This window comes from Sinohyriopsis cumingii, chromosome 4, assembly GCF_028554795.1.
Source record: "Sinohyriopsis cumingii isolate HCF-2022 chromosome 4, ASM2855479v2, whole genome shotgun sequence".
Classification (NCBI taxonomy): Eukaryota; Metazoa; Mollusca; class Bivalvia; order Unionida; family Unionidae; genus Sinohyriopsis; species Sinohyriopsis cumingii.
In genome coordinates, this window is record NC_142964.1 from 88505675 (window position 1) to 88794032 (window position 288358).

Sequence of the window (288358 nt, forward strand, 5' to 3'; positions counted from 1 at the left end):
GACTATACTTTGATCTTTGACTTAATGGAATTATTATTTGTTTTATTGTTACACTAAGTTAAAAGCAGACCTGCTTTGAATTGTCATGTTGTTTGTATCCAGTCAAATAAAGGGGGTGAAATAAAAGAAAAATTAAAAGTCATGCAAATCCTACCTGCATAAGAACTAGTGTGGCGGGTCAGCTAATTTCATTTGATAAATTAATCACTTCTAAATATTTTATGCAAGTAATATAATTAAACTACCTTAAATTAGCCTACTCATTCACAAATTTGATCAAAGATAGCAAGGTAACCTTGGAAAATGAAAACAAGGTGAATAAAAAACTTTGTCAGCTATAGTTGATTATAGAGCAGCGAGTTAATCAACAACAAAAAGCAGTGATGTAATACACAGTGTTTTCATATTTACATAATGGTTGTTGAAACCACTTGGAAAATGTTAATTTTCCAGTGGTTGTATGTGTTGAAAATAAAGGTAATTTATATAAAGAAAGCAAACAAGTTCATTAAAAAAGAGTCTTTATTGACAATTATTTTCAACATGATAATAAAGCAAGTATCCAGCCATTAAACAGCATCATTACACCCCTACCCCCATCCAACTGGGATCCTTTAAGATCTTTAGGACCCGTCATAACTTGAGCCATGCTTGTAGTGCAGTTTGTTTTTAATTCCTGTTGTGTACCAGTTATTGAGGGAGTGATATATATATATATATATATATATATATATATATATATATATATATATATATATATATATATATATATATGAAATGAAAGTTAATAAAATAATAAGACATTTAACAATAATTACCAATATCAAGTACCATGATTATCAACAGTCACAATTAATGGTCTGTATACCACATCAAGTGTACTTTCACATCCCATTTAGAAAATAATTTTTGTACTTTTGGAATTTCCAAATTGGATTTGTTAGTTTCCAATTTAAAATGAAATTGTGTTGAAACTTTGAAGATATCAATGAACATGAGTGTAAGATGTGCATGCTATTCCATGCACAGAATGTTTGTGTTGGTTTTATTGCCATGCACAGAATGTTTGTGTTGGTTTTATTGCCATGCACAGAATGTTTGTGTTGGTTTTATTGCCACGCACAGAATGTTTGTGTTGGTTTTATTGCCATGCACAGAATGTTTGTGTTGGTTTTATTGCCATGCACAGAATGTTTGTGTTGGTTTTATTGCCATGCACAGAATGTTTGTGTTGGTTTTATTGCCATGCATAGAATGTTTGTGTTGGTTTTAAACTAATTAGTTTTATGAATCTTATGTCAATGATGATCACTTTTCTTGACAATTCAAAGATACTATCAAAAAACAACAGGTGAAAATTCATGTTCAGTTGTGCCCCAATTTTTTTTCTTTTTAAAATATATGTCCATTTTTTGTTTATGTATTACAGTTGTTGTCGGTAACAAGTATCGTGATGACTTGCTGTATTCTAAAACCATGCAGACATTATAATCATCAGATGAAGCTGTGTATATGCTCATGAAAATTAGTATGCAACATCTTTGCTAGCCAATGTTTTTGATATGTTAACCCTATCTACACCTTGGCGGATTGATAAGTTCAGTGAATTTCATTGGATGTGGTGGCAGGCCACTGCACCCAATCAAAATCAAGTTGATCAAATTTGAACACTGTTCCTACATGATCGAAACAAGGGGAGCACACAACTGGAATGGACTAGTAAATAAGCAATTTTCCACTGATGGTCCTTTGTACAAAATACATTTTTTACCCGAAATACACTTGTAAGTGCTTCTGTCTGGTATTTTGTCATATTTTTGATGTTAAACAGGATCATTTTGAAGTCAATTACTTCCAAAATTTTGGCTCATGTAAAATACAGAACTGTTATACACTCTAGGTAAGTTGGTGTTACATACTAAGGTCTTATTAAGTTACAGAAATGAGTGAAAACCAACAAATTTAGTAAAATTCATTAACTTGTTTCCCTAAAATACAAAGTCAAAATTTAAAAATAAGTTGTGAATTTAATTATTGTGAATTAGGGTAAACATGTTTGATTGGTTTTGAGCTCTAGATACAGCCTTGATCCTGACCCTATAAGATTCCAGGAACAAATTTTGCTTACAGGTTGATGGAAATTTCCATTAAGATGACCTTTGTCCTGGTCTTCTCATTGTGACCTTGGTTTTTATATTAGAGTTGTTTATATCAGAATTACTCTTTCCAACTTTAACATCAAACTATTGGAATCATTTTTATGGTGTTTTTTTCAGTTTTTTGTATAGATTTATTAAAGTTATCCACTGATTTACAAAGTGCTCTTTGCCTTTAGGACTAAATCACTACTTGAAGGATTATTATCATCAACACTTCCAGGCTATTGGTACATCAGCACATTCAAGACTGGAACTCATTTGGAACACCACTGAATTTCATTCAGAATACTCTATACTTTTGGACTTGTGATGGAACGTTTAGGACTGTTTGGGATTTAATTCACAATATTGAAAGTTACTTTTAAATTTTTGCTTTATTGTCTTGGGAAATGAGTTGTTTGTAAAATCTTACAAAACTTGTTGGTTTCCACTCTTTTCTGTTACTTAGTTTCAAGGAATTGCATTTATATAAGATAGAATTAGATTTAAGAAAGTTTCAGCTTCAGAATGAAATTGTGCAAATGCAGAGAGAGAAGAATAAAATACTAAGGAAGAGGGAACAAGAAGAAAGAGAACTACACATAGAAGGAGATGCATAAAAAAGCAGAAAGAGAGATAAGAAAGGCAAATGCAATGAGAGAAGGAAAAAAGTGCCATTTAGATCTAAAGAATTAGAATTGACAGACAGAAAGCACTCTTTCCCTTTATATACATGTCTAGGTTTTGATTTTATCAGAAACATAAAGTTTCCCCTTTTCAGGAAAAAAAAGTTGATGAATATTTCCTTCACTTTGAGAAAATTGCTGAAAATCTAAAATGGCAGAGAGAGCACTATTACAAAGCGTACTTATTGCCAGAGTTGCTGATATTTACATTTCACTGTCATCACAACAGAATGCTGATAGTGTTGTAGTTAAGTAATATATCCTGAAGGGTACAAGTTGGTACCTGAGGCACATCGACAGAGGTTTAGGAATTGTAGAAAAGAAAGTGACTAAACCTATGTAGAATTTGCATCGGAAAAAGAACGACTATTTGATACATGGTGCTCAGCCAAAAAGTTAAAAAACATTATGATAATCTCAGACAGCTCATATTAATTGAAGAGTTCAAGAATTCCATCCATTGTAATATCAAGACCTATCTTGAGGAGAAAAAGGTGAAAACTTTGGAAGATGCTTGTATATTAATGATTATTCTTTGACTCGCAGACAATTATTCTTTGACTCGCAGACAATTATTCCATAACTCATAAACTATTTTTGACAGCTCTAGTGACGTAAATTGTTAGTGTCCACCTCGTATGCAGGAAGTTGCAAACCCCAACCTCGAGTCATCCCAAGGACTTATAAAAAATGGTACTTGCAGCTGCCTCGCCTGGTGCTCAACATTAAGAGTGAGTGTTAGGACTGATCAGGCTGGTGTCAGGATAATGTGACTGGGTGGGACATCATGTTATGTGTCTGTGACAAGATGCCCTAGTGTCAGGATAATGTGACTAGGTGGGACATCATGCTACGTGTCTGTGGCAAGATGCCCTAGTGTTGGGATAATGTGACTGGGTTGGACATCATGCTACGTGTCTGTGGCAAGATGCCCTAGTGTCAGGATAATGTGACTGGGTTGGACATCATGCTACATGTCTGTGGCAAGATGCCCTAGTGTCAGGATAATGTGACTGGGTGGGACATCATGCTACGTGTCTGTGGCTAGATGCCCTAGTGTCAGGATAATGTGACTGGGTGGGACATCATGCTACGTGTCTGTGACAAGATGCCCTAGTGTCAGGATAATGTGAATGGGTGGGACATGTTGCTACATGTCTGTGGCATGATGCCCCAGTGCTAGACACCACTCTAATTTTCCACACTACAGACATTGTAGTGATATGACTAAAATTGTTAAAGCTATGTTACAAATTCCAAAACCATAAAACAAACAGATTTGTCAATCAGTCTTTCTCTCTGCAGTATTTTTTGGTGTAAAAAAACATCTCGGTCTCATACGAGTACTTCTAATTTCAATCTTGTACAAAGTTTAGGAAACAAACTTCTGTTAAGACTGATCAGAAATCATCATTTCTTCCTATGTACACATATTGTAACAAGAAAGAGCATGTAATTTCTGATTGATACAGATTGAAAGCTAACTACAGACTAAAGACATCTATTCCAAATGCTTTTATTTCTAAGAGGTAATGATCAGATTTATGTATTGAAAGCAATACATTTACTGGTTCAAACAAATCCCAGTCAGATTATATTATGGAGAATTATGAACCATTCATGGCAAAAGGTTCTATGTCACTTACTGGTGATTCTGCCAAACCTATCCCTAATAAAGTTTTAAGGGACACGGGAGCTCAGCTTCTCTGAATTTTTAATTATCAGGTACTTTGCCTTTATCTGAGAAGTATTCTTCCAATGTTAAAGTGCTCTTATTTAGGGAGTAGAGTGCAGCTTTGTTAATGTTCCTATCCACTATGTCAATTTGACATCAGCCACTTGACACATGACAGTCAGAACTGGGTGTTCATTATCCATTGTAGGTATTCATTTATAACTAGGCAATTACCTAGTTGGAGGTTGTAAATGACAAACCCTGCTTATCATTAACACTCCTAGGAGGCAAAAACAGAACAACTTTGCCATCTAAATATGCTAAAGGAGTATGTTGGTAGAGATAGTCTAGTTGATCATTCAGTAAGTTTAGCTGTACCTGTCCCACACATTGAGGATTTAAGCAATAAAATGGACTGGACAGATTTCAGAAGGCCAAGTGAAGAAACGTTATGAAAGCTTTTACTATAGTTTTAGTTTTAATATTCCTCAAATGAATTGCCTCTGGAAATTTTATGGATGCACGTGTTATGGTCAACATGTATTGGTTGCCCGACTTGGAAAGGGTTTGATGTAATTAAATGATGTTTACACAAAGTATGGATTCCAGTCCGGGCCCGTTATTTGGGTCAGTTCAAGGTTACTTTCAATGGTCACCGACACATAGTTTGATCAGCTATCATCCAATCAGAGACAAGCCTCTGCTGTGCTGAGGTAGCTGACAGTGATCATTCACTTTACAAGTGATCATCATTGAGGTGAACAATTTTTTTGTTTGTTTTCCTATCCTCTACCACCCCAACTGTCGCCTGCAGTTCTGTTAAATCTGGCTTACCCTTCGCCTTCAGATCTTCTGCTTAACCTCCTGTTATGTATATTTAATTTATATTTGTTTTAATTTGTTTGTTTGTTAGTTTTAAATTTTTTAAATATTCCATTTCATGCTATTGTAATATAATTTTATTTACTGGGTTTGCAATTTTCCAGAGGGGCCCCGAGCGGCCAAGTGGTCTAAAGCGCTCTCCGTTCAGATAACTGCCATCTCACCTCTGTCTGCGTTGGTTCGAGTCTTGGATTCAGCCATTGTGGGTATGTGAGAAAGCTTGCCAGTAGCTTCTCATGGGTCAGTGGTTCTTTCCAGGGTTTTTCCTCCACCATTAATACTGGCCGCCATGTATAGCCTATCATGTGCTGAAAAATGCTGTTAAACCCAACAACAACAACAACAATTTTCCAGAAATTCAGTTCAGTTTGACCTGACTTTTCGCAAACACTAATAATAGAAACTTTGTATCTAATGCTGACCTAGTTCCTGACCTTGATTCAGAAATTTAGTAAAAGTTAAAGTAAACAAATTTTTTAATTTTTTTTAATATTCTATGAGTAGATTCATAAAGTGACACAGAGGCCATACTTGGAGTACGTGACAAATAACAAATAGCAATTGTTTCAAGCTCTGTTTTTTTCGGAGGATTGACCTAAATCCAGGCTACTGTTTTGTACTGTAGCTAGACTTAATATCGATGTACTGAGAAATATTAGTCTTTCTTGCCATAACACGTGAGAAGTCAAAGTGTTTTATGTTGTGACCAGTTTCAGTTGAATTTTAAAATTTTCTTCAACTTATTTGGATTTCAAGAGATTTTTCCCTGGAAATACTTGTGCTCTCAGTTAATTTTTGGACAAGGACAGTTATTGAAATTTACAAGGAATTCAAACACTGGAATATTATTTTCTGCGATTCATCAAAGAACTGTGGACACATCACTATGACACTGACCACAGCATACGTCATTGCCTTTCATTTTGGATTTCATTGGGATTTGAACTTAGTTTCATTAGGACTTTTTATTAATAGGACTTTTTATTTTTTTAATTCTTGGATTATCTGTGGATTTGATTCGTAAAACCTTAAGTTCTTTTTCTCATTTTTACCTTGTTTTCCTTGGGAAATAAATTATGTTAAATTTTACAAAGCTTGTTGTCTTCACTCTTTTCTTGTTGTGTTTTGTAAGAGCCTAAACGTAACACCTCCCAGCATACCAATACCACTATTTCTGAAGGTGGCAACCAGACCCTGCATACCAACCGGCTACTCTTACCATATCTTCTCCAAGCGGTATTTGCCGCTATTGCATCATTGGGCATTCTGTCCCCAATCCACTCGACTTACAGACATAAGTTGTGGCAACTGCCTCAATACAGTGGCAATTCTGCCTTAACAGTTATGTTAGTCAGTCATACTGGCGAGTCTGCCTCAAATATCAGCAGTTCTGCCTTGACATCTGTCATACTGGCCATTTCACATTGTAGATAGGGCATGTTGGCCATTCAGCCCTGACATCAGTTGTACTGGCAATTCCACCTCATAGATAGGTTATGTTGGCTATTCGGCCTTGGCATGAGTCATACTGGCAATTCCGTCTCATAGATAGAGCATGTTGGCGATTCGGCCCTGACATCAGTCATACTGGTGATTCCGCCTCATAGACAGGGCATGTTGGCGATTCGGCCCTGACATCAGTCATAATAGCAATTCCACCTCAAAGATACTGCATGCTTCTCTAACATCTTACCACAACAAACCTCATGTAGCAGAGGGTGAGACCCAAGGAATGCCAAAGATGTGTATTTACGTACTGTTTTTTAAGGCTAAATAGTTGTTAATTAAGGAGTTTTAGATTACCCAAGTTCTTCTTATGCTATAATGCATCATATATGCAGTTCACCAGTCAGTCAGTCCAGCTAGCATTATTTGAGGGTTGGGTTAATTAGCGATTTCAGTTATGGTCCACCTGTCCATCATTCCATCGATTTTATATTATGTAAATTGTAGGTAAGGGACCAACACAATCTACCATTATTCTGCTAAATGGTTCCTCAAATGCAGGAATAAATTGCAGATGAGCCTTAGGTATCTTCTGCTTGGCTTTTCCTACCATTTGACAAGTGTAACAAAATCTAGAGTACTTACAAGCATCACTTTTAATTTTTGGCCAATAAAAAGGATTCAAGATCTTGTTTTAAGTCTTCTTGATTCTTAAATGAACCACAATTGATAGCTCACTGAGCACTCATCACCAGCAGGTACCTCATGCAGTCTCCATTTTCTTAAAAGGACCCCATTTTTCACAAATAACAAACAGGTACTTGTGTGCCTTCAGTTTCACTAATAACCCTCTGAAGCAAGCAGGAGATTGCAGGATCTTGTTCCTGTTAGACGATAAGTGATTGTCGTTTGTCAGCCTGGTTAAAATAAAGAGAATGAGTAGTAAAAGAGGATCATTGTGATCAATACCTCTTGACTGATCAATACCAGGAGTTAAGGTGACTTCATCTAAAAACTGACCAATAAATATATAAGGTAAAAGGAATAATTTCCTGATCAACATCATTTGCAAGTGACCGAGTGGTCTAAAGCGCTGTCTGTTACGGATCACTGCCATCTCACCTCTGTCTGCATAGGTTCGAGTCTCGGATTCAGCCAATGTGGGTATGTGAGAAAGCTTGCCAGTAGCTTCTGGTGGGTCGGTGATTCTTTCCGTGGTTTTCCCAGGTTCTTCCTCCACCATTAATACTGGCTGCCATGTATAGCCTAACGTGTGATGAAAAATGGTGTTAAACCCTAAAACAACAACAACAACAACATAATTTGCAAGAGCTCTTTTTGCCGTATTGCTAGTAACTGCACAAGCAGATTATAACTTGGGGATTTCAATTTCAACAGGATAAACTTTTTGATCCAGACATAACTAGTCAGTTACAAGTGGATTAACCCCAACCTTTGATAGGTAAAGACGTTGCTGTTTTTTCTGTCATGGGTCCTGAGACTAAGTCTAATGACATTTTCACACAATGGAGCGGAAAATTAACAAAGCTACATTCTACTTCCTGAATAAGAACACTCTCACTAGAAGATGACTTTTCAGATAAAGGCAAAGTAACCAATAATAGATTGTGAGAAGCCACTGTGTTCCTTAACATTTTAATACAATAGGCTGGGCAGAATCACCAAGAGATACAGAACCTTTAGACATTAATGGTTCATAACAAAATCAGACTGGTTTTTGTTTGCCCCAACAAATGTATAGCTTTTTCAATACATGACCATGACCTCTCTGAAATAAGAGCATAGCTCTGTCTTTAGTCTATTGCTTATTTTTCTTCTTGCAATTAGTGCACATAGGAAGAGAAAAAGATTTCTGATAATTCTTATTAGAAATTTGATTCTTAAAAGTTGTGCCAGACTGAGATTTGGAAGTACTCATATGAGATTGAGTTGCTTTTTTTTTTTACCAATAGAAATTCTGACTTATTGATAAATGAATTTTGGTGAATCAAGGAATTCGGCTGTAAGAGCAGCATCTTCTAAAGTTTTGACATTTTGCTCATCACGATAGGTCTTGACATAACTATGAATGGAATTCTTGATAGGTCTTGACATAACTATGAATGGAATTCTGGATAGGTCTTGACATAACTATGAATGAAATTCTGGATAGGTCTTGACATAACTATGAATGGAATTCTGGATAGGTCTTGACATAACTATGAATGAAATTCTGGATAGGTCTTGACATAACTATGAATGGAATCCTTGATAGGTCTTGACATAACTATGAATGGAACTCTTGATAGGTCTTGACATAACTATGAATGAAATTCTTGAACTCTTCAACTATTATGAGATGTAGGTTATTTTAATCTTGAACAACTTGACTGAACACCAATTATCAAATACTTGTTCTTTTTCCCTTCCAAATTTGACATGTGTCTCTCCATTTTCTTTTCTACTGTTCCTAAATCTGTAGAGATGACTCGGGTATCAGCCTATAACCCTTAAAGATGCATTCTTTAAGCACACCATAATTAGCACATTGTTGTACTGGCAATGAAGTGTAGACTAAATGAGCTTTGTCAATAAGTACTTTTTGTAATAATGCTCTGTTGGTCATTTCACATTTTGAATTATCTAAAAGGGAGGAAAATAAATGATCTACTTTTTTAAACTTTAAAAGTGGGTACTAGCCTAATATTTCTGGTAAAGAGTTTGTTTTGATTCTTTGGTGGACCAGTACATTTCTGGTTCTGAAATTTATAAGGAACTTTTCATTCTTTTAGATTTGAACACTTTCAGGATTATTTTGGATTTGCTTCATAATACTGAAAGTATCTTTCACATTTTCATTCGTAACTATAACTTTGATAAATATTTGTGAAGGTTTACAAAACTTGTTTGTGCCAATTCTTCTGTTGCAAAGTTTTTGACCAAAGTGTAGTAACAACACATACAATAATGTGCTTAATTTATACCATAATTTTTTATTAGTATCATTTACCAAATCTCCTAACTAGTTGGAAAATAGACTATTGTTAAAATAAACATCTGTTTCTTTCCTCAACTTTATTCATAAATTCATTGATGAAGTGCATAATGGTTACATTATCAATGGATAATGTGAAAATAAAAAATGGGTTTATGAAATATAATAATAAGATAAAATTTTATCTCTCTTATTATCAGTTATCCAGCCAACTAATTGTCTGTGCAAAATCAAAGTGCTTTCATAAGTGTAAATAGTACACGTTTTTCTGGATTCTCTAAATTCACAAACTACCTGCACAAAGACAGGTATTAACATACAATTTAGAAGCAGAATTATTGAAATATCTGCAACAGTTTCAAAATTTTTAACCATGAAAAAGTATTAGAGACAATTATTGTCTTAATCAAATGTAATGAAACAAAAAAAAAAAAAAGATATACATGGAATGAAATACAATATAGGAAAAACATCAGCATAAACAATATATTGCACACTGTATTAAGTAAGACTCAAAATTCCCTAGAATTTTACTATTTGTTTAAAATCAAACTCTTTCATTAGTTTAGTGTTTTACAGCATATCAACACAACTTTTTAGTGTCGAGGCAACTGAAGAAAAGTGGTGCGCCCAAGGACACACCATAATAGTCAAACTGGGTCAATCCGTTGGCAGGATTTTAATCTGCACCCCATCTGTTGCGAGTTCTGGTGTGCTAACAATTTAGTCACCATGGGTACTTCCTTTATTAGTCACTTCTTACAATATGTGTGAAAGCGCACATGACCTATTCTACATTCCCAAACCCAATGGAGATCACAACCATATGAAGTAATACAATTACTTGCAATATAATTATTATAATTAACAGACATTCTCTGAGATTCTGAATAAATTTTAAGAATGTATTTGCAACTAAATGTGAATTTTGTTCAACCCAAATCAGCTGGCACAATACGCATTATGCAACACCAGGTATTGGTTATAATGCTTGCAGTTGCGTACCAGAATCTTCCCTGATAGGAAATCTACATCATAACTTTATTAAGAAACCAAAAAACTGGAAAATTTAACAGACCTTTTCTTGGTAAACTGATCTAAATAAATGTATTCTACAGTCATTTATAAATCTAAGTTAAATTTTATGAATACATCAGCTGCAGTGGTCTCTCACTTTATCAAATTTTGAAATTTCTTGTCTACTGCTGTCATGAAAAGTGGGGAGCAAATTATGAGGGGAACAGTCACTGGAGACTTTTAAATGACCGCTGTCCCACTCTCTGGTTTGGGCCAATTTTTCCTTTTTTAATTGCATCAGTTCACTCAAATGATAAAAATTGGCAATCTATAATTGGTGAAGAAAATAGTAAGGATCTTGTTCTGCAGGAAATATGGCATCTTGACAATGCCTTTATTGACATGTAGTTTTTGTCAAATCTGGTCAATTTAGTCCTTTCAATGTCAAACCAGGAAGTGATTGTTATTTATTGTTATTTACTACAGGTACATAACAAGGACCGATCCCTGCATATTTCATCCCAGTAGAAATGAACCCTCAACCCCAAAACACGAGTATTAATAAAAGTTTTGATATTATCATATATCTAAATCTAAGTTATACTTTGCTAAATAATGTGGTGTAATGTTTCAATTAAGCCACACTTTTATACATAAATTACATTGAGTGCAAAGTGGCATATTAATAAAAGGTGGTATATAGCCCATAATATGATTCAAGGCTGTTAACATTTAAATATACATGGTAAACAAGGAGGTCAGCTCATAAACAATTATCTGCCAGGGCACATGTATTGCCACTTCTAATGAAAATCATAATTATAAACCACATCCATTGGACAGTACTAAAATTTCAAAGTTCCTTCCCAGGGGTCTGCATATTGAACTGATGCAGGCCTCAATAATTTAAACACCAACATGACCAATACAATATTCTGCATTTTATTACTTAGGGATTAGTGTTGTTTTTTCTGTTTGTTATTTTATCGTCGAGCATATTTATAAAATTTTTTTATGTACACAATGTCTGATCAAGAGATGAGGGCTAATCCTTTTTTCTAATAATGGTAGGAATGAAACTGTATGAAACTATTACTGAGTATGATTGGCATATAATTGTACGAGTTTTACTCGTGTTAAAAATTGTTGGCAAGATGATCTGGCCAGACAGTACTATACTATAGACTGACTGATGATGCGACTAAAATCAAATGCAAGCTAAAGCTAACATGCATAAAAATTGTGTAAAGTCTAACATTAGCAAAATAATGACCAGGATATGACAATTACTATAACAATTGCACTAATAATGTATATAATAAAGTTCAAAGCAATGTACAGTAAACTTCACAAAATTATTAGAATCATGTATAACAAGCATAGTTGTATTCTCCAGCAAACTGAAAGTTCATTTTCACTTGCATTTAACAAGATCTGTCTATAATGATCATTTCTGTGTCGTCTTCATTATATAGGAAGGTTTGAGGGCACAAAGACACAAAATGCTGGATCCAAAAAGGATCCAAAAAGCAATGTTAAGAATATATTAGCAACCTGGGTAAGGAGACAAAAGACAGACTAGCAGTGCTTAAGACACATACAAATAAACAAAAAAATATGAAGTAAATACAGACTAGGTAGAAACCAAGATATTTTTCATGAAACTAATATTGTACAATATTTTGGCAGCAAGGTTCATAGTAAAATTTTAACAATAAAACAGAAAGAGAAGAAAGACTGAGGAGGTACCTCAGACCATCATCTGTAAAAAGAATTTCCTAACACCAACTGCAGGTCAAGTCATAAACAAGGATGAGGAAAAAAAAAAATGAAAATCTTAACTTGTAAAGACTACATCAAAAAGCTTCTTTCTCAACTATAGAACGATCTATAAACTTTTACAGTAATCATATATAATGTAAAAGTCATGTTAAATGGATAAAGCCAGAGTATTGTGTTCATTTGTACATGCTAAAACTTAAACTTTAATTAAATGATGATGCATTTAAATCATCTATCCATGTCCTCTGTAAAGAATATTTAAATCTTGCAAAGAAAGCAACAAAATGTATGGTGGTTATTAAAGAGTAAAAATTGAAAATTTGACATTAAATATTTAGAATAATCTGAGTTAAATTTAAATAATCGTCCATATTAGATAAAAAAATTCTTTCATCTGTTACAGTTGAAAATGAATTGCTACATATTTTCTTCAGCTGTTAAGGTATTACAATGTAGGAGTAAGAACCATCTCCAGGACCAGCAGAATTACAGGAGTTAATTCCCCTAAAATTACACAAAAAATTGTCATTATTATATTCTTTCTATATCAGACCTGCCAACCCTTTCATCTTACTGAAATGACCCTTAAAATATAGAGTTGAGAAATAATAGCAAAATTTATGAAAATACAAATGCTGCTGTCAAATCTGGAAACTGGCTTGTCCAGGTTTGATCCAGATTTGGCTTTCATCTTAGGTTCACTGGTGTTTATCATGGAACCAGTTTAACTTTTACAACAGTATCTTAGATGCTTTAAACAGCCCATATTTTTATGCAAAATGCCTGCATGAACAAGCTAATAGTATTTTCTAGAAATGGAATCCAATGAACAACACACTGAACAAGAAAAACTTAACTGCACAAAAGTATAAAAAGGAATTCTGAGATTCTTTGAGAATAAAAGAAGGCAGGCAACAATTATGTTTATTAGACATCATGTTGTGTTGATCTGAGTATATCTCACAGCAGGAGAGATGACTGCTACTTGAAACTGAAGAAAGAAAATAAGCAAAACAAAACAAACCCAAAAGAGAACATATAGTTGAGAGATCTAGCAAGAAGCCTTTGAGCTCCATGGTGTTTGGAACTGAACTGGAAGTAGTTATGGTCAAAATTTACTTTACAAACTTTCGTAGTTTAACATTTTTTACTTCATTGCATTGGTCTTGGATCATTCTTCTGAACTTTCTAAATGCTCGTTTTCACATAGACAACAGCAGTACATGAAAGTTCATTACACCTCACTGAAAATTGGTCCTAACTTGGAGAAAACACTGCATGCCTAGAGAAGATCTTGTTAGGGTTGGCAGACCTGTATTATAATAAGTTTCTTTTAAATGAAAAATGATTATGATTTGAATGAAATTTGCCTGTTGGTAAATAATGCTATTAGCAAATAATTTATATTAAGTAATGAAATACAGCAACATTCAGCCAAGTAATTTGAATATATGCTACAGAATGTGTGACAACAACACCCTGACTTTATCTCTGGATATTTCTGAAACACTGCAATTAATAAATAATATTTTCTGACATGACATCAATATATATATATATATATATATATATATATATATATATATATATATATATATATACTAAGCATAAAAGGGTTTTGCTCAGTAGGGTGTATCACCTGTGACCCATGAAATGTATACCCCTGTATATTACTTGCAAAAACTTGAAAACTTTTACACAGAATCTATCTTTGATGCTGCCATCACAGTAACTGTCCTAGCCAGAAAAGTGATGTGACTCTCCACACACTCAAAGGTGAGATGGCAAGAACATGTAAAATTTATGTTGACCTTTTAATCAGTAAAGAGTTTTAGGATAACACATTTTTTTAATTATTAAAACTTGACAAAAATTACATTTTGTTATGATCTGTAAATAAAAAAGGTGCAAGCCATCCACTAAAATTGATAACTGTGTATGGTAAAAAAGAACTCGGGTTTTTCTGCAGACACAAAACTGCTGACAGACAAGTGGATCAACATAATCAGACATAAAAATAATTAAAAGTTACCAGAAGTGCACATTTGAGTGTTCTAGTTTTCTGTTGCACTATGAAATTCAAGCAGGGCTGGAAAATTCCTATCTCTTGCAAGGCTGTTTCAGTAAAACATCTGGAACCCACAGAAGGCACTTTTAATGTTGGGCACCCACCCATAGATACAATTTTGAATTTTCTTATTTTTTCCCCCTCTAAAATACAAACTATTTGACATCAAAGTACCCTGGTATATAATTTAAAAGAACTGCCTTCCCTGGGTACCATGTATGTTTAAATGGAACAACCCTAACTAGGAACAAGTTAAAAACTTTGCTGTACAAGTAAATAATCCTTATTTTCATGCATTTCTAAGAGTCTCTAAATTTTGGAAATATAAACTGATCAGCCCCATCTATGCAGTTTACAACCACAATCTGAGGAGCAATAAAAACTATGTTATCCATTATGTAAAAGTAGCAAAATTAAAAATAATATAAAACAAGAGACTCTTAATAATATCAAACAACAAACTTTTATCCCTTAGCTTAATCAAGCTTGTGGATGGGCAGACAGATGCCAATACAGACATACGACATTATCCATTAGAGGTGGGTTCAACAAAAAAATTAACCACTACCTTTTAAATCTATGATAGCTAAACTACAAATAAGGTTGGAAATGCAGACAATTTAAAATAAAATTTATACTCAGTTTGAGTGTAGTAGCACCAGCTATTAAAAGACTATTCTAACATTCATTGATGCCTGCACTGAAGGAAATATTTGTTCCCTACATACTGATCTTCATTACATGGACGATTTTTTTGGTAAATTTATTTCCTTTCAAACTTAATTATCCTCACAATAACAAGGTGATTTTTGATAAGATCTTTAACAATTTGCTAAAAACTTGAAGTTCTTCAAGTGCTGGCACTTGTGCGATCATCTTTCAGAAGAGGTGTCCGTTCATTGATTGCATCATAGCCACCTGTATCTCTCTCACTAACATGGTGTGGCACAGTCCCATTAGAGATGTCTCCATTGGCAACTTCCTGCAATAACCTTGCTGAAATGGTGAAAGGAAATGTGATAATTCTCTATAATGTCTAGTTGAAGTCTGTCAAGAGACTAAGATAGTGGCAACTTTTAACTCATGACCAGTCAAAATCCGCATCTTCCAGCAATAATGGTGAAAAGATCTAAAGCTCTTGCTTCAGTAACTTAATTCTGACAGAAGATTACAACATGGGATATTCTGTACATAGTGAAGAATAAATTTCAATATAGCTCAGGTGCATGTATCATTTGTTTAAGCATATTGCAAACAAATGCACAACAGTAGTCTGGTGCCTGTCCACTAAATACAATTGATATTCCAACTAAATATTGCCAGGTAAGGAATGGAACCAAGGGACCATCAGCATCCGTTACATATAATATTAACTTACTATAGGGGTTGCATATGATTAGAACAGAGTGAATACTTTGTATACCAACAATGCAGTAGGAACTTAAATAAAATATAATTTTGGTAATTTGTACAGATTTATACAGAATTGGGACACACAAAACTAGAATAAATTTTCTGATGCACATTGCCATCTTGCTGTGAATCACTCCTGATATTTTGTGCTTCATGACCTTGACATCCAGCTCAAGATAAACTTTAAGTTATAAGGAAGTAGAGAAATCTAAAACCACTGCATTTGTGACCACAAGATGACCATGACAAATTGGCACCATTTTCTTTCATAACCAACTAGACATCATAAGAACTCCTTTAGTGAAAACATCATGCTCATATGACCTTCCATTCAGGAGGATTTGTGATAAGGTATACCCTGCTTAATGTCGGAGATGTGTGCATCAAAAGTAGGATGCATAGTAAAGCAATTATTCTCATAATAATTAATGTATTAGTAGGTGGACGTGTGCACATAGGCATACAAAAAAATCAACTTTTTTAAAACAAAAACAATGCTAAGTTTTTTAAGTTTAATTGCAATTTAAAACATACAGTACATGAACAAAAAAACAGTTTATAATATTAAAGCAACTGAATGGTATGAAAATTTTTTAAGACATTATATAGACTTAGCACATACAGTACTGTATTTAATAACATAATTCAATCATGGAGATGTGATATGAATGCTGAAAATGCAGAAAAAAAGACTAGGATGATGCCATTCAGTAGCAACTAGCAGCATCAAAGACACTCAGTAGATCAGTGTGGCTGGGCATGGACACAAAAATGAATCACAGTTGACTGATGTCAAGAAAGGGTCCAAATTATCTGATGATGTAAAAACCAAACAATAATAAGCGAATCAACGTACAGTGGGGTGTACCTGTAAAAAGAATTCATAATGCCTGCTGTGGTGGCCATATTAGACATCAGATCAGCACTATTTTCATTTGTGACCAACCAGATGTAAAAAGTCTGCTGGTGAAAACCCACGTCAATATGTTTCCATTAAGAAGTCTCATCCAATCAGGAAGAGTAGTGATAACAAGATTTTCAAGACAACTTCTTTGAAGGCCATATTAGAGATCAGATCAGCATTAATTTCATTTAGAACCAACTAGACATCATTAAAAGTCTTCTTGTGAAAACCCCATGTCAATATCACTTTCTGTTCAAGAGGAGAAGAAATAAAATTTTCAAGCTGGCTTCCGTGGTGATCATAATGATATCCAAGTGGTAGAATTTTCTTTTAGGACCAACTAGACCATGGGATGAATGTGTGTAAAGTTTCATGGCAATCCTCCATGTAGTTTAAGAGTAGTGATAACAAATTTGTGCTAATGAACAGAAGACAATGGAAAACAGAACATCCCATAAGCTCTTCTGGCTGAAAAAACTGCTGTTACAAACAGTACATAGACGTATGCATAAAAATGTCTTATTTGGGACAAGAAGACTATTTTCTTGATTTAGTCACTAAGAACATTAAACACAATGAGCATAATACTGTACACACCCTTTCAAAAATGGAGAAGATTTCATTCAAAAAGCTTACCGTTTTTTCGCCTTATCCCAATCTTTTGTGGAATAAGAGTTAAAAGTACAACAAAAGCAATAACTGCTGACACACCAGGTACAATGGACAAAATATGGCGAAAGTATTCTACACAACTTGGACAGCAGGCACTGCAATATAAAATAATATATTATTTGTGCAAAATAATAATATATGTAATAATAATAATAATAATTTTCAAATAGATATTTGAATGAATTTTTGGGGGCATGTTAGGAAAAGTATGCCACCTCTTGGGTGTATCGTCTCTTATTTCCTACTTGTTTACTTATTACAAACGAGCAGTCAATAACAGCTATTAAATTTTTTCAAAACATTTTTTTTATCCTGAGCTAAAAATAAATTTGTCACTCAAACTGCCCCAACTACTTAAAATGTTGAGTGATGAAAGAAGATTCTGTCTTGCACCTAAATCTTTGTTTTAAATTTTTTAAATCTACACAGTTTTAAAAGAAATAGGGGACATGTGCGAGAGGTCAAGAGATCTATAAGTTGGAAAAATACCTGGGAAGTTAGTTGGATAAATGGAATGCACTCATTCAAAACTAAGTCAAATTTCTTAGTCAAAGGGTGAAAAGCTCAGCTAGTCCAGTGGGTACTTAAATAAACACATCCTTTTTGTTTGTATTAGGACAGTTTAGGCTAAATCACAATTATGGTGCAGAGTGACTTCACACACAGAAACAACATTATATTACAATCTTATTTTTACACATTTAAACATGATGCACTTATCCCATTTCTATACATCTGCAGTTGCCATCAATGGGTATTATTTACATATCATCACAAAAGGGAAGCCAAAATGGTTTAATTATGGTTTCCAGTACATAGTGGATGATGAAAAATATAATTTTTGGAGTAAAAAATTTGTAAACCAAAATTAGCATAACAAAACTCTCAGGAGAAGGACATCAATTCATCAGCAATATCATCATAATTTTCATCTAAAAGAACTTTCACATTTTGAACCCAAAAGATTTTTTCTTTGTCCTAATTGCAAGCTACTTATAAAGTCTGGCAATGACTGTTGGTGGAGAAACTATTGTCTGGAGACAAACTGAAGAACAGATGGATGAAAAGTATGGACAGTCAGGCAAGGTCATAACATATTTTCTGCTTGTGGGTGTATAAAAAGAATGAAGTAAATAAATCAGAATCATTTTCAAGGTGACAAAGTTCACTACAGGAATATGCATATTGTTTATTTTCTTGCAATAATTTTCACATGATTACAAAATGTAATAATATAGAATATATTCCTTCTGCACTTAAGTTTGTTACATATGTAAATATTTTCACTGCAGGTGAATATAAGGAAAGAAAACCTTGAAATGCTTCAGATTGATTTTATAAAAATAAAGCTTCATATTTTATTTTGTGATAGATACCTTGTGAAAGGATTACACTGAATGCATGTCTTCCTTACCCTTGATGATCATTGAAGATAACTATGATCAAATTCATGCAGAAATTGCTACCTATTATCACTGTCATGTAGAAATGACTACCTATTATCAATTTCATGGAGAAATGACTACCTATTATCAATTTCATGGAGAAATGATTACCTATTATCAATTTCATGCAGAAATGATTACCCATTATCAATTACATGCAGAAATGACTACATATTATAAATTTCATGTAGAAATGACTACCTATCATCGATTTCATGTAGATATGACTACTTATTATCAATTTCATTGCAGAAATGACTACCCATTATCAATTTCATGTAGAAATGACTACCCATTATCAATGTCATGTAGAAATTATTATCAATTTCATGCAGAAATAACTACCTAGACTACCTATTATCAACATCATGTAGAAATGACTACATATTATTAATTTCATGCAGAAATGACTGCCTATTATCAATTTCATGTAGAAATGACTGTTTTCAATTTCAGTAGAAATGACTACCTATTATCAATTTAATGTAGAAATGACTACCTATTATAATTTCATGCAGAAATGACTACCTATTATCAATTTAATGTAGAAATGACTATTATAATTTCATGAAGAAATCACTACCTATTATCAATTTCATGCAGAAATAACTATTTATTATCAATTTTGTGCAGAAATGACTACCTAGTATAAATTTAATGCTGTAATGACTATCATCAATTTCATGTAGAAATGACTACCTATCATCAATTTCATGTAGAAGTGACTACCAATTATCAATTTCAAGCAGAAATGACTACCTATTATTAATTTCATGTAGAAATGACTATCTATTATAATTTCATGCAAAAATGACTACCTATTATCAATTTCATGTAGAAATGACTGTTTTCAATTTCAGTAGAAATGACTATCTATTATCAATTTAATGTAGAAATGACTACCTATTATAACTTCATGCAGAAATGACTACCTATTATCGATTTAATGTAGAAATGACTATTATAATTTCATGCAGAAATCACTACCTATTATCAATTTCATGCAGAAATAACTATTTATTATCAATTTCATGCAGAAATGACTACCTAGTATAAATTTCATGCTGAAATGACTATCATCAATTTCATGTAGAAATGACTACCTATCATCAATTTCATGTAGAAGTGACTACCAATTATCAATTTCATGCAGAAATGACTACCTATTATTAATTTCATGTAGAAATGACTACCTATTATAATTTCATGCAAAAATGACTACCTATTATCAATTTCATGTAGAAATGACTGTTTTCAGTTTCAGTAGAAATGACTATCTATTATCGTTTATCACTGTCATGTAGAAATGACTACCTATTATCAATTTCATGGAGAAATGATTACCTATTATCAATTTCATGTAGAAATGACTATTATAATTTCAATGACTACCTATTATCAATTTCATGTAGAAATGACTATTATAATTTCATGCAGAAATGTCTACCTATTATCAATTTCATGTAAAAATGACTACCTATTATCAATTTCATGCAGAAATGACTACCTATTATCAATTTCATGTGACCGATCCAGTGGCCTAGTGGTTAGAGCATCCATCTTGGATGCGGGAGGTCATGGGTTCAATCCCTGGCTGAGTCATACCATAGACTTATAAAAATGGTACTAACAGCTGCCTCCCTTGGCACTCAGCATTAAGAGGTTAATGTTAGGACTGGTCGGCCTGGTGTCAGGATAATGTGACTGGGTGCTACATATCTGTGGCAAGATGCCCCAGTGTTAGCCAACACTATAAATTGCCACACTGTGGACATCATAGCGATATGACTGAATTTTTTTAAAGCTATGTTAAAGAATCCAAATCACACACACACACACACACACACACACACTCAATTTCATGTAGGAAATACTAGCTACAAAATAAACGTTATGAATAAAATGACGACTGACAAGTATGCACTTCAAACTGACAACAGATGTAACGTTGTTTATATGGTGAGATATTTGGAACTCTCAGTTTGAAATTTAACATCAGCCACTGGGTTGAGTATATTTGATGAAGTAGTAAATGATTTTAAATCAGATAATATACCTATGAAAATATACCAGCCAGGGGTACTGATAGTGTAAATATCATGATCAGGTCTAGTACACATCTATTTGGTAGGATAATAATTTTTTAAAATTTATAAGATAACAACGATACATGTAATACATATTAATACAATAGTTCTAAAACAATGATTTTTCATCACTGTAAGATAAAAGTGGCAGAATAATAATAATAATAATAATAATGACTTTATTTAAAGAGGGTGACAGTTAAATGCATGAACTAATCTTCCTTGTGGCCTTCTGTTATACACATATATACATTCAGAGTTCATGTACATAGTTACACACACACACACACACACACACACACACACACACACAAGCAATGATAATAAGCTGCAGTTATATATGAACATAAACAGAAAATTTGAATGAACATGCTCCAACTAGGTACAATGTGTATATACAGTACAAAAATAATGCGATGACAAAACGGAAGATTAGTGAATTTATACTTTAAGTTGTAACGTATTTGTCAAATTGAACAAATTCCACTTTTCATCCATTTAATTAGATCATAATTAAATACATTAATAGTTGTACTTTCTCTAATTTTCTTTGGGATTATGTTCCAAATTAGTGATCTTGAATATTGAAAACTTTTCTTAAAGAGTTCTTTATTTGGTTTTGGAATGGAAAGGTGGTTAGCTGAAACTGAAGTTCAGTTGGTAGTGTTGCCTAGCATAAAACAGTTCCTTGAGATATAATGGGGCCATATTGTTTGAAACTCTGTGCACAAGTCTTCACTTACTGTTAACATTTTAATAGCATTCACTGCATAGGGGATGTTTTCAGTGTTATCTAAGATGAGTCTGCAAGCTTTTTACGCATATTGCTTTGTCTGTTTGGTTCATATGTCAGTGTATTCATACTGTTGCCAGAACATGTATTTTCGAAATACCCAGTGACATAAATTAGCTTCCAGTTCTTTTGTTTTATTACTTCAGGAAGTTGTCAAAGTTTAATGTTAAACAGAAGAAAAAATGCAGGACTTTTGTGGAGTAATGAGCCACAAGTTACTGAAACCTTCCGACATGTGATGTCTGGTCTTGCAAGAAATCTCAGAAAGATTGACTTAACAGATAGGAACCATTGATGCTTGATGCAAGCTTGATGTTGAGAAGAAGAAAAAAAATCAATAATCTGAAGGAAAAGAATCATACAGAGTAACAATAATACCTTAGATTACCCCCATGACCCACCCATTCTGACATAGGACCCTCTCTATCATAAAGTATGAAAGAAAGGGTCCTATGTCAAAACAAGTCATGGGGGTAATCTAAGGTAGTTTTGTCACTCCATGCTTTTTTTTCCCGTTAGATTATTAATTTTTTTTCCTCAACATCAAGCTCGCGTCAAGCACCTGTGATAGGAACCATTAAAATCAAACTTCAATGTTCTTCCTTTTAAGACCACTCCAGTGGCCTAGTGGTTAGATCAGGATGCAGGAAGTTGAGGGTTCAATCCCAGCCCAGTCATACCAAAGACTTATAAAAATAATGCTAACAGCTGCCTCACTAGGCACTCAGCATTAAGAGGTTAGTGTTGACCTGGTGTCAGAATAATGTGACTGGGTGGGACATCATGCTACATGACCGTGACATGATGCCCCAGTGCTGTACATCACTATACACTGCCACACTGAAAACATCTCAGCAACATGACTGAAAAATTGTTAAAGCTACATTAAAAATCCAAGTCACACATACACCCTTCCTTTGATTACGAAGTAGGCAGAGAAGGTAATATGTTAAGAAAAGTAGAAAATAATGATAAAGGACAAAATCATTAAAATAAAAATCTTACTGAAAAGTGATTGGAATAGAATGTGCTACTTGTTTTTAAATGATTATTTAACAAAGTTCCCAACATTTAATATTTCTTCTAGACAAGTGATCCAGTTGCGTGCTGAATGATTGAGAAATTCATATCTCTATACAAAGACTTCTTAAACTGCCTTATTAAACCATCTGTTGTAAACAGATTTAAGAATAATTTACTTCACATTAACACTGAAGGATAGCATAAACCAGCAACCAAGTGAAGATATGTGGCTTGGAGATGCCAGTGTTTTTAATTTATGTAGCCGACTTGAAGATCATGGCTGTGGTGAAGTTGTTACAGAATTTTATGAATTAGTCAGCACAGTTTATCAGAAAACTGTAAAATAATTAAAAATGCGGTTTTAATGACCAACTACTGAAAAACTTAGGATCTTTCAAGCCATCATTACAAGGAAGACAGTGTTGAGGGTAGTTTAATGGTTCTAGCAAAACAATTTCCAGATATAATAGTCAAAAATGTGTTGGGACATTTAGATTAAGAACTGAGAAACTCCAATACAGTTGGTATGGATGAGTTTAAATAACCTGAAGACCTCAAATCAAATAAATAACTTCAGTACAGTTGGTATGGATGAGTTTAAATAACTTGAAGACCTCAAATCAAATAAATAACAACAATACAGTTGGTATGGATGAGTTTAAATAACTTGAAGACCTCAAATCAAATAAATAACTACAATACAGTTGGTATGGAAGAGTTTAAATAACTTGAAGACCTCAAATCAAATAAATAACTACAATACAGTTGATATGGATGAGTTTAAATAACTTGAAGACCTCAAATCAAATAAATAACTTCAATACAGTTGGTATGGATGAGTTTAAATAACTTGAAGACCTCAAATCAAATAAATAACTTCAATACAGTTGATATGGTTGAGTTTAAATAACTTGAAGACCTCAAATCAAATAAATAACTACAATACAGTTGGTACGGTTGAGTTTAAATAACTTGAAGACCTCAAATCAAATAAATAACTACAATACAGTTGATATGGTTGAGTTTAAATAACTTGAAGACCTCAAATCAAATAAATAACTACAATACAGTTGGTATGGATGAGTTTAAATAACTTGAAGACCTCAAATCAAATGAATAACTTCAACACAGTTGGTATGGATGAGTTTAAATAACTTGAAGACCTCAAATCAAATAAATAACTACAATACAGTTGGTATGGATGAGTTTAAATAACTTGAAGACCTCAAATCAAATAAATAACTACAATACAGTTGATATGGATGAGTTTAAATAACTTGAAGACCTCAAATCAAATAAATAACTACAATACAGTTGATATGGATGAGTTTAAATAACTTGAAGACCTCATATCAAATAAATAACTTCAGTACAGTTGGTATGGATGAGTTTATATAACTTGAAGACACTGAATCAAATAAATAACTACAAAACGGTTGGTATAGATGAGATTAAATAACTTGAAGACCTTGTATCAAAATAAATAACTATAAAACAGTTGGTATGGATGAGTTTAAATAACTTGAAGAGCTAAATTCAAAAAAATAAACTACAATACAGTTGGTATGGATGAGTTTAAATAACTTGAATAGATTGAAGACCTTGAATCAAATAAATAAAAAAAATGGATTTCCTATGTTTCCAACACTGTTCAAACTTACAAAATCACTACTTGTTATTCCTAATGAAAATGCAGAATCCGAACAACTGTTTTCCAGATTAAACATTAATCAAAATCAAATTTAGGATCAATCTGACCTCAGATACTTTTAATTCTATTTTCTAAGCTGTAAATTTCAACACGGTATGTTACTGTTTTGATTTAAAACCTACTCTAAGCATGTTTGCAGTAGGAAAGATGGCATATGCAAACAACAATTTAAAACTGATTAAATGTGAATAGGATTCTGACTTTGATAAATTTGCTTTAACTGAAATTGAAAAACTAAAATAGGTGAAGGAGCAGAAAACATCTGATGATTTTATTTGTGGATCAACAAGCATGGAATTGTGAACAGTTGCCTTGAAAGTGACATAAACTGAGCTGAAGTTAAAAATGTCATTGCATCATAAAATATATAGTCAAAAGATCTTGTGATTTACTTTAAAATTAAAATAATAATTAAATACAAAACTAACTGTTGACTTAATAGAGAGAGAATCTGATTCTCTTTATCTCTCTACATTAGGTGCCATTTTGAAAGCAACTGTTCAAAACATTCTGTCGCATCAATGAATGTGTGTGTCTAGTTTCATGGTCCTAACTAGACTTTTTGATGAATGTGTGTGTCTAGTTTCATAGTCCTAACTAGACCTTGGGATGAAAGTGTGTGTCTAGTTTCATGTAGTCCTAACTAGACCTTGTGATGAATATTTGTGTAAAGTTTCATGGCAATGTTCCAAGTAGTTTAGGAGCAGCAGCAAACACAAATTTGCAATAACAGACAGATTGATGATGGATGTCTTATAAACTCTTCTGGTCTATGACCAGTATAGCTAAAAAGAAAGGAACTACAGATGATGAGAGATAATAGCTGTGAGCCCAAAATAAATCTGTATGAACCTTTCTTTCATTTTTCATCAAAGTCATATATATATATATATATATATATATATATATATATATATATATATATATATATATATATGAAAACTACAAATCATATGGCAAATAACAATCCTTTCAAGTTTTCAAGTGCACTGGATCCAGCATGGGATCACATGTGTCAGGGATTGATTAAGATAAATACAATAAACTGACAACAAACAGTGCGAAACTATTATCTAGCTAGCCTGAGTGCTTTCAACTCTTTAATGAGTCTTTCTCAAACGCAAGTACAAAACACAGACAAGACAAACAAATAAAGCAGAAAAACGGTTATGTTTGTGAAACTTTACATGGCTGTTTCTATAGGAATTCAACCTTTTATCTCTGTTATGTGTCAACTAGTTTATCTCAGCTTGTTGCTGATACTGGAAAATATTTGTATTGACCTAGTAATTGATAAGCCATAACGACATATTATTTTATGTAAATTTATGTACGTGCAGATTATATATCGGATATTTCATTGTTATAGTAGTCATAGGCTTTTAACCAAATTGAGAATTATTTAGAAGAAAATGTGTCGGCTGCAAAAGATTATTTTGTTTGTGCATGGTTGTCTTTTTTTAGTCTTCTTGGTCTAAACTGCATGGTTTCAATGTTCTAAGGTGGCGTATCCAGTAAGATTCCTTTTCTTTCCTGGTTTGGGGACTCCATTTGGGCTTGTGAGCAATTGCAATAAGTGTTATATCACTGAAAGTGTGGCCAGGGGAGGAGAAGTGTTCTGCGACCAGGCTTCTGTATAGCTTCTTTGTCATCCAATCAGATCTATGAAGGTTGATCCTTTGGTGTAGCTTTTTAGTTTCTCCGACATACTGAAGGCTACAGATCTTACATGTGATGAGATAAATAACATTCTCTGTTTTGCACATTTTGTCGGGAAACATTGGCCCATCGTGGAATTGTCGGACGCACTAAAGTTAATCCTCCCTAACAAACCTGTAGTAGCCTACCGGAGACATGTAGCACCCAGTCACATTATCCTGACACCAGACCAACCAGTCCTGACACTAACCTCTTAATGCTAAGCGCCAAGCGAGCAGCTGTTAGTACAATTTTTATAAGTCTTTGGTATGACTTGGCCAGGGATCGAACCCACACGACCTCCTGCATCCAAGGCAGATGCTCTATGCACTAGGGCACAGGAGCGAAAATGTGATGTAGACTAAAATATTTTGATCGACATTTGTTTAAAACAAGTGTTTTCAATTCTGCACAAAAAATCAGGTGTTAATTTCAGTAATGAGTTTTACAAAGTCAAGAATGCAAAAGGACTGAAATTCCATCAATAAAAACATTATCTCTATTCTTTTCACTTACCAATAGGATAAGCTCTCAAAATGTTCATTTTACTAAAAATTGTACTTTTCATTATCAACCAATCATGGTTTGCCAAACCCATATATACCCTACTTTATCTTCACCCATTTAAAGACTGGTTCCTATTATTCCATATAATTATTACCATGAGTCCAAAGGATGGCAGCCAACTGTTTAGAGGAGAGACAATTCTGACTTGATAAAACCAACCTGTAATAATTCTATTGTGCTTTTTCCAATTACTATGATCTGACTGTAACATCGTTTGTCTAATAAAACAAAAATATTCAATAAATTCCAAGCACAAAAGTTGACACATGCCTGAAAACCTAGAACTGATGCATCACTCTTACATTAATAGTTAGTTGGTCACCATCACCTCTTGAATCCAGGGTAGGATAAGAACAATACAATAAGCATTATAATAACATGCAAGCAAACAGAAATAAACCAGGGAGCCAAATGAGTTCTTAGCCTCAATGAGAAGACAAAACTGGGTATATAGCATGCAGATGACCCAGAAATACACTGTAATAAATAATGGAAAACAACACTTGCCCACTGCAGAGTATGGATCTAAATCAGTTGTCCATTCAATATCCAGTAGATTTAGGCATAGAAGAAAAAAAAAGGATCAAGATAAACAGAGTTTAATAAAAGCTGTGCACACATTTTAGTAAGAAAAATGAATCATCTTGGTTTATGTCAAAAAAAGCTAAATGTATATGAGATTAACATGAAGTTGTATATGTGTGGATGACAAAGCGACAAGATTGGAAAGGCAGGTGACCATATGAAAACGCACATAAAATTCCAGTTTTCTAATCGACATTGTGTGAATAATTCAAAGGTCTAAAAAATGAGCAATAGAGACATCATACAAGAACTCCATCGCTGCATTAAATGAGTGGGATAGCACAATGGGTAAAGATGAACCTTGATACACGTGTTAAAAGATGAGAAAAACTGCATATGTTGCAAGCCTTTAAGAATTCTGACTTAAAATATAAACGTTTGCTCAGGAAATATACCCAAACAGTGGCATGATTAGCAACAATAGCAAATTCTTGGTGCCAAAGGGCAACAACTCAAAGAGCATAATTAGCTCATTCTCACACAAAAGTATATATTGTTGTTGTTGTTCTAGGGTTTAACACCATTTTTCAGCGCAAGATAGGCTATATATGGCAGCCAGTATAACAGTATATTGTTGTATTTGTTCATCTCCTTGTGTGTGTGTTTGTGATTGTGTGTGTGCTAGGAAACCATTTCATTTTGAATGTACAAAAATTCATAAACAAGGCAGGACTAGAACAAGCTAAAGAATGTACTAGACTGTCTCATTTGTATTATCCAAGTTTTACTGCAGAGAGAGAATCCATTTCATTACAAATGAATGTACTAGACTGTCTCATTTGTATTATCCAAGTTTTACTGCAGAGAGAGAATCCATTTCATTACAAATGAATGTACTAGACTGTCTCATTTGTATTATCCAAGTTTTACTGCAGAGAGAGAATCCATTTCATTACAAATGAATGAATGGATCAAGGTCAAGCTAGAGTGAAAGCACAACAACTCTGGTATCTATCACAAAGGTGGCATGAAAACCCTTTAACTAAATGTAAAAATACTCACGTGCAGGGGTGGAACTGTTGTATGAGAACTACTGCTACTCCATTGGATAATTTGTCTGTAAAACTCATGGCACCATACACGAAGGCACCACTCTCCTGAATAATGAGATAAACAGAAGTAAAAAGAAAGACAGAATTAAGGAATTTTCAGTGAATAAAATGTTGAATAGCAGGATTGCAGTAAAGTTAACACCAACAGAAAAAGGGTACAAAAAAATCAAAAGGTCAGTTTTAAATTCTTCTTAAATGTAGCAACAAATGCAAAGTTAATAGCGGATTTACAACTGGATGAATAGGGAAAAGTATTCTCAATTTATTCCAAGCACAGCAAGACAATACATACGGATCTTAATTATCTGCCTATTAACTTATTACCAAAATTAAATGCTGAAAATTATTTAAGCATTACTAAATTAAGCCCGATATAGGATCAGAACTATATCTGACATGACCATGAAAAAGAAATATGATACTGAAAGTAATTTCTGGCTACCAACAGAATGCATTTATGATTCTTATCAAAGTGACGTACTGTTTATTGTTTTAAATTTACAGCATGTCACATACGACTATCAGTTGATTTTCTTTCTTTGAATTTATTTTGTGCATCTGGTACCAATAACATTCTTATATCATTATACATTTATAGACATTTGCTGAGGTGAATAAGTTTTATGGACCAGTAAATATGATATTTGTACAGGTTCATACAGCTTTTTATTCACTGAATTAAACATACACAACCCCACCCCACCCATCAATAAATGGAACATTCTAGAGATCTAGAACAGAGAGAACCTGGATTCAGCCGGACTACTATGTTAACCCTTGACCTCACTGAGTGTATGGCTATGTTAACAGCTCATGCAGGCAACCATTCCTTTTAGACTAGGACCCAGACTAAGCCTGGGCAATGAAAATGGGGTGGAGAGAGGGAACCTTACGATTTTGACAAGTATTACATTATTAAAGTTACTTTACCTACCCACCACCTTCCCAGAATTACATTTTAATAACAGTAATACATTACCTGTCCCTATTACTTTGCTGAATTTGACACTTTGGAGGGATGATGATGGCGTAACATAGATTGAAGGTGAAAGGAGAAATTAAAATGCAACCATTAAAACATGACACTCGTAACAACCTCCAATGAAGAATGATTAAACCAGGCCTATGAAGTAGCAATTGACTTCATGGGTTATAATTGTCATGAACTAAAGGTCCGTCTCAGTGTGGGGCTGATAAGCTTTATTGATGGTGAGAACAATCTACCTGGACATGGTGGATACACAGATATTCAGCAGAGCCTATCCAATAGGGAGGAACAGACAGTTGCTACCCTTTCTTCTCCCTTCCAATGCAGCCAAATTGAACAGTAATGACCTAACTGGGCATATAAGTCCATCTCGATCATTCTCAGCATAGATATAACTGAGACTTGGGATCTATTTAGGGAGCTGGTTTTTCACCAAACACATGTGGCTGACAAAGAAAAGAGACCAATAATTGGTGTTGAACTGTAAACTAACTTTTTCTATTTTTTCAATCGAGTAGGCATTAAGCTTGCTCCTTCATTTCACATATTCTAAGGAAAGCAGGAAAACAGTTTTAAGAGTAATGTTCTTGAGGAAAGTTTCATACCACAGTTCACAAGGGGGTTTAGACAAAGCCCTTAACAGAGATTCCATTTAGGCACGAGAGAGCAAGATACCAGTCTCTGAGAGCAAGATACCAGTCTCTGAGGTTCATATACTTGATAAGATTGTAAAGAAGAATGGCTGGACCCTTAGAGAATGTGAGTTTGTTGGACAGTGCTATCCGGTAGCCCTTAACAGTAGAAACCAAACATGCTCTGTTGTCCAAGAGTAAGAGAAGGAAGGCTGCTACTGTACTCGGAGAGGGATAAGTGCATTTCCTATTACACCAATTGCAAAAGATTCTCCACACTGCACCATAAACCTTGGTCACAGACAGTGTCCTGGCCTGTTTTATGCTGCTGGCAACTTTGCTCAAAAACATGTCTTAGTGATGAGCATAGCTCCCAACCCCAGAGTACAAAAATACTGACTGCTTATGACAAAAATACTGATTTTCAGGAACAAATTCTGAATTTTAAAACTTTAATCAATATGTAACCATTTACAACATATACAACCATCAGTAAAGTAGGACAGGAACTTAATTATTTAATGTCACAGATGTATATGTTGCACTCCTGCACATTCTAAATGGGTACACCTCTATTTGGCTGCCCATTCTGAAGGTGCAAGAGTGCAACACACTCACACTCAGAAACAGGCTGTTTATAGGAGCCTTTTCCACACCTTCTTTTTTCAATCATTATCGATTCTAATGTGTCCTCTTTCATTGATGATCTGAATTCTGTGCAATTTTACTTTACTGGACTGTTTTCATTTTAGCACACAAGCAATCCTTTGGATTTATTGTCTGGGAAAAGTATGCAGAATAAAATCACAGCAACACAAGCAACTGAAAGAGGAGGTTTGTTTCTAAAAGAAATTTAGTAAATCGAACTTCCGATCTAATTTACATCAAGGTTCTCACTGGTATTTATAAACGCTGTAATTTCAGGCTGTATTGTTCATGATGAAGCAGCAAGATGATGTTTATTAACATTTTCATGCTGTTTTATGTCATGGGCACCTTTACGTCCAATAGCAAAATCACAATTACACAATTTGCAAAATGCAAAGGTTTTTCCTTTACTAGACATTTTCACAAATCTAATCATGACCGCACAAATGTCCTTCCAGTTCTGTTTTCTTTTCTTTGCTGGAGAATATTTTGAATATTCTGCTTTCCTTTCTGACATGACTAAAAGTTGAATATTATGAAGATTAGATACAGTGATAGTAGAAACTGCTTTGCACAATCAATAGTGTGGTTAAAGACGGGCATGGTAGCCTCGATTTCGAATGAACCAATCATACTTTAGAACTATATTCCTATATACATGTGATACATTTCTGTCAGAAATGAACTGGGTGCCCGTTCTTAACAGAAAATTGCAAGGAAATTTTTTATTTAATTTTTTTATTTAAAAAATGGATTTTTAATGCAAAAAAAGGCATGATTGTATTTGGGTCCAAAATAAGTGAGAAACAGGATACTTGGCAGCTATGGTTGAGCCAAGCATGAAGGTGGAGAATCTGTGGCATGTTGTGGAAAAGAGACCCCCTATGCTGTAACAGTAGGTCCCACCTCTGAAGTAAGTTCCTGGGCTGATGTACCAATAGGTTGAGTAGATTGCTGAACCACAATCAATGGAGTTACTGAGGGCCTATCAGAATGAACTGAGCAGAGGAAAGACTGACTTTGTGCAGCACCTGCAGAATCATTCCGAAAGATGGGAATGCATGAGCGAATAGACAATCTGACTTTAGATTGAATGTGTTAACTGCCCGAAACCTCTGATCTGTGACTGAAAAGACATAGAAGGAGAATAGTTGTTCAGTCTTGTAGCAAAGAGTTCACTAAGGGTCTCCCCAACAGCTAAAGATTGATGAAGAGACCATTCAGTATGGACTACTTTTGCCTCTCCTTGACAGATTGCCTGCCAGAATACTTGTCTTGTACAAAATATGTCAAACAATGAGGGCAAAAACTGTCATCATTTGAGACCATCACACAATGACTCCTTTATGGTTTACACACCAAAAATGGGCTAAAAATACCATATTTATATCCAAATTAAGTAAAGGGTAGCTTCTTCCCAGGACCATGATCCTTGAAGAACTCTCCTTTCTGGCTCCAAGTGATTTTCCAAATCAAAGTGTGTGTTTTTGGATTTTGAATGTAGTTTTAACAATTTGAGTCATATCACTACAATATCTGCAGTGTGGCAGTTTATAGTGATGTCTAGTAATGCTGAGGCAGCTGCTAGGACCATTTTTAAAAGTATTTGATATGATTCGGCCAGAGTTTCAACGTGGGCCCTCCTGTATCTGAGGTGGATGCTCTAACCACTTAGGCCACCTGAGAGGTCCAATCTGAATCTTATATGTTATTTTACTGAGGGGAGTGAGGTACAGTGGCATGCATTGGGATTTTGACTAAGAACTGGTTACAAATGGCCCACCAACTTGAGTGGTGATGAAATTCTGACCCCAGAGGAATCCACGATGACAGTCAATCATGGTGCAATTTCCAGTTCATCACAAGAAACTGGAGAAAGCACAAGTATAAATTTCCCAGGGGAACCAGACTGGTCACAGAGTTCAAGGTCCACAAAAGGGAAAGATACAGGCAAACCAATGGGTTCTTGGCCTCAGGTGCTAGACAACAGGAAAGGATTATGTCTATCCTGTCCAATGGAACAATACTTGTCCAAAGTTGATGAGGAAATTCATCTCTATGTAACAAATTCCTGAGAAGGAATTAGGCTAGCTCTGATTTCTCTGTCTGGAATGAGCCCTAACAGCAGGTCAGATTTTGCAAGAGGGACTCTTTGAGGTTATTGTGCATCTCTATTAGTCATCAAAATACTGGAGAATGGGGACCCTTTGAGCCCTTAGGCAGCAACAATTCCCATCATCCTGGTAAAAGCTTTGGGTGCAGAGGCTGGACCAAATGGCAGAGCATGAAACTGGAAATGAAGCCAGTATCCTTCCTTTTTGTATAGAAAGGACTTGTGTATCTTCTGTCATGCCTGACCAAACCTCTGTAAATATAGTTAGTCAATCACCCAGAGGGATCCAGGGAAGACGGACACATGGCAGGAGAGAGTTTAAGTCACTATAGCTTCCTTCCAGTTCCCTTGAAAAAGGTGGGAGTCATCAGGTGTCCTCCCTTGATTCTTCATACTGCCACACCTAGCTAAAGATGGGCAAGCAATATCCCTGTGAAGATGGAGCCAATTGCACTCAAAGTACCATAGTTATTACCATATAGAATCTAGTTTCCATAACCTCCAGTATCTTAACTGGAAGGCAAGCCCAGGTACCCATAGACATTCTGCTTGTGACACACTGGCATCTGGGGTGAGCAGGGGGCTTAAGAATGAGAATGAACCCTGTAGCTGGTTTCAAAACCAGTGGTCACAGCATACAGGTGGGAACAGACCACCCTTTATGTTGCCTAGCAAATTTATAGCCTCTGGAAAACATTTGCCTAAGCTCCCATACCATGGCTGAATGAGGTTGTACAAGATGATCTGGTTATGATGCAACTCCTGCGATTCTCTCTTTATATCTTTCTCCTCCTCTGCCTAAACCAGCATATGGAAGGAAAGGGATTCAATGGGAGGAGGGATTATCTCAGCCAGTTCCTCCACCAAAATGTAAAGGATGTCATCATCTTGTTCGTGCTCCTGGGAGGGCAAAAGACATTCCAACATAGTGTCTCTCTGAAGAGAAAGACTAGGAAGTTTCATCATGTTGCAATTCCTTGTAGGGAATGGGGGAGTACCTCAATTCTTTTTAGAAGGACAGAAAATGCCTCTCATCCCTGATATAGGAGTATCCATGTTCCACAAATGCTCATGGGAAGTAGCAGAACTGCTCCTATTCACAGAATTTTTGTGGGGATAGGAATGCTTCCCACTGCTCTTTGATCATCTGGTGGAGAGAGTGGTTCCCTTCCTTTTTGTTTGGCTCCGCATGAGCAGAAGACATAAGCTGGTGAACTGCCACATCTGAACTGCTCTGAGGCCATGGCATGGGCATCTATGATGCTAATAATGGGCAGAAAGATTCACTTTCCTGGGATGGATGTCCCACATCCTGTACTGATTGAAAGGGAACATAGGAACAGGGGCAATGCTGATCCTAGTTGTATGAGAACTTGCAAAGTCCCTATCTCCAACAGGACTGATCATAACAATGGAGATGACATTGTACTGATCGCTGCCCCCACTGATGAGATTCCATTGTCCAGTCACCACCACTCAATGAACTGGTGACAGGTGCCTGGTGCTCTGACAAGACTGGTCAGCTGATGATGATTTGATGGACAAGCCTCCATCAGACGATTCAAAGTGATATCACTGCTTTCAGTTCTAAGGGAAGTGTGACTGGCTGTATGCCACCATAGCTGGGCCTCTGCCCCTCCCCTCCAATAGAGTACTGCAACTCTTGAGCTTTGACTAGGGGACTTGGCATCCTGGAAGGTAAGCAAGGGAATAGTGACAATTATTGTATTACTGATATTAAATCATACAAATGCAATTTCAACTACACAGTGCTAAAAATATACCATTATGACATCACCTAGAGCATGACAGCAATCATGTAGGATGTGATACATGAGTATCATTCATAACATGATTGTTTTGCCATAAAAAAGTAATCTCTTGAAGTCTACTTCCATCTAAACTTTTCCATCACATTACTTTTTAAGCATAAAAACAAACTATTTGTAATTTTACATCTGAAGTGCTCATAAATGGGACATTAGCATCCACTGTAAAAAAAAATTGTAAGAGAACAAAATAACACATTACATACCGTGTTCATGCTAATCAGATCTGATGTCATAGCAAGGGAGGTAACTAGCAAGGTGGAGCCACCAGCTCCAAGCAACACTGCAGCTCCATACACTTGTTTACTACCTTGTGGGATGAAATAAAACCAAACACTTGCACCAATACCAATTAATATTCCCATAAAGTAGGTTAACTGAAAAAGTAAAATATATAATGGTTATCACTTATTTCTTAGTGCATCAAAGCATGTTTAAAATGAACCCTCTACATATGCACTGAGGTACCCATAAACTAATTTATTGAGTCTAATGTTACAAAAAACAATTCCACTGTAAACAAGAAAACAGCAAAAATTTTCAGTAAATTGTGTTTCTCCGAGAATATTTACCCAATCACATCAACATTAGGTATATTTTAGCCTGCTACCTCAAGAATTCAGTCCAACCAAAAGACAAAAATTGTCTTTTTCTGTCTATCTCACCAGGTGTCTATAGCTTTCAGCTGAGCGATATATTAATGAGGATGCTTGCATGGCAGGGTGGTCGGGAGGGTTTTTAAGTAATGTGACTGGGTAAGTAAGAGAAACAGAATTTATTGAAAAATTTGCTTTCTCCTCCAAATATGTTCCCCAATCACATTAACATTAGGGTTATAGGTAATAGGAGAGGGGAATGCTGAGCATCTGACTTTTAACTCAGACATCCTTTTAGGGAATGATGGCTGGATTCCCCATGTGAACAATAACCTGTTCTCCTAATTACATAAGCAACACAGCCTTGGGTCACTTGATCTGTGACCCATACGTATGGTTAAGAAGATAATTATTGACATTTTCTTACCAATACAATTTCATTGACAAATTCATCGAAGCAGATAGGCTGTATTGATTGTTTTAATTGGGTCTGGTAGTCATCTGGGCTGCCACCATTGGACCTACCAGAGCCAAGTTTTGCCTCTGTGAAGCTAAATCTCTGAGATAAAAGTTTGAGAAGGTTGACTCTGCATGCCAGCCAATAGCTTTTACTGTATCTTGGATCAAAACATTAAGTTCAAATGAAAGGCTTGCAGAGATCACTCTAATCTCATTAGTGGTAATCTTATGAGACAATTCTGATCTTGTGAGCCCTCTGAGCATGCCAAGCTTATAACCCATTTGAGCTATGAAGCAAGGGCTTGTGGGGTAATATCCTGTTTCCTGGCTTTCGCTGGAAGAAATAGGCACTTGTAAATGCCATGACTTGTCTATGTGTCTTTCAATTAGTGCTTGAGTGCGTGAACAGGATCTTGGATGGTCACTGCTCTCAACCTGTCTATGGAAGCAAGCAAGCGAATGATGACTCTTTAATCGCCAACAGACAGTAACTTTTTTTTGGCTACAAAGCCTGGTTGTGTCAAGAGGACCAGTGAACCATCCAATCTGAACTGATGGTAGTTTAGGTCGATGAAAAGGGCATGTAGCTCACTCTCCCTGCATGCTGAAGATAAAGCTATCAGAAAACATGTTTGTATGATAGTAACTTTAGCAAAGTGTAAGCTAAATGCTTGAATTTCTTTGAATTGAGCCTTGCTAAGACCAAGGACAGATTCCATTTTGGAAACAGAGTGAGGGATTTTGGTTAAATGAGATTAAAATTGGCTGAAAGATTCAACAGATCTTTATTATGCCCAATATCATGTCTACCATGATGCCATGGAGTAGTAGCCTTTGATAGTGATTGGGGACAACTGTTTCTTCTTAAAATGACAGAGAATAAAACTGGCCAGTTGAGGATTGAGGCACACAGTGGGATGATTTGCTGTTGTTGTAGGGTTTAATGCCACTTTTCAGCACAAGATAGGCTATACATGGCAGCCAGTATCAAAGGTGGAGGAAGAACCCGGGAAAATCCCAGAAAGAACCACCAACCCATGAGAAGCTACTAGCAAACTTTTTCACTTGACCACTTGGGGCCCCCCACAGAGGGATGATGTTACTGATATGTCACAAGTCCCTAAAAACATGCTACTTTCCCTTGTAAGCCTTCAGAGTGGAAGACCTTCCTGCAGTCAAGATTCTCTCCACCACTGAAGAATTAAATTGTCTGCCTCGCAAGGCTGTCCAGAGAAGAGCCAAGTGTGAAGAAGATAGTCAGGGAATTGAACACATGTGACCGTGGCTGCTTGAAAGATCTGGGTTGACCAGATTCTTTTTGGGCAGATCTAATGCTAGATCAAGCAGATTAGAAACCCAGATCTAGTCTCATCTGAGTCTCAAATGCCCATATATCCTCTAACTGATTGACAGGGCATCCAAAACCTAAACTTCTGGCATACATGCCAACCCTTGGCAAGGAAAAAGTGTAATCCAAAAGCAGAAAAAGAGTAATCCACATATAACATAATAAAATTCAATGAGCATATGTACAAAATTATTTCTTTACCCTTCTGGTCTTTTAAAATCAATTACTGCTTCAAAACTTTCAAATATTGCACTTTGAGCTTTAAAAAGCAATAGACTCTCATATTTTATTTCAAAACACTTTGTAACAGCTGAGACTATGAATGTTTTGCACACCAGTTGAGAACCAAGTGCTGGGTTACAGAGCCTGGAACTGAATTCAGTTTTATTTTTGTTAACAATACTAAACAATCTCTCACAGCCAGCATTAGAATGGTAAAGAACCAATATTCTTTTCATAACCTGACAAAGAAGAGGAAATATATATCTTCCAGTTATTGGATCTTTTAGCTGGGAAATAAGGTGCCATTGCACATCAACTCTTTCCGCATGAAGTACATTGACAGGTAGAATGCCATCTTGAAACTTCAGGGGTTCTCCTAATTTATCATCAGCCTTTCCTGCAGCAAGGTGCATAATATGACAGGGACAACCTCATATGTACACTGATCAGACATTTTTCAAAATATAGAATGCAACTCCTTTATGAATTCCAATCATCACTGATGTATTATCAGCTGAAAACCCCATACAGTTCTGCCAACTTATGTTTATTCAAAGCATTATTAAACAAATAAAAAATGTTTTCTCCAGAGGTATCTACTGCTAATGAAACAAGAGCACTCTGACTTTGGCCTTTTCGTTCTTAAAGTCTCTTATACATACTGGGTACAACTTTTTCAGGAACACCCACTGGAACAAAGGACCAATGTAGTCTTCTACTGCTAGGGGTAGTCCATGTTCTATTACGAATTCAGTAAATAAACATGTATTAGTTCTGCTTTAAAAAAAGAAGTTACAAGTTACCTTAGTATTGGAGTTAGTAAAACCAGCTAATTCCAGGTTTCTTTGTGTTACCATCATGACCAATATTAAAATCCTTTCCACAAAGCCTGCAGCGGGCATGAAGCTGCCCTAGAATGGAATGCTGTATTGTGTAATTCATGTATTCATCTTTGAATCAGTTTTTCGTCTTTTTCTAATCCATCTGTGAAATTATATGAAAATTATTTTTGCTCTAACACACATCAACTAGAATAAATCTGACCCGGACTTTAGTGCCAAATACCCACAGACTGGTTCTGTACCCGATATGAATTAGAACAAAGAATCGGCAAAGCAAAGATTAAAAATTAGAAAACCAGTCTGTTCTCTCCTAACTAAGCCATACAGCTGCAATAAATAGAAACTGAGGTCAGAAGTTTGAAAGTAGACAACAGCATGTTTCTTGGAAATAGGGCAGCTGCTATAAATAGAACATAATACTGTTAGGAAAGTGCATGCAAGGCTATGGAAAGCGAACTCTTATGTCATAGTTATGAAGAAGCCATCTTTTCTAGAATACGGTCTGAAAGATTAATGGGATGTTAATAAAAATGAGAAAACAGATTATTAATATTTTTGGGAGACGGACATACCGAAATGCATAATACAAATAGGTTTATGCATAAGGCGTAATTTAGTGAAAAAAAGCGTAATGATTACGCCAAAAGCATAATGGTTGGCATGTATGTTCTGGATCTGGAACTGGAGAGACAAAGTTGGGCAAGTGGTCACAAAAAGATTGACCATTGGATGCCCCCAAAGTACATGGATCCAAATAAAGACCAATTTCTGAAGAGACTATTCCATGTGAAGGACGTGACCTTTCCTAGATAGAGTGTCAGCCAAGACGTCGAATCTGTTCGGAATGTGTCCAATTTGTACACTGATTTGGAGATTGCCACACCAACATATAAACTACCAAATCAGAACACACAGGTTGGGTGATTTGGTGTCCCCTTGTTTGACAGCCTTCATTTATAAAAGCTTGATGTCAAGAGGCCACTCCCCTGTCTCCCATGTGCTGCTGATGTAGTTATGTCTGGCAACAGGTGGGGAACTGAACCATACATACTGGTATCAGTACATACAAAGATTTCCATTTGGGGCTCCTCCAGCAGCATCCCCATGGTCAGCCAACCTGGGTTACACCACTGATGCAGGAATGATCATATCTCAGGTATGATCATGACTGTTAGGCTGATGTCTCCTGGCATTGGGCAGGGATATATATTGCTCATTTGACTGAGAAGTGCACTTTTCCTTAGTCCATTTATGGTCCCTGAACATTGGAGGGGGTTGTTTGTTTCAAAACACCTGTGAGAGTTGATCAGTGAGTTAGAGGGGCAGTTCCTGAGCTGCCTGCGTCTGAAGTTCTTCAATTCTTTGTTCTTCTACCCAATAGCTGGTCAATGATCTCCTTAATTAAGCCAACTGGGAAGGAAGCTGAATCTTTTCCTCTTCACTGAAATCCATATTTGCTTTAAGTTAATAGTTTTGAGTAGCAGTATGGGTGTGTCAAGTCCTGATCTGGTTCTGCTTGCAGCTCTGGATAAGTCACACCAGGTGGTACTGATGATTCAATTCCATCCTCTTTGAAAATGTAAGTAACTCTCTCATGTGGATAAGCAGTGAACAGATTGGTTGACTAATTTGCATGGTGTATGGTTGGCCTGGGTGCTGGCAGTATAGAAGACAGTCCACTTATCATCGGGACTCCAAGGATCTGCATGGTCTGTCCAATTTTGCACTGAAATCACCATCATAGGTATGTTGGTGATGGTATGGCTAAATGGATGGATCTGTCACTAAGATCCCTGTAAATCCTAGTTGGCTGGACTATTTTATCAAAAAGGTCCCCATGCTGGGATGGCTGAACAGTGAGGCTGTACTATGAACTGGATCCAATGAATCCGGTACAAACCCCATGCATCAGGACTTAGAGGCCCAAAAACCATGCACGGACATGCGAGGGTAGTAATGCTCACTAGGCAGCCTAAAATTGGGGTGACACTCCAACAAGTCGGAAAAAAATGTGGAAGTGAACAAGGGAAATGAAAGTAATATAGGGCCTAATGTCAATACTTGTGTCATTGTTTCCTGAATCAGACCACGCATATGTCTGAAAGTAGATGGTTGTACCATTTCAACATTATCCTCTTCCCCTGCTGCTGATGTTCCTATGGCTGACAGTTACAAGACTCACAATGGAAGATGACTCTTGATGTATAATGAGGATATTAACGTTATCTTTCCTTCCCTTCTGCTGTCTTCTGGATTACTGTAGTCCAGACTTCCTCTGTCCATGTGTTACACACACTGGATGGCATAGATGATGAACACTAACAAGTGTCAAGTTTGTCTTCCTTTGCATTCAGTTGACATTTTGACTTAACTGACACAAGAAAAGAAAAACAAAGCATAAAATAGTAATTAAGTATGTTAGTAACTCGTTAATAACACCTCCATTACTAAAGCAGTACGTGAAAATAGTAACCTGTAAATGACAATATGTGTTCAACGATAACATGTTGATATATGGTCTTATATAGACAAAGTCCAAACAGTTGACAAAGTCATTCAAATTTGGAAGAAATAGTAAAAATAATGTATACAACCTACAGAGGAAGGATTGTCCAACATACAAAATCAAAAATATTGGATCATACTAAGATGGCTCAGATTGTCAGAGGTAAAATGTACGATGCTATCATTACAGCAGTGATGCTAAAAAACTAGTGACACCTGATTGTGGCAAGAGGCAGGTAATTAGCAAGAGTTATTACCCTTTATCTATCGGAGAGAAAAAAAATTGTCTTGTAGTGGAACTGGATTTGCAAGGTAGCAGGCTAATATCAATAACGTTAATGTGACTGGGGTACATATTTGAAGGAGAAAAGGGAATCTGACTGTAATCTCAAATAAAATGCCCATTCTGTATGTGAATTATGTTGTTTACTTTCACTGATTTTACAAATTTGTTCTTTTTACATTCAAAAAATTGTGACAATTTCCTTGATTTTCAGTCAGATTTTCACTATTTTCTTGTTTTCATGGCACTGACACATGTAATATCATACTAAAGATATATTATCTGATGAATAAATTAACTAACAACTCAGCAGTTTCAAAAGATTTAGTTTAACTGTTTGCCTTCACATGTGGAATAATAGATTCCAAACTCACCTCCTTGGCAACATAAAGTAGATGTCAATCAACAACTGCATTACGGGTATAACAATAGAGTGCTATTCACTCCAAGCATCAGTTAGAAACAAAATGTTATTTTATTGCATCCAATCATACTGTTTTAAACTGTTGTCAGAAAAGATTCAAGGAGTGGACCTGTGTAGTGTACAAATATATTACATTAATTATACAATATCACATCATTAGAAACTCAACATTTTTCATCTGATTTACATGACATATTCAAAATATACAATGGTTTTACATCAATTAATACATTTATCATGATAAAGAATCAGAAATAAAAAGTAACGGGTGTGAGATCTGTAAAGCACTCATTAGCTCAGTGACTCAATGATTTAGCAAAACTAGTCTCCTACTGATCTCATCCTTTTTAATATAATTATTTATTTATATTATGGCAATTTTTCAGCAGTTAATTACCCAAATGTTCCAAGATTAAATACTGTATAACATTCAATAACCTTCCCAACCTTTATTCAAACATAGACACTTATTTATCTATCCATTAAATCCACACTGTCAGAAATGTGCAGTATTTCTCCGCACTGAATGACAAAATGCATACATGTTATCAAGTTTGCAGAGCAATGCACATGTGAATACTTGGTTGTATTTTTGTTTGTGGCTTAATTATGTACAGTGTGTATTATACCAGAATTAACAGAAACAAAATTAGTTTGCTTCACATGGCATTTCCTTTTCATTATTCAATAAATAATGAATTAAAAAAGTCATCTATTAGAATAATATTGATAAATATTCATTTTTGATGTTGACATTTTTAATAATCCCCTGGTATACTAGTGATGGTATTACATCATAAAGAGTGTTACTGTTGGTGACAGATAAATCTCTTTTTCTCCAAGCATTTTATAGAGAGATGAAGCTGGTTACTGTCTGAATCAGCCTAGATTTAAAGAAAATGAGTATATGATAAAATATATGTACATATTATATGCTCATTTTTTCTCATTTAACTTTTAATTGTCAGAATCGTTCAGTATTTTATGACATTGCACTTGTGTGCACAATTCATACTGCACTCATAAAGGAACTACAGTGCGACCTGCTATAACGTGCCCCGCAATAAAGTGAATTTGGATATAATGCTGTTATGGCGTGGCTTCCGAAATTTCATATATTCATTTGCACCTGAAAATTATTTTTACTTCAAAGTATGTGAAATAGTGTATAAAAAATGTATTATCATTTTGGGGAAGATATCGTGTATGAATTCGCATTTAATACAATTGTGGCATGGTTCCTGAAGTTTTAAATACATGTACGTGTATTTTTCTTGTACCCCGAAAAATATATTTTTTTAAAGTACAAGAAACAATGTGTAAAATGTTTATTATCATTTGGGGGAAGAGTTTGCTTATGAATTCAAATATAATATGATCGTGGCATGACTTCTGAAATTTAACAATTTCATCAGGTTCTTGAAGTGTTATTCCAAAATAAACATTATCGGAAATGTTACTTATTACAAATCTGTGAGTAAAGCCAGTAAGTCGTCTTTGTGATTGTCTTCAATTAATTCTGTATACAATTGTTGCTCAAACAATAGCTGACATGTGTTTCTTCTTTAAATGCATACACAACCAAGCAGCAGACAATGCGATGGTTGATAAAAGATTCTCACAATTTAAAAAAAATCAAAAAATGAAAGCTGCCGACAGGTTTGCTGGGCTTGGTGGTGTTATTAGACACAATCAGTTGACCAATAAATAACGTCCACTTTATAGGCTGGAAATTTAAAGGGTATGAAATTGTACATGCGTTCAGCTTAAAAATCTTTATAAAAGTATTTTTCACATGTTTCTTTCGATATTCACAAAATCTGAAGTAAAAGTTACGCTTCATGCATGTGCTGTTTGTTATTATTCTTGCTGTAGTCATTCAAATGAATAGGTGTACAATCATTAATTATAGGGGAATTTACAATGGGTAAAGGTACACGGAAACACATATGAGAAAATTCATAGACCCTGTCACGCAATGAACCGTACATGTGCTTCGTCTTTCTTAACCTAATTTTGCTGTTAATTTTTTCCATTGAATTCAGACACATATTGATCTGTGACAAAATTAATGAACAGTTTAAATATGTATGCAATTTTGGCAATGGAATTACAGATTAACTGCATGTGATGATGGTACGATATCAGACGGTAAATAAACGGTGTAATACTCTCCATGCTATATATTAGACGTTGCATTCAGACACAATGATCTGTGACAAAATTATTGAATATTTTAAATCTGTGTGCAATTTCAATGGAATTACATGCATTATGGATGAACTGCATGCCATGACGGCTAGATATTAAATGGTGTTGATACCCTACATGTTCCAATGCATTGTTCTCTGAAAAAAGTAAAATACTGTAAAACCCTGCATTAACGCGACCCCGCTATTAATGCAATCTAATTTTTTGGACCCCAATTATCTCGTTATAGCGGGGTTCCACTGTACTTTCTATTGTAAACAAACAATGGACGTAGGCACCAGCATTTTTTATTTATTTTATTTTTCTGTGAATGAAGTAAACCAACTGTCTGAGCCATTTAAAAGTACAGATGCCAAAGTTGACAATGTGGATGAATTCATAGACTCACAGAAGAAACTTTCAATGAAACAGGTGACTGCACATGATATCAGAAATGTGCAGCAATGGCTTTATGATAACTACTTTGGAAACAAATCATGTACACTCACGTAGTAGGAGCTTTACGTTTTGGTTGCTTAAATTTGTTTCTGAATGAACTAAAGCACGTTTCATGGACTACCACATACCAGTTTGTTACATTCTGTGTTAATGTTTTTGAAATTATTTGGATTTAGGCAGGCAGCAGATGCCAGATTTCATAAAATTGCTGGGTCCCTATAACATGCAAGTGACAAGGCATAAACTGTCTTCTTTAGCTGGTACAGTAAAAACTGCTATGAGCAACCTCAGCTATGAGCGACCACCTGTCATTTCTGACCACAATCATAATGCACGGATGGATTTTATTACATAAGCACTCTGTTATGAGTGACCACCTGTCGAATGCGACCAGCAACCAAAATGTCTTGGCAAAATACGCATTTCGACACTGCTATGAACAAACGCATCGCAAAAACAAGGATAAACTCCACCGACCTTTATTTAATCCCCGTAAAAACGACCGCTTATACCGTTCTAAATGAAAATATCTATATAAAAAAAAAGGCTGGCTATCAATGTTTGAATTCTTTTTAGCTATGCCTATAGTGTTTTATAGGATGGCTTCCCAACAGAAGTCATCAAGTGTGGCTGCAGCGTGCTGCTCACACACCTGCATGACCTCCTCTGTCAGTGCTGGGATGAGGGTGCAATGCCTCAGGACATGAGAGACACCAACACTGTAACTCTGTACAAGAACAAGGGTGACAGAAGTGACTGCAACAACTACAGGGGCATATCCCTTCTCAGCATCATGGGTAAAGTCTTCGCATGCATCATCCTGAACAGACTGCAGACGCTTGATGACAAAGTGTATCCAGAGTCACAGTACAGGTTCCGCACAGAGAGATCCACAATCAACATGATGACAGAGTGTATCCAGAGTCACAGTACAGGTTCCGCACAGAGAGATCCACAATCAACATGATCTTTCTCCATCAGGCAACTGCAAGAGAAATGCAGAGAACAACACAGACCCCTCTTCCTGGCCTTTATAGACCTCACCAATGCGTTCGATCTGGTCAGTAGAGACAGATTCTTCACAATCCTGGCGAAGATTGGATGCCCTCCAAAGCTGCTAAGCATGATCCAGTCCTTCCATGTTGACATGAAAGGCACAGTGCAGTATGATGGCTCAACATCTGACCCCTTTGACATCCACTGCGGAGTGAAACAGGGCTGCATCACTGCCCCCACGCTCTTCAGCATCTTCTACGCTGTACTGCTCAAGCATGCCTTTGGGATGTCCACAGAAGGGATCTACCTGCACAAGCAATCAGATGGCAGACTGTTCAACCTGGCACAACTGAAGGCAAAGAGCAAAGTGCATGAAGTAACCATCAGGGACATGCTCTTTGCAGACAAAGCTGCTCTAGCCACTCAAACAGAAGCTGAGCTACAGCGCCTGATGGACTGCTTTGCTAAAGCATGCAATGAGTTTGGGCTGACATCAGCCTAAAGAAAACAAACGTTATGGCTCAGGACGTGGAATACCCAAGCATCATCATCAACAACTACAAACTTGAGGTAGTCGAGTCAGTTCATGTACCTCGGCTCTACCATCACCAACAACCTCTTGCTCAATGCTGAGCTCAACAAGCGGATTGGAAAGGCATCAACAACTCTCTCCAGGTTGTCGCAGAGTGTGTGGAACAACAGCATGCTGACCCTGAACACTAAGATCTCCATGTACCATGCCTGCATGCTAAGCACTCTCCTGTACACCAGTGAATCCTGGACTCTGTATGCCTCACAAGAGAAAAGACTGAGCGGCTTTCACATGTGATGCCTCCGACGCATACTCAGGATCACCTGGAATGATCGAGTAAAAAAACAATGAGGCGCCTGAATGTGACAAGATTCCCAGCATGGTCACACTCTGCCAACGTCACATCAGATGGCTGGACCATGTACGTCGGATGGATGATGGACAAATCCCCAAAGACATTCTTTATTCTAAACTTGCCTCTGGCAAAATGTCAATTGGATGGCCACATCTCCGCTTCAAAGATGTCTGCAAGCACAATATGAAAGCCCTTGACATCGATGTCTACACCTGGAAAGAGCTTGCTCTAGACAGGTCCAGCTGGCGACATGCTCTGATCACTGGTCTGAAAGCCGGCAAGGACAAGCTATGCTTGCTAGCTGATGAAAGCGATCACAGAGGAAGAAGAGGCAGCTCCAACCCACACCAGACTGAACCTTCAAATGCAGCAAGGACTGCCACTCCCATGTTGGGCTGCATAGCCACAGCAGATGCTGCACAACCACCAACCGGGACATCTCTCATGGGTGCACTTCCATCATCTCTCGAGACTAATGGATGCCAACCTGAAATTGTTCTGAAACTGGACCTTGGAAACTCGTCTTTTTGTACAAATCTGATATGACAGACCACCTGTCTTGAGAGACTGCTTTTTTGTTGGCAGAAGGGGCAGTCTCTCATAACAGGTGTTACTGTAATAAGAATGGCAAAAAATATGCTTAGTTTTACATCCTAAATTTCCTCAAAATGTACTTTCTTAGTTCCGCAAATCCGAATGTCATCAGCTATGTCATGAGTTCTCAAGCTTGAATACATATTTCGAAATTGTACTGTAATTTCAACTATATAAGTGCAATTACATCCTCCTTACTGCACTCAAATGAAATGAACATTATAATCCATAGTCTTTCTGATAATTGCAATTGAAGACTTCATATTTTTCCCACATTATGATTTCATCAAACAGTCAATGACAGAACAGAAACGCAATTGCAAATGTCAACATGCTGCTCCATCGCTGCTGAAATCCGATGTACTTCATGTAGAATTGGCACAGATAAATCCAGCCCATAATCACAAAATTTCGTAGGAACGACAAAAATACCAAAATCTATACATTCCAGATCAAATGGAAAGTTTTTGCAATGTGCATTCATTCACAATGACTCCATTAAGTAGACCAAAACATCATTTTCTTTTGAGAGTTATGTCTAGCAAATGACTAAGTTCAAATTTATCTAGGCAGAGTTATGTGCACATTAATAATGTTGTTGTTGTGTAATGATGAATCTGCACTTGCGTATTTAGTTTGGAAAATGGATACATTCAGTTACTTTGTTTCGTGTAGTGTATTTTTGTTTGCATATTTAAGCCTTAGGTAGAATAAGAAAATGAGCATATAATAAAAAGGTTGCTGCATTTGTATGGGAAAATATGAACTTGTTTTGTCAGATGGATATAGTGCATTCCCAAGGTCATGCAGTATTTCCATCCGAAAAACTCATTCATATTTTGCTATACAAATGCAGTGACCTATAATAATTACACTTTATTTGAAAATATTAACTAATTTTTCTAAGTGATATTGCACTCCTATGTCAAGCACATATAGTTTAGAAAAATATGTTCATATATTCTCATACAAGTGATCTAATCTATAAAAACAACAAAATTCATGACATAATGGGCACTGTAAAAACACTAGTCTGATGGAAACAACTTAAAGCTGATGATACAATACCCTTCTCAGAGAAAATCATTTATAGACTAGTATTGTTTTGTCAATCTATCAATACAATAACATATAGACTGAAAGTACCTTTCTCCCTGCCACCTTGTTTATCAGACGCATAAAAAGTGAGGTTAGAAATCCACTGATATACACAATTAAAGGAATGATTGCAATGGACTCCTGAAAAAAAAAAAAAAGATTAAATATAATGAGTAATTCTAAGTTAGATACAGAAAGCAAATTTTTAATTAAGTTATGTTTCTCAGAGAATACTTACCCAATCACATTACATTAGCCTGTAACATCATGACTCCAGCCCCACTAAAGTAAAAAAATGTCTTATCCTGTGTATTTTAAGATAGACAAAGGGCAGTAACTCTTGCCCATTACCTCCCCTCGATACACCAGGTGTTGCCAGTCTTTAGCTGAGCTAGAGACTAACGTGGATGCTCACATAGTGGGCAGGTTGGGAGGGTTTTTAAGTAATGTAATTGGTTAAGTCTTCTCAGAGAAACATAATTTTCTTTAAAATTTGCTTTCTCCTTCAAATACATTCTCCAATCACATTACAGTAGGAGAATAAGTAATAAGAGGGGGGGATGCTGAGCATCCGACCTCTGCCTCGGGTATCCTTCAAGGGAATGAGTGGTCGGATTCCCCATATGAAGGATAACCCATTCTCCTAATAGCACAAGCAACACACCTGGGATCTCTTGATCTAGGACTCAAATATGGTTGAAAAGATAAAGTTGAAATGTCACCTAAAAAGAATTTCACTGGCAAATCCAGTGAAGCCAACAGGCTGTGTTGGGCCTGGTGGCCATCTGTTCTGCTGCCACCGACCTACAAGATCCAACTTTTGTCTCTGTGGCACTAAATCTCTGAGGGAAAAACTCAAGAAGGTAGAATCTGCATGCCAGCCAACAGCTTCTATAATATCTCGGATTGAAACTTTGTGTTTGAAAGCAAGGCTCACAGAATTGGCTCTAATTGCATGAGCTGTAATCCTCATGAGGCGACTCTGATCTTGAGAGAACTCAGAGTACGCCAATCATATAACCCACTTCAGCCATGAATCAAGGGCTTGAGGGGTGATGTCTTGTTTTCCGGCCCTGACTAGGAGAAAGAGACATTTGTGCATGCCATGACTTGTGTCTGTGTGTCTCAAGTAGTACTTGAGGGCGCAGACAGGATCTTGCACGGCTGCCACTCTCAACTTGTCTATGGAAGAGAGAGGACGACTCACGCATTGGTTACCTACAGACAGCAACCAAATCTTAGCAACTAAGCCAGGTTGTGTAAGGCTGAAAACCGAACCATCCAACCTGAACTAAAGATAGTTTGGGTTGACTCAAAGGGCATGTAGCTCACTGATCCTGCATGTGAAAGCTAAAGCTATCAGGAAGCATGTCTTGTATGACAGGAACTTTTGCGAAGCATGAGCAAGAGGTTCAAACTTCCTTGAGCTTATCCAAGTTAAAACCCAAGACAAATTCATTCTGGAAACAATGTTATGGATTTTGGTCGCTGGAAATCAAAATTGTCTAATAGACCTGAGAGATCTTCATCATGCCCAATCTCACATCTACCATGATTTTAGAATGTGTCTGAGATCATAGATCCTTGAGAGCATGAACAAGATCTTGCATGGCTGCTGACTATGGAAGAGAATGAGCAGGGATGCTTGTTTGACAACTGACAGATCATAACCCGTTCTGGGCTATGAAGCCCAATGGTATCATGAGATGAGAACTACCAAACCCTCTGATCTGAACTGAAGGGAATTCAGGTGAACATAAAGGGGGATGCAGCCCTCTTAACCTCCATACTGAAGCTAAAGCTATCAGTAAACACAGTCTGTATGATAGTGACATTAGCGACGTATAGACTAGAAGTTTGAAGGGGACTGAATCGAGCCATGCTAAAACCCTGGATTGGATCCCTTTGAAGTAAATAGAGGCTATCACAATCATCTTGCCATTCTGACCCCATAACTTCAGCAACCCTGGAGGGGCAGCAGAGTCCCTTAACCCCTTCCAAATGGCTGACAGTGCATCCCATGACCAAAGCTGTTTATCTAGAACTGGGGAGATGAAGATGAGTATATTCTGATGCCCTCTCATCACCAAGAGGTCAATCATCAGATACTCTTGAAGTGTATAAATCCGAGTGATGACCAAATGATGCAAGGGACATTCCATGTGAAGGACGTGACCACTTCTTGGCCAACCCACTAATGCTTAGCCAATCAGGATTGCCCCACTGACATGGGAATGATCAAATTTTGGGTGTAATCATGACTGCTTGAGAACATAAAACGGGGTGTTAATATGCTGGCAAGGCCCACATAATGAGATGGACAAGTGGGATCAAGTATGCTGCCTTATAATAAACCAAGGAGTTGCAAGAACTCCCCCAATGAAGTCCAAGTCCTGTTGGAAATGGACTTGACAAATTCAATGAATCTGGTAAAACGAATACAAGGGGATGTGGCAGATTCCAGTTGGTTAGGAAGCCAATACCCAGATGGACGAAATTCTGAGATAGATAGAAGTCTGACTTCCCAGTCCGTGAATAGGCCTAGATGATCAAGAACAGAAGGAAGATCATTTCTGCCTTGGAGTAAAATTTACCTTGTATTTCTCTAGGATACTGTCCAGGTATGCTGCCGGTAATGTAGATGACATCACTCAGAACAGGGAGACAATGCAATCCAGACTGAGTGAAAGCCAATGTTGTGGCTGAAGAGGAAAACTGTGAATTGATTAACAGTGTGGCAGTAAGTGGAATGGGGAAATTAGCAATAGACAGGGTGGGTAGGGACGTGAAAGTATGCATCTGTCAGATGGCATACTCATCCTGTCTAACGGAGAGGCAGAATGACTTCACCTTCCCCATCTTCAATAGGGTGAGAAGATTTCAGTAGATTATGGGCCTACACCTGCTGTTTGCACTCTGGAAAGCAAGTCCTGAAGACTGTTAATATCATTTATTTTTGTTGGGCTCAATTTTTGTGGTTCCGTAAAAAGGGGCATTTTCGTGGTTATTTAAATTCGTGGTTTTGCCTGTCAAAGTTTGCATATTAGTAGGTACTTAATTTCATGGTTTAACCTCTACAAATACCCAAAATAAAGAATACAAAAGAATAAAACTATGCCAACACAAACGGCTGTCACTTTAATGTTTAAAACAATGCTACCACCTGTATGAGCACAAATCAAAGTCCTGGCAAGTTCAATACTTACACAGTGTTTTAGACCAAGAGAATAACATCAGTCAAAGCCGACACAGCCAACAACACTAAAACAATGCTTCCATCTCTCTAAGCACAAATAAAACACCTGTCAAGATTAATCACTTTCTATATGTTTGCGTTTGAGTGCTCAACATCAAAGGAAGCCAACACAACCAACAACACTAGGCCAATCGGTTTTTAAAGTACATATGAATGATCTTTTACTTAAAACACTGTCCATCAAGTTGCACCATCAGTACTTTCTGACTATCATGGTGTTAACACAGTGGCTTAAGAGTGGTAACATTCAACTTAGACACCCACCTCCGTAACTGGACTTCCTAACCTGTCACAAGCTGCGAACATGGTGCAGGTGCTTGCTTACCAGGCAGCTAATGATTGTGCCTGCCTCTTGTACAGACAACTTCTACCACTAGACTTGACAGTAAATAAAGAGTACAAAGAAGAATTAAAGTCACATTTCCATGAGTCGTATGCTAAACTGGTCATGGACGTCATTACGGAAAAAGGCATTTACGTGGATGCTTAAATTCATAGTTTTGCCTGTCAAAATTTGCACATTAGTAGGTATTTAATTGCATGGTTTAACCATTACAAATACCCAAAATAAAGAATACAAAAGAATAAAACTATGCCAATGCAAACGGCAGTCACTTCAATATTTAAAACAATACTACCACCTGTATGAGCACAAATCAAAGACCTGGCAAGTTCAATACTTAACCATGTTTTTGACAAAGTGAATAACATCAGTCAAGGCCGATGCAGCCAACAACACTAAAACAATACTTCCATCTTTATGAGCACAAAAAAAACCACCTGTCAAGATTAATTGAAAGACAGTGGAATCACTTCTTTGATTGTGCCTGCTTCTTGTACAGACCGACTTGACAGTAAATAAAGAGTACAAAGAAGAATTAAAGCCACACTTCCACTAGTTGAAAGCTAAACAGGTCATGGATGCCATTACGGAAAAAGAAGATGTTACTGGTGACAATCAGTGCACAGTATTAGTAAACTTTGTAACCTCATTCATCAAGCCAATTCACGCTGAATGGATAATTGCAATTCACACAACAATAAGTAAAAGATCGGACCTAATTATCAGTGGTTTTGAGAAAGCTGGACTTGTTTAATTCAGCAATTTGGGGATTATTTACCTGAGAAGCATTTGTGAGTACCATGAGACTTGATTGACACGATGCTGATTCAGTGGCTTTGTCCAAAATCTGTGAAGTGTGAGCTTTAATACTCTGCTGTAATTAGTGAATATACATAGTGTTTCATTAATAATAGTGTTTTGAGAAATAGTTACAGTATTTTACAGGATTGTTGTTTTTTTGGATTAAGAATGCATGGATAAAATAAAATGTGCCTTCAGAAGGATTAAATGTTTCAAAAACAGTTGCACTCGAATGAAGGATTGATTTGAATAAGTATTAAATTTAATTTTCATATACTGTTATTTTGTATCATTTTTTCTTTCATTTTCACTATTACTATTGTTTGAATGCTTATGCTTTTTCTCTATTTTCTCTCTATCCTTACTTACCTCACATATCGATTTAAGGCAGTGAGTGTAAAATTACAGCTATCTGAGACCTTATCGAACGTGTGCATTGAAACAATATAAAATGATTTATCATTCTTGTTTCAAATGGTTAAAATAAAAAATAAGGCAAAGACATATAAAAGCTAATATTTAATTACCAGATTACAGTATTGACCTTGATTTATCAAATATTAGTAGCTGTGTTAATCTCTAGGAATGAAACACTGTAAGAAAACGTGCGTGTGTGTGTGTGTGTGTCATCATCCTACGTGGCTCATTTTTCATTGGGGTTATAAATTCGTGGTTCGGGGCAACAACGAAAACCATGAAAATTGGTCTCCCACAAAAATTGATGATACTACAGTACAATGCTGGGGAATGTGACCTTGGTACAAGCTCCTGCACCTTTTATGAGCGACCGTATCCTATGCTGTCGAAAGGCATCCATCTCCTGATCAGACAGTGTAATGATGTAGTGGGACGAGGGGATTGTTGATTACCCAATGCACCTGGACTTACAGGCCCAAAGGCTATGCTCAGACGTGCGGACAGGCTTACACCAACTGGGCTGCCTAAAATGGGGGAATATTCCCCAATGTGTGGGTATCGCCAACGATAAACCAGGTTGTCTCCCTTGACTTATTCTGTGTTTCCTATCCTTCAATGCCAAACAAGACAATCACTGTGCAAATGCATGTAGTAAACATTCCTCCTGCAATGACATAAGAAGAGAGAAAACAAAGCATAGATTAGCAAATTAGAATGTGACTAACTAGCCCAGACTGCCACTGACTACATATTATAGATGCTGTATATCACAATGTACACATAATAAAACAAAGCTGGAGTCATGGTAGTCTTTCATGCTTTGAAACTGCATATAGATCATTTAAATTAATATTCTGCAGAAATGACACAAAAGATACCAACTAAATCAGAAACTATAATGGGTTGAAATTACTAGGTCGCTAAAAGACTGCTGTAACCAACAGACCCGTGAATGTGTTGTATAATACACATATGGTCCTATATTAAGCTTATGCACAATGCATAGCTAATAAAGAAGGGAAAATATATACACACTAGACAGAACCAGGGTCATGGTAGACTTTCATGCTCTGACACAAGAGACACAACTAAGCAGAAACTAGTAATATGTTGAAGTTACTAAGTCGCTAAACAAAACAATCTTGTAACCACTTGTTATTGATGCTACATAACTGAGACAATGTAAATAAAATATAAATAAAACAGGAGTCATGGCAGACTTCCATGCTCTAAGTTGCATATAGAACATTTAACTGAAATTTTGCTGAAACAACACAAGAAACAAACTAAAGCAAAAAACGTGTTCAAATTACTAGGTTGCTAAAAACACTGTCATAACTAATAGATCAGTGAAGTGTCATATTAGAAACCTATGGCCTTGTTTTAAGCTTATGCTGCACACTAAGTTAATAATTAAACCATAATTATAATAATAACCATCAAAACTGTGAAATATGAATAAACTAAGCATAATTATCAAGCAGCACTACAGAATTTCGCTATTAAGAGCTCCGTAATGGACAAGTAAGCGAAAAAAGTAAAATGTAAACTAACCTGTAATGACCTTGTGTAAGGTCAATGATAGCGTGGTGGGACAGTGATCCTACAAGAAGGAGTCCCATCAAATGACAAATCTCTCAAAAAATTGGCAGATATTGTAAAATAAAGCATAGAACCTGCAGTAGATTGATAAAACTGCAAAATGCACTTTGGATTGGTCCATATGAACACAAAAATAGGCTATTGTACTGCGCGTGTCTCACCACATAGCAAAGCTAGAAACTGGTGACACCTGGTGGTATCATAGGAAGGTAATGAGCAAGAGTTACTGTCCTTTGTCCATCTAAAAATAGACAGGCTAAGATGTTGTTCTTCTTTAGCAGGGCTGGATTTGCGAGGTAGCAGGCTAATACTCCTAATGTAATGTGACTGGGGAACGTATTCAAAGGAGAAAAATAATAACTAATTAGTCCCTATCTGCTCAAGGAAATTTGTTTATATGTCTATCTCTTGGTGTGTGTGTGTGTGTCTGTCTGTCTGTATGTATGTAATGATTGACTGCACTTCAGTATAATGCATGCCCATCTGTGAACAGCAATTGTTGAATAATGTGCTAGCACAGTGCTGTCCAACCTGCGGCCCGCGGGCTGATTTTAAATGACCCGCCAGAGACAGAGCAATATTTTTTTGCATTTATGTAAAAAAAAAAAGCAAATGGCCTACTTTCATAGTATATCTTCTGAACCAGGTAAACAACTGTGAATACTTTTTATAGTCATTGCTTTTAAGTTTTGTCAGTGGCCCATGGAGTCAAAAAGGTTGGACAGCACTGTGCTAGCAGATCAGGGTTTACAATGCATGCTGTACAAATCATTTCAAGTGAATAACATAAACAAACAGAAGATCTGGATTTATACTATTCAAAGTTTGATGTGTGTTACATACAGGTAATTATAAAAGATGACAAAGCTAGCTCAGTACATTTGTGTTTGTAAAACCCACAAAATGTTAAAGTCTAAAATGTAAAGAAAAACAACATAAAAAAAACAGTAAAACTTGCAAAAATTTATATGGCACAAATTTAAACTACTTATGCAAATCATCTTACCTTAGTTAATTTGCATAGTACAAAAAGTTTCTGACTAACTGAGTTAAAAAGGTTTATGTCCCCAAAAAAGCAAATAAGAAGGAAAAATGCACAAATTGTTTAGATGGCTTGAAAATCTAATAATATATAAATACTTACCAAATTAATTGGCTTAATTCTAACTGCACAATCGGTTTCTGTATACAAACAAGATTTTTGTTGAAAAATGTCTAAAACATGCAAAAAAATCATTTAAAAAAACACAAATGTAAAATAGCTTGAAAAATATAATCGGGCCACTGACATATCAATATTGAAAGGCTTACCAAATTTCACTGGCCTTGATCAAGCCATGTCTGCATAAATCACACTAACACTTTCACTACAACATGTGTAAAAACTAATCAAAAACTACAATAACATAAAAAACCCACTAACATGACCTGAAAATCTAATTAGGTCATCTACATATGCATATAAGTGTCAACCCAATCTCATTTGTCTACATAAAACAACTTTCAAGTAATACTGTCTTTAAACTGACTTGGGATTAATGGGCATACATACAGTACAATAACAGGTGCTCTTTTGCTATTAGTCAGGCATAATTACCTTTTTTTTGTTTTTGTTGCTTTTAAAGGTACTTTAACATATTAATGGCTATATCATGCTGAGGAAATGGCAGCTAAGTGCTTTTCCCTAGGACGCACCAAGGCAGTTTACCCGGGCTGGCCTGGGATGGTATTGACCATTCATCTCTTGAATTATGAGTCAGATTGTCTAAAAACTGAGCTACGGTGACTTTATAAATTTGTACGATTTTACAAATATCAGATTTGCAAAGAATATAACGATATAGTTCAGAAGCAGAATACTGTATTTGACATAAAACCCATACTGTGTGCTCAAAATATTCTTATTTAGGTGAATTAATGAGGAGAAATATCACCATAAGAAGCTCCTATAAACTTCATAATGTTACCAATATGTTTATGAAAATAAGAGTTAGCTCCCTTTATGAATGCTAGACTCTCTTTGCTCTCTCTTCCAATATTGTCCTGCCCCATAAAATATGTGCTAGATCATTTATGAGACTTATTTTAGCTATAAAACTATTTAGTCATGAGGCAACAAGCATACATGATGGAAAGTGCCAAGAAAAGCATGATGTTCTATAATGATTTCAGCAGCCACGTCCTTGAGACATGTGGTTAGTAACATATTTTTTAAAGCCAGTTTTGACTGAAAGAGGTTGTGTGCTTGTTAAGGAATATGCCAGTATTATGTCATATACAATAATTCACTCCTGCTACTATTCTGTGATAATTTTATTTTCATGGTGTGAATTTTAAGGATTCCATTTTAAACATTAAAATGGTCCTAGAAAAGCAACACATTTTGGGGCATAAAGTTTGCACCAAATGTAGAGACCCTACTGATAACCTAAAATTTATATTTGGTATGGTCTGAAATTAATAAAACTATTAAATTTTGATAACTCAAAACTTTATTTAGAATGGATGTTTCTGAAGGCATACTACAAAGCAAGCTAAAGGCTTAGTTAATAAGGAACAATAACTAACACATGTCAAATATTATGGAGAAAATCTGATCTGATTCAAAGAAATTAACTTTACTTGCCACTTACCTTATCAATTTTTAATGTTTCTGTTAAATACATTGGAAGATAAACTTGTGAAAGGTTCACATAAAGACGAGTGCACATATATATGACAGCTATCTGAAAGTAAAAACAGGAGACAGTGAAATGCAGATGCTTAAAACTGTTGGAAATGATTGTACAAAATAATAATAATAATAATAACTTTGTTTAAAGAAAAAGCTCATTTGGTCAACAAGGCTATTCTACAATTATATATGTACATATGTATGAAGTTCAAATTTTCCAAGATGAGATGTCTTTAGAAAACAAGTTTTATTAAAATTATATAATTGATCTACTGCTACAAAAAAATAAGCATAAAGCTTTAAAAATGAGTACATATGGGACTGATAAAAAGATTAGTAGGAACCTGTGTAAAACATTACAGGTGTGTACACTGAAATAGCATTGTTTTAAATAGTAGTGCTGAATTATGCAAAATCAAACAAATGATTGTTTCTGTAGATGTTGACTAAAAATCTTTTTAAAGCTTAGCATGAATCAGCTGAATTTATATAGGAATGCATGGAATTACATAGTTTGGCTCCAGAAAAAGCAAAATTCTTATAAAACTCTGATTTTGGCTTAAGTAAATATGATTGAAATCGATCTTAGTTCACTGTTTTCATAAAAGAATCACTATTAGTTGGGCCATAAAATCTGTAGGATGAAGCAACTAGACCATAAACTGTAACTTCACCTAAAAAGGAAATTTATAATAGGAACACACCAGCATATCAACAAGAACGTCTTCAATCTCTTCTGTGGTGAGCTTTCACTTAACAGAATTTAATGAGAAGAATCCTTTAACCTTAGGTCTCCAGAACTTAGCATGAAATTATCTTGCATGGACTTCACAATGTTAAAATAATACTGGTGATTAAGTGATGCTATTGCATGTCAAATGTATAAAATGGCATTCAAATTACAGATGTGTTGTCCGTTTCGCCATATACCATGTCATTATTACCTGATAAAACTGATGTTCTTTAAGCCAGCATTTCCAGGTCATGATCTGGTGTTGGATGAATGATCTTTCTATGGTGTCAAGGGCATCACTGTCATTGATACGAGTCTTACTCAGCACTTTATCATCAACCTTTTCATGTTCTCTGACACCGGCATAGAATATAAGACTGAAGAAAATGCCAATTCCAACCACTATTAACACCAGTACCTGTCAATATAAAATCAGTTTCTTATGTAATATGATGGTAAGACATGCCAGATGAAATACTGTCTCAACTGCAATAAATGTCATCTCTGTGACCTTCACATTGAACTGTGGGCCATCCTTTGTCACTTGGCAAACCTAAAAGCCAAGTCAGCTGACTGACCCACCAATTGAAAAAACAAATTTCCAAAATACTTCAACCAAACTTCATTAATATTACATGAATTATGATGACAGTAGCTACTATAGCAACATCAGTTGCAGGCATGAAAACATGAACAAAAACAAATATTTTCACGAGTGTAGGTGAAATGGGATCCAATATATTGAGGATGTAACACATGGACAGCTGAAACTACAAGTCACTCAAACTTGAAGACCAAGTTACAGTGACCTAGGTTTGGTCTACAGCTGTAGGTGTGCTACTCACCCTAAGATCCATTTACACAGCAACTTTCATGAGCACAAGTAAAACGGAGTTCAAAATGTTAAAGGTGTAATAAATAGACTGTGAAAGTACAAGTCACCAAATCAGAAAACTGGGTCACAGTGACCCAGTTTTGAAACAGTCTTGTCACTTTTGATGAGGCAAATATACATACAAATCTTCATGAGTATAGGTGAAATAGGGGCTAAGATACAAAGGTGCAACAAATGGATGCAAAATTTACTGAGTGTGAAAAGGTCAAATCGATCTGGTTTTGAATTGCAGTGACATACAAATTTTCATGAATGCAGTTGAAATACTGTCCAAGATACTCAGGGTGTAGCTTAAAAATACAAAGTCACTCAAGTGCAAAATTTAGACAAAGTGACCAAATTTTGATATGGATGAGTTACTTTCCCCTAGATCTACCCAAATAATAATTTTCATGAGTGCAGGAAAAATATTCAAGTTATTGGGTGTACACGTAACAGTGAAAACATGAACAAACAACATCTGAATGAATGGACAAAACACTACATTGCCTCACAACTTTGTTGGCAAGGAGATAATAAAAAAGCTGCTGTTGTAAATCACACACCTCTGCAGGAAATGAGGTAATTAAAGAATGCATTGTTGATTTTATATCTATAGGAAAGAATCGGGGTTAGAAAAGTTTTAAAAATTCACGATTGTCCCTGATCAGCCAGCTTGGAAAATCTGATTCCCCAGTGGATTTTTCTGGTAGCTCAGTAAATTATTGCAGTTGCTCCCAAGATTGCTGTAATCAACATCTTTCACCAACTTTTGTCATGTATATTATTAGTCCTAACTCACTATCAGTCCTGCTAATGGAAAGTGCCATGCAAGTTTACACACATATTTAATCTATTTGAGATCAACTAAATAAAAGATAATGGAACAATTTCTTTTACTGGATGGTGTTAATGTCTGTCAACTTTCTAGTAGTTAATAATCTCTGAATATATCCATAATTTATATTTATCTGAGTTTACAGTTCACATTATCATTAATCTGACATCATTAATCTGACACTATTAAACCTATCTAAACTGTCAGAGAGCTGCTAACTTGCCATGTGGGATTTCTGTATAGCTATTATCCAACAAACCAATGTAGTGCACAACAAAAATTCTGATTGGTCTGATTACTTAAACTTGCCATAAACCTTATGCTAAATTTAGCCAACAGAAGCAACTGTCACACTTTCTACAGACAGTGCCCGTTTCTTATGAGAAAGTCTAATGCATGTATTAGATCATAAGCATTCAGTATGTCAAGCTGAAGATGAATAAAACTGCTACCAAAGGTCGGTGTGTTAACAAAAGACAAACATTTGCAACTTTTACTTCTTTATGGGTTCTCCCTGAGTGGCTGGTAGTGTGGACTGTGATTTTTTAATTAGATAATGAGTAGCAGACACATGTGTTGGATTAGTATGGCCTGATTTAATTTGATAATGAGTAGCAGACACATGCTGTGGATTAGTATGGCCTGATTTAATTTGATAATGAGTAGCAGACACATGCTGTGGATTAGTATGACCTCATTTAATTAGATAATGAGTGGCAGACACATGTGTTGGATTAGTATGGCCCGAATTAATTTGATAATGAGTAGCAGACACATGTGTTGGATTAGTATGGCCTCATTTAATTAGATAATGAGTAGCAGACGCATGTGTTGGATTAGTATGGCCTCATTTAATCAGATAATGAGTAGCAGACACATGTGTTGGATTAGTATGGCCTCATTTAATTAGATAATGAGTGGCAGACACATGTTGGATTAGTATGGCCTCATTTAATCAGATAATGAGTAGCAGACACATGTGTTGGATTAGTATGGCCTCATTTAATCAGATAATGAGTAGCAGACACATGTGTTGGATTAGTATGGCCTCATTTAATCAGATAATGAGTAGCAGACACATGTGTTGGATTAGTATGGCCTCATTTAATTAGATAATGAGTGGCAGACACATGTTGGATTGGTATGGCCTTATTTAATTAGATAATGAGTAGCAGACACATGTGTTGGATTAGTATGGCCTCATTTAATCAGATAATGAGTAGCAGACACATGTGTTGGATTAGTATGGCCTCATTTAATTAGATAATGAGTAGCAGACACATGTGTTGGATTAGTATGGCCTCATTTAATCAGATAATGAGTAGCAGACTCATGTGCTGGATTAGTATGGCCTCATTTAATCAGATAATGAGTAGCAGACACATGTGTTGGATTAGTATGGCCTCATTTAATTAGATAATGAGTAGCAGACACATGCGGTTGATTAGTATGGCCTCATTTAATTAGATAATGAGTGGCAGACACATGTGTTGGATTAGTATGGCCTCATTTAATTAGATAATGAGTGGCAGACACATGTGTTGGATTAGTATGGCCTCATTTAATCAGATAATGAGTAGCAGACACATGTGTTGGATTAGTATGGCCTTAATTAATTTGATAATGAGTAGCCGATACATGTTGTGGATTAGTATGGCCTCATTTAATTAGATAATGAGTAGCAGACACATGCTGTGGATTAGTATGGCCTCATTTAATTAGATAATGAGTGGCAGACACATGTGTTGGATTAGTATGGCCTCATTTAATTAGATAATGAGTAGCAGACACATGCTGTGGATTAGTATGGCCTTAATTAATTAGATTTTGAGTAGCAGACACATGCTGTGGATTACTATGGCCTCATTTAATTAGATAATGAGTAGCAGACACATGCTGTGGATTACTATGGCCTCATTTAATTAGATAGTGAGTGGCAGTCACATGCTGTGGATTAGTATGGCCTTATTTAATTAGATAATGAGTAGCAGACGCATGTGGTGGATTAGTATGGAGGGAATAACTCAACACTCAGCTATATAATTAATTCTGACACCATGAAGTATTTACTCTGAGGGCCAATTCCATCATCAAATGTTTGTTGTTGGAAAATATATGAAATTCCATTTTCATTTTTTAAATAATCATATGTTAATACAGTTAAACCTGTCCTAACATCACCTGAGTTCAGCAGTCACCTAGTCACAAAGACCATTCTTATTTCCCCCATGGCAAATTTCCTACATAAATGTCATGTAATCAGTGGTCACAAGTCTTCTGCAGTTAACAGCCACATGTTTCTTAACAAAGCTGTGGTTTCTCTGTTTTCAATGGTCAGCAGCCCTTGTTCCTAAAGCATGCAGTAGTTTCACCCTGCCTTCAGTGGTCACTTAAGCATATCAGTAGTGACCACTCCAAGTAGGCAAAGTAAATTTCTTTTGTTTGATGAGCAAGGCAAGTTACATATAAAGGTAAATTATGTGAATCAACAGCTGCAGGAAACTTTTCATTCCCTAATCTTCAAAATTCTCCCATAAAAGCCAATTATCTTTTGATCTTGGTGAGTCTGAGCAACTGTTTAATCCATCAACTGGCTGAAGTGTGAACACCTGTTTTAATGCCTAATTACACCAACTGGCCTAACAAAAAGTCAATCCTGTGTTCCCCAATCATAGGTAAAATTTTAATGCAAATTAAATGAACTGCTTAAAATTGATCAAAACTTCAGGATGTGTGACAATGCTAGGAGAATCAGTAATATACACAAGGGATCAGAGTGGGATAACTTTGACCTTTTTCCATAGATGGGCACTGTTGACAGGTTCTGACCATAATATTTTTCAGAAGCCCAAATGGGCTTTCACACTGAAAAATGGTTGTCTGGCATTAATTTTTAGTTGTCCCAGGTGATAAATATTTCTAGCCTAAGACTGTAAAAGAATAGTAAATTTCATTATGGTTGCTGATTGAAGAGTTACAGTACCTTCCAAAAGTGCATAAAATTAAAAAAATCATTAAGATAAGCAGTCATAAGACTTTGCCAATTCAGAGATAATTAGAGTCCCTCATAGGGACTGATGTCCTACTGGCTCATAAGAATGTCTCGAAATTCAAGAAGTCCACTTCTTCCTTTTAACTGCTGAGTGTTGAAACCATCTCTGATATTCTTCAGTGACAAGAAGATTTTAAAATTAGCTGCTGTGGTTTTATGTACTGGATGTCAGATTGGCACCATTTTCATTTAGGACCAAACAGGCATCATACCAAATCTTCTGGAGGAAACCCCATGCTGATAAGACTTTCCATTTTGGATGAGTAACAGTAACAAAATCTTCAAGATAGGTACCATGGTGGTCATTATCAATATCAGATTGGCAGCATTTCTATTTAGTAACAACTAAATATCATAAGAAGCCTATTGGTAAGAATACAAAATGGCCATTGTGGCAAGCATAATGAATATCTGAATGGCACCAGTTTCATTTAGGGCCAGCTAGACATTATAAAGAACTGTTCAGTAAAAATCAAATGTTGATATAAATGCCCATTCAGGAAGAGTAGTGATAACAATAGTTTTCAAGATGGCCAATTTGGTGGCCATAATGGCCAGCATAGTGGCACCATTTTCATTTTGGACCAACTTGACATCATAAGAAGTGTTTTGGTGAAAATCCATGTCAATATAATGTTTAGGAAGAGCAGCAATGACAAGATTTTCAAGATGGCCTCTGTGGTGGCCATACTGGATATCAGATCATCAACATTTTCATTTAGGACCAACAAGTTTTTTATGTAGTAAAACACCATGTTCATATGACCATCCAATCAAAGCAGTGGTAACAAGACTTTCAGAGTGTCAGAGTGGCACCGTGTTATTTAGGACCAACTTGACATTATGATGAATGCATGGCAATCCTCCAATAGCAAATAATAGAAAATATACAATTCCACAAGTTAAAATATGATGAATGCATGGCAATCCTCCAATAGCAAATAATGGAAAATATACAATTCCACAAGTTAAAATATGATGAATGCATGGCAATCCTCCAATAGCAAATAATGGAAAATATACAATTCCATAAGTTAAAATATGATGAATGCATGGCAATCCTCCAATAGCAAATAATGGAAAATATACAATTCCACAAGTTCCTCTGGTCTAAACATCAGAAATAAAAACAGATCCCACCATCAAAGGTACAGTTTAAAAAACCGGTTATATTCTCACATTTACTTTCAAAAAAAGATAAAATAATTGGCTGAAAAACTATAATGTTACAAAGAGGAGTCCCTCAAAGGAACTGCCACTCAAATGGCTAGAAAAACTGGTCAGAATACATGAGGCATGTTATCTTTCCTACTGCATTTTTTAAACTGCTGAATTCTGAAACTAAATGAGATATTTTTTTAGAAACTCCAACATACTAAATTAGTTTAAACAAAACTTCCTATCTGTCTGAGTGAACATGTTTATAAGTGCAATACCAAAGTCTTAGCAATGACCTTTAGCATTGAACCTATGTCATGGACAGAACATCATTGAACTTGTTTCCAATTCTGTCAAGATATTCCACACATATTAAATTTGGTTTAAATCCATAAATACTACATGTCTGAATAGTTGCATTCACCAACCATGACAATTCAAAGCCATAAAATACAACTACTAAATTGGCACTCATTCAAGGTAATCTTCACATGACAGCCATAATGTTGGTCTAATTAGAACCAACTACATATCTGGTTTTATTGAAAACCTCATGTCAATATGACCATCTGTTTAGAAGAAGTAACAATAACAAGCTTTTCAAGATGGCCACCATGGCAGTCATACTGGAGGTCAAGTCAGCATCTTCTTTTTCATTTTGGAATAATTACATATCAAAAGAAGTGCTTTAGTGAATACTCCATGGCAATATGACAATCTGATTAAGAGTAGAGATAACATTTTCAAGATGGCAACCATGGCATGCATGTAGGAGTTATGATCAGCAAAACTTTTCATTTGGCCTAACTACAAAAGGAGTGTTTAACTGGAAACACGATGTCAGTGAACCAACCATTATTGTGGAGAAGAAATAACAGGGTTTTCAAGATGGCCACTGTGGTACTGGACATCAACAAAACCTCAGAATGATATTACTCCTGATTGTCTTCCAAGCAGTTTGGACAAAAAGACAATAATAAAACCATACATGCAGATGATGGACACAATGCAGGACAACTGCCAAGCTGAAAAGACAGTAGGGCACACACAAAAATCAAGTGAAATTGACAATGAAGATACAGTAGGGCACACACAAAAATCAAGTGAAATTGCCAATGAAGATACAATAGGGCACACACAAAAATCAAGTGAAATTGACAATAAAGATACAGTAGGGCACACACAAAAATCAAGTGAAATTGACAATAAAGATACAGTAGGGCACACAAAACTCAAGTGAAATTGACAAGTTTTACATCAGGCTTTTAACTCTAGTAGAAATGGCAGCAACAGACACATCATACTGAATACTAGAGAAATCTACAAGAAGGCAGTTCTCAAGGCTCACAAATATGTTGAACAGCTGATGAGGTCTACTGCTTGCAAGTAATGCCCATATACAGGTCCCAAATTTATTTTAAAAAGATAATCTTTTCACAAAGAATGGAGGCAAATGGGCATAAGCCACAAAATGTATATCTACAGCTATCAGTCAAACAACATTACAATATGTAAACTGCTAAGATGAACTATTCTGATTAGTTTAAATTCATAGGAATAAACTGGAAGTGAACACTGAACCCGTGAAAAATGCTGCATGTTTTTCACAATCAACAAAAAGGTTCTTCATGTTGAGTCCTCAATCTAATTAAAAGGGTCAAGAAAAATGTCAAGGAATTAATTGTCTTAGCTTCAAAATGATTTCTTGCAAGCATCAACAAATAGTTTTGGAAATGTAAATGAAAAAACTTTAACTGAAACATTAACATAAATTTTCTATGACAGATGGGTCAATGGGGCAAGACAGTGTTTCAATTAATGATTTGTCTCAGCTTCTGCATGACTTATCTAAATTATGAAGACAATCCATAAAGGACTTTAAGAAATATAAGCAAATGAAAAATCCTAAAATCAAAACCATGATGCACATTTTCTATGATTGCCACCATGACCCCCAAGGTAAAAAGGGCAAGCACAGATGCCACTGAATAAAATGCCTCAGCCGTATAATGGTTTTTCCCAAGTATGAAGAAAATTAATCAAGGGGTTTAGGTAATACAAGCAAATAAACAAACTTTGACCAAAACCTTAATGCAAATTTTCATTCACCATGACCTTGACCAAGGAAAATGAGACAAGCAAGCATGTCACAAAATGAATATTCTTAGCTTTATCATCATTTATGCCAAAATGGATTTAGGAAATAGGTGCCAATAAAAAACTTCAATGAAAGCCTAAACAAACTACTGATGCCCCAATTGGCAGCAGAAATCGACTAATATGTCTCCCTTCCCACTTATATAGACTCAACAACATTACCAGACCCTCCATAAGAAACAATAACAATCTTTTTTATCAGGATCAAAATCAGAGAAAATAAAGACACTCTAAGTATCACTAAAGTTGTGATCCAAACTTACTCTGAATTTGTTGGTGTCAGCTGCAGACAGCATGTTATCAGGCCCAGAAGTATTTGATGTATTCTGAGCAAGAAGAACCCAAGCAATTCCATACACTGCCATGTTGGACAAAACGGTAAAGGCATACCTGTAAAGAGTGGAAGTTCAAAGGATTATTAATCATCTTCTGCTAATAACAAAAATTAAAAACATACATTTTTTTTTAAATAACATATTTCAGACAGTAATTCACATTTAAAGCACCAAAAATGACTAAAGATTAAAAGTAAAAAGACAGTGATATGGTGGATTATCTGTTTTGATATAACCACTGAAGAAATGTACAGTATGACCCCACTATAACAAGGTGGATGGGGTCTATAGAACCCGACCGTATCATAGACCGAATTGTGTTATAACCAACTATGTCACTTAGCTGAAGAAAATTATATATTTACCTAAAATGTGGCCAGAGGGGTGAATAATAGTGGGTGCAAAAATACATGCTTTGATTAAATGAAGACAAACTAGTCTGAAAAACACTTCTATATTGACAACTTACATTTGTGTCGTACAATCCATAATCTGTCAAGTACTGCCACATGTATATAATAAATCCATGAATTTAAGTATAGATCATGTTATAAAATTCATGTATGACCCACATCCCATTAGAAAACACAAATAATGCGTATATAAAAACTTGGTAGTCCTCATTTTGATCAATATCCAATTGTCACTAAACAATTCATTACATCTGTCGCAAATAACACATGGCTATAGTTGTTTACCTGCTACATGTACTTAGATTTTGATCAACTGGGGACCACTCAGGGGATGAGGTTATTCATAGGGAAATGAAAACATGTGAACAAATTAAAAAAGTTTAACAAACTTCTTTGCAAGATACATCAACTTCAATTAACTTGAGGAACAAATATCTAAAATTTCAAAAGATTAGAAATTTAATTTGGGTTTTATGTTGCCATTGGTAGCAACAGCATAATTTTTTCCCTGCAATAATGAAACTTTCACAGCACAATAAATGCGTTCCAGTCACTTTGGAAAATGCATCTGATTCCATCACTTTTTTAAAAATTTTGATGAAACGTTCTTTGTTGTTATTAAAGATTGCAGTCAGCTTTCGTTGATGAAGGGTTCTCCTGTCATTGAAGTTATCACTAGAGGACAGCTTTGGAGGACCAAACAGTTGTCCATTTCTTATTGTGGCAGCAACATCACATAATTTTAGAAAACTGATTGAGACCGATTGTTTTTTTTATTTGCTTATTATTTATACAGAACGATCAGTGCTTCAAAGGTAATGTTTTCTTTGAAGTTTCAGCAAAACTATTTTTCTGTGTACTTTTAAAAACAAAAGGAATTAGCCATTGTTTGGTTGATTGTAGCCGTTAATGATCCTGCCTTCAAAACTTGGTTGATTGTAGCTAATCCCAGTAACATGACTTTTAGAACAGTTTTTGTTTTGTTTCTTTTGTTTTGGGGTTTCTTTTTTACATTTCTAGTTGCAGAGTAATGTTGCCTTCCATGCATGCATCACATTTTTAAAAAAAGGCTGAAAATGTGAGTGTTCTGAAGGATTTAATTCCATGAGTAAAAAGAAGAGGAATTTTACTTACCATCTACATACAAAAGTCAGTCTAAATAAATATATTAATTTACTAGCATAGCTGAAAACCCCCAACTACAAAAATACTGACTACGTATTTGAAAAATAATGATTTTCAGGAAGAAATACTGATTTTTTAAATTTTAATGCATACATAACTATTTGCAACATCTACAACCATCAATAAAGTAGGACAGTAAGTTACTTAATTATTTAATGTCAAAGATGCTTGTTTATATGAGCCTTTTCCACACCTTGTCTTTTCAATCATTACTGATTCCAATGTACCATCTTTCATGGATGATCTGAATTGTGTGTGATTTATTTTTACTGAACTAAAAATCTTTTCACAATCAGCAGTAGAGTGTGGTAAAGAAAGAAGTCCGAACATAAAAAACTCAGACGATCATAAAGAAAGTCTCCACATGAATTCTTCATCTTTGACATCAAAATCCACCGTCCATCAACACTATCGCAGAAGAAGAAGAAACTTTTCCTCGTGTACAAGAAAAATAAATATATATAAAATTGCAGGAGCCACACCACGATCATCTTTTATTAGCATTCATACACCATCTCTTCCCCAAAATAACAATAAAATTTTTTCATAATTTTAAGAAAGAAATTATTTGTTCACGTATGAGAAAAATATATGTATATGAAATTTATGGAGCCACACAAAAACCAAAATCATGATATAACGGAGCATGATATAGCAGGGTCACCTTGTAGTAATACATTAATATATAAATGAATTAGTATGCAGGGTTCACTTTAGACAGCACCCTCATGCCAATGACCCTTTTTTGCATTTTTAGTGCACAAAACTTCCCTCCGTGGCATCCATGGGGTACATAAAAAGTACCCAAGAAAATAAAGTAAAAAATCATTATGGTTGACTTTTGACTGAACTGAGTACATTCTATGTTTACTAAATACAGTGTGCTCATTGCCAAGGAATCAAATAACAATTAATTTCATTGGCTGACAGAAATGTCTTACTTATTCTGATAGCTTGGGCTACAATTGAGAGTATATGGCGAATTATTGATAGAAAATATAAAAAAGAGAAGATGAAATCTTAAGCAAAATCAGTGCTGCACATATTTCCAAAGTAGCACAGAAAGAGAAAAAATATAAACTCAAATGTCCAAAATAAATTCTAGAGGGGAGAGATAACTCGAGCATGAGAAATTCAAATCCCAATATGGAGTGCTCATGCCAGGGAATCTAATAATGATCACAAGTACTCAGGTCACGGATTTACTTATTACTGCATTATATGCTTTGAATCAGTTTGACTATAGAAAGGGATTGCTACAGTTTCCTTGTGAACTAAAATAACCATGTCCTGAACACTGGACACTGTTATTTTAGTGGACAAAGAAATTTCAGAAAAATGTTCTTAAGTCCAGCTCCACAATGACTGATTCAAACTATATAATGCTGAATATATGTATTTATTGCAGAAGTTAAATCCATAATGCAAGTGCCTGTGTAAGGCTGCAATGTCTACCAAAATTCTAAATGTGTACGTTGTTTACAATAACTGAAATGATATCATTTCATGAAAACAATCAGAAATTCAACCTTTCACTATATCTACCTAATAGGCTTACTGAACAAATGACTGCTTTATAATGTTACCCTGCTAAACTTGTGATTGTTTCATTGGATGTCTTTTTATGACAGGATTCAGTATGCAAGATATATATTTGCTGAATATATCTGACATTTAAAGGTGTCATTAGGTACTCTGGTACTCACCCCATTCATAATCACCCGTATAATAAAATTAGCTATAGCATACCGATTTAGTTCATGACCCCCCCCAACCCCAAATAATTAATTTTCCAAGTTCAGATCAAAGATTATATCTGTCAACGACAGGAACAAGTGAGACACAGAGTAACGAATACAGTTTGAGGCTCGTGTTTGTGTGAATATTGGCTACTCTGCATTTATTCATCATAGACCTCCATCTACTGATCTTACATTTTCAATGTGGCTATGTTTATCAAACAGTTGTCTTAGTTTCTATTTACAGTAACTGTACATCACACATTTCCAAGAAAATAGATGGGTTCCTTGAATCTGAACTGTGTCACAGATTCATTATAGTTTGATGCACACTAAAGTACCAGACCAGTATATATTAAGAAAAAAAACAAACATGGTGCAAAATATTGAGTGAAATGGGCTTTATCGATGTGACTCATGGATGTTATATGACTAAAATGTTAGAGAGGGATTTTGTAAAACTGAAGAGCATGTTGCATCAGCTAAAGGACAAATCAAAAGCACTTTAGAAATTTTGAAAGAGGAATTTGACAGTGATATAATACAGCATTTAGAATTTGTGGACTTGACTTTAAAACCATTCAGCTACAGTTAAATATGTGATGTAGATGAATTAAAGTGAATATTGTGTATAAATAATTTATCTTTTTGTTTTGTATCTGTATTCTCATACTAATCCACATGGATTTAGCCGATTTGTAACAAGAATTTTAACAAACTTCAGATGAGGGTAAGTAGGAAAAATAATTGTATGTTTTTCAATTATGCAATTATGGAATGTAATATATAGATTATTCTTTTTATTCTCAGACTGCGCTTTATGCCACTCATATTAGTAATATTGCTAATAACTCTCTGGGGATTGGCATGTATAAATTTAAAACCAAGCATTTCAGTTCACATTTGATGTAATTTCCATTTAATCAGGAACCAGGTAACCAATCATTAAGATTGACAGGTACCCAGTTGACATTTCCTGAAATTTTGACATCTTTATTGACAATTTAGGTCAAATCATCCCTAGTATCATCATTATATTGTTTCCCACTGCCACATATATGTACATGAAAAATCAATATATAAATGCAATCAGATGTACTGTGTAGACATGTTGCTATGATGTCATGGTCTTGACATGGTCAAGGCCTTGGAATAATCCTATACCTTGGAACTATTGTCAAAAATAAAAGATGATGTGGATACAAATCTACTACCTAACTACAGTTATGTTTTCCAGGAGGTCTGGCTAATGATAAAGTTATTAAGCCTATACAACATAAAATAGATTGGTATATTTACACTAACCATACCTTGACCACCATGACCATTAACATACTCATAGTAATTAACTTTCCAAATTAAAGCTTGCTATACCATATTTGAATATTCTCAATGCATTACTCAATGCACTTCATATTTACTATGATGTGTTTACATTTCCAAAGGACACAATCTCCTTTTATGGCATGCTGAAAAACAAGGCCAAACATGGATGTAGTTATTAAATGTACCATTATATGCTGATGATCCAACAGAAAATTTTGTATGAAGTTACCAGGTAAATGCTATTTTACTTGTGTTTCTAGAGCAAAATTCAACAATACTGGTATTAAATAAGACAACTATTTGATTTGTTTAAATATATGCATGCAATATCTTCTAACTTTCTGACTATCTGCTGTGATAAACCCTTGTGAAAATCATTATTGATACATATAGGAATGCTTTAGTAACCAATCTAAAAAAGTATGAGTACAAACATTAGTACTAGCACATGACATTGGATGCTTGTGTACCGTCTACAATGTCTAAGAAACCATACTGAGGTTTACAAACCTGAACAATATTTCCTTCAAATAAAGAGCTACTAATCAAAGGGCCCAACATTTCCCACTGATTTTTCCATCAAATCCATAAAAATGTCAAGTAAATTTAAGCAAATAACCTAAAAAACAACAGGCAGACCAATTTTTTTCCAACCAAAAAAACCAGTGTCCTGATCACAAATCCAAGTAAACATTTTGCTTAGAAATAATCATCATGTTAAAATATAATCTACAATCATGGACAGAAGATAAACACACAATACAGATATGCATTGCTGCTAATAAATATATAATAAAGCTTTCTTTTACATCTTCGTCAAATATACATATGATTCTATAATAACAAAATTAGTTTTATGAATGACACAAATTATGCATAAAACATTATAATACCTCTATACTCATAAAAGTGGATCTGCAATCAGATTATCTGTTCCCTTGATGTGCCTATTATCAATGTTGTATTCCTGCAACACCAAATCTCTTGATTTTTATTTTTCATTTTGTCAATGAAGGTAAGATGGTTGTGACCACTGAATACAATCATCAGAGAAGGAGCTAAACATAATATCAGGGTTAGCAGAACATTTCTTTTCAAATTTTCAAGGTTCAAAATCATGTTTTTTAAGATGCATTATTACATTAATTTTAACGGATACATAAATGAAACTGTAAACATGAGTTGATACTTGTTATTACTTCATATGAGGAACATTTCTTGCAAATTTTTTATATATAAAAAAAACATGAAGTCAAGAGTATGATCATTGATTTAATTCCCATTAATACTAAACATCCTACATCTGGACATTAGAATAATGTACAGTCACTGAACAATGTTCATTTTACTCTGTCTACACTACACTCTCAACAGCCCAACATATCTTTGAGTGAATATTTCAGTTCACGTAGCTTGCAAATTTGTGTTTGAAGGGATGACGCTATGTTCATAATAACAGAAACTCATCCTGAGGCCCTGTCAACATTTTGGGAGTAGGTGTTAAACAGGGTGTAGTTTTTAAGTGTGATGTTATCCGTATCTTTCAAGAAAGTTTCCTCAAGGCATAGTACTGCTGGATTATGTTTGTTTAAAAGCAGAAGAATATCATGGTAGTTGGTTTTAAGTCCTCGAAAGTTCCATTGTATGATGGTGTTCATCATTATATGTTTAAATTGAAGATTGTGGAGCTGGGTTAGACCTTTCATGGAGGCAATCTGTGTGGTTATTTCTTTGGAGGAAGTACAGAGGTGTATTTTTGTTGGTAGGTCTGGAGCCACCTTGAGTACATGGAGCAGTTTCTTCTGCATCCATGCTCTCGATGTCTCCAAACCTGTTATAGAGTTTGATGGGGTCATCCGACCCCTTTTGCTGTCTATCTCCTTGTGATTTGTTTTTATTTCTTGGTGATTTCAGTGGTTGGGTATTAATGAAAATAATTTGAATAGATGCTGTGTTTTTCCGTGCTTGGTAATGGGAGGGTGTGTGTTAGAGCTTGGTGTTGAATCGGGTGGATCTGTCTATGTTTGAGCATTCTTTTGTTGTTTTCGGATTGTTCGTCACTACAGTGGAGAAGGATGGGCTGTTTTGGCCTGTACAAATTTTCTGGCCATTGGATAGGTTATGTTAGATGTGTACTTTACCCTCTGTATTTACTTCTCCTGTTTCCAGGTGTCACGATCCATAGAATTGGCATGGTGATCCTTTCCACAGTTGACACAATGAGGAGTTACTCTACACTTAGATTCCTGATGAGAATGGTCTATGCATAGGCCATATATTTGGCTTTTTGAGCAACAGTCTTCATGATGGCCATATTTCTGACACTTATAGGGCTGAAGGGGGTTTGGAATGTAGATCTCGACCATCACCTGCAAAAAGCCAACTTTGACCACTTTAGGTACTGTTGGTTTGTCGAAGGTGAGTACAATGGTGTTTGTGTCCGGCAGATTGTTTTTATGTTTAATACGTATTCTATGGACTGCAGTGACACCTTTGTTTTTCATCCCTTCAATGATATCTGTGTCGCCTACTCAAGCCAAGTCACGACACCAAATAACGCCTTTGGACGTATTGAGTGTGATGTGAGTGAATGAGGTCACTGGGATATTGAAGAAAGTTTTCATTTTCTCTGCAGAAGTAGAGTTTGTGTTCATCAGAAGTTTCAATCAAAATCAGATATTGGAAAAATGGAATCTGTAAATCAGATTATATTTCTCCAATTTAGTGCAGATCAACAGTACACTTTTTCCCCCCACAAAACTGAAGTCTGTCTGGAGAGGTACTAAATAACCTGAGCAAACTTCATTCAGTATATTATAGCACTCCATTTCATGCTGTAAGATGTTGCAACAAGTACAATACTTCAATGAACTCACTATACCCTGGATACTGTGCTGCATAATTATTTTCAAAGACTTTTAGGTTTATATTTCATGTTTTCCACAACAAAAACAAAATCAGGGAATTTTTTTCTTGTCATATTAATCTCAAAAAATGCATTTGACATGATGAAATAAAACAGGTTTTAATGTCTCCACCTTAGTGGAAACATGATGGCTCAGTGTTTGGAGTATTGGACTCATAACCAAAAGGGTGCAGGTTTGAATACAACCACTGCACCTGCATGGGACAGCTACCATGGTGTGTCCCTGGGCAATACACTTTTACTCCAACTGTCACAACACTAATTAACCTTCACATGCTGAAGTGCTATAAAACACCAAATCATCTCACTTTAATAAATAAACATACTGACAACATTTTCATTAAGGACCAACAAGAAGTAATAAGAAGTCTTTTGGTGTAAACCTAATGCTGATGTGATCCATTCAGGAGTAGTAATACAAACAATATTTTCTAGAAGGCCACCATTGTGGTGATATTGGATACAAGCACCATTTTCGTTTAGGACGATAATATGAAGTTTTTGGATTTAAAACATCAAGTAGATATGATACATTCAGAAGGAGTATCAGAAACAAAAATTGTAAGATTAGATGGCCACCACACTGCAGGTCATATTATCATTTTCAATTAGGACTAAGTAGACAACATAAGAAATCATTTAGTTAAGACCCCATATTGATAAGGCTATCAATTCAGGCATTTTGACAACAATATTTTTAAGACGACCACCATGGCAGCTATATTGGAGGTCAGATAAACCCCAACTCAGATCTCAGAAGACTTTTCTTTCAAGAGGAGTAGCAATAACAAGATTTTCAAGATGGCTACCATGATGGCTAATATTGATGTCATATTGACACAATTTTCACTTAGCACCAAGTAGACATCTTAGCAAGTCTTACAGTATAAGTCCCATTCTTATAAGATCATTTATTCAGAAACAATAACAAGAGTTTCAAGATGGACAATACAGTTGCCATATTGGCTGTAAGAATGTCACCATTGTCATTTCAGGCTGACTAGACATTATAAGAAGTCTTCTGGTGAAAACCCCCACGTTTACATGGTTTTCATTCAGATGGTGTAACACTAACAATATTTTCAAGATGTGTGCAAAAGAACAGATGGATTGAGGATGAATGATGGACAATATGCTCTATGGCCGGCTGGAAATCCAATATACAGGAAACAGAAGAACAAGCTTTCAAATCTAACAATTCAACAAAGGAAAGTGGAGGCCCTAAAAGTATTGATTTTTTACTACTGATAGCTCTAAATCAAATGAGCAGCATTTTAATAACTTCAATGTTTCTCACTGCCCTTCAAGGATTCTTGTGTCTTTTCTTATTTGCTAAAATTACATATTTTCATTGTATTTTAACTCATTTTACTATGATTTTAATACCCACGCCTTTACTTCCAATACACCTTTAAATACATATATTTATTTATTTATGAAATAATTTAACTGTGATTATTACCTCATTCCATTAAGTCCCACTCTCTGTCCTTCATCAGGTGTCAAGTCCGGAATAAGAGACAAATGAGATATTTGGACAGAAGCCCAGCCAAACTGGAAAATCACAACAAATGGCACAAAGTATATAAATTGTGCATAGTCTGGGGCTTTTGAGCATGTGATACAGTCTACAAACAGAAATGGGAAGCTGCAAACAACACAAATAGTACCTGCAAAGAGAAATGAAAACTAACATCAAATGATCAAAGAACACAAATGTTTGACAATATACATTCATTCATGCAGCATTTTGCATTTCTTAGTGATTAGTTACAAGAGAATATTTCAAGGATTGTATCTTAATTGATTCCATTTTGTGTCAAATATTGCTGCTGGAAAATAAACTCCCAGTTCTTATTATAAACAAATCTGTTATGACAGATGTGACTGCAGAACTGGACATTAAAAGCCCTGTATGGTATGAGCAGTGTGATGTGATGTGATTTGGATTTTTAACGTAGCTTTAAAAAATTTACAGTCATATCGCTATGATGTCTGCAAAGTGGCAGTTTATAGTGACTGGGGCATCAGGCCGCAAACAGTCACTTTATCCTGACACCAGGCTGACCAGTCCTAACACTAACATCTTAATGCTGAGCGCCAAGCGAGACAGCTGTTAGTACCATTTTTGTAAGTCTTTGTTACGACTGGGCTGGGTGATCAAACCCACAACCTCCCGCATCCGAGGCAGATGCTCTAACCACTAGGCCACCGGAGCAGTGTGGTATGGGCAGAGAATAACATTTCATGAGCAACCTTGCTGATTACAAAGTTCATGAAACAATGAATAATTCATTCAAATCCTTATTCAAAACATACGCGTATGTAGTAATACTTAGTTATTAAGAATGTATTGACATGGAACAGAATTAGTCTATTTTATTGATGTATAGCTGTATTTGGTAATTCATGTACAAAATAAAGAAATGCAAAGAAAACTGTTTTGATTTTTAACTGAATGTAGACATGATGGGTTTCACTACATGGACCAGTTATATCACTGAAGGAAATCAAAGTAATTGGATATCAGGGCGCACATTACTTTTCTTGCCAAAATAAAAGAATAAAATAGTTTTATACAATGCTGGAGCTTAACTTTTCTTTCAAGTTATAGGCTTGCATATACACTTAACAATCTGTTGACAACACTATCTACTAAACTGCGGGTGACAGCAGCATGTCTTGCATATTTCTGCCTCCAAAAAGGAGAGGAAATTATTTAAAATTTACCTATAAAATGCCAGGTTTTCCTTTTGCCCATTTTCCAGAGTCCTCTGACACGGTCTGATTCGTAACCAACAAATGGTGTAAAGATGGCATCACTTACTTGACCAATCATAACCAAGTCTCCTGAAAGGTTATTGTCAAAGTTCTTGACTTGGTGTAAATAGATGATGAGGTAGCTAAACCACATGGAAGCTGTGAGATCATTCAATACATGTCCGACACTGTAAGCAAGGCGCTGCTTTAAATTCAGTCCTTCTCTGTATATGGTAGCCATCTTGATATTTATTACCCGTCAAAGTCAGTTAGAAATTATGAACCTAATTTAGATCCCTTCCTGATTTATAGCTTATCTACAGGAGTCTCAGGTATCAAAATTTTTCAATGCCCAATGAAAAGAACCTGCAAATAAATTATAAGAGATTTAGACAGGTGTCCACAGGACATCAATCAGTGGTAAAAGAACATGCTAACTGGCGGTCTGAATGTTCTGGGCAAATAAAATTGTCTGAATGTTCTAGGCAAATAAAAGTGACTGTTACTTGCAAAGACTTGAAAGTCTGAATTCTTCCTAAACTTTAAGAAAATCTTATGATTCTGAGTAAGTAGAGAAATTCAGAGTTTCTCCCACCTGGAAGAATGCCTCTGCAAGAAATGATTGGTCAAAATTAAGGCAAGAATAACTCTGGAGAACTTTTGAATGTATTGCATAAACAGTGAAGAAATACTGCATAAACAGTGAAGAGATAGTGTAGATGCTTTATACATATAAACATCACACATCAGTACAGACTCAGATTTGACAGCAGGATTTATTCTAATGATAATTTCAAGTACAGTATAGACCCTGATCTACCATCATATTTTGTAAACGAAGCCATTAGTATGTGCTATTTATGGTTAAATACAGTATGCTTATCAACAACCAACCAAAACTTAGTTGTGTAAATGATTTTGCAACAAAGCAAGAGTTAATGAGATTGAGAGATAAGCATAGTGCTTTAACCTTCATGGCTCTACTCATGTCCAGGGCACAGCAGTTTTATACTTGTTCTTCTTTTCCTTAACCTTTAATATTAGTTTATGTCTCCTGGTTTTCTGGAAAAATATTATGGTACAATCCCTCCAACACTCCATATTTCAAGTGAGTAAGCCAACAAGTGATCCACTGCAGCTCCATTGTGGATAAGAGATATTTACTTAGATTTCTTGAAAGTACAAGGTTTTCAAATTCCTAATTGGTTGAAATAATGCTCAGACTGCTGTAATTTTTGCACAAATTGTAATAACAAAACAAATCCATCAGCTAATGTACATGAGGACAGCTCCACATGAAATTTTATATTGCAGTACATAATTTTAAAGTGTTACTGATACAAATTGTCCATCGTGGGTCATGATACTATCCCATAAGTAGTTAATGAATGCCTATTATGGCAGGAGGTTGCCTGTCGGAGCAGTTAGTTGTGGCTTTTTTATTCAGGATTTACTGATTTAAAAAAAGAAAATTACCTGGTAACCAAATTTAGTTATTTTCATGGTAGACATCTTTGCTGCAATTCAAAGGATTTTCAACAAAGTTGTCTATTTAATATGTGGATCAATGTTGACAAGTGTAAAACAAATACTGTGGTAATGATATCACTGAAAGATGTGTTCTCTTGAAATGGCAGTGTCAAAACATAAATGCATCAAAACAAGATGATGAGACGACATAACTGTCAAGTTTGACAGATGTGTCGAGAAAGTAATACAGATGCAGAATTTATATTGCAAAACAAGATTTTGGTTCTCAAACTTGGTAACTTGTACAAAACTTTCCCTTCTTGGAAGAGTACATGAAACAGATTTGTTGGGGGGGGGGATGTACAATTTTGACAAATTTACAGTGGGGGTTTTCCCCAAACAATTTGTACTTGTACAGTATTTGAGGCAGTAAGTAATCACTTTTCAGGGAATCTTGACAGAATCATAAATCTAACCACATTCCATGAATTTTTTTGGCACTGTTCCACAAACAAATGCTTCTACTTTAAAAAATGTATTAGTGTTGTGCATTAATTAAAATTTAAATACCAGCCATGGTTTGGGCATAAATTAGTCACTTTGGCAACATCAAATCATGACCTCTAAAATATGCACATACTAACGTGATTGTGTCCAATATTTTCACCACAAGCACATGATATTTGATGTGTTCTTGACAGATCTGAGTAAATAAATATGTAGTCCTATGAAAAATAACCATGATTTGCTACTTGGTAAGTGTTATGACTCTATGGTCTTAAGCAGAAACAGGAAAGAGTGAAAAACCAACAGGTTTTGTAAAATTCAACCAACAATTTACTTCCCTAGAATATTTAAGTGAAAAATATTAAAAAAACTTAAGGTATTGCAAATTAAATCTCAACAAATCAGAGATATTCTAACACAAGATCTAATGATCAAAGTTCTGAATAAAATTTAGTGGTATTTCAAAATAAATCCAACGATGGAAGTGTTGACATGCCTGTGATGGCATGTGTTGCAGTGATGTGTCAACAGTTTTCTGTTCAATCGCAATAATACAATACAAGAATACATAATTATTTGAAATTCATTATAAATACAAGTCTATTATTTCCAAGAATGATATATTTGAGCACTTTGTATTTCCAGAGAAGAATAACTTGAATTAAATAATTTGAACAAATAAATTCCAGCCCAAATGAAATACTTGTCTCAACAATAATACAATTATTTTGTGCAAATCTAACAGCATGAATTTACAATTTCTAGATAAATAAAATTATATAGTCATCTACTTGACCTCAGGTCACAATTAGCATTTTCTATAAATAAATTAAAACAAAGCATTATTACCTAATGGAAAATTTCATTCTAGAAGGTTCCTAATGTTTATAGGATAAAATCTTAAGTATAATTGAAGACCTCTGTTACTTAAATTATAATATAAATGTGGTAAACACAAGGTTGACCCAGCCTTTCATGGGTAATTTCCAATGTTCTGGTTTCATATTGAGATAAACATGTTTACAAAACAAAAATCAATGATATTGGTCTGGTAGAAAATGAGCTTGATTTTGGACAAGTCTCAAATACAATTATCCATACAATATATATATATATATATATATATATATATATATATATATATATAACTAGCAAACAATGCAAATTAAATATGCATAACATACAAGGAAGCTTTAACTTTAGGAAAAAAATAACCCATGCCGTAACATTGTTCTCTAGACATACTTGATCTAGAGGTCTGTCCAATATTGTATACCACAGATAGAGGTATATACTGCAGATTTCTCACATTTTTTCCTAACAGAAACAGATGTGGAAATGACAGAAGAAATACATAATCTATATACTTTCAGCTGCCTTTATCATTTGAATATTAATATAAATAAAATAAAAGAGCAAACTTCTTGTCACTGGAAAACTGAACACACAAACAAGATTTAGATGCATCTGAGTAACAAAACAAATGAAGAACAAAGCAGATTATGATCAATTCAGATCCCATTTATCTGAGAAAATTACAAAGACAATGATTTGCAACCAAGAGAAGCACTATAATGACATTACTTTCATTAAATAAGATTGCAGTGCATGTTATATAATTGAAGAATGTTATTTAGGTTAACTGAAAAACTGCAACAAATACCAATTTTCTTATTTAGATATTCATTGAATGTATTCTGATAAAATATAAATATTCGCTGACATTAAAAAAGATTTAATTATCAACCATTTTGTGTATACTTATTTAGATATTCATTGAATGTATTCTGATAACATATAAATATTCACTGACATTAAAAAAGATTTAATTATCAACCATTTTGTGTTTACTTTCACAGTTATCAACAAGACCCACCAACACAACCACCCCTGCCAATTTACACTAAAATCACAGTGAACTCAGTTGCAAATACGTCAAGTCTTGGGACACCCTAACTAATTTGTATATGACATAAAAATGTTGGGCCACAAAATTATTGCAAGTTTATCATGCACTATAAGCCTTGGAACAATTTCAATATTTTTTCTCTAGTAACTGATCAATGTATTATTTTGATCATAATGACCTTTTAAAAGAAAAGGGACCATGGTTGTTAAGTGACTATAATTATAAATTATTACATGGGAAAAGTCAATAAATATATTTAATTTTCCTGTTTCCTTCTTATTTCTACCCAGTTCAAATGTGTACAATTTGATCAAAGACAGGAGTTGAGCATTAGCAGGTTGCTGTAAGCATTTGCAGCAGCAACATATCCCTTTTTCGTCAGTCAGTGCTCAAAAAATATGACAGCCTGATGCCTATATTCTAAGTGAGGTGCCTATTGGGCTTGTCCAACATTTTTTTAAATTTGCCTGAAGAAACTTTGATCACAATGATGAAATGTGTAAATGTATTTTCAAGATGTTGACATATCTGAAATTACATGGTGCAATCTAAATCAGATCACCACTATCCTAGGTGAAATTAAGATATGATTTTAATCATATTTAAGCATGGCATGTCATGCTACAAATACGATTTTGTACTCCCAAAGTCCCAGAGATAGTCATGTTTCGAGAGAAAAAAACATTGTCAGTAATCTTAAAAATAAAAAAATTCAGTATATACATATTACATGTAGCATGTATAAATGGTAAACAATCAAGACCGGAGCTGATGTAAAACTATCCCTTGGCCAGTTAAAATAGCGGCAATTAAAGACAAAGATATCTGGTATAAACCAATTTTTCCACATATTACTTAACTGGCTGACAATAGCTAATGAGATGTGTTTGAAGGCTGCAGTGGGTCAGCCCATTGTGCTAATTTGCATAGGTGGAAGTGGAACTAACCATTATAGATAAATCAATGAGATGCTAGATGCATATACAAGGACAAAAGTTATTACATATTATTGCTTGAATGAGAATGTTTAAGCCATATGTATAATATGTTTTACAAGTTCGTGAAAGCAAAGCATGATCATTTCAGCTGTCAGAATTGTGTTCAAATGTAATTCATTTCTGAAGCCAATTTAGGAAGCAATTAGCTATCAGCAAAGCCCAACAAAAATAAATTGCAGAACTCTTGGTTGATGGACTTTTACTTTGTGAAGCATGCCACCATAGTGGTGAACACTAATGACACTTGAATTACCTTCAAACCCATTTGAATCTTACTGAACTTATATTCGAATTGTAGCAATTGCAATGCTGTGTGACAATATAAAAAAAGGGGAAATTTTGGGCATGTGGAAATTAGAGTCCAGGCTTATGGCTTTTCAGTCAGGGCTTCTTTGTTTATTCAAGTCACCAGCCCAGGGACTGTGACTAAAAAAAATGTCTTTGAGCACTGTCAGTTTATAATTGTTTGTTTGAGCATGATTGCATTACATGGCGGCCAGTATTAATGGTGGAGGAAGAACCCAGGGAAAAAACCGAGAAGCTACTGGCAAGCATTCTCACATACCAACATAGGCTGAACCCGAGACTCGAACCATTGCACAGAGGTGAGATGGCAGTGATCCGTAACAGTGAGCACTTTAGACCACTTGGCCACTCAGGGCCCTGCCTTAAAAATGTAAATACCTAACTCAATAAAAATATGCTCCCAGTATGACAAGAACATACAATGATAGCATGTGGTTTAACACTTCCATTTAGTTAGCATGTTTACCTCATGGAATCACTTTATGTACATTTAACATTTTGACTTGCACTGAACAAAGTACGGTATATCCACTGGATTCATATTATATGCATAATTGCACTAAACTTAAATAATACCTCTGATATACAATAAAGATGTTTCCAAAATAATGCTTTGAAAATAAAAGTAATACCTTAAACACTCATAGTTTGCTTTTATGTAAGTGGCCAAAAATAAGTATCTGTTTCCTTGGCTACGGTAATCATGCTACTTCAACCAAACAAGTGTTCCTACCTTAATTGACAATAACAGTCAATGGTTATTCAGTCCAATATAAATTTTTGGGAGGGGGCCAAATAATTTAGTACCACTAGTATGCAGGGCATTTCATTCTGCACAACCCATTTTAGATTTTACAACAGATGACTGGTATGGATTAATGTTGTAGAACAAACAGTTACCCGCATTACTGTCAAGCAAAAATCCCTATTTTCCCAACCCAGTTTCCAATTATAAAGAAAAGGAAAAGCTGAAACAACCAGCTGTCCAAAATCAAAGGTGGAATGAGTACTGTGTTATGAATTTGTGTTAAGGTAAGCTGAAACACAAAACTAAAATGTATAAATGATGATCAGTTATGTGAATATACAGTATGGTGGTTATGTGACTTGTACAATTAAAGAGGTTGTCATTTCATATGATTTACCTCAGTTTGCTGCATCCCTGATATCTCTGAAAAACGATAACTCAAAATAAATCAAATATCAGTGGATATCTTGTTTAAATGTGATTTGGAAAAAGTGAGATTTGGTAAAACCTACGAAAAAGCAAAATCTACATCTAGTATTTTGGAGAAGAAACAGGGATATAAAATTTGCACTGTGGTAAGTGCTGTTCTGTGCACTATATATAGTAACGAGCACCTGGTAAACTCTAAGCACCTCATGAATTATAGAAGTTTTTATTAACCTTCATTTTATTTCAAGTTGGAAAAATCAGAAAATGAGCACATGCAAAAAACAACATAAAGACAATAATAGTAGTTTATAAAAGTGTACTAACATAGTAAACGAACAATGGCTGGTCACTACTGTGTGCAGTATTGTGAACTTGCCAATTTTGTCTTGACATTTGTTTATGCCTGCAAGTGTTGGGATACTGAAAATGCTACAAATTTTAAATGCATATAAATCTTGGGACAAAATTATTTTTTTTTTGTTCCAGGACTTAATCATTACAGTAAAGGACATTTTGAGGGGTCTGAGTACCATTTTTCATTGAGACTAATCAAATCAACGTAGGTATGATTTTTCCAAAACTGTCTATTTAGTGTTAAAAACAGACTATACATGTAAAAGAGCAGTAGCTCTCAAGTACTTGCGAAATAAATGTGGACTATGTCCAAAAATTGTAAAGGCACTGATCTATTCACAATGAAATTCGCACAAATATATTTTAACTTGACTGGTGTGCACAAATGTCAAGACAATTGGTACACACAGTGGATGACGCGGTGGTTCAAGGTCCAGGACCTGCAGTTTTTCCAGCTGGACCCAAGAGATAAACTTGTCAGAAAACCATTGGACCTTCCTCTTTTCCAAACACAAGGAAATTAAAAGTATTCCACTGCTGTCTAAGAGTTTCTTAAACAAAGTTTAAAATGTCAAGAAGTTAACATGCAAAAATTACATACAAGCAATGTTACTCGAAACCTACTTACAGTTTTGCTGTGATAGTCAGACTGGAACAATATGTGTGTATATAAAACCATGTGAGCCAGTGCTATTTTATGATGAATATCATGTTTAGAGAACACTGGAAAGCAAAGGCCGTGGGTCAAATATGATCCCGAAAAAATGTGATGTTCAACCTGTTGAAAGCTCATTAATTTAGCTGATATGGTCCAGCACCCAATACCATGGTACAATGAACTTGAGGATGGATTCAATTACCATGGTACAATGAACTTGAGGATGGATTTAATTACCATGGTACAATGAACTTGAAGATTGATTTAATTACCATGGTACAATGTACTTGAAGATTGATTTAATTACCATGGTACAATGAACTTAAAGATTGATTTAATTACCATGGTACAATGTACTTGAAGATTGATTTAATTACCATGGTACAATGAACTTAAAGATTGATTTAATTTTGGTTTAAGCAAAAAGCAAAGAACACTTAGCCCATGTAAGACAACAAATAGCAAATCTAGAGATAAAGATCAAAAGTTTGCTGTACCATGTGCCCCAATTGTTAAAGCTATGATTAAACTGAATAAAGAGCAGACGGATTGTATGTGATATCCATTCAATACTGCCTATTGTGCTACAAAAGCATGAAAACCATTTTCTGATTGGTAGATTCTAGAAGGTGATTCTGAATGTCCAGACTTTAGGACTACAGTTTTTATCAAGCATTCTAATTTGACTTTAGAATTATGCACCTAGAGTCCTGTGACAGTGAAAAGGCCCATTCAAGACTAAGGAACATTTGATTCATATCAACAAAGAAAGGAAACTGCATTGTTTAAAAACAGCTACTTTAATCATTCTCATACACGTAGGAATGCTTATGTATTGAATCTGATGTTCCTCACAACAGCTAAGGATGATAGGTCCAGGTCCTGTCACCCATCAACACTATTGTCAAGCCTTGTCTATTATTTGTATATACAGTAATCATGTACAGAAAATTCTGGATGAAAATTGTGTGTGTGTGTATGTGTTGTGGATTTTTAATGTAGCTTTAACAATTTTTCAGTCATATCGCTACAATGTCTGCAGTGTGACAGTTTTATAGCGATGTCTAGCACTGGGGCATCATGCTACATGCATGTAGCATGATGTCCCACCCAGTCACATTATCCTGACACCAAGCCGACCAGTCCTAACACTAACCTCTTAATGCTGAGCATCAAGCAAGGCAGCTGTTAGTACCATTTTTGTAAGTCTTTGGTATGACTCGGCCAGGGATCAAACCCATGGCCTCCCGCATCCGAGGTAGATGCTCTAACCACTAGGCCACCAGAGCGGTCTATGAAAATTGTAATACTCTAATTAATACATAAAGGCTTTGATGGATTTAATATGAACCTTTTTCAATGCCGTGATTTTTTTCTTCATATTTTTTGCTATATTACATTCATTATCTGTTCAAGAGCACTGTTAATACAATGAATAGAAATTTTTTCTTTGTGAGGAATATATTTATTCACAATGTTGATATTATAAGTGTGTGTGCTTGAATCTCTGGCGATTTAGCATATTTGAAGTTGTTCCTTTGTAAACTAATCAGATGTTGCAAAGTATACATTTTGCCTCAATTCTTTTACAAAATGCTGCCAAACAGCACTGTGGCAATCCAAAGTTAGCATGGACTGTTGAGTTTTAGGCATCACTAATCAGTAGGTACACAAATTATTGCTAATTTTCTATTTGCATAATATGTGAAAAAATATTGATTCAAACGGTCTACTAACTTACACTGGAATGGAGGCCTGGAAATCTTACGACTTTTTCTTCATTTTTCCAGCCCTCTTATACAATTTAATTTTGAGGGACAGGGGTTCCTGGGATTTTCAGGAAGAAAAAATCTCCAGCCCTGAAATAGCTTGAAAATACCCCTGTGCTCTGACTTTCAGGGGAAAAAGAACTTATTTCCATTACATTACCTGAAGAAAAATATAAATATCATCAATTAAAAGAATGAAAATATGCATATTCAAGTTCAAAAGAAACTCAAAGGCTGCTCCCTCTCCGAGTGAAATTTAAATGGAGGACTTCATACCCATAGTTGGTTGATGCATGCTTATGGTTGTTGTTGTTGTTGTTGGGTTTAACGCCATTTTTCAGCACATGATAGGCTATATATGGCGGCCAGTATTAATGGTGGAGGAAGAACCCGGGAAAACACCGGAAAGAACCACCGACCCACGAGAAGCTACTGGCATGCTTTCTCACATACCCACATTGGCTGAATCCGAGACTCGAACTGGCACAGACAGAGGTGAGATGGCAGTGATCTGTAAAGGAGAACGCTTTAGACCACTCGAACACTCGGGACCCCGCTTATGGTTGAAAAAAGTAATAACTTGAAAGAAAAAAATCATACAGAGTAAAAAAATTACCTCGGACTACTTCTATGACCCATTCTGACATAGGAACCAACCATACTATAAAAGAAAAAAGTCAACGATGAACAGAAAAATTTATCAGGAATAAAACAAGCCACAGATTATGGCTGTGCCTTCATGATGGGAACAGCAGCCAGAGACTGGGGATAAGGTGCAGAAAGAAGTGTTTATGGTTTGTTCCACACAGAATCACAAATTATATCAGTCTTTTTCTCATTTAATTTTCATGTCAGTGTCTCAAAATTACAGAATTCATTTTGTGCATTAATGATTTAAACAATTCATTCTGAGATACAGTACAGCACCATTTATTTGATACATGCTCTAAAAGACTGGTTTGTGCACAAGTAATCCACCATGTTCATCCCACGTTCAGGAAGAGTCCATTTTTAATAGTGCAAAGAAATCAAAGGGAGGCAAAAACATTATGTCCCAATGTAGCTGAATAGGAAAGCTGATCACTTCTTAATAAACAAATCAACTCTTCCGTGGGTAATGGTGGCACTGAAAAATTCAATGTAAACAGACCACCTCATTTTAACATTTATTTAATGATATGTGTTAGACTCAATGTCCATTTGTACGGTGCTGAAATACTTTGTGCATGAAACTAATTAGTTACATTTAGTATAATTTAATGACGCTAAGTTAAACCTGAAAATTCACTGACCTACAGATGCATACATCATTCGTGATGATGTGTGAAACAAACTAAAACAAATTAGAAGTTACTTACTTTATCCCTTTTAATAAAAGTTTTATAGTAATGACAGACAGGGTCCAGTGTCAGAACATGTCATAAGTATAATCTGAGGTAATTTTTTCACTTGGTATGATTTTTTTCCTTCAAGTTATATTTTTTAAACATTAAGCTCTCGCCAGCCACTTGTGATCGAACGCAATAGACCTCTTTACAAATGAAAACAGAAGTCCAAACATATAACAATAAAAAAAACCAGTCTTACCAACGAAAGTAAAACTATCGGTCACTAGATACAGAACTGGGTGGTCCCAACCTGTAAGTTACAGGTTGGGACCACCCAGTCCTGTATCTAATAACCGATACTCTTAATTTCGTTGATAACTACTGAACCAACAGTATTTAGTAATGCAACACTTACCAAGCTGCAGTAGAGTACACGGCTATTGGACAATTTGGCCCAAGAAAATAAGACAAATCGGCCCAATTTTATAATACAACTGACAATAGTTTTAACAAGTATTTATTTTTAACATGTATTTTGACAATTCTTATATAATATGTTTTTAACGTATAGTTCAAAATCCTTGCATTAGGCAACTTAATTATTCATTCTCATTTTAATTAGTTTGTAAAAGAGAATAGGTTGAGAATAAAATCTGAAACATTTGGTGAACTAGATAAATGTTTTCCGAAGTTATAATGGTTAGGAGCTTTCTGATATCTTAAGGAAAACCGTCCCAAAGACAAATATTACTGTGGACGTCTGATAAAAAGAAGTATAGTAGAGATGGACGTGATGCTTTGGGAGTTACGTAGACAATAATGAGATGCATCATATCTCCTGTGGAAGAAGGTCGATTTTGTTAGGCACTTACCCACTTGGTCTCAAAACCTTAATTTTCAAGCAAAATACATACGTTACAAGAGATCTTCTCGTATTTGAACGTATTTGTTATGATTTACAAATAAAATGATATCGGGAAAATGGTTGCAAATTGCATAATTAGGTATTTTGCGATAATTTCACTGAAGCCTAAAATCAAATATATTAGTATAATATCTCATGTACAGTGTTCCTACTCTTAGAAAAATGTAAACGTATTCTGTAGAATATTATCTGCTAAGTATTATTATTTGATAAATAAATATAGATAATTTGACCTGACGACTTAAACTGAGAATGTCATTGTGCAGATACATATATTTTTTTAGCATAAAAAAATATATGTATTTAAGTATTTTAATTAGAAAGCGCAATATATGTTAGTTTGTGTTCTCTCTCTCTCTCACACACACACACACACACACATACATATATATATATATATATATATATATATATATATATATATATATATATATATATATATGTGTGTGTGTGTGTGTGTGTGTGTGTATCTCTTACATAGTATCTACTTGCTGTTTGAAGAAAAATATCTTTATACAACTATCGCAAAGTTGGGCCGAATTGTCTTTCGAGTTGGGCCGCATTGTCTTTTAAGTTGGGCCGAATTGTCTTATTTTCGGTCCAAGTTGGGCCGAATTGTCTTGGGCCGAATTGCCTTTGGGCCGAATTGTCTATAAGTCTAGTACATATACATACATACATACAATCATACATACATACATACATACATACATACATACTTGTGTCAACATACATGTCGGCAAAAAAAAACGTGTCAACATATATATGTCTGCAAAAGAAATGTTGTGATTTTAAAACCTTGATGTTTAAATTTAATGCGAAAAACGAACTGAAAAAATATTATTATACTCAACCTTGTTAATTTGCCTACTTACGTGCAAAAACAACATCAATATGTCGAATATCAGCAAACTGAATCCACGACGTTTTCTGTATCATGCGCTTCTCGGTACGCTCATGTGATATTGTTTAGACATGTGATTAATCTTGATCGGTTCCCAGGGGGCGCTCTCACGAACGTCTGAGAAAGTGGTGGGTGTAATGTTAAGTTGTTTACATTTGCAACATGCACTGTGGAGAGAATGTTGGTATACCTATATGTTACTTTCATGTATTGTGGCCGAAATTTCTTTGGATAGTGTACATGTGGAAATTGTACATGATCTAAGCTAGGGGTCTCAAACTCAAACCACCCTGAGGCACAGGGGCTCGTATCGTTCCTTAAAATTGACTTTCGACATCGTAGCTAACATGTACTGTAGTTATTATATAGTACATGTATGACAGGTCAGTTTTAAGCAACGATGTGAGTCCCTGTGGGTGAGGGTGAATGTTCTTGCAAAAATGTTGGGACTGATTAAATACTATTTAAAAGGCGATTCGGGGGTAATAATAAGTACGTAGAGGTTCTCGTTATGAAATACGAGCACTCTGAAATCTTCGTACGTAGAGTAACGAATCTATCGTCTCCATATTGAAATCCTGAGCGACAGATCCCGAACGAATAAAAACATCATTCCGGTGACCGAAATTTGTATAATTATATGCCATATTGTAAACACTGAATTTGATGACGTAAAACACAACCGGTCTCTCTACACAACCCAAGACTCTCCAAGAACACTCCAATATTACATACATTCGCACCAAAGTTCTCAAAAACGTACTAAGAAGGGGGAAAAAAAGCAAACACACATACGGACATTGTTACTATCAATCATTAACAGTATCGGTTCATGTCACTATTTCCAATAACCTACGGAAACTCTTATGCATCAAATCTCTTTAATTTTATACTATTTTTTTTAACATTTTCCTCATTAAATGGCAATGCACCATATTTCTCTCATTTATTTAGTTATAAACTGTTTATATACAAATTTTCATTTTAAATCATACATCAAATTTTTTGACAGACGTTTAGAATATATGACCAATCAGTGTTACAAGCTCCACGGGAGTGATTTCCCTTATTTTAAGTAGCCGTGAAAGAAAGTCGTTCTGTAATTCCTTTGATTTTACATCAATGTCATGCTTGATATATCAGATGTAATTTATCTAAACTGTCTTAATATATATGTCATTTAATGATTGGTACAGTCACATTGACAATTAATTATCAACAATAACTAACAAACCACCAAGTCGTTTAATTCAAATACACTTAAATCATCCCATATGTTCCATTGAAAGTTTATCTAATGATGTCACATCAGTTAAAGATAATCTAATATTCACGTGTTAAAGACAAAAAAAAATTGACCGTTTTGCTTTCACTTTAATTTGTATTATAATTTTGTAACAGATTTTATCTTGATGAGAACCCATAATGTTCTAGAGTGGAGAATTCCACCGAGTCGTATTATTTCCAGAAAATGCTGATTGTGACCTAGGTCAAGTAGAGGGCTCTATAATCTTGTTTACATGAGAAATTAGTCATTCATGCTTTCACACCTTTAGTCGGGTGGATGGGGTGATATGTAGCCAGATGACGGATTTGAAAAATAAAATTTATTCCTTATCCTAAGACGTATTTAATAAATAAATAGAATTAGTTGTGTTCTACATGTTACATTCTTTATGTCAATGTATGAATTACTCAGTCTCAATAGCGAATCGAGAGGACATGCCAAAAATCTGACCCAAATTAGAGACTGATTAAATGAAGAAATACAAACGATAGTAGTGAATAGGGATACCGTAGGGACTATAGGGCATACCATTAAAAACACCCTTGGGTCAATGTAGGGACAGTATAAATTTAACATGGGAAAAATGGCTGGGTCAATATAGGGACAATGTAAATTGAACATGGGAAAAATAGCTGGGTCAGTATGGGGACAATGTAAATTGAACATGGGAATAGAGTGTGGGTCTGTCTAGGGACAAGGGGAATTGAACATGGGAAAAAAATCTTGGGCAAGTTTAGCCTCAAGGGAAATGGAACAGGGTCGGGACCCTATTTTAATATGGTCCCGACCTGATTGGTCTCTATTTTTTTTGTTTTTTTTTAAAAATAAAAATAAAAAAAAAATGGAGTAGGCAATTGAAAGAGTATCTCTTTTCGAGAGATTGGAGTGGCCCTGGAAAGGGCCTTTGGGTTTCTTCTTCTTCTTCTTCTAACTCCTTAACTTCTTTATCCATCCCCTTATTTTTTCCATCATTCCTTTCTTCTTCTTCTTTTCTGTTTCTGGTATCCAGTCCGGGTGACCCATGGCTCAGAACTTCTGTTGGATTTTCATCCAGTTAGCGTTTAGTTTCTCTAGTTCTTCCCTTTTCTTTCTATTTTCTTCTTCTTTTCTATCTTTTGCCCACCTGTCCTTTATTTTCTCCACTTCTTCATCTATCACCTTTCTCATCTTTTCTTCCCCTTTTTTCAATTGTTCAACACTCCTTGTGACAAAGGGCCACTCTGACCTTTTTTCTATCTCTTCCAAGAACCTTCTTACTTCTTTTACCTTCTCCATTGCCTCTTTTAATGTCCCCACTCTGACATAAGGGGGGTTTATTAGCCCTCTCAATCTCTTCACTTCTTCTTCAATTAATCCCTCTATCATCTCCCTGGCTAATTTTAGTTCGTTCACGTAGTGCACACTTGTTCTTAACCTCCAATCTCTTTCAATCCTTTCAACTCCATATTCACCATCCACCATCCAAAAATAAACATGCCTTAAATCATTAAACAGTTGGGACACTTCCATCTTTTTTTTTTTATTCCTTAGAATGGTGCGAACGAACAACTTTGTGGGTTCATATAGTTAAAGTGCGGACGTGAAGGAAAACATCCCCCTACTTTTCTCATTTCATATAATATACTATCCACATAAGTGAAGCAGCAATAAACAAACCCCAAATCTACTATCCACACACGCAAAGCATTAAAATTAAACCCAAACCTACTATTCACACAAACGTACGTGAGCGCTTACAAATAAACAGACACACACACACACACACACACACACACACAAAAGAAAAAAAAGAGTCAGTGTTTATATTCACACTACTCTACATGCACACATTGGCAAATCGATTACTATTTCTTTTCTAGAGTATTGGGTAGCCCTGAAAAGGGCTGTTTGTTTTTTGAACTCCATGACATCTGGTTAATGATGGCTCCTTCCAGGCCTGGCACCACACACACATCTTCTTCCCCAGTCTCATTTCACTCTTTTTGGGGGGAGAGCAGAGGCGGGATAAGTGGCTTCAGAATCCCAATCTTCTGTCTCTGGGATTCTGAAATTTCCTCTCTCCTTTCTTCCTCTTCTTTGTTTCTTCTCTCCTCCTCTTCTTTGTTTCTTCTCTCCTCCTCTTTCATTCTTCCCTCTTCTACTATGGCCTCTGCAGCCAGCTCATTCACTATACGCCTGGCATATTCCAGGAGTACATGAAGTTCAAGCAGTTTTGCTAGTCTGGTGTTCATTCTCTTGATCAATCAACAACGGTAGCTAGACTGCCGAGCGATTTTCAATTTATAGTGAAAGCGCGGACGTGAAGGAAAACATCCCCCTAAGACCAAAGTTATATTACCTAGATCATGACCAAACAACGCGCGGACCTAAAAGAAACACTCACTCACTTTTTTACTACCCATTACTAATTTAAAAATTTTCATTAATCACTTCAATATACTATTCACATACGCATTGTAATCAAATCAAACCCCAAATCTACTCTCCACGCACGTCAAACAGCAAAAATAATTTGATCATTATCTACTATCCACACAAACACATACAATCACACCAGAAAAGAGTTAGTGTTTATATTCACACTACTCTACATACACACATTGGCAAATCGATTGTTATTTCTTTTCTAGAGTATTGGGTAGCCCTGAAAAGGGCTGTTTTTTTTTGCTTGTGTGAAGTTGAAGCTAGGGCGATCTTTTAGTTTCTAAGAATGCGACGTCCTCTGATGATAGACTTTCTGACAATAGGTCTGCTTCTTCGGAAAGAGAAGAAGAACTCTTTGGTGTCGATACGACAATCGACAAAGCCTCTGTCAGGTTCAGGTTCCTGCTGCTGCTGTTGTTGCTGTTGCTGCTCTCTCTGCTGTTTCTGAAGTCTGTACTTCTCTGTCCATTCTTCTTTCTCCCTGTTCACTTCTTCTCTGAAGAGCTGTTCTATAGGTCTTCAGTGACTTTTAACATTCTCACATTCTCTATCTCTTCTGGCTTCGGTATCAGACTGTGTCTGACCCTATGCAAATTCACATAGGCTTTGTTTAGCTTAGCTAGTTTGGAGCACATCTTCGTAGGAGGATGAGTCGACAATGGATGGTTAGACTGGAGGCTACCCCGGCTTTAAAGTCAAAGCGCGGACGTGAAGGAAAACATCCCTCCACGGTTTTCGAGCCGCAACGTTCAGTGAGTGTCATGAGAGGGATAGTAAGAAGTCAAAGAGCATGAATCAAAATTCTTATAGCCAAACAAGCCACAAAGGCATTTTTTCTTCAAAACAACATTTTTTTATTCAAAATCACTTAATACTAACAAACAACTCTAACATTTTTAACAATAATCCAACAATATAACATCAAACATTTTTTTCAACTAACACATTATTTTGGACAGGGCTGACAATGTTGTGAATGAAATTGTGATTTCCACTGTTGGAAGTCATTAGGCCGTTGATGGACACTACGTTTCCTAGCTTGAGACAAAAGATAAGCATAATGGTCACAAAACCATCGATCTACTTTCACATCGTTTCTAGAAGAAGAACGAGGATCAAAATGAATCACTAAATGTTCTAAGGAATAGCCCAGTCTGCGATGATGCAGAAAATACACACAATATTGTCCACACACCAAGGAATCTGTGCCTTGTAATTTCACATTATTGAATCGGGTGGTCTGAGCATTTCTTCTCATAATGTCAATGATATCTTCTTCCAAAGGGGGCAATCCGTACGAATCAAAATATTCCACACATCCTTCTTGAGGAAAGTAGACGGCTACCCAGTGGGTTCCTGGGAGATGACTGTCGTCCGTGTTGATCACATAAGCTAGATGGTCTTGAGGTTTGCGATGAGGGAGTTCATCTTTAGCACAGACAACAGGATTGCAAGAAGCCGTATACGAACTGTGGTTCAAAAGGTAATAAAGTTCCCAGGTATCCATTTTTTGTGTGGTTTTTTTCTTCTTCACAGGTAATAATAAGTCATCAATTTCGATCCTGACTTTTTGCATGAAAATGTCTGACAAATAACCGTTTCTTCGTTTCGTCTCCCCACTCTGATTCAGGAGAGCTTCAATATGATGGATCTCTTGCGTGGTTAATGGTGGACAAGAATGTTCACGCAAGTCTTTATACCACTGATGCAACATGACTTCGTCCGAGATGAGACTCCAAGCTTCGTCCAGATACTCGTCCAATTTTTCTTCTTGACCCAGCATCAGGCATTTATCGTGTTGAATTTGACTGGGATGATCGTTTTGACATCCATAGCAATCTTTTTTGATCAATTCCATCATTTTTTCGACCAAGTGTTTGGCAAAACAGGAGACTAAATGCACTTCTTGTTCTGGCCATCGGGATTTCATCATGACAACTTATTCTTCCACAGTCTCCTCACATTCCATGTCTAAAGTTTCTCCACTAGGTAAAGAGGGATAACAGTCTTCCATAGCTTCTAATAGTCTAGAATGACTTCTCTCAAACTGTTGATTTCTATGGTATTATCGAATTCTGCATACAGGATGACGTTCATTGTCTTGTCCAGTGGTTCTGCAAACTGAAGTTCCACACAAATCTGGCCAGATTTTATAGGGTGGAAATGTCCCTCGTCGCTGCCTTGGTCTGGAGTGAAATCAAAAGCCCACAAAGCATAGCCTCCTGCGTAATCTTCGTACGTAATGCCATGACTGGTGTTGATCTCTAGCTGGCTGGTGGCTTCGTACAGGGACAAGTACGATCTCAAGTAATTCATCTTCGTGTCACTAAAGTCAGGTTCAAAAGGTTTGGTACACAAGGTCTTGCCATAGCGGCTGACTTCGATTTTCTTCACCTTAAAGTGTTGAAAGTTGAAAGGATTTTCAGTGAAGGCTCCGTTGAAGGCTGAATTCAGGACCATACCAAGGATTAAACGCTTGGGTAACTGTCCTTGAAACAGATGATCTTCGATCATGGAATGATGGTTAGCGGGAATAGTGAACGTTTTCACTTCCACGCGTCATATCGGATACTTGGCGGTCGTTCTGCTCAACGTGTTACTGATGTCATTTCCCACTTTAGGTAACACTTCCGCGCGTCGTACGTAGAGTTTGACGTCCTCGATTTTGCTTTTGGCAGCACAATCAGCCAACAAATGGAAAGAGGCACTGCTGCGATTCAGTCTCAAGCGGACATTTACACCGTTCAGCAAATATTTCTCTTGCAACCACATGTCCAAATGCAAACGATCCATCAGTTCTAAACTCTTTCCATCTTTGATATTGTTTCGTCTTTCCACAAAGCTGTCATTGTCTTTACTTATTGTGTCAAACTCCTTCGCTTCGTCAGGTTCCCATAACACACAGGCATTGAGATGAGTATTCTTGGCATCTATTCCGTACGTCAAGAGATTTTCCAGGTAGGCACGGTAAGGGTAAGTATCCATGCTGCTGCTGACCAGTTTGTTATTCAAGTACAAATCCACTGAACTGAACAAGGAACGCATGAAATTGTTGACGGGAGCTATATTCTCAGTGTTTTCTACTCCACCGTCATCCTTATCTAGAACTTTGACTTTCAAGTACAAGTAACTGCTATTCAGATCGATGTGATCTTCGGGCTGTCCCTTGATTTCAAACTCGATGGGAGCGGAATCTGTCAAAGAGGAGACAGGGTGAAATTCCACCCATTGGGATTCTTGCATGGTCATCATAGTAGGTGGCATGTCAAACAGATCCAGTTCTGACTTGGAACAAGTGCATGACTCTCGGTGCATCATTTTTTCTGTTTCTCAATAATCAAAAACATCTAAGTCTCGAACGGTTCTTCTTTTCTTCGTCTTTCTAGCTTTAGAAGTGTGAAGTCTGGTGAAAGGGTGTTTTCTTCGTCGTCTCTTTCTGCCTTGTCCTTGCTGAATGCTTGACTCGGTAGCGTGCAGGGCATTTATAGGTGTTTCTCGTCGGCCTCAAATGTCTTTACCCGTTTGCAACAAGACATTTTTACCTGCCCTCAAGAAGGCTTCTTTCGGGTTTTGTTTGTCGATGATGACATTTTGGAGAAATTCTTTGCCTTGCGTCAGTGCGGCATCTTTCAAGGCATGCAATCCACGTGTCACCATCGGTTTCAAGACCGGAGCCACCGAACGAAAGGCTGATTTCAACATATCTCCTAAACCGTGTCCTCGCTGTCGAGCAACCCCTCGGTACACTGGGTACATGACTTACGCGTCGCTAGAGAACCGTTTTCGAAAATGGAGTTTCAATGTGACTTTTCCTTTGGTGAATGGAATATTTTGTCCCAAATCTCCTTTTATAGCAGTGTTGACCGTGTCCAAATACGACTTGCTGACAGGCAGATAGTGAGGATGTACAAATTCGCGGTAAACGTGGTAAGTGTTTCCACCTTCCTCGTCAGCGTTTGTGGAAGAATTCACTTTGAAAGGAATGACACACAGTAACAGTACGGAGGTGTGTCCCACCACGTTGTACTCCACCACATTGGAGTACACAAAGATCAAATTCAGTCCCTGGTTCAGTTCTACTGGGAAACGAAAATACCTCGCAAAATGCCTGTTGTTGTCAATGTCTGCTTTCTCAATCTTTCTGGTCTTTTTATCCGTGACCATATTGAGGTCTCCACCCAAAATGTCATACAATTCAGGGCAAAATTTAATACATATACTTTTTTCCTCACTTTCAAATTTAATGAGTAGAAGATGAGACAGTTTGTGGTACTCAATGGTGACACGTTTTTTTAGTCCGGTCAGAACATTGTCAAATGTTGCATAGAATTTGTCAGCAATTGCCTCCACCAGATGTTGACCACTAAAATAATGGCCTGAGTTAATTTTAAAGTGATAAACGTAAAAAGGAGAAGTGTCACTGCTGCTGCGGGGTAATGGGTCCTTCACAAGAAATGATTTATGTTGATTAGTGGTCATCATGGTTTGCTGCACTGTTTGGTCCAGAATTTCGACGTCAAAAGTGTTTTGAGTTTCAGTGATGTTTTTGATTTGTGTTGGGTACATCATTTCTACCAAAGCCACTTCCCAATGGGCTTCTTGATCTAATGGGATGGCCTGAGGTAATTTGGCCGTGTAACAGCACAACGTGTTGTGGGAAAACACCTCCATGGAACTGTCACTGGGTAAGGTTAAGTAAAATTGATTTTGGTGACTCATAATTCCAGAGTTCTGTGGCTGTCCGAGGGGTTACTGGACGTCAGAGGCGTGTCTCCGCCCAAAATGGGGGTTGTTATTTTTGTTGGAGTGGTGACTGGCACTGGACACGAGGTTCCGGTTGTTCCCGTTCGAGGTGAATTTCAGGGAGGGATTGGGAAGCAGGTAACCGATGCAGCTGCTCAATAAAATGGTCCACAATTGTTTGTCTCCTTGTTGCAAACTCAAATTGGCAATGGCTGCCCCGATGACACAATACAACACGAAGATTTAGCAGAAAAAGACGATTTGCATTTTAGGCACACGTTCTCCGCACCACACCAACAAGGGTTGTTTTTGTAAATCTTGCAGAGAAGAACTAGGTGAAGGAGTGGTCTACGTAGCTGCGTCTGTGTGAAAGGGCATGATGGTCACTTCTTTTTATAGTCGATGACTTGCGAAGCGTCGATCCAAGAATCAAAACTGGGTGGATATCCTTTCCAACGTACTTTGACTTCTTTGACACGTCGTTTGCCCACTTTACGGGTTCTGCGTTCGAGAATGCTTTCGATGTCGTACACGTCGTCTTCTTTTTTGGTGACACGTTGTAACTCGGGCAAATAAAACGTTCCTTTGAGCACTTCTCCGTTCATGTCTTCCAATTTATAGACGACAGGATGACGGCCATGCTCTCGTCCAGTGACACGAGATAATTCGGTCGTCCAGTTAGATAAGTAACCTTTGTCGAAAGTGCGTTTGGTTTTGCCAATGCGTACCCAATCTCCTACGACCAACACTCCACTTTTCTTGGGGACAGCCCTCGTCGGGGACGTACCAAACAGGCGCTCAAACACCAGCACTTCATTCTCGGGAGTCACCTCTTGCGGGGCACGTCCGATGCTTCGATGGTAAGATTGGTTGTACGCTTGCACCAGGTGCGGTAAGATGTCGATGTTCTTCAGAGTGTGGTGATGCGTAAAATGTTTCCACATGCGTTCTTTCAAAGTGCGTTGAAAACGTTCCACGATGCTGACTTTGGTTTCGGGATTCTCGGTGGTAAAAAAATGAATGTCACGTTTCTTTAATTCTTTTTGGAAAGCTTGGTTCAGAAATTCGGTACCTTTGTCCGTTTGCCATCGAAGAGGGTGACGACCACTTTGTTTCAACACCCGTTGCAGGGCTCGCACTAACTCGCTGATCGATTTGGAAGTCAAGGGCACGACCCAGGCAAATTTGGAAAAGACGTCGATGACACAAAACAAATATTTGTAGCCACGATTGTAGTTGGCCAAATGAGAGACATCGGCTAAATCGGCTTGCCATTGATGATCGATGCCTTCCACTCGGGTGCGACTTCTGGCAAACTTGCGTCGAATGGGTTTGTGTAAAGTGTAGGTAGCTTGTTCTTGTAACCATCGTTGCACTTGAGGTGAACGGAGACTTTTCAGTCGAGTTTTGGCAGCACGATACAATTTTTGAACTCCTGCGTAACCTGCAGGATGGGAGGGATCGTAGTAAATGCTGGCTAACACCTACTCCATTTTTTTTTGGTGTGTTAATAAGTCACCCACTCTTCGGTGATGCTACTTTGGGTGGGACGAAAGGGTGGTTTAGAAACGGATTTACGTGTCCGATGGGCTACGGGAGAAGAAGTCGAAGGTAGTGGTGGAGGTGGAGGTGGCAATGGAATGGCTTTGGTCTTCTTTTCTTTTTTCACTTCTGGTTTCCCTTCTTTCTTTTTCACTTCTGTCGAAGGAGAAGTGGACATCATCTTTTTAACCCAAGCTTTCATTTCTTCTCGTTGGGGTGTGGGGGACGGGGTCAACAAGGATGCTGCAATCTTACTTGAAATGGGAGCTGCTGACGGTGTTTGAAACACTTCTCGCATCTCTTCTTACTCAGGTCTTCGTGGGGTAGCATCTCTGGTGACCCCTGGGGATGGTAGTAGTGGTGGTGGTAGTGATGATGGTGCTGGACTTTTCATCAAGGTCTTAAAATCTTTCAGAGTGGGTAGAGCTGTTTCGTCTAAAGCTTTCTGGTGAAAGAGTTGCATTAGTTGACCGTACTTTTGCGATTTTTCTGTTTCGGACAAATCTTGGCGATCCATCAAGGACTGCAATTCGTGTTGTAACTGGGACATCTCGCTCAAATTGGGATTGGGAGGTAAATGCGGGGTACGTTGTTCTTGCCAACGATGGTATTCAATCCATCGTTTATAAGGCACTAAAGCTAGTTTTCGTCCTTCCATGGGGTTCTCAGGGGTCGATTCTGAGATCTTGGGACTTCAGAGGGCCTTTTTATCTTGCTCCCATCAATCCTCCCAACATGGTTCCCAAGACTCCTTTCAGCAATGGACCTAACAAGAGGGGTAAAATGCCTCCACGTTGGACCAGCATCTTCTTCTTTTGACGAATGGGAATTTTCTTTTGAACCATTTGGCGAAGAACGTGACGATGTTTGCCTAAGCATTGTTTCTGGTGTTTGGACAAAGGGATCGTGCCTTTCAAGACGTTCAAACAACATTCGCACACGGTATCGATGACCTCTTTGGAGGCTGATTGAATGAGTTTTTTTCGTAGGGTTGGAGAAGCTTTGGACAGGACGGATAACATGTCCCCATGTTTGACTAAACGAGGAGGCAGTCCTTTCCTTTTCTTTCCTTGGGGTTGTTTAGAAGAGGGATGTTTTCTGGAGGGTGACATCTTTGAGTCTTCAGCACCAAAAACACTGATACCCCTACTTAGTCACGGGCCTTTTTTATACTGGAACGCGTCGCCACTGGTTGTCTTTACGGCGTATCAACTTCAGGACAGGCATGACACGTCGTGCAGGGGTGCGTAACGGACTAAATCGAGCCAGTTCTTGCTTGGGCAAATCCAGTAAACTTTGTAACATGCCCAATCTCTCTTGAACTTTGATTTTGGGAGAAGGTACTTTGTGAGCAGCGGCCACTGCCGCTAAATTGGAGGGACCTGCCACAGGGAAAGTTCTTGGGGTCATCAACGGAGATGTTCTTGGTGTGATCAACGTCTCCAAGTACTCTAAAGTTCGTGGTGACATCAACGGGGAAGTGAATGAACCTGAGGCTACCGGAGACGCGGTCACCGCCTTTGCAGGTCGTAGTTTGCGAGTGTAAGGTTGCGTCCTGGCCGAAGTGCCTCTCTTGCGACTAGTTTTCTTCTGTGGGCTTTTCTCTTTCTGGGGACTTTTTCTCTGTTTCTTTTTCTGGGGGCTTCTTTTCTTTTTCAGGGGTGGTGTCTGGTAAGAGGAGGGTCTCGCCACTGGAGAAGTTCTGCAGACACGGGTCTCCTTGGGGACTTGGTCTTGACACCGTGGCTCTTTTTCTTCTTGGAGCTTCGTTTGACTTTTTTCTTGGGGAGAACTTTGGGGGCATTAGGATCCCATCTTAAGAGAGAGCGAATGATGACCCCTCCTAGAGTACCGCTCCCTCCAGGTTTCAAAATGATTTGTTTTTTGGTTTGAGTGTCGATGCGGGGATCGGCCAGTTGGGTCAAAGCGACTTTGTTTCGATCGAAAAAGCGTTTGTTTTGATGAGGAATCTGAATGATCCCTTGGAGTAATTGACGTGCTGTCACCGTGAACCATCGTAAGACTTCTTTGAGACTAGCTTCTAAGCCACGAGTTCGTGTTTGTGGATTTTTTTCTCGACTGATGCCATATAAGGCACGAATCAATTTGACGGGAAGATGCGACTGAAGGGACGTCATGTTCAAACTGTGTGAGACAGACGAAAAGTGTCTGAGGTTTTTATAGATTTTTTTGTTGAGTGAAGTTAAGTCGAGGACGGAGACGTGTACAGGACAGGCCCTCCGTCTTGGCCCCAGTGGTGAAACAAGTGGGTACGAAATCGCAAATCATCGGGGGTCGTAGGTTTCAAATCGACGAGTAAATAGGCGTGTGGAGTTTGAGTGGCATCGTCGTACGCCTGAGTCAGCCAAGGCGTTCCTAACTGTTTGGCTAAGACTGGCACTTGCGATTTATCTCGAGGGCTTTTAAACAAGACCACATAATGCGCATTGAGACTGATGGTGCGATGGGCTTTACTTTGTTGAAACAAATTTTGAGTGATGTAAACGACACTGGCATTACGATGATGCCCTTTGCGCGTGAACCACAGTTTAATTTCTTCTTCGTCTTCTCCTAACATGTCGAAAATGACCAAATGGGTTTGACGGGAGTCAGAGACGTCGTCTTCTTTGGGAATGCCTTCCACAACACGATGGAATCGCCTTGACTTTCTCGCAAGACGCTGTACGCCGATTGCCACTCTTTGTAACACCACACGATGCGTTGAGGTGGTCGATCGATCAAATGATGTTTATGTTCGATCAAACGTTTGACGAATTCGGTTTTGCCTGAACCGCTAGGTCCAGCAATGAGCATGTTAAAGGGATGGCGAAGATACAAAGGCTCCCAACTGACACGATCTAAGTGTTCGTCGATGACTTTGACAGTAGAGGAAGAGGGAGCAGAGACAGCCATAGTGTTAGGAATGTCACTTGTGACACGAAAACAAACAAGACGAGAGTTTATATACTTTTTTCAGGACACGTTTATTGAATGTTTCAAATATGAACAACACGAAAGACAAAAATACATAAAAGCCAAATAGTTATGTACAGGAATAAAAAACACATCAAAACGATCAAAGTGGAATATAAACAAGTCTCTGTACAACATGTTTTGGGTAACCAAGATGTCCTAGGGACAGTGTGTAATGTTCTTACAGTCTCTACATGAGGTATTGTCACACAAGTGTCCTCCCGGAATGACCTTTCAGGAATGTCCATGACAGTCCTGTCCTGAAGCGAGTGGTTGTTCTCGGTGACGGGTTCTTCTGGCACTGTCACAAACACAGGTTGAAAAGTAACTTTTTTCCTTGAACAACTCTTGGGTCCAAGCCTCAAAACCCCCCTTTTTCCAGTCACGAACATCTGTCCAGTGGGGGTGTAAGTCACAAGCTACACACACATCGTCATACACGTCTTCGGTAGCTAAAAGTTGACGAATCTTTTTTTCCCGTTGAGGTCGAGAAGTATCCAGATGAAAACGCAAGGCTTTGAGCAAAAGGAGTCTTTCGTGACCATTTAAGGCCATTGGGGTGGTAAGTACTGTTCGTAAAGAGTCCACAAGGAATCGGCTGGTAAACGAAATCCCAGAAAATAAGTCGCTAAGACACACACCACTTGTCGACCCAAATTGAATGGATACAGTTCTTGTAATAATTGATGGTAATGATCCACGGTTTGAATGTGGTCATTGAGTTCCTTCCAAGGAATCTGTTCAATAACTTGTGACATAAGCCGTGGCATGGATTCCTGATTTTATAGTCTCTTTATTTCGGAAGCAATAAAGGTACTTTCTAACTAGACATCTTCGTTCTCCAGTAGGGAATCTAAATCTTGCATACTGTAACCTACACTTCAGAGTTTGTTTAGATGTTTCGTCTTCCGCTAAGCAGATTCCACGTAAAATATGTTGGTAATCCTTTAACTCGTCTTCCTCAATACGTTGCACTAGGTGAATCTCGAAGTAACCAAAATTACGAACGTTTAGTTCATTCACTAACTGAAAGTGTTCAACAAGGTCTGACCACTGAAACAATATCTGACGAATCAGTCCTCTTATACCATTCAGGTACCAATGGTTAAAGATCTGGTGACGTAACGGATGCAGTTGTTCATTACGTTTGACTTGTATTTTGACCAGCTCTTGGTAAATGCGTTCTCTCAACTCCACAGGCAAAGCACGAATGTTCTCTTGTAAAGTATCCATGAATAGGTCATACTAAATCCTCTTTCTGACACAAGAAATGTACCGTTTGCACAGACATGGTTTTACTTCAGTGTCGAATTTAAATCGTTTAGTCACTAATTTACACATTACAATTCGTTCAGAAGTTTCCTCTTTCACTAAGTTGACATTGTGTAAAAGATGTTGGTAATTCGTTACCTCTTCCTCTGGAATTCGATGCAGTAAGTTTACAATGTAGTAAATAGAATCATCAATAGCAAACCAATCCTTTTTAAAACTAGGGGGTCGTTGATCAATGTCTGTCCAATGGAACACTTTCAACTGAATCAGTCCTTGTATAGCATTCAGGTACCAGTGGTTCAAACACCGGTGACGTAACGGATGCAATTGTTCTTTACGTTTGACTTGTATTTTGACCAGCTCTCGGTAAATGCGTTCTCTCAACTCCACAGGCAAAGCACGAATGTTCTCTTGTAAAGTATCCAAGAATAGGTCAGTCCATACAATTCACAATCTTCTCCTAGAGCAAAAGTAATCCACATAGTGAGTAATTTCTGGCCACTGCCATTCAGGGTAACGTCCAAGAATCTCAGTGAACTCTTTTGATGTAAACGGTCTAGAGTGATATAACAGGACGAATGCACACTTGACCCAGAGAAATCTAACACACTGATTGACTTTTTTCACTTTCCTCTTGTGAATTTCTCGGCACAAAAGTTCTACAGTGACCCATTGAGATTTCACTCTGGCAAACCCCTGCCAAACTTCCTTGTAAATCTTCTCTTGCAGTTCTTTAGGTAATGATTCAATATCGTTTTTGAAATGAAATTTAAATACTGGTCTCGGTGATGTCCAACATTTGATTCCTAATCAATCTGGTTTCTTCTTCTTCAACGACATGGTAAGTTACTTCAATGTTTCGGTCCCACTAAGGGTAAGTAATGACAATTCGGTGACCATCGAGCATGTTCTACGTAGGCCGAATCTTGCGGTTCCCAATGGTGAAGTGACACACCGCAACTGAAGCACTTGACTTTATCCCCTTCGCCCAAGTAGAAAAATCCGGCTCTGGCTAATTCTTCGGGGGTCGGTCCTCCCAGATACTTAGGCCATTTTCCTTTGAACGATTGAAGACGATTTTCAAAGTCGCAGTATTCCGACAAATGTACAGGGAACGAATATTCGTCTTTCACAGGTTGGTTTCGATGAGGGCAGGGTGACATGGACAGGAGTTTGCTCAGGGCTGGATGACATCCGTAGGGGGATAGAGGTGAAGGTGGACATTCACCTTTAAAACGAAACCCAGTAAAGTGTCCAAGAGGACGAGCGGCATCGCTTTCGCATCCCTCAGGTTTGACACGCACAGCATCACTTTCCATGATAGGGGTAGTGAGAACAAAGTTCCCATGATGCTTTACGGCATCGCTAAGGTCACAGCGTATAGCATCGTTCCCATCGCAAGGCTCACAATCGCATTCCACTTCAGAAGCCCCAAACTTGAATTGTGCCTGTCTGAACTTGTTTTGTGTTTCTCTGAAAGTATTCATCTTGTTCGCTTGGTCTTGGTAGTCACAATGAACTATCGATCTTGCCTAGGGTTCCTTTTTATATACAGACCAATACCGACGTGTCCATACGGTAAGGTGAAATGATTGGAAAGTCGCACTCGCTTCTTGTACACGATTTGATAGACTTTTTCCAAGGGTCGACTGACGATGTGGTGAGTGGGTAAACGTACAATCTTGTTGGGCTGATAGGTGAGCACTTTAAAGTGTTCATCTTCTCTAGACTGCAAGGCTTCTTTCAATACCCCAAAATTGACCACACGACTGGTACGATAATTCAATCCTTTCACTTTACTCGTCGTGTGCACTTCTCCTTTTTTGTCCCGGTATTTGTAACCGTAATTTTTGGGACCACCACTGACGAAACTTAGAATCTTGTCGTCGGGGTGCTCGTCTGTTCAGGCTCCTAAACGGTCTCCTTCGATGTCAGGGTGATGTTGATTCGGGTGATGTAAATGCAACTGTTCGTGTCAAAGTACAGGACGCGTTCCCCTAACAGTTCTAAAGCTTCGTACAATTTTAAGCGAGCATGAGCTGTCACGTAAGCCGCAATGATGACATTTCCAAAAGGGTCGTCTTGTACAAAGTCCAGATCTTCTTCGTAATTCACTAAGATCAAATTTTCGCGAACGACGTCCACGTGTTTGATGAATTTGGTTTTTTCTTGAATCATCTGGAAGTAGCGGGAAGGTTCGCTCAAATATTCCGTCTTGGGTAAACACGGGCGTTGTGCCATTTTGCCCCACAAGCAGTTTAACATCACTTTGGCAAACGATCGCCTGCCTTCGTTTTTCTCGATGTGATCTAAAGTGATGCCTTCTTGTGCCCAGTATTTCTCTTTGAATGTATTTTGGTCTTCGGGAGTGCGACACCAAGAAGGATAGCCGCTGGCTTCTTGCTTCAGTTTCAAAAAGGCATCCACGTAGTCTGCGAAAATGCCTTTCTGCGTGGGGTCACCCTTGTGGTATTGTTGTGTCTTGGGAAAGTGACAAATTTCGTACATTTCTAACAGTTGGTATCCCATGTCCAAAGCTTTGAACAATTCTACGCTGACCCACGTCCCCGTCAAGGCCCGTTCTTCCTGGGGGTGATGACAAGGTTGATCTTGGTTGCACGTTTCGGCACAAGTACGACACAAAGGAAACATCAGTTTGCCTTGGCAATGGTGAGGTAAGACGGGATGGTACAAGTCCGTGGGAGGCAAAACTTTGCACTTGATCAAGCCTTCGTATTGTCGAATGTTTTTCAGGTCGATGTGTTCGGTGAACAATTGTGGGTCCCCTGCAGGAAAGCGACAATATTTGCACACGTAGGGATACAGCGAATACACGTCCAAGTATTTGATTTCTTCTCCTTTCTCTTCGTCGGCTTGGTACAGCAAACAGGTGGCATTAGTCCCTCCTCCGTACAAACTATCCCTCGGGTTCAGGGGGTCCATGAACTGGTAACTTTCCACGAGGCGTTTAAACTCGAGATCGGTTTTCAAACGGTGATCGTATTCGTGTTCCCACATTTCCACCACTTGGTATCCTTCCTGTTCTAACTTTAGGCGTCGCTGACAAGTGGCCTGGTACAAGTCTTCCATGGTCCGTTGTAAAAACTGATTTTTAGTGCCACGGTCAGGGTAACAGGCAGGACATCCGTGAAATAAGCAACCGTTAAACTCGTACACGATCTTGGGGTTTTCTAAGTCCCAGCCATCAACCGAATGCGTTCCGATGGTCTTTTCTCCTCCTCCGTTTCGGGCATGCTGAATCCATTTGTCTTCCTTGTCGCACAAGTAATGTAACCAGCGTAGGGCTTTGACCGAGTATTGACGTTTGACATAGTTGGTCGTTTGAGGACTGATGACAGCCACGGTGTTTTCAGGCATGACTCGTTGGCGGTACACTAAGGAACACGCTTTGGCAATGGTGCAAGCTTCTTTCAAAGGATCGACTCCTCCGTGTTTCATGATCAGTTCTCGAAATTTTCCACAGCAACGTCGTAAAATGTCCACGTCTGAACGACAATACTTTAGCATTTCTTCCTGAAAGTCGAAAGGGTCTGAGGCGTGAGCCTGGTACCAAGCGTAGCAAGCTTCTCGTTGTTCGGTACGCATGTTGTCAGGGTCGTAATAGTGAGCCTCAGGCAAATGGGATAGAACGGCGTGTTGATTGGCTTGCGTATTGAAAAAGTGTGGAAAGTACCCTTTAGCCATTTCTGTCATTCCAAACGTTTTAGGCATTCGACTCAAAGGCATGGCCAAGTAACTCATCGAATCTTTAAACTGTACTTGTCCCACTTGCATGAAAATGATTTTGGCTCCGTTCAAAGTGACTTTAGGACGTTCGGTGCCATGTTCCGTATAGTATCTGAGAAGAAACTGTCCATTGTATCCGGAGAAATTGTGAGCCATCACCGTGGCATGGCAATGACAATCTCCGTAACGTTCGATGTCCTCTTGACTCCACGTCTTGTCGATGGGGTCTAAGACCCATCGAGCGAAATCGGCTGGCGTGTTCGGACCCGAAAGATTTGTTCACGCCCTCCAGGAATCTTACTGCAGTAAGGGCAATGACTCACGATAGGTTCTTGAATGCACTTTTCGCACTCTCGATGAGCCACGCAGAAATTAGGAATGTGAATACCAGTCTCTTGCATGCATTCGAAATCGAAAAAGATAAAATTGCCTTTCTTCTTGTGTCCATCCTCTTTCTCTGGTTGGTATTTTTGCACGTAGCAATGGTGTTCCAAGTCCACGATGTGATGACAAATGTGACATTTTTTCTTTCCTAAACATACGTGTGCCTTGGCACTATTGGTACATATGCCTTGTCCACACGTAGGGCACAATCTCGGCAGTTGACAAACGCATTTCTTCAGTGAACCTTGTGTTTTCAAATGCTGTTGGTAACAGGCAGGGCTGACAAACGTGCGCAGACAGGTGAAGCAATGCACTGGTTCTTGTCCTTCGCTCAGACAGGGTGGAGAGGCCAAACATCCTCAGCATTTCGATCCACAATGCTTGTGTTGCTCTCGATTGTTATAGCCATAGTCACATTTCTCACAATAATAACCGTATCCCAGGAATCCGGTGATACTGGTAATGGTATCAAAATGGTCATCGTGATGATAGACGTGAATGTATTTTCCATCCTTAAAGTCTTTCCCTCGAAACAACAGAGGCCCACGCATTTCTTGAGGGTGCACTTTCAAGGTGTAGCGTGGAGCTAGGACATCTTGTAATTTTTGCATTTCAGGAATGCCACAGGGTGTGTCTTTGGGCAAGTCGGCTTGTTGCAACAGGAGTTCTGCTGCACTTCGTTGTTTGGCTCGATCCGATTTTCGAATATTCTCCCAGGCTCTTTTCCATTCTACCGTGTCGTTTTTGTTGGCATAGGTTCGTCCCACCACAATAGCCCTGGCTAAACACATCTGGTCTTGAGGGTTGTGAATTTGGACGAGGCTTCGCTTAATGCTACGAAGGTCGTTCACCAGTAACATCTTTTTGCGTCCAGTCCCTTGAGGAGGAAACACGTGGGTCATAAACAGTGTGGCTTTTCCGTCGGTGATGTCAAACTGGTCATTGGATTGTTGTACGTGTTGAATTTTGTCCATGACTTTGGAAGGGGTCAATTCTGCAGGGCTACTAAACTCGATCCAAACAGGGGATTTCAAGCCGTCGTGTTGTATGGAAAGTCTCAAGCGATCGTCTTCTTTGGCTTGACATTGTCGCTTGAGTGTGGTGAGCAAAGAATCCCACATCTTGGTGATGAACCCTTCTGCTTTCTCTAACGGTACGTCGGACTTGAAATTTTTAAACTTCACCGTGTAGGTGTAAGCCGTGGTTCTAAATTTTCTAGAGGAGCGCTTTTCTGTCTCTCGAATGTGATAGTACTTTTCAGGGTTGACTAAGGGTGGTGAACTTTGTTTAGAGGAAGGCTCTCTGGGTTTGAATTCTGGTTCACTCATGTCCTCTTCAAAATCACTGGCATGAATTTGTGCCAAGACTTCAGCTCTGGTACGAGGCGATAGATCACGTTTCTGCCTCTTACTTTCTTCTTTCTTCTCGAATGAATTGAATCGTTTCATCTTGACTGCAAAAAGTCAAATGACTAAAATTTAAACACCATGGACTAATTTATAGTCATGGCAGACCAGCGTATATAAAAGGGTGTGTGTCTTGTCCTTTCACTATTCATTTCACTCTCAAACCGAGCACAACGATGGAAGAGACTACCCAAATCGAACGTTTCATCAGAGCTTTGCGAGGGGTCATTAGAAAATTCTCTTCAGACCAGCCGACAGACTACTCTCCTTCCTTGCGAGATAAAAGTCAAGATACTTGCTATATCTGTCAGAAGAAAGGGCATTGGTCTTCAGAGTGTCCAGACCGTCAAGAAAGAAAAAAAGGGGTTAGAAAAGACAAAAGTCAAGATACCTGTTATTATTGTCAAGAAAAAGGACATTGGTCTCCAGATTGCCCAAAAAAAGAAACAAGAGGAGTGAGAAGAAGAGAGGGATTCTTCAGAGGAAGAAGAGGAAGAAAGAAGACAATTTTATTTACAAGAGGCAAAGAAAAAGAAACAGGAGAAGAAAAGAAGAAGGGAAGAAAGTGAGGAGGAAGAGGAGGACAAGACTGTGACGGTGAAGAAATTCAAAAAACAGAGAGAGTGAACAATGAGACAGAAGAAGTGTATGAACTTTTTAAAGTGATTTGTTGTGAATTGTGAATTGGATTGTAAATATTTATAAAAGAATAAATTAGATATAAAGGTAAGTGTCTTTGGGTTTTGATTTTAAAATAAGAACGTACACTTACGCACTCATGCACATACACGTACTATAGGAGTAAAATGGTTTTTTTTTTTGAGTTATTGGCAATTGAAAGTCTATCTCTTTTCGAGAGACGTGGGTGGCCCTGAAAAGGGCCTTTTTCTTGGTGTAGGAGTGAGTTTAAGCAATCAACTTTAACTGCCTTAAGCCTTTGCCACGGCCAAGGCCTACTTCTGGACTGCGTACTGTTGATGATGATGATGATTTGTTTGAAATCACTAAGGGTGGCACGGTAGGCTTAGTCACAGGGTTGGAGTGTTTAGCTCGGGAAGGTCGTATTCTCTTCGGTCGTAATAAAGAAGTCTGATACATTTGTTTCAGACTTCTTAACTCCGCTAAAATGTCTAACAATACCGTGACCGTTTGATTTTCACCCTCTTGTTTCTTTGCTGCTGCTTCTTCTTCTTGTTGCTGTTTTTTTCTTACCTCTTCTTCTTGCTGTTGTTGCTGTAGGAGAAAAGCTTGTTCCGCTTCCTTTTGCTGTTGTATAAATTTCTCCAATTCTTCTTTCTGTCTCTGTCTAAAATTCTCCACGTGCGGTAACGAAGAAGGTGACGAAGGTTCCGGAACAAATTCTTGCGAGGTAAGAAAATCCACAAAATCCCAATTTACCTCTTCTGAAAGTAAGTCCGGGTTCCCTTGGGTGGTCTCCACTGCTGGTGCACCCCAATTTATCGTTTTCTGAGTTTCCGTCATGTTGAATAACTGTCGCATGAATTGACTGCGCACAGGCACTAGCAAATCTATATAGACCACGTGACGTCACAGACTGCTCTCTTCGGATTGGATGCGAGCTGACTGAATTTTGTAACGCGTGTTTGGATTGGTCAATGAACTCAATCCGTTTCAATCCTTCCTCTACCTATAAATAAGCGCAGTTCACTGCACTGATTCACCTGTTCTCGGCGCCTCTAGATGTGGACCGACGTACAGTCTTCCACGCTTGTGTCTTCAATGATGTTCCGGACGGACATACCCATGTATGTCCGATCCAACTGGGCAGTTATCCATAGGACAGACACGAGTCTATGGATACGTAGGATCTATGTAGAACGTCAAGGATGTCTCAAAAGAGTGTTAATGTATGGTCCTACAGTGAGACGTAGCCTAAGGACAAGAAGAAGACCAATGCGGTGCCCTTTATGTTATATCCGATCGAAATGTCACAATATAAACTGTATTTACTATCAATTAATTTTAAAAAATGTTACACACAAGTATGCCAAACACCTTTATAAATGCTTAGGATAAAAACTAGCATGTAATGAAAATTTTAGTCCCTTTTGTACAAATTTAAAGCGTGTGGTGCATTTAATTTTCAAACCTTTTTCTTTTCATTCAAATTAGCGTGCATTGATTAACTTTATAAAAGTGAATTTAATTATAATTAACTGTTTACATATTTTTTTTTTGAATTGCAGACATCAATGAATAACCATGTGATTAGTGGAAATGACCATTAGCAGTGTGCTAATTATTGTTTCTAAAAAAATCGGATTTTTTATGCAAATTTATAGTGCGCGGTAAATGTAATTTGTTTTTATTCAGATTAGTGTGCATTCATTAACTTAATAAAAGTGACTTTAATTATAATTAACTGTTGACATCTTTTTCGGCGACTTAGAGATGTGTTGGTATTTTATTTAATTGGAGACGTCAATAAATAATGGCGTGATTAGTGGAAATTAATATTAGTGCTAATTATTGTTTTAGATATGCGTGAATTGGCGGCGAATTGTCCCTTGACTTGAGTTGAAGTGTCTTGGGGTCGAAATGCCTTGGGAATTTTCTTGGGGTCGAAATATCTTGCTCCCATGTGGTATTGCTACTTATTTATACATGTCGATAAATATTCACGTTACAGCACCCGAACACTTCCCTTGGCAACTCTTTGATCTCTCTACTTTTCCAGTTACATAGACAATCGCTAAACATTCAAACTTTTTGTTTGTTTGTTTGTTTGTTGTTGTTGAAATTTTAAGTAGGTATTTTATAAAGTCTTGATGTGTTCTTGGAGAATCTCGGGGTGTTTAGTGCGACTCAAACACAACCACGCTACGAGACCGCGCAAAATGTCAACAAAACGGAGAGTACGATCTTCTGATCTCGTTCTTTTCTCCATCTTTCTAAGTTTAATTTTGAAAGGAAACATTGAAATATATGTATAACTACTTTATAGTTATATTTGAAAGTTTTTGTGGTACAAGAATGGAAGTTGAATTTTCTTATTTATTACTTCTACACTTTCTCCTTTTGTTTGACAGTGAAACATCCTCGTGTCAATTTATAAACATATTTAATTAGGTTAAGCGGTGGGAGGAAAAAAATGACAGGATCAAGACGGACAAATACGTGGCAATTATTTACAATATTCGAAAATATATAGTGTTGATACAAAATTTATATCAATAAATATAGCAGAATTATAAAATGTTTCCGTTGTCTATGGTCATTGTTTTTTATTATCTATTTAACTCAGTACAAGGATAGAACATTTTTAAACTTACAATACTGGAAATTATTTACTGTTAATACAACATTTACGGCATATGGTCGTGAAGTGCTACTGTATTCCATTAACACGTGTTATCGCCTGTTACAATCAAAAGTATGTGAGTAGGACAATCTCACTTTTAACTTAACACATTTTTATTATGCCATTTTATGACATTGTGTGCCTGTGTGAAAAATAACCATTTATGTTTATAGTTTATTGTATACAGACATTTTAAAATATTAAACATTGCAGTCAAGACTATGTCAGGCTCTGTATGCCTTTTTTGAGGTGCAGTTTATTTGGAATTTGTCTCCCAATTACTGGTCATTCATAATGGTGTGAGTATTAAATCCAACATTTTTCTTGGTAATTTATGTGGCAGAAACACCATACAACAATAGTACAATTTTACTGTCACTTTGTATGACTTGTCAGGCTGTGTATGCCTTTCTTATAAAACATCGAAAGGTTTGTTGAGTTTGTCAACTTATGTTTCGGCAAACAGTCAAATGTACAGTTTATAAAATAAACATTTCAGATATGTTTTTCCCCCAGACTTTATCAGTACTTTATCATTAATTATAATTATGTCGAAAACTAGTCCTTCTGTTTGGTTATTTTATTCGTCAATATAATTTACAATATACATTTTTCTAATATGACTTCGCACGACTCTGTCAGGCTTTGTGTGGCTTTGTCGAGCTTTGTATGTCAGGCATCGTATACTTAGGACATATTGAAATATTGCATTCTCTTTCGATAATCACTCAAATGAATAATTTTTTAAATTATAAACATTTTACTTACGATTTTCTTATTATTCAAATTTGAACTTTGCCGCCAAATTGTATTGTTTTTTTAATTCGGCATAATTATGTTGAAAAATAATCCTTCGGTTTGGTTAATTTATTCGTCAATATAATTTACATTATAAATACACTTGTCTAAAATGACTTTTATGACTGTCAGGCTTTGTGAGGATTTGTTAGGCTTTTATGACTTTGTCTGGCTTTGTGTGATTAGCATATATTGAAACAAATTGCACTTTCTTTCGATAAGTTCAGTGAACGATTTATAAAGTAATAAATGGTTTACATATGATTTTGTCATACTTTCTTATTACTTTTTCATTGTTCGATTTAGAATTTGTACTCTGTCGTCCAATTTTCGGTCATTTAATTTTGCATAAATATGTTGAAAACTAGTCTTTCAGCTTTGTTAATTTATTCATTAATATAATTAACAATATAAATACACATTTTTTATTTGACTTCGCATGGCTTTGTCAGGCTTAGCAGTATTTAGCAGGACCCCTCCCGCACGTCCCCACCACTCAATTTTATAAACGAAAAGCACGTAGGATATTAAAAAATGCTCAAAACTGAGCAATTTCAATAACCAATTTATAAATTCTAACCCGATTGTCACCATTGGGCCCCTAACACCCATCTTCCTGGCGTTTCAAACAAAGCGGAAAAGAATTTGTGTTCAAAACTCTGCAACCGGAGTATGGAATCCAGGTCCAGAACTCAAGTCCAGATCATAAAAAGTACACACACACACAAACGTACAGTCACTTGAAGTTTGACCACCGTTTTATTCTTGCGCATGTTTATTGGGTATAATACACACTGAGTAAATAGACACTTAGACTTCGCTTTGGTGCCCACTCGATGAAAGTCAGGGCCCTTTTTAAATTTTGGACCCCCAACCACCCAACACTTAACCTGATCCAACCCAGAAAACTTCCATCAAATCACAACCTCTTATGTATTAATTTCTGATTAACACTATATTCCTATTAGTTTGATAAGTAATCATGAATATATTAGTTGTCAAATAATGAAATACTTTTACATATTTAAATTCATTAGAGAGACTTAAATCAGCTCACTTTCAAGCTCAATTCCAGAGCGACCTTTAAGAGGAAGAGGGAGAGGAAGAACAAGGCATGGAGCAAGAACCAGAGAGGGAAGAGAAGGAAGACATTTCGTGCAGCCTGAAAACAGCTGACCAAGCTCTACACAATAGTTCAGACAAGGCAGACAAGAATGAGGGTAATTGTTTATTTATATCTTGCAAAACAAGTATTGATACATAATGCAAAATGTTTGGTACTAAGTAACTTGGCAAAGACTCTAATACATAAGTCAGTAGTGTTTTGCACAGCTTAGAAAATACATACTTGTATTGTAAGATTATTTATTTTACCAAACAATGAATGTTTAAACTGCTTTACTTTTTGTTGCTACGCACCACCCCACCCCAATATCATTTGATAAAGGAAGACCATGCACAGATACCATAGAAAATACAGAGGCCACCTCATTTATATGGCCACCTTATATAACACCAAAATGATAAAAGTAGTATGGGGACAATCTCACAGAGTTCCCCATTGCATGATGACATACATATAATTGATATGAAACTAAATACAAAAGGTTTTAACATGGGTCACTTAAATGTACAAGGTATAGTGGAAAAAAATAGAACAGATTAAGTTAATGTTGTCTTCCAAAGAAAATAATATACATGTTTTAGGACTCACTGAAACCAAATTAAATGCTAACCACAATGATAATCTATTTCACTGTCAAGGCTACAATAAACCATTACACAGGGATAAAGAGATAGCAGAGGGAGGTCTTGTATGCATTAGGGAAGATGTAAATGCAGAAAGGCAACCTGATTTGGAGTCACATGAAATTGAAAGTATTTGGATGGAAGTTTCTCAGAATAATGCAAGATCATTCCTAGTTGGTTCCATTTATAGGCCACCTTCCTCCAAGGCAATTTGGAATGATAACTTTTTGAAACAAATAGAAAATGTTCTTGCACAGGAGAAGGAAACATATATACTCAGCAGTGTAAATAAGGACCTACTCAGTACTCAAATAATGAGTAACTAGATGGAATTTATTGAATCATTAGGCCTAGTTCAGCTGGTAAATGAGCCCACAACAGTAACAGAAATATCAATGATCCTTATTGATCACATTTATACCAACCTACCAGACAATGTGGCTTATGTTAAGGTACCAAATGTTGGTCTTAGTGACCACAATCCTACTTTTTTGACAACAAAGGTTAAATACAAGAGAAATAGGAAAAATACACACAAACCATCACTTACAGATCTTTCCAAAATTGAAATAAAGAACAATTTCAAGATGACCTATATAAAGTTTTATGGAATATTATCCAAAATTTTGATGACATAGATGAAGCTCTGAGGGTGTGGATTGACTTATTTATGGATTTGGATTTTTTTAATGAAGCTTTAACACTTTTTCAGTCATATTGCTGTGATGTCTGCAGTGTAACAGTTTATAGTGATGTCTAGCACTGGGCTATGGGAAATCATGCACAATATAAAGTATGGGGAAATAACATAACAAGTATGATTAAAGGGCTTTAAAAAAAAAACTTTTTATCAATCAATGCTTGAAAACAAAAAGAGCAACACAAACTCCATTTGGAAAGTCTTCAGTGAACTCATTGGGGTAACACACAAAGATCAGACAAATAAAATTCACTCACTTCTGGTAAATGACACAAAAGTCACTGATGACACTGACATTGCAAATGTTTTTAATAATTTTTTCACTAACATTACCACTAAGTTAAAAGAACCAGTGATAGAAAACAACTTTAATGAACTGAAAAAATCCATAAGGAGATATGTTTCTCTATCTCAAAGGGATCAAAAATAGCCAATTTCAATACATGTATTACCAGTACTTGTCAAAATTGATTTAAAAACATGTTCATGACTTGTTCATGTCATGTTTAACAAAACACTTGCCGTTACACCCTAATCAATCAGGCTTTAGACAGAAATATTCACTTGAGACTGACTTGATTTCTCTAGCTGATAAATGGCTTCAAACACTTGATCGAAGTGGAATAATAGGATCCGTATTTGTAGATTTGAGGAAAATTTATGACATGGTGGATCAAGAAAACCTTTTGAAGAAACTAAGTTGAAAGAACCAGTGATAGAAAACAACTTTAATGAACTGAAAAAAAATCCCTTTGTTAAGAAACTGTCTCAGTAAACTTGATACCAAGAAAGCTACAGGACTTGATCAGATTGGTCCACCACTCATTAAAACTTCTGCCTCTGAGCTATTTAAAATAGCATAACATTTTCATAATCAATTTAAATATTGCAGCCTCATCTGTCCCGAAAATATGGAAAACTGCAAAAGTAATGCCTATGCACAAATATGGTTCTGAGAATGATGCTGATAACTACCAGCCAATTTAAATACTACCAGAACTTGGCAAAATTGATTGAAAAACATGTCCATGACTCGTTCATGTCATATTTAATGAAACACTTGTTACACCCTAATCAGTCAGGCGTTAGACAGAAACATTCATGTAAGACTCTGACCACTCCGGATGCAGGAAGTCATGGGTTTGATCCCCGGCCGAGTCATACCAAAGACTTGTAAAAATGGTACAAACAGCTGCCTCACATGGCACATGTTTTAAATATAATGCATTCCTTAAGGTGTATTTCTAAGGCCCCAATATATGTTAAGATAATACTATATATGCACTGTCATGATAAAAATAAGGACTTAATAATCCTAAATTGTTTTATTTGTCCAGAATTTAGACTGACATAAAGGCTTGCAAGAAACAGATTTTTTTTCATATCTGATCTAATATTTTGGGTCAGAATTTTAATTGCCCAGTCTGCTTGGCATTCAGCTTTTCCACCTCTGAACTGGTGATTACTGCAAATGTTTTCTGTAATAAAAATGTTACTTGATTCAATGGCAATTTTGAAACTTTTTTAATTGTTTCAGAAACTTTTATGTATTCCTTGAGCATGTGATTGCCAAAGCTTAAAATTTTTATGTACAAAATATATATCACAAAAGGTATGAATAACTTGACAGGTATGTGGGCTACATTACAGAAAACCTTTTTCTGTGTACAGGATATGTATAGCAACTGCCTATGAATGTGTAACTTGCACTTTGTACTGATAAAATCAAAATACTGCATCCATTTACACACAGAATTAAAACTTCGGTAGTTACTCTTACAATATAACATTTTGAGGTGACTTCCATTTCCAAGGTGGACTTGCAAAGATTGATAATTGATGTAAATACATGATTGTTGTAAATGGTGAAATTTACATAGTATCATGATTTTAGCTTTCAAGATTTTTGTAACACAAACATACAGGGATTCAGTATGCTTAATCTTTTAAACAAATTCTAGGAGATCATAAGTGTGGAGCCAGACTGGCTGAGTGAATTATTCATACAGATGCTGCAGTTCCACCCCAGCCTTGTCTTGAATGTATTGGAGCCAGGTTCAAGGCAGTGTGGCAGTTATCACCCAACCCCCATCACAGAATTACCAGAATGGTGTGTGGAAAATGTAGGAAATGTCCACAGACCTGGAATTGCAGTTGTGAGAGACAGCTCTGCATATCACTTTTGCCGGTAATAAATATATTAAGTTTTGTATAGAATGCATACTGTCTCTTAATGCATTATTCTTAACATGCTTAAGAGTTTATTTAATGTAAGTAAGTTTCAAGACTTTTGGTGAGATGCTTAGATTACTTTTTTGCAACTACTGTGAATGAATTTTAAATTTGTAAGCCATACAAAAACAGACCTGCATACATATGTAAATGATAAGGACTTTTTTATTTACAATTAATAAACATCAAGTAGCTTCTTTTCATTACCTGGTTTCAATGTAGATACCTCACTATGCTAAACAAATCTAAGCTGATGATGAAACAAGGTTAAAATTATTAGGTAAATATTATCTTCATCTGCAATCAGCTGTTCCTTTATGATCCCAATGCAGGAGTCTCTGACTTCATAAAATGCTCTCCAAAAACTGTGAGCTGTCCATCTTAACATAAACTACACTTAAGATCAGTTCTAGTTGCGATGGAACTCTCATTGCTTATGTCAAAATAAGAGCTGTGTGGAGTTTTGATCCATGTGTATTTTACAGTGGAATTTGCTGATCAAAGATGAATAACACTGGAATAAGCGCATGTTCCTAAAGAAAAAAAAATTTTAATTTTTGTTTTGCAATTTAGAAAGAGCATATTACAAATTGGAATAATTTTTCAGGATTTTCAAGTTCTAATCCTAAGGAGGCTGTACTTGCCTTGGCCAGGATGTACAGATGGAATGTTCTTGTCCTCAACAATGAAGTTGACTTGATGAGCGCCAACAGACATGCTGCCTATAGGCAGTTCATATTATGGCATCATGGAAGGCTCGGGTCTGGACAGAGACATGTAATTCTCTCTTGCTCTTTCTGGCAGAGACATGACAAATATAAGGAGGAACAAAACACTGGCTTCATCCCCTCCATGCTTGCATGAATTTAAACACTTTCTTGCATGTACGAATTTGTATTTAAATGAATACAGTTGACTTCATTCTTCGTTGTCTTGTAACTGCACATAACATTGCATCAAACAATAATGCTTTCATTCAGATTCTTTTAACACCAGTCTATTTCTGCCTAAAACAATGTGGGCACGAAGGTCATAAATAATCAATATAAAACGTTTTCAGCAATTCAGATACAGCATTATAAATTATTTTATTTTCAACTATTGATATTTACAGGATATTATATAAAGTGTAACCTGCCTTAGCAGACACCTCCATATATTAGACACTGTTTCATATTTTACATAAATAAAATCAATAGATCTTCTCCTTCACCAAAACTAGAGTTGATTATGGTTCTTGAGGTGCCAGGTTTCTACAAATTCTCCTGGATCATCTTCCTTTAGTTCTCCTCTCCTCCTCATACCCTGCTTGCCCTCAGTTCGACAGATGAGGGCTTTCTATATAAGCTCCCTGATGTGGGATATTTTTTCTTTTCCTTGCAAGGGTAGATGGACCATCTGCCACTGTTTTTTGTTGTAACATCGATGATACCTGTTTTAAAGAAAATTTTATTTTCTTAACTTGTGTGACAAGCATCCCCATGCTAACCCATATTAACTTTTCACCCAATAGTAGAGCGTTATGATCAGTTCCCAGAAAGAATTGTTGAGGGGTTGTTTTTGTTCTATCTACAAAGTACTGTGTGAGACGGGATGCATTTTTGCCCATTCCTTCAGAAGGCAACATGTTTGCATGAACAGGCATTAGCTAGTAATCATCATGATGACAGCATCTTCCTCAAATGTCCTGAGGAAATTCCGTGAAACCCATATATCCTTAATAAAGTCTGTTAGTCCCCTGGGAATGTGCTATACATATCATTAGATCTAATTATTAGACCTGCATTGCTCAGATCAAATTAAATATCCACAAGAATGATGACAATACTAATTACAACATCTGTAATCATGAAAATATTACGATTCCTTACAACAAATATAACAAATATGTGCCGATTGTTAAAATGACTTGTTTCAAATACAAAGTTTTCAGGACTTGTACATGTGAAGAATATTCCACTGGCTTGATGTCCAAGCAGGGATCATTAAGTACAATCAATATATAAAATTATTTATAACTTCCTGTCGTGAAACAAACTTACACTATCTCCCCTTCTTTGTTTCTCATTATGCCTCTGCCACTATGGATACTGAATTTGCCGTGTTCCAAAGCAGCTAGCTTTGGCATTCATAATCCTGTACACGGGAGGGATGTATGAAAATCTCATGGTACATCAGGATCTGATAACAAACTTAAAGCTCAGCAGTGCTTCTGCAATTATCAAAAACATGTATCTTGCAAAATGTGTCATTTGTAATCTGCTAACAGATTAATACAATTATTAAATAATCATTACTGTCGGTAAATTTTGCATACATAAAATCTTTACTGAAGTGTTTATTGATATATTGTCATGGAATTGTTTATACCTGATGTGCATGTATTATACCTGAACAGACCAAAGACTTGAGAAGGAGAGTCACTGTACATGTATCATGTGCACACATCTTAATGAATGCTAACTTATTCAGATCTTCAGATGGTAAATATATACAGTAATTTATTCTTAAGTTGAGAATAAAAACATTTAAAGCAGTCTTAAGATATTTCTTTTAAATACCATGCAGTTGTTACAGACCTGAAATGGTATACCTGAAATTTAAGTAATACTCCACTCTGTTTAGGAAGCTTTGGTCCAAGAGCAACTTAGTCCTACATGTAATACATATCACATGTTGATTTTGTTTAGGTGCTATCAGCGTCAGGTCTTACATGTAGGACTAAGAGCAACTGTGCCAAGGTTTTTAGCACATTTTTTTGGGCATTATTATTGGGATCAAGCCAAGGTTTTGCCTGCTCTTCATTTTCCAACAAAGGATAACTAGACGTTTATTAATGCCTTGGCCATGTGAGAGGATCTAATCATGTGTATTGGTGATGTGATGTTTTACACTCCTCCACATACTCTGAAAGAATGCCACAATCAGTACCTATAGCACCTAAAGCTGGTCTCTTTTGTCATGGTGACCCATATTCATAAGACAGCTTGATTTATATCATCAGGTGAAAGCTGCATTGTAGATTTGGCTAATAGTTAATGTAGCAGGATTGCAGTTTTGCTCAGATCAATGTTTTTTCAATATTCCACATTGCTAGGACATTTCAGATAAATTACTTTTAATAGACTACATGCTTAGAAGATTTGGTGATGTATATATATGGATAAAATATACATTAAACGAAATCAGAAGATAAGGATTATGCACCGTAATTTTGATTTCATACAAAAATATACAGTATCATATTGTTGTGTTATTGTGTTAAAACATAAGATGAGACACCGTGTTCTAACTATCAATAATTTTAATATATACAAGTGACTACTGTGAGGTCTTAATACAGACTGCTATCAAAGAGGCAGACGCCTGTAGATAGTACCAGTGGAGCCATGACTCGTGCACAGAGGGTTCTGATTGGTCAGTTACACATGTATAATGTTACATCTCTCTTCTTACAAAGAAAAGGTTTTAATAAACTTTTGATAAACTGTATAAATGAATCATGAGCCATTATAACTAATATATCAAAATCAAACGTGTCTTTGATATCAATGATTACAATGTTCAACGAATAAATCTCTTTGACAGACTGAGAATGCATTGTATATTTTTTTAAAAATATCATGTTGCATGTTTGATTGCTATTTAATGTACACAGCTGGTCCTTATCTTGAATCACCGTCTGTGTTTATCAACAAAACCATACACTGTGCTACACTAATGACTTCTATAAGCTGAGTCTCTCTTATCGGTGAGTACAGGATTTCACAACTGTTTCTTATCCAGGATATGTACAGGTTTTAGGAACTGATATTACTCTGACTCTATTATCTTTGGTTTTACTAGCCTACCAGAACGTGTGTAGTATCCGCTTTGCCAACAATCTTGTGGGTTTCTTGCGGCAGGCTCAGGCGTACTTTGGCTGAAACATTGAGATTCCACTGATTGTGAAATTGCTTTACTGGCATTTGCGGGAAGTGTTACAGCTGTACACAGTGTGTTTTCAGTCTGAGAGAAGGGTGCATTTATATTACATTGTAGGGGGTGTGTTAGTTTTCATGAGCTTGTCTATTGCAACAATAAATGGTATCATCTTTGGTGCGAACTGAGTATGACCTTTGGTCGAGTTTTCTTATTATAACGACAGGTTCCCAGTTTTGACCTTTGAATTGAACTCTGACTGATTCCCCTTCCTTAAGTGGTTTTAGTGATTTTGCACTTTTATCATAATAATTCTGTTTTCTTCTTGCGAAGTGTAATTTTCCTTTTGACCTCAGCGGTGATGGGTGTTTTTGGAATTAACTTTTCGCGGGTTGTTGGGAGAATTGATCTGAGTTGTCTCCCCATCAACAATTGTGCTGGTGAGAACCCGATATCAAGAGCAGTGGCTCGATATTCTAATATGCCTATAAGCGGTTCTCTGCCATCAGCTTTTGCTTTTGAGAGAATTCTCTTTACAGTTTGAACTGTTTTCTCCTGCTAGGCCGTTCGACTGAGGGTATGTGGGACTCGATGTAACATGTTTAAAGTCCCATTCTTTCGCGAAGCTTGCGAACTCTCGGGAAGAATAGCATGTATGATTGTCGCTGACAATGACTTCCGGTATTCCGAAGCGCGCAAATATGCTTTTCATGTGATTAATAACAGTGCAACTTTTTGAGCTTGCGAGTGCCTTAACTTCAAAGTAGCGACTGAAATAATCTACTACAACAATGTACTCTTTATTATCCCATGTAAATAGGTCTGTGGCGACTTTTTGCCATGGATATTCAGGGACGTCATGGGGGATGAGAGGTTCCTTTTGGTTAGAACTTCTGCGCTCCAAGCAGATAGAGCATTTTGACACTAAATCGGAAATGTCAACTGAGATTCTTGGCCAAAACAAGACATCTCTGGTTCATTTCAGACACTTCTCAATACCTAAATGTCCTGAATGTACAGTTTCTAGCATTTTCTGCCTGAGGACTTGTGGTATGACTATTTTTTGACCTTTCAAGATTAACCCATCTACAACTGAAAGTGTATCTCTATAATTCCAATAGTCAATTACGTCTGATTGACAGCTTGACCTCTTTTCAGGCCATCCTTCAATTATGACCTGTTTCAGTATGACCAGCTGGGGGTCTTGTTCAGTGAGAGATTGAATTTCTTCCTTCTTACAATCAGATACAGGTAATGCTGATAACACCATATGCACATGCATATCTATACCTTCAAATAAGGTGGGGTGTGTATCAGATAAGAACTTACGGGAGAGTGTGTCTGCTATGGGTATGTTCTTCCCTTGGTAATGTTTTACCTCTAGGTCATAACGCTGCAGCTGCAAAAGCATGTGTTGTAGTTGTGGTGGGGCTGCTATGAGGGGCTTTTTCATTATAGCGACAGGTGGAAGGTGGTCAGTTTGAACGTGTACCTTTCTCGCGTATACATAATGATGGAACCGTCTGCATCCGAACAGTATAGCGAACATTTCTTTCTCTATCTGAGCATAATTAATTTCAGTTGTAGTCAAGGATTTTGATGCATAAGCCACGGGCTTATCATCTTCTATTAGGGCGGCACCGAGCCCATATTTTGACACGTCAACTTGCAAAGTCAGTGGTTTCTTAGGGTCAAAATAAGACAGAACAGGTCCCGGGCTTGTAGTAATTATGTCTTTGACCTTTTGAAATGCGTCTATTTGCGGAGAGTCCCATGAAAACTCTACATCTTTCGCTAACAGTTGTCTTAACGGACTGGTGACCCCAGTCAAATTCGGGGCAAATTTGGACAAGTAGTTAACCATGCCAAGAATGGTTTCTAACTCTGCGCGGTTACGAGGGGGTTCCATTTCTCTGACCGCTGATACTTTGGCAGGGTCGGGTTTGAGACCTTCTGCTGACAGAATATGCCCGAAGTACTGTAGTTCTGTAACAACTACTTCTAGTTTTTCCTCATTTAGCCGGATTCCTTTTTCGAGGGAACGTTTGATAACATTTCTCAAATTTGTACCATGTTCGTCGCGTGTGCATCCAAAAACTAGTATATCGTCGCAAATCGAAACGATACCTCTTGAACCTTCAAAGTTCTCATCGATCTGCCTTTGGAATTCATCCTGAGATGATTTCAAACCAAATGGGAGATGCAAGAAATGGTAACGGCCGTAAGGGGTGTTGAAAGTTGTGAGGTATGATGAGTCACGTGACAGTTTTATTGCCCAGTATCCTGACCGTGCATCCAATTTGGTTAAGTATTTTGCACCTGATAATTGGGGTAGGATATCGTCAAGTGTGCGCATAGGGTAATGGGGATGCAAAATTGCTTTATTAACATCTTGTGGGTCGAGACATACCCTTAGTTTACCCGATTGCTTTTCTACGACAACCATAGAATTTCCCCATGCTGTAGGTGATGTAACCGGGGCAATGATATTTTCGATTTCCATGCGATCAAGTTCAGTTTTGAGTCAGTCTTGAAGTGCGACAGGTACTCGCCGTGGAGGGAGTACTACAGGTGTAACCTTGGGGTCGATGTGTATGGTACATTCCCCAGGGAAAAGACCTATGCCGTTGAAGACTTCGGCATATTCCTTGAGAACAACTGCCTTAGTGAGGGGCGTACTCTTGTTACATTGTAAATTTGACATCTGTGTCTGAACAGAGTATGTAAATTTAACTAAGCCTAACTCCATACAAGATTGTAAACCAAGAATAGGTGGTGCTTTGGTTTTAACAATGTAGAACTCGAGGTGATGTGTACGTTCAGTGCGTTTACACGTGAGATTGACTGTACCCACTGTACTCAATAATTTGCCGTCATATGCGGATAATGTGCTTAATGTAGGTTGAAGTGGATGTTTTATGCCAAGCATGTTGAATATATGCGATGGTATGATGTTAACTTGAGAGCCAGTATCCAATTTATAAACAATAGAAACTAAATTAGGTCCTACCTCTATCGCCGCATACGCCTGGCCATTGGCAATTATATCCCTTTTTACACTGTCAATCTATAAATCCTCGTTTTTATGTTCATTGTTAATCACACTGACCGTTTTTGATCTGCACACTTTCTCAAAGTGATTGAGTTTATGACACTTATTGCAAGTCTCCGCAGTGTCCACAGGTCGCGTTGACGCTCCGTCTGGAAGATGTGGTCCATTTCTTCTTTGGCTGTAGTTCTTTTGTCTTCGCCTGTCGTTGAATTGTCGCATATACTTCCGGTCTGGCTGATGCAGACATGGTCTGGGGCTGCTCCTGGGCATATTCATGGCTTTGACTATGTTAATAGCCTTTTCCAAGGTCAACTTTTCACCTTCGTTGGTAAGTTTTTCTCGTATCCTTGGTGATGATACCCCGAAGACAATTCTATCACGAATCATGTCGTCTTCGTCTTTGAAGAGACAGTCCTTGGCCAAAAGTTTCAGCGAAGTCACATATTGGTCTATTGTCCTGGAGCCTTGAATTTCATTGTTAAACTTGAATCTGGCAAAGACCGGTTTTAATTTTGGTTGCACGTGATGTTTGAATTTTGTAAAGAGCGTTGATGGGTCCTTTTTATCGTCATCCGTCAGAGTCCATGTGTTGAAAATATCTCTACCTTTGTCGCCTACCCAAAGTAGAATGTAGTTGGCTTTGACCGCATCACTTCTTCTACTCATCGGTCCATTAAATATTAATTCACAGTGTTGTTGGAATTTAGCCCATGAGGTGGTAATGTTGGAATTGTCCCAGTCCATGGTAGGGGTTGGCACGCCGGAAAGATCCATTTCGAAGGTATTAAGTTCGTATGCAGAAATTTCAACGTTTTTAAGGTTTTAAATTCGTGCAAAATCTTCCGTGGATTGTACAGTTATTGTTTCAAAATATCCATTTACGATCCATGTGCTATTCCAATTATAATTATTATCCCACATCTGACACGTTGTGTTATTGTGTTAAAACATAAGATGAGACTCCGTGTTCTAACTATCAATAATTTTAATATATACAAGTGACTACTGTGAGGTCTTAATACAGAGTGCTATCAAAGAGGCAGACACCTGTAGATAGTACCAGTGGAGCCATGACTCGTGCACAGAGGGTTCTGATTGGTCAGTTACACATGTATAATGTTACACAAATGTTTACATATATCTGTTTCAAATACAAGGACTGAAAACTCACCAACTCACCAAAAATTGTTCATATCTGCTAGCAGTCTTGCACGAAAATCAAAACTGGTTGATGATGTCTTGGGACCATTGTAATAAAGCCATATTTTCCTTTTGTTTGACAACCTTGAAAAGAAGGTGGACAAAATAAAGTTAAAAGTGCATGAAGAGCAACCATCAAAACGGAAACAGCTTTCCAGTTCCAAACGTTTTATAACAGTAAAGGGTGAAAACCAACAAGTTTTGTAAAAATCAACAAATCATTTAATTCCCAAGAATAAAAATAAAAATCTGAAAACAACTTACAGTATTGTGAATTAAATCCCAAGTAAAAGTTCTATCACCATTTCTAATGAATAAAGTTCTAATTAAATTCCAGTGGCATCCAAAAAAAAACTTCAACTCTGTTATCTCGGTATTTTCTTTTTAATTAATTATGCCCTATGTGCATTCATCATGAGCTAGTGGATAGATGGGAAGAGGGTGTTAGCAAGAACTGCATGTGGGACATAGCTATAAATGGGAAACTACATAAAGAAAGCATATGGGGTACGCAGCCTGTGTGTTAACCAGTTGGTTCCACACGACGGCATTTTATGATTACCAGGTGATTCCGTACTAGTGGCCTATATTCAGAATCTTATGATAAGTCGTCTTGAACCCTACATGACCAGCCAAAAGAGTTTCATCGGCTAAAAAAAGAATTCACTGTCAATATGACTTAGGAACAACAACTTGCTAGCTCACTGTCCACTCATCTTCAGCGGTAACTCAGGTGGTCTACATTGTCTCATAAGGACCCCATTTTTAACAAAATAACAAACAAGTACTTGCGTACCTTCAGTTTTGCTAATAGCCCTATGCAACAAACAGGAGATCTCAGGATCTACTGTTCTACCACAAGTGATTGTCGTTTGTCAGCCTGATTAGAATTTAGAGAATAGGTAGCAAAAAGAGGATCACTGTGATCAAGATCTCTTGATTAACAATACGAAGAGTAAAAGTAACCTCATCAAAAGAATGACAAAAGGGATAATTCCCTGATCAATATCATTCGCAGAACTCTCTTTGCCATCTAGAGCGTACCGAACAAGCAGTGTGTAAATCAGGGGTTTCAATCTAAACATTATCAACTTTCTAATCCAAACAAGGCTTGTTAGTTACAAGTGTGTTAACCCCAAAATCATTTCCTGCTATGTCATTGCCTGGTAATAAATGAATACTCTCAATAAATACAGACGTGACTGTTTCGACTGACACGGGTCCTGAGACTAAGTCTGATGACAAATTTATAAAATGGAGAGGAACATTATCAAAGGCGAAGTACATGATAATAAAAGACTCTGAGAGGCTCCTATGTCCTTTGAAGTTTTGATCGGAATAGGTTTGGTAGAATCACCAATTAGTGATATAAAACCTTTATACATGAATGGTTCACAATTCTCCATAATAAAATCAGAATATTTTGATCCAGCAATTGTATTGATTTCAATATATAACCGCAACCTTGACTTCTTAGAAATAAGAGCATTTTGAATAGATGTGTCTTTCTTCTCTTGCTTATTTTTCAATTTGTAACAATCAGAAAATAACGTGCCCATTCTTCTTTCAACATGTGCACGTAGAAAGAAAGAAATGTTTATGATTAGTATTATCAGACATTTGATTCCTATACGTTTTGCCAGATTGAGATTTTGAAGTACTCGTATGTGATTGATATGGCCTTTCTTTAACCAAAATACTGCTGGAAAGAAGATATACTGAAATATGAAACTTTGTGAGGAAAGGAATAATATTCAGCTGTTAAAGCAGCTTTTCCAAAGTTTCCACCACTTTTCTCATCAAGATATATCTTAACTTTGCTATCGACGGAATTCTTGAAAGCTTAATTTAATATGAATTGTCTGAGGTAATCATGATCTTTATCAACCTTCTTGGCTGAGCGCGAACTATCAAATAGTCGCTATTTTTCCCATGCGAATTTGACTTGGGTCTGTCCAGTTCCTTTTCTACAATTCCTAAACCTTTGTCGTCATGCCTCAGGTACCAAATAATAACACCTCAGGACATATTCTTAACCACATCAGCACTCTGTTGTACACTTTAAAGTTCACTCTCTGTGCCATTTCAAATTTACATCAGTTGTCTCAAAGTTAGGAACATACAGACCCACTTCCTTTTCTCTAATGGAGACGTGAATCTATATTTCTTGAAACATTAAAACCCGAACTTGTGTGTAAAGGTAGAGAGTGCATTCTGCGTTTCAGTGCTTTTTCTTTTAGTCTAAATTTGATTTCTCCTTCTTCTTTTCTCTTTCTTTCTGTATTTCCATCTCTTCTTTTTTCATTTGCATTTGTATTTGCATTTTTTCATTTCTCGTACTCTCTCTCTCAATCTCCATTTCTTCTTTCCGCAGTTACATTTGTCTCTCTTTTCAGTTCTTGGTTTTGGATTTACATAATTTCTTTCTGAAGCTGAAGCTTTCTTAACTATATTTCCATCTGTTTTCTTTAAATTTCAGTTCTATTACTTTTATTTCAGAGTCAGATAGAAACTTACCAATCAAACACAAAGCACTTTAATCCAAACAAAAACTCTTTTCCATGAACTTTTGGACCAAAATATTGTTTATTTCTTGCTTTGTTAAGGAAGCCTTTGCTTCAGAAAGGTCATATTGTCTGGTAAGCTGAAACAATTTTTCCTTTTTCAAGGACTCTAACCCTTCCTGTGATGAATTTAAATAATGTTCTCCTCTGTAGATGACATTGTGGACGCTTGTGGTTTCACTAAAGATTTCTCAAATATGGAAGAAAATAAAATAACAGTGACTAAGACAATTCTGAAACAAAATTAATTTAAAAAACAAATTGAATTTTAAAACAATATTTTACAGAAATTCGCATCCTGGACGACTACCCCCCCCCCCCACAAAATATGTTACAAGTCTATGATCTTAAAGTAAGCAACAGAAAAGAAAGACAACAAAAAAGATTAGCAACATGCAGAAATAAGTTTTATTTTCCTAGAATACAAGCGAAAATGTTTAAGGAACTTACAGTATTACGAATTAAATCCAAATAGTTAAAAATGTTCTATCAAAGTAAAAACTGTACAGTTTTCCTAATCAGTTCTATGGGCGTTCCAAATCAATTCCAATTTTGAATGTGCTTATATGCCAACGTGCTAATGTGCAAATAGTCTTGATGCATTACAATGATATAATCCACATTGTCCTTGCATGAATGTACAAAATTCCTCAAATTGTGAGTTGTTCCTAAGATACTGGACACTTTGTAATTCCAGTGAATAATTTAAGTAAATAATTCCTCCCAAAATAAAAACAAACAATAAGACTGATTCCACTTTGGGTGATAAGATAGGAATGAGCAATTTTTAAGTAAACAAGATTGCTATAAAAACCTTAAAACACAATGACAGAGCTAGGATGAGATTTATTTTCCCATCAAATTCGTTAAAACTTGCTTCTAAAACATACTTAATTTCTAACAGAACTGGAACTCAACATATGTAAACATGTTTACCTCCAATTAATAATGATCTTAATATATAATCATTAATCATAGAAAGATATTAGCTATGCAATCTATTGTTTACAAAACAACAATACATTTGTCAGGTGGGTCCTAAACTCAATTATTGACTAATGTCAACCGCTCACTATAGATATATAACGTATAGTCATGGAGAAAATCCAACACACAGTACGAATTAAGTATACATAACAATTCCAATTAATTTATCTCTAGCTCTGTGATGCAATAATCGATAAAGTGAGTCGTCTGTTTCTCTACCCAAAAAAATTCTTAACTTGCGTTGTTCATTTTTCATTTTATATATAAAAAAATGAATAGCCATAGACAGAAAACACCCATCTAAGCTATGATCACATTTACGTATATCTTGTGCCTGGAATATAATTTTTTTGGGTATAAGAAATAAATAAATGCTTTGACCTTTATTTTATTAAGTGAATAATCGTGGAAGAAATAACATAGTCTATGTAAGATAATATCTAAAGCTTTTAATGTTTATTCCCTCAAAAATTCTTACAGAGCACTTATAATTCCTAAATATTTATAAAGGCTTATTCCACGTGTACGCATTGTTACAAAAAGATTAGACCGCTAAGGTGGCCAAGTGGTTAGAGCGTCTGCCTCGGATGCGGGAGGTTGCGGGTTCAAATCCCGAAAAATGGTACTAACAGGTACCTCGCTAGGCGCTCAGCATTAGGAGGTTAATGGTGGGCCTGGTGTCAGGATAATGTGCCGGGGGTGGGACATCATGCTACGTGTCTGTGGCATGATACCCCAGTGCTAGGCACCACTATGAGCTGTCGCACTGCAGACATCGAAGCGATATGACGGAATTTTTTTTGTTAAGCTACGTTAAAAATCAAAATCACACATACAGACACACGCACACACACCAAAATTATTAAAATTAATAAGTTGATTATTGCATCTGAAATACCCGATATATACTCCACAATTGTACAGAAGCTTTTATAGAACATGCCGTGATCTCGGACTTTGATATTAGCAATGAATCTCACTGGCTGGGCTAGATAGAATGCATTGATTATTTTATTTTTTCTTTCTTGAAGTTATAACCGGTAAAATATCTTTCGATATATTATTCTTCAAATCTCTAGAAATCGTTCTGGTTAATTCAATTCCTAAAATAACAATATCTAATATTTTTAACATGTTTCCATTAAATAGAATTTTCCACTTAGCTATATCCAAAATAAGTCTTCATGTCCAAGTTAATCTTAGTTACGTCATAAAATTTTAAAGTTATTCGTTTTCATTCTTTCTTTAGAATATTTAGACTGGTGTTTTCTCTTATCGTTCCATTTATCATATAAGAAATAGTACACACTGGTAAAACATTACACACTGACTGCACTTGAAATCGAGCTAGTGAGTTAGGCGTTGTCCACGTAGATAATGCTACTGGATGTGAATACAAATGTTGTTGCGATTGCCGCACTACATCGCCTTTAGTTTGTTGATTTCGTAGATGGTCACGTGCGGTTCGATTTGCACTTTGATTACCACATAAATTTTAGTTGTTACAAATAATTTTCGTCCGAAAATAGTATACATAAGTTTTATGATTTTGCTAATGAGGTACTTGTTTTGTTTCTCACAGAAGTAATTCCGATCGTTCAAATTACCTATTACTTTCTATGTTAAAATTGCACTGAGTAGGTCTATTCATACTAGATAGCTTAGATGAACACGAATTAGGTGATTTATTTTACAAACAGCAAGACTCCCTACAATAGCAATTTTTCCTAATGGTGTCAAAATGACCCTGCGAGAATATGCTTTGTATTTCTTCAGTTTTGTTTTGATTTTTTAACTCGATCTTTTCTCTTAAAGTTGGTGCAAAATGAATGCTAAGTATTGTAAAAACACCAGATTCCAATTTAATGAATTTTCCTGACAAAATTTATATCTGCTATTTTCTTATTTCCAAACCGATGTTTGGGCCCCGACCCTAAGGCCTAATACCGGAAATCATTGCAATGAACTTCAGTGTATCTAAGGTAGCTATCAAAGGCAATAAAAGAGCATCTAAAAAATACAGCTATCATATTGGGATTAAACAAATTCTTTATTATCAATTGTTATACATCTGATCTTGAGATTTAACTTAATCATATGCCTTAGAATCTCAGCACATAAAATGAACATCTATGTCGGTTAGGGGTTGCCTTGCCTGAAACTGCTTTCAGTAGAAAACCATTGTGAAGTGAGTTGTTCACAATGAAATATCATTTAATATTCTTGTAAAATATTTCAATCCATTTTATATCCATTTAGCTTAAATATAAACAATGAAGAACTTTTCTGTTTATGTGCATGAAACCAAATCAAATGCTTCTTAAAAGTCAATAAGGAATACAGTCCGCAACTATTATTTTCTTCTGCATATTATCATGCATAATTATTTTATGTTCCTCTGCTTATCGACCAGGAATGAAACACGTTGATCTGGATGTATCGGGCTTAGTAAAAATGTTTTAATTCTGTTCGCAATAGTTGCGATTTCAAGTTTGTAGGTAACCCCAGTTGATTCCAAAGGAATTTTAAAGATTTGTCGCTACAACAGTAGTGAAAGGGGGCGCTTTACGGACAATGGGAATTAGCATTAAAAACACCCTTGGGTCACTTTACGGACAAGGGAAATTTAACATGGCGAAAAATCGTGGGTCACTTTACGGACAAGGGAATTTAACATGGCGAAAAATCGTGGGTCACTTTACGGACAAGGGAATTGAACATGGCAATAAATCGTGGGTCACTTTACGGACAAGGGGAATTGAACATGGCAATAAATCGTGGGTCACTTTACGGACAAGGGGAATTGAACATGGGATTTTTTTTTAAAAAATTTTTTAAAAAAATTAAAAAAGGGGTAGGCAATTCAAAGACTATCTCTTTTCGAGAAATATGGCTGGCCCTGAAAAGGGCCTTTGGGTTTTCTTCTTCTAATTTCTTCTTTTCCTCCACCAACTTCTTATTTTATCTCCAACACTCTTTCTCTTCTTTTTTTTCTCCTTCTCTTCTTTCTTCTCTTCCTCCTCTTCTTCTTTCTTCCTCTTCTCATTTTCCTCTTCTTTTTCAATTTTTTCGTTCCATGTTCTTATTCTTATCTTTTCCTGTTCATCCTCCTTCTCCTCCTTGATCTCTTTCATGACACCACTAATCTTGTCCTTTGCTTTCCTTAAATTGTTAATTTCCATCTTTACACGATGGGGACTATAGGAATAATGGTCTTCAACGAGTCTTATTAGCATCTGTTCCATTATTCCTAAGTTGTCTAAAACGTCTTGCAAGGTTTGTAATTTGTCCATTTGGTTTGACGCCATCTTCTTTTTATTCTTTGCAGAATGTTTTGAACGACCAACACTGTGGGTTCTTATACGAAAAGCGCGAACGTGAAGGAAAACATCCCCCTAAAACATAAAATGGATCTTACCTAAATCATGACCCAACAACGCACGGACGTGAAGGAAAACATCCCCTACTTTTTTCATATAATATAACCCTAACTATACTCTTCACATACGCTAAGAAACCCATAATCTACTATTCACACAAACTTACTTCACCATTTACAAACACTAACACACAAACACACACTTCCACTATTAATAAAGAGTTAGTGTTTATATTCACACTACTCTACCTACATACATTGGCAAATTGATCGTTATTTCTTTTCTAGAGTATTGGGTAGCCCTGAAAAGGGCTGTTTTGTTTGGAACTTCATGGACACCTGGTTAATGGTGGCACCTTCCAGGCCTGGCGCCACATACACATCTTATCCCCCAGTTACTTTTTACCTTTTGGGGGGAGAGAGCAGAGGCAGGATATGTCGCTTCAGAATCCCAATTTTCACTCTCTGGGATTCTGAAATTTTTTCTTCTCTCCTTTTCCTCCTCCTCTTCTTTATATCTTCTTTCCTCCTCTTCTTTTTTTCTTCTTTCCTCCTCTCTTATCCTTCCCTCCTCTACAATGGCTTCAGCGGCCAGTTCATTTAATATGCGCCTGGCATATTCCAGATGCACATGAAGTTCCAACAGTTTCTCCAGTCTCGTGTTCATTTTTGGTGTTGATCAATCAACAAGGGTAGCTGGACTGCCGAACGAGTTTCAATTTATACTGAAAGCGCGGACGTGAAGGAAAACATCCCCCTAAAAACATAAAATTCATCTTACCTAGATCATGACCAAAAAAAACAACAACAACGCGCGGACCTAAAAGAAACACTCGCTCACTTTTTTATGCTACCCATCACTTCAATTGACTATCCACATACGCAAAGCAATCCAATTTAACCCCAAATATACACCTCAAACAGCCCCAAAAAACAAACATCATTTTAATGTACTATCCACACCAACCTACTTTATCACTTACAAACACAATTACACAAACACACAAACTCATACCCTCACATTTTTTAAGAAAGAGTTAGTGTTTATTTTCACACTACTCTACCTTCACACATTGGCAAATGGATGGTTATTTCTTTTCTAGAGTATTGGGTAGCCCTGAAAAGGGCTGTTTTTTGTTGTTTTTTTTGCTATGGCATTCTTTTAGTTTCTAAGAATGCGATGTCCTCTGAGGATAGACTTTCTGGCAATAGGTCTGCTTCTTCGGAAAGAGAAGAAGAATTCTTTGGTGTCGATACGACAATCGACAAAGCCTCTGTCAGCTTCAGGTTGCTGCTGTTGCTGTTGTTGCTGCTGTTGCTGCTGTCTCTGAAGTCTGTACTTCTCTGTCCATTCTTCTTTCTCCCTGTTCATTTCTTCTCTGAAGAGCTCTTCTATCAGGTCTTCAGTGATTTTTAACATTCTCACATTCTCTATTTCTTCTGGTTTCGGTATCAGACTGTGTCTGACCCTATGCAGATTCACGTAGGCTTCGTTGAGCTTAGCTAGTTTGGAGCACATCTTCTTAGGAGGATGAGTCGACAATGGATGGCTAGACTGGGAACAACCCGGTTCTTAAAGTGAAAGCGCGGACGTGAAGGAAAACATCCCCCGCACGGTTTTCGAGTCGCAACGTTCATGAGAGGGATAGTAAGAAATGAAAGAGCATCAATCCAACATTCTTCTAGCTAAACAAAAGACAAAGGCATTTTTTCTAAACACAACATTTTTTATTCAAAAATCACTTAACACTAAACAACAACATTTTTAACAATAATCCAACACTATAACATCAAACAATTTTTTTCAAATCACAAACATTTTTTTCTTCAAATACAATCTACTTTAAACAAGGCTGACAACGTTGTGAATGAAATTGTGATTTCCACTGTTGGAATTCATTAGGCCATTGATGGACACTACGTTTCCTAGCTTGAGACAAAAGATAAGCATAATGGTCACAAAACCATCGATCTACTTTCACATCGTTTCTAGCAGAAGAACGAGGATCAAAATGAGTCACTAAATGTTCTAAGGAATAGCCCAGGCTGCGATGATGCAGAAAATACACACAATATTGTCCACACACCAAGGAATCTGTGCCTTGTAATTTCACGTTATTGAATCGGGTGGTTTGAGCATTTCTTCTCATAAAGTCGATGATATCGTCTTCCAAAGGGGGCAATCCGTACGAATCGAAATATTCCACACAGCCTTCTTGAGGAAAGTAGACGGCTACCCAGTGGGTTCCTGGGAGATGACTGTCGTCCGTGTTGATCACGTAAGCTTGATGGTCTTTAGGTTTGCGATGAGGGAGTTCATCTTTAGCACAGACGACGGGATTCCAAGAAGACGTATACGAACTGTGGTTCAAAAGGTAATAAAGTTCCCAGGTATCCATTGTTTTGTGTGTGTTTTTTTCTTCTTCTTCACAGGTAATAATACGTCGTCAATTCGATCCTGACTTTTTGCTTGAAAATGTCTGACGAATAAACGGTTATTCGTTCTGTTTCCTCACTCTGATTCAGGAGAGCTTCGATACGATGGATCTCTTGAGTGGTTAATGCTGGACAAGAATGTTCACGCAAGTCTTTATACCACTGGTGCAACACGTCTTTGTTCGAGATGAGACTCCAAGCTTCGTCCAGATATTCGTCCAATTTTTCTTCTTGACTCAACATCAGGCATTTATCGTGTTGAATTTGACTGGGATGATCGTTTTGACATCCATAGCAATTTTTCTTGATCAATTCCGTTATTTTGTCGACCAAGTGTTTGGCAAAACAGGAGACTAAATGGGCTTCTTGTTCTGGCCATCTCGACTTCATCAGAACTTCTTCGTCTTTGTCTTGAGATTCTTCTCCTTCCACGGTCTCCTCACATTCCATCTCCAAAGTTTCTCCACTAGGTAAAGAGGGATAACAGTCTTCCATGGCTTCTAATAATCTAGAATGACTTCTCTCAAACTGTTGATTTCTATGGTATTATCGAATTCTGCATACAGGATGACGTTCACCGTTACATCAGGGGCTGGGTCTGCAAACTGAAGTTCCACACGAATCTGGCCTGATTTTATAGGGTGGAAATGTCCCTCGTCGCTGCCTTGGTCTGGAGTGAAATCGAAAGCCCACAAAGCGTAGCCTCCTGCATAATCCTCGTACGTAATACCGTGACTGGTGTTGGTTCCTAACTGGCCAGTGGCTTCGTACAGGGACAAGTACGATCTCAAGTAATTGTTCTGGGTAAACTTAGGCTCAAAGGGCCGGGTACACAAGGTCTTGCCATCGCGACTGACTTCGATTTTCTTCACGTTGAAGTGTTGAAACCTGAAAGGATTTTCATTGAAGTCTCCATTGAAGGCTGAATTCAGGACCATACCAAGGATTAAACGCTTGGGTAACTGTCCTTGGAACAGATGATCTTCGATTATGGATTGATGGTTACGGGGAATGGTGAACGTTTTCACTTCCACACGTCGTATGGGATACTTGGCAGTCGTTCTGCTCAACGTTTGACTGATGTCATTTCCCACTTTAGGTAACACTTCCACGCGTCGTACGTAGAGTTTGGCCTCCTCGATTTGGCTTTTAGGATTGCCACCAGTAGTAGCATCACTATCAGCCAACAAATGGAAAGCGGCACTGCTGCGATTCAGTCTCAAGCGGACATTGACCCCATTCAGCAAATATTTCTCTTGCAACCACATGTCCAAATGCAAACGATCCATCAGTTCTAAACTCTTTTTGCCTGTGATTCTGCTTCGTCTTTCCTCAAAGCCGTCATTGTCTTTTTCTAGTATGTCAAACTTGTTCGCTTCGTCAGGTTCCCATAGCACACAAGCATTGAGATGAGTATTCTTGGCATCTATTCCGTACGTCAAGAGATTTTCCAGGTAGGCACGGTAAGGGTAAGTATCCATGCTGCTGCTGACCAGTTTGTTGTTCAAGTACAAGTCCACTGAGCTGAACAAGGAATGCATGAAATTGTTGACGGGAGCTATATTCTCAGTGTTTTCAACTCCATTACCATCCTTATCTAGAACTTTGACTTTCAGGTACAAGTAACTGCTATTCAGATCGATGTAATCTTCGGGCTGTCCTTTGATTTCAAACTCGATGGGAGCGGAATCGGTCAATGAGGAGACGGGATGAAATTCCACCCACTGGGATTCTTGCATCGTCATCATGGTGGGGGGCATGGCAAACAGATCCAGTTCCGTCTTGGAACAGGCGCAAGACTCTCGGTGCATCATTTTTTTTGTTGTTGCTGTGTCTCAATAATCGAAAACGTCTAAGTCTCGAACGGTTCTTCTTTTCTTGGCCTTTCTCGCTTGAAGTCTGGTGAAAGGGTGTTTTCTTCGTCGTCTCTTTCTGCCTTGTCCTTGCTGAATGCTTGACTCGGTAGCGTGCAGGGCATTTATAGGTGTGTCTCGTTGGCCTAAAATGTCTTTGCCCGTTTGCAGCAAGACATTTTTGCCTGCCCTCATGAAGGCTTCTTTAGGGTTTTGTTTGTCGATGATGACATTTTGGAGAAATTCTTTGCCTTGCGTCAGTGCCGCATCTTTCAAGGCGTGCAATCCTCGTGTCACCATCGGTTTCAAGACCGGGGCCACCGAACGAAAGGCCGATTTTAACATGTCTCCTAAACCGTGTCCTCGCTGTCGAGCCACCCCTCGGTACACTGGATACATGACTTACTTACTTACGAGTCGTGAGAGAATCGTTTTCGAAAATGGAGTTTCACCGTGACTTTTCCTTTGGTGAATGGAATATCTTGTCCCAAATCTCCTTTTATAGTAATGTTGACCGTGTCCAAATACGACTTGCTGACCGGCAAATAGTGAGGATGGACAAATTCGCGGTGGACGTGGTAAGTGTTTCCACCTTCCTCGTCAGCGTTTGTGGCAGAATCCACTTTGAAAGGAATGACACGCAGTAACGGCACGGAGGTGTGTCCCACCACGTTGTATTCCACCACATCGGAATACACGAACATCAAATTCTGTCCTTGGTTCAGTTCTACCGGGGTACGAAAATACTGGCCAAAAGTCTCGTTGTCGTAAATGATTGATAATTCGGGGGGTTTTTTTTGTTGTTCTACTCTCTTCCTCATCTCCATGTCACCGCCCAACATGTCAAACAATTCATCACAAAAATAGAAACCCATGATTTTATCCTCAGGAAATTTTATCAGGAAGCGACGAGCTGTTTTGTGGTATTCCAGGGTGACAGTTTTGTTCTTGACATTCTTAAAAGCTTCCCCAAACACGCCATTAAACCTGGTGGCTATGGTGTTGACCAAATGTTGACCACTAAAATAATACCCTTGGGGAACGAACAAGTGATAGATGGTGTAATGTTGTTTTTTTGTGCTAGGGGTTTTATGCTTATATTTGATATTGTCATCCATCCACTTTTGCAGTTGTTCGTCATAAACTTCCACCTCAAATTTATTTTGATTGGCAACGACATTGAGGACTTGGGTCGGGTGAATCATTTCTACTAAAGCCACTTCCCAATGGGCTTCGTGATCTAAGGGGATGGCTTGAGGTAATTTGGCCGTGTAACAGCACAACGCGTTGTTGGGAAACACCTCCATGGAACTGTCACTGGGTAAAGTTAAGTAAAATTGGTTTTGGTGACTCATAATTCCAGAGTTCTGTGGCTGTCCGAGGGAATATTAGTGGATGTCAGAGGTGTGTCTCCGCCCAAAATGGGGTTCTGGTTGTGGTTGTTGGAGTGGTGACTGGCACTGGACACAACGTTCCCGTTCGAGGAGAATTTCAGGGAGGGGTTGGGAAGCAGGTAACCGATGCAACTGCTCAATAAAATGGTCCACAATTGTTTGTCTCCTTGTTGCAAACTCAAATTGGCGATGGCTGCCCCGATGACACAATACACCACGAAGATTTGGCAGAAAAAGACGATTTGCGTTTTAGGCACACGTTCTCCACACCACACCCACAAGGGTTGTTTTTGTAAATCTTGCACAGAAGAACTAGGGGAAGAAGGACTGGTCGACGTAGCTGCGTCTGCTGCTGTGTGAAAGGGCATGATGGTCACTTCTTCTTTTTATAGTCGATGACTTGCGAAGCGTCGATCCAAGAATCGAAACTGGGTGGATATCCTTTCCAACGTACTTTGACTTCTTTGACACGTCGTTTGCCCACTTTACGGGTTCTGCGTTCGAGAATGCTTTCGATGTCGTACACGTCGTCTTCTTTTTTGGTGACACGTTGTAACTCGGGCAAATAAAACGTTCCTTTGAGTACTTCTCCGTTCATGTCTTCCAATTTATAGACGGCAGGATGACGGCCATGCACTCGTCCAGTGACGCGAAACAATTCGGTCGTCCAGTTAGGTAAGTAACCTTTGTCGAAAGTGCGTTTGGTTTTGCCAATGCGCACCCAATCTCCTACGGTCAACTCTCCACTTTTCTTGGGGACAGCCCTCGTCGGGGACGTACCGAACAGGCGCTCGAACACCAGCACTTCGTTGTCGGGAGTCACGTCTTGCGGGGCACGTCCGATGCTTCGATGGTAAGATTGGTTGTACGCTTGCACCAGGTGCGGTAAGATGTCGATGTACTTCAGAGTGTGGTGATGCGTAAAATATTTCCACATGCGTTCTTTCAAAGTGCGTTGAAAACGTTCCACGATGCTGGCTTTGGTTTCGGGATTCTCGGTGGTAAAAAAATGAATGTCACGTTTCTTTAATTCTTTTTGGAAACCTTGGTTCAGAAATTCGGTGCCTTTGTCCGTTTGCCATCGAAGAGGGCGACGACCACTTTGTTTCAACACCCGTTGCAGGGCTCGCACTAACTCACTGCTCGATTTGGAAGTCAAGGGCACGACCCAGGCAAATTTGGAAAAGACGTCGATGACACAGAACAAATATTTGTAACCACGATTGTAGCTGGCCAAATGAGAGACATCGGCTAAATCGGCTTGCCATTGATGATCGATGCCTTCCACTCGGGTGCGACTTCTGGCAAACTTGCGTCGAATGGGTTTGTGTAAAGTGTAGGTAGCTTGTTCTTGTAACCATCGTTGCACTTGAGGTAAACGGAGACTTTTCAGTCGAGTTTTGGCAGCACGATACAATTTTTGAACTCCTGCGTAACCTGCAGGATGCGAGGGATCGTAGTAAATGCTAGCTAAGACTTTTTCCATTTTTTTTTTTTGTGTTGATTGGTGTCTTAATAAGGCACCCACTCTTGGAAGAGGCTACTCTTTTTCTCTTGGGGTATTTTCTTGGATTGCAAGGCTTTGCGTGTGCGACCGGCAATAGGTGTCGAAGAGGAGGAGGATGTCTGAGCAGGGGATATCGGTTCTTGTTTCACTTCTGTCTTCACTTCTGTCTTCACTTTCTTTTTCTCTTGTGAGGAAGAAGGGGTGGCCATCATCTTTTTAATCCATCCAATTCTGGAGGTAGGTGGTGTTGTTAACTTGCGTACTTTTTCTGGTGGAGTTTGAAATCCTTCTTCTTCTTCTTCTTTTCCTTTTTCTGTCTTGGTCACGGGTACTGGTGGTACTGGTACTGGTACTGGTGATGGTGCTGGACTTTTCATCAAGGTCTTAAAATCTTTCAAAGTGGGTAGAGCTGTTTCGTCTAAAGCTTTCTGGTGAAAGAGTTGCAGTCGTTGCAAGAGTTGACCGTACTTTTGCGATTTTTCTGTTTCGGACAAATCTTGGCGATCCATCAAGGACTGCAGTTCGTGTTGTAACTGGGACATCTCGCTCAAATTGGGATTGGGAGGTAAATGCGGGGTGCGTTGTTCTTGCCACCGATGGTATTCCATCCATCGTTTGTAAGGCACTAAAGCTAGTTTTCGTCCTTCCATGGGGTTGTCAGGGGTGAATTCTGAGATCTTGGGACTTTCGAAGGCCTTTTTATCTTGCTCCCATCAGTCCTCCCAACATGGTTCCCAAGACTCCTTTCAGTATGGGGCCTAACAAGAGAGGTAAAATGCCTCCACGTTGGACCAACATCTTCTTTTTTTGACGAATGGGAATTTTCTTTTGAACCATTTTCCGAAGAACGTGACGATGTTTGCCTAAGCATTGTTTCTGGTGTTTGGACAAAGGGATCGTGCCTTTCAAAACGTTCAAACAACATTCGCACACGGTATCGATGACCTCTTTGGAGGCCGTTTGAATGAGTTTTTTTCGTAGGGGTGGAGAAGCTTTGGACAGGACAGATAACAGGTCCCCATGTTTGGCTAAACGTGGTGGTAGTCCTTTCCTTTTCTTTCCTTGGGGTTTTCTGGAGGGTGACATCTTTGAGTCTTTAGGAGCACCTAAAAACACTGATACCCTACTCGGTCACAGGCCTTTTTTATACTGGAACGCGTCGCCACTGATTGTCTTTACGTTTTATCAGTTTGAGGACAGGCATGACACGTCGTGCAGGGGTACGTAACGGACTAAATCGAGCCAGTTCTTGCTTGGACAAATCCAGTAAACTTTGTAACATGCCCGATCTTTCTTGAACTTTGATTTTGGGAGAAGGTACTTTGTGAGCTGCAGCCACTGCTGCTAAATTGGAAGGTCCTGCCACTGGGGAAGTTCTTTTGGGGGTCATCAACGGAGAAGTTCTTGGTGTGATCAACGTCTCCAAGTACTCTTCAGTTCCTGGTGACATCAACGGAGAAGTGGACAAACGTGAGGCTGCCGGAGACGCTGTGGCAGGTCGTGGCTTGCGAGTGTAAGGTTGCGTCCTGGCCGAAGTGCCTCTCTTGCGACTAGTTTTCTTCTGTGGACTTTTCTTTTTTTGAGGACTTTTTCTCTGTTTCTTTTTCTTGGGGCTTCTTTTCTTTTTCCGGGGTGATGGTGGTGGTGTCTGGTAAGAGGAGGGTCCTGCCACTGGAGAAGTTATTCTTCTTGGGGACTTGGTCTTTTTCTTCTTGGGGCTTCGTTGAACTTTTGTCTTGGGGATAACTTTGGGGGCATTAGGATCCCATCTTAAGAGTGAGCGAATGATGACCCCTCCTAGAGTACCGCTCCCTCCAGGTTTCAAAATGATTTGTTTTTTGGTTTGAGTGTCGATGCGGGGATCGGCCAGTTGGACCAAAGCGACTTTGTTTCGATCGAAAAAGCGTTGGGTTTGATGAGGAATCTGAATGATTCCTTGGAGTAATTGACGTGCCGTCACCGTGAACCATCGTAAGACTTCTTTGAGACTAGCTTCTAAGACACGGGCTCGTGTTTGTGGATCTTTTTCTCGACTGATGCCATACAAGGCACGAATCAATTTGACGGGAAGATGAGACTGAAGGGACGTCATGTTCACACTGTGTGAGACAGACGAAAAAGGGTCTGAGGTTTTTATAGATTTTTTCATGGGGAGTGAAATGAAGTCGAGGACGGAGACGTGTACAGGACAGGCCCTCCGTCTTGGCACCAGTGGTGAAACAAGTGGGTACGAAATCGCAAATCCTCGGGGGTCGTAGGTTTCAAATCGACGAGTAAATAGGCGTGTGGAGTTTGAGTGGCATCGTCGTACGCCTGAGTCAGCCAAGGCGTTCCTAACTGTTTGGCTAAGACTTGCACTTGCGATTTATCTCGAGGGCTTTTAAACAAGACCACGTAATGCGCATTGAGACTGATGGTGCGATGGGCTTTACTTTGTTGAAACAAATTTTGGGTGATGTAAACGACACTGGCATTACGGTGATGCCCTTTGCGCGTGAACCACAATTTAATTTCTTCTTCGTCTTCTCCTAACATGTCGTCGAAAATGACCAAATGGGTTAGACGGGAGTCAGAGACGATGCCATCGTCTTCTTTAGGAATGCCTTCCACAAACACGATGGAATCGCCTTGACTTTCTCGCAAGAGGCTGTACGCCGATTGCCACTCTTTGTAACACCACACGATCCGTTGAGGGGGTCGATCGATCAAATGATGTTTATGTTCGATCAAACGTTTGACGAATTCGGTTTTGCCAGAACCGCTAGGTCCAGCAATGAGCATGTTAAAGGGATGGCGAAGATACAAAGCCTCCCAACTGGCACGATCTAAGTGTTCGTCGATGACTTTGACAGTAGAGGAAGAGGGAGCAGAGACAGCAGAGGTCGCCATGGTATGAGAAATGTCACTTGTGACACGAAAAAACAAACAAGACAAGAGTTTATATACTTTTTCAGAACACGTTTATTGAATGTTTTTTTTCAAATATGAACACGAAAGACAAAAATACATACAACCCAAATAGTGATGTACAGGAATATAAAACACAGCAAAGCGATCAAAGTGAAATATAAACAAGTGTCTGTACAACATGTTTTGGGTAACCAAGATGTCCTAGGGACCGTGTGTAATGTTCTTACAGTCTCTACATGAGGTATTGTCACACAAGTGTCCTCCTGGAATGACCTTTCAGGCATGTCCATGACAGTCCTGTCCTGAAGCGAGTGGTTGTTCTCGGTGACGGGTTCTTCTGGCACCGTCACTAACACGGGTTGAAAAGTAACTTTTTTCCTTGAACAACTCTTGTGCATACTGGGCCACTTCTTGGGTCCAAGCCTCAAAACCCCCCTTTTTCCAATCACGAACATCTGTCCAATGAGGGTGTAAGTCACAAGCTACACACACATCGTCATACACGTCTTGGGTCGCTAAAAGTTGACGAATCTTTTTTTCCTGTTGAGGTCGAGAAGTATCCAGATGAAAACGCAAGGCTTTGAACAAAAGGAGTTTTTCGTGACCATTTAAGGCCATGGAGGTGGTAAGTACTGATCGTAAAGAGTCCACAAAGAATCGGCTGGTAAACGAAATCCCAGAAAACAAGTCACTAAGACACACACCACTTGTCGTCCAAAATTGAATGGATACAGTTCTTGTAATAATCGATGGTAATGATCCACGGTTTGAATATGGTCATTGAGTTCCTTCCACGGAATCTGTTGGATGACATGTGACATAAACCGTGGCATGGCAGCCTGTTTTTATATTCTCTTTTTTTCGGATGCAATAGACGTACTTTCTAGCCAGAGATCTTCGTTCTCCAGTAGGGAATCTAAATCTTGCATACTGTAACCGAAACGTCAGAGTTCGTTTAGGTGTTTCCTCTTCCTCTAAGTAGATTCCACGTAAAATATGTTGGTAATCCTTTAACTTGTCTTCCTCAATGCATTGCACTAGGTGAATCTCGAAGTAACCATAATCATGAACATGTCGATCATTAGCGACCTCAAAGTTTTGAACAATGTCTGACCATTGAAAGAATTTCTGACGAATCAGTTCTCTTATACCATTCAGGTACCAGTGGTTAAAGATCTGGTGACGTATCGGATGCAATTGTTCTTTACGTTTGACTTGTATTTTGACCAGCTCTCGGTAAATGCGTTCTCTCAACTCCACAGGCAAAGCACGAATGTTCTCTTGTAAAGTATCCATGAATAGGTCATACTAAATCCTCTTTGGTCTGACACAAGAAATGTACTCTTTGCACAAACATGGTTTCACTTCAGTGTCGAATTTAAATCGTTGAGTCACTAATCTACACATTACAATTCGTTCAGAAGTTTCCTCTTTCACTAAGTTGACATTGTGTTCAAAATGTTGGTAATTCGTTAACTCTTCCTCTGGAATTCGATGCAGTACGTTTACAATGTAGTAGATAGAATCGTCAATACCAAACCATTCCTTTTTATAACCAGAAGGTCGTTGATCAATGTCTGTCCAATGGAACACTTTCAATTGAATCAGTCCTTGTATAGCCTTCAGGTACCAGTGGTTCAAACACCGGTGACGTATCGGATGCAATTGTTCTTTACGTTTCACTTGTATTTTGACCAGCTCTCGGTAAATGCGTTCTCTCAACTCCACAGGCAAAGCACGAATGTTCTCTTGTAAAGTATCCATGAACAGATGATTATGGTAAGAAGTTACTTCAATGTCTCGGTCCCACTAAAGGTAAGTAATGACAATTCGGTGACCATCGAGCATGTTCTACGTAGGCCGAATCTTGCGGTTCCCAGTGGTGAAGTGACACACCGCAACTGAAGCACTTGACTTTGTCTCCTTCGCCCAAGTAGAAAAATCCGGCTCTGGCTAATTCTTCGGGAGTCGGTCCTCCCAGATACTTTGGCCATTTTCCTTTGAACGATTGAAGACGATTTTCAAAGTCGCAGTATTCCGACGAACGCACAGGAAACGAATATTCGTTTTTCACAGGTTCGTTTCGATGAGGGTTGAGTGAAATGGGTAGGAGTTTGCTCAGGGCTGGATGACATCCGTAGGGAGGCAAACGTGAAGGTCGACATTCCCCTTTAAAACGAAACCCAGTAAAATGTCCAAGAGGACGAGCAGCATCGCTTTCGCATCCCACAGGTTTGACACGCACAGCATCACTTTCCATGACAGGGGTAGGGGCACTAAAGTTCCCATGATGCTTTACGGCATCGCTCAGGTCACAAGGTACAGCATCGGTCCCATCGCAAGGCTCACAATCGCACTCGTCTGCAAACTCCGTTACGCAATTACAATGGTAACCACATGGACAATCGCAGTTTCCTTCCGGACATTTTCCGTCACAATGCATGGGTCTTATCCATCCAATATTAGTCACACTAGAGGAAGATACAACTTTTTTACAATCCCCAAACTGGAACGATGTCTCTTTCAAAGTATTCATCTTGTTTGCTCGGTCTTGGTAGTCACAATGAACTATCGATCTTGCCTAGGGTTCCTTTTTTATATACAGACCAATACCGACGTGACCGTACGGTAAGGTGAAATGATTGGGAAGTCGAACTCGCTTCTGGTACACGATTTGATAAACTTTTTCCAAAGGTCGACTGACGATGTGGTGAGTGGGTAAACGTACAATCTTGTTCGGTTGGTAAGTGGTCACTTTAAAGTTTCCATCCTCTCCCGATTGCAAGGCTTCTTTCAATACCCCAAAGTTGACCACTCGACTGGTACGATAATTCAGAGTCAGTCCTTTCACTTTGCACGTCGTGTGCACTTCTCCTTGTTTGTCACGGTATTCGTAGCCGTAATTTTTGGGACCGCCACTGACGAAACTTAGAATCTTGTCGTCGGGATGCTCGTCTGTCCAGGCTCCTAAACGGTCTCCTTCGATGTTAGGGTGATGTTGAATCGGGTGATGGATGTAAATGCAACTGTCCGTGTCAAAGTACAGGACGCGTTCTTCTAACAGTTCTAAAGCTTCGTACAATTTTAAGCGAGCATGGGCTGTCACGTAAGCCGCAATGATGACATTTCCAAAAGGGTCGTCTTGTACAAAGTCCAGATCTTCTTCGTAATTGACCAAGATCAAATTCTCTCGAACGACGTCTACGTGTTTCATGTATTTGGTTTTGTCGTGAATCATCTGGAAGTAGCGGGAAGGTTCTGTCAAATATTCCGTCTTGGGTAAACACGGTCGTTGTGCCATTTTACCCCACAAGCAATTTAACATCACTTTGGCAAACGATCGCCTGCCTTCGTTTTTCTCGATGTGGTCTAAAGTGATGCCTTCTTGTTCGTAATATTTCTCTTTGAATTGTATTTGGTCTTCGGGAGTGTGACACCAGGAAGGATAGCCGCTGGCTTCTTGCTTCAGTTTCAAAAAGGCATCCACGTAGTCGGCGAAAATGCCTTTCTGCGTGGGGTTACCCTTGTGGTACTGTTGTGTCTTGGGAAAGTGGCAAATTTCGTACACTTCTAACAGTTCGTATCCCATGTCCAGAGCTTTGAACAATTCTACGCTGACCCAGGTTCCCGTCAAGGCCCGTTCTTCCTGGCTGTGATGACAAGGCTGGTCTTGGTTGCACGTTTCGGCACAAGTACGGCACAAGGGAAACATCAGTTTGCCTTGACAATGGTGAGGTAAGACGGGATGGTAGAGGTTCGTGGGAGGCAAAACTTTGCACTTGATCAAGCCTTCGTATTGTCGAATGTTTTTCAGGTCGATGTGTTCCGTCAGCAATTGCGGGTGCCCTACAGGAAAGCGACAATATTTACACACGTAGGGATACAGCGAACACACGTCCAAGTATTTGATTTCTTCTCCTTTCTTTTCGTCGGCTTGGTACAGCAAACAGGTGGCATTGGTCCTTCCTCCGTACAAACTATCCCTCGGGTTCAGCGGGTCCATGAACTGGTAACTTTCCACGAGGCGTTTAAACTCGGGATCGGTTTTCATACGGTGATCGTACTCGTGTTCCCACATTTCCACCACTTGGTATCCTTGCTGTTCTAACTTTAGGCGTCGCTGACAAGTGTCCTGGTACAAGTCTTCCATGGTTCGTTGCAAAAACTGATTTTTAGTACCACGGTCAGGGTAACAGACGGGACATCCGTGAAATAAGCAACCGTTAAACTCGTACACGATCTTGGGGTTTTCTAAGTCCCAGCCATCGACCGAATGCGTTCCGATGGTCTTTTCGCCCCCTCCGTTGCGAGCATGCTGAATCCACTTGTCTTCCTTGTCGCACAAGTAATGTAACCAACGTAGGGCTTTGACCGAATATTGACGCTTGACAAAGTGGGTCGTTTGAGGACTGATGACAGCCACGGTGTTTTCAGGCATGAATCGTTGTCGATACACTAAGGAACACGCTTTGGCAATGGTGCAAGCTTCTTTCAAAGGATCGACCCCTCCGTGTTCCATGAACAGTTCTCGAAATTTTCCACAGCAACGCCGTAAAATGTCCACGTCGGAACGACAATACTTTAGCATTTCTTCCTGAAAGTCGAAGGGGTCCGAGGTGTGAATCTGGTACCAAGCGTAGAAAGCTTCTCGTTGTTCGGTACGCATGTTGTCGGGGTCGTAATAGTGAGCCTCGGGTAAATGGGGTAGAACGGCGTGTTGATTGGCTTCCGTATTGAAAAAGTGTGGAAAGTACCCTTTAGCCATTTCTGTCATTCCAAACGTTTTAGGCATTCGACTCAAAGGCATGGCCAAATAGCTCATCGAATCTTTAAACTGTACTTGTCCCACTTGCATGAAAATGATTTTGGCTCCGTTCAAAGTCACTTTAGGACGCTCGGTGCCTTGTTCCGTATAATATCTGAGAAGAAACTGTCCATCGTATCCGGAGAAATTGTGAGCCATCACCGTGGCATGACGATGACAATCTCCGTAACGTTCGATGTCCTCTTGGCTCCACGTCTTGTCGACGGGGTCTAAGACCCATTGGGCAAAATCGGCTAACGTGTTGGGTCCCCGAAAGATTTTTTCACGCCCTCCGGGAATCTTGCTGCAGTGAGGGCAATGACTGAAGATAGGTTCTTGAATGCACTTCTCGCACGCTCGATGAGCCACGCAGAAATTAGGAATGTGAATGCCAGTCTCTTGCATGCATTCGAAATCGAAAAAGATGAAATTGCCTTTCTTCTTGTGACCGTCCTCTTTCTCTGGTGGGGGTTGGTATTTTTGCACGTAACATTCGTGTTCCAAGTCCACGATGTGGTGACAAATGTGACATTTTTTCTTTCCTGAACATACGTGTGCCTTGGTATTATTGGTACGTATGCCTTGTCCACACGTAGGGCACAATCTCAGGAGTTGACAAGCGCATTTCTTCTGTGAACCTTGCGTCTTCAGATGTTGTTGGTAACAGGTAGGGCTGACAAACGTGCGCAGACAAGTGGAACAAGGCACTGGTTCTTGCCCTTCGCTCAGACAGGGTGAAGAGGCCAAACATCCTGAGCATTTCGATCCACAATGCTTGTGTTGCTCTCGATTGTTATAACCATGGTCACATTTCTCACAATAATAACAGTATCTCAGGAATCCAGTGATACTGGTAATGGTATCGAAATGTTCATCGTGATGATAAAGGTGAATGTATTTTCCGTCCTTAAAGTCTTGGCCTCGAAACAACAGAGGTCCGCGCACTTCTTGAGGGTGCACTTTCAAGGTGTATCGTGGAGCTAGGGCATCTTGCAATTTTTGCATCTCAGGAATGCCACAGGGTGTGTCTTTGGACAGGTCAGCTTGTTGTAACAGGAGTTCTGCTTCGTTTCGTTGTTTGGCTCGGTCGGAACGTTGAATAGTGTCCCAGGTTCTTTTCCATTCTACCGTGTCGTTCTTGTTGGCATAGGTTCGTCCCACCACGATGGCACGGGCTAAACACATCTGGTCATGAGGGTTGTTAATTCGGACAAGACTCTTTTTGGTGTTGCGAAGGTCGTCCACCAATAACATCTTTTTGCGTCCTGTCCCTTGAGGAGGAGAGACGTGGGTCATGTCCAGTGTGGCTTTACCATCGGTGATGTCAAACTGATCATTAGATTGTTGTACGTGTTGAATCTTGTCCATGACTTTGGAAGGGGTTAGTTCTGCAGGGGTGCTAAACTCGATCCAAACAGGGGATTTCAAACCGTCGTGTTGTATGGAAAGTCTCAAGCGATCGTCTTCTTTGGGTTGACATTGTCGCTTGAGTGCAGTGAGCAAAGAATCCCACACCTCGGTGATGAACCCTTCTGCTTTCTCTAACGGCACTTCAGCCTTGAAATCTTTAAACTTCACCGTGTATTTGTAAGCCGTAGTTCTAAATTTTCTAGAGGAGCGCTTTTCCGTCTCTCGAATGGAATAATACTTTTCAGGGTTGACAAAGGGTGATGAACTTGGTTTAGAGGGTTTGGATTCTAGTTCACTCATGTCCTCTTCAAAATCACTGGCATGAATTTGTGCCAAGATTTCAGCCCTGGTACGAGGCGAGAGATCACGTTTCTGCCTCTTACTTTCTTCTTCTTTCTTCTCGAATGAATGGGATCGTTTCATCTTGAAAGCAAAAAGTCAAATGACTCAAGTTCAAACACCATAAACTACTTTATAGTCATAGCAGACCAGCGTATATAAAAGGGTGTGTGTCTTGTCCTTTCACTATTCATTTCACTCTCAAGCCGAGCACAACGATGGAAGAGACTAACCAGATGGAACGTTTCGTCAGAGCTTTGCGAGGGGTCATTAGAAAATTCTCTTCAGACCAGCCTACGGACTACTCTCCTTCCTTTAGAGATAAAAGTCAAGATACTTGCTATATCTGTCAGAAGAAAGGGCATTGGTCTTCAGAGTGTCCAGACCGTCAAAAAAGAAAAAAAACGGGATAAAAAAGACAAAAGTCAAGATACCTGTTATTATTGTAAAGAAAAAGGACATTGGTCTCCAGATTGCCCCAAAAAGAAACAAGAGGAGTCAGAAGAAAAGAGGAATTCTTCAGAAGAAGAGAGGGGTTCTTCAGAGGAAGAGAGGGATTCTTCAGAGGAAGAAAGAAGAAAGGTGAAGAAAAAGAAACAGGAGAAGAAAAGAAGAAGGGAAGAAAGCGAGGAGGAAGAAGAGGAAAAGAGTGTGACGGTGAAGAAATTCAAAAAACAGAGAGACTAAATAAGGAGAAAAGAAGAAATTAATGAACTTTTTATTAAAGTGTTGTGTTATAAATTGTGAATTGCATTGTAAAAAATGGAGAAAAGAATAAATGAATGATATAAGGTAAGTGTCTTTGAGTTGTGATTTTAAAATAAGAAGCTACACTCACGCACTCATACACAGACACGTACTAAAAGGGTAACATGGGTGAGTTTTTTTTGAGTTATTGGCAAATTGAAATTGTATTTCTTTTCGAGAAATGTGGGTGGCCCTGAAAAGGGCCTTTTTTCTTCATGGTGAAAGGGTGAGTTTAAGCAATCAACTTTAACTGCCTTATGCCTTTGCCACGGCCAAGGCCTACTTCTGGACTGCGTAATGTTGATGATGATGATAATGATTGGGTTGAAATCACTAAGGGTGGTACGGTAGGCTTAGTCACAGGGTTGACGTGTTTAGCTCGGGAAGGTCGTATTCTCTTCGGTCGTGATAAAGAAGTCTGATACATTTGTTTCAGACTTCTTAACTCCGCTAAAATGTCCAACAATACCGTGACCGTTTGATTTTCACCCTCTTGTTTCTTTGCTGCTACTTCTTCTTGCTGTTGTTTTTTTCTTACCTCTTCTTCTTGTTGCTGTTGCTGTAGGAGAAAAGCCTGTTCCGCTTCCTTTTGTCGTTGTATAAATTTCTCCAATTCTTCTTTCTGTCTCTGTCTAAAATTCTCCACTTGCGGTAATGAAGAAGGTAACGAAGGTTCCGGAACAAATTCTTGCGAGGAGAGAAAATCCACAAAATCCCAATTCACCTCTTCTGAAAGTAAGTCCGGGTTCCCTTGGGCGGTCTCCCCTGCTGGTGCACCCCAATGGATCGTTTTCTGAGTTTCCGTCATGTTGAATCACTGTCGCATAGACTGAATGCACACAAGCGCTAGCGAATCTGTATTGACTACGTGACGTCACAGACTGCTCTCTTCGGATTGGATGCGAGCTGACTGAATTCTGTAACGCGTGTTCGGATTGGTGAATGAACTCAATCCGTTTCAATCCTTTCTGTCCCTATAAATAAGCGCCGTTCAATGCATTGATTCACCTGTTCTCGTCGCTTCAAGATGTGGACTACAGTTGAGTCATCCACCCTTGTGTCTTCCATGATGTTTCGGACAGACTTGCTCATGTATGTCCGATCCAAGTGGACCGTTGTCCACAGGACAAACACCAGCCTGTGGATACGTAGGATCTACGTCGAAAGACAAGGATGCCTGAAAAGAGTGCTGATGTACGGACCAACAGTAAGACGCAGCCTAAGGACAAGAAGAAGACCAATGCGGTGCCATTTATGTTAATGAATACATTAACATAAAACCCAAAGGCCCTTTTCAGGGCCAGCCATATTTCTCGAAAAGAGATAGTCTTTGAATTGCCTACCCCTTTTTTAATTTTTTTAAAAAATTTTTAAAAAAAAATCCCATGTTCAATTCCCCTTGTCCGTAAAGTGACCCACGATTTATTGCCATGTTCAATTCCCCTTGTCCGTAAAGTGACCCACGATTTATTGCCATGTTCAATTCCCTTGTCCGTAAAGTGACCCACGATTTTTCGCCATGTTAAATTCCCTTGTCCGTAAAGTGACCCACGATTTTTCGCCATGTTAAATTTCCCTTGTCCGTAAAGTGACCCAAGGGTGTTTTTAATGCTAATTCCCATTGTCCGTAAAGCGCCCCCTTTCACTACTTACAACTATCTGAGCCTGGGCTTTTATAGTTTTCCTGTTTTAAAGACTGAATATTAATTCATCCTATATAATGAATCTTTCAAATGAATTTTGTTCATTTAAGTTAGGTTTAAGTAATTCAAATCGCGGGATGAAATTCCTCGTTAAATTCTTAACGATCCGCATTATAAGGCTTAGATTTAAGTAAGTCTTTATGTTGCTTGCTTATTGTTAACCCATGTGTTATGGCCTTTTTATTTCTCAAATCTGGCATGAACAATCATTCCTATTTACCAAACTGCATTAGTATCATGTTAAGTCTCTCGTTCCTCTATCTAAACCTCTCAAACAGTTTTAATATCAAATTCCTCTACGTTCCTATTTATATTAGTCTAATGTTTCTGCAGAACATTTCTGGTCTTCCTCAAATTTATTGTTTAATCAATGAAATATTTTGTTTCTTTCTTTTTGTCAAGACTTCAATGCCTTTAATTTCTATCAATACAACTTTATAGAAGAGATAGTCATATCTGATAAATTGAGAATGCTGCAAAGAGCTTTAAGAGAACATACATGCAAGCATATTTTTAGAAACATATTATTCTTTAACGTTCCCTTAACAGACGGATCAGTTTCCTTATCTCTTAATAAAAATCTATTACATAGCCATGCCATTCCTATTATTTCTAACAGCATTTTGTCCTAAAATCAAAGCCTTATTAACGAGTGATCATATCTGTATCTCGCTTCGATACCAACTTTGTTTACATCGTATAACAGTCATTCTAAAATTAAGAAGAAATCTAAAGCTGCTTGCCTGCGTCAAAAGCTTTTCTAATGCATATTTTCACACTCTCCAGATATCAGCTAAATTTAATTCATGAATCGTACCTACCACTATCTCTCTATGTATAAGGTTATTTACTTAAACATAGTTTTATGTAGCATTATCTCGGTTCATAACTAGGATAAAATAGTCTACCACAATTACATAATTATTTTGATATAAGTTATGAAAAGTATTTAGTTCCTTTAATATCACATTCTAAAATTCGGAAAATACAATTTTTTAAAACTTTCCAGTTCACGAAGGCCATTATCTAATAATAAGAAACATTGTGTATGGAAAGAGGGAACTAAACCAGATATTAAGAGTCGTGTATTCTGTATATGATAAATTTATGCTTTAGTACACACAAGTATCTAGTTACAACTGCACCAACAAAAAACTTTCATCCAAATAACAAAAATACCAAACAAGAAGTAAATGACCAAGCAGTTCTAAATAAATAATAAAAGCTGTAAGAAAATGTGACAGGGCATTGCACACAAAATGGGTTCAATGTAACGCAAAGGAATGGAAACCTGGGGGCATATTGGTAGATGTACCGTTGATCTTACCGTTTTTAATTTCAACCATTTGTTCTTTTATATCGCTGGTCGATATAGGACCTTTTATAATTTTTTAAAAGATTATACAAATAACATTTTGTTTGGCGCTAAATAGCCTAACAGTGCTGATGCGCCGTTAAAAATAAAATCAATAAATGGTAGATGTACAGAAGCAAGGTTGAACTAAACAGGACTTGGTTTATTGAATATGCAACATCATTCATTTTATTTAATCTGCCAGACCTAGTGTTTATTTGTCTTGTGTTGTCCATTTTGTACACGATGCAATCGAAAATAGCAAAACTACTTAGATGAAATTCATTACGATGTTGTCTACTATTGTTATTACTTCTTTATCTTCCTGTCGCCGTCTCTCTATTTCCCTCTCTTTAAATCTCTGATCCTTCTCCCGAGCCGTTACCTCCTGTACAAATGTTCTAAATGACTCTACCTGATAAGCAAATTGTTTCCCCACCTATACAATGACTTTAATTAATGACATGATAGTATCCCCAATGTAAAATGCACTACCATGTGAAACCTATAATTATGTATACTCATGATCACGAGATATTTTCCATCCGCAGTTGCCGTCAATAATATAAAGAATGACTTGGTGTCGTCCGCTCCCTCAAGCCTGTCGAAGGATCCGTCAAGAACTATTGGCCGCTCACACTAACCAGTATCGTCTCTCAAGCCAACGTCACCATGTACCGCAGATTCTGGGTACACAATCCCACGGAATATAGTTGTAACAGTACAAAACTGCTAATGCAATCACAACTTGAGACTCAAATCATGAATTGCAGTGTCTAAAATGCTTAAAGGAAAGAGGAAAGCTTGAGAATTATAGGTTACTGCATTTGTATGGGATAATGTGAACGAGTTTTTTGGATGGAATAGTGCACGACCGTGGGAGTGCAGTATCTCCATCCGACAAAACGAGTTCACATTTTCTTATACACATTCAGTAACCTTTTCATTATATGCTCATTTTCTTATTCTACATAAGGCTTAATTATATAAACAAAATACACTAAAAGAGACAACGTAAATGAATGTATGCGGTGTTCCAAACTAAATACACAAGCGCAGATTCATAAATACACAACAACATCATTATTAATGCACACATAACTCCGCCCAGATAAATTTGAACTTGTCGCGCGCTAGACATAAGTTTCGAAAGAAAATGGCGTTTTTGTCTACTTAAAATTGAAATTTGGAGTCATATTGTGTATGAATGCGCATTGCAACAAGTTTTCCATTTGATCTGGAATGAATAAATTTTGGTATTTTTGTCGATTCTATGAAACTTCGTGATTATGGACTGGATTCATCTGTGCAAATTGTACATGAAATACATCGGATTGAAGCAGCGCGGGAGAAGTGTGTTTACATCTGCAAGCGTGTCTGTTCTGTCATTGACTATTTGAAATCATAAGATTGGAAAATATGAAGTGTTTCAATTGCAATTATCAAAAAGACACTATTGAATTTAATGTTTATTTCATTTTGAGTGCAGTAAGGAGGATGTAATTGCACTTGGAATATAGTCGAAATTACAGTACAGTTTCGAAATGTGTAATCTATCTTGAGAACTCATGACATGGCTCATGTAATTAGGATTTGCAGAACTAAGAAAGTACATTTTGAGAATTTTCAGAATTTAAAACTGTAAGTGTATTTTTGGCCATTCTTATTACCAGCTAAAGGAGATAGTTTATGCCTTTATAACTTGCATGTTATTTGTAGTTACCAAGCAATTTTATGAAATCTGGCGTCTATCGCCAAAATCCGAAACATTGTATCAAAAAAGTTAACGCGGAATGTAGCAAAGCAGCTGGAATGTGGTAGTCCACGAAACATCTGCTTTAGTTCATTCAGAAACAAATTTAATCAACCAAAACGTATAGCGTCTGCTACACGAGAGTACATAATTTGTTTACAAAGTAGTTCCTAATACACTACTGGGCACACGTATCATGCGCGTGAGTGCAATATGAAGGTGTGCAATATCGTAAAATACTGAACGATTCTGACAATGTAAAATTACCGGAGAAAAAAAATGAGTATACAATCAAGTGGAATTTTTAATTCTAGTCACAGATCATTAAAACAAAAGATTTACAGCTTGGTTGGCATGCTGATGACTCTGAACAAATGAACTAAATTTTAAAAAATCATAATTATTTAATCTCACAAGAAAGTATTATTACTTAATTTGTTTGCTATTTTTCATGTACTAAAATTCATGAAGCAAAGTCACGTAAGCATAATTATTAGACAACTATGAATAGTGAGTACATTTTCATAAAAAAAAAATATAGAAAACGAAATATATACAAAAAGATCATTTATTCTTGAGACATGTCTTCATTAGCCAAGGATCGATTGTTCACTTCGTTCCACATCAACCCTGGTATAGATCCTTTCGGTATCCTCATTATCTGCAATTTCTTTCCAAACATTTTAGTGTATGGAGATTGCGCTAGAAGCATTTCCGGTAGGTATTGCCATTGGTCGGCATTCACTGATTGCAAAACAGAACGAAGTAAATGAAATTATATTTCTTGCCATGGACAAACGTTCCAATTAAACACCCTAAATAAATGCGAGATAAAATAATTAACGGATAGACACAATGGACATAATCAAAGGGTATGTGTATAACCTGTGCAGAAACTAGCAATTGAATTTTTTTTAAATGTAGACGAAGATAATTTGGGAATAATAAAATAGTGAACACAAATCCTTGGCAAATCAACAACAATAACAACACATACATATAAAAACAAAAACAAAATCAGTTAAACTGAATGTTAAAAGTAGCATTTTATTTAAGTAAGTCAACCTTCATTCATGATTATGTTTCCTATATTATGCAAAACGCTTAGAATATGCATCTGATGATGAAATCCTTCTGCTAACATTCCTTAATTAAACAAATCATTTACAAATGAAATAAATAATTTCCTCTGCGTACTTTGTTTTCATTGCGCTAAAGATATATACTGTAAAAAGATATGGCAATTAACATCATTTAATATGAGAGTTTTCATTTGCATACGACGATTGCATACTTTCTCAAAAGGGTACGTTTCATACAATTTATTATCGTCAGTTTTTTAAATTCTTTTTTCTGTTGTAATTCAGACAGATGTATATGCATCTGATGATTAAAAATGTATTTGAATTTTTAAATGGAAAAATTAAAAACAAAAATAATTTCCATTACTAATTTGATTTCCATTGCGTTCCATTCTTCTGTTGCCATTTTATTTCCACTGCGTTCCATTTTTTCATTGCGTATTTTAGTCATACCGATCTAGAATCGACTGATCACGTTCTACAATAGCTTGACCGTTTATCGAAGTTATTTTATGAATGGTGAGCTGTATACTGTTTTATTTGTGGGCACTTTAAAGTCTTTAATTCGTTTCTTTAGCCCCCATAGTGTAGATGTTTGTTTTTCTGCAACAAATCAAAAAGAATTTGGAAGAAACAAAGTATTTATTATTCTTGGTCAGGGGTTGCTCATTGCTATTTGCATTTTATTATTTTATGATGGGTCGTACTCACAATGTCCCTGGAGCTGGTTTCTTTGTTTTCCTTCCCGGTATATTTCTTTATGACATATACTTACCGCCTCAAACAGTAGTTTTTGAGACTGGTTTTATATCATGGTCCTTAAATTTTAGTGATCTTGACCAAGGATCAATCTAATGTATTATGTCTTTTATATGTGTATGCTATATTGCTTAAACCATGTAATATCGTGTTTGTGCTAGGAATGACCATTTTATATATTTTAATTTCAATTATATTTTATATCCAATTTGTTTATTTACGTACAAAGAAGAAAAAGAGTGTTAGATATAATAGTTGTAAAAAATTATGTGTTGTGATGGTTCTCCGGTTTCAGTCTAGTAATTATTTTCTAAATAGTGACGAAACCGGAGTTTTTGTATATTTATATATAATGAAAGAGAGAGAGAGAGACAGTATTCGTCATTGCAGTGCTGTATACATATGTATTTCCCTAGTCTTTTCCCACCATAGTAATTGTATAATATGCGAGGGGCTTGAAATCACTCATGCGTCACGACTAACATAATTAAATACAAAACACTTGGCAAAGACGGATTCGTTAGTGACGATAACAGTTATCGACTTTTGTCAAGCGGCTTACTTACCTATCGGATGTTGTAATTACCCATTATGAAAGAGAGATAACTTGGTTATCGAAAGGATCTATACTGAACTAGCTGAAACGGTGTCAGCTACTTCACTATATGATTGGATGTAGCTGAAAGGAACTTATCCAATCATATGTCTTGTAACATTCAAATTGGGAGATTGTTAAGAATAATCGTAGTGGCCTACATACACAACGACACGTACCTCCAATCTAAACATTTTAAGCAACGTCTAAAATCTGAGAAAATACTTACGGAAATCATGGCAATCGCCTTATTGAACACCTAAACGTCACTTAACGAGCTCACTCATTGGTTAATTGGTTTTGCTTGTAATTTATTTATTTTGTCATTTAACAAGCACCCTTTACCATAGCATATGGTAAATGTTTGAGTATATGTGACAAAAATGGTTGTACGGTTTTAATTTTCATGTCAGGTCCAAGGAGAGAACTACATACAGGAAAATATGGCAACGCTGAGATGAAATAAGTGAATTTGTTGGATGATACACCGAACACATTATTGACGTTCATAGATAGTATCCGCAATAATGCAATATATTTAGGAAAGGGGAAATTACCATTCCACCTAGACCAGCAAGTTGTTCTCCACCATTTTTTTCCTTTTTTTTTTTTTTTTTTTTTGACTGACGGCGGAGACCAACGTTATTATGCACTACTCGTGCTGTAGCCTTCTGCAGATGCATCTGCGGATGATCGGACCGCGCGCTATTAATTAATAAATTTATTTAGACTAACCTTTGTATCCAGACGGTAAGTATAATCCCTCTTCTAATGATCCACTGCGTTAAATCCTTTAGAACACACACATTTTTAGTATAAATCCCTGTCAGAACAGAACACCTGTGTATTCATCGGCTGTTAACCTCAGATTTGAATTACCCACGCATGCGTGTAAAGCAGCATCACCACAAGGTAAGAGTAACGCGTGAAAACCGTCTAGCGAGGCATAGATCACTGGGAATTTACTGATGCTTGGGTGGGAGCTGTGTCGTTACGGCAGAAATTTAGGAGAGAGAGACGTCATGTCAGAAATGTGAGATAGAGTGAATGACAAATAAATTGTAAAACGACCACAAACTGTATTCAGATGTGAAAATATCCTACACAATAATAATAATAATAATAATAATAATAATATTAATTTATCATTATTACTAGTGGTAGTATATTCAATCATATTTAATAACATTTACATTGGTATTAATGGATTTTATGACATACATACATATCTACATATTAATACTTTACATTACTAATAAGAAGAACATGATTATTATGATGAACATTATTAATAACATTTGCAATGGTATTAATGAATACATACATACATTCATACATACATACATTACTTAACATTACTTATAACATGATTGGTATGATGAACTTTATTAATAAAATTTAGAATGGTATTTATGAATACAAACATACATGCATACATACATTTATACGTCTGTTATAATTTTACACCATAACTTATAATATATGAATAATGTTATATTTTAATCAAAAACAATAGTTTCTTCTTCCCTTCTGACCACTGGTCTTCAAAATTCCTTGATAATTCTGTCCTATGTCTCTTTATCCGTGGAGGAATGATACATTTCAATCAAACGTGTCTTTGCTGATTTTTCGCCTCTGTATACTTGGTCTCCCATTTCTTCAACCAACTAGGATCAAACATTAAATACAGCACTGTATGTTCTGAAATATAATAATAATAATATAATAATAATAATAATAACGATCCTTTTGATATGAAATATTCCCCCGCACTGCTGGTATCAGACCATGTACATCCGACGCACTTCCCCATTTCCTGTTTTGACTGCAAATATAAACTTTCTCCTTCATACTTTAATCCCTCGCGCAACAAATCGTTACTTATAACATGATTAGTATGATGAACTTTATTAATACATACATACATACATACATACATACATACATACATACATACATACATACATGCATACATACATCAATCAATGTGCTTCACTTAGTCAAAATCAGTATCAATGTACATCATTGTTAAACTAATAACAGTTTTGGTCTTATCGAATACAAAGCTATCTCCTGACAAACTCAAAACCGATAAATGTGGATGCTTAAGTTTTTGTGGTACCATCGTGGATTAAAGCACACACACACACACACACACACACACACACACACAATAATTATATATATATATATATATATATATATATATATATATATATATATATATATATATATATATATATATATATATATATATATATATATATATATATATATATATATATATATATTCTATATCAACTAGGACACAATGGACATGCTCTTTGATGGGAAGAGTGCAGCTGACAAGGGAACGTTGTTTCATTTAAAAAATGTTTTTAACCATCGTTCCGTTTCGAAAGACGTGGGATCCTGTTTCAATTATGCTAGTGAGTTCCTCAACTTCGTGACAGATGGGTATTTAGTGCTGGCAGCGATGCAGGTTTTAGGGTTGGACAATCTTCACGATGACATGGATGACTGGGATAATGAGTACAAACCATCATATCTTAAAGAATTATGCAAGAAAGTGGTGGACATATTTTGGGAACCAATACCAGAATGTTTGGAGCAGACCTCAGCTCAAGAGACTGGGCGAGATAGTTACCAATACTGCATATGCAAAGAGGATAAGTAGATGTTGTTTGAGCTAGTGAACTAACATTTTGGATCTTAAGATAAAACTTAAATTGATTTAAAATTAGGGACATTACATGACCAACTGTTTTATGCTCGGTCAATATTTTCTGATGTTTATCACTTGTGCAAAAAAAAAAGTAGAATACGGATAATTTTGAAACAATAGAATCTCCATCATAACGCTGTACAAAACAAGCTATAGATGTGTATTATTTTACCTGAAGCAGTAGCATTCTTTTGTGAAATTCTCCAGGTGATGGCACCAAGCCCTCCAATCTTTGTACAGGATTCCCAGCATTGGATCTTGCATTTTGAGCATCTATGTGTCTTTCACAAGACAGGCCATCCCCACAGCACACTATGGGATATACATGATTATCATCTCTTCTTGGAACATAATCATGCAGCCGCTCCAGTATCCTAATAACACATGTGGTTGTTGAAGGATTTTCTGGGATCACACCAATATTAAACTGTGGATATGGAACACAGTTTTATTACTGTACTTATACCAAGCCTTTATAACAGAGTATGCAGTTAAAACGTTTGAGACAAAAATAATTTTCTCCACTTGCTATTGTTGTATTTTTGCCACAAAATAAATATGCACACTCTCTTACTTTCAACCTATCAGAGTAAGAAAAGAAAAACAATTGCAAATCTAAAACTGAGTGCACACATATCTCCTCAGATCGTAAAAGTACATTTGTTTAAACTGCTTCATGTAAACTTTTAATCCAAAACATAGACAAATCGTAGGCACTAGCATAACAATGTTGAACATACATCAATACAAATGAACAAGTACATCGTTTGAATAAGATTATTGTTATTATCGTGATAGGAGAATGGCATTTAGTATAAATATCAGGCAAGTACATACTACTTCACTTTTCCACCTTGATTCGGACCAATGTTTGTGATCAATATGATGACAAACAAGGTCAGCCAGTGGATGGAGGCATGGGACATTTTCAGCCAGGATTTGAGACACCACAGTTTCCATTCTATCCCTGGTTGCTTGTATCTCCTCTCGAGAAGGAAAATAAGTGGACACTGGCAAATCTACAGCTCTTCTCACATCAGAGGCCTCTTTGTACATTATGGTGTTCACTCTGTTCTTTGCTATATATGCTAAGGCCCAAATCATGTACTTGTTGCCATGGTTCCTAGTATGATGCCTTGCCTTTAACTGTCGACCAACATTGTCCTAGCAAATAGTATAGCCTATTTATGGTGTGAAATTTAAGAAAGTAATTAAATGCTGTGTTTAATTTATGTCTGTGATTCACTGTACTATGATTTATAGTCAGTATGAAAGAAATAGCTGCCAAAAGAAGTTAAAAAATTTTAACGATTGTTTTATTTTACCTGGCAATACCATACGTAACTTATGCACTGATCTCTTAATTAGTTGGCTGGTGGGGTTGGCCATGCTCTAGACAAAATATACTCTACAACAGTCTCCGAATTGGAAAGTTTCCAGACAGGAAAATCAAAGTTTTCACGAAGAAAGGATATTGAAACTTTTGTCAGAGTACTGAAGAACGAGGAACTCTTAAGAGAAATCCCTGGAAGATATCACAGAGCTTACCAGAATTTCCGCTCATTAGCAAAAATAAAGATCACAGACATATACATCGCTCACATAAACAAATTATCACGCAAATTTGACAAAAGAAACAAAATTATCGCTAACTCACATGTCAATTTATAATGTATGTATGTATATGTATGTATGTATGTATGTATGTATGTATTCATAAATACCAATGTAAATTTTATTAATAAAGTTCATCATACTAATCATGTTATAAGTAATGATATTTGTATGTATGCATGTATGTATGTATGTATGTATGTATGCATGTATTAATAAAGTCCATCATACTAATCATGTTATAAGTAACGAGTTGTTGCGCGAGGGATTAAAGCATGAAGGAGAAAAAATGGGGAAGTGCGTCGGATGTACATGGTCTGATACCAGCAGTGCGGGGGAATATTTCATGTCAAAAGGATCGTTATTATTATTATTATTATTATTTTATTTCAGAACATACAGTGCTGTAATTAATGTTTGGTACTGGTTGGTTGAAGAAATGGGAGGCCAAGTATACAGAGGCGAAAAATCAGCAAAGACACGTTTGATTGAAATGTATCATTCCTCCACGGATAAAGAGACATAGGACAGAATTATCAAGGAATTTTGAAGATCAGTGGTCAGAAGGGAAGAAGAAACTATTGTTTTTGATTAAAATATAACATTATCCATATAAGTTATGGTGTAAAATTATAACAGACGTATAAATGTATGTATGCATGTATGTTTGTATTCATAAATACCTTTGTAAATGTTATTAATAAAGTTCATCATACTAATCATGTTATAAGTAATGTATGTATGTATGTATTCATTAATACCATTGCAAATGTTATTAATAATGTTCATCATAATAATCATGTTCTTCTTATAAGTAATGTAAAGTATTAATATGTAGATATGTATGTATGTATGTCATAAAATCCATTAATACCAATGTAAATGTTATTAAATATGATTGAAGATACTACCACTAGAGTAGTAAAGGGGGGCACTTTACGGTCAATGGGAATTAGCATTACAAGACCCCTTGGGCAAGATTACCGTCAAGGGAAATTTAACATGGAGAAAAATCGTGGGTAAGATTACCGTCAAGGGAAATTAACATGGAGAAAGAAAAAATCGTGGGGCACTTTAGCGTCAAAGGAAATTAAACAGGGTGGGCCTTTATAGCGTCAAGGGCTTTTACTAAAGTGGGCCTTTATAGCGTCAAGGGAAATTGAACATGGGATTTTTTTAAAATTTTTTAAAAAAAGGGTAGGCAATGGAAAGGCTATCTCTTTTCGAGATATATGGCTGGCCCTGAAAAGGACCTTTGGGTTTTTCTTCTTCTTCTTTTATCTTCTTAACTTTTTCCAACATCTTCTTAATTTGTCCATCATTCCTTTCTTCTTCTTCTTTTCTGTTTCCGGCAGCCAGTCCGGGTGGCCCATGGCCCGGAACTTCTCTTGGATTTTCATCCAGTTTGTGTTCAGTTTTTCGAATTCATCCTTTTTTCTTCTATTTTCTTCGTCTTTTCTTTCATTGGACCACTTTTCTTTTATCTTCTTGACCTCTTTGGTCAGCACATTCCTCATTAGTTCTTCAGCTTTCTTAAGTTTTTCTAACCCCCACTTTGCGAAACACCAATCTGTCCATTCTGCAACGTCTTCTAAAAAGCACCTTGCACTTGTCACATGATCTATTGCTTCTTTTAACTTACCCACTTTGACATACGGTGGGTTAATTAAACCTCTGATTCTCTTCTCCTCATCCTCTATCATTTCTTTCACGATGTTTACGGCTAAGTGCAGGCTCTTTACTTGTCTTGTGACGAAGTCTTTTGTCACTTCATACCTCCATTCCTGTTCAACCCTTTCTGCTACACTCAATCCATCTACCATCCAATACCAACTTCCCGTAAGATCGTTGTATAAAGCTGAAGCTGCTGGCATCTTCTTGTTTGCTTATTCCGTAGAATGAGCTCCAATGGCCAACACTGTTAGTTTTATACTGAAAGTGCGGACGTGATGGAAAACATCCCCCTAAAAAACATAAAATTGATCTTACCTAGATCATGACCCAACAACGCGCGGACGTGAAGGAAAACATCCCCTACTTTTTCATTTCATTTCATATAATATAACCCAAACTATACTCTCCCCATTTGCTAAGAAACAATAAAGAAACCCATAATCTACTTTATCACTTACAAACACAAACACACAATCACACAAACACTGACCCTCACATTTTTTAAAGAAAGAGTTAGTGTTTATATTCACACTACTCTACCTACACACATTGGCAAATCGATAGTTATTTCTTTTCTAGAGTATTGGGTAGCCCTGAAAAGGGCTGTTTTGTTTGGAACTTCATGGGCACCTGGTTAATGGTGGCACCTTCCAGGCCTGGCGCCACATACGCATCTTATCCCCCAGTTACTTTTTACCTTTTGGGGGGAGAGAGCAGAGGCAGGATATGTCGCTTCAGAATCCCAATTTTCGCTCTCTGGGATTCTGAAATTTTTTCTTCTCTCCTTTTCCTCCTCCTCTTCTTTATATCTTCTCTCCTCCTCTTTATATCTTCTTTCCTCTTCTTCTTCTTTATATCTTCTCTCCTCCTCTTCTTTTTTTCTTCTTTCCTCCTCTCTTATCCTTCCCTCCTCGACAATGGCTTCCGCGGCCAGTTCATTTAATATGCGCCTGGCATATTCCAGATGCACATGAAGCTCCAACAGTTTCTCAAGTCTCGTGTTCATTTTTTGGTGTTGATCAATCAACAAGGGTAGCTGGACTGCCGAACGACTTTCAATTTATACTGAAAGCGCGGACGTGAAGGAAAACATCCCCTAATAACATAAAATTCATCTTACCTAGATCATGAACAAAAAAAAAACAACAACGCGCGGACCTAAAAGAAACACTCACTCACTTTTTATGCTACCCATCACTATTGTAAAATTTTTTTATAAATCACTTCAATAGACTATCCACATACTCAAAGCAATCCAATCTAATCCCAAATATACACCTCAAACACTAAGATAAGATATCATTTTAATCTACTATCCACACCAACTTACTTTTAGCTCTTACTAACACTAACACACAAACACACAAACACATACCCTCACATTTTTTAAGAGAGAGTTAGTGTTTATTTTCACACTACTCTACTTACACACATTGGCAAATTAATAGTTATTTCTTTTCTAGAGTATTGGGTAGCCCTGAAAAGGGCTGTTTTTTTGTTTTGCTATGGCATTCTTTTTTTAGTTTCTAAGAATGCGATGTCCTCTGAGGATAGACTTTCTGGCAATAGGTCTGCTTCTTCGGAAAGAGAAGAAGAACTCTTTGGTGTCGATACGGCAATCGACAAAGCCTCTGTCAGGTTCAGGTTGCTGCTGCTGCTGTTCTTGTTGTTGCTGCTGTTTTTGAAGTCTGTACTTCTCTGTCCATTCTTCTTTTTCCCTGTTCACTTCTTCTCTGAAGAGCTCTTCTATTAGGTCTTCAGTGATTTTTAACATTCTCACATTCTCTATTTCTTCTGGCTTCGGTATCAGACTGTGTCTGACCCTATGCAAATTCACGTAGGCTTCGTTGAGCTTAGCTAGTTTGGAGCACATCTTCTTAGGAAGATGAGTCGACAATGGATGGTTAGACTGGGAACAAACCGGTTCTTAAAGTTAAAGCGCGGACGTGAAGGAAAACATCCCCCACACGGTTTTCGAGCCGCAACGTTCATGAGAGGGATAGTAAGAAATGAAAGAGCATCAATCCATCATTCTTATAGCCAAACAAAAGACAAAGGCATTTTTTTCAAAACACAACATTTTTTATTCAAAAATCACTTAACACTAAACAACAACATTTTTAACAATAATCCAACACTATAACATCAAACAATTTTCTTCAAATCACAAACATTTTTTTCTTCAAATAATAACTACTTTGAACAGGGTTGACAACGTTGTGAATGAAATTGTGATTTCCACTGTTGGAAATCATTAGGCCATTGATGGACACTACGTTTCCTAGCTTGAGACAAAAGATAAGCATAATGGTCACAAAACCATCGATCTACTTTCACATCGTTTCTAGCAGAAGAACGAGGATCGAAATGAGTCACTAAATGTTCTAAGGAATAGCCCAGGCTGCGATGATGCAGAAAATACACACAGTACTGTCCACACACCAAGGAATCTGTGCCTTGTAATTTCACGTTATTGAATCGGGTGGTTTGAGCATTTCTTCTCATAAAGTCGATGATATCGTCTTCCAAAGGGGGCAATCCGTACGAATCGAAATATTCCACACATCCTTCTTGAGGAAAGTAGACGGCTACCCAGTGGCTTCCTGGGAGATGACTGTCGTCCGTGTTGATCACGTAAGCTTGATGGTCTTTAGGTTTGCGATGAGGGAGTTCATCTTTAGCACAGACGACAGGATTCCAAGAAGCCGTATACGAACTGTGGTTCAAAAGGTAATGAAGTTCCCAGGTATCCATTGTTTTGTGTTTTTTTCTTCACAGGTAATAATAAGTTGTCAATTCGATCCTGACTTTTTGCTTGAAAATGTCTGACGAATAAACGGTTATTCGTTCTGTTTCCTCACTTTGATTCAGGAGAGCTTCGATACGATGGATCTCTTGAGTGGTTAATGGTGGACAAGAATGTTTACGCAAGTCTTTATACCACTGGTGCAACACGTCTTTGTTTGAGATGAGACTCCAAGCTTCGTCCAGATACTCGTCCAATTTTTCTTCTTGACTCAACATCAGGCATTTATCGTGTTGAATTTGACTGGGATGATCGTTTTGACATCCATAACAATTTTTCTTGATCAATTCCGTCATTTTGTCGACCAAGTGTTTGGCAAAACAGGAGACTAAATGGGCTTCTTGTTCTGGCCATCTCGACTTCATCATGACAATTTCTTCGTCTTTGTCTTGGGATTCTCCTTCCACGGTCTCCTCACATTTCATGTCCAAAGTTTCTTCACTAGGTAAAGAGGGATAACAGTCTTCCATGGCTTCTAGTAATCTAGAATGACTTCTCTCAAACTGTTGATTTCTATCGTATTGTCAAATTCTGCATACAGGATGACGTTCAACGTTGGATCAGCAGGGTCTCGATTTGCAAACTGAATTTCCACACGAATCTGACCAGATTTTATAGGGTGGAAATGTCCCTCGTCGCTGCCTTGGTCTGGAGTGAAATCGAAAGCCCACAAAGCGTAGCCTCCTGCATAATCCTCGTACGTAATACCGTGACTGGTATTGGTTCCTAACTGTCCGGTGGCTTCGTACAGGGACAAGTACGATCTCAAGTAATTGTTCTGGGCAAAGTTAGGCTCAAAGGGTCGTGTACACAAGGTCTTGCGGTCGCGACTGACTTCGATTTTGGACACGCTAGAGTGTCGAAACTCAAAAGGATTTTCGTTGTGAAGTCCATTGAAAGCTGAATTCCTGACGATACCAACGATCAAACGCTTGGGTAACTGTCCTTGGAACAGATGATCTTCGATCATGGATCGCTGTCCAACAGGAATGGTGAACGTTTTCACTTCCACACGTCGTATGGGATACTTGGCGGTCGTTCTGCTCAACGTCTGACTGATGTCGTTTCCCACTTTAGGTAACACTTCCACACGGCGTACGTAAAGTCTGGCTTCTTGGATAACAGTTTTGTATTCGTTGGCATGGGCCATCAAATGGAAAGCGGCAGTGCTACGATTCAGTCTCAGGCGAATATCAACTCCGTTCAGTAAATACTTTTCTTGTAACCACATGTCCAAATGCAAACGATCCATCAGTTCTAAACTACGTCCTTGCAGAATTTTAGTTCTACGTGTGTTAAACCCCACATTGTGAGGATTGTCATCTTCTGTCAGGGCTGTGTCGCTAAACGTGCCTGCACCTGCCGTGTCAGGTTTCCATACCACGCAAGCATCCAGATGAGTATTCTTGGCTTCTTTTCCGTACGTCAAGAGATTTTCCAAGTAGGCACGATATGGGTAAGTATCCATGCTGCTGCTGACCAGTTTGTTATTCAAGTACAAGTCCACTTCGCTGAACAAGGAATGCATGAAATTGTTGACGGGCGCTACCCTATCATTGGCTCCAGGATTGGTGTTGTCAGTTTTGATCACTTTGACTTTCAAATACAGGTAACTGCTATTCAGATCGATGTAATCTTCGGGTTGTCCTTTGATTTCGAACTCGATGGGAGCGGAATCCGTCAAAGAGGAGACGGGATGAAATTCCACCCACTGGGATTCTTGCATCGTCATCATGGTGGGGGGCATGGCAAACATATCCAGTTCCGTCTTGGAACAAGCACATGACTCTCGGTGCATCATTTTTTTCTGTGTCTCAATAATCGAAAACGTCTAAGTCTCGAACGGTTCTTCTTTTCTTGGCTTTTCTCGCTTGAAGTCTGGTGAAAGGGTGTTTTCTTCGTCGTCTCTTTCTGCCTTGTCCTTGCTGAATGCCTGACTCGGTAGCGTGCAGGGCATTTATAGGTGTGTCTCGTCGGCCTAACATGTCTTTACCCGTTTGCAGCAGGACATTTTTGCCTGCCCTCATGAAGGCTTCTTTAGGGTTTTGTTTGTCGATGATGACATTTTGGAGAAATTCTTTGCCTTGCGTCAGTGCCGCATCTTTCAAGGCGTGCAATCCGCGTGTCACCATCGGTTTCAACACCGGGGCCACCGAACGAAAGGCCGATTTTAACATGTCTCCTAAACCGTGTCCTCGCTGTCGTGCAACCCCTTGGTACACTGGATACATGACTTACTTACGAATCGTGAGAGAACCGTTTTCGAAAATGGAGTTTCACCGTGACTTTTCCTTTGGTAAATGGAATATTTTGTCCCAGATCTCCTTTTATAGTAATGTTGACCGTGTCCAAATACGACTTGCTGACTGGCAAATAGTGAGGATGGACAAATTCGCGGTGGACGTGGTAAGTGTTTCCACCTTCCTCGTCAGCGAGCGTGGCAGAATCCACTTTGAAAGGAATGACACGCAGTAACGGTACGGAGGTGTGTCCCACCATGTTATACTCCACCACATCGGAGTACACGAACATCAAATTCAGTCCTTGGTTCAGTTCTACTGGGGTACGAAATAACTTGCTAAAAGACTCGTTGTCGTAAACGATGGGTAATTCGTTGTTCTTGAGTATGCTCATTCTCAGGTTCATGTCTCCGCCCAACATGTCAAACAATTCAGGACAAAATAAAATGGACAGGATTTTACTCCGCTCAAATTTCATCCAGAAGCGACGAGCTACTTTGTGGTACTCCATGGTGACACTTTTGTTAACATTCTCCAAAGCTTTCAGAAACACGGCATTAAACCTGGAGGCTATGGTGCTGACCAAATGTTGACCACTAAAATAATAGCCTGGGGAAATGAAAAAGTGGTAGGTCCACTTTTGAGTTTTCTCATTATAGGTTTTATTGTCATATATGACTTTCTTATTCAACTCCTGTTGCAATGGCTCGTCATGAACTTCCACATCAAATTTATTTTGATTGGGAAGGACATTGAGGACTTGGGTTGGGTGAATCATTTCTACTAAAGCCACTTCCCAATGGGCTTCGTGATCTAAGGGGATGGCCTGAGGTAATTTGGCCGTGTAACAGCACAACGTGTTGTGGGGAAACACCTCCATGGAACTGTCACTGGGTAAGGTTAAGTAAAATTGATTTTGGTGACTCATAATTCCAGAGTTCTGTGGCTGTCCGAGGGAATATTAGTGGACGTCAGAGGCGTGTCTCCGCCCAAAATGGGGTTCTGGTTGTTGTTGGAGTGGTGACTGGCACTGGCACTGGACACAACGTTCCCGTTCGAGGAGAATTTCAGGGAGGGATTGGGAAGCAGGTAACCGATGCAACTGCTCAATAAAATGGTCCACAATTGTTTGTCTCCTTGTTGCAAACTCAAATTGGCGATGGCTGCCCCGATGACACAATACACCACGAAGATTTGGCAGAAAAAGACGATTTGCGTTTTAGGCACACGTTCTCCACACCACACCCACAAGGGTTGTTTTTGTAAATCTTGCACAGAAGAACTAGGGGAAGAAGGAGTGGTCGACGTCGCTGCGTCTGATGTGTGAAAGGGCATGATGGTCACTTCTTCTTTTTATAGTCGATGACTTGCGAAGCGTCGATCCAAGAATCGAAACTGGGTGGATATCCTTTCCAACGTACTTTGACTTCTTTGACACGTCGTTTGCCCACTTTACGGGTTCTGCGTTCGAGAATGCTTTCGATGTCGTACACGTCGTCTTCTTTTTTGGTGACACGTTGTAACTCGGGCAAATAAAACGTTCCTTTGAGCACTTCTCCGTTCATGTCTTCCAATTTATAGACGGCAGGATGACGGCCATGCACTCGTCCAGTGACGCGAAACAATTCGGTCGTCCAGTTAGGTAAGTAACCTTTGTCGAAAGTGCGTTTGGTTTTGCCAATGCGCACCCAATCTCCTACGGTCAACACTCCACTTTTCTCGGGGACAGCCCTCGTCGGGGACGTACCGAACAGGCGCTCGAACACCAGCACTTCGTTGTCGGGAGTCACGTCTTGCGGGGCACGTCCGATGCTTCGATGGTAAGATTGGTTGTACGCTTGCACCAGGTGCGGTAAGATGTCGATGTACTTCAGAGTGTGGTGATGCGTAAAATATTTCCACATGCGTTCTTTCAAAGTACGTTGAAAACGTTCCACGATGCTGGCTTTGGTTTCGGGATTCTCGGTGGTAAAAAAATGAATGTCACGTTTCTTTAATTCTTTTTGGAAAGCTTGGTTCAGAAATTCGGTGCCTTTGTCCGTTTGCCATCGAAGAGGGCGACGACCGCTTTGTTTCAACACCCGTTGCAGGGCTCGCACTAACTCGCTGCTCGATTTGGAAGTCAAAGGCACGACCCAGGCAAATTTGGAAAAGACGTCGATGACACAAAACAAATATTTGTAGCCGCGATTGTAGCTGGCCAAATGAGAGACATCGGCTAAATCGGCTTGCCATTGATGATCGATGCCTTCCACTCGGGTGCGACTTCTGGCAAACTTGCGTCGAATGGGTTTGTGTAAAGTGTAGGTAGCTTGTTCTTGTAACCATCGTTGCACTTGAGGTAAACGGAGACTTTTCAGTCGCGTTTTGGCAGCACGATACAATTTTTGAACTCCTGCGTAACCTGCAGGATGTGAGGGATCGTAGTAAATGCTAGCTAAGACTTTTTCCATTTTTTTGTGTTGATTGGTGTCTTAATAAGGCACCCACTCTTGGAAGAGGCTACTCTTTTTCTCTTGGGGTATTTTCTTGGATTGCAATGCTTTGCGTGTGCGGCCAGCAATAGGTGTCGAAGAGGAGGAGGATGTCTGAGCAGGGGATATCGGTTCTTGTTTCACTTCTGTCTTCACTTCTGTCTTCACTTTCTTTTTCTCTTGTGAGGAAGAAGGGGTGGCCATCATCTTTTTAATCCATCCAATTCTGGAGGTAGGTGGTGTTGTTAACTTGCGTACTTTTTCTGGTGGAGTTTGAAACCCTTCTTCTTCTTCTTTTCCTTTTTCTGTCTTGGTCACGGGTACTGGTGGTACTCGTACTGGTGATGGTGCTGGACTTTTCATCAAGGTCTTAAAATCTTTTAGAGTGGGTAGAGCTGTTTCGTCTAAAGCTTTCTGGTGAAAGAGTTGCAATCGTTGCAAGAGTTGACCGTACTTTTGCGATTTTTCTGTTTCGGACAAATCTTGGCGATCCATCAAGGACTGCAATTCGTGTTGTAACTGGGACATCTCGCTCAAATGGGGATTGGGAGGTAAATGCGGGGTGCGTTGTTCTTGCCACCGATGGTATTCCATCCATCGTTTGTAAGGCACTAAAGCTAGTTTTCGTCCTTCCATGGGGTTGTCAGCGGTCGATTCTGAGATCTTGGGACTTTCGAAGGCCTTTTTATCTGGCTCCCATCAGTCCTCCCAACATGGTTCCCAAGACTCCTTTCAGTATGGGACCTAACAAGAGAGGTAAAATGCCTCCACGTTGGACCAACATCTTCTTTTTTTGACGAATGGGAATTTTCTTTTGAACCATTTGGCGAAGAACGTGACGATGTTTGCCTAAGCATTGTTTCTGGTGTTTGGACAAAGGGATCGTGCCTTTCAAAACGTTCAAACAACATTCGCACACGGTATCGATGACCTCTTTGGAGGCCGTTTGAATGAGTTTTTTTCGTAGGGGTGGAGAAGCTTTGGACAGGACAGATAACAGGTCCCCATGTTTGGCTAAACGTGGTGGCAGTCCTTTCCTTTTCTTTCCTTGGGGTTTTCTGGAGGGTGACATCTTTGAGTCTTCAGGAGCACCTAAAAACACTGATACCCTACTCGGTCACAGGCCTTTTTTATACTGGAACGCGTCGCCATTGATTGTCTTTACGTCGTATCAGTTTGAGGACAGGCATGACACGTCGTGCAGGGGTACGTAACGGACTAAATCGAGCCAGTTCTTGCTTGGACAAATCCAGTAAACTTTGTAACATGCCCGATCTTTCATGGACTTTGATTTTGGGAGAAGGTACTTTGTGAGCAGCAACCACTGCCGCTAAATGGGAAGGTCCTGCCACTGGGGAAGTTCTTTTGGGGGTCATCAACGGAGAAGTTCTTGGTGTAATCAACGTCTCCAAGTACTCTTCAGTTCCTGGTGACATCAACGGAGAAGTGGACAAACGTGAGGCTGTCGGAGACGCTGTGGCAGGTCGTGGTTTGCGAGTGTAAGGTTGCGTCCTGGCCGAAGTGCCTCTCTTGCGACTAGTTTTCTTCTGTGGACTTTTCTTTTTCTGGGGACTTTTTCTCTGTTTCTTTTTCTGGGGGCTTCTTTTCTTTTTCCGGGGTGGTGGTGTCTGGTAAGAGGAGGGTCCTGCCACTGGAGAAGTTATTCTTCTTGGGGACTTGGTCTTTTTCTTTTTCTTCTTGGGGCTTCGTTGAACTTTTGTCTTGGGGATAACTTTGGGGGCATTAGGATCCCATCTTAAGAGTGAACGAATGATGACCCCTCCTAGAGTACCGCTCCCTCCAGGTTTCAAAATGATTTGTTTTTTGGTTTGAGTGTCGATGCGGGGATCGGCCAGTTGGACCAAAGCGACTTTGTTTCGATCGAAAAAGCGTTGGGTTTGATGAGGAATCTGAATGATTCCTTGGAGTAATTGACGTGCTGTCACCGTGAACCATCGTAAGACTTCTTTGAGACTAGCTTCTAAGACACGAGCTCGTGTTTGTGGATCTTTTTCTCGACTGATGCCATACAAGGCACGAATCAATTTGACGGGAAGATGCGACTGAAGGGACGTCATGTTCGCACTGAGTGTGAGACAGACGAAAAAGGGTCTGAGGTTTTTATAGATTTTTTTCATGGGGAGTGAAATGAAGTCGAGGACGGAGACGTGTACAGGACAGGCCCTCCGTCTTGGCACCAGTGGTGAAACAAGTGGGTACGAAATCGCAAATCCTCGGGAGTGGTAGGTTTCAAATCGACGAGTAAATAGGCGTGTGGCGTTTGAGTGGCATCGTCGTACGCCTGAGTCAGCCAAGGCGTTCCTAACTGTTTGGCTAAGACTTGCACTTGCGATTTATCTCGAGGGCTTTTAAACAAGACCACGTAATGCGCATTGAGACTGATGGTGCGATGGGCTTTACTTTGTTGAAACAAATGTTGGGTGATGTAAACGACACTGGCATTACGGTGATGCCCTTTGCGCGTGAACCACAATTTAATTTCTTCTTCGTCTTCTCCTAACATGTCGTCGAAAATGACCAAATGGGTTAGACGGGAGTCAGAGACGATGCCGTCGTCTTCTTTAGGAATGCCTTCCACAAACACGATGGAATCGCCTTGACTTTCTCGCAAAAGGCTGTACGCCGATTGCCACTCTTTGTAACACCACACGATCCGTTGAGGGGGCCGATCGATCAAATGATGTTTATGCTCGATCAAACGTTTGACGAATTCGGTTTTGCCTGAACCGCTAGGTCCAGCAATGAGCATGTTAAAGGGATGGCGAAGATACAAAGCCTCCCAACTGGCACGATCTAAGTGTTCGTCGATGACTTTGACAGTAGAGGAAGAGGGAGCAGAGACAGCAGAGGTAGCCATGGTGTGAGAAATGTCACTTGTGACACGAAAAACAAACAAGACAAGAGTTTATATACTTTTTCAGAACACGTTTATTGAATGTTTCAAATATGAACACGAAAGACAAAAATACATACAACCCAAATAGTGATGTACAGGAATATAAAACACAGCAAAGCGATCAAAGTGGAATATAAACAAGTGTCTGTACAACATGTTTTGGGTAACCAAGATGTCCTAGGGACAGTGTGTAATGTTCTTACAGTCTCTACATGAGGTATTGTCACACAAGTGTCCTCCCGGAATGACCTTTCAGGAATGTCCATGACAGTCCTGTCCTGAAGCGAGTGGTTGTTCTCGGTGACGGGTTCTTCTGGCACCGTCACTAACACAGGTTGAAAAGTAACTTTTTTCCTTGAACAACTCTTGTGCATACTGGGCCACTTCTTGGGTCCAAGCCTCAAAACCCCCCTTTTTCCAGTCACGAACATCTGTCCAATGAGGGTGTAAGTCACAAGCTACACACACATCGTCATACACGTCTTGGGTAGCTAAAAGTTGACGAATCTTTTTTTCCTGTTGAGGTCGAGAAGTATCCAGATGAAACCGCAAGGCTTTGAGCAAAAGGAGTTTTTCGTGACCATTTAAGGCCATGGAGGTGGTAAGTACTGATCGTAAAGAGTCCACAAAGAATCGGCTGGTAAACGAAATCCCAAAAAACAAGTCACTAAGACACACACCACTTGTCGTCCCAAATTGAATGGATACAGTTCTTGTAATAATCGATGGTAATGATCCACGGTTTGAATATGGTCATTGAGTTCCTTCCACGGAATCTGTTGGATGACATGTGACATAAGTCGTGGCATGGCAGCCTGTTTTTATAGTCTCTTTGTTTCGGAAACAATACACGTACTTTCTAGCCAGAGATCTTCGTTCTCCAGTAGGGAATCTAAATCTTGCATACTGTAACCGAAACTTCAGAGTTCGTTTAGAAGTTTCCTCTTCCTCTAAGTAGATTCCACGTAAGATATGTTGATAATCCTTTAACTTGTCTTCCTCAATGTATTGCTGTAGGTGAATCTCGAAGTAACCAAAATAATGAACATTTCGATCATTCACTAACTCAAAGTGTTGAACAAGGTCTGACCACTGAAACAATTTCTGACGAATCAGTTCTCTTATACCATTCAGGTACCAGTGGTTAAAGATCTGGTGACGTAACGGATGCAATTGTTCTTTACGTTTGACTTGTATTTTGACCAGCTCTCGGTAAATGCGTTCTCTCAACTCCACAGGCAAAGCACGAATGTTCTCTAGCAAAGTATCCATGAATAGGTCATACTAAATCCTCTTTGGTCTGACACAAGAAATGTACTCTTTGCACAAACATGGTTTCACTTCAGTGTCGAATTTAAATCGTTGAGTCACTAATCTACACATTACAATTCGTTCAGAAGTTTCCTCTTTCACTAAGTTGACATTGTGTTCAAGATGTTGGTAATTCGTTAACTCTTCCTCTGGAATTCGATGCAGTACGTTTACAATGATGTAACTACAATCGTCCATACCAAACCAATCCTTTTTAAAACTAGAGGATCGTTGATCAATGTCTGTCCGATGGAACACTTTCAATTGAATCAATCCTTGTATAGCTTTCAGGTACCAGTGGTTCAAACACCGGTGACGTAACGGATGCAATTGTTCTTTACGTTTCACTTGTATTTTGACCAGTTCTCGATAAATGCGTTCTCTCAACTCCACAGGCAAAGCACAAATGTTCTCTTGTAAAGTATCCATGAACATATTATTATGGTAAGAAGTTACTTCAATGTCTCGGTCCCACTAAGGGTAAGTAATGACAATTCGGTGACCATCGAGCATGTTCTACGTAGGCCGAATCTTGCGGTTCCCAGTGGTGAAGTGTCACATCGCAACTGAAGCACCTGACTTTATCTCCTTCGCCCAAGTAGAAAAATCCGGCTCTGGCTAATTCTTCGGGGGTCGGTCCTCCCAGATACTTAGGCCATTTTCCTTTGAACGATTGAAGACGATTTTCAAAGTCGCAGTATTCCGACAAACGCACAGGAAACGAATATTCGTCTTTCACAGGTTCGTTTCGATGAGGGTTGAGTGACATGGGTAGGAGTTTGCTCAGGGCTGGATGACATCCGTAGGGAGGCAAACGTGAAGGTCGACATTCCCCTTTAAACCCGGTAAAATGTCTAAGAGGACGAGCGGCATCGCTTTCGCATCCCTCAGGTTTGACACGCACAGCATCACTTTCCATGATAGGGGCAGTGAGAACAAAGTTCCCATGATGCTTTACGGCATCGCTCAGGTCACAAGGTACAGCATCGTATCCATCGCAAGGCTCACAATCGCACTCGTCTGCAAACTCCGTTACGCAATTACAATGGTAACCACATGGACAATCGCAGTTTCCTTCCGGACATTTTCCGTCGCAATGCATGGGTCTTATCCATCCAATATTAGTCACACTAGAGGAAGATACAACTTTTTTACAATCCCCAAACTGGAACGATGCCTCTTTCAAAGTATTCATCTTGTTCGCTCGGTCTTGGTAGTCACGATGAACTATCGATCTTGCCTAGGGTTCCTTTTTATATACAGACCAATACCAACGTGACCGTACGGTAAGGTGAAATGATTGGGAAGTCGAACTCGCTTCTGGTACACGATTTGATAGACTTTTTCCAGGGGTCGACTGACGATGTGGTGAGTGGGTAAACGTACAATCTTGTTCGGTTGATAGGTGGTCACTTTAAAGTTTCCATCCTCTCCCGATTGCAAGGCTTCTTTCAATACCCCAAAGTTGACCACTCGACTGGTACGATAATTCAGAGTCAGTCCTTTCACTTTGCACGTCGTGTGCACTTCTCCTTGTTTGTCCCGGTATTCGTACCCGTAATTTTTGGGACCGCCACTGACGAAACTTAGAATCTTGTCGTCGGGATGCTCGTCTGTCCAGGCTCCTAAACGGTCTCCTTCGATGTTAGGGTGATGTTGAATCGGGTGATGGATGTAAATGCAACTGTCCGTGTCAAAGTACAGGACGCGTTCTTCTAACAGTTCTAAAGCTTCGTACAATTTTAAGCGAGCATGGGCTGTCACGTAAGCCGCAATGATGACATTTCCAAAAGGGTCGTCTTGTACAAAGTCCAGATCTTCTTCGTAATTGACCAAGATCAAATCCTCGCGAACGACGTCCACGTGTTTCATGTATTTGGCTTTGTCGTGAATCATCTGGAAGTAGCGGGAAGGTTCTGTCAAATATTCCGTCTTGGGTAAACACGGCCGTTGTGCCATTTTACCCCACAAGCAATTTAACATCACTTTGGCAAACGATCGCCTGCCTTCGTTTTTCTCGATGTGGTCTAAAGTGATGCCTTCTTGTTCGTAATATTTCTCTTTGAATTTTATTTGGTCTTCGGGAGTGTGACACCAGGAAGGATAGCCGCTGGCTTCTTGCTTCAGTTTCAAAAAGGCATCCACGTAGTCGGCGAAAATGCCTTTCTGAGTAGGGTCACCCTTGTGGTACTGTTGTGTCTTGGGAAAGTGGCAAATTTCGTATACTTCTAACAGTTCATATCCCATGTCCAGAGCTTTGAACAATTCTACGCTGACCCAGGTTCCCGTCAAGGCCCGTTCTTCCTGGGTGTGCTGACAAGGCTGGTCTTGGTTGCACGTTTCGGCACAAGTACGGCACAAGGGAAACATCAGTTTGCCTTGACAATGGTGAGGTAAGACGGGATGGTATAGGTTCGTGGGAGGCAAAACTTTGCACTTGATTAAGCCTTCGTATTGTCGAATGTTTTTCAGGTCGATGTGTTCCGTCAGCAATTGCGGGTGCCCTACAGGAAAGCGACAATATTTGCACACATAGGGATACAGCGAACACACGTCCAAGTATTTGATTTCTTCTCCTTTCTCTTCCTCGGCTTGGTACAGCAAACAGGTGGCATTGGTCCTTCCTCCGTACAAACTATCCCTCGGGTTCAGCGGGTCCATGAACTGGTAACTTTCCACGAGGCGTTTAAACTCGGGATCGGTTTTCAAACGGTGATCGTACTCGTGTTCCCACATTTCCACCACTTGGTATCCTTGCTGTTCTAACTTTAGGCGTCGCTGACAAGTGTCCTGGTACAAGTCTTCCATGGTTCGTTGCAAAAACTGATTTTTAGTGTCACGGTCAGGGTAACAGACGGGACATCCGTGAAATAAGCAACCGTTAAACTCGTACACGATCTTGGGGTTTTCTAAGTCCCAGCCATCGACCGAATACGTTCCGATGGTCTTTTCGCCCCCTCCGTTGCGGGCATGCTGAATCCACTTGTCTTCCTTGTCGCACAAGTAATGTAACCAGCGTAGGGCTTTCACCGAGTATTGACGTTTGACATAGTGGGTCGTTTGAGGGCTGATGACAGCCACGGTGTTTTCAGGCATGAATCGTTGTCGATACACTAAGGAACACGCTTTGGCAATGGTGCAAGCTTCTTTCAAAGGATCGACCCCTCCGTGTTCCATGAACAGTTCTCGAAATTTTCCACAGCAACGCCGTAAAATGTCCACGTCGGAACGACAATACTTTAGCATTTCTTCCTGAAAGTCGAAAGGGTCCGAGGCGTGAGCCTGGTACCAAGCGTAGAAAGCTTCTCGTTGTTCGGTACGCATGTTGTCGGGGTCGTAATAGTGAGCCTCAGGCAAATGGGGTAGAACGGCGTGTTGATTGGCTTGCGTATTGAAAAAGTGTGGAAAGTACCCTTTAGCCATTTCTGTCATTCCAAACGTTTTAGGCATTCGACTCAAAGGCATGGCCAAATAGCTCATCGAATCTTTAAACTGCACTTGTCCCACTTGCATGAAAATGATTTTGGCTCCGTTCAAAGTCACTTTAGGACGCTCGGTGCCTTGTTCCGTATAGTACCTCAAAAGAAACTGTCCATCGTATCCGGAGAAATTGTGAGCCATCACCGTGGCATGACGATGACAATCTCCGTAACGTTCGATGTCCTCTTGGCTCCACGTCTTGTCGATGGGGTCTAAGACCCATTGGGCAAAATCGTCTAGCGTCTTCGGTCCCCGAAAGATTTTTTCACGCCCTCCAGGAATCTTGCTGCAGTGAGGGCAATGACTGAAGATAGGTTCTTGAATGCACTTCTCGCACGCTCGATGAGCCACGCAGAAATTAGGGATGTGAATGCCGGTCTCTTGCATGCATTCGAAATCGAAAAAGATGAAATTGCCTTTCTTCTTGTGACCGTCCTCTTTCTCTGGTGGGGGTTGGTATTTTTGCACGTAACATTCGTGTTCCAAGTCCACGATGTGGTGACAAATGTGACATTTTTTCTTTCCTGAACATACGTGTGCCTTGGTATTATTAGTACGTATGACTTGTTCACACGCGGGGCACAATCTCAGCAGTTGACAAGCGCATTTCTTCTGTGAGCCTTGCGTCTTCAAATGTTGTTGGTAACAGGTAGGGCTGACAAACGTGCGCAGACAAGTGGAACAAGGCACTGGTTCTTCGCTCAGACAGGGTGAAGAGGCCAAACATCCTGTGCATTTCGATCCACAATGCTTGTGTTGCTCTCGATTATTATAACCATGGTCACATTTTTCACAGTAATAACTGTATCCCAGGAATCCAGTGATAGTGGTAATCGTATCGAAATGGTCATCGTGATAATAGACATGAATGTATTTTCCGTCCTTAAAGTCTTGCCCTCGAAACAATAGAGGTCCGCGCACTTCTTGAGGGTGCACTTTCAAGGTGTATCGTGGAGCTAGGACATCTTGCAATTTTTGCATCTCAGGAATGCCACAGGGTGTGTCTTTGGACAGTCCGGCTTGTTGCAACAGGAGTTCTGCTTCGTTTCGTTGTTTGGCTCGGTCCGATTGTTGAATAGTGTTCCAGGTTCTTTTCCATTCTACCGTGTCGTTCTTGTTGGCATAGGTTCGTCCCACCACGATGGCACGGGCTAAACACATCTGGTCATGAGGGTTGCGAATTCGGACGAGACTCTTTTTGGTGTTGCGAAGGTCGTCAACCAATAACATCTTTTTGCGTCCAGTCCCTTGAGGAGGAGAGACGTGGGTCATATCCAGTGTGGCTTTACCATCGGTGATGTCAAACTGGTCATTAGATTGTTGCACGTGTTGAATCTTGTCCATGACTTTGGAAGCAGTCAATTCTGCCGGGGTGCTAAACTCGATCCAAACAGGGGATTTCAAACCGTCGTGTTGTATGGAAAGTCTCAAGCGATCGTCTTCTTTGGGTTGACATTGTTGCTTGAGTGAAGTGAGCAAAGAATCCCACACCCCAGTGATGAACACTTCTGCTTTCTCTAACGGCACTTCAGCCTTGAAATCTTTAAACTTCACCGTGTATTTGTAAGCCGTGGTTCTAAATTTTCTAGAGGAGCGCTTTTCCGTCTCTCGAATGGAATAGTACTTTTCAGGGTTGACTAAGGGTGGTGAACTTGGTTTAGAGTGTTTGGATTCTGGTTCACTCATGTCCTCTTCAAAATCACTGGCATGAATTTGTGCCAAGATTTCAGCCCTGGTACGAGGCGATAGATCACGTTTCTGCCTCTTACTTCTTTCTTCTTCTTCTTTCTTCTCGAATGAATGAGATCGTTTCATCTTGAAAGCAAAAAGTCAAATGACTCAAGTTCAAACACCATAAACTACTTTATAGTCATGGCAGACCAGCGTATATAAAAGGGTGTGTGTCTTGTCCTTTCACTATTCATTTCACTCTCAAGCCGAGCACAACGATGGAAGAGACTAACCAGATGGAACGTTTCGTCAGAGCTTTGCGAGGGGTCATTAGAAAATTCTCTTCAGACCAGCCTACGGACTACTCTCCTTCCTTTAGAGATAAAAGTCAAGATACTTGCTATATCTGTCAGAAGAAAGGGCATTGGTCTTCAGAGTGTCCAGACCGTGAAAAAAGAACAAAAACAGGGACTAAAAAAGACAAAAGTCAAGATACCTGTTATTATTGTAAAGAAAAAGGACATTGGTCTCCAGATTGCCCAAAAAAGAAACAAGAGGAGTCAGAAGAAAAAAAGGATTCTTCAGAAGAAGAGAGGGATTCTTCGAAAGAAGAGAGGGATTCTTCAGAGGAAGAAAAAAGACAATTCTATTTACAAGAGGCAAAGAAACAGGAGAAGAAAAGAAGAAGGGAAGAAAATGAGGAAAAGACGGTGAAGAAATTTAAAAAACAGAGAGAGTAAACAAGGAGAAAGAAGAAGTCAATGAACTTTTTATTAAAGTGTTGTGTTGTGAATTGTGAATTGGATTGTAAAAAATGGATAAAAGAATAAATGAATGATATAAGGTAAGTGTCTTTGAGTTGTGATTTTAAAATAAGAAGCTACACTCACGCACTCATACACAGACACGTACTATAAGGGTAAAATGGGTGGGGTTTATTTTTTTTTTTTTTTGAGTTATCGGCAAATTGAAATTGTATTTCTTTTCGAGAAATGTGGGTGGCCCTGAAAAGGGCCTTTTTCTTCATGGTGAAGGGGTGAGTTTAAGCAATCAACTTTAACTGCCTTATGCCTTTGCCATGGCCAAGGCCTACTTCTGGACTGCGTAATGTTGATGATGATGATAATGATTGGGTTGAAATCACTAAGGGTGGTACGGTAGGCTTAGTCACAGGGTTGACGTGTTTAGCTCGGGAAGGTCGTATTCTCTTCGGTCGTGATAAAGAAGTCTGATACATTTGTTTCAGACTTCTTAACTCCGCTAAAATGTCCAACAGTACCGTGACCGTTTGATTTTCACCCTCTTGTTTCTTTGCTGCTACTTCTTCTTCTTGCTGTTGCTGCTGTTGTTTTTTTCTTACCTCTTCTTCTTGTTGCTGTTGCTGTAGGAGAAAAGCTTGTTCCGCTTCCTTTTGTCGTTGCATAAATTTCTCCAATTCTTCTTTCTGTCTCTGTCTAAAATTTTCCACTTGCGGTAATGAAGAAGGTAACGAAGGTTCCGGAACAAATTCTTGCGAGGAGAGAAAATCCACAAAATCCCAATTCACTTCTTCTGAAAGTAAGTCCGAGTTCCCTTGGGCAGTCTCCCCTGCTGGTGCACCCCAATGGATCGTTTTCTGAGTTTCCGTCATGTTGAATCACTGTCGCATAGATTGACTGCACACAAGCGCTAGCGAATCTATATTGACTACGTGACGTCACAGACTGCTCTCTTCGGATTGGATGCGGGCTGACTGAATTCTGTAACGCGTGTTCGGATTGGTGAATGAACTCAATCCGTTTCAATCCTTCCTGTACCTATAAATAAGCGCCGTTCAATGCATTGATTCACCTGTTCTCGTCGCTTCAAGATGTGGACTACAGTTGAGTCATCCACCCTTGTGTCTTCCATGATGTTTCGGACAGACTTGCTCATGTATGTCCGATCGAAGTGGACCGTTGTCCACAGGACAAACACCAGCCTGTGGATACGCAGGATCTACGTCGAAAGACAAGGATGCCTGAAAAGAGTGCTGATGTACGGACCAACAGTAAGACGCAGCCTAAGGACAAGAAGAAGACCAATGCGGTGCCATTTATGTTTATGAATACATTAACATAAACCCAAAGGCCCTTTTCAGGGCCAGCCATATTTCTCGAAAAGAGATAGTCTTTAAATTGCCTACCCCTTTTTTAATTTTTTAATTTTTTTTAAAAAAATATAAAAAAAATCCCATGTTCAATTTCCCTTGACGGTATAAAGGCCCACTTTAGTAAAAGCCCTTGACGCTATAAAGGCCCACCCTGTTTAATTTCCTTTGACGCTAAAGTGCCCCACGATTTTTTCTTTCTCCATGTTAATTTCCCTTGACGGTAATCTTACCCACGATTTTTCTCCATGTTAAATTTCCCTTGACGGTAATCTTGCCCAAGGGGTCTTGTAATGCTAATTCCCATTGACCGTAAAGTGCCCCCCTTTACTACTCACTAGTAATAATAATAAATTAATATTATTATTATTATTATTATTATTGTGTAGCATATTTTCACATCTGAATACAGTCTGTGGTCTTTTTACAAGTTATTTATCATTCACTCTATCTCACATTTTTGACATGGTGTCTCTCTCTCTCTCTCTCTGTCTCTCTCCTAAATTTCTGCCGTAACGACACAGCTCCCACCCAAGCATCAGTAAATTCCCAGTGATCTATGCCTCGCTAGACGGTTTTCACGCGTTACTCTTGCCTTGTGGTGATGCTGCTTTATACGCATGCGTGGGTAATTCAAATCTGAGGTCAACAGCCGATGAATACACAGGTGTTCTGTTCTGACAGGGATTTATACTAAAAGAAGTGTGTGTTCTAAAGGATTTAACGCTGTGGATCATTAGAAGAGGGATTATACTTACCGTCTGGATACAAAGGCTAGTCTAAATAAATTTATTAATTAATAGCGCGCGGTCCGATCATCCGCAGATGCATCTGCAGAAGGCTTCAGCACGAGTAGTGCATAATAACGTTGGTCTACGCCGCCAGTCAAACAAAAAAAAAAAAAAAAAAAAAACGGTGGAGAAGAACTTGATGGTTTACCATTCCACCCTGCAACTCAACCCAGTTATATCCAAGCTGGAAATGTAATTAAAAATAAGAAGACGATTAATGTAGTGACCAAAATCTAATTCTTCATTTATGGCCAATTTCTTAAATTACATGAAGAAGTAACGGCACCTGTGGTGCAAATATGTGTCAAATGAATATTGACGGTGGATGGAGAATATTGGTGATCAGAGGGTCTTTTAGATGAACTGAAACCTTAGTCTCACAATTGATCCAGATAGTAGTAGCTGTTTAAAAGCTGTAAAGCTTCATGAAGGTCTTTTCCCATAATTCATTATCCTGTTCCTTGTGTCCGCTCTGGATTTTAATTTCCCAGAAATATACTAATGCCATTGTAACGGATGTAGAGATACACCTAATTGTCATGGATACACGCTTAACTCCATTTTAAAGATTTAAACAATTGTGCATTATATTACCACACAAAACACACATGCTTTCTTTCATTCGAGTTATAAAACTTGTTAAAAATTTACACTTGAAAAGCAAGTGTTCCACGGTATGTATTTTAGCCTCGTGCTGTTAAACAGTGCACTATTTTGTCAACACATAATAACATAGTTTTCCAATAAGAGTTCACATATTAATTTGTCAGTGGGAAACTAATACTGGATATCAAAATAAAAACATATTTATTAGTGGAAAAGAAATTTACTAATTTGAGCCGTATTCTAAACATTATAAATGATAACAGCCAACACTTATGTAATGCAGACATATGATAAGGAGGAATGTTGCATTTCAAGAGGTTGGCGTTTAGGTTCATAATTTATAACCTTGACCTTGATTGTCATACTCACGTCAGTAGGCTTACTTATGATTTGCATTAATATACCTATTATGCATTATACTTTTCTCCTCTTCTCTATTCAGATGCAATCATCGAATACATATGCTGACAATTCTAATTGTACCTTTTTTCGAAGTAACGTGGGTTTAAACATGGTGCCGTTAATGAAGGAGTTGGGTTTAGTTTTTAATTATTCATACACAGAGATCGGGTCAAGTTTATAATTATTCATACCTAGAGATCGGAATACCGGAGAATTATCACTTATCGTTAAGACATATGCCTTTACGTAGTGGTCATGAAGATCACACATATAATTTAATTATAAATAAATAACGTAATGTATATTTGATATTTATCATTTAATTTACATTTGATTGTAAATTTTCCAGTTCAGTGGTCATGATCTCTTAATTATTTGTTGCTTGTTGGTGTTTCTTTGGCATTTTCGTTTGAAATCACCTTTTCACATATGTGACATATATATTGACTGAAATTTCAATGTTTTTGATCGTAATAGGTGTAAATCGTTTATTGGTAATAATTATTCATAAACAGGTTATGAAATTGATATCAAATATTCATAACATTTAATAATGTAGGCTTCTTTGTAAGCGACACGTTTAAAGAACATGCTCGAGTTGTTTGCTCTCACCCCTTGTGAGTTAATTTAAGCCAAAGGCAAAATCCTGATGGCATGTGTTTTGCTGTTTGTAGTGTCCATCACGCTTTATATTTCCTGTCCTTATTGGTAGCATTTATTGGTTCATAATATTTCAAAATCACAATTTAGAGAAAATGTATTTAAGTTGATTTTGCTACTTAAAAATTTATCGACAAATCCACTCCTAGCGTTATCTATTCTGTTCGATATTTGGTTGCATTCTCTTTTAATATTCTTGTTATTTTGATTCAAAGTTTTAAAAAGATCAAGTACTTAGTACAAAAATATATTTTTTTTCACTCTCCATCTTTGTTAATTTGATTTGATACCAATATTTAGAAATAATTTTTTTGTGTTCCACAATAGTGAGAATAATTTTTTTTTAAGTATTAGCAAATCTACATGACAGTCTCTTTCTCTTTATGTCAGCTTAACCAGTCTTAAAAGTTCGTCTACTGACTCATATACATTGCTAGATATGTCCAGTTCAATTTGAAATGGTTTTATAACTTGTCTACTTACTGAGCATTTATTTAATCATTGGTTGTATTTATCAAGTTTATATTTAAGTGGTTTACCTGGCTGATCCCTTGGTTGTTTCATAATACATTATATTGTATGCTGAATATTTAAAAAAATAATTATTGTCACTATTTTTGTACAGGTAGACAGGTCTGTTTGTTTTTATCGAGTCTGGTAAATTTGATGGTTGAAATTTATGAATATGTAGAATAACATTCTTGCTTGGTTTAAAGAGACTTTATGTCATGATTTTATAATTATTATATAGTTTTATGGCCTTCTTAATATTTTTTTTGCACTCAAACGTTAAACGACCAGCTCCAAGGTTAAACGATCAGGCTTAATTATCGTGATATGAAAGGATATGCAGATTGCTCACGATATTACTTGAAGTGTTTCCCATGACGACAATACATAGGAAATAAATCACTTACCTTTGCCAATCTATTCCCTCCGTAATCTCCGCAATCAAAATAGCGCGCTCGTTTCGTTTTTGTCTTTGCATAACAAGATTCGCTGCCATACGTTATCAAACTGAAACAGTGTATATTTTTCTTTGCTGCATACACAAGATCCTATGTCATGTTTGATAACATACCGGCCGTAAGAATGTTTTTTTGTTTGTTTACTTTTTCGTATTTTTTAAATTTTATTTCGAGCTTTATTTTTCAGCGGAGGTATTAAGATTTGCTTCTTATACGGTTAGCTTCATCCGATAAGATGCTTTCCAATTATAAATGTAAACTATTTTAAGTGGAAACGAGTCTGGATTTGTGATGTTTTGTTTTAAAATTTCGACTATCGTACCGACTGTGCCATTTCAGTCAATTGCTAATACTCCATTTTACAGTTCCCATGAGGATTGAATTTCACGAACTGGTTGTTAAAGTGTTTAGCTGAAATTTAAAACAATTTGTTGTATTTCATTTTTTATTAATGAGATATACGTACATACTATCACAATAACTTTAATAAAATCTGACTATAAATTTTTACACCATACGTCTAGACAGTACAGGACAATATATAATATATTAATTAGCTAAGTAATTGATTAAGTGTTTATATGAAGCAAATATATTAGTTCGCAAAATATATATTATTAAAATAGTAAATTTATGCATTCTTATTTTCTAGAGCCATATATTTATCTCCTGAGAAAGCTAGTTTGCACAACTATGAAACATGGGACTGATAAACAAAACCAAAGGTCTAAAGTTACCTGCGGTAAACGTCTTAAGGCCAGTCTGATAAGTTATGTCATTGGAATTTTCAGGTGTTAATAACATCACAGTTATTGAATTTACTGTATAATCACCTATATTTACAGCATTTGAAAACAAATATGTTGTTTAAAATGCCTATCTTCGTGAATTTTCCTGCGATGTGAGATAGTTTCTATAGACCAGGGGTAGTAACTTGTTCCTTTTCAATGTTTGCACAATAAAATAGAGTGATCTAACTTAGATTGTATCCTGTATCAAATAAAATAATTTATCATTTACACTTCTAAGACCAGTCTTTTTCTAAACCAGATTTACAAGTGAATTTTTGTTCAAGCATAATGGTATGAAAATCATAAAATAAGGTGATATAAAAACTAATCAAAAAGTGTCCTCTCGTCGCTTTGTTAGCTCGAGAGGGATTCGTCTCGCTCCCTGACGCAATGGCATTTTATGCTAGAATTTTAATCTCAGTAATTCAAAAATTTAGGTTCATGTAAGGATATTTGCAATTCAGAGTCATGACGATTGCTGTATAGGGTTGGGATCATTGATTTCCGTAACATATGTTTGTTAGTTGTCCAGGGGTTTCAGTAAAATTGAGTGCCACTATCCTACGGTTTTCCTTAAAGTTTGAGTGACACGGTCGACAGTTTTCACTGGTCTACGATTTTCATTAAAGTCTGAGTGTGACACTGGTCGACAGTTTTCAGTGGGCTAGGTTTTCAGTAACGTTTGAGCGACACTAGTCGACAGTCTTCACTGGTTTATGATATTTAGAAAAAAAAAAAAACTTTGATGACCAGTGATCTAGGGTTTTAAGTTAACAGATTCTGATTACACTGGACAACAAATTTTTACAAAAGTCATGTTACTGAAATAAAATTAGTCAATTCTTATCAATTTTTATGTGCTGAACACGAATATGACAGTCAAATTGCAAAATTGGCTCTAGTTTTTTTTGTAATCTGCAAGAAATTAATGTTTACATAACGAAATGCATTCCAATAGTAAAAGGTCAACTGTAATAGCCTACCTATAAAAAATCAAGTCATTGACTACATCTTAGATTTCTTCGCCTGTCTCTTGTACAGCTGTTCGGGAGCATCTCTGAGGAGTGTCCAGCAGTAGTCAGCCAGCATTGTAGTGGACCATTTTCCCTGGTATCTTTGTTCCATTGTTGCGATATCTTGATGAAAACGTTCGCCGTGTTCATCACTAACAATACCACAGTTGCTAGGAAAGAAATCCAAATGGGAATGAAGGAAGTGAATCTTTAGAGACATATTGCAGCCAAGTTTCTTATACTTCATCAACATGTCTTCTACTAGTTCCTTATAGTTTTCTGCCCTAACATTTCCGAGGAAGTTTGTAGAAACTAGGCGAAAAGCATTCCATGCTTGTTTCGCGTCACCTTCCAGCAAGTTGTTGAACCGGTCATCTTTGAAAAGCTCTCGAATCTGAGGACCCACAAAAACTCCCTCTTTAATCTTTGCTTCGCTGAGTCGAGGGAATTTTTCATGCAGGTATCGGAATGCTGGCAAAGTACGGTCAATGGCTTTCACGAAGTTCTTCATCAAACCTAGTTTGATGTGAAGGGGTGGTAGCAAGATTTTCTGAGCCTCAACCAGAGCTGGGTGTTGGATATTCTTCTCTCCAATGGCTACATTCCGCCTGTGAGTCCATTCCTTCCTCATGTAGTGCATTTCCCTTGCTCGGCTATCCCACTCGCATAAGAAACACATGTATTTTGTATATCCTTGCTGCAGTCCCATTAAAAGGGCAACTACCTTCAAATCACCACAGAGGTGCCAGCTGTACTTGTTATACTCAATGGAATTCAGTAGCTGCCTTAAGTTATCGTATGTCTCTTTCATGTGGACAGCATACGCTACTGGAATAGATGGAAGAATGTTTCCATTGTGCAAAAGCACAGCCTTGAGACTCAGTTTCGAAGAGTCCACAAATAGTCTCCATTCTTGTGGGTCATGAGTGATTTTTAAAGCATTCATGAGGCCCTCAATATCGGAACAGAATATCAGATTACTTTCCTTTCTGAAGAAAGGCTCCAATTGCTGGTGGCGCTTTCGATATGCAGTAATTGTGACATCTTCTTCTAGAAGATTCCATTGTTGGAGTCTTGATCCTAGCAATTCTGCCTTGTTCTTTGATAAGTCCAAATCACGAATCAGGTCATTTAGTTCTTCCTGTGTTATTCTGTGTGGGGTTGATGATGCACCACAGTGAAAATCTGGATCACTGCATGCTGATGGACCAGGAGAAGAACAGGTCGACTCACCTTTGTCTTCGTCAGATGAATCAAGAGAATATTCTGCTGGAGGTTCTGGAATAGGAAGTCCCTCACCATGTGGAACTGGTCTCAATGCAGACGGAATGTTTGGGTAGACTATTCTCGACTTCTTTCGCTTCGTTATTCCGCCGGAAAGAGGAGGAACCAAGCAGAAGTAACAGTCATTTAGGTGGTTGCTTGGCTCTCTCCACACCATTGGGACTGCAAACGGCATTGATGACCTTTTGCAATTCAACCACTGTGAAAGCTGTGTTGTACATGTAGCACAGCATATATGCGGAGCCCAAGGCTTGTCTTGGTCACCAACCTTGCATCCGAAGTAAAGATGATATGCCTTCTTCACTTGAGAATTGATACTTTTCTTCTGGTTGGCAAATGTCACTTCCCCACAAATATAGCACAAATTGTCCGCGGTATTAACACACTTTCGAGGCATTACTGTTCTTTATTGTACGTAAATGGATAAAATAATAAGTTTTATGTAACAGTAGCTTGAACTGTCTCGCACAACGTCTAAAATATTTTAAATGCTGAACCTATCTGATTGGGCTTTATATAGTACACTGCTTACGTCAGCTTCAGCAGCCGCCTGGCATTAGTATAATAGGCCTACACATGTATAGTACACTGCTGACGTCAACTTACTTCAGCAGCCGCATGGCATTAGTATTGCATTGCATCAGAAAATGATGCAATCAACTGTGGATGATGTGAGCATGATGGTATTATGCAATGTTACATCATTATTCCGGATGTTGCTGCAGTCCTACTGGAGAAATTTACACAGTGAAACATAGAAAATGAGGTATATGAATATCTTCAAAACGAGAGCCAATACAAATTTTTCACGGTTATATTCGTGTTCGGCACACCAAAATACTACAGATTAGGGCCTTTTCAAGTCAGTAATGATTTCACTGTTGACCAGTGTTACAAGTCACATAGAACTTTCAGTAGTGGCCAAAGTTTTCAGTAAAATGTCTATGCTAAACAACATTTGAAATTAAGTAAAATGATTAAGAACTAAGTATCCAATGACAGAAATATTTCAAAAGTGTTTTAAAAGTGGCTTCTAGTAAAATTTTCAAACAAAGATGTTAATGTTGGAAGTTAGATTAACAAGTAAAGAGTTTTAGGGCAAAATTAGAATTTATTTGAAAAATCCTGTAAAACATTGTTTTTATTAAAATATTTTACAAATCGACCAAAAGAAAGAAAAATGGGTAAAAATATCAAGTACCTTGCCCATAAACTAAGTTTTCTTTTCCTAACTATTTTGTCAGATTTCGCCTTAGTATATATTATTAGCCACATCCCTGACCTGACCTTGAGATCTGAATTTTGCTTTGGTAGAGACATTGTTTTAAAAGTGATTTCTGAATGATATATTCCAAACACAACTTTAAAAGACAAAACACTGTTCCACGTTTCCACGTGCTAGAGCAAAGCATATCGTTACATATAAAGTTATCCTTTATATGCCATACTATGTACATTGACCTAAATGGAAAGTCAGTGTCAAGTTTATGACCATTGGTTTACGGTTTATAAAATGTTCTTGAATGAAATGTTTGCTTAAAAAGGAAGCAATAGCAAATATGGAGTTTTCCAATAATTATTTGGCCTTTCTGAAAAACGATATACGTTTATACATTTGAGACAGAGAGAGAGAGCTAGCTGTTGTTAAATAACAACTGAAGTTCAGTCAAAGACGTTTCAGTATGTACTAATATCAACCGGGACACATGGAGAATGTTGCAGTCCGAGGGGTGTGTTTAAGTACTCACTCTTTCCCATGTATTTGTTAATAACCAGTTGCAAACAGGTCGATTACATGAGAATTGTGGTTCAACGACAATCAAATCTACAGAACAAATCTCATCGAGTTCCATATTTTTTAACAAATATTGATTGTGATGATTGATATTGAATTGATTTGAGATCTGATCATCAGTACTGGAATCGATTTGACAATATTTGATTATTGTTGATAGGTTATTGCCGAGTACTTTGTTTTATGTACATTCATTTTAAAGAGTTTAAAATTTAAACACGACCCTCTTGAGGGAACGACCGTTCAGGAAAGTCACAATTAATTCGTTTACATACAAAAATTAAAATAAGATTATGAAAGCAAATATGGTAGGATCGTTTCAATTAACACCAGCTATAACCTGAGTTAGCTGTAATTTTCAGAAACATTAATATATAGTTTTATCTTAATCGCGCAGTTATTAACCGAAACGTTGTGGATACTTCTAGGTAATCGTTACAAAAGCCTTTCTACACCCTCACCTACAATCATACCGTACGTTTTAAACAAATTTTACCAAAACTCACAACCATCTAATTTGAGTTTGAAGCAATGATATTATCATCTCGATTGCGAGATTGTGTACGCACCAGTACTTCTAGGTCAACTGGTAGGATATTTTAAGACTCAACAAATAATTTATTTCCCTAGATTACAAAAAGCGAAAATTTAAAAGAACTTGCAGTAAGGTGAATTCAATCCCCAAAAGTTTTAATTTTTTTTTTTTTTATCACGGGTTCAAAAGTGTATTCTGAATGAATTCCAGAGGTGTTCCGAATGAATTCCAAGTATGAATGTGCTGATGTGCCAATAGCCTGGAAAAGTGCAAACAGTCTTGCTGTATCACAGTGATATTTTACAAAAATCCTTGAATGAATTCACAATAATACAAAAATAGTGATTTAGTCCTAAACCAATCAATACTTTGTTAATAAACTAAATCCTCACAACTTAACACAAACAAAACTGATTCCGCTGCAAGTGATGTTAAGATATGGAATGAGTAATTCTGACGTAAACAACTTTATATACCTCTCCCCTAGACCTGTTGTTGTTGTTGTTGTTGTGGGGTTTAACGCCATTTTTCAGCACGATAGGCTATACATGGCGGCCAGTATTAATGGTGGAGGAAGAACCCGGAAAACCCCGGAAAGAACCACCGACCCACGAGAAGCTACTGGCAAGCTTTCTCACATGCCCACATTGGCTGAATCTTAGACTCGAACCGCCGCAGACAGAGGTGAGATGGCAGTGATCCGTAACGAAGAGCGCTTTAGACCACTCGGCCACTCGGCCCCCCCCCCCCGACCTATGTCGCAATAATTATTTTCTAAAAATATTCTGTCAGTTGGAATTTTCGATCGAATTCGTAAATTAGGTCAGGTCTGTTTACTTAAAATTTATGAAGCTACCTGTCAAAGACCAAGTAGACTGTTTTTCCCAGTGGAATACCAATGTCCTGAATTCAGACCAGAGCAAACTATGTTTACATCCAAATAATATTAATCTTAATATATAATCTAAAATTAGAGGTGTGCGGTATCATGACGCATTCTGATACATATTCGGGCCGAATCCAACTTTCCGAACAAATTTGAATTGAAAACAGAACACAACCCCGCTACATGTCATGCTTTAGATTTTTACTAGATTATGTGAATGTGCTAAAATATTTATTACTGTGTAAGACTTCAAATCATCATACGATTTTCAGAAAAGCACTAGTTTTCTGTCTGAAGTTTGCATAATATTTTCAAGATCATTAAATATTTTCTGGTTTGTTGAGTAAGTGTGTTTTTTTGTTTACTGGCTCTCTCAGATAAATATCTTTTCTGGGTATTGATATCCCACTCAAAGTTGCCCTGCCTATGATATCAATAGTGCAGCTAGACCTTTGCAGGCTTCAGCATTAACACTTCCTGTTTGTATCAATACTCTCTCTAATGTTATCACGATATCTTTCACAGTACCAGCTATAGTGCAAGCTTAATCATTCCATTTTCGTTACAAGTTTTAGATTACAACTTATACAACACCGTATATACACATAACAAATAATCTGTTACAAGATACTGGCCATTTCATTTTCGGGGCTTGATGGGTGGGTTTGGGTGTGCTGTTATTTTGTGGGGATTTTTATAGCTAAAATATTTTCTTTTCTTTGATCCCAAGATAATTAATATTGTTTTTCTCCAAATGATATTATGGTATATAATATGGTGTTAATTTGCTATAACTCAGAACAAGTTAATTTTCCAGGTGAAAATTAAATGAAAAAAGCGTCAGGCCATTGCCCCAAAACATTTAATTGCTTGTCCTTAATATAATTGCGGTATACCGTGATACGTATCGTTGTAGGTTCAGAAATACCGCAGTACAGAATAAGTAGTGGTATCCAGCTCTATCTAAAATTATAGAAAAGAATTAGCTACACAATATGTTGTTTATAAGAAACAAATTAGTCAGGTAGGCCGAACTCCCACCTTCAGTTATGGATAAAGGTCAACCACACAATCCAAAATATAAGTAGAGTTATATTTGTTTTGTATTTAAAGTGTCCACTTAGAGCTGTTCCTAAAATAAATGATAGTTGTGTGTTACAACCACTATTATGCATTAGCTCAAAAAGCTAAGGCGATGAGAGCAAGCGTGTCGTTAGTTGGAAAAAAAAAACCTGGGCTCGATTCCCAGTCTAGGATCATATTACCTTTCTCTGTGAGATGTGGCGTACACAGAAGGGCGCCACAAAGTCATGATATCTTGGGATTTCATAAAGAATTAACCGAAACAAGAGCACGTATGTGTGAAAAGTGTTAATGTAGGATGGGGGTGGGGTGAGAGTCACAACAAAGGGTCAGTGGGAGCATCAGCTGGAATAGTTCAGTTAATACACAGCAAGTATATAGTTATAGATATTACATGAATGAGGCTAGGACTAAATGAACTAAATGAAAATTTTTCTTCTATCTGAATTGAGAACAAAACCAAACGAGGGTCTAACAAGATAGCTACATTTGAAATCTGAGATAGTTGGAAGTCATGAAAATTTCTCAAACAGATCTTTTTAATGTTCTTGCAATCATTTCCGTGTATAATGTAAAATAACGCAAATTGGAATCAAATATATCACTGTGTTGCACATTATCCTTGAAAACAACAAAAGTTTTGCCAGCATTACATGACCCAGGAACATTGTCCATGCGATTTACAAGTCCTTGCCCGAACACACCTTTATTTTTAAGTATGAATTAAAATTAATGTATTTACTTAATCATATCAGAATTGATATGATACCACATACTTGCACCTAATACACGAGGAGATAGACAAGGCTTACACGCACACGTGCAGATAAACTCAACACTTCCCGCTACTGCATGCGGAGATATGTATTGACCCACTACGTAACATGTGCGAGAAGAAATAAATAAATAAATAATTATTTACTTTATGAGTGATTAGGTAAAATTGGCACATTGATAAATGCCGAACATTGATCATTTCATCCTATAATATATGGGAACTTAACATGGTGGGGAAGTATAGGGTCAAGGGGAATCGAACAGTGTTGCAAGTGGCTGACCTGAATCGGGTAGTGAATTAGCAAAAGTGTTCGAGTTGACCTCAGTACGAGTTACTGTAGGTAGGTAAGTGAAATGTTTTCATAGGGATAAACAGAACATAAACATACACAAACAAATACCTATACAACATAAAGATAAAAAATGGGCAAGGAGTAGATCTTTTCGACGCAGGGAATATAGGATGAATGGGAATTTAAGATGGTGAGGTAGTATTGGGTCAAGGGAATTGAACATGGGTGGCGTCATGGTACTGGACACACTCGGGAAAAATGGCAACATTGTTGAAAGTGTGTGACCTCAATTGGGCAGTGAATTATTAACTGTGTTCAAGCTGACCTCAATACGTGCTACTGTAGGTAGGGAGGTGAAATGTATTGATAGAGACAAAATGGGTTGTATAGGACAATCGAAACACACACAAACACAAACACATACATACGCGCACACTACATTATCTTAGCTTATAAAATGTTTAAGGAGTTTTTAATGGTATAGTTGATGCGGTGGTTTGTATTTTGTGGTGTGAGGGATAGTAAGTATGTTTTGTTTTCTTTCATCTCCTTCTCGTACTCTCTAAAGTAACACAGGACGTTGTTGGATAGTTTGTGCGTAACGGGGTGTTGGATGGTATTGGGATGTTGGATTGTATAGTGGAAGGATGGATTTTATTTCTGTGGTGTACGGGATAGTAGGTTTGTGAAATTTAATCTCCTCATTACATTGCAAGATAACACAAGGCGTTTTGGGTATAATATATAATGGGATGTTGGATGGTATAGTTGGTGTGTTAGAGCATTTTTGTGACATGATGGACAGTATATTGTGTAAGGTTTTATCTCCTTCTCTTACATTCTAAGCTAAGAGAAGGTGTTATGTGTGTGTATGTGTGTGTATATGTAAGTTTTGATTGTCCCTATAAAACTCCTTTTGAATTTATCAATACATTTCATCTACCTATCTACCTACATTAGCGCGTATTGAGGTCAACTCAAACACTGTTACTAAATCACTGCCCTATTGTGGTCAGCCACTTGCAACACTATTGCCATTTTTCCTTATAGTGTCCAGCACTGAGACGTCATCCATGTTCAATTCCCTTGACTCTATGCTGCCCCATTATGTTAAATTCCCATTGACCCTATATTCCACACCTCGAAAACATATACTCCTTGCCCATTTTTTATCTTTATGTTGTATAGGTATTTGTTTGTTTGTGTATGTCTATGTTTTGTTTATCCCTATAAAAACATTTCACATACCTGTCTACAGTAACGCGTATTGAGGTCAACCAGAATATTGTTACTGATTCACTGCCCGATTGAGGTCAGCCACTTGCAACACTGTTGCCATTTGTCTCCTAGTGTCCAGTACCATGACGTTATCCATGTCCAATTCCCCTGGACCATACACTGCGAAATGTGAAATGGTCTAAACGTTTTTGTGAAAAAACTAGGCTTTTCAGAAATATTTTCAGGAAATACTGGGCCACTAACGCAAAATAGTTAAGATGTAAAGTTAGAAAGTTTGGGACAAAATTCTTTAAATTGTGACTTTTAGCCAGTTTTCAAAAGTCAGTTAATACTTTTGGAATAAATTCAACAGTACAGTTTTAACATAAATGTCTTTTAAAAGTATTTTAATACAATTTTTTTAAAATTAGAACAAAAGGGAAAAACATGTGTCAGGAAATTTTGTACCTGGGGCGGAATATAGGCTTTTGGTCGGTGCCTATATTTTTTAATTGTCTTTATTAGCAGAAAAGATAGCTTGGTTTTAAATTCTTGGTTCCCAGATACATGGTTTTAAGAGTGATTTCTGAATTAAACTTTCCAAATACAATTGTAAAAGGTAGAACACCATTCAATGTAATTTAACATTTTAACACATTCCATTATATTTACAGTTACCCTTGCGCTGTCGAACTCTGTCAATTGAAGTAAATGGAAAGTCAATGAAAGATTTATGGCCATTGGTTTACGGTTTATAAATGTTCATGAATGTATTGCATGTTTAAAGGGGAAAATAAGAAAGGTGAAAATTCCAAATATCATTTTGACTTTTGGAAAAGCATTAATACATTTTTAAAATCTGAGACAAAAAGAGGACGACAAAACAATATGTGAATCAGGAAGTGAGCCATGCCTTTACGATAAACATAACTATTCGGAGGAAGACGTCTTAAAAAGAAAATGTTACGTAATGACATAGAGTTGATGTTAAATAACAGTTTAAGTTCAGTCTAACAAGTTTCGATATGTACTAATGTCCACCAGAACACATGAAGAATGTTGCGACCCGAAGGGTGAGTTTAGGTTTTAAACTCTTTCCAAAGTTTTCGGCAAATTTGTCAAAATGTCAAGCTTCTTTATGATTCTTATGCTGACATAATTAATTACCAGTTGACAAATCAAGTACAAAAGAGCCAGAAATCAGTCCGACGCCACTGCCTGAGAGATATCTACAGTCTTTAGCACCGTAATGAGTATTGCACTGTGAAAATAGTAATGGTATACGGCCTCGGTTATTTGCATAACATTAAAACGACACATCAAAATGGTAATGATTGAATTAAACCGAAGTAACAGAATTATAAAGTATCAAGCGTCTATCGATTAAAATATTGGCACACAGCTTAATGAACTAGATTTGTGGTTATTAACCAACACAATCTGTACAATTATAGTAGTCGTTTCCAACACATAGCTCACCCTTCCCACCACCAATCCGACTTGGCTTTTTATATTGAGACTCTCAATCAACAAGCTTGATTATGAAGCAGGTCTGTTGTATCATCTCGGTTTGCAGATTGTGTACTCAGAACTACATACAGGTCAGCTAGTAGCATCCTTAGATAACTAGAGTTTTATTTGTTTTGGCATTAATTTCAAGATTCCTCTTATACCTCTTCATACTGGATGATACGTGTGTGTTATAACCACACAAATGCATCAGCCTAAATAGCTCAGGTGACTGAACACGCGTGTTGAATAGTTAGAAAACTCACAGTATTTTTCTGAGTGGGATATGGCGTACACCAAGATGCCAAACTCGACCGAAGCTCACCACAAGTCAGGTTATTTGGAAATGTCATGATGAATTAACGGACACAAAATCTTGTGCCTCTGAAAAGTGTGAAGGTGTATTAGGAGCGCTGTAGCAAGAAATGACCATCAGCCTGAATAGCTCAGATAGTACACCACCCGTCTTTAGTTACAAATGTTCCGAGTATGATGCTGTGTGTCATTGCACGTTTCTCTCCCATCTGACCTTCTGAATCGCGAACGAACCAAAAAGGGTGATACCAAATTATCTAGTTTTGAGATCTGACAATATTTTCAAGCCGTGACAACTTTCAAACAGTTTTTGCGATTCCGTTCATATTTTACATATAAAATAAAACAAATAGGAACTTAATCAAAGTTATAACGGAGTTGCACATTATTCTTGAGAACAACACAAGTTTGTAATGCATCACCTGGTCCAGTTACTTGTTCATGCGATATATAAGTCACACCCCATAAACAAGATCAGCTTTATTTTAAAACAGGAATTAAAAGTCATCTATTTTCTTAATGATATCAGAAGTGACAAGTTACTATTATTTGCAACTAATATAAGAGGTCGGTCAAAGCTTAAACACAGGTGCGTAGATAAATCCAACACTTCCTGCTACTGCATGCGGGGATATTTAGAGACCCATTACATTACCCTTGTGAAATGCACTCTGCAATATCTCCGTTATGTAAGCATCTCTGCTATCTGGCGATTTACTATCCAATTTTGGATGTTATCCCCACGCCGACTAGCTCAGCGGACATACATGTATATTAAAAATACAAAAAATTGTTGCGAACACTGTGCCCCTTCACTTTGTTTACTTTCATGACTTGTTTAGGCCAATCTAATGAATGTCTTGACTGAATGTTATAAGTAAGTAAAATTCAGCATAAAAAATGAGTTAACTTGCCTTGATACATAAATAAAATTCCTTGTACTCATTAGAGTTCTTCCTTTGTCAAAATTTATGTTTACACGTACGTAGATTTGCACGTAGTCAATCTCTTTTATTTCGAGGCAAGTAAACCTTGTATGTATTCGGCAATCCCGTATTGCCTAAATGGAAGTGATCGGTTTTTTTTTACAAAAAAAGAATTTATGAAGTTTGCTGTGAGAAGTATGACATGGGGTATATTTTTCCTTTTGACATTTTGAATTGCAAACAAATCGAAATGGCCAGTGAAGACTATTTGCGTTGAGGTTTGATTTTTTTGAAAGACTTGCCAATTTTCAGGGAAGATCTTAAACGTTTTCGTCAATCCATTACGTACGAATATGCAAACAGAAATTGATATCTAATCAAATTTAAAACGGAGTTGCATATTATCCTTAACAACAGCAAAATCATGACTGCATTCCTTGATGCAGGACAAAATCGTGCCTTAACACATCCATTAGAAACAATCCGCTCTTTTTATATAAGAATTTAGAGTTACGTGTTTGCTTAATGATATCAGAATAGGTAAGTTACTATTTCCTTGCGGTTAATCGATGAAGAGATTGATTAAAACTTAAACGCATGCGTGCAGATAAATCCAACACTTCCTATTTCGGATTCAGTGTATAGCTATAGACCCAATACGTAACGCTTGTATTCAGTAACAAATACAAGGTAGATATCGTATCGGAGCAGATATGAAAACTATTAGGTTCCTTCATTTAGTTTTTGTTGTTCTGCTTGTGACTGCGACAACAAGTAAGTATTGAATCTAGAATTTACATGTTCCATTTCATCTATAACAATACAAAATTTTTGAATACTTGTCAGGATATGAAAAGCAAAACTGAAACAGAATAATATAGTTCTTTGTTTGACCACAGGTCACAAATTAACATTTCTAAAAGCAAACTTTACCGAATGGAAAATAACTTTCTAGCATGATTTAATGAGCCTTGTTTATTTAAAACATAATAGCCTATAAAATTCAATTGGATTCTCCAAAACCCTGACCAAAATCAACATGTTTTCCTGAATAATAATTCGGTTAATTGGCTAATACACATACAGAATAATTGAGCTATTATTAGTTGTTTACATCAATGAAATAAAACAAAAATAAAAAAGTCAAATCAGGTCAAACAGAACTGAACTCAGTTTTGGACAAGGTCAAGTCCAGCAAACAATGTTACCTTACAATAACATGTAATGAAATAAATTTTTTTTTAAACCAACAGACAAATAATTAAATTATTTATACATAATACTGCTTCTCAAAAAATGAAGATTATGTACTTTTAATAGTTTTGTATATATTTCATAATAGGATTAGTTCGATATCTTGGTAATGTGACCGTTTGCATTTTAACACATTCCATTATATTTAAAGTTACCCTTGCGTTGTCGAACTCTGTCCATTGAAGTAAATGGAAAGTCAGTGAAAGATTTATGACCATTGGTTTACGGTTTATAAATGTTCATGAATGTATTGCATGTTTAAAGGGGAAAATAAGAAAGGTGAAAATTCCAAATATCATTTTGACTTTTGGAAAAGCATTAATACATTTTTAAATCTGAGTCAAAAAGAGGACGACAAAACAATATGTGGATCAGGAAGTGAGTCATGCCTATACGATAAACATAGCTATTCGGAGGAGGATGTCTTAAAAAGAAAATGTTACGTAATGACATAGAGTTGATGTTAAATAACAGTTTAAGTTCAGTCTAACAAGTTTCGATATGTACTAATGTCCACCAGAACACATGAAGAATGTTGCGACCCGAAGGGTGAGTTTAGGTTTCAAACTCTTTCCAAAGTTTTCGGCAAATTTGTCAAAATGTCAAGCTTCTTTATGATTCTTATGCTGACATGATTAATAACCAGTTGATAAATCAAGTACAAAAGAGCCAGAAATCAGTCCGACGCCACTGCCTGAGAGATATCTACAGTCTTTAGCACCGTAATGAGTATTGCACTGTGAAAATAGTAATGGTATACGGCCTCGGTTATTTGCATAACATTAAAACGACACATCAAAATGGTAATGATTGAATTAAACCGAAGTAACAGAATTATAAAGTATCAAACGTATATCGATTAAAATATTGGCACACAGCTTAATGAACTAGATTTGTGGTTGTTAACCAAAACGATTTGTACAATTACAGTAGTCAATTCCAACACATAGCTCACCCTTCCCACCACCAATCCGACTCAAATTTTTTAAAAGGTTTCTATTGAAACTCTCAAGTCAACAAGCTTGATTATGAAGCAAGTCTGTTCTATTATCTTGGTTTGCAGATTGTGTACTCAGAACTACATACAGGTCAGCTAGTAGCATCCCTAGATAACTAGAGTTTTATTTGTTTTGGCATTAATTTCAAGATTCCTCTTATACCTCTTCATAATGGATGATACGTGTGTGTTATAACCACACAAATGCATCAGCCTAAATAGCTCAGGTGACTGAACACGCGTGTTGAATAGTTAGAAAACTCACAGTATTTTTCTGAGTGGGATATGGCGTACACCAAGACCCCAAAATTTCGACTTTAGCTCACCACAAGTCAGGTTATTTGGGAAATTTCATGATGAATTAACGCATAAAAAATCTTGTGCCTCTGAAAAGTGTGAAGGTGTATTAGGAGCGCTGTAGCAAGAAATGACCATCAGCCTGAATAGCTCAGATCGTACACCGCCCGTCTTTAGTTAGAAACGTTCCGAGTATGATGCTGTGTGTCATTGCACGTTTCTCTCCCATCTGACCCTCTGAATCGCGAACGAACCAAAAAGGGTGATACCAAATTATCTAGTTTTGAGATCTGACAATATTTTCAAGCCGTGACAACTTTCAAACAGTTTTTGCGATTCCGTTCATTTTTTACATATAAAATAAAACAAACAGGAACTTAATCAAAGTTATAACGGAGTTGCACATTATTCTTGAGAACAACGCAAGTTTGTAATGCATCACCTGGTCCAGTTACTTGTTCATGCGATATATAAGTCACACCCCATAAACAAGATCAGCTTTATTTTAAAATAGGAATTAAAAGTCATGCGTTTACTTAATGATATCAGAAGTGATACGTTACTATTATTTGCAACTAATATATGAAGAGGTCGGTCAAAGCTTAAATACATGTGCGTAGATAAATCCAACACTTCCCGCTACTGGTTGCGGGGATATTTATAGACCCACTGCATAACCCTTGTGAAATGTACTCTGCAATATCTCCGTTATGTAAGCATCTCTGCTATCTGGCGATTTACTATCCAATTTTGGATGTTATCCCCACGCCGACTAGCTCAGCGGACATACATGTATATTAAAAATACAAAAAATTGTTGCGAACACTGTGCCCCTTCACTTTGTTTACTTTCATGACTTGTTTAGGCCAATCTAATGAATGTCTTGACTGAATGTTATAAGTAAATAAAAATTCAGCATAAAAAATGAGTTAACTTGCCTTGATACATAAATAAAATTCCTTGTACTCATTAGAGTTCTTCCTTTGTCAAAATTTATGTTTACACGTACGTAGATTTGCACGTAGTCAATCTCTTTTATTTCGAGGCAAGTAAACCTTGTATGTATTCCGCAATCCCGTATTGCCTAAATGGAAGTGATCGGTTTAAAAAAAAAAAAAGAATTTATGAAGTTTGCTGTGAGACGTATGACATGGGGTATATTTTTCCTTTTGACATTTTGAATTGCAAACAAATCGAAATGGCCAGTGAAGACTATTTCGTTGAGGTTTGATTTTTTTTAAAGACTTGCCAATTTTCAGGCAAGATCTTAAACGTTTTCGTCAATCCATTACGTACGAATATGCAAACAGAAATTGATATCTAATCAAATTTAAAACGGAGTTGCATATTATCTTTAACAACAGCAAAATCATGACTGCATTCCTTGATGCAGGACAAAATCGTGCCTTAACACACCCATTAGAAACAATCCGCTCTTTTTATATAAGAATTTAGAGTTACGTGTTTGCTTAATGATATCAGAATAGGTAAGTTACTATTTCCTTGCGGTTAATCGATGAAGAGATTGATTAAAACTTAAACGCATGCGTGCAGATAAATCCAACACTTCCTATTTCGGATTCAGTGTATAGCTTTAGACTCACTACATAACGCTTGTATTCAGTAACAAATACAAGGTAGATATCGTGTCGGAGCAGATATGAAAACTATTAGGTTCCTTGATTTAGTTTTTGTTGTTCTACTTGTGACTGCAACAACAAGTAAGTATTTAATCTAGAATTTACATGTTCCATTTCATCTATAACAATACAAAATTTTTGAATACTTGGCAGGATATGAAAAGCAAAACTGAAACAGAATAATATAGTTCTTTGTTTGACCACAGGTCACAAATTAACATTTCTAAAAGCAAACTTTACCGAATGGAAAATAACTTTCTAGCATGATTTAATAAGCCTTGTTTATTTAAAACATAATAGCCTATAAAATTCAATTTGGATTCTCCAAAACCCTGATCCAAATCAACATGTTTTCCTGAATAATAATTCGGTTAATTGGCTCATACACATACAGAATAATTGAGCTATTATTAGTTGTTTACATCAATGAAATAAAAGAAAATAAAAAAATTCAATCAGGTCAAACAGAACTGAACTCAGTTTTCGACAAGGTCAAGTCCAGCAAACAATGTTATCTTACAATAACACGTAATGAAATAAAAGAAATTTTAAACCAACAGACAAATAATTAAATTAATTATACATAATACTGCTTCTCAAAAAATGAAGATTATGTACTTTTAATAGTTTTGTATATATTTCATAATAGGAATAGTTCGATATCTTGGTAATATGACCGTTTGCATTTTAACACATTCCATTATATTTAAAGTTACCCTTGCGTTGTCGAACTATGTCCATTGAAGTAAATGGAAAGTCAATGAAAGATTTATGACCATTGGTTTACGGTTTATAAATGTTCATGAATGTATTGCATGTTTAAAGGGGAAAATAAGAAAGGTGAAAATTCCAAATATCATTTTGACGTTTGGAAAAGCAATAATACATTTTTAAATCTGAGTCAAAAAGAGGACGACAAAACAATATGTGGATCAGGAAGTGAGTCATGCCTATACGATAAACATAACTATTCGGAGGAGGATGTCTTAAAAAGAAAATGTTACGTAATGACATAGAGTTGATGTTAAATAACAGTTTAAGTTCAGTCTAACAAGTTTCGATATGTACTAATGTCCACCAGAACACATGAAGAATGTTGCGACCCGAAGGGTGAGTTTAGGTTTTAAACTCTTTCCAAAGTTTTCGGCAAATTTGTCAAAATGTCAAGCTTCTTTATGATTCTTATGCTGGCATAATTAATTACCAGTTGACAAATCAAGTACAAAAGAGCCAGAAATCAGTCCGACGCCACTGCCTGAGAGATATCTACAGTCTTTAGCACCGTAATGAGTATTGCACTGTGAAAATAGTAATGGTATACGGCCTCGGTTATTTACATAACATTGAATTAAACCGAAGTAACAGAATTATAAAGTATCAAACGTATATCGATTAAAATATTGGCACACAGCTTAATGAACTAGATTTGTGGTTGTTAACCAAAACGATTTGTACAATTACAGTAGTCAATTCCAACACATAGCTCACCCTTCCCACCACCAATCCGACTCAAATTTTTTAAAAGGTTTCTATTGAGACTCTCAAGTCAACAAGCTTGATTATGAAGCAAGTCTGTTCTATTATCTCGGTTTGCAGATTGTGTACTCAGAACTACATACAGGTCAGCTAGTAGCATCCCTAGATAACTAGAGTTTTATTTGTTTTGGCATTAATTTCAAGATTTCTCTTATACCTCTTCATAATGGATGATACGTGTGTGTCATAACCACACAAATGCATCAGCCTAAATAGCTCAGGTGACTGTACACGCGTGTTGAATAGTTAGAAAACTCACAGTATTTTTCTGAGTGGGATATGGCGTACACCAAGACCCCAAAATTTCGACTTTAGCTCACCACAAGTCAGGTTATTTGGGAAATTTCATGATGAATTAACGCATAAAAAATCTTGTGCCTCTGAAAAGTGTGAAGGTGTATTAGGAGCGCTGTAGCAAGAAATGACCATCAGCCTGAATAGCTCAGATCGTACACCGCCCGTCTTTAGTTACAAATGTTCCGAGTATGATGCTGTGTGTGATTGCACGCTTCTCTCCCATCTGACCCTCTGAATTGCGAACGAACCAAAAAGGGTGATACCAAATTATCTAGTTTTGAGATCTGACAATATTTTCAAGCCGTGACAACTTTCAAACAGTTTTTGCGATTTCGTTCATTTTTTTACATATAAAATAAAACAAACAGGAACTTGATCAAAGTTATAACGGAGTTGCACATTATTCTTGAGAACAACGCAAGTTTGTAATGCATCACCTGGTCCAGTTACTTGTACATGCGATATATAATTCACACCCCATAAACAAGATCAGCTTTATTTTAAAATAGGAATTAAAAGTCATGTGTTTACTTAATGATATCAGAAGTGATACGTTACTATTATTTGCAACTAATATATGAAGAGGTCGGTCAAAGCTTAAATACATGTGCGTAGATAAATCCAACACTTCCCGCTACTGGTTGCGGGGATATTTAGAGACCCATTACATTACCCTTGTGAAATGAACTCTGCAATATCTCCGTTATGTAAGCATCTCTGCTATCTGGCGATTTACTATCCAATTTTGGATGTTATCCCCACGCCGACTAGCTCAGCGGACATACATGTATATTAAAAATACAAAAAATTGTTGCGAACACTGTGCCCCTTCACTTTGTTTATTTTCATGACTTGTTTAGGCCAATCTAATGAATGTCTTGACTGAATGTTATAAGGAAGTAAAAATTCAGCATAAAAAATGAGTTAACTTGCCTTGATACATAAATAAAATTCCTTGTACTCATTAGAGTTCTTCCTTTGTCAAAATTTATGTTTACACGTACGTAGATTTGCACGTAGTCAATCTCTTTTATTTCGAGGCAAGTAAACCTTGTATGTATTCCGCAATCCCGTATTGCCTAAATGGAAGTGATCGGTTTAAAAAAAAAAGAATTTATGAAGTTTGCTGTGAGAAGTATGACATGGGGTATATTTTTCCTTTTGACATTTTGAATTGCAAACAAATCGAAATGGCCAGTGAAGACTATTTGCGTTGAGGTTTGATTTTTTTGAAAGACTTGCCAATTTTCAGGGAAGATCTTAAACGTTTTCGTCAATCCATTACGTACGAATATGCAAACAGAAATTGATATCTAATCAAATTTAAAACGGTGTTGCATATTATCCTTAACAACAGCAAAATCATGACTGCATTCCTTGATGCAGGACAAAATCGTGCCTTAACACATCCAATAGAAACAATCCGCTCTTTTTATATAAGAATTTAGAGTTACGTGTTTGCTTAATGATATCAGAATAGGTAAGTTACTATTTCCTTGCGGTTAATCGATGAAGAGATTGATTAAAACTTAAACGCATGCGTGCAGATAAATCCAACACTTCCTATTTCGGATTCAGTGTATAGCTATAGACTCACTACATAACGCTTGTATTCAGTAACAAATACAAGGTAGATATCGTATCGGAGCCGATATGAAAACTATTAGGTTCCTTGATTTAGTTTTTGTTGTTCTACTTGTGACTGCGACAACAAGTAAGTATTGAACCTAGAATTTACATGTTCCATTTCATCCCTAATAGCACAAGGTTTATGGAATACTTGTCAGGATATGAAAAGCAAAACTGAAACAGAATAATACAGTTCTTTATTTGACCCCAGGTCACAAATTAACATTTCCTAAAAACAAACTTTACCTAATGGAAAATAACTTTCTAGCATGATTTAATGAGCCTTGTTTATTTAAAACTTAATAGCCTATAAAATTCAATTTGGCTTCTCCAAAACCCTGATCCAAATCAACATGTTTTCCTGAATAATAATTCGGTTAATTGGCTCATACACATACAGAATAATGAAGCTATTATTAGATGTTTACATCAAGGAAATAAAACAGAAATTGAAAAGTCAATCAGGTCAAACAGAACTGAACTCAGTTTTGGACGAGGTCAAGTCCAGAAAACAATGTTACCTTACAATAACATGTAATGAAATAATTTTTTTTTAAAACCAACATACAAATAATTAAATTAATTATACATAATACAGCTTCTAAAAAAATGAAGATTATGTACTTTTAATAGTTTTGTATATATTTCATTATAAGAATAGTTCGATATCTTGGTAATATGACCGTTTGCATGTTGTTATACATGATATGAAGTACAAGACTTACAGATCGTGTTTTTTTATTTTTAAATTTATTTGATCTTTCCAGACTAAACTTCAGGTCAAGGAGATATATGTCTAAACCTGTTCAAAGACATTCCATATTTTCCATCGGTAATCAAGTAATAGATTTCTCCAATTTCCAATCAATTTTCAATATTGTCGGTTTTAATTTGCGGTAAAGCTGCTTTAAAAAAAAAGAATTTTGAATATTTGACCCTGTAGTTATCAAACAAGAGCTTCTAAAGGAATAATGACATTATTATATATGTTCCACTCTTGTGGAAAAATAAAACAAATCAAGTAATTTTATAAAATTTCATACAGATTAACCATCTTGTGTATTTGTTTAAGTATCAACTTAAACGTCAAAATTAGTGTATTTGTTTAAGCATCAATGAAAAAAACATATGTAAATTAATGCCCACCGCTAACAACTAGTACTGTTAATAATAATCTTATTTCTTTGTTGATATCAGTAAATTAAAAAAATTACAAACTGTAAACCTTGAGATGACTATAAAATAATGCAATAAAATTTGAAAAAGTGCAGTTCTTATCCGTAATCATGCTAATTTTGGGATAGGCGGAGGAGAAGTACGAATAACTGACTTAGGATGTTTAGTTACCTTCGAAAGAAAGTCATTAAATAGCATAAGCAGATATGAAACTTTTTTATTACATTATTTAGAGGAATGAATTTATTTTCAATTGAAACAAATATCTGTATCACCTACAGTTATCAATTATACATAAAAAACTAAACGAGTTAAACACTGCTGTCAACAAATGGATTTTAATCATGCATAACTGCTTATGATGTGACGCAATAGCAGTGACGTACATTAAATGGTTACGTCAAGATCGCGGTAAAGTTTTCATGGCGGCAGAAATGTTCTTTCTCGTTTAGAAATTGATATAGCAAATTTAAATTTCTCCATAGTTTGAACGTAGTTGCATTTGCGGGCCCGTCGCTATAAACCAACGCTTGAATATTCTGGATTGTAGATATTTGAGGATCCGTCCCTATAAACTAACGCTTGATATTCTGGATTGTACATAATATGCTTCTATATTCCTTCAATATGCAATCCAAACAAATGCCTAAGCGTTCCTTAGATGATCCTAATACCAGTGCTACAGATCTAAGTTTTTCGTAATGATAGTCAGTAAACTTCAATTTCATTTGGAAATAACACAAAATTGCCAAACAATGCATCGATAGTCTCCACAATAAACTTCTCCTTGAAAAGTGGTTGTTAAACCAATTTTGATTATATTTATCATTCCGCTCCTCCCTATCCTATTTATTAGTGAGGAAGCATAACAATATTATACCTCTCCACCCTTCTTGCAGTGATTTCAAATGTCATTAATGCCAACAAATCACACAAATGCAAAACATCGATGCTTGCTAGACCATCACACAATTTCTTACCACGCATCGACACAGTGATTTGTGATGTGATTTTTATTTTTAACGTAGCTTTAACAATTTTTCAGTCATATCGCTACGATGTCTGCAATGTGGCAGTTTATAGTGATGTCTAGCACTGGGGCATCATGCCGCAGACATGTAGCATTATGTCCCACCCAGTCACATTATCCTGACACCAGGCCGACCAGTCCTAACACTAACCTCTTAATGCTGAACGCCAAGCGAGGCAGCTGTTAGTACCATTTTTTAAGTCTCTGGTATGACTCGGCCGGGGATCGAACCCACGACCTCCCGCATCCGAGGCAGACGCTCTAACCACTAGGCCACCGGAGCGGTCCGCATCGACACAGTGAAAGCTTTGGTCTTCAAAATAAATACAAATAAATAAGAAACAGTGAAGACAGATTTAGTACATAAATAAAAAATAATATGACAGAGAGACAGAATTAAAACAACAACAACAACAAAAAAAAAACAGATGCACAAATAAATATACATATTACCTGCAGGGCATTTTCCCTTAAATATCCATCTTCAGATATTTCAAAAATTAAAGTTACCAAAGGTGTACGTACGCTCACAACTCGACGTTTGTTTTCAGTTCTCTTTATAATTTATTTTTGTTCACTCATTATGCCCTTTACTTGCTCATGGTAACACAGACAGAATGTCAGCATAATTCACAAATCAATGCATGCAATCCTTCTATCTTTTGACCAACATATTAACGTTTATTCTATTAAGGCACCTCAAACGTTTTGTCCTGTATGGTGATTTCTTTTTTTTTTTTTATAAAAGAAACAACAGTACCCATAAAATGATATTTATCTGTGTTTCATTGTCTAAATTACCCTCGCAAGTAAATGTATGGAAGACAGTGCAATGACCGTTTCTCCAGACTCTTGCTGGAAATATTACCTAACGTGAAATAAGACAAACAATTCATACGATTCAAATGAAATGCGGATACCAATTAAAATGGTTTAGAAAGGGGATGATGTGGATATTTGTTCTGAAACATAACCCATGAATTCTGAATTGAATTTAAAATTGTGAACATTTTATTCTCTATCGATAGTGTTTGTTGCTTTTTTATTTTTAAACTAGCTATTTTCTTTTCCAGTCGTCATTAAACATGTATTAATTAAAAGTTTAACATTATGATTAACTCCTTTTGTAAATGGTGTTTAACTTTGCTAACTTTTTAATGTGTACCTATATTAAGCAAACCAGACGGACGGTTAGCGTTCATTTGATTGGTTGAAAAGGAAACATCTGAAGTGAGCATTAATAATTGTTTCGTTTTTAAAAAGTCTTTCTTTTTATTTCTGTCAACAAGAAGCAAACTATTTATAATTCTGAAATCCATTTACAGCTTATTGCAGCAAGGAGTTTGAACTGACTCCTCAAGATGGCTGGTACAACAATCTGATACATCCTGACTGGGGGGCAATAGGTGATCTCTCTCTCTCTCTCTCTCTCTCACACACACACACACACACACACACACACATCTAGGTTTCCATTCAAACATTTCTTGTTATAACCACAAGTACGGCTATAATTTAAATTTTACTCGTGACAGGAACAAACACCTTCCATAGAAGAAAAGTGCAGTCGTCAAACTAGATTATCATTTCATATAATTTTGTCGCCAGCTGCAAAACTTGGTGGGAATCAGCTTATTTTCATACAAATTATGGGTTTATAGGCAACGCAAAATAGTCCTTAAACTACGTAGGTACATAATAATAGCAACCTAATTAAACTTGTAATTTAATTTTGCCATCTACCAGTTTCCATGGAAATCTTTGATCCATTGTACGGAGTCAGCCATTTTGTTGGTTATTATATATTTTGGAGGGAAACATGCTATGGTTAAAAATATCAGTATTGTTTAAGTCTCCGGTGTGTTTTGCTTATTTCTTTCAAGTGTATTCAAACATAGTTGAACACTAAGTTCAAACAATATTTATTGAACAGCAGTATTAGCATAAGATATATCAAAATATTGATGATACATCATTCTCCAAAGGATTAATCTAAATTCAAAGTTTAACTTTACTTTCGATAAGTGAATACGGCATGTCTTGATATATCACATTTTAGTCATTTTTTTTCTTGGTCTCAAATTATAAACAAAATTATTGTGATATCACAGTGAACTGAATAATTGCTATTTCGTTCCTGGATAGTCCTATGCTATTTTATCCCATATAACAGAACGCTGCATGTATCTTACAACACATTTCAGATGGGCAGCTGTTACGCAGAAGTCCTGCGGCATTTAGTGATGGTGTGTACGAACCGTCGGGCCAGGATCGCCCCAACCCCTTCATCATTAGTAAGGAAGTGCATGATGGGAAGGCCGGATTAGGATCTCTCCGGAACAGAACGGCTTTCCTAGTCTTCTTTGGTACATACTTTCTTTCTTTATTAACTTTTCTTTTTATTATCTTGTACTTTTAGGCTTGAATGTTACATACCTTACTTAGAACTAGGAAGGAAACTTATCGGTATTATTGTCCCATCTAGTGTGAACGGGTTTTAGATCTCATCTTTATCAGCAACGGAAAATGGGCTAAACTATCCAGACTTCTTCATCAAATACTTTTTAAGGGACCTTTGATAAGGCCAATATCTATTGATAGATGAATATCATATGGAATACTCTGATAACTAGTGTGAAACATGGCCTCCTATATTATGAATTTATTAATAATCCTAAAGGAAACACAGGATAATATAAACTTTAAAAGACAGTAAAATGGTAGTAATTGTGGTGTTTTTCATATGCCAGATATGGGTGGCCTGTGATTAATTGTTTCTCTCTAGCTCATTTTGCCAACCGACGTTCACTGAAGTACTGTCTTAAGATTGTCCATGTTTGAGGGGTCAACATATTTATATCGCTTTCTTTTGATTTTTATTAATGTCCAGATTTTTGACAAGTCCACAATGGTCAGGTAGATACCATGTAGATGCATTCTGTTTGCATTAATTCCCTCTGCTTACCATATTCAATTTGCCTACTTTGGATCACATCATTTTTACAAGCTCTCCAATGTGAATAACCTTACCGAATTTGGAGAAAGCATTCTGATTATTTGTTTTAATTTTGCAGCTCGTTTTCTTTTATGATGCCCGTAGCATTTTGAATCAAAATAATTTCATTCCAGCGCAGACCCTGTGAGAGCGAAATATTTATTTAATGCGGCAGTTTTATGCATTTGTTTGAATTTATATTGGCTAGAAATTGATATAATCATAAGGCAAGCTAAAGATGTGATCAGGCAAAACTCTTTTGTCGTGGTCTGACAAAGCTACCTTTTTTGTAGCTATCTTACCACATGATTATATAAACTAAACAAATCCATTTTTGAAAATTTTGTTATACTTAAATAAATAATGTTTGTTGATATTAAATATTAGAATCTATTTCCTTACAGAAAGGTTAAGAAAATGTATGTTTCATTAATATTTCGTAACTACCTTTCTTACTTTTATTCGTTTCGTGATGAGTCTTAAACAAATATGGTTTTGATCTTTTAGACACTTAACTCTTTTGGCATATGGGCATTGAGATCATCTTAGAAAACACCAGGTATTTGTTATGCATTTGGGTGATATAAAGTACATCGTCATTCTTCAGTATTCGCCTCTAGATTGCACCAGGCATTGATGCGCCACCAGCACATGTGACAGAAAAAAAACACTCCAAACAGATACAACGCCGTTTAATCCATCACATCGTTTGTATCTTCGAATGATTTTTCCTTTACACTTTCAAAATGGCACCAAGCAACAAAATAAAACTTTTAAAACATGATGAAATTTACAACAGAACCCTATTCGAGCAAAATGTATATTGTTATCGATTATATCCCATAATATGCTGTGTTTGATTAATTTGGCTTGTGAATATAAAAATCAATAGGACGTGTTGCGTATATTGTTTTGTTACCTACAATTTCTTATCTAGCTTGATTCCAATGTCGTTTGATATTTGATTCGAACAAAAATGTACTTCGGTCCTTTATCGGCATCTCTGCTGGAGTGGTACATATTAACACTATCGGGGCCCCGAGTGGCCGAGTGGTCTAAAGCGCTCTCCGTTACGGATCACTGCCATCTCACCTCTGTCTGCGTGGGTTCGAGTCCAGGATTCGGCCAATGTGGGTATGTGAGAAAGCTTGCCAGTAGCTTCTCGTGGGTCGGTGGTTCTTCTCTGGGTTTTCCCGGGTTCTTCCTCCACCATTAATACTGGCCGCCATGCATAGCCTATCGTGTGCTGAAAAATGGCGTTAAATCCAACAACAACAACAACAACAACAACATTAACACTATCGACCGCTCCGGTGGCCTAGTGGTTAGAGCGTCCGCCTCGGATGCGGGAGGTCGTGGGTTCGATCTCCGACCGAGACATAACAAAGACTTACAAAAATGGTACTAACAGCTGCCTCGCTTGGCGCTCAGCATTAAGAGGTTAGTGTTAGGATTGGTCGGCCTGGTGTCAGGATAATGTGACTGGGTGGGACAACATGCTGCATGTCTGCGGCATGATGACCCAGTGCTAGACATCACTATAAACTGTCACAATGCAGACATCGTAGCGATATGACTGAAAAATTGTTAAAGTTACGTTAAAAAAATCCAAATCCAAATTAACACTATCACACTGAAACATAGTTAACATTTCAACATATATTTGTCTTTCACGTGTTTTACCGGTCTCGCATATACCAGAGTATGAGTATCGTCGAACGGTATATATCGGGTATATAACCCATCTCAGATTTATCTACGATAGCTTGTTTAGGATGGATTGGCTGAATCAAAAATGTGTTTCTGTCTGTTGCATACAAGCATTTACTTCATCAAATGAGGGACCGTTGACATAGTCTGACTGTTAGTACCATTTCAGTTTGCACATAATGTTACGACTCTAGGTCTTAAACTATACAACAGAAAGAAGCAAAACTAACAAGTAGTAAAATCAACAAATGATTTATTTCCCTAGAATACAAAGAGAAAATTCAAAACACAGTATAACGAAGAAATTCCCAAATAATCATAAATGTTATATCACAGGCCTAAAAGTATAGAATGTTCTGAATGAATTCCTATAATCTTCAATGCCCCGATGTAGCAAGAGTCTTGAATGACTTGGAGTACCACAATACTATAATTCAAAATCTCTTTGAACGAGTTCTCATTAATCCCAAAACAGTGTTTAATCCACCCCAAAAATTTAATGGGTAATTTGTAATTCCAATGACTAATTTAAATAATTCCTCTGAAATTATACCTTAACACAACTATAAACTCTGCTCATTGATTTCGAAAGAATGTTATTAAACAGAAATTAATAATTGTTTACCCAGCTCCTTTTATAAACATATTTCACTTGCAATATGGTGTTTTGGAAAAAACAATTACTAGGCCTTGTCTTATTGCAAACAAGCATGACAATAAACTCTTGCTAAGTAAACATATTGTTTACTTAAATCAGGACAAAAGTCAGGTAGATATTAACTCCATTCATAGCCCTCTATTCAAATCCTGATAAAAGTCAGGTAGATATTAACTCTATTCACAGCCCTCAATTCAAATCATGATAAAAGTCAGGTAGATATTAACTCCATTCACAGCCCTCAATTCAAATCATGACAAACGTCTGGTAGATATGAACTCCATTCACAGCCCTCAATTCAAATCCTGATAAAAGTCAGGTAGATATTAACTCCATTCACAGCCCTCAATTCAAATCATGACAAACGTCTGGTAGGTATGAACTCCATTCACAGCCCTCTATTCAAATCATGATAAAAGTCAGGTAGATATGAACTCCATTCACAGCCCTCAATTCAAATCATGATAAAAGTCAGGTAGATGTTAACTCCATTCACAGCCCTCAATTCAAATCATGACAAACGTCTGGTAGATATGAACTCCATTCACAGCCCTCTATTCAAATCATGATAAAAGTCAGGTAGATATGAACTCCATTCACAGCCCTCAATTCAAATCATGATAAAAGTCAGGTAGATGTTAACTCCATTCACAGCCCTCAATTCAAATCATGACAAACGTCTGGTAGATATGAACTCCATTCACAGCCCTCTATTCAAATCATGATAAAAGTCTGGTAGATATGAACTCCATTCATAGCCCTCAATTCAAATCATGATAAAAGTCAGGTAGATATTAACTCCATTCACAGCCCTCAATTCAAATCATGACAAACGTCTGGTAGATATGAACTCCATTCACAGCCCTCTATTCAAATCATGATAAAAGTCAGGTAGATATGAACTCCATTCACAGCCCTCAATTCAAATCATGATAAAAGTCAGGTAGATATGAACTCCATTCACAGCCCTCTATTCAAATCATGATAAAAGTCAGGTAGATATGAACTCCATTTACAGCCCTCAATTCAAATCATGACAAACGTCTGGTAGATATGAACTCCATTCACAGCCCTCAATTCAAATCATGACAAACGTCTGGTAGATATGAACTCCATTCACAGCCCTCTATTCAAATCATGATAAAAGTCTGGTAGATATGAACTCCATTCATAGCCCTCAATTCAAATCATGATAAAAGTCAGGTAGATATTAACTCCATTCACAGCCCTCAATTCAAATCATGACAAACGTCTGGTAGATATGAACTCCATTCACAGCCCTCTATTCAAATCATGATAAAAGTCAGGTAGATATGAACTCCATTCACAGCCCTCAATTCAAATCATGATAAAAGTCAGGTAGATATGAACTCCATTCACAGCCCTCTATTCAAATCATGATAAAAGTCAGGTAGATGTTAACTCCATTCACAGCCCTCAATTCAAATCATGACAAACGTCTGGTAGATATGAACTCCATTCACAGCCCTCTATTCAAATCATGATAAAAGTCAGGTAGATATTACCTCCATTCACAGCCCTCTATTCAAATCATGATTAAAGTCAGGTGCACACTATAAATTAAATGTACATTTCACTAATAAAATGTTTGACATTTCAAGCTATTGTTTTGGTTAAATGCAAATGGATACGTACACGTCTTGGTCATTTGGACAAGGACAATTTTTTTTTTACAAAGACCGCATTTAAAAACGACCTGCTCTTAATCAGACGTATTTATATGCAACGTTCTTTTAGAAGTAATTAAAATTCGATTTTTTCCAGTCTTTAACTTTCATCTTCATCCATGATCAGTGTGTCTAACATCTGATGTTTGAGTTCGTTAAGTCTTTGTCTTAGTTGTTTTTCTTTTTAATTTCACTGATGTGTCCTCGACCTGGAAATCTTCTTGCATTCGCTGTCTTTGCTATAGTATCTTGCTTCTCTAATTTTGGCGTATCATCCCTGCTTAAACTCACTTTCACTACAGAATTCTTTCAAGTACTTAAAGTCACTGCAGTGTATCCCCCAGGGGTGAAAATTGGGGGTAAAAAAAAACCTTGGTGTCAGAACTGGGGGTCAAATAAAAAATGTTGGGGTCAAAACTGTGCTGTCAAAGTTTCATCTGACCCGTACTTTTTCAGCTTGAAATAGGATATTGCAACTTGCACAACATACTCTCTCTCTCTCTCTCTCTCTCTCTCTCTCTAAACATACAAATACATCAACATGCACAGTTAACAAACAAATGCATTCTCCATTCAAAGAACAATTGTATTAGTTCATTTTTCTTTTAGTTTAAAGTCGTACTTTCAACAGTCTCCTTATAACCTTTTTGAAGCAATATTTTAGATCAACACAATACATATAAGTCAATACAAAAAGCCAAATAAATCTTTTTAACCAAATGGCAGTTAATTTACAGCCTGTCATAAAATGTGTACTGTCATAGATTTCATTATACTTCATCCTATAACACATTTATCCAAAAATCATGGAGGCTAATGATACATCTTCTTTCTAATACGTTACACTTGAACTTTAAGATCTTTCTTTTATTGCAGCAAAGTTAAAAACCAACAAAATCTGCAATGACCCCCTGCCTTTGTAATCCAAATAACGCATTTATATCGGCAAGTTTACTGATTTCTTTGTTGTGAAAGAATTTCTTGGGTTATAATGTGTTCTCCAGATATCTTGTGGCGAACGAGGGCAGATTTTTTTAAATTCTTAAACCCTGTCACGAAAGGATTATTCGCTTTAGCAGTCTTCGCAATCACGCGATCAGAAGTCACACCAGTACTCCTAATGGATGTGCCGTATTCCAGTCAAGGGAATTATTTCCTCCATTTTTCATTAAAGTTAGATTCACGGTTACTCTTTTGTGTTGTGCTTCTTTCACTTTCTTCGCTAATGATTCTTAATGCACGCCATTTTAATCTGGAGATCACTTTCTAGTGCAACAAGCATTGAGGTTAAACATCTAGACATCTTGCTGAGCTCGATGGAAATCGCGAGGGGAAGTTACTCAGTCATAATATTGCCTATGCTAGTCTGGTTCCGTTTCGTTTGCTCCCTGTGTTTCACTCCGCTATACGAATATAGGTGTGCAACGCAGAGAGCAAAGAAAGCAGGGAACTAGTCTATGCCTATGCTCGAAGTATACACGATGCCATCCTTCATCCAAAGCATTGGATATTAAATAAATCCTGACCGCATCATGCGAATCCTTTGCGTAAAAAAAAAACAAAAACGCACGGTAACAAAACGTGTGTGTTAATTTTCTCCAGCGTACGTCCCTGACGCACAAATGTGCGTAAAGGGAAACACTTTGTTGTTGAGTTTAATTATAGTGGCGTGCGCACAATTGTTCATGTGCCTCTTTTTTCTGACTGCACCGCAGCCTGCTAGTTGTTCCTGGGGAAGGGAATGATGCCACCTCCCCCAGGCTTTTATGGGTTCAAGGAATCCTGATAGTTTGGCCTCAATCTGTGGGTCCATAAAGGTCCCTTACAGTTGAATGGTTGGCTGTCATTAGTGGGAAGGAGAGCTCGGGAATGGTCCTGGTTGCTTCACATCGCTGGTTTTTTGTTGCATTTGCCTGGTGTTTCTTGCGTTAAGGGAAACACTGTAAATACTTGCCATTATGATTTACCGCTATACAATACGCTTATTTTTATATCGAACATTTCTACAGTAATGGCACGAACGAACTATTCAACTGTTTTATTCATGGAAGATAATTTCTCGAATTGATATGATTAAAATGTCTTTAATACTGGTATTTCTATTACAAATGTCAAGAATGTGCTTTAGTACATGTCAGTTGATAACTTTTAGTGCCTATTAATACCTAACAGCAATTTTCTCCTGCACAAACAGTTAGCATTCCTAAACAGTGACCTACTGCTATAACTCAACAAGGGATACGTAGAATCAACACCAGCACGTAAAAAACGAAAATCCTAGTGAAATAGTTGAATTCATTTCACTAAAAGCATGAAGCATAATTTCAATTTGACAAGATTTTGGATAAGCAGCAAGGACTTGTAAAGGAGCGATAGGTTGAACTGAAAACTTTTGTCGAAAACAACCCTGCTAAAGGATAGAGGATAATAGAATCAGAATAATCATTCCATTACTGTCAAAATGAAGAAAATAAAGTAGTCTATTAAGAAAGCTAAATAAAATAGATGAAAATGAAATAATTTTCTTGCAACCTGTGAAGGAAAATAGCTTAAAATAATGGAAGATGAAAATGGAACAAATGCAATGCATTGAAACGGAAAAGCTAAAGTGTTTATAAGGAAAAACTGCAAGATGAAAATACTATTATTCAGATCGCTGTTTAAATCCACTTACATGTTGGCTGTTCCTATATGTTATTTATTATTGTTATATGTTTTTATGTTATAGTATTTACACACAAGCAAAACGTTTTTAGATTATATAAACAATTGTCTGTCCTGCTCCACTCTCTCTATCTCGTATATATATATATATATATATATATATATATATATATATATATATATATATATATATATATATATATATATATATATATATATATATATCTTAGATTTTACTGTACTTACTGATATAATCTCAGATAACGGTACCTATCGCGGCTTTAAGCCCTATCAGTTTTTGATAAGCTGTGACGTTAAACCTCGTAAGACTGCAAACATTATGTTAATATCTGGGACGAACACAAAAAGTTTGAATAATAAAACTTTCCGGCAGCTTTTACAAAATAAAACTTTATTTATTACCTCTGATTTTAACGCTTTGTTGTCAGTGAAAATAGTGACAGTAATAGAAAATGCCTGCATGCCAGGACTGATTAGCGGAATCAATATGCAAGTAGACTACTGCTTTTACTGTTGTGACGAGTCTGATATTGGTGTATCGCTGTTTCATAGGTCAACAGGTAGTAGAAGAAATTTTGGACGCCCAGAGACCGGGATGTCCACGAGAATTCTTCAATATCCCAGTACCGCTGGGCCATGATTACGACCCGGAAAGGAAAGGAAACATTGAGATGCCAGTACAAAGGACGAGATATGACCAGCGAACGGGCATGTCACCTAATAACCCCCGACAACAGGTATATCTTGTACACTGTTTATATGATGAAATCCTTAAACGTTATTTCTTTATATAAACATCTGCACATGTGATGGACACCAATACGAGGTTATGTGCAATTGACATTTTTTTCATCATTCCAATTATTTTGTTCATATTTCTAAAGGAGGATGGCAGCATTGATTAATAACGATATCATAGTCTGACACAAAAGCAACGCTTTACCTGACGAATGAACCAGAAACTCCAAAGTACACTAGAACATAAACTGTAATGAGTGTGTGCCAGATCTTTCTATGTCAACACCAATATTGCTTAAATTGTCAGTATCAGTGATAAGCCAATGCTGGAAGGAGTTTGCAGCATCATATAGCGGAATTATGACAGCGACTGAGTATAAAGTTCAAAAATCCGTATGAACTGTACCGTTTACCCTTCCTCATCATTTTTACACTGCATGAGACTAAGAGTCCCTTCGGCATTAGTTTACCCTCCATAATTGACAATTTAAGAGACCTGGCATGCAGTATATGATTTGGGATATCTGTTTTACTGTAACTCGTCTCGATTCCTTTTTTTTTCAAGAACTTTTAACGATTTGACGTTCTATAAACCAACGTCTATCGTGAATTTTTTAGATGATGTTGGGGCAAGAGTGAGTGTATTTGTAAGGTTCAAACTGTATTTTGTAAAATAATGCTACAAGACAAAAATGATTTTATATCTTTGTAGAAAAATGGAACAAGCATTTCTTTATACAACGTTCCGAAGTTTTTCTATACAACTCCCGATTGTATCACTTGTTTAAAACTTCATGTGAAATGATGACAGACACATTCATACCTCACCACAGACTCAAAATGCTCCCTCGAATTACTTGACGCACAAGGTACAAACCTGTTTCAATAAACAATTCGTCATAACATTTTGCTCATACAGTATATTAAATTAAATTTGAATTTTTCTTGGTCATTTTTACCAGCTAAACGAGATCACGCCGTACCTTGACGGTGGTCTGTTTTACGGCACGTCTAAGACGTGGACGGACGCAATCCGTGAATTGAACACCGCTAACACTACCTTAAGAGGCCGGCTAGCAGCACTGGACCCTAATGCTAATATTAAGGATAGTTTCCCCGCCCTCAACAGCATCCGTCTGCCAATGGCGAACCCTCCTCCTCCCCGTGAACACGTTCTCAAACCAGTCAAAAGGTTCTGGAGTAAGTATCTATATCCTTGAATAATCATTGTAGATTTTGTCACGAATAAAACCCACTGTTATGATTCCAATAAAAGGGCAACTGTGGTATCCTGATTTGCTCTGTCGTCTGTTGTTCCATACCTACCTTCGTACGTCCTTCCGTCCCAACGTCTGTCCGTCCCGGGCTTGCTCGTTAGCTAAAACTTGATATAAACCAATTAAAGTTGGTAAGTAAGTGTTTACGTATATCAATATCAAATGCTTATAGTTTAAAGCATTATCAGCAGTTTTCGGAAATTTAGTAAGCTTTTTACCATTTTGACTTCTTTGTTAGCCAAATCATTTAAGAACTACTCAAAACCAACCTTAATTTAAGCTAAATAAAATTTGCCGATATAGAGAGCAGTCTTATTAAACTGTCATGCCATTTCAAGGAGTGATACATTTTTATGACATTTTATTGGTTGATACATTTTTACTAATTTTCTGTACATACATTATAGACGTAGATTTTTAAGGTGACGATCTTTAAAGAGTGAATACACAGAAACTATTCGACCTTGGTGCGCACAACTAGATAAGCTAATTGAATATTTTTGCCATTAAGTCAAATGCATTTAAGTTTTTTTATTATTTTAAACTTTACATTTTTTCGTTTGTTTCTTTATAAATCAAAACTAGTTTCGATCTTGTCCTAGAAAATATAAAACAATGTTCATAGTTCATGTTATTCACCAATAACTCCTGTGGTGTATTGGAGCTTAACTTCATTTTCTTCAAAAATATTTCAGCCACGACTTATGCTATAATGTCCTAAATTTTCGTAATAAGTATACACAAAATATCGGCAAGGTGAGGAAATTATATTTTTCTAGCAGTTTTGTATCCGTATATCGATGACCTTAGTATATTTGTGTGCCATTATATACACATTTCATTATTTTATTTTAATTATTTGTGAACTTTCGTGAACTTTAAGACAAAGTCCTTGTTAGCATAATTAATCCAAAACAATTTAAAGTAGACGCATGTAATTTATAAGTATATTTGCATTCATATTTAGTTCGTCTGATTAGATTTTCAGAGCGAGTATATCAATTCGTGACACATTCTTGAACTCCAGGACAAAAAATACCTTTTTAGCCAACTTTTAATCAAACACTATTTGACAAATGCAGTTTGGTAGGCATATTATGACGTATATGAAAATTACATTTTAAAATTGTTCAGATCAGTACGGCCTGTTTTCATGTTGTTTTTTTTTACAATTTGTATTTATCTTTTTGAATACAGAGGTTTTCTTTACGGGCTCGTGTTAGAAGACAATACACATTTTCACTGTGAATATATGTGACTTTCGAGTATTAATGCGTAGTGCATAGTTAAATCATAATTTACGGAAACCAGATTTAAATCACACTCTTACATACACGCAAACAAAAAAAAAAAAACCGCAGAGAAACCGTTTGCTAAGATATAGTTTAACATGGTACACTTTAAGAACCTGGAATTATTATACACCAATACTATACTATAGACAATCATGCATTATGGGAGCTTGCTAAAATGACCCGATGAGTTCTTCTTAGTCGTAAAATGTCATATGGCAGCTTCGGGTGCACTGAAACAACAATGGAATAAGGCACTTTCTGCAGAACTGGAATAGCAAAAACTAGTGTCAAACGACATAACAGTGTAAAAGAAAAAATTAGTGCCGTGCTACAAAGCTCGAACTGCAAACAACATTACTAAGTACTACATCATTCGAACAGCAAAAGACGATATAGTTGCTTATATTACCAGAGAGGAAACAGAAGATCTTATTCGCGAGTTCAATCGCACTCAGCATAATATTGAGCCCGGAAATTTGATATGCCGTAACTGCATTGTGCACGACTGTTTCCTTCACGTAGGCAAGGTATTTACCCATGATTGATGCACCTTGTCGGATAACATTGTGGGCGATCAGCCAGGTGATAGCACGAAATTGACAGGAAAGATCACTACAAGTAATTTACATAGTGGATACAAAGAAAAACCTCTTCCACAAAGTGACACTACAATATGCGCTCTCACACTACAGTCAAAAGGTGCTTATGCCTTTTTCGACTACCACCTGGCCTCGCGTTGCTGACTTTTCCATGAACTGCCACTGAGAAACGAATTACTATGGATGATGAATGGGGAGATAAGAATGCAAAATAACTGATAGAAACAGATGCGGCAACTACTTGGTATAATCTTAAATCGAAATATGAGACAGAGGACCATGTAGATGATCTTTACAAAAAATTCTTCGAATAAAAAATTTAGTCTATATCTCCTCACTTGAAAACTCTTTGCCGCTCACTATACTGGCGAAACCACTGGTTTCAGAAAACGAATAAATAATCACGAAAGCCACATTTGCAGCAAAATTAACGCGAAAGTCGCCAACAACTACAACTCAATAGGGCATTCAGTCGGGTCCCTCGATATTCTATCGACTGAGTCTAACCTTGGGTGGACCGATAAACAAAGCACGCACAAGGAACTGGATACTACAATTGAAAATTCAGGAGCAATTTGGCTAACATGAAAACGCCTTACCTTCCGAATGCAATTTTGTCAAAATTCTCGTCATGAAGTTTCTGCGATACTATTTACCGAACAAAATTCGTAACTCTTTAATGTATTATTATTATTATTATTATTATTATTATCTTGTTAAGTATCCCGGTGCAATATTCTCATGAAACATGTTTTTGATTGCCTCCACATATTACACACAGAGACATATACTTGCCATCTCTTTGGGGATCTGTGCTCCTATAAATAGTGTTGTTCTTTTAACGTATATTGCCCGATCCGATCCACAAGACTATTCTGTAAAGGACTGTTCCCCAAGGGACAGTATGCACCCCAAATGCATACTGTCTAAAACAGATCCCAGAAATCAGTTAATCGGAACTCATCATGTTTTGGCACTGTATGCACTAGTCAACACTAGGAGAACAGTTCCCTCGGATGAAGACAATATTAGAATAGTAATAACTTGAATAAATCATTTAATTGTTTTATTCCAGTGCTGTATTGAATGTCAAATTTAAGTTAAGCCAAGGTGTATTTTAGTATCGAATTAGGGAAACCTTCTCACGATTTTCTACTTAGTTGTCGATTAGTCTTGTAAATACTACATTATTAGATAGTTAATAAATCGATATTTGTGTCGTATCGATTAAAGCTATTGTTTTGAGAAAACAAAATAACTATATTTTTTTCTCCAAAATATACAATCACATAAGAGCGTTCATATTTTCAGAACTTGGGAATCCAAGGGGCAACGAGAATCCTTTCATCTTGGCATTTGGGGTACTTTGGTTTCGATGGCATAATTATGTGGCTAATGAAATTGCTTTAAACAATGCAGCTTTAACAGACGAAGAAGTTTTCAACGAGGCCCGGAAGTTTGTCATCGCTCATTATCAAGTGAGTCACCAATTAATAAATGCTGTAACGTAAATGAAATGCATATTTACGTGGAAACTTCATTTATCTGTATGCATATTAAACATTCATTTTTCAAATAATAAATTAATTTTAGACGAAAAGAACGGTATTTTTTACCTTAAAAATTTCTGAACTTCAATCAAATGATACACAGCTAGCAAGCTAGACAGTGAGCGATTTATAGATAGATAGTTTCATGAAGTAGTAAGCCTAACCTTTACATAGAGTTTAATTTGAACCGCTCGAATAGTCAACATGAATAGACACCATAAATGTATTATGAATACAAATTGACACTATACTTGCAATATGAGTACTGACAGACACTGTACTTAAATTATGAGTACGAATAGACACTGTACTTATGCTATGAGTACGAATAGACGCATGACATTTATTATTATCGTCCCTCAGTAATTACCAAATACTGAAGAAAAAATATATAAACACGACACATTTTGATTTCCTTAGAAAATTGTGATGTACGACTGGCTTCCAACGTGGTTGGGACTGAATGAAAAGTTGCAGCCGATTTTCAAAATTCCAGGCTACAACATGAGCGATCCAAACTGTAAGTAAACGAAGAATGCTTGATAATAGTAGGCAGAATTAATATTTTAATACAGATAATACTATCATACAGGTTAGAGAATTTTTAATTCGTACTCTACAGAGATTCGAATCCAGGTCCGCGGGTAAACGGCACCCATCGACTTTCCTGCACGCTCGCGCAAAGACATTTATAGGAGGGCGCTGTCAAGGGCCAATATATTTAAAAAATTTAATCACGTGTTCTTCCCAGCCAATCGCAATGCTTTCGCATCGGCTGCGCGCGTAGGTATTCTCTCTGCTAGGGACTTTGGCGTTAGTTGAGCCAATTTCCTTCTGGGGGTGTGGACGTGGTTTCTTTTTCTGTGGTAATTTTTCCCACCTCCACCCCATCATACCTCCCTGTACATAATTGTTGTATGCTATATTGTTGTTAATGACATGTTTGTTTATTGTTGTTTCTTTTGTTTTCTCCATTTGTTTGGTTTTTTGGCGGTTGCATCCGCAGTAACCTCTGACAAGGTTATACGGCTTCTACAGTCTCGTTGTTTTATAATACCGCTCGTTGCAGTGTTTCATTTTTTAGAACCGTTACTTGATATAGTTTGTTCGAACAGTTATATTGCTCTAAATATATAGTTTAGGCTGAGTCTGCTCAGTATATAACAATCATGTTTACGGCCGTTGCAGCCTCAAACAATTTCTGTATTATACACTATATTTCATTGTACAATTTCTTTTTTTTTTTTGCATGTTTACTCTATAGACTTTGTCCAAATAGTTATGTTATGCTGTAAATACATAGCAAATTTTTGGTTACTAATATCATTTATGTTCAATACAAAGTCACGAAAGTGGCTAGCATCTACACAACGTTTGTCTTTTTTGAAAATTATGTACCCATATACTTTGACTTTGTAATATTTTACGACTGACCTAGGGAATGTCGATTTCAGAAGGAGTGGGCTGGTGTATGCACATTTAATTTTACAACCTCATCAAACACGTTAATAATACAGAATCCTGTGTTTTCATTCACTTTCTTTCTGACAATAACTTGCACCCCTCTTCTACACGTGAAAGAACACATCATATATATATATATATATATATATATATATATATATATATATATATATATATATATATATATATATATATATATATATATATATATATATATATATATAACCTTTCTATGTCAGTATTTTATACCGGTCTAATTCAGTGTTTTAGCAATGTCTGTAATTCTCGGAGAGGGATTTAATAGCGGGCACAAATAGCTTTAAAGTCTTTATTATTGGAGACATCATTCGCCATGCGTTCAAAATCCACGAATCCAAAGCTTGGTCAGGAACGTTTGAATAACTGTATATGTACCATAGGGGTATTTTGATCATGATTGATTTTCCAAATTATTTTTGTTATTTACTTTGAACAATAGTTATCATTTTCCGAATATTTTTTTTTAATAATATGAATATATGTAAAGATCAATCCTTTTCTAAATCACCCATTTTTCTCACATGTATACGTGTTTATTCCTTAATTTCCATACCCGGTGAATATTTGCAAATCAATATTTTTTTCCTGTAGTCTTAAAGGCGACTGCATTATCTAATATCAAAAAGGTTGTAACTTTCTATAGAGATGCAGATGTCCTTTACTACGTTAAGAAAATACAATATTTGAAGTAATTGTGCTTTTTGGTTTACATCAATTTGTTCATGTACATCATTCCAGGTGTATAAAATTCTAAAAGTCTTCATTCGTTAATTTGAGGGGTAATTAACTTGCTGCTTTCTGTATGATTAAAAATTACAGAAAAGATTTAATAAAATTAAAAATGCTAACAATAATTTCAATATTTTGTGATTAATTGCAACGATTTTCTAACTCTAAACGAACGTAGTTTAGTAGACAGAACATGTACTTTTTAATGGTTTAAAGTGGTTTGATAGTTTTAATTGGGTTGAGCACTTAAAACCGGGTTAGCCAGTTCAAGCATAGTTTTACAAACCTCACGCGACTGACATGTGACTATCATTTTTCTACTTTTCATAAAACAATAGTTTAACAGTGCCAGACTTAACCAGCCTTATTTTTTAATATCCTGGGCCACCTGGATCTGAAACATATGACTATCCGTCATTTAGAAAACTCCCAGTCCACTAACAGACTGGTTTACGAGTACAAGTATAATATTTGTTTGTTTTGAAAAGGATAAACCTAGACCATTAACAGAACGGTATATGTGTACGAGTGTAGCCCTTCACATTTCTATACAGAATCTCCAAACCAATAAAAAGTTAAAAATAAAATACTATATGTTTCAACTTTTTCAGAAATCATAATTATTAAAGAAATTAGAAATATACTGAAGTTTCAGGTCTTTAAAAGTCGGATATCAATTCAGCAATTAAAACAATTATTTAAACTTAAAAAACCCAGATATTTACTTAATTTGATAAACAAGCGAAATAAGTATTTTCTGGTGTTAAAGTTTACATTGATAGTTCATAATAAGATAGATAATCAAAGGAGAGACAAATGAGGATTGAAAGCAATTTACGAACTAATTCTACAAGTTTAAAGTGCTCTAACAACGGAGTTAGGCCATTCAAATATGAAGTTTGTCGTTGTCTTTGACAATTGTGCTCCAAAGATACGCATACTTATACATTACAGAGAAATAATATTAAAATGGAAAGTTTGTATGAAAATGTTCCGTGGAATTGCTGCTACAATGTAGCATATAATAATAGTACATTTTGGAGAAAAACTAAACAATGAAATGCACAGAAGACATACCAGAGGGAAACCATTGAAATTTGAAATTTGCGATATAATGGATTGTTTTTGACAGTTATGTTCTAAAGAAACGTATATAAAAAAACTATCAAAAACATTCAGATGCGAAGTTTGAAAAGAAAACACACATTTGTTGATAGTGCAGCTATGTATTAGCATATAATGATATATTCTGTACGATCCACTCCCCAAAAAGAAGAAAAACAACAAACCACACATACAGTTGTGGAGTTGATGATAAGAAGGTAAGTCGGACTGTTTGATACTGTCTTTTCAAATATTTGGTTGGACTAATTAAATGAATGAGCGTGTACTGGTATGTACTGGAAATAATCCATACAACAGAGCAGTGGAAATCTTTTAGTGCACGTTAGTTACTTGAATAAGGACGAGGATTATCTAAACTCATGTAATCCTTAAAAAATATCAATTCAAACATTGTTCCGTCTGCGCAAATATTTTTAATTTGGAATGCTGTCCCTACAGAAGGCCAGGTGCACCATAAAAACTTAGGGTTGAGAGACCAAAGTGAGAAAGTGGCTTTTGCGAACAAAATAGAATGAAACATTAATATAATTTTATTAAATAAGCGGAATCCATTTTTTAAAGTATGTATTGTACCGCAATCTTTCCCTGATACAATGTTTTGTGCACCATCTAAACAAGAAATAACGAAAGAAAATTAAAAGATCAATATATACAACACAGGAAACAAGCATGTTTCATACAAGGCATTTTATACTTTAAATACTTACGCTTTAAAATGATAATGATGATTCAATGAAGAGATATAGAGTACAGTCTGATATAAAAGTTAGGCTAAAATCAGTTAAATTATCAGTATGGATGGCTACGTCAGGCTTTGGAATATTTTAACAACTTTTGTCTGATCCGAATAGTATACATATTTCATAAACATTGGTGTAGATTACATTCAGCTGTATTAAAGCTAGTATGTTGCTTATTAGATTAAAATATTGATCATCAATGTGAAGATAAATGTAATAACAGGAACTGATAAACAGTCTGAAAATTAGACAAAAATACTTAAAGAGGTTAAAGTTGATTATAGCGAACAAGTTCGCGAAGTTCGTAAGCCGCCAGTTCTTGAAAACAATAAAAAAATGGGGAGCGAAATGAATAATCATATAAAAGAAAACTTTAATATTCATGTGTATGACCATAAACTCATCAGTATATTGGTTTCTCATGGAAATTACCTTAGTAAATAATGAAGTAAACTTTTTGAAAACTGTAAAGTATGAAACTGGTTATAAATTTCAGTTTGATATAAGAAGAAATTCCAGTTCTTTTTCTGCTTGTACTTAGATCTAGATAACATTATAAGATTTCTAATTGTCCTTGTATGGATTCATCTGTTACAAAAATAGAAACTGAAAAGATTTTGAAAGTTTGCTTGCGGTACTGTTATTAGAAAGAGAAGAATCCGTAATCAATTTATAATCCTTTGTTTTATGAACCATTTTCTCTGTGTAAGAGGATGAAACGATAATGATATACCATAGTTAACGTTAGCAATTAAAACTATAGACTATTAATGTCACCTTTAGCACCAGACAATTGTTACTTATTTCACGTGTTCATATCATTTAAATAAATATAAGTAACTTTTATTTGATTTTATTTTCAAGTTCAATTAATTAATTTAATTATTGATTTAATAAACAACTTTAAAAGGCCGAAAACTCAACATATTTCTAATGTCTAATTTCTAAGTTTTTCAATTTCTAAATATAAGAAAATAAAAGTTTGTAAGTTTACAATTTGCTGGCCTGTATTTATTTGTTTGTATTTTAATATGTATGGCAGTACTCATACTTTCATACCATTATGACAGTGGTCTAATGGTTTCCTGAAAAATGGACAAATACCCATATACCAGTCTGTCAGTGGCATGGAAAAAGATATATAATCATCGTTTCTTCTGAACCAGGTGTCCCAGGGTATTTTTGACAAATACAAGAAAAATGACGTTGTTGTTTTTAAAATGAAAACTGGTGGAGGGTCACGTGTTAGTGGCCAAGCATTTTTTTGAAAACGTGATTAAAGTGGCTAAACCGGTTAAAGAAGCTGAGCGGCTCAGAAGTACATATTCCATTTAACTATCTAATGAATACATGACCATATAAAAGCGGTTTCTTGACGGTTATTGTGAATTTTGAACCCCTGTTTGACTCTTGTTTAGTAGATATAACCACTGTATTATAAGGCAGGTAACGCTAATTTGAATTTGTCAGATTGTGAGTAGCAATACTGTTCGGCATGTTCGTTAACATGTTTGAATACATTTTCTTGAATTTAGTATCGTATTTAATTTATTGTCGCTCTTTTATCAGGTAGTGTCACCTGTACCTAGTATAAGATTTGAACTGTACATAATTGGTTGGTTTCATGATAAGAACAATTAATAATTGATTTTGGTGACAACACTGCTTAACATTGCAAAAAGTGCTAAATATAGTTGTGAATAAATGAATTCTGACTCATAAATTAACTTTAATTTTTTCATCGACAATTCCAGGGTAAATAAGCATTATCATGAAAACAATTACGAAAATGCTTATTTATATTTTGTTTAACATTATATTTTTATTCTTTTAGATTCCTATGACCCTAATAAACATCCGGGTATTTACCAGGAGTTTCAAAGCGCAGCCATGAGATTCGGACATACCCTGGTCACGCCAGGCACATGGATAAGGAAACATAATAAGTGGGTCACATGTATATTGTGCACACACATGCATATATTACCCTGCGCAGCGCTTTGATAAAATTATGCATGTTAAAAATGTTCACAATTAACAGGGGTCGTTTTGTTGAGAGGAAAGGGAAGATGCGAAAACAAAAATTAATCTTTATAGTTTTAAACGTCATTTATGATAACAGAAGGATTTTAAAATTGAAATGTGAATAACAATAATGACTTCCTAACTTTGGCTGATACGAAATAAAAAAACAAACAATTATTTACAAAAGCCATAAATCGAAAGATTCATAATGTTGGGTATAACTGAAGTTTCGGAAAGAATTATATCACAAGGTATTGATTTGTATCAACATTACGGTAAACATCTCTTAGAACTCTCTGATAATCTAACAGGCTGAGTAATGTACCCAAAGTTAACTTTTGTAAAGTGTCTGTCATCCCTGCTGAGAGCAATATCTACATAAACTCATGAAGGACCGTTAGAAATAAAATGTGTACAGTTTTCATGTCAAATAGATTCCATACCTTCTTTGTTTCTCAGAGAATACTTTTCAATTTCATTTGTCAATGATACTTTAAAACCCGCGCGCTTTCTTTTCAGAGACAAAAAGTGTGAGTTTAAGAAACTGGAATTGAATGTCCCCGGCTCATCAAGTAGCGTCCATGCCCTTCGCTTGTGCAATGCCTTTTGGAACCCACAGGTACGTTTAAAGTTAGCTCAGATATAAGAATGATGTCAGAAACCATCAAGTAAAGGTTAAAGGTAACTATTTTTGTATCTTTTAAAGCCATACGCCGTGCAGTAACACAACAAAAACGCAACGGAATCGTAAGATATAAACGATGTCTAAATGACACAAGACAATTTAATTTGTTTGGTAGAAATTTACACTGAACAGCACGTAAATACAGTCTATCAAATTCAAACCGCTCATGCAAAACGTATGCAATGATCCAAAATATCTTAACTAAAATGGCGCTTTTGCATTAGTCGGAATAATGTTTAATCCATCTTGAAATGATTTCTTTTAAACATAAAAATTCCTAAATGCAAAAACATCTAATGGTTCGATAGTTAATTAATTAGCACGCAATTAACAGTTTATACTTCGCATAAATAATAATTGCCAATGTATAGTTTGAAACAATGTAGCTTCTAATACTCTAATATATTTAACAAAATTATAATCTTGTCATGTTTTCTGCCTTTCATCAAATAAGCATTGTTAAAGAATACTTTTTCTTACTCATTATGTGACCGTTTGAGCAAAGGGTGCACTGTGATCAGTTGTCTCTGCTTATAAATAAAACCTCGAGAACAGTTTGGAGAAATTCAGTGAAACAGATTATATATTATAGGGTGATACATGGAATAATTATGAAGCTTTTTTTTGCTTTGTTCATTAAGGATTTTTTAATAATTATCATTATGAAAATCATTAATACTGCTCGATGGTATTATCTTTGGTCATCGGGACCGTTTCGGGTTTCATTACTTCGTAATACAAACCGAAACCAAAATTAACCCTTAGCAGGTCGAAATTAGGCGCTTTTCAAATATTTTTTCGCGTGTTAAATGCGCTATCCATTTTATTTGTAACATGATATAAAAGTGACAGCGACAAAGTTTCCTTCAGAATGACTACTGCCAACTGCACCAAAGGTTCCATCGTAATAGATTGCAAACTTCGGCAAGTTTGCATTTTGTAAATATTTTCTCGGAATAACAAAAACGCCATAAACCACGCACAGATATGTGTGCAGGAGACCAATTGTAAAGATGTCATTTACCTATAATATATAAAATTTATGTACGTATGCATATAAGCTCACGTAATATATACACTTAGATACATGATGGTTTAAGTTTCATTCTGATACATGCACTGTCAAACAATAAGTACAGTGCTCACTATCAAATAACTGAACAGATGCTGTGCTATATATATATATATATATATATATATATATATATATATATATATATATATATATATATATATATATATATATATATATATATAAAATGAAGAACAAATGTATGGTCATGTCACCTTGTGTTTAAAGATGTAAAACCAAAACTATCCTTAATGTCTTTTGTGGACGCAATTGAGCTTTTCTCACATGTTTGAAATTCGTTTCGCTTGACATTATTACAGATAATATATTATCATAAGATAATCATGTACTTATACATTCTTAATGTTGAGTCAGTTAAGTACATTTCGGCCATCGTGTAGTCCTTGCAAAGGTAAGGCATTTCTTTACAGCGTAGTTTTCTGATCGGATTCAGATAAAAATATGATAAATGGTTCTAGATAGCATCAAAAGGAAGGAAGTCAGCGTCAGTGGTATGACATGAATGGTTCAAGATAACATCATATGGAAAGATGACAGTGTTCGCATGATATAGTTAATGGGTACATACAAATAAGAAAGATTTCCTGTCTTGACAGTCCTAAGTGAATGCCGAAATGTTTTTGTTTTGTATGGTTTCTAAATGGTTCGGAAATTATTATATTCTATGACAGGAGTTCCTGATGGGCCCGAACGCTTCCCTGGACGAGCTACTTATGGGTCTGGCTTCTACACTTTCGGAGCGAGAGGATCATATCGTTGTCCCAGATCTAAGAAGTAAGACCACTTTATTATGTGACCATTCCAACAAATATATATATATATATATATATATATATATATATATATATATATATATATATATATATATATATATATATATATATATATATATATATATATATATATATATATATATATACCGTCATGGCTATGGACCTAGGCTCGATAGGCTCCAGATTTTCCGTAGTTCGTAAGAATCAAAACGGGAACGTAAACAAGTTGGGAAACGAACAGGGAAAATAACAAAGGTTCCCAACATTTGAACCAAAGCAAGGTCTTCAGAGAATATTATAAAACTGGCAACACGTATAAAGCAATAAATAATTGTATTTTGGCATAGAGAAAAAAATTGTGACGAAAATTGGAACGACCTAACTTAAGAAAAAGCACATAATGACAAGAAATAACTACCTGTCCAGAAAATGCATATTACCTTCAAATGAGGCAAACGAGATTTGATGCAACATATCGGCACAGTATTCTGCTTTACTTGCTCTAGCTAGTTACGCCACTGCGAGGAGGTCGTGTTTCATAAGGTGCCGTATACATTGGATTATCATTGCCGTTGAACTATTCGGACCACCCAGGCCATTCCTGCGTGTCAGAAATATGCATCGCATATATGCCGGCGCAGTAATTTACAGAAAAAAACATACATTTTGTTCGCCGCAAATTTCTTCGCAGAAAAGGAAACCTAATATATTTGGACCATATGTTCTATTTATACGATTGGAATGACCGCAGGACTGGCCGACAAGTTACGAATACAAAAGAAGTTTGATGCATTTGCAGCTACTACATCAATCCTTGTTTCGCAAATAGCCGATGTGGTCTGAATGGCAGCCATCGGCATATATTTAAAGCATCATCCACTGGACAGACCTTGATGTTGCGAATGTCTTCTAGCGTTACATCCTGTATATCAGTGCGACAACGAGAAAGAAAATGTATGTATGTATGTATGTATGTATGTATGTATGTATGGGGGTTTATTGCACATAAACACAATAGTGGCTAATAGATGCCTATTATGAAGAATTGCAGAAGAAAACATAGGAAGATAAACACTTCTAATTAAACATAAAACACTACGAAATAAAAAGTAGAAGACAAAAATGTAAATAAACATAATTGCAAAAAGACTTAAAGAAAGCAAGTCTTTACTAATACTACTAATAAACGTAAACACGAAGTAATACAAAATAAAAGCTCCAAAGTAAAGAAGTAATAATAAAGAAATAATAATAATAATAGTATTACCACTGTCTCTGAGAAGACTCTTTCGATCAATGGCCTCAGCATTTTCTATATCCGGATCCTGATATTTCCCTCACATTCGCTGTTGCTTTTGTTGTTTGTCCCTCAAATTCAAGATTACCAAAATATCACTAACTGGTTTGGCTTCTGTGAGAGGCTGATGTGGCCAATATGTGCTCCAAACTGTCTGTGGCACACTACACAGGAGATGACGCTTGGGTTGCTATGTCAACAGAGCGGGCGCTGCAGCTCTGAGATTTACGATAATCGCGCTTCTTCACTTCCTCTGCAGTTATCATTTCATCTGTAGCTCCAGTATGAGTGAGACTGCACCACGTGGGTTGATTATATGCGAAATCTGCACAAGACGCTGGATTGGTGTTGAAATGTTTTAAGGAAGACTGGATGGAATCTCTGAGACGCTTTTTTTTGACCATGCTCAGATCGCCTTCCCTCCTTCAGCGCACCCGTAGAAAATCTTGTTAGTCGCTCTTATGACATCCTGGTAACGTTACTTTCCTAACTGATCCGTAATTTCATTATCAGAATGTGGAATCTTGTAATGCCTGCCAGGGTGAGAGTCTGGAAACATGTCCTTTATCCTCATCAGTTTCCTCGTGCAGTCAATGTGGAAATTGTTCAGCTTCTTTTTATGGCGTCTGTTCACCGTTCAAGTTTCGCATGCATACAGCAGGTTCAGCAACACATCGGCTTTGTAGACCTTCTAAAGTCTGATGCTCCTGTGCTGATGCCCACACACTTTCAAGTAGGCCACACTTGCTTTAGCAATTCAGGAGTTCGTTATATCATCAATGTGAATTGCACGTGACAATGTAGCGCCGAGATAAGTTAACTTGTTCTTTTTTGAAGGATGCCTAGGCCATTTAATGTGATGGTAGGTTCTACGTAAGGCCTTCCTGGGGCATCTCCTCCGTCTTCTTGATACTGATTGTGATACCGAAATTATCGCAAGCTGGAGAGGAACGGTCCATACTCTGTTGTCAGCCTCTAATTTGGCACAGAACTATCACGCACAAACACTTCCAACAACTAAATCTTTGCGTGTTGAATTCCAGAACAATTACAGTGAATTTCTCTGGCCAAACAAATTTATCCACATTCTTCCAAAGGCCCTCACAATAGACTGTGTCAAAGGCTTTTGTCGTGTCGATGAATGTTGCGTACGGGTTGGAGTTCTGTTCCTGACATTTCTTTTGCAGTTGACATGCTGAAAACACCATGTCTGTGGTCCCTTGTCCAGTCATGAATCCACATGGACTCTCAGCAGATGTATTTGATACAAAATTAAGATCCGTTGAAGGCTCCTCGTGGTGTGTTTAGAGTTTCATCTTGTCGGTAGCAGATGTATATGCTAATCAGTACGCTTATAATATCAGGAAGTTTAGATTTCGTTCGCCGTGGATGGTTGATTTCTGTTACGTTTGATGATTGTATCAGGCAATCATTGTCCTTAAAGGTTTATTACGTTGTCCGTTGATTGATGGGAAAATGTTCAATATTGCCGGCTAGGGAACGATAGGTAGGAAGGAGGCCAATGGTTAAATTTTTTGTTTGTTTGTTTTTGTCATGCACTATGCATGGCTTTTAGTGCCAGTCATAGTATTTCGGATGTGATTTTTATTGGATCTTCATCTAGTTTCTTTTACTGATTCAAAATTATGCATTTACCCATAATACACATATCAATGCAACTGAAGTGCACGTTGAATGCCTTTTAAATAAATTTCAGTAGCGTTATGATTTTGAGCTCGAACCTATCTCATATCGTCTCAGAGTATACCATTATCACATTTCTTCAGCGATTGCTTTTAAGCTAGATATCATTGTTTATTTCCTTGCGATTTATGCTTTAAATATAATCTCTTTGTGTATCATCTATCATATCGTTATTTTCTTCAAATCATTTGTTTTAAAAGGATTGTGTGTTTCATCGTCAACAGTTGTCTATGAATGTGCATAACGCAAATGTTACGAGGGAACTTGATCGGTAGTTATTTGTCTAGTCGCTTTTAAAACAGATAATTGTTTAAATTTCCAATGTTTTGTGTGCGTCGATATGATGAATCAATAATATAAGCAGATGGGCAGGTAACAAGTCTCTACTCTTTATCTTTTCTTTGGCGAACAGCTTAAGGTGACCTTAATTCAGAGTATTTTGGCTTCTTAAAATTCTCATGTATATATATATATATATATATATATATATATATATATATATATATATATATATATATATATATATATATATGCTCAGTTATGTCTTCTGACTTAATACCCTTAACTACTTACAATATGTTAGTCGATTTTCTTTTTTTTTTTCATTATTTGTTTTTACTTTTCAACGTCCCAGCAACTAAAAAGCACAAAATAAATTTGGTGATTGAAACATGTTACGTTTGTTAAGTTTCATACATTTTTCTCATTCTTTGCCGTTCTCGAACTCTTTTACGCGAAGTATTATTGCTGAGAAAATGAGCAGTTCATACAGACACTTCATCATATATCATGCATTTAAAATTAACGTATGTTAAACAAGAGGATACCTTACAACTGTCACTTGTAAGAATGGTCTTTTTAATCACATGCCTTTGAAATTACATCACTCACTGTAGTAAGAAATTGACAGTATATCAGATGGAAAACTCAAACTCTCTCTCTCTCTCTCTCTCTCTCTCTCTCTCTCACACACACACACAAGGGTGCAATTTAAAAAATTCGTCAATTTGTTTCGATGCCATTCAGAATTGTTTTGCAAGTCACATTTTGCTCATAAGAATGATTGCTAATCATTCATCGACTGTAAACATTGTAAATCCAGCATGACACAAGCTAAATTGACTCCGTTTCCAAAGTCAAGGTCCATGGGCAATGCCGCATCATATTCGCTGCGGTAAATATTGGTGAAAGGACATTTGCAACCCGAATTATATCCATTTTCTATTTACGTATGACCCAGTGTGCAAGAAATACATCAAAACAATTTTTTAAAAAAAAAAACAAAACGCGACGTTAACTTTAGAGATGGAGTCAGCTTTGTGTTATGTTGGATTTACAGTTCTATAATTTCTAATGCATTTGTAACAGTTAAGTGAACGGATGCTTATGTTTATTTTTTAACAAGTTCCATTGGTATGCCGTTCTTGTTAATATGTGATACAATGTGTATAGACTGTAGTTAGGTTAAAATATTGACCGTGTCCTTTTATGGTAAAAACATTCCAGCATTCGAGTAACTGCTTTTACCAGGATTGAACTCAAAATGGCGGCAACGTAGAACGCTGCTCCTGCCTTTAATATTGATATTGCTTGAGCTGACTCAAGAACAGATGGATGTATTTTCTACGCCCATTTGAAGTTTAGATAAAGGTGGAGACAGCCTTACAACCAGGAATCCGTGAAAATTTAATTGAAAATCACTAAGGTTTAGTACTAAAGCGGTAACTTAACATTAAGTAAACCAAGTATTAATCGACCGTTAATGGACGTGAACAGAAAGTGTAGAAAACATCCAAAGACCTCTCTTGAATCACAATCTCTGCTAACGCTTTATCCATGTACGCAAATGTGGCGGCATGAATATGTACGCAAGTCTCATGAAGTATTTATAAATTATATTGCAAGAGATTTGAAAGATTAATCATACTGATATTAACTTCAGATGGGAACTTTCACAAAGCAAGACATAGTTTGGGAAGAGCCTGCCAGCTACCGCAAGTAGAGTCATCTATCAGATGGGGATAGACTTTTCGAAGCAAATTAAATGGGTTTACTCAGTAAAGGAGCAAATCAGTTGGTGTTTCTCAATCAAGAAGCAACTCAAATGGGTTTCCTCAACAAAGAACCAAATCAGATGGGTTTTCTCTTTATTTTGTATTAGGACTCTTTGGTCTTAAGTAATGGAAAAGAGTGAAATGCAATAAGCTTTATAAATCGATAAGAATTATGTGAAAAAGGAACGTACGGTATGGGTATTAAGAATTAAATCCCAAATAATTTTAGAATTACAGACACATGTCTTAATAGTTAAAGTTCTGAATAAACATTAATGAAAATGCAAATTAAATCCAACGCTGAAGATGTTTATGTGCCCGTGGTGACCTGTGCCTTGGTGTTGTACCAATAGATTGTTGTTGAAACAAAGTAATATTGTTCCAGGTTTGAATTCACTATAAATCCTAGTGAACGTCTCTTTCAAGAATGCTTTCTTTTTTGTGAGCGCTCTGAATTTGCAGAAAAAAATCACTTGAATTAAATAATTTGAAGAAATAAATTCCAGCCTAAATTAATTACGATACGCAACAAAAATACAATTGATCTTGCTAGATCATAGACCACGAATGAATAGTTTTTCTAGTAACAAGATTATGTAGTACTCTACTTGACCTCAGGTCACACTTAGCATTTAGAAAATAAACTGTTAGTTATAATTAGAAGGTCTGTTACTAAAATTATAACATAGAACCTGCAATATGTTATGTACGCCAGGTGAATACCAATAACATAGACCCAGGTCCAAATAAACATGTTTACTTCTATTTAATAATGATCTTAATATTAAACCACTACACATAGAGAATAGTTTAGCTATGCATTAGTTGTTTACAGAATAAAGAAATCAATAATTCAGGTCAAGTAGAAAATAAGCTTGATTTTATGTCCAACATTCAATGGTGCATTACAATAACATATAATGAAATAACCAAAAAAAAAACAAAACAACTAATACACGACGTTTCTTTGGGATTATTGAGAACTCATTCAAAGACATTCTTGGCTATGCCATTGTGGCAAATCAGGACATTCAAGACTGTTGGAATTCGTTCGGAACATTCTATACTTCAGAACTTGTGATAGAACATTTAGGATTATTTCGGAACTTAATTCACCACACTGTAAATGTCTTTTGAATTTGTTTCAGTATTATAGGCATTGTTTGTTGAATTCTACTTAAATTGTTGGTTTCACTTCATTGATGTTACTAAGTTTAAGACCATAGAGTCATACAAATACTCATATTGTTAATATTTCCTCAGCTGATGCCTTAAGATGAATATTATAACAAATCATGCTATCTAAATTGTGCCTTTCTTAAATTTTTATTTCTACATTTCAGAACATTTGTTTGGACCCCTTGAATTTTCCCGACGTGACCTAATAGCTATCAACATCCAGCGCGCGCGTGATCATGGGCTGCCTGACTACAATACGGTCCGCGAGGCGTACGGGTTACCCAGGAGACATACCTGGGAGGAAATCAACAACTTCACGTTCAACGGGAGCCTCTATATGGAAAAGGTACTTACTGGTGTCTCTTGTTCTCGCTGCTTCGCGAGAAGCAGATTTTTTCCTAGTATGGTACTTAATATAAAATTCTAACAGTAGAAGAATTTCACTCATATAGTAAGAATATCTTGTACAATTGTCACATTTGTGATGTTTGAGAACAAAAGGCAACACGGAAAAAATCTGTCATTAAAATTATGCATCCTCAGTAAATATTGATGTAAAGATATTTCTAAATTAATGAAATGGATGGAAACATTTGTCGTTCAAGTATGCTTCAAAATTATGCTGGCAAAATTTAATCAGAATATGTTGTGAAAAATGGACACTGGTGTAGCGCATATTATACTTCTACTGGATAACGGGAAAATTTCATTCAGATCATGTAAAAAAACGTGAATGTGAAATTGCTAACTAACGCTCGATTATAAGCTTCACTTAAACAATTGAAACTTTGCAATTTTTGTGTATTCTTTAATGTAATTTGTAGCCAATAGAAAACTTACGTCGCGTGTACGGAAATACCTCAAAACCGGATAACGTGGACCTATTTTCCGCGGGTCTGCTGGAGACGACTCCAAATGGTGTGGGAGAAACCTTCCGTACCATCATTCTGGACCAATTCCTCCGGATCAGACACGGTGACAGATTCTGGTTTGAAAATACCAATAACGGGTAGAACTTTATTTATCAGTTTTATTGGACAAATTGTAATTTTAAACTAGATGTACATTTTCGTTCGTGTTTTTGTCTTTGATCAAAAGAGATAGCATGCATCACTGAGGCATTAGTCTTTAGAGGACTTGTGCAATTCTTGGTGATGCCTTTTTTAACTTGCATCATTTTTCTAATATAACCCTGCAAAGCTACACATGCTAATCCGTGGTTGCTAATTAAACCTATTTTAAAGAATGATGTGTATTTGTTGACTTAACCAAGCATTTAATTTTTGGAATGTCTTGTGATGCATTTGCTATTAGAGCCCTTATTTAACAACATTTTGAGTATTGCGAGCTATCCTTACTTAGCTTCTGCTGTTAGTTTACTTTCCATGATTACATACCCATTTAAGACACCATGCTAAATATAGCATTTTATATAACTGTTTAGTCTATATTTCCGTAGCACGCACGCAGATTGGAACTACTTAAGTGTCTTCTCTGACTTCTGCGTGTCGAGAGTTTTAGCTAAAGGGAATGGAATCAGTTGCGGACGGCAAAGAGAATAACGCACTTTACCAACCCACTCACCCGGCAGGCTCAAACACCTATTAAAACGGGACGTTTTACAATTTAGTCATGTTACTCACTCACATTAAAATCAAGTGAAACTGAGGAACAACCGCACTTTAATAGTCCGCTTTAATAACAGTTGTCAAAATGTCTGTTGTAAACAATATGTGTGTCTGATTTGTGAGTGGATGACAGATTTGTATGTGGGGAATTTCCTCGTTGTAATTAGCCTTCGATTCTTTAGTCGATCGTTTTAGGCATACATTGATACTTTGGTCATACCAGGACGCAAACAAAACGTTGTCACAGGGATGGAAAGACCAAATATTTCTAAATACACACCAAGGATGTTCTAAACTTTTAACTGTATTGGCCGGATGTTTGTTCGCCAATGCCATATACTAGTTTTAAATACAATGAAGTACTAGTACAGTGAAAGTTCGACCGATTCCCTCGAGCCCGGTTTGCTCGGAGAACGGGTTATAAAACTTTTATAGCTTAAGATGTTTAAAGTAATTTTGTATAGAATAACCATATTGTCTTCATTCTCTGGAACTGGCCTGTTGGATCAAAGACGGCCTTTCAGGACGACAATGTTAAAGGTGTCTGTGATAGTGCGTGACGTTCTAATGCTGATTAGCAGGCTGTATTGGGTAAGGGCTACAGTGCGTGTAATGGCTGTTACGTTCTAATGCTGATTAGCAGGCTGTATTGGGTAAGGGCTACAGTGCGTGTAATGGCTGTGACGTTCTAATGCTGATTAGCAGGCTGTATTGGGTAAGGGCTACAGTGCGTATAATGGCTATCATTCCTTTAAATACACTACGCCCGGGAACGCAAAATTAGGCTGCTTACACAGTTTATGTTTTGAGAGTCTTTTCATCAGCTTTGTTCGCCCGTGAGCCACGAAGTTAAAGACCCGTCAGCCGTACGTCATCTTCCGCTGACTATTAATTCGTTTTGTGTCACTTAGTCAATTGCAATGGAACTTTATGCCATGAGCGCGTCTACCATGCCCGCTTATTTATCGAATTCATCGAGGATAAGCTTGAACTATTCTTCGGAGATGGGTTGCCGCATAGTCCCTTAAATATGTGGCATATGCGTTAAGCTTTGATTCGGCCAAAACGCGGATTTTATTCTGATTTTTGACCTGACCAGATAGTCGACGGCGCCAGTACTCGTCTTATCAGACTCGGACCGAATATAGGCTTTTACCGCAGAGATTTTCTTCAAGTGAAACTCCAGTGGATCGTCAGTCTATGGGTAGAGTGATTTATAATTTATGAAAGTTTAATTGATCTGGAGGGATGGGGTGGAAGTTAGCAACCTTGCTTACACACACCTCTAAGATATCTTCGTGGTGTACTGGCAAGACGACTATGATATCAAAGAAAAAGTAAGTTTCTTAGTTTCTTTAAGATCTTTCGATACGGAAATAATACGCAAAGCAGGTAGGTCCGACGATAATCCCCAACATACACACCATACTTCCAGCACGGCTTGATGAAACAATCTTTTCTGCTCTGTGCCGCATGGACACCATAGAACAACCCCACGCATATTTTCTGTACAGATCTTTGCGGCCTAGTTCAACAAGGCTAACCTATTCTGGCCTCAAAACAGCGTCGCTGATCGATAACGTCCAAGTGATAATATATGCTGTTTAAAACTCCCAGTTTGAGCCAGTGGGGTGATGGGGTTGGTGCGTCTGAGTCGGCCGGGGAGCATCGTCCCTTTACCTTAAGTTTCAAAATAGTCCCACAACTGCTTGCCTCCTACCCGACCCCACCCCCACCTCCACAGGTTAAATGACTTTCCGACAGGGCCCTCCAACCAGCTACACCTGAGGTCCTAGTCTTAACATATCGTTTACATATACTCATGTATGTATGTATCGTTCATTTTCTGTGCCATCTTTTAGAATTTTTGACATACTCTTCATTTGCGTATATTTCTGTGTCATTCTCTTGCCGTTTCCAACCTTTCCAAACCACTCAACCGACTCTTCTGCAGCCCAAAGGAAACATTGTTATATAGTAGCATTTGTTTATCACCCCCTGAAGGTTCAAACCTCATCCTATTCTGTGACGTTTAAAATTATTTTTGTACCGTATTATACGCATAGCCATTTGAATTCGTACTATCTTCCCCGTGGAAATAAAACAAAATATAGCGTTTATGTCTTATAAAGGTTATACTGTATTTTCGTTTTTCGCAGGTTATTCACGAAAGATGAAATTGAAAAAATTCGGAACGTTACCATTTATGACATATTAACCAAGGTGACAAATATTGAACCTGGCGATATTCAGAGGAATCCTTTCTTGTTAACAGACAGTAAGTACGGACATAATTACTAGAGGGGATCTTGAATGTTTTCTTTAAAATTAACAGAAGCAGCTATAGACGCCTGATCTTTGTATTCAGTGAGGAAAGGACGTATTTAAGTAACAGCACAATATATTAACTCTATTCAGACGCAAAAGAAAAGTGATTCTTGTTGAAACCAGAGTTGTAAATTTTTTAACATGGCATAATCATCATATCAATGCGTAAACAAGCTATAGCCCTGATCAAAAAGGGTTGTTACCTCCCTTGTAGATTACATTGCCTAGAATTTACGCACACATTATTTCATTTCCTGATAGTAAAACTCTTTAATGTTTGCACTAATCAATATTAAGATACAGAAACTGAAAGGCTGTCAGCGTTGACAAGGTCACATATGTAATCATTCAAAATAATACTGCTGCATCTATAAAAATTTTACTCACCTATCAAAGCTTAAGAGAACTTCAGCTTAGGTACAGTTTGGTCAAAATCGTTCGTTCATTCATCAGTTAATAATGTATGAATAATTGCTTTTAGATGTAATTATTAATTAATTATTCTTTATTATTAAACAAATTTATTTTAATTTGTATTACTTTAAATCAATTGTTTTAGATGTAATTTTTGTATTTTATTCTACTGCAACAACAATTATAATTATAGGTTACTGCATTTGTATGGGAAAATATGAACGAGTTTTGGGATGGAATACTGCACGACCTTGGGAGTGCAGTATATCCTTCCGACAAAACGAGTTCATATTTTCCCATACAAATGCAGTAACCTTTTTATTATATGCTCATTTTTTTATTCTACCTAAGGTTTAATTATATAAACACAATACACTGCAAGAAACAACGTAAATGAATGAATGTCATATTCCAAACTAAATACACAAGCGCAGATTTGACATTACAAAATGACATCATTATTAATGCGCACAGAGCTCCGCCCAGATAAATTTGAACTTAGTCGCGTGGTCGACATAACTTTCGAAAGAAAATGGCGTGTCTAGTTAAAATTGAAATTTGCAGTCATATTGTGAATAAATGCGTATTGCAACAACTTTTCCATTTGATCTAGAATGAATAAATTTTGGTATTTTGTTTTGATTCAACGAAAGTTTGTGATTTTGGACTGGATTCATCTGTGCAAATTATACATGAAATACATCGGATTGAAGTGGCTCGGGAGAAGCGTGTTTAAGTCTGCAAATGTGTTTCTGTTTCTGTAATTGAATGTTTGAAATCATAATGTGGAAAAAATATGAAATATTTCAATTGCAATTATCAAAAAGACGCTATGGAATTTAATGCTTATTTCATTTTGAGTGCAGCAAGGAGGATGCAATTGCACTTATCATCGAAATTACAGCACAATTTCGAAATGTGGAATCCAGATTGAAAACCTATGACATGACTCATGTAATTCGGATTTGCAGAATTAAGAAAATACATTTTGAGGAAATTCAGGATGTAAAACTGTAAGTATATTTTATTTTGCCATTCTTATCACCAGCTATAGAAGACAGTATGTGCTTTGTCACTTGTATGTTATTTGTAAGGACCTTATCTTCCGTCTTTTATATAATGTAGCTAGCCTAAATCCGTAACATTGTATTAACGCGGAATGTGCCAAAACAGTTTTTTTGCAGTCCACGAAACACTTTTTAGTTCATTCAAAAACAAATTTAAACAACCACAACGTAAAGAGCCTCTTACGCGAGTGTACATGATTTGTGTACAAATCAAAAGTGCTGGCGTCTGCGTCCATTGTTTGTTTACAATAGAAAGTAGTTCCTTTATGCACGTGAATGCTATATGTGTATTGTCGCGCGCGTTCGGTATCGTTGAATACTGAACGATTCTGACAATGTAAAGTTAACGGGGGAAAAATGAGCATATAATAACAATTGTTGGTAACCAAAGTCATAAATATAAATAATAATTATTAATAATATTAGTACTAATAATATTAACACTACCACTACTACTACTACGATGAATACTACTACTACTGCTGGTAATACTGATGAATATAATTATAATATTAGAATGCGCATCACACATAGTCTTTATCATAATTATATATATATATATATATATATATATATATATATATATATATATATATATATATATATATATATATATATATATATATATATATATATATATATATAATTTTCTCCGTTAACTTTACATTGTCAGAATCGTGCAGTATTGTTTCCTACTAAATAGCTTCATACTGAACGGTGTCTAAAAATACTATCATGTATCAGAAACCACTTTGTAAATAAACTATGTACTCTTATGTATTACACGCTTTAGCTTTTGATTGATTATATTTGTTTTCTGAATAAACACTGAGTCACAAAAAACATTCAAATCAGCAACTAAATGAAAGTGATATTTGCAACGTCAACAACAGAAGTGAAAGAAGTAATTGAAAATACCATTCTAATCATATAAAACGTTTCTTAGGAGAAATATTCGTAACTTTTCGAAAATAGAATAGTACTCTCTAGGGTCTATAAACATACCATAGAAAAGCATACTGAGGCCATGGTGTATCACATATCTATCAGACACGTACCATTTTACAAGTCAGCCAAAGCACCAAATTCGAGAAAAAATGCGACAGAAAGTTTTGGCAGGAAACTGAGAGCATAAAAGCCAATAAACCAAGACGACAAAAAAGTATTATTTCCGCTGGCTAAATGGAATGTCGCATAACAGCAAATCTGCAATTTTCGCTGTTTAACAATCTAGACACAATGTTAGACCAGCGATATAAGTCAACAAAGAGCGTTCAAGTGACAGAGAATAAACATATGTCTTCTTTAGCTGGTAATAAGAATGGCAATAAATATACTAACATTTTTGCGTCTTGAATCTCGTCAAAATGTACTTTTTTAATGAGTTCTGCAAATCTGAATGACTTGAATCATGTCATTCGTCAAAACAACCCATACAAACCGTGAAATTGTACTGTAAGTTTGATTCAGGAAAGCAAAATTTAGTGAATCAACAGAAAAGCAAACTCCATCCACTCCAGACCAATTAGAAAAGTTGTTTAAACAAGCATTCCTGCACAATATGGCTATAAATTTCAATTTTAAGTAGACCAAAGCAAGAATTTCTTTATGAAACTAATGTCGAAGTTCATCGGTAGCTAAACCTTGCTTTATGCGCATTAATATTGTTACTGCGTAATAATGAATCTACGGTTGTATATTTATTTTGGAATGCAGCATACATTCAATACTTTGTTTCTTGTGGTGTATTCCTTTTGTTATTAAACCTTAGGTAGAAAAACAAATTGAGTATAACAATAAAAAGATTAATGAACTGGTATGGGAAAATATGAACTCGTTTTTTCGGACTTATATTTTACTCCCAAGGTCGAGAAACATTACTCAGAAAACATCGTTCATATTTTCCCATGCAAATGCAGTAACATATAAATATGACTGATATTGATAATTATAATGGTTAATAGTAATAATATTGTTCTTATCTTTCTAAATTATTATTATTATTATTATTATTATTATTATTTATTAGGACATGATATATTTATTGATCGTTATTATATTGTTTTATTTGTATCATGTTTAATAATAATAATAATAATAATAATAATAATAATAGTCATAATGTAATAATAATATGATTATGATCATCATATTGTTATTACTATTACAATAAATAATAACAATAATAATAATAATAATAATAATAATAATATTATTATTATTATTATTATCGTTCTTTTTCTTTTTAATATTATTATTAATAATATTTCTATTGATGTTTTATTATTACTATTTTGTTATTATTGTTACTGTGTCATTATATTGTCATGAAGCATTTGATCATCAATATCGGAATATAAATTTATGCAATAATAAATATAAAGTATTTTATGTTGTTCTATATATCACTTACGTTTGTTACGAGAATGTGGGCACTAGACACTTTATCTGATTTGTTTGAACAGAAGAGTTTGATAAGTGACGATAACAACAATCACTGAACTGGACTATAAGCATATATTTACATGGCGTTAAAACGCAATTGTCTGCATCACACTATGATAATTACTTACTCCATATTTGTGGAAAGGCAAGTATGATAATTACTTACTCCATATTTGTGGAAAGGCAAGTATGATAATTACTTACTCCATATTTGTGGAAAGGCAAGTATGATAATTACTTACTCCATATTTGTGGAAAGGCAAGTATGATAATTACTTACTCCATATTTGTGGAAAGGCAAGTATGATAATTACTTACTCCATATATGTGGAAAGGCAAGTATGATAATTACTTACTCCATATTTGTGGAAAGGCAAGTATAATAATTACTTACTCCATATATGTGGAAAGGCAAGTATGATAATTACTTACTCCATATATGTGGAAAGGCAAGCTTAAGCCTCTTTTTTATTGACTTAAAAGCGTGGAATCAATAAAAAAAATCATTCTTCTAAATTTTAACCGAGAAACATAAAAACCTGAAACCTATCTTGTTCACATATACATGATTATTGCCATTTGTTAATGTAGGTCCATGTCCGCAGCCAAAGCAGCTGATTGCTGATGGCAACGATACATTTAATAATACACCGGCGATTGAACAATGCACTCCCCTACAACACTACGACTACTTCTCCGGAAGTGAGATTTCCTTCGCCCTCACATTCGTCGGCCTTGGATTATGTGTACCTAGTAAGCGAAACACATTCTAAAACTTTTTCCTCCTCGCTTATTAATTAAGGGGTGTGTGAATTTTGCATATCTCTTCTCATTTCTTTTATAATGAGTGTTTGCTATTTCCTTGCGAAACATGGTAAAATACATAGTTTTTTAATTAGGCAAAATCGGTAAGTACTTAATTAGATAGTTTGATCAGGGTTTAATATCTTCGCCAGTCAATTATTCAGACTGCTAGTTTACCGAAGAAAAAAACTGCCAAACAGTAAAGGAAGCTTTGTCAAGAATTAAGTGATGTTTTGGATGGGAAAAATCCATATAACCCTAGATGTTCTTTGCTATCTGTTTTCTGATGCAGAACCATTTCGGATCATTTATCAACGTAAAAGCAATTTCCGACTTTATGCATGAATTGACGAAGAGAGTCCCTAACTGTCATTTTTTTTCCATCATTGTCGGAAGCCACGTCAATAATCCACTACGCTTGACTGCATTTACTGAGATTTTCTTGTTTATGAGCACGTATAAACAGAACTAAGTTATCAACAAAGCATTGTAATAGTGCCCTACATATCAACGAAAGTGCCCGTTTTATCGATTAATAAATAACTGTATTTAGAAGAAAACTTTGTCTCATTCTATTAGCGTGAATAGTCATGGTTGCGTCACAATGGCCATTAACAGTTTACTCTGGCTCACATTAAATAGTTAAGCAGGTTTATACACATTCACGAGAAACGAGGTGGTTTGCAAAGGCATTTATTTTAATTTGCTCTTGCTATATAGAATATTTCTTGGCAGAGACTGAACAAGATATACAATGGTTTCTTTAGTGCATTGTAAGGAATCTGAAGGTTTAAAAAATGTAGTAATAAATACAATTGCCTCAAGATATATATATATATATATATATATATATATATATATATATATATATATATATATATATATATATATATATAGTTATAGTGATAGTTATGACTTCATGGTCGTAAACAAAACAACAAAAACAAGCCAATCCTACATGTTTTTTTAAAACTTAACAAATAACTTTATTATCAAAGTTAATAGATGTTAAAGTAAGTGCAACTTTCAGTACTATGAATTGAATCCAAAATATTTCTTAAATGTTCTATTAAAATCCCAAAGAATCGAATGTTTTGAATGAATTTCATATCCTCAAATGTACGTATCACAATGACATTATCCAGAACTTCTTTGAATAATGCACAGTAGTACTTGAATAATGTTCTTGTCCAGTGAGCACATTGTAAGTCCAATGAATATTCTTAAGAACTGTCTCCTCGCAAATTTCCTAAACACACCATCAAACATATCTGCAGACTGATTTGAAACAAGATTCCTAAATAGGAATGAATCTGCTCAGTTCTCTCTTTATCGACACCTTCATGAGTCTATTACGACTATATGTTGCTATATACCCCACGTGACAGATCTTACTATTCTATCTAATATTTCAAAATACATTTCATATGACCTAATCCATCCAACGGGAAATAATTTATTTCTCCTTAGAACCCACCTGACTTATACCTTCCAATAGAAAATAACACCAAACCAATAATGGGGTCTTATTATTAATATTATTTTTAATTGTCGTAACAATTCGGTATCTAATATCTTGGCTATAGATCATTGCAATTTATAGTAATGAATAAAATCTACACATAATATAAACACGATCATTTACCAAGAGTTGCAAAAATATAGATTGATATACATAAAAATAATGTGTGTTTGTGTGTGTGTGTGTGTTGTATGTGTGTGTGTGTGCGCATTGTGTGCGTGTGCGCGCATTGTGTATGTGTGTGTGTGTCTTTGTGTCTGTGTGTTAGAGCGAATCTCACCTAATTACAACTTACGAGAAAGATTGGAATAAACAAACAGAGACTTTGTAATGCGTTTCTATATTTGATCTGGACATGTCGTTTATTGCCCCACAGATAGAATATTAAATCGTGTCTGTTTAGATATTTAGTCTGAGATAATAACGCCACACTTTCTTAGCTGTCATTTTAAATTTAGGTTTTTTTTAGACATTTGTTTCATCTCTTTTATGACATACATGCAGTTGCTCTTGGTGTCCTTATTTTGATGGCTAAATATCGTCAGAGAAAGATACAAGCCGCAAGACGGAGACCGCCTAAAAAAGATAACGACCCGAATACGTTCATGGGTAAGTTTAAAGTGTGATTTGTGGTATCATATGATATGTACATGGAAAGCGTGGAGATAAACTATTGCTTGACGTTCTAATTGCTAAAGACATTTAACTTTTTATAAAAATAAGTCTGATGATAAAACCTAGTATACTTGTACGTTTCATGGGTCGAGGGAAAAATTTTAATTCAAAAGATGCATCAGTTCTAATTACTTGATAGCATGGGTGGTTTGTCTATGTTAATATAATGGAGTTTTTACTTGTTTTCTATAAAAAAAGATGATTTAATTATGTTACGATAGCTTTGTTGGATCCTTTTTCATCGATCCATATTATCTGAAGAATTTAAATAGTTTGCATACACGGCTAATGATGGATTGTATCAAAGCTTATCCCTAAAGAACATTTCAAGCTTTTTTGGTATTTTGGAAACATATTTGCAAGTTTGGATTGTCCCCTGATGCTTGATCCTCGTCGAGGCACGGATTATATTAGCTTCAGAAGGTAGGTAGGTGTGTGTGTGTGTGTGTGTGTGTGTGTGTGTGTGTGTGTGTGTATTTTTAGCGTAGCTTTAAAAAAAATTCAGTCATATCGCTATGATGTCTGCAATTAGGCAGTTTATAGTGATGTCTAGCACTGGGGCATAATGCTGCAGACACGTAGCATGGTGTCACACCCAGCCACCTTATCCTAAAACCAGACCAACCAGTGCTAACACTAACCTCTTAATGCATAGCGATGCAGCTGCTAGTATCATTTTTGTAAGTCTTTTATATGACTCGGCCGGGGTTCGAACCCACGACCCCGTGCATCCGAGGCAGACGCACTCTAACCACTAGGTCACCGGAGCGGTCAGTTGCAGAATATATTTAAGCCATGTTGATGTAAATGTACCCAAAATCCATATCACTAATCAAACCAGATTGGCAGAAGTGGCAAACTGATACTCCAGTGCAATCCTAATGTATTGTTTCGTATCGATGTTGGCGGGTCAAGCGTACAGTTTGCTATTGCAGTTTCATTTAATTACGACGGTGTAATTCTCCGATCTATGCAGAATTAAACTAGCGCATATGCATTTGTTGTACACACCAACAGGGCTTCTATGCAGGCATTCAATGTCAAGCTACGTTGCGTTTAGGAATGTCGAAAAACATTAGAGAGCAAAATTCTTAATGGATTATATTTACAAGATCTGCATCGAGGGCTGTTTGACAGTAACTAAAATTGCGAGGCTTTAAGCATGGGAGATTGACTTCAATATTTATCGAAAAAAATAAGAAAGCAAGAGAACTTGTTACTTTACTCGCCTGTAAACAGTCTGTACAAACAAATGAACCTGAAAATGTATCTATGGTCATTTGAGCATAACAAGTAGGTCATTCTCACTTCGTTTCGTCAGTAATAAATAGTTTTACTAAAGACAAATACCATTATTGTTCAACTATTATACTAGTATTGTTTACCTGGTCTACTACTACTGCCCCCATGCATTTAATTATATTTCTAATGTCACTTTCTTAACTAATTAAGAATAATTAAGTGTAACAGGTCCATCAGGCTTTTTCGAAAGTTAAACATTATGCTTTTATAAATTGCGCCCACTTTTAATTCAACAGTGATCGAATGGGTGGGCCCTAAAGATGGTGAACGAAGCATCAAGATAAAGTTTGACCCGGTGAGAAAGAAGATCCATGTCACAGACAGAATCAATAAGCCGCTTCGGATGATAGATTTACGCCGAACTACAGGGAAGATACATATACGGCTTTCTGATGACAGTCAGAGAACGCTTATGTCCGTTCGAGTACCAGGAGAAATAGACTTGGTAAGTTCTCAAAATTCTGCTTTTTCTAAGCAACCAATTCCATCGGTTATCTGTGACCTAGTACTGTTTTTCTCTTTGCCGACATTTCTCTTTAAACATCCCGTCACGCATCTGTTCACTGGCCTTGCTGACACAGAACCAAACATCTAATTCTCTTATAAGTTTCTCTCATGTTCCATGATATAAAATATGTTTCCATCAATATGCTCAATGAGGTTTCATATGCTGCGTCCAAACTCATGTTTGAAGCTACTTTTCACGGAACTGTAAATATTTAAATTAATATTATATAAAATAATATGGAAGAAAAGAATTTCACAAGATTTAAATCATGAATTGCACATTAACAGTCAATTTTTAGGGGTATTTTCTACTTCCTATATTGTCTAAATTACTGGTTGATACGGTTCAGTATGTTCAATGTGCCATGTGTTGTAGATTAGCAGGTTTGTTTATTGAAAGAGACTCCTAGACTTCTGTAATGTAGTTTCCTATTCTTCATGTCTGACTCATGCAAAGCAGCATATTTGCGTTGTGTCATAACATAACGTAAACCCACAACTTTTCAGAGGCAATACAGCTTCCTCTAATTAGCGGCAAGATCACATGCGCGAAATTAAACCGCTGCAGACATTCATGCGTTTAATTAGAACATCATTGATAAATCTGCTAAATGTATTGGCTGCAAAGCCTTAGACAATTGGAAACTGCAAAATAGTTGTAGCCACGATATAGTTAGGTTTACCGATGGATTATATGAATATAAAAGTTGCTGTCCTATTTGGTTTATTGCTATATCACAGGTCCTCCGATTTGGGGACGAAGGTTATAGAGACGAGTTTGTCCGAAAGCTTGAGGAGTTCTTGCAAAAGCTCGGAATTACCAATGAGAGGCACACGTTTTCTGAACCCATGATCATGAAGGACGCGGAAACAAAAGAAAGCAGGAAGAAATTACTGGATAAGTTTTTCAGAGTTGTATGCTTGCAGGTAGCTTATCAAGAACGTTTTTTATCGTATATAACTGATAATCTTATCTGTTGAAATTCAAGATAAAGTCATACAGAATATCCTTAGATTCGTAAACCAAGTAATTACTAGCGACAGAGAGACCTTTAGACGATGTCAATGGTACAGATAATATTTCACAGAAATATAAGTTAGCATAGTGTTGTTAATTGTATGTTCTTTCAATGATTTAATTCAGGAATACATTATCGTTGATATTACAAAATATTAAATTGTCACACAAATGACTAAAAGCGGACGACGTGTGTCGATATCCACTTATAAAAATCTCTTTTATCTCTGTCACACTTTATGTTTCCAGGATCCTGTTATAGGAAGAGAATATTTTAATGTTTTGCTGATAACTCTTCCTTGAGTTTGGTATTATCTTCAAAGGCATTATGTGGTTCAAGTATAGGAAATTAATTTGACCGGTGCTTGGTTCAGATCCTTAGTTTAGGGAGAAATTAATGCCCTGGCCTATCACAGTTTTAATAATCATAATAATTACTATTTAAAGCTTTATCATCTATCATTTTTTGTTTGTTTAACATATACCGATATTTATAATGAATAGTCTCTGTTTAAGTTTTCATGCCGTGTTTCAGGTATTCCGACAGTCTCACGATGAAGTAAACCTGCATTTGGATTCTACACTAGCAAATCAAGTCATTAAAGTTAAGTTAACTCGCACGGAATTCGCAGATGCACTTGGACTTAAACCCAACTCTGTGTTCGTCAGAAACATGTTCCTAATGGTGGACAAAGACAAAACTGGGTTCGTCAGCTTCCAGGAATTTATGGATATGTTTGTGATACTGGCCAGAGGTAAATAATTATTATCTAGATGTTTGTTTCATAAATCACAGATGATTCTACTATTTCTTTCTTGTATACAATGAATCGATGCTAATATATTATTTTCACAAACTTTGATTAAAAAAAATTAAGTTCCTTTGGGGGTGGAGTATACAACATGCATCTTGGATATACATATCAATGTATGGCAAATAGATACGAAACATTAAACTATTATTTTTCTTTTTGTGTCATTTTTATAAGTCTTGAAATTTATTGGTTTACAATTATTGAGGTAGCAAAATGTATCAGCACTAAAACAATTTCAAATTCTAAATAAAAAAATTATTTTTTCAGTTAAAATTTGCTTTTGTTTTCCAGATTTAATATTCACTACAAACCTGCTTTATATTCTTTTATTATCTATTCAAAAATATTGGTTTTGGGATCCATTAAGAAATCTTTTTATTTCTTCAGGCAATGCATCAGAGAAGGCTAAATTGTTATTCAACATGAATGACGTCAGGGGACGAGGATATCTGACCAAGGCAGACTTTGGAAAAATGATAAAGTAGGTCACCGGTACATATACACACAAGTATACATATACACTTGCCTGGATAGGTTGATATATGTTAGCGCATCCCAGGATTGGAGGGCACACATTCAAATGTAAAAGGGTCAGATCTTTCTGTTGTTATTTTGTATATTTGTATTAGGGTATAACTGCATATCAGCATAATACTGGCTATATCTTGCCAATTAGAATTAAGTTCTAAACATGTGAATATAAAGTATAGCAAAAATACTTAAACTTTAGTTGATGGCTTATTATCAAGATAATCTATTCCTTCTATTTTGTAAATCAAACTAAATACTATTATTTACTACATATAGTATTACTGTACTTGTTTAAAGTAGGTGGTATAATATCGGCTGTCAGAGTTATTTTTGGGTTTTGAGAATAGATTTTTAATACATTTCCAATTCAAAACCTTCATTATCAAATAGATCATTGTCAATGGAGAGAAAAATGGGCTTTATGAACTCACTTAAGATTTCTTCCGTTTCATTAGCATTACAGAAAATAGCAACGCATTCAGATTCAGTGTTTACTAGTGTTGCGCCTGTATGATCATAAACTAAGTAACAGAAAGAAGCAAAACCAACCTGTTTTGTAAAACTGAACAAATAATTTAAATTAACAAAGTTGTAAAAGGAACATGAAAGAGAAATGTACACTATTATGAATTGAATCTTCAAGAGTCTGTTAAGACCATGTGTCGCAATATACACTACGTGACAAGTCTTATTACTCAATCGAATATTTCAAAATACATACTCATGTGACCTAACCCATCCAATGTTAAATAACTTAATTCTTCTGTGAACCCACATCACCTAACTCAGCCAGTGGGAAATATTGTAAGTTTTCTAAGAACCTACCTGACCTTACCAGCCAGTGAGAAATCAGCCCACACTTGTAAACAGGTTCAATATTGCGGTTAAAAAACTTTAATTTCTGAACACCTATTTATAACTTAACATCTATAAAAATAGAATCCATACCCATGGACAAAAAATTAACTACATACTATTTTTTATGTAAGACCACTACAATTTACAGTCTTAAAGAAAACTTACAGATAATATAGGTATAGTCATGTACCAAAAGTTACAAGATATATAACTATACATAACACTAATTAAAATTCCGAGTTTTTGCCGTCTGACTATTCCAGTCTGGGGGTTCGCTTCTTGCGCTAATATTAAACCATTAAGTATTTGCTCCTAAATAATAACTCCTCTTCCACATCCATTCATGCTGATGTTTGTTTGTTTAGAGATATCTGGAATAACAATTCCCCTTCCAAATCCAATAATGTTCACGTTTGTTCATTTGAATATGTGTCGAATAACAACTCCCATTCCAAAGACATTAATATTCACGTGGTTCATTTCAATGTGTCTTAAATTATATCTTTTATGCCTTATAACTTATTAATGGTCAAGTATCTTCATTTGAATATGTCTGGAATAACAATTCCACTTCCAAATCCATTAATTTTCACGTTTGTTTATTTAGCCTTCTCTTGTGTTTATTTGAGCAAATCATGAGTCACCTTTGTATCTTAGGCGCTTCAAAAGTTTAAATACAGTTTGGAATAATGAAATTAACCATAGACTATGAACATAGCTCACTTGTTGGGATTTTGAATACCAGGAAAGAGCTGAGAGAGATTTTATGTCAGACATCATGATGCTCATGATGACAATAAGAGATGGTTTGAAAGTGAAGGCTACTTTGTTAATTATACGTTCCATGTTTTAAGGTCAATGTTGGACCTCTCAGACAGCAGTCTGAGCGAAGACCAAGTCAATCAGTTGATAGATTCTCTCTACTCCCAGTCTGGACTTCGGGATACAGACAATATGAACTTTGATATATTCAAGCATATCTTCGCTTCAGACGAGTACGAAAAAATTTTCGATAATGCAACTCTCACGCTTGACGGTAAGAGAGAATATACACATTGTAGGTTTAACAGAAAATAACACACACACACATAAACACACACACACGTGCATTAACTGCATAACATCAATACAAAAAGTGAAAAGTGTTGAGAGAACAATGAATGAAAATGTGGGGTTGTGTAATTCTGAGGTTTAAACCCTAAAAATGAAACAGTGGAGCGTGGTCAAAATAGTAAATAAATGAAATTCTTTTAAAATTGTGCTTAAAAATAATTGATAACATATTTAAACAAGTATTAGCTATAACGCAAAGCTTCGCTTTACACGATTTAGCTGTCTACACAAGCCAATTACTGTACTTTTATACAAGCTTTTCTATCAATATGACTCTTTTATCTAGAGTATATTTGCATTCAGTTTTCAATTAGGTAGCCTTCAACGGAGAATTAGCATGACAATTGTTTCAAATACTTCTCGAAAAGAGTAAAATATCTGATATGTTTCTCAAAACGTGCAATGCTGCTCTCCAGCGTTCCCAAAAGAACGTACCCACTCTAACAAAATGGAATAAGCACTTGATGCTCTAATTGTTTGTTTATGTAAGTCGATGTGCTGATTTCAGTGTATGTATGATGTAGATATAAGTTGTCTGTCCGTCGTTCGTCAGCATTTTATATATTCAACTTCTGGACAACCACAAGATCAGTTCCAAACTTAGCAGGTATCATTCTGATATGTATGTCTTTTTCTTTTATTTTCTACAAATGATGCATATCCGCATTCAAATAAATAGTGTTGCAGTTACAGAAGGTGGAAATATCTTAAACGAACATTTCCTACAAAGAAACACGCTGAACAGAATTCGCCAAAATTTTACAGAAATCATTCTCACATGAAGACCTTCAAAATGTTGGAATGGCACAAATCTGTCCTCAAAATAAGGCCGCCATTACTAAAAGATAAACCTTTTGAACGACTTCTTCGAAGGAAGCAAATTACTGGAAAAAATGTGATCATATTTGGCATTTATACAATTATGTCAGTTTTTCAGAAAATGTAGTTACCATCACTAAGAACAGAAAACTTTTTAATCTACTCCTTCACAAAATCCCCTGAAAAGAATTTGACTAAAGAACCAGGTGCAGTTTTATGAAAAACAGCTAACGGGAGAGCTCTTTGCCTAAATGCTCGCGTAGGCTTCTGTGCTTCGTATATTTATAGCTTTGCTACCTGAACACGAAGATCACCTGAAAACAAGTTGTAAAGCTACACACATTATATTATCGAGAGGAAAAATAAAACTGTTTCACCACAACATTGTTCTCTAAATTTTAACTTTTAAAAGGACAGTATACTGGAAACCATATGTTATTTGCTTGTCTAAGATTAAAAACGTGTCAACGTTATCTTGACAGGATAACAAAAGAAAGAAACACAAAATAATAAAATAAAGACAATGTAAAACTTTCGATCACTGGGTTAAACCGAACACAAGGCTCAAAAGGGAATTTTGTTTGATGACCACATATCATTATATATATATATATATATATATATATATATATATATATATATATATATATATATATATATATATATATATATATATATATATATATATCGAATTGTGTATATATTCAAGAGGTATATTTTCATGTAGATTGTAGTAGAATATCTTTGTGATATGTTCGTTCAATGATAGTATTTTCATAGAATAATTATTGGAGCTAAATGCTTCTTGCTCCCTATGGTATTGTTTTAATGCTCGGGAAACCAGCAATAAAATGTATATAAAAAGACTGAGCAAAGTGTTTTCCTGCATTCTTTCAGTAATTGAAAATATATTGGCAATGTCACTCTGCGAAGATTGCAAAGAAATTCAGAGCTGATCTGTACAGAATGTATCAAAATATTTTGCCTTTCATTTTTGGTTCTGAAGACCGGCTGCTTTAGAGACATACACACATAAAAAACAAAACAAAAGAAAGTTAACTTGAACAAAGTCCTTTCGAAAATGATACATATTACTACAATTCAAACATGACCGCCATAACTTAAAGTATTAAACCATTAAACGGATTCTCTTACATTTTGACTAAATTTGTCACGAATCTTGCTAATATTAATCCCTTTGAAATTTATACCATTAATTCCGATTAAGTCATCACATATGGCCGCTGTTATTAAAATTAGAAAGACACATAAATATCAGCAAGAATAATGCTAATTGACAGTTATACATCAACTGATTATAAATAGATGTCAGCCATATGAGCAAGCGCAGACCCACAATATTGGTCATCATCATCATCATCATCATTTAACTTTTTTCACAGGACAAAAAGATACAGGGCGTTTAGCAAAAAGCTTCCGTTACAGACGCCAGACATTTATTGATGGATTCTCGTAAGTAATGTTTCCATTTCATTAGAATTTGAAAGAGTATTACGAGCAGTAATTGAGATGCACATTAATGCCTATATGCAACATTTAATCATATTGATACGAATCTTGACGCTATAAAGTAGCGAAAATTTAAATTTTAATTACTAATGTATTGAATAATCTCGGTAGAATGTCTGCCTCTTTGAATACTTTAAGGCTAGGGTCATTTTTGCAAAACGTTCGTTCCTTTAATACTTTGAAATATTTGAGACTTCTTCGTTCCTAATGTTGCTGATTTTCTCTGTACATTGTTCATTATTTTAAATACAAATCGCATAGCTAGTTTCAATCGAGTAGTCAAAATGCATGCAGTTGTATTATGTCACATATATATTTTTGTAATTTCGTTCAGTTTTTCTGAAACAAACGTCGAAGGATTCAAGTAAATCAGGGAAGTTTATTCACATGATGTGTGTCTTTGACTGCATTTGTTACCAAAAATTCCAAATTTGAATGCAGAATTGTTCAAAATTCCTATTTGGAAAGGCAGTATTTTTCAAAGTTCCTATTTGGAAAGGCAGTATTTTTCAAAATTCCTATTTGGAAAGGCAGTATTGTTCAAAATTCCTATTTGGAAAGGCAGTATTTTTCGAAGTTCCTATTTGGAAAGGCATTGTTTTTCAAAGTTCCTAACTGGAAGGCAGTATTTTTCAAAATTCCTATTTGGAAAGCAGTATTGTTAAAATATTCCCATATGGGAAGATATCATTGTTAAAAAGTTCTATTTGGGAAGGTAGCATTGTTAAAAAAATCCAATATGGAAAGGCAGTATTGTTAAAAATATTCATATATGGGAAGGCAGCGTTGTTAAAAACATTCCTTTATGGGAAGACATCGTTGTTAAAATATTCCTAGATGGGAAGACAGCATTGTTAAAAATTCCTATTAGGGAAGGCAACATTGTTAAAAAAATCCAATATGGAAAGGCAGTATTGTTTAAAAAAATTCATATATGGGAAGGCAGCGTTGTTAAAAAAGTCCAATATGGAAAGGCAGTATTGTTAAAAAATTCATATATGGGAAGGCTGCGTTGTTAAAAACATTCCTTTATGGGAAATCAGTATTGTTAAAAAAATTCCAATATGGGAAGGCAGCATTGTTAAAAATGGATTATGATGTTTTTAAGCCGTGGATTGAACAACACGGATTTACCACAAGCGAAACTGGCCCGCAGATCGCAAGTGACTATCCTAACTAGGCAACAGAAAGCACCCAAAACAAAGTTTGAAAAGCGGTGGTTTGCCTTCATCCGCTGGGTGGAGAACTACCGCCGTCAGATCTTCTGGGTCACGCTCTACGTTCTTGTTACCCTCGGGATCTTTGTGGAAAGGGCTCACTGTAAGCACAATAAAATTTTTTTGTTTCTTGTTTAATGGTACTATTAAATGTAGCTAAAGGTAACTAACGGCAGACACGCATGTACTTAATTAACTAAACGATTTTACTTTTACAGAGAATACCATTTAAATGAGCCAGCAAACACTAAATGAAATGGTTGCCTGTTGAAGTTCGATTGCGATGGACAGTATTAAGAAACATATTTTCCTAATTGTATTTTTTGTAAAGTGTTCGTCATACTACTTTCAGTTAATTCCTCCATAGATGGGGTGGGGGTGGGTATATATTTAAAATGATCTTGATTGGGGCGTTGATTTTGAGTGTTATCTGTAGTACAAACGGAAAATTATCGAGTAGTTATTCAAGTCTAGCATCATAAGAGGTACATGCAGACAGATGAGGAATAGGCGGATTTTGCGATAACTTGGTTATCAATTATGCAATAAGCATATAGTTTTTTTTCTTCAGGGGCTGCCATCCTAACAAAATACGCCAAAAACATTACAATGATTGTGTGCTTCAGTTCAGATCGAAGAAGTCTCCAAATGATACTAATCTCGAATTTCTTCCCTATTCTAATAGAAAAATGTAGATTTTTAAAATCAAATTTTCGCAAAAGCTATGTATCGGGTTAAATTATTGTATTAATTTTGCTTTTATTCCCCTGAATTTTAGTGTGCAGCTAGTTATTCTCGTGAACAACACAATGCTTTAGAAACATAAGATACAACAATATTATTAAAACATACGGCACAAAGCATTGCTTTTTCATAGTAATCATACATTGATTATATTTACTTCCTATAAAAAGTGTACATTTCATTTAATGTATCATACATTCAAACCGACTTCAAAGATCATATATTAGCCACTCTCGTTCTGAAACCAAAGGTTAACAGAAATATGCTTTTATTCAGGACTACTTTACCTAGATGCAACTTTTCTGTTTCCAGTATTGACCGTCTTAAGCAGGTTTCACTGTATGAAAACAAAAATTGGAATCTCATTCTTGAATTTTAAAATTTGCTTCAAAATTGTTGTGCAGATATTGGTATAGAGCATATGATAACGAAACACTATTGAAACCTTAAAAAGTTAGCGCTTGAAGTTATAAACCAAATAAGAAAAAAGAAATGCTATTACGAAGGCCCAGGATAGCTAATATTGATAATATTTATTTCTCTTGGCAGACTATTCCTTTGAACGTGAGCATGGTGGTTTACGTCGGATTGCAGGTTACGGCGTGACAGTTACACGTGGCGCCGCCAGCGTCATGATGTGGACATTCTCTACTTTACTGCTGACAATGAGCAGGAATACAATCACCTTGCTAAGGGAAACGTTCCTACACAGATTTATTCCTTTCGACTCCATCCACACCATGCACAAACTGATCGCTCTCATAGCACTGCTATTCACTGGTAGGTTGCGTTGATTTAGTTTTTAAGGCGCCTTTTGCGAGTTACCTAATAGAAAAGTAAATGTTATTTAATTTTGGATACTTTCCAATTGTGTCTCATACAGATCGATTTTATAATGCGAGCTCTTTTCAAGTAACACTGAGATTAAACTACTTTATATTTGTACTGAGTAATATTAATTTCTTTGTAACAGCTCTTAAAACATATTTTAAAATTATTAAAATATATTCGATATAATCCAGCATATCGGTCAATGATGTCAAAAAATGGATAATTTCATCTTTTCTTTTCCTTGATATGGCTTTGTTTGAAGTCCACGCGGTATTTTATTTTCTGGTGACTCTCCACGCTGTTCTTTGCTATATTTATACTGCGCTTTTATCAGTTATTATTTTTAATGTCCTAATTTCTAGCATGTATTACCTAGACCTAGAAATGCCGAATTTACAAATATATTACTAAAAGATTTTACATCCGTTTGATGATAATCAGTGTATACTTTGTTCGGCATTTGTTCAATAAATCGCCATATTTTCAAATATAATGCATTCACCAATGTTATATCTTAGAACATAAAGAAACTATTTATCAAACGTATTTTCAGCTGTTCATTGTATTGGACATGCGATCAACTTCTACCACATTTCTACTCACGCCTCCACCGACATGAATTGCCAATTTACAGAGTTTTTCCGGGCGTAAGTATTGAATATTTGTATTTAACAACTTTCCTACTAAAACTTCCACATTAATGAATGTTTATAATGAACGTTAACCAGCTGAAGTAAACAAACTACTCATATTTAATGAAAGACAAGTATGATATATAACCATAATACGGAGGGATTAACATGACTGCAATCAAGTGTATGTTATTTTGTATCGCATCGTCTAAGCAGCGTTTCAGTATAAGTGTGTTATTTGGTATCTCAGTGTCTAAGCAGCTTTTCAGTAAAAGTATGTTATTTTGTATTTCATTATCTAAGTAGACTTACAGTGTATATTATTTTGCATCGCATTGTCTAAGTAGCGTATCAGTAAAAGTATGTTATTTTGTATCTCAGTGTCTAAGTTGCGTTTCAGTAAAAGTACGTTACTTTGTAATTAATTACCTAAGTAGACTTACAGTATATAAATATATTATTTTGTATCTCAGTGTCTAAGTAGCGTGTCAGTATATAAGTATGTTATTTTGTATTTCATTGTGATAGTAGACTTTCATTGTATATTTGTGATGCTTAAGCTCTCAAAATTCTTGACTTGTGGTAATAACACTTGAAAGAAGCTTGTTAAAATCAATATTCTGAAACGTGAGAAAAAAATCATTCTTCCACCTTTATATTTTTTTAACATCCTTCCCTTGCTTCAGAACTGACATTCTGACAACCTTTCATTATTGGGCTTTTCGGACAATAACTGGTGAGTTAACTGTTCTATTTGCTAAAACTGTTAGTAACATCATGTTTCATCACATACGTACATATGCCTTGATAGTTTAATGAAGAAACACTTTTTTCGATTATATATAATTAGAAGTATCACGTTGCAGTGTAAGTAGAAGTGAATGTGCGCTGAAGTGCTGATTAGATAATACCGCCCTTTTGTGCACACCAAATCATTTACTATGAAATGTATCCGCTGGGTAGTCTCGTTCAACCAGACTCTCACATGACTCCGAGACATCTGCACAGACAATGTATAGTTTAAAGTCCATTAACACTATTTGTTTATGGGAGATAAATGACTGTATTGGTTCCAATGAGCAATCCTTGCCCCTTTTATGTACTCATTGTGTGAGTGCCTCAACCTGACAATTTGCAATATTTTCTTGCAAAAGAAAAATCCATATAAAGTTTATTATAAACGCTAACTAACCTGCCAACGAATCAGGGACAAGTGTAGTAAGAGACATTTTAAGCATTACATTACTAGTATATATATAGACCATCATTTTTTCCTCTTGCCACAAGATACTGACGAAAGGTCTGGTTGAATGAAAATATCAGCCTTGCATAGTTGAGCTCGCTCTCATTTCCTTATATAACTGCTGTAGTCTCGATTCAACCAAACTTCTCACGCGGTTCTTTGAAATCTTTTCCATACCAATGTCTGATAAAAATCAATACAAACGACTTCAGTGCTCAGAAGGTGGGCTTACCAAAAATATGGTAAAGGCGTTAGTAATTAAACCTTAAATCGCTTAAGTACACAATTATTATATTTTTCTGAATGGTTTGGACTGATCATAAATGTGTATGGATAAAACAGATTTTTTTCAAAGGAAAAATCAACATAAATAATAAGAATAAGCGTCTCTAACTAAAAACAGGGAAACAAACGAGCGACATTTTAAACATAAACGTATTTACACGGCTGACATGTCTGGTTGACATTGGTGTGTCAGATTTGCATTTGCCGATGCACATTAGATAGCATTTGCGACGCACACCAGATTATGCGTGACGGACGAAGGGCAATACAAAAAACACAAACAAAATACATTATTAGCTAAAACTTATTTGGTTTTTAAGCCAGATGACTTAAAATAAGAGTTCCTTCAAGCAATAATAATCCATTGTCAGAAATGAATTTCCAGGAACCAAAGACTATTTCTGTTTATTAACTGCTGGGTGTGGAAACTGTCTCTGATGTTCGGGAGGAAAAGGACAATTTTCAAAATGGCCACCATTGTAACTATACTGCATGCAAGATCGGCATGATTGTTAATGTAATATCTTCTGGTGAAAACCCTATGTTTATATGACCATTCATTCAAAAGGAGTAGAGATAAAAATTGTTTTCAAGATTTTCAAATTTGGCATTGCAGCATTGTATTGTCTGTGCAGATTGGCATCATGTAGGCCTATAAGGGTCCCTGCTCTACTTTCAGTGTTTGTTTTTGAAATTACCTATGATTTATCGCTAATCGGCATAGTTAATACCTAATAGTTTGAACGCTTTTCTTTTTTTTCTTCAGAAACCTTAAACCTAAGCAGACCAATAATTTTATTTAAGAATGCGATCATTGGCTTGTAACTCTTTTATTATTTATGTAATTATTTTTCTTCAAAGATTTGTAGGTTATACCGTTGGGATCCTCAGTGTATGACTGAAGTAGGGCATGCATATTAACAAAATTGAGTTTAAAATCTTCTATCTATGATTTACTGCAAAGCTGTTACCATGGTTAATACGAAGTAGTTTGAGTGTGTGTGTGTGAGTGAGTGAGTGTGTGTGTGTGTGTGTGTGTGTGTGTGTGTGTGATCTGGATTTTAACGTAGCTTTAACAATTTTTCAGTCAAAACGCTATGATGTCTGCAGTGTGGCAGTTTGTAATGATGCCTAGCACTGGGGCATCATGCCGCAGACACGTAGCATCAGCATCATGTTTGAATCTTTTTAATATTTTTGAGGCACTTCATAATAAGGCAGTAGAATTGCCTGATCACTAAAACTAAAATGATGAGTAAATGCTTAAATAATAGTATATATGGTAGACAAGTTCAATTTTGTGGACATGCGAACAAGTAAGAAACGATATATGAATGATAACTATCAGTACGAATAAATTATATAGACTTTGACCAGACTTTTGGTCAGCATAGCTACCTCGGAGTCTCGCGAGAGTCTAGTTGAACGAGATTAAAACAGACATAAATTAAATCTGTTTCAAACAAATTCTCAAGTGACTCCTAGAAATCCTTGCCAAGAATAGTCTTTTGTTTCTTGGTGTAGATCTCTCTCAGCCACGCAAGAGTCTGTTTACAAAATAAGACTAACGTCAATCAAATTTCAAATGAAACGCAGCAGCATTTGTGATTGCGCATATTTCGCAACCCTCAACAGGTGATACTCAAAGACGACAGAGAACATTTAAAATGGCTGCTATTTGTTTAATAGACGCTGGTCTTAACTCACTTAACTTAGTTTTGAATAGGTTGTTGTTGTTGTTGTTGTTGTGATTTGGATTTTTAACGTAGCTTTTACAATGTTTCAGTCATATATCGCTACGATGTCTGCAATGTGGCAGTTTATAGTGATGTCTAGCACTGGGGCATCATGCCGCAGACATGTAGGATGATGTCCCACCCAGTCACATTGTCCTGACACCAGGCCAACCAGTCCTAGCACTAACCTCTTAATGCTGAGCGCCAAGCGAGGCAGCTGTTAGTACCATTTGTGTAAGTCTTTGGTATGACTCGGCCGGGGATTGTTTTGAAAAGGTAAAGTTTAAACACTGACCTGAGGTAAGCGATATCACGAAGTCTGGAATTTGTATGCTCTGATTCGTTCTCATTATTAGTCATGATTTGCCAGTATATAACGCAATCATATGGTATACACGAAGAAAGAACATGAATGGTGATGGGGCAGGTGATATGCGATGATATCAGCGTGACTCTATTATAGATTTTTTGTATATGATTAACCATCCAAAGTTTGAGAATCTAAACCACTTGGATAAACGTCAAAATGCATACAGAGACAAAGCAAGAGTGGGATATAAAATCGGTGTTTAGCAATATTTATTGTTAGATAGAATATTACCCCTTTTCAGCAAACTTGACTCTTCCATGACTTCATCAGTGTGCTATCCATTCGTCTGTGCAATGCATAGTAAACTTTGGCGATGTCTTATATATATATATATATATATATATATATATATATATATATATATATATATATATATATATATATATATATACTATTTTACAGGTTTGACTGGAATATTCTTAGTGCTTATCGTCATCATCATGTATGTTTTTGCCCTACCGTACGCTCGTCATCATGTATTCAGGGCCTTCTGGGTGGCTCACAAACTGTACGTGCTGCTATACGTATTCCTGATTCTGCATGGTTCTGGTCGTCTCGTGCAGGATCCCCTCACGCACCTGTACCTTATTGGACCGCTCGTCCTGTTCGTGTTGGATAAACTTGTCAGTATCAGCCGGAAGAAGATACCTATAGGGGTTAAGAAGGTTGAACTCTTGCCTTCTGGTATGTACTCTTTTTAAATAAATTTGAGAAATTGTTCCCATGTTATGAAAGAGCATGGAAGGTGGGCAGACCAATTATTCGGGCAATTAAGGCTTATATCAAAAGGTTGAGGAGGAGGATAAAAATACCAATTATTTGGAAAAAATAAAGCTTATATCAAAGGGTTTAGGAGGGGATAAATATACCTATTATTTGGGCTAAATAAGGTTTATATCAAAGGAGGGGGTTGAATAGACAAATTATTCAGGCACAATAAGGCTTATAACATAATTCGCCACATAAAGCCATGAAGGATGAAGCTAGAGTAACGCTTCAGGAAATCGCTTAATATCACCACCACCCCCACCACCCGAAAACATTGGGGTAGATCGATGTTTTTAACCGAATCTTTTCACTGGGGTAGCGCTGGTAGGTTGTTCAACCAAAGATTTTATAAAGATCAATGCGATATCGTGTTCTTGGATCGTGTAAATTTATTGTAATGAATCCAAACAGGGATTTTTGAGCATTAGCAAAGACGTTTTATTAACCGTATCACAGCCATATCACCAGAACAGCAAGTGTGATGAATATTTCGCAGCGTATGTTTATCAATGCCATTAAAGACAACCAAAAGATTGCAGTTACCTCTGATCACTTCAGGGATCTGAACATATCATTGCGTGACGTAAATGACGTCCTTGTTTTTATGTCAACCTCATTAGAATATTGTGGCTGGATTTGTTTGCTTATCGAGCATAACATCATCGGATACCACACTATTATTTATACTGCCATCGAGATCATCGTCTGATGGTGCATCATCTATGTCAGTGATAACTTCAATAACATTATTATCATCATTGTCATCATCGTCATCCTTTTCCAGCAACTTTGCGTTTTCAGTGAATTCCTTAAGAACATTATGCCATCGTTGGTCATCCACGGATGGTGCCACTAAATAATGTTTGTCCCATGTGAGCCATCTCATTATCAGGTTAAGTAACAACTGAGTTTTACCAGACTTGGATGGGTCAATGACAATGGCACGAATAGAGTTTGGCAATGCCGGATGATGCTTAACTTGTTCCGGCTCTCGCGTTGCTGGGAAGTCAATCACATTCATGTTCCACATATATTATAAGTATATGAGTGTATATTGTGTTCGATGCAAAAAAGTCATCGATACAAGTGGGTTAAAAACAATAACTGCAATGAATCGTCGATATTCACTTACATGTATGTGTGTGAAATGTGGTACAAAAAATAAAAATCCGTGGCGTTTCGTGAGACGTCAAGCGGTGGTGATATTGCTAAGGCATTCAGTAGATTACCAGGAACTCCATGGGCTAAGTATCCTGGTGAAAAACATCTTCCGGGATGTAATTATTGTAGTCCTGGCACTCGACTTGATATCTGACTTGACGAAATAAATCAACAAAAACCAGAAGAATAACCAGGAAATGCGATTGATCAAACTTGCCATGTTCATGATGTTGCGTGTAAAAATCAAGATATACAACAATGACACATCGCAGACGTCAAGTTGATTCACATGTTGAAGTCTGTAAAAAATAGATCTCTAAGAGAATCTCTTGCCAATTGGCTAATAAGATTGGCGATGAGTGGTAAACACACGGCGGTGGCGGGTAATTAATTGTCCAATAATTTTAATAATGGAGTCGATTTATCATAGTCCAGGAGGATACTGGAAAGGCAGAACTGCGATTAGCAAACTCGCTTATAAAGCAGGTATCGTGCGTAAGATTGCAGCAGATTGGTTATCCAGAGAAGCAATAAGGCAAATTTAACTACCTCCACTTAAAACAATCAAATATGGATGGCTTGATGTTAGCACTCTCAACAAATTTCATCAGGCAGAATTTGTTTTTATCCCATGACACTGTTGCAACTGGATCAGCACGTAAACGACAGACTCATACATACCAATACGCATTCACGTTCGTCGACGTTGAAAGTAGAAACAAGGAAGCGGAATCATTATCAAATAGAACATCAACTGAAACTGCAGCCGCATCTGAACGAATTTATCAACGTGAACCCGGATCGTCTGGCGGTCTGCGATGGCCACAATTACTACAGGTTGATCCTGGCAGAGAATTTCTTGGCGCAGTATCAACGCTGATGCAACAACATAAGATTAAAATCAGACGCGGACATACCGCAATACATCGTGATCAGGCAATCGTTGAACAATTTAAGCCAAAACTTGCTGAGCGATTGCTTTGATATCAGTAAGCTCAGAAATTTTCCACAGAAACTAGATCTCACGAAAGGGTTTCAAGACTAACAAGTGTAATAGTGGCGTTAAACAATGAAATCAGCGTAGAATTAATATGCAACCCATCCATATAATCGTGAAGAAACACATGCCAGTTAAGAGGCACTCTTCCTCACAGAAACCATTACTCGGTAACGTGACGGGCAGGTATTTGTATAAACCTGGTGAACTTGAAGGTGGTAAAAAAGATCAACTGATCCTATCTGGAATGTAACGACACATACAATTTCAGGCCTGCAATCTACAGACTAGATTCAACGGCTACTCAGCGTGGAATTGTCCGTGAATGATTACATCTAAAGTCTGAAGATACGCAATTACTACCAGCATGGATTCGTTAGCAAATTAAGTTACTTGCGCCCCTAAGTATAATACATTCAAGACTGGTCAGCATCACATTCACATGTGTATGGCCTAAACTACCATTGATTCTGTCTACGGTAAAGTGTCGTGGTCATTGGAAGAATATTGCCTTGACAGTATTATGTTACAAGCACAGTGATTATTTTGTCGTTGTTTCAACTCCATGATGAATTCAACATCAAGACCAAACTCGCATTTATTTTTTGTCATTTCGCTGATTACCAGCTAATTTTTTCATTAACATATCAGATGTCTCGTTAATTTTCTGAGGTTTATTATCTTTCATAGTATAAACCATCTTGTGTAGTTTAGACATTCGTGCAACTCTCGATATTGCCAAATACACAACATTTGATCACTCGACACGATCATCGACAATCCAGATATTCGTACCATTAACTGCTAGTTCCTGAGATGAGTGAATTGTTATTGTATATCCTAGAGTCTAGCATGATGGCTGTGTTAAAGGTTTTTCAACAGCGACAATGGGGACAATAACAAAATCATTAGGAACGAGCTTTTGTTTCTTCACTGATCCGGGAATCTCAATGTCAAGATTACGTCGACAGGTATCTGCTGAGCGATAACATAATAAGACTAATACATCTGGAAATTTCTCCTGATCATGTAACTTATTTTGAAGTGAATCACCAACTATTTTCGTGGATGCAACTGTGAGATCATTAGAACGCCTTAAATTCTAGAAATCATTGATCGTAGTCTCTGGAATCTGACAGCCATCATCGTACATTGAATTTTGTTGGATTTAAGTTTCATCCTTGCTTTTAGCTTCTTCAATGATTCATCCATAGCATTGTGGTCCTCTAACATTTCATCGTAAGAATCGATATAATATTTTAACCAGTCGTATGGCAAGTTTAAATAAATATATATATATATATATATATATATATATATATATATATATATATATATATATATATATATATATATATATATATATATATATATATATAAATCGCGTGAAAAACGGCTGTCACAGGAAATGATCTTTCATAATAAGGCAAGTCGATACCTGTTAGAGCTGCAGGTCTTGAATTTTTACCAAAGTGATAACATGTTGGTGGTGTTGTGATTCTCGAACAGAGTCTCGTTTATCACGAATAATCCACACAATGTCTTGCATTCCAGTGTCATCGTCGACGACATTGTCTCTGACGATGGCAACGATAAATTTAATTCTTAAAAACATCTTTGTCAAGATAATCAATAATAGTTCCTGCTCGTTGGTCGTTCATGGTAGCATCGATAAAAATATTGTCTTGATCAATCCGGAACGTTACCAGGTGTGCGTTGCCTCAGCTTTCTTAAACTTCTCTTTAGCCTTACGGATACGATTGCGTTATTGCAAATTTGGTACTATGGGGCGCTTTCTCTTATCGGTTAATCTGTCAAAATCGAACCTAGCATAGGAAGGCTTGATCACAGATAACCTTGCAAGCTCCTCATCGGAAAAAAGTGTTCCGTTCTGACATTATATAATTAAGGCAAATATATATCTTCTAATTAAAAATCACTTTAGATTAATATAAAATAATGTCACAAGCAAAACATAGCTGCAAATGGCTGGTGGTTTGATCATCAACCCAATCTGCAACATCTTGTTATTAGGAATATTGCGGATATGATCAAGCGAGCGTCCGATAACGCTGTTTAGGACAAAAACAATGTTTAAAATGCGGTGTTGGTGTCAGAGGAAAATTTGAACTGTGTGGTCCATGTAGCGGCAGCAAAATATAGAGCTTTGAAATGATACTATGATAAGCAAAACGATGGCCAGGCCACTAGTGACCGTTCTATATGTAGCCCAATAAAAGATGCTAATTATTATCTCTAATAAAAATCACAGAAAATCTCTGATGAAATTGCAAAGGAATCATACCAATCTCTTAACAATATAAAATCATAATTTAGAGTATATATATATATATATATATATATATATATATATATATATATATATATATATATATATATATATATATATATATATATATATATATATGGAGCAAGAATTCAGAAAACATGGCAGTTCCGATAATTATGAGACAAATCGCGCAGGTGTAATCAGAAACTGTCGACTGAAAAAAACATTCGGTTTTGCTATTAATACCGGTTACCTCATGATCTGTGTAGGAAAGACCAAATATCTATCGCATATATTTGTTTATGAGTGCTTTAAGGGATTGATTTGCGATGATCATGCTGTCGACCATATTGATTCGAAGAAATTTAATAATTCTTTAGAAATCTTCAAGCTATTTACACAAAGCGAGAACAACGCAGGTCTGTACTGGTAAACACAAAAAATGCTCAGTCACTTTATTCAATAAATTTTGAATCCGAACAGAATTTCTATCAATGACCGCAGCTAGAAAATATTTTGATATTTTTCCAACTTCAATTCAACGTGTCGCAGATGGTAAAATAAATTCAGCGCTATTTTAGCAGTATAATAAAACAAAAAGGATTTCAGTATTTATAAGATCAAATCCCCAAATCCAAAATCATTACAACGTTCCAACGTTCATGCAAGCATATGCATATCAGTACCGGTGTTTATGCTTGAATTTATACTGGGACCAGCCCAGAACTCTTGCTCTAATCCAATCGTATTTTAAAAATAGCACAGATCAATAACTCATTCTTTAATGAATGAAGCGGAGTAAAAAGACGTTTGATTTCTGTTTGTCTGTGTATAGAGCTACCATACACTTCCAGTAGAAAATCAAAAGCAGAGGGCAAAGTAGTATGTCTGTCAGAGATTGATTTTGTTGTATAAAAGCTCAGCCAAGTATGTACATCTTTTACCCTGAACTTCAATGAATGTCTCGGCGGATAGGAACTACCTTGATATATCCTGGACTTGTAGCCCAATTCGTCCACGCTGGTTTGATTGCCGTGCTTCATAAGAATAATGCTGATAATCAAGCACCGACCAACCCTTGAACACTCGAGCGTCCATGTCACATGCTAGATCAGATGCGCGCTTGAACATTTTTATTAAATTCTTTTGTTGTCTAAAACGATGTGCATACAAACCATTAATGGTTCAGCGACGACGACTGGCCAAGTCACTCTCTGCTGTTAGATTTTCTTTTGTAGTTATGTTCTGTGATTCTTCACCAGTAATTCTTGCAGCCGTTCATTTGCAGCTTGATTTATTATTTTACTGACACTTGCTACCATTACGTCGGTGCTGGGTAGTTTTACTGGCTGCGGTTTTCGTCGTATTAATCGCCCAAGTCTTTGTTTGATTGCCCGGAATACTTTACCAGCAACATTACCAACGGAACCAATAGCTTTGTCACAAACAACGTCAATCGCCTTAATTCATAATTGCTTTGCAATCAGAATCGCCTTTGGGGCTACCGCTCTGAATAGACCTTGGACAACATCACCGAGTCCACTTCCGTAGATAACCTTATATGTTAGTAATAGTGAATTCATCACCCTGACCGGCAGAGGTCCACGTTGAGCATTGTATATAATCATGTTTTTTGTTATCGCCGATGTAATTGATCAATTACTTTAGTAATCGTCAGTAATTTCATCCCTTAGTGCCCTATAGAAGTTTATATCCGTGACACCACCTGTAAATAATCGCTGACAAATCTCAGCAACTTCATTGATGATTTCGGGGGAATTATTGCCGGCTTGTCTTCCGCCAATCAAACTTTCTAGTCGATCAACATCAGCGATGACGTTATTAGGACAAAGTTTATCATGTAGAGTGTTACGACCAATTCTCGAGCGGCTAGATCACTTCCAGTTGTCTCAGTTTCTGCTATTTCCTTCTTTGTTTCAAATCTCGTTCTTATGCCTGAGTTTTTTCTTTCTTCTTTTGTCTTTTCAAGTTGGCGCTTCATTTCTTCTTGATTTTGTTCCCCTTTATGTTGTACTTTTGTAACATATTCATCTACTGTCTTGCTAAATAGTTTAAAATCATCGACGTCATATCTTACTTGCGTAGCAATGGAAGCAATGCGATACACGTATTTACGCCAATTAGCACGACTTTTATACTTTTAACATACTCACGTTTTGCGTATTTATCTTTTTTATTTCACCCAAACACAGCAATTCAAAATTGCTTGTTTTTATCCTTAATAAATGTAATACCTTCCTCAGTAAATGTATTCATAATATCAGTTCTAACTTTTGATTATTGATCTCTTGCTTCTAATTCTGTTTTTGGTGTAATACTATCCTTTATATCACCGAGCTCAACACGAGCCTCTTCAATACCTTGTAATAATTGTGGTTGAATACTAGCTCTCTCGCGAATAATCAATTTAATAGCTTTAGCTCATTTTGCTATTTTTCTGGATTGTTCCAACATTAAAGGAAGAACTTTAGTAGGCTCGTTGACTGGTTTAAACAATTCTTCAGCACCCTCTGCAAATTCTACTAGAGCTTCCCAACATTCTTGTATGTGTTGTTTGACAGGGTCACGGACGCAGATATATTTCTTAAGCGCCTCTAGTCGTTGTCGATCTAGGTTAGATGCATGAGATTCCGTAGTTAGCACAGAATCACTCATTATTATTTATATAACAAAGATCAGTGCTACCCCAGTGAGTTGTTGTTGTTGTTGTTGGGTTTAACGCCATTTTTCAGCACATGATAGGCTATGCATGGCGGCCAGTATTAATGGTGGAGGAAGAACCCTGGAAAACCCCGGGAAGAATGACCGACCCACGAGAAGCTACTGGCAAGCTTTCTCACATACCCGTTGGACTCGAATCCACACAGACAGAGGTGAGATGGCAGTGATCCATAACGGAGAGCGCTTTAGACCACTCGGCCACTCGGGGCCCCTGAAGTGTTATTATAACGAAGTGGCTGTGCCCTTGCTTCAGCCTCCTTGCCTTTATGTGGCGAATTTTCTTATAAGCCTTATTTTGCCCGAATAATTTGTCTGTTTAGGTCTATCATCAATCCTTTGATATAAGCCTTATTGTGCCCGAATAATTTACCTGTTCAACCCCATCCTCAACCCCCTGATATAAGCCTTAATTTTGCCAGAACAATTGGTCTGCACAGTCTCCTTGCTGCTTATGAAATGCATTTGCTAGATAAGGGATAAGTGATAAGTGATAATTGTGAGTATCCTTCCAATTTGAACACATCTAAGTCCATTGTTTTTACCCCATAATAAATGTGTTACTGTATAACAGACTACTGCTCCCGCTGCACTCTTGCATGTCATAATTGAACTACATGAAACATCTTTCTGCAGATTATAGCGTTTGGTGGACGAATATATGAAATCTCTATAGTAAAAAAAAAAAGGAAGAAGAAAAGTCGCACATATATTTATGTTTCTGGGGCACTTATCTGGTTCAATCCATACTAAACCTATTAACTAGTTTTCATCCACTTTAAACCGGTTTTAAAATTGTTATCTTATCTGTGACCATCCACCATTTAATATTTAAAAGAAAACATAGTCCACCTCTTTCCAGCATATACTTATCAAGATAAAACAAAAGGGAAGGTGAAATGCATGATACCTTTGTAAAAAAATCAAGATATTAAAAGCAGAAAAATACAGTTCAATGTAGCATAGGAATTTTATAACTAAAAAGCACAGGAATTGTTGTAGAAAAATAAAACTGAGTATTTTCCCTCTAATTGAGACAAAACAGCATCTGTAGTAGAAATATTTCATCAAACTCTTTTGTTATAATACTGAAAATGGACACAACAAATAGGTGGATATATTACCAAACCTTATGAATCATTACAATAAATAATAACATTTACGTTGTCAGTTCAACTTACCTGATTATAAACCAAGAGTGACCTATGGAAGTCTCACATATTAAATAGATGAGAAAGTTAAAATCTAAAATTAGAAATGTATTCCTGCTAAGAGGCTATTTTCCTAATTAAAGTTAGAGACTTTTATATAAAGAAAGTAAATTTTAGAACCTTTTGCATAATAGAAGATGTAAAGAGAGATAATATTGATAATTACTTTGGTGAAGAGGAGTTATCTCTAAATGACTATCAAGATGATGCATTCAAGAATGAGAACATTTGAAAAAGGAAAAAGAAATGAATGCCAGACATAGTTGCCAGGAGACTGCAAATGGTAGGACCTAACATGTTTAGACGGGAGCCGAAAAGTGTCTTTCAGATTATTATATTATTTATAAATAAAAATTTACACTATAATTAGACACAGTGATCACATTCAAGAGTGCTCACAAAAATCATTTATTTTGACTGCAAGAACAAACTTAAAGACCTAATAATGTTTCCTACCTTAAATATTCTCAGCATGTTTTTAATGCTTTCTAATTTCATGGTGTTTGTTTTTGTAATCATATCATTATATGTTTTTTTATCTTATAGGTGTTGTCTAATGTTGTAAAGCGATTAGAGCTTCTAAAGATTAGGCGCTATACAAAGTCCTCATTATTATTATTATTATTATTATTATTATTGGATAATTCTTTCAAAAAGACTAAAACACATTTTTGACACGTCAATAACTTGAGCATTGAAAATATCATAAACTTTGCTTCATATAAAAAAAATACCAAAACCTGGAAGAAGAAATTAACACCTTCAACTGATCTTCCAATAAGAAGATAAAATAAAAAGAATTATGAATGAATCTATTACAATCGTCTAAAATAGCTTCTTAATGAAACATAAATACCATATAGGTTTCAAAACAAACAAACATAATATATGTTAGTAAAATATATTCTCTTTAGCAAAATGTACATATTAACTATGTTTGCTATTAATTGGAACTCAATATCTCTCTCTCTCTCTCTCTCTCTCTCTCTCTCTCTATATATATATATATATATATATATATATATATCGATATATCGTATAGTAATGTACCTAGGTTTTCCTCTTAGGTAACTTTGCTTCGGCATTTAAATAATGAGAATATTTGCTGTTATATCCTAGCTAATCAATCTTGATGTTCCGTTCCAACCGATTGAAGTATTTACTGACTATCATAGTAAATTCATTTCGACTTATTGCATTATAACTTACTGCTTTATTGAACATCTCATCAACAGTATTCAGCTTAGTTATAGTAGAGGTTTCGAGATTTTATTGCATACCAGCTTATCTTAAAAAAAAAATACACATGTACAACAAAACCTAAAGTACACGAAACGCTGTAAAAGCGAGCGGTATAATAATCCAAGATTGAATGGCTACAATAAATCCAAAACTATCGCCAGCAGTATACACTCCTTGAAAAGAACCATACTCTACCAACGTAAGCCGTATGTGCTCTTTTATGCCCTTGTCTTATACCACAATAACATTTTTTTTGGCTGTTAAATAGTGAATCGTAACTGACTCATTGGGATTGGATTAACTAGTTTTCGTACTATACCATTTAGAATATATTTCAAAATTAGATGTGATCTACAAATGTATCATGAAACTTCTATAAGAGTTGAATTTAATGGTGACTGATTTATTGTGTTAAATGAAATTGTTCGTGTCGCTTGCGATTAATTAATATAAATTGTATTAAACGTAGTTACGATTCCACAATTGATTCTTATATTATTATATAGCATTTCTGGAAATGGATTTACGTTATTTGACTCGTTTTAGGATGTGTAGTGGTCTCCACCAAAATGTGTTCTTTTTTTATTAGCAAAACATACCTAATCCTATAGCATAAAGTTCACCATATATCAAATAATATATGCTGCAACCTATTTATAACATCACGTATGCTTGCGCTCATCGGGAATACTATTTTGTGTTTAAATTTTTGCTTGGCATTTGAAAATTCCTGCGAAGAGCCAGCTGCCTTGATGGCCAAGTTCTGTATTTACTAAAATGAACTTTCTATACATTTGGGGGATATGAAAGGAGCAGTTTTGATAGCCAAAGGCTGTCAGTCCGCTTTGTTTCAAGTATATGCCCATAGCAAGGGAAATAAATTACCCTATGAGAGACTTCCTTAAGTTGCCTGCTTAATTTTCAAAAAGGAGACCTTCTTGATGTCCACAGGCAGTGTCTCGAAGTCATAAGTTGTATAAAATGTTTTAATTGGAGACATGTGTGGCATTGGTTGTTGTGTTTTGGGGGAGTTATGACTATTCCTAACAATATCTCAATTTAAATGTAACAAGGGATCTGATAGAATCACATGGTGTCAGCAGCTGCATCCAATCAGAGGCCGGAACAGTAGCTACTGTTTCTGCTAGCTAAAGATGCCAACAACTGAAGCTGATCAATGACAAAAAGCTAGCAAAGATGGGAAAGAAGTGACATAGGGCTTTTTTAATATAAAAAATATGGTGCATGGCTACATGTTAGTTTAAAATTTTGAAAACCGCTTTAAACTGGACAAAAATATTTTGACTGGTTTAAATTGTATTTGACCGGATAAGTAGCCATGATTCAATAATTTATACACTAATAAGAAAAATTAAGGATTTTTCCTGACAGATCTTTCATAAGATTTGTATGTGTCCTATTTGTTAGTACCATAATACAATCAATAAATTAAATTAATTAATTAATTCAATTTGCCTAATGAGCGAATCCCAGAGTCTTCAGTAGACGTCTATTGCAAGAACCTCCAGTTTTCAATATTTTACAATTTTGTAAGTTTTCTTTGAGATGTCACACCTAACGAATCATTTCAGATGTGACAGGGTTGACCTTCAAGAGACCATTGAATTTTGAATACAGGTCGGGTCAGTGGGTTAGAATAGCGTGCCATGAACTAGGGGACAACGAGTATCACCCTTTCACACTGACCTCCTCCCCTCACGAAGAGCATTTGAGTCTGCACATCAGGGCAGTTGGACCGTGGACAATGAATCTCCGCAAGACGTACGATATCAATAACAGGGGAGATAAACCACTTCCTATGGTATGATCATTAGCGTTTACCTCTGGTACAACAATTTAGGGATTAATGTGACAAATTCCAGGGGATGATGGGATTTGTTGAGCATGCGTGACAAAGAACATAACTGCTATATTATTTATGCTTGTGAAATACTTGTAATATCATGTTGAAAGATCAGTTACATAGTGCTTGCAATTAATCGCAGAATTCATTCCATTATATAGCGGTATATTGTCAACCAGATATATAAATCTTTCCTTGATTTGGTTCCAAATCGCACAATATATAAAATTTGCTTGTAAATTAAAATAAAATGAGACTGCATTTATTCACCTGCAAGAATTTTGAACACAAATGCTGTAACACTTTCATATTTAGAGTACGCGTATGATACCATCATTATATATGTTTTAATAATTTTTACATTTTTCTAGTTGGAAAAATTAGAACAAGGAGATTGGATCACAATCTTTTATAAAAGCATGATTCGTATCTTTTCAATCATATTTAATTTTGATATCACCTGTACAATGAATATTGATATTGGAATCTAAATCAAGACGTTTTCTTTTTGCCAGCTGTATCTGGATGGTCCATTTGGGGAGGGACATCAAGACTGGTATAGGTTCCGAGTTTCTGTACTGGTTGGAGGAGGCATCGGCGTCACCCCTTTCGCCTCCATTCTGAAAGACATTGTCCATAAATCAAAAATCGGAACCAAATTTCCTTGTGAAAAGGTATAGTATTTTTTACTATCGAGCCCCTTGTAATATCCAATGTTCAGCATTTATTTGGCTTTTTGTGCTTATGAATCTCAAGAAGACACTTTCTTTAGTTACTAATCTAATGCAAACGTTTCTACGGCAAGATACAACTTGCATAACTTAAAATTTATGTTAAAGTAATAGCTTTTGGCGATCTAATACTACTGTTGTATTTGTTATTGAATGCTGAAAGAAAAAGAATAAATAAGTCAAATTAAAAGTTTGAGTATTTTGAGAGAATTTCAATGACGCTTACTTCAAGGTGTACTTCCTGTGGGTGACCAGAACACAAAAGCAGTTTGAGTGGCTGACTGACATAATTCGGGAAGTAGAAACAACGGACCACAAGAATCTGGTCAGCACACACATCTTCATCACCCAATTCCAGCAGAAATATGACCTTCGCACCACGATGCTGGTAAAAACACTTCCTCCTATTGAACTATTAGAAACAGTATATAACAGGCAAACCTACTCTGGCAGACATGTGAAATTAGTTTTTGTTTTTTTTTTTCTATTTTTTATTTTTACTAGAACATACCATAATTACATAAAAGTACTGACATATGGTCTTCTTAATATTAGTTCACCCTATTACCGCTCGTTATGGAAAAGGTACAGTTATAAGGGTCGTAAACATAAAATTAATTTCATTTCAACATAAATGTTTTGCTTCTCCACGTTCGAACTTGTATTGGTGATTGTGAACATTTGCACCAGCACCATCTGACATTTGTCACAAGATTAGTTCTTACAGTCTTCTCTATAGGTTTTCAGATTCGATCACAAAGGTAAAATTATTTGATTGCAACTGTGCTATTACACTAAAGTACATCTTAACCATTAAAAACATTACCTGCTTAGCCAGAAGGTATTTTTGTGATTTAAATCTAAATTGAAGATTATATCATTATTGTGAATCATTTAAAACTATTCCAACCAATGTAATTTGCACCCTTGCATTTTTAATATTGGTGATAGGTTTTAGTCTTTATTGAATCTGTCCGTTACACATTTACTAATTTCAAATTCATGACTAATCAAATCAAAATCCTTCCGATGACATCAATTATTTTATACTGACTCCATGACTTAATAATGATTTGCTTTCCAGTATATATGTGAGCGACACTTTCAAAAGATATCGGGCAGGAGCTTATTTACTGGGCTAAAGGCAGTTACTCATTTTGGACGTCCTGAGTTTGTAGATTTCTTCCGGTCACTTCACGATGAACACCCAGATGTAAGTAAAAACGGAATGCTAAACCTACTACATGAGCTAAATTGTAACAATACGTGGTTATCATATGAGTCATTGATTGTGTGCCAGTAATTTAATGAAATTACATAACTTCATGTTCCTTGTTATCATTTGATGTATGAAGTATGACTAGATCACTTGATGTTTAACGTAATAAAATGTGAAGATTTCCAAAAAAATAAATCCTACTCTAACTGTAAAAAAGACTGACCTTGAACTCTTGCTACGTAAACATGCTGTTTACAACCTACAATCATGGATGAAAGTTGCCATACACACATTTATTTACAACTTACAACTGTGGATAAAAGTTAAGCACACAATGTAAATTAAATATACATAACACACGATACGGTTTAGCTTGAAGAATTAGTTTTTTGCGCTCCACCATTCAGGGCAAGTAACAAGAACATCTTTGTTTAGCTGTCTGAGTTCATGTTTTACAAAAGCTCGTCATTTGAAAACAGACATACTTCCTTTCCATATGTCCCATAATTCATGCTCGTATTTTTTTATTTTTATATTTTCCTTTCCCAAGGTGAAGCAGATTGGTGTATTCAGCTGTGGTCCACCCCCGATGACGTTAACAGTAGAGAAGGCTTGCTCCGAGGTCAAGCAGTACGATGGCTTCCCCTTGTATCGTCACCACTTCGAGAACTTCTGAGACTCGTGCAAGCATATAGATAATTGGGTATTTTCCATCCCTCAGCATAAATGTTATTGACTTCAATTAAATACTGACAAAAGATGTCGAATTGAATGACATGCACGTTTGGGAATTGGACATTTTTGGATTTTTTTTTGTTGGACATGTTTATTTACTGGCTCATGTTATTAGAAAATGGCTTGATAAAAACTTTGAGCAATAATATCATGTTCAATGTTTTGTATTTAGCTCATTTTGTCTGATCTGTACTTTAGATTGTATGTCAAATACTTCTGTGTTTCTTGTTTTTTAATAGACATTTTTATGATAATGTATTTATTAGTGTCAAGTGTGTAATATCGTTTCTAAATCGGATCAATGTATGTTAACTACATTTACCATGTCTCGTCTATCTCACATGCTGGCGATGCCAGAAAAATATTTTATGTTAGTTCATCAGGGTAAAGAAGGATGAAATATTTCAAATATGTGCTTTTCTTATATTATTATGTGTGCTAATTATCCTAGGCAACTTTCCATGCACATGTTGGCTGGTCACATTCAATACGTGAATATTTATTAAATGTCTGAATATAAACCTTTGTCTCAGCTGCAGCCTCTTTTTCAGAAAGTAAGTTGATATAAAGAAAACAACAAATATTAGATGTGATACTGGTACGCAGTATCAAGCAATAATCCGTATATATGAAATTGTGAAGGAATCAAACAATGCTTTGATCGCGTTGATGACAGCATTTACACTTTGTATGTCCTTTTTCTTTATACTTCGCTGCCATTCTCCCATTCCGCTATCCATTTCACTCATTATCTTGAACATTTTTAATTTTGATCATGCTGTTAAACTGTTAAACAATTTATTCATGTAGTCAGTTGTATAAGTCTTTAATATATATATATATATATATATATATATATATATATATATATATATATATATATATATATATATATATATATATATATATATAGTACTTTGAATAATTTGTGCAATGAGTAAAAATTATTAACAGTGACTCAAAATATGGCTACTAGGCAAAACCGTATTATCAATTAAGTTGAAAATAATGTTTGCCATCTTTGTTTTACGTACTTAAAACATATCAAGTGTCGTGGTAGATGTGGGAAATAAATTTCAGTTCAAAATAGCAGATTTACAAAATGTAACCAAATAATATTTTATGACTTAAAATTAGTCCCCAAACATCATTATACATGTTGTTTGATTATGTGGAATATTTATCTATGCATGGTCATATGTTCATGTTTGGTGCATCATTTGATAGGTGCAATTTTTTTTTGCTGTAGGTTATATAAGTTTGTCTTATATATGATGTGCATCTTTCAAAATACTGCTAGATCCGCTTGGTCATTTTCATTTTCTGGACTTCATAGGTGAATTTAAAAAGAAAAAAACAAGCTAAATGAACAACAACAAAGAAACCTTATTTTTCTTTTTCATATTTTCATTGATTGCATATTGAGAAGTTAGTATTGTCTACTCTGGCAAAATTCATTTTCCCTATTTTAATAACTTCTAGTGTACTTTGGACAACTTCAGTTTCATTCCACATTAGAACAGCTACTTCGATCATCTCTCAATATAGTGAGAATGTTGTTTTCCTAGAGAAAAATAAAGAAATTTCAGTCATAGCACATGAAATTAGCATAGAAGTGTGCCTATACTCTCTCTTGCGTGCTTCTTGCAGTTGTACACAACTTAACCCTCTACGTGTCGCTCTTTAAAAACTAGTATAAACTTGAAATTATATAAGACAAAAAGCAACGACAAACAAAAACCAGTATGTAGTCTGTAGCATTACCTATTTATCAATATTTGGCATTTGAACAAAACATAATGCTCTTTTATACACTGTAGATTAACATATATTTGAAATTTTAATTTTTAAACCAGTACATATTGTGAAGATGATCAGTGGAGCGCTGATTACACAAGTGGTTTTATTTTTGTACACAATGTTTTTACCTCCGTCATGGGACCAAATGTTAGGGCTGAAATATCAGTTGAAGTCTTTGTCAGATAATGACATGTTTAACTTAGGAAAAGTCATTTTTTCCTATCATTCAAGGTTTGATGTTCAAGAGTATATTAACATGCAGCTTGTTATAGTAAAAGTAATACAGGTCATGTATGCATTCAACATGGACTATTTCAGTAATGGGTGTAATTTTTTAGAATTTGAGTATACATACGTTTAAGTGGCAAGTATTCACTTCATTTTGATTCTTATATATCCACATTCCTTTGGAAGGTCATTATTAAGACGCCCTGATAAGTGCATATGGCAAAGTCAATGTTAAAGTACGTTGACATTTTTTGACGAAATGAACCTAAAGTTGTGATCCAGTACAATCCATATTGTGCCGATTCCACTCAACGTTCTCTTTTCTTGACCAAGTGTAGTGCACGGCCACCATTGTAAAACAGAACCCATAGAGATTGATACTTTTAGTCTGGAGGTTTCTTGAGCATTCAATAATCAGGATTGAATAGTCTTTGGTTAAAGAAAATAAGTGTCAAACTTTGATAGAACAATTTATATTTAATTTAAAACAAGAAAATGTGCAAACATGACCCATGTGAATTTTACTATAGAGTTTATGAAAATATTTTGTTTTAAAAAATCGACACATAATTCATTTATGTTATTTTCATGTATTAAAGTGTATAATATTGTGTTAATAATTACTAAATATTCTATTCAATATTGTAAATGAGTTATGGATCTTAACTTGTATATAGTTTAGCTCTCTAATCTTCCTTTAATATGTATATTTAAATAAATGCTTCTTTGCTTTTTGAATTATCATGTACACAGAATTGATACATAATGATTAATATGTATTAAACTTTTAAAATATTTAATAAAAAAAATTCGAAATCATAATTCATGTCTTCAAAACAACATAAGCAAAGTTTCTCCATTACAATCTTCTTCACTTTGACATCATGTTTAAGCTGAAATATCATCCAAGCATGTGCACAAATGTATGTATGTATGTATGTATGTATGAATGTATGTATGTATGTATGTATGTATGTATGTATGTATGTATGTATATGTATGTATGTATGTATTTATGTATATGTGTGTAGTTGTATATATGTATGTATGTATGTATGTATGTATGTATGTGTGTGTGTATGTTTGTATGTCTGTGTGTGTGTGTATATATGTATGTATGCATGCATGCATGCATGCATGCATGTATGTATGTATGTATGTATGTGACGATGATATTGTAATTAAAAAAAGAATTTACTGTTTATTTTCAGAGCTATTCATTGATAATAGAATATAGTAGTGTTTTGCACATGAGTAGGATCACAATCAATCCATCCATCATACAAAGTCTTCATCAAGTTCTTATATTTTTTTTATGAACATTTAATTTGATAACGAGGTTACTACCTGGAAATTGCATACCTAAGTAGTTCTACATTATTTGTACTTAGAAGTCCCTAAACAACACACACACACACACACACACACACACACACACACACACACACACACACACGCACGCACGCACGCACGCACGCATGCATGCATACATACATACATACATACATGGATGAAATTAAGTTCAAATGTGAGTGAAAGACCACAGTGAAAATAACAGCAACAATGATGATATTATTAATAATAATAATAATAATAATAATAATAATAAAACTATAATAGCAAGCTTACTGAGTAATCTTACATGTTTTGAAATAATAATAATAATGAGGACTTTGTATAGCGCCTAATCTTTAGAAGCTCTAAGGGCTTTACAACATTAGACAACATCTATAAGATAAAAAACATATATGATGATATCATTACAAACACAAACACCATGAAATTAGAAAACATAGAGAGAAAAAAGAAAAAAACATGCTGAAAATATTTAAGGTAGGAAACATTATTAGGTCTTTAAGTTTGTTCTTGCAGTAGAAATAAGTGAGTTTTGAGAGCACTCTTGAATGGGATCACTGTATCTTTGTGTCTAAGTTCAGTGGGCAATTCATTCCACGTTGCTGGGCCCTGGTATGCAAAAGAATGCTGTCCATATGACTTTGTTTTCATAGTGGGAATAATGAGCATATGATTGTCAGAAGAGGAACATAAGTATCTTGCTGGTGTGTACACATGGGTGAGATCGGATAGGTATGTTGGACTAGAGTCCGTCAGTGAAATGTAGCACAGAGAACAAATTTTGTGTTTAATTCTGGACTGAATGGATAGCCAGTGTAGGGTAAAGAGCAGTGGGGAGGTGTGCTCTGATTGTGGTACTCTAAGTATGATCCGAGCAGCTGTGTTTTGAACTTTTTGAAGTTTTTAGAGTAGATATTGAGATGAACCACACAGAATTGAGTTACAATATTCCAGTCTTGAAAGTACTAATGAACACACAAGTGTTTTAGTGGCATCAACTGAAAGATATTTGTGAATGGAGCTGATGCATCTCAGCTCAAGATGTGCAGCCTTGCATATGTTCATGATATGTTGGTCCAATTTGGGAGTAATGTCCATAGCAACACCAAGGTTTCATACTGATTGTGTGAATTTAATGTTGGTGATGCTGATATTTATTGTTTGAGGTAAAGGATGTGAATGAGAAAGTCTTTGTGTTGTAATCATAATGGCCTCAGTTTTATCATCATTCATCTGCAGCTTTTGTCATCCATGATTTCACATCAGAAATGCACCTTTCTACACCTTGGATGGTAGCATCAACTTCAGTTGGGTGGCCAGATTTGTATATTTGGGTGTCCTCAGCATACAATTAGTGAGACACTGGATCATGATCTATGACACTTAAGAGTGGCTGAGTGTACAGAATGGAGAAAACAGGTCCAAGAAAAGACCCCTGTGGAACACCACAACATAGATCAACTGGGCTGGAGTGTATTCCATTTGCAGACACAATTTGTGTCCTGTTGACCAAGTAGGACTTGAACCACAGTTAGGCTGTATCATGAATGCCAAATACATGCTGGAGATGGTGAAGTAATATATCATGGTCTATTGTGTCAAATGCTGCAGACAAATCAAGGAGGGTGAGGACTGTAATCTTTCTGCTATCCAAAGCAGAGAGAATGTCATTAACTACTTTAGAGTAGTTTCAGTACTGTGGCAAGGGCGATATGCAGATTGTACATTACTAAAAAGACTGTTTGAATTCAGATGAGATATAAGCTGGGATAGAACAACCTTTTCTAAGATTTTTTATATGAATGGGAGGTTAGAAACTGGGCAGTAGTTCTTTAAATCGTTATGGTCTAATTTTGGTTTCTTCAGCAAAGGCTTTACAATGGCAGTTTTGAAAAATGATGGGAATTCCTCTGATGAGAGAGAGGTATTAATAACATCAGTTAGTGAAGGCAATACTGAATCTAAGCACTCAAGCAGCAGTGATGTTGGAATTGGATCAAGTTCACATGACTTTGGTGCACTCTTCATCAGGATTGTACGTAAGAAATCCATAGAGACAAGTTCAAATGCTGCTAATGGTTGCTGCTCAAATTCTGTATGCCAACTGTATGGTGACGACGAGTCAGTTGAAATAGTGGTGTCAAGCTTATCTCTAATGGTTTGTACTTTAGTCACGGAAGAAATTTGCAAACATGTCCGGAAGGTCGACTGGAGAGAAGGTTGTTGGAAGTGGTGTAGATTTGTTCCTTGACATTAGCTTGTTAGTAATCTCGAAGAGCTCTTTGCAGCTAAACTTTCCATGATCTAAGTGTAGTGGGATGATTTCGCTGCATGGACTATATTTGTGACATTCTTCTTAGCAGCTTCATAGATTTGCTTATGAATAGCTAGTCTGGTGGAAAGCCAAAGCCTTGCAGCTTTACGGCGGTCTCTTTTAGCATAAACAAGATGACAATTAGTTTCATTAAGATCTTGTTAAATAAGCACAAAAAATTACATTATACACAAAATAAGATAACAGTGTAACATGTAAAAGACACGTACAATGCAAAGCAGAAAGGTAAGTATTATACACAAGTACTACTACTACTACTACTACTAATATAATAATAATAATAATATTCCAAGTATTAGTATAGTCTGGATAAATGTATCAATGGAAAATACCACATACTGAGACAAAAATGCTTAAGAAAAGAATACACGTGAAAAATAGCTCAAGTTGATTCACTGCAGAAAAGGTGAGCTTTCATGAATCGTGTTGCAGTTACATTATGATTAAGTTGAAGAGGCAGACTATTCCCTAAAGTTGGGTCCTGGTAATCAAAAGGATGCGTTCCAATGTATTTTAATCTAGCATTGGGAATAATGATGATCTGAATACAGGAGATGAGTGCAATTGTCTGGAAAGTGTGTATACACGATGAACTCAACAATGTACTTAGGGTTTGACATATTAAAAATGTTGTAACAAAGAAGTCACTTTTTATTTAATCCTTGATATAACCAGAAGCCTGTCAAGGATGCTACACATAGAAAATAAGTACTCACTGATAGAAATTCATTGACAAAATAAGGAGCATTTTGCACCTTTTTCATATTTATTTTTTACTATGTACTGGGGAGAAAGCAGAGAGACTGGAATCGAAATAATCAAGTATAGAATTTATAATGTAAAGATGCATCTTGAGGAGACGAATCCAATGATACCTCGTTGATAAAAATCAGTTGAGGCATTTGTGAGAAAACTGTTCTTGTGACAGGGTTAGGGTTACGGTTTTCCGAACAGATAGTGCCATTTTGGATACCGTATTCACTGAAATACTTGTCTCATGGAGTCCGATAGAAAGGTATTTCGTTCATGAAAATCGGTCGAGTGGTTTATGAGAAATTGAATTCTTGTGATTTCCCATATATTTATATAGGTTATTGTTAGGGTTACGGTTTTCTGGTATAACGTACGAATGGACCCGGCAATTCTGATGCGCTTTTGCTGCAGTACGTGTGTCATAGAGCCCAATAGATAGGTATTTCTTTCATGAAAATCGGTCAAGTGCTTTGGGAGAAAACTGGATTCTTGTGATTTCCCTTATGTTTATCATAGGTTAGGGTTAGTGTTGCAGTTTTATGGTAATACGTAAGAATGGACCCGGTGATTTTTATGGTCTTTTCACTGCAGTACGTGTCTTATGGAGCTCGATAGATAGGTACTTGGTTCATGAAGATCGGTCGAGAGAGCAAAAATTTTTTTTTTTTTTTTTGGTCATGTTGTGTTAGGAATTAGGGTTACCCATGAAGTAACTATTTTCTCAAGATCTTGGGAATTTTTCATGCGGTGTGCTTTGCTTGATCTGCCTTGGGTAAACCTATGTAAAGATGTGCGTATGTCTTTCTGCGACCTGCAGCACCCATTATAATGCGAAATGAGTATTTGGTATTATAGTGAGCAGACGGATCATCGGAGTTTTATGATACCTGTATCCAAATACGGATCTTAAGGAGATAAATCTATTGATACTTTGTTGAGAAAGAGAGCTTGATTTTTTTTGCTAAGTTATAGCCTTTCTAATAAAATTTTGACTGCGTCGTTTTTAGATGAATTTCGTCTTTTTTGGTGAATATCTTGGTAACCCCTTTGAATTGCTTGCTGACATTGGCCCTACCAAATGAGCCCGGTAAAGACGCATGCTGAGACACCTAGCCTTTGAAGGTAGCTTGAGGGCTTATGGAGTTACTTAGATTCAAGTGACAAACAGACCCTGTACGACATAAATCTGAATAAAGCCCGTCTTCCAAACTAGCACCGTAAGACAGTCTGCTTGACGTAAATTGGCCAAGTTGCCACATCACCATTTTCTGATTATCTCTATACCGCCTTGGAATTTTGACATGCGGTTTGCTTTGCATGATCGGCCTTGGTGAGACAAACATAAGGATGGTTCGCCCGCCTGTCTGCGACCTACAATGTCCCCATAATAAAAAATGAGTGTTTGGTACTAAGGTAGCGGACAGATCGTCGGAATTCTATGATACTTATGTCCAAAGATGCGTCTTCATGAGAGTAACCCAACAATACCTCGTTGGTGAGAACCGGTCGATGCATTCGTTAGAAAATCGGATTCTTGTGACTTAGGGTTAGGGTTATGTGCTTCTGGTAATAACGCAAGAACAGACAATACGATTTAAATGATCTTTTTACAGCAATACGTGTCTCATGGAGCCCGAAAGATCAGTACTTTGTTCATAAAAATTGTTTTTAGTAGTTTGGGAGAAATTCAGATTCCTCTGATTTCCCACAGATGTAGCATAGGTTAGGGTTAGGGTTACATTTTTAAGTTAATAGCCTACGAACGGATGTGACGATCTGGATGCAGTTTTCACTACGATACATGTCTCATGGAGCCGGATGGATAGGTAGTTACTTCATAAAAATCAGTCGTGAGGTTGGATAGGAAAATGGATTTTGTCATTTAGAGTTAGGGTTATATATGAAGTAACATCAATATTTCGGTAACTCATGGGATTTTGTCATGTGGTTTGCTTTGCTAGATCAGCCTTGGCGAGGCCTAATTAAAAATGGTTCGTCTGTATGTCTGTACAGCGCCCCCTATAATGTGAAATGAGTGTTTGGTGCTGTATCGGGCAGACGGATCATCGGAGTTCTATGATACATATGCCCCTTTTGTCATAAGAGGTTTCCTATGCTGGATAAAGGTAAATCTGTAATCATAGTTAATCATATGGAACTAAGTTTTATCCCTGGTATCGATGACACGTCAAGTACTAGTTCACACCAGTTACACGTATGCAATGTTTTTGTTTTATAAAATTTCAATTAATCTGCAGTTGATAATTCCGATTGAAAAATATGTAACATACAGTTACTGACCATTAAATGTTGTCTTCTGCTAACATCTTCAACACTCCCAGGACTCAGGAATACGATGTTGTCAAGAAAATTATTGTATCAGTTACTTTCCTATATATATAGTGATTGGACATATGTGTATATATTTATGCGGGTTTGTAAGGAAATTAAATTTTAAAATACATTATTGATCGGATGTTTGTTGTATCGATATTGGTTATGAACAAATATCATTATTTTATTGAATAAATGCAAATAATTACTTATTGGAGAATTTGTAAATGATTAGTGTACAGGGGCTTAGACCTTGAGATTACCCGTCTGTTGAATTAAAAACTGATTTATTTTTGGCCATGCGGCTAGAAAAGTGACCGGGTTTATATGACGGGG

At 36.6% G+C, this 288358-nt stretch overlaps 3 protein-coding genes and 2 long non-coding RNA genes across 10 annotated transcripts; 3 read left to right on the forward strand and 2 right to left on the reverse strand.

Moving 5' to 3' along the window:
- Positions 1-9883: 9883 nt before the first annotated feature.
- On the reverse strand, positions 9884-88743 carry LOC149801620 (major facilitator superfamily domain-containing protein 12-like). Of its 3 annotated transcripts, XM_089955889.1 has the most exons (13): positions 88618-88743; positions 82677-82702; positions 76312-76707; positions 75044-75251; positions 65921-66047; positions 57790-57996; positions 56805-56897; positions 47801-47893; positions 35056-35226; positions 28590-28684; positions 27510-27527; positions 17643-17773; positions 9884-15685 (listed from the first exon to the last, which is right to left on the reverse strand). In XM_089955889.1, exons 3-13 carry the CDS (start codon positions 76580-76582, stop codon positions 15540-15542), a joined length of 1560 nt encoding a protein of 519 aa, XP_089812015.1. In that variant the 5' UTR covers positions 76583-76707; positions 82677-82702; positions 88618-88743; the 3' UTR covers positions 9884-15539. The 3 variants fall into 3 exon arrangements, with proteins under 3 accessions (XP_089812015.1, XP_089812014.1, XP_089812016.1); XM_089955888.1 differs by lacking the exon at positions 82677-82702; XM_089955890.1 differs by lacking the exons at positions 27510-27527; positions 82677-82702.
- On the forward strand, positions 88728-118152 carry LOC149801621 (uncharacterized). Of its 2 annotated transcripts, none has more exons than XR_016420696.1 (4): positions 88728-88774; positions 113621-113765; positions 116956-117182; positions 117834-118152. It is a non-coding gene; the product is annotated as an uncharacterized LOC149801621 (long non-coding RNA). The 2 variants fall into 2 exon arrangements; XR_016420697.1 differs by having other exon boundaries at positions 88757-88826.
- A 136-nt stretch (positions 118153-118288) lies between these two features.
- On the reverse strand, positions 118289-157967 carry LOC149801622 (uncharacterized). Its single transcript, XR_016420698.1, has 3 exons — positions 157711-157967; positions 125379-125483; positions 118289-119438 (listed from the first exon to the last, which is right to left on the reverse strand). It is a non-coding gene; the product is annotated as an uncharacterized LOC149801622 (long non-coding RNA).
- A 1293-nt stretch (positions 157968-159260) lies between these two features.
- Positions 159261-159879, forward strand: LOC149801623 (uncharacterized). The gene has a single exon (XM_089954331.1). The coding sequence runs from the start codon at positions 159287-159289 to the stop codon at positions 159650-159652; it is 366 nt and encodes a 121-aa protein (XP_089810457.1). The 5' UTR covers positions 159261-159286; the 3' UTR covers positions 159653-159879.
- A 38633-nt stretch (positions 159880-198512) lies between these two features.
- LOC149801624 (dual oxidase 2-like) lies at positions 198513-280052 on the forward strand. 3 transcript variants are annotated; one of them, XM_089955894.1, is made up of 31 exons: positions 198513-198641; positions 209049-209129; positions 209928-210089; positions 218012-218196; positions 219160-219397; positions 222680-222846; positions 223339-223438; positions 228850-228961; positions 229560-229659; positions 231490-231592; positions 237990-238171; positions 238650-238834; positions 241613-241731; positions 246299-246460; positions 248538-248642; positions 250247-250455; positions 251259-251444; positions 252071-252290; positions 252738-252831; positions 254594-254775; positions 257075-257144; positions 258310-258521; positions 259712-259942; positions 260547-260640; positions 261312-261361; positions 264662-264943; positions 276260-276489; positions 277047-277205; positions 277495-277650; positions 278347-278475; positions 279032-280052. In XM_089955894.1, exons 1-31 carry the CDS (start codon positions 198581-198583, stop codon positions 279155-279157), a joined length of 4692 nt encoding a protein of 1563 aa, XP_089812020.1. In that variant the 5' UTR covers positions 198513-198580; the 3' UTR covers positions 279158-280052. The 3 variants fall into 3 exon arrangements, with proteins under 3 accessions (XP_089812020.1, XP_089812018.1, XP_089812019.1); XM_089955892.1 differs by lacking the exon at positions 198513-198641 and adding an exon at positions 201994-202136; XM_089955893.1 differs by lacking the exon at positions 198513-198641 and adding an exon at positions 205447-205602.
- The last annotated feature ends 8306 nt before the right edge of the window (positions 280053-288358 follow it).

Coding starts and splice junctions, on each gene's coding strand:
- LOC149801620 (XM_089955888.1), bottom strand. CDS start 76,582: ATGGCTACCATATACAGAGAAGGACTGAATTTAAAGCAGCGCCTTGCT. Junction 57,997..65,920: donor CTGACACCAACAAATTCAGA/GTAAGTTTGGAT, acceptor TTATATTGACAG/GTACTGGTGTTAATAGTGGT. Junction 47,894..56,804: donor AAACATTAAAAATTGATAAG/GTAAGTGGCAAG, acceptor TTTTTTTTTCAG/GAGTCCATTGCAATCATTCC.
- LOC149801623 (XM_089954331.1), top strand. CDS start 159,287: ATGGACATGCTCTTTGATGGGAAGAGTGCAGCTGACAAGGGAACGTTG.
- LOC149801624 (XM_089955894.1), top strand. CDS start 198,581: ATGAAAACTATTAGGTTCCTTCATTTAGTTTTTGTTGTTCTGCTTGTG. Junction 231,593..237,989: donor CGTTGTCCCAGATCTAAGAA/GTAAGACCACTT, acceptor TCTACATTTCAG/AACATTTGTTTGGACCCCTT. Junction 241,732..246,298: donor TCCTTTCTTGTTAACAGACA/GTAAGTACGGAC, acceptor TTGTTAATGTAG/GTCCATGTCCGCAGCCAAAG.